The sequence below is a fragment of the Esox lucius genome, chromosome 5 (genome assembly GCF_011004845.1).
Source record: "Esox lucius isolate fEsoLuc1 chromosome 5, fEsoLuc1.pri, whole genome shotgun sequence".
In the NCBI taxonomy this organism is placed as follows: Eukaryota; Metazoa; Chordata; class Actinopteri; order Esociformes; family Esocidae; genus Esox; species Esox lucius.
In genome coordinates this window covers 9,309,679-9,598,036 of record NC_047573.1, presented here as the reverse complement: position 1 = coordinate 9,598,036, position 288,358 = coordinate 9,309,679, and the positions used below count along the sequence as shown (strand labels likewise).

The following is a 288,358-nucleotide window of genomic DNA, read 5'->3' as shown; positions in this document are numbered from 1 at the left end:
TCAATGCAATGTTTTCATTTGAATATATGAACAGATGTCCCTACCAGACATGTCTGGATAAGTCAATGGACCAGAGCACTTCATGGACTATAACCACTGTGGAGAGGGTCTAAAAGTTTCTAAAGTGTACATGACTGAGTCATCTCACTCAAATCTCTCAAGACAAATTTGCTTTTTAATGAGATAGCAGGCCCCTTTAGACATGTGTGTATCTGTAAGTGTGTGTGTGTCTGCGTGAATGGTGTTTATTTACATATACTGCCGATTTTGCAGGTTTCCCCACTTACAAAGCATGTAGAAGTCTGTAATTTTTATCATAGGTACTCTTCAACTGTGAGTGACGGAATCTAAAACAAAAATCCAGAAAATCACATTGTATGATTTTTAAGTAATTCATTTGCATTTTATTGCATGACATAAGTGTTTGAAAAATCAGAAAAGCAGAACATCATATTTGGTACAAAAATCTTTGTTTGCAATTACAAAGATCATACGTTTCCTGTAGTTCTTGACCAGGTTTGCACACACTGCAGCAGGGATTTCGGCCCACTCCTCCATACAGACCTTCTCCAGATCCTTCAGATTTCGGGCTGTTGCTGGGCAATACGGACTGTCAGCTCCCTCCAAAGATTTTCTATTGGGTTCAGGTCTAGAGACTGGCTAGGCCACTCCAGGACCTTGAGATGCTTCTTACGGAGCCACTCCTTAGTTGCCCTGGCTGTGTGTTTCAGGTCGTTGTCATGCTGGAACACCCAGCCACGACCCATCTTCAATGCTCTTACTGAGGGAAGGAGGTTGTTGGCCAAGATCTCGCAATATATGGCCCCATCCATCCTCCCCTCCATGCTTCACGGTGGGGATGGTGTTCTTGGGGTTGTACTCATCCTTCTTCTTCCTCCAAACACGGCGAGTGGAGTTTAGACCAAAAAGCGAAATTTTTGTCTCATCAGACTACATGACTTTCTCCCATTCCTCTGGATCATCCAGATGGTCATTGGCAAACTTCAGACAGGCCTGGACATGCGTTGGCTTGAGCAGGGGGACCTTGCGTGCACTGCAGGATTTTAATCCATGACGGCGTAGTGTGTTACTAATGGTTTTCTTTCAGACTGTGGTCCCAGCTATCTTCAGGTCATTGACCATGTCCTGCCGTGTAGTTCTGGGCTGATCCCTCACCCTTCTCATGATCATTGATGCCCCATGAGGTGAGATCATGCATGGAGCCCCAGACCGAGGGAGATTGACCGTCATCTTGAACTTCTTCCATTTTCTAATTATTGCGTCAACAGTTGTTGCCTACTGACCAAGCTACTTGTTTATTGTCCTGTAGTCCATCCCCGCCTTGTGCAGGTCTACAAATTTATCCCTGATGACCTTACACAGTTCTCTGGTCTTGGCCATTGTGGAGAGGTTGGAGTGTGTTTAACTGAGTGTGTGGACAGGTGTCTTTTATACAGGTAACGAGTTCAAACAGGTGCAGTTAATACAGGTAATGAGTGGAGAACAGGAGGGCTTCTTAAAGAAAAACTAACAGGTCTGTGAGAGCCGGAATTCTTACTGGTTGGTAGGTGATCAAATACTTATGTGAAGCAATAAAATGCAAATTAATTATTAGAAAATCATACAATGTGATTTTCTGGATTTTTATGATTTTTCCATCTCTCACAGTTGAAGTGTACCTATGATAAAAATGACAGACCTATACATGCTTTGTAAGTAGGAAAACCTGCAAAATCGGCAGTGTATCAAATACTTGTTCTCCCCACTGTAGGTGTCTGTGAGTGTGTGTGTTTGTGGGTACGTATGTGTTTTCATAGGTGTTTGTGTGTGTTTATGTGCATTGCACATTTTCACATATAGTATGTGTTTGTCTGTGATTAAGATCATTTGTAGTCTACTCTATAAGTAAGGTATACTATTACTAAGGTATGCAATTTATAAGGTATACCATTCCTGAAGTATACAATTATTAAGGTATACTATTACTGAGGTATACAATTATTAAGGTATGCAATTAGTAAGTTATACTATTACTGAAGTATACAATTATTAAGGTAAAATATTACAGAGGTTTACAATTATTAAAGGTATACTTTTTCTGAAGTATACAAAAATTAAGGTATACTATTTCTGAAGTATACAAAAATACTAGGACGTGCACGAGAGTCATAGTGGCCTTATCTTAGTGCTCCATCTTAGTGCTCCATCTATGGGTTCAGTTTCTCTGACCTCTCCCGGGGCTCTCAGGACCCTGGAACCGCTGGGGTCAAGGCCAAACAAAACCCCTCTCTATCTCCCTTCCCCTCACTCCCCCTTCTCACCTCCTCGTTTCACACACTCCTACACTCCCTCTCCAAATAAGGGCATGTTGAGTCTAGTGGTTTTCATGAGTATTCAGCCCTCCTTGTAAATCAGGAGTGGGGTAAGGTTATGGAAGGGGAAAGTATTCTTGGCAACACAGACGTTATCTGATTAGAGGGAGTGTAACTCAAATGCCTTAATGGTTTGTTTTCCAAGGCAGATTACCAGTGCCAGCACAAATGGAAACCAGGGCCAGGCCCATAGGTCACTGCCCGCCTGGTCTTTAGTGGGCTGCTGCCAGACCATGAAGATCTGCACTGGTAGATCTCACTTGTACTCTTCCTGTATTTGTCAGGGGGTTGTTTTCAGACACACCCCTCCTGCTTGCCCCTTGAGCACACGCACCGTGGTTTCCTGCAGTTGTTCTTGGGGTCCAGGCTTCCCAGAGGTGAATGAGTAAAGCGCAGTCAACAAAGTGTTGGACTCTATTACGGCTTATCAATTATCAAGAATGGGGGGGAGGGGGGACGACTGTGTCGTCCATCAACCTCTTGGCATTCCTTTGTGACGGACGTCGGTTAAGAGGGCGGCGGAGCCCCTGGTGAGTGATTGGATGGAGAGAGGGACATCATCTGTCCCACAGTCCCCGTTTTCCCCTGAATTCCTCACCCACCACTCCAAACTGGCATGGTTACAACCAATGAACTGGCTGCCATCGATTCCCATACATTTAACTCTATGGTGTACAGATGTTGGCATGGTAGACATACTTTGTGCTGCTGTTACAGGCGCCATGGGTGTTTGTGTGTAGCTACAGGGTTTGCGTGTGGGGATTAGTGCAGTCTTATGCTAAGGCTTTTAGAAGCATTCTGGAGGTTAAATCAATCCAAGTTGTGTTTTTAGACTTCATATTCCTCTACAGAATGGGTAAGTGTGTCCAAACATTTGACTGGTACTGTATAATCCAGTGTCCCTTTCATTCACGACCACAGCTCTGCCAAGAAACAATCATTCCTTATGTTTAATGTTTAAATAGTTATCATGCTAACCTTCTCTCTGCTTGGGCCTAATGTTGGATCCCGGGTGCTCTGTGGATTAATGGGAGGGAATGTTGTAAATGCCTGATCCAAACAAGAACCAGGGCGTGTTGTCTGGGCAAGGTGTGTTACATGTCATGGCTCTGGTTCAGTTCACCCACTGATTTCAAAGGGCCAGGCCAGGAAGCTGCCCTGAGATCAGGCCTTCCTAGAAATGCTGTTGAACAGTCACAGTTTTCAAAGCGTTTGCATTTACGGTGTTACTGGTCAGCCACGTTACTATTCCTGGCATCCTCCTGAAACTGAGATGAATTTATTTAAGAGTGGTGCCTCAGTCTGGATTCTCGGCAAAGCTTTGTGGGCTTTGTAGAGATTTTAAGATACCGGGGGGACGGAGCTTTTGAACTGGCAATTATTTCATCTCAGCTTAACATTCATTTGAATACCGCGGACATAAATTGGAGTGCCCCGACAGTCAGCAGCGCTTTGACTTCTTAGAATAATTACAGGGCAAAGGAGTGCTGTTAATATTGGAAACAGCCATCCCTATATATCTTTAAGAGGCCACTGGAAGATGAACATGGTATCCCATGATGAAAAGCTGGCACTCTCCTTCTGGGTTCCAACAGCATTGCATTATGTTCTGTCCTCAGATTGGGGCGACTGACGGGACGTGTTTACAGAAGACAGATGTCAGCGCATGAAACGCTGCACATAAACGACTTTACCTCACACCCTCAGTCCCCTGAAAAACCTGACAGCGTCACTAACAGCTCCTCTGGCCCGGGTAAGAATGCCCTTCCAAACAGCTTGTGTCAATTAGTGTGAAATGCCTGGTGTCGAACGGGTGGGGGTATGACAGACAGCCCTGGGCGCTCTGGCTGGCACGGGGAGCAGCTCGCTGGATCCCAGTGGGCCGCCCCGCGACTGCCGCGTTTCAGCTGTGGTGAGACCTGAGACTTGAATCGTCTTCCGGCAACTCTCTCTGCTTTGTCTGCTCCACTGTTAGCCCTTCCCAAACAACACCCAGGACGTCTCCTGCCCATTGTGTTCGGAGTGACGTTTCTAAGCCTCTGGATAATCCCTGTCGATGTCCGTGCACCTGAAGCATATGTTTAGAGCTCTGGGTTATTTGTCAGTGGAGCGAGTCGGAAGGAACAAACATCCCGGTGTGTCTAATTCCCTGGTTTGTCCCCTTGCCACTTCCTCCTCGCAATCTGTGTTTGCTCCGTCGACTTTTACTGCCCGAGCGTATTTGGAGAGCAAATCACGCCCTGTCCTGTGAGCTCATCGGAGGCTTTATCTCACCCTGCCCTCCGCTTAACGCGGACCCCGGGATGACGCTAACAGACCTCTGGTCGGCTGGTCAGCGTGTGCCGGCGCACGCCGTGAGACAACGGCGTGCGCCGTGAATATCACCCAACCTCGGCCATACGCGTATGTGTGCGCGCATGTGGGTGTCACGCGTTTGTCCGTGCAGACGTGTGCTGGGACGGATGCGTGCAGGAAGGAGGCCTGCGAGAGCATCCTACGGGCTAGGTCTTCTCGGAGATGACTAGCAGTGCGCACCAGCCAAAACAACGGCTATTATTGTGGGACGTGCCCTGGAAGTGGCTGTGATGACTTTTTCATCAGGCAAGTGCTTTTGCTTTGGGGTATCTCCAATTTCCTCTTAATGAAGTAACTGTAAGATGCTTTTCAGGCTATTCCCTCAGTTCGCGTCAGTCGATCCCCAGTGGCGCTTCCTCCTCGGCTCATTTAAGTTGGTGGAAGTGAAGCGTCACATTTATCCGTCTCTACTGGCGCCCTATTCTCTAATTAGTACACTACTTTTGACCATGGTCCGTACGGGCTGCGGTCAGAAGAAGGGCGCTATATGAAGAACAGGTTGCCATTTGGAAAGCGGGTTAGGACTTTGTGCACTCTCCACCTTTACAGGAAACATCCCCCTGTGCATCTGCTGCTTCACCTCGTCTATGAACCGCTGAGAGAACCTTCCCAGACTTCCCATTTAGAGCCCAGAATACCTTGCTAGGTTTCTCACGTGAATGGTCTCAAAGTGATCTGCAATGACCGATCGGGGTCCTATGGTTATTATCTCAAGTGAATTTGATAAATTATAAGGAATAATAGTTACACGGCATAGATTTAGGAGATCTGGGGACAAGTCGTCCCTGAACAACTGAATGATTTATTTGTGAAATATGTAATACAGTACTTGTATGATATTCTACACAGAAAAGGGATCCATTACATGTCCCTCTTCATGAAGTCCAACAGACGCATGTTTGTTCTGAGGAAAATAGATGTGTTCGGGCTACTTTCTATCAACGTGGAATATTATTTCTGTTTGCTCCCGAAAAGGTAACCCAGGGTCTCCTCCATACAATATTAATTAATGTTTGGGTCTCCTGAAAGCTTGGGAACGTCAAATGACTGTGCCCCTGTTAAAACAAGATTAAAGGCTCAAGCCTGCCCTCCGTCCATTGTGTTTATTATCCAAACAAACAACTTGGCTTCAGTCAGCATGAGAATTAAGGAATTCCCTTTATTAATGATTCAACAACACTGTTGCCTTGTGATATTAAGGCCTCCCGTCTGACTTTGATCGACGTGTAAATATTTAGGCTGATGTGGCAAAGATAGAGTTGTCTCCCAGCGCCTTCACACGTGCAGACGCTTGCATGCAAACACACACCCACACCCCAGATGCACACACATGCAGATACACACACACACACACACACACACACCACTGCGGGAACAGAATGTGGTCAGAGAACTTCTCCCAAAGACCCTTCTCCTCAATTTCGGTCCCGCCAGGAGGAATGTGATTTTGTTAATTAAGCCCCTGTGTGGCCCCTTGGGAAGAGGGCTTTTTAATTTCTCAGCCCCTTACCGTCTCCTTCCAGCCTGACTGTCTAGTTCACAGGCTGGTCTGGGGTCAGTGCAGTGGGGGCTAACTTAAATTGCCCTCTAGTTGTTACCAGGGCCCACTGGTTCTCAGACCAGTGGAATGCCAAACAAGACTACCCCCCCCCCGCACCCCAAAAAATCCCTCTCCCACCCTCCTTATCATGGCTGTTAGCAGTGGGCTCTGTTGCTCTACGGTCCCAATATGGCAAGTGGGGGTGCTGGGCGGAGGTCAAAGGTGTTCTATACCGATTGTTTTGGAACTACGATCTATCAATCAATCTGTCAATGAACCAGAGAAAATAAATATGGAATAATCATCTCTGCGTGATAATATTGTATTATCTCCCACGGTCAAATTTGACAGAGTTGGCTCTCGGGCTCATAAACACATTTACTCCCGAACCGCTGCTCTGCCCTGTGATCATCTCAATCCTCTTCCCAACACCTTGACAACACAAGGACATACACAATATGTTGTTTCTGGAATGCAGGCCTTCAACACTAACTTCACGGACCGGGTACAAGAACCAAACTTACACAGCTGAACATATCTGTGTCAATCTGCTGGTGAACCACTTCCTGACCAACAAGCCTCAACACGTAAAACTGGGAAAACATCTTTCCCAGTCATCTGTATCTCTCAGCAAGGGGGCGCTGTAGGGTTACCAGCACTCCCCCTTCGTCTACTCACACCCACTGACACCTCTGTCATACTACCTACGTTTGCTTTAGTTTAGGATATAATTAAATCACTGGCCATTACGGAGAATTGGCTAAAACGACAATCCAAAGCCATCAACGCCTCTTTAGGAAGGGGAAACTTTAGCTAGCTAGCCACTGTAGGAGAACAACATGACTTGAGAAGATACATGTCTGGTCTGCTGGAGGGGTAAACTGCAACAAGGACCTGCATGTCTCCACAATAAGGAACCGTGAAGGTGGGATCCCGACTGACCCTGCCCACCATGGACATCCCATCTTTCAAAGGCTCTTTAGAGCAATCATGCTGGCATTCACCAACTGACCACTAGGTTCAGATAAAGTGACTTGGTTATGATCAGTTTCGTCACTCGCTCTGAGACCAAGAAGTAGATGTTTCTCATGCTCATTCTCAAGGCTTGTATGTACAAGGATTGCAGCTAGATATAGCCACCATACAACTACAGATACGTCACTGATTCGGTGTATAAACAGTTGTTGTGTGTGTGGACTTGTGTTCTATTTGACTTTTGCCCATTGCTAGCAGGACTTTCTCACTAAGTCAGCTTAATGTACTCAGCGAGTGAGTGTGATCCTCATACTGATTTGCTCAGTATGTCAATAGCACACCACCACACAACAGTAAGTGACCGACCTGTCACAGCATAAGGTCTGTGCAGCGCACCGGGGAACACCAATCCTGTTTGTTTGTGAGCCATGTCGTGGAAAGACTAGGGTCTGAGTTATCGCTACTGACAGAGCTTCTCCCTCCCTTAGGGGCAGACACGAGACACTGAGGAAGAAGAAGGAGAAAGAGAGGTGGAGATAAAGGAGAAAGAGAGGTGGAGATAAAGGAGAAAGAGAGGTGAGAGGCTGCCTCCTTCTGTGTCCTACCCTGAAGCCAACAACGGTGGGTTTCTGAAGAGCTATCGGTGTTCTGCAAGAAAAGCCCCGACCACGAAACAAGACATCAATAACCTGAAAGTGATACGGCGCGAGCGAAAATCACCCCGGCGCATGGAAGAAGAGCGCCTGAATGGTCGCCTATAAACAGCCATCGGCCTGATACGGCCCAGGAAGGGATGCGCTTCTGCTTTGTGTGGCCTGACAATAGCAGACGGGAAACTCGGGGTGGTGAAATGCCAACCCATTGCCGTGCCTTTTCAGCGAACACAAGTATTGTTCTGCCTCAGAAAACAGTTTTCTGGCCGAGGGCCAGTGTGTGTCAGGTAGCAGATTGTTAGATACAGTAGGGACAGGTGAGGACAGAGGGGGGTGAGGCAGGAGAGTCCATGTCTGAGCCATAGGCGGAGACAAGTTTCTTTTTTTGTTACATTTTGATCGCTTACCTCAGGCGGAAGACTTAATCCATCACGATGTCGGACAATGGAGCCGTCAGGGCCGTATGATGCCTCTATAGTCGGAGTTGCAATGGAGAATTCAGCACCCTGGAAACAATCCCACGACACACCGACACCACTGCAGCACAGGGGCGGAGCTTAGCTTTCTCCCCCCACACAGCCCGCCGCTAAAATCTTACTACTGCTACCCCATTTCCCAACTAAAAGATATAGGTAGATAATATGAACGGTTAATACAATTCTCCCAAACATGTATGTTAGTTTCACACATCATGATGAACAGAAGCTTGTTTTTAGGCTACAACAATACGTCCCGGCAGTTACATGACTTTTGGACCTAGAATCTGGATCACTACTGTATCTCCCCCGTTAGCAATAAACTGCGATGCTGCTCCTGTCACTGTAACATCAGATCGATCCATCTTCTCATGCTTCTGCTGCTGAACAACTTCACTAAAGATGTTTCTCAAGGGCACATATCTTTATATAAATTTTTTATAATATATTGTTTTTATTTTCTTCAAGTGGCAGACATCCAGTGAGGGAAAAAGGTATTTGATCCCCTGCTGATTGTGTACGTTTGCCCACTGACAAATACTTATTTAATATGTGAAATAAGTATTTGATCCCCTCTCAATCAGAAAGATTTCTGGCTCCTAGGTGTCTTTTATACAGGTAACAAGCTGAGATTAGGAGCCCCCTCTTAAAGGAAGTGCTTCTAATCTCAGTTTGTTACCTGTATAAAAGACACCAGTCCACAGAAGCAATCAATCAGATTCTAAACTCTCCACCATGGCCTAGACCAATGAGCTGTCCAAGGATGTCAGGGACAAGATTGTAGACCTACACAAGGCTGGAATGGGCTACAAGACCATTGCTAAGCAGCTTGGTGAGAAGGTGACAAGCCAGCTGGCACCATAGTCACAAAGAAAGCCATTGGTAACACACTACGCCGTGAAGGACTTAAATCCAGCAGCGCCCGCAAGGTCCCCCTGCTCAAGAAAGCACATGTACAGGCCCGTCTGAAGTTGGCCAATTAACGTTTTTCTGCTAAGGGGACAGGACAACTTCACCGCATCAAAGGGATGATGGACGGGGCCATGTACCATCAAATCTTGGGTGAGAACCTCCTTCCCTCAGCCAGGGCATTGGAAATGGGTCGTGGATGGGTATTCCAGCATGAAAATGACCAAAAACACACAGCCAAGGCAACAAAGGAATGGCTCAAGAAGAAGTACATTAAGGTCCTGGAGTGGCCTAGCCAGTTTCCAGACCTTATTCCCATAGAAAATCTGTGGAGAGAGCTGAAGGTTCAAGTTGCCAAACGTCAGCCTCAAAACCTTAATGACTTGGAGAAGATCTGCAAAGAGGAGTGGGACAAAATCCCTCCTGAGATGTGTGCAAACATGGTGGCCAACTACAAGAAACGTCTGACCTCTGTGATTGCCTAAAAGGGTTTTGCCACCAAGTACTAAGTAATGTTTTACAGAGGGGTCGAATACTCATTTCACTCATAAAAATGCAAATTAATTTATAAAATTTTTGACATGTGTTTTTCTGGATTTTGTTGTTGTTATTCTGCCTTTCACTGTTCAAATAAACCTACCATTAAAATTATAGACTGATCATTTCTTTGTCAGTGGGCAAATGTACAAAATCAGCAGGGGATCAAAAAAAAATTATTCTCACTGTATCTACATTCCATTTTTATGTATTGTTACTTAAGCTAGCCATCTTCCACAGCTCAGATCCTTAGCAAACGAGCCAACAAGATCCGAAGTTACACCCAGGGTTGCCATATATCACTGAAAATATACTGCCCACACTGGCTACGCCCACACAGTCACAGATTGGTCGATTATACAAATCCATTATAGAACTATAAAACAAACATGGATGTTTATCAATTCAATGTCAACTCAATAGCAACTCAATTATAATGTAATTTTGTTCTGCTTGCGATCAGATCCTCAACCGTAGGATAAACTTCTTGTGGGCCCCTCTGATTGGCTGCCATGGATGCCGCGCACCCAGTGCACCCATTAAAGCTCCGCCTCTGCCGCAGCATGGGCTTGGTGTGAACCCTGCTCCTCCCTCCTCCAAAGCCATCGCCCCTCCTTCCCTGTCTGTCTCCTGCCACAGAGCATTAAGTATGCGCAGCATGGAGCAATGAGGGAGCTTTCACCAAACCACCTGGCCCACTGGAAAGCTCTTATCCTGAGCCAAGTCCGAGCTAGTGCCTGGCCTGGACAGCACCGGACTGGACCTGAGGAGGTGTGGGTATCATGCAGCGCAGACCTGGCTTGCAAAACAGTGACGTTGTCAGTACTTAAGGAGAAACCCATTCCTTTGACAGCGCATCGGTCAAATGCTGAGATTTAAGAGGGGATGTTTCATAGTTATAGAGGATGGAGGCCTTGTTCATCTGATGGGCTGCATTGTTACTGGACCAGGTTTCCCATGAATGCAACCTCCTGAACATGATCAAGAATTTTAACAGTAGGATGTTGCGCCTATGACTCATCCAATCTCCTCAACTTTGAAAACCCACCTTCAAAGCACCAGAGCCAAAGACCTCATGCACAGAGAAGGACCTAAGGACCTCCACATCTGTCCCGTTAAAGACTTTCCTGAGGTTCAGCTAGCATAGCAAGCTCTGCTCTGACTAACCAGAGTCTGTACAGCATCCAGGGAACAGGTTCAGAGAGGAGTGGGTGGGAAGCTGTAAGCTGTCCCAAGCAGCACACTCTTCTCTACCTGGCATCCTACCACTGACTGGTGACCATAAGGAAAGCTCTGGTCAAAGGAAGGGCAACGCGATAAGATAGGGAATCATTTGGAACGCAGGCTCGGAGTATTGAGGAGGATGAAAGGAGAACGCGTTGTTCCTCTCCAAATCATGACGTCTCCCCTACAGTTCTCTTCCCCCCCAGCCTCCACCAGCTAAATCCGGGGTCCCAGTCAACATATGGCCTGGGAGGGAAAGACAGTGGACGATGTTTGTTTTCATCATAACCACAGAGATGGCCAACTGGTTCCAAGTGACATGGGGATAGGCACGTTATTACATCAGAGCGGTGATTAAAAAGACACAACCGCATTTCCTGTTGTTGTGATTTATGAGCGTTGCTTTCCCAAATCCGTCAATGGTTGTGATTATTTTGCGTATGTCTAACTATGTTGGCAAAGTGAATGGAAGTACAGTAGAGTGAGTGTAAGATGAGACATATTAAATTATGATAATTGCAATGAAATCATATTTCATGAGGGAGCATCTTGTTGCCAGACATTACACAGTATAAGATTCATGATTCATGAACATGTACCGGGGCTTTGGAAAGTATTCAGACCCCTTCAGTTTCCCCACATTTTGCTGTGTTATAAACTTGATTTCTATTTGATTAGAAGTGTTGATTTTGCCATTAGGCTACACAAAATACTCCAAAATGACAAAGCAAACACTTGATTTAGAAAGGCACACACCTGTTTATGTAAGGTTCCAGATTTCACAAAGCATTTCAGAGTAAAAATCTAACTCTGAAGTCCAAGGAACTCTGTAGATTACAGAGATCAAAATATCTTTGAGACATAGATCTGGTTACGGTTATTTAAAAAATGCTAAAGAATTGAAAGTTCCCAGGAGCATTGTGGGCTCCATCACTGTGAAATGGAAGAAGTTTGGAACCACCAAGACTGTCTTGAGCTGGCTGTGAAAATAAGTAACTGGCCTCAGGGAGGTGACCAAGAACCAATGTCCACTCTAACAGAGCCGAGTATGGAGAACCTGCCAGAATGACAACCTTCTCTACAACACTCATTTGAATAGGTCTTTATGGTAGAGTGACTAGACAGAAGCCATTCCTGGGTAAAAGGCAGATGACAGAGGACTCTGTTAAGTCTGATGAGACCAAAATCAAAAAATCTGAATCAAACCATTTATGCATAAAATGCCAAGCACAATGTCGGGCGAAATCCTTGCCTTCGGTGTAGCATAGTAGCGGAAATCCCATACTGTGGAGATGCTTCTCAGTGGTATGGACAGGGTGACTGGTAAGGAGGGAAGAATGAATAGAGTAAAATACAAAGAGGTCTTTGAAAAAAACATTGATCCAAAGCACACAGACCTCCATCTTAAAAGATTCCTCTTTCAGCATGACAACAATCCAAAGCACACAGCCAAGACAATGCTGGAGTGGCTTTGAGACAAGTCTGTGAATGTCCTTGAGTGGCCCAGCTAAAGCCCAGACTTGAACCCTACTGAACATCTACATTCTAATGACATACCATTTCATACATTGAATATCCCTTTTGAAGAAAATCTCGATTTTCCAATATAATACATGCAGACGATAGAGGTGGACAATACTCCTGTGCAGTGCCTTTGTTGACTCAGTGGAAATAAAAATGTCTACAAAATGACTATTAACAAAAGGGCCTGTAGTGTGTTTCATGCTGACCATATCAGATAAACATGGCTGCTCACAGTGTCTTTTGTGGGTGTCATGGCAACAATAACCTGCAGTTAAATAAAGTACCACTGTATTAGAGCAACACAAAATGTTTAAGTTCAGTCAACATAATGACTCAGCTGAATTACACCAAGACCATGAACAGCGTATATTGTTAGATCTACCTGGTCTACCTCAAGGTGATGTATGATTACAGCAGGACACTGTGCTTTTACTGCAGCGTTCATAAACGACCATGGCTCGGCCGGTTCAAATGAAGCTCAAGTAGACTATACAGAATTTCCTTTAACAGAGGTCACACTGTGTGTAGGAAGCACATGAAAGAGTATCCCTGAGCTCCTTTATATGTACAAGCACAAAGCAAAGCCTACACTTAAATATATGTCACATAGCGGAAGGCTCCACCCAAGCCTTACCTGAATCTCCATTCAGAGAGCTAGTGTAAAGCAGGATATCACTACTGTCAAAAAGGAAACAAGGCTTAACAGATGCTAAGAACTGCCTATGAAAATTATGAATACTTTATTGTGTTGGCGGGGCCGGTTGAGATCTTTAAATAACAGGTTCCACATGCCATCAATTCCCCAGGGGCAGACACTATAGATGCCCTTGAATCTGAAAGATTTTCAATTCCCGCATGCGTTCGACGCCCTCGCTCACACGGAAAAGGAGAAATGTCGAGGAATAAAAAGAACAGACTCAAAGGATACTTATTCAAGGGATTCGGACGGACTTAGGATTTATCGTCCTAGACACTTTCGACTTCCTTTCCAGGACCCATTTGATTGTAAGGGGAGGTTTCCATGGGTGATGATTAAAAAGTAAAATGTCTGGAGGGCGTGCTGACAGCGCAGCTCCCCTGATAGCGTTCTTCATTAGTATTACTGTCCCGTCTAGTTTAATAGAAGCTCATTCTCCCCCTGGGAGTAGTGCACATTACTGCAGAAATTACAATGTATTCATCACCTCTAGGTATATTCCGAACGACGAGTTGCAGGGAAATGTATGGACAGCCAAGTCAAATCAAGCAGATTAAGCGTCAGTTTGGGTTTTCTTCCATGATGTGATTACAGTATAACTCTGGCAGCCCCATGGTTTCAGTGAAATTGTTTTTAATCCACAACATAGTGTTGGATCAGACTGAAGTATGGCAAAGATGTGTTCATTTCACTCCAAAATAATGTGATACAGATGTACGGGTAATTACCGTATTGCTTCAGTGGCATGAAGCCAGTTGTTCCATGGATAATTCCAACCTTTTATTACTAGTCTGTCCTACTATATTTCACTTTTTTTAATTAGAGTTGATTGTATGAAGTTGTGTTCTTCAAATTCATCAATAGCCTTTACTTGTAACAGATTCCTAATTTGTACCTTTTTCTAACGTGATCTTGTCCAAACTCTGATTGCATCCACATTCTAAGACACATTAAATGTCGGCAGCCTCTTCCTGATCTATTTTTTCCCCCACTAATTACTTTTTTGACCAATCTGAAAGAGATATGATCTGATTGGTCAAGAGGCAAGTTAGTGCAAAAAGAGTAGCATGAATTTAATCTTGACTCTTCTTGACTCTTGAAGAAGACAGATGGAATTGTTCCAGAAATATTTGTCCATGACATTCTAGAATTCAAGCATTTGTTGGAAAAGCATTTAGAATGTAATGGCATGTTATCTACAGCATGAGAACTGCAGAATATACCTACACTGCCTCTCAAATGCATTCACCACCTTGGACTTTATCACATTTTGCAGTGTTAAAACCTGAAACCCTAACCCTATGTTTTTTAACCACTGATCAACACAAAAAACTCCATAGTGTCAAAGTAAAAAATGCATTTGACACATTTTTCTAATCTGATTACAAATATAAAAACAGACAACAATTGAATGCATACGTATTCACCCTTTAGTCTATATTTGGTTGGGGACCTTTGGTGAACAGCAATTTTCAAGTCTTTCCACATATTCTAAATTGGATTGAGGTCTGGGCTTTGACTGGGACATTCACAGACTCGTCCCAAAGCCACTTAAGCATTGGCGTGCTTGTGTGCTTTGGGTTGTCCTGTTGAAAGATGAATCCTCACCACAGTCTGAGGTCCTGTGTCCTCTGGATCAGGTCTCTTCAAGGACCTCTCTGTATTTTGCTCTGTTCATCCTCCCCCAATCCTAACATGTCTCCCAGTCCTTGCCACTGAGAAGCATCCCCATAGCATAATGCTGCCACCACAATGCTTCACTGTAGGGATGCTGTTCTCAGAATTATATGCGGTGTTAGGCTTGCACCAAACATTGGGCTTAAAAAGGCTCTATTTTGGTCACGTCAGACCAAAGAATTTTCATCAACATAGTCTCAGACTGTCCCACATGCTTTCTGGTGTACTCTAACTGACATTTGAGGTGAGTTTTTTGTTTTTGCTACTGTTCCACGAAAGACACTCTTCTGAAGGAACTGGGCTATTTTTGCAGGGTGCACAGTGTCTCCAATTTCAGCCGTGGAACACTGTAACACCTTTAGAGTGAAAATAAGTCATAGTAGGAACTAATAAACTATCTGAAAATGTCTGACTTGCGAAATGGTGTAATGTGGGACGTGACAAACGACACAACCAGTTAGCAAGTTGGACTTCTCTGAGTTTCCTACTGCAGACAAGCACGTGGACTTAAACATGCACTGTGTTGACAGTTAAACGCGTTTGACCATTAAAAAACATTCAGCTGATAAGAATAGGATGTAAAATCCTTTGCATGCAACGAGGGAGCTGTTACAGTAGACAGATAAGAGAAAGATTTTACAGATTAACCGGCTACAGTTTGCACTGTAAAACCGGTACATTTTGCTCAGTTTTTTATTTGGAGAACCATTGAACGTTAGGCCAACAGCTTTTCATAGAGTATGGACACACTCACACTGTGGGTAAGATTAAGGCAAGGACGCATGATATCACCGAGTATAAACAAGCCTATTAATCCTGTACTCCTGGCCAAGACAATCCCACCTCGCTGGATACAATGGATTTGTGCCTTGGCTGCCCCACCACCCTGCCTTCCATCCACATCTCTGTTTTGCCTTTCTCAGCCCCTAACCTCAAGAATTCCAAGGACACAGCCATGGTTTAGCTCTCCCCTCCACCTCTTTTCTCCTTCCTTAAACTGTCTTATTTAGTCTGCTTTCATCTCTCGCACTACTCCCCTCTTCCCTCTTCTCACTTCTGTCTCCTCTGACATCTCATCTCCTCTCCCCTCTTCTCACGTCTGTCTCTTCTGACATCTCCTCCCCTCTCCTCTCTTCCCACTTCTGTCTGCTCTGACATCTCCACTCCTCTTCCCTCTTCTCATTTCAGTCTCTTCGCCTCTGACATCTCCTGTCGTATTTCCAGGCTGCACGGTGGCTTCTGCCGTCTTCTGCTTGCCGTTCTCTGCCAGTCAATTGTGTGTAAACCAGTCTCCTCCAAGTGTAAACAGGAAAGCCAGTGAATGGGAGTGACCTCCATCTGCCTTAAATGCCAGCCGCCCTTCTCTTATCAATCACGTGCCACACATTCACCCCAGTCCAGTCCAGCTTTATTTATTAACAGTGAAAAGGCATGCCGTCACATGCGTGCAGTGTTTACACCGCTGTTCCTGTGTTCAGCCTTCACGTTTCCTGGCATCAACTCCCCATTTATGGAAGTTGCAGTGGATGAGAGAGTCTCTGTATTAAGGTTAGTACGAAAGATGTTTAGGCTATAGTTGCACTTAAACAGCTTCCGATTAATGCGCTTCAACATTGGATGCCCTATTCGTTTTCAATGATGGTAGCAAAGTGTGCAGGGGGACTGGTAAACGAAGGAAAGCTTAAAAGTTGGCACAATCCCAAAGTGATCTTTTTGTGGAGATTTGAGAGGATTTGATAGGAATAAGTAATATGGTGAATCTAGCCAATCAGAGGGCATGTTGGGGCTATTACAGACTTGCTCACACTCACAGTGATGGCACAAGTCCTCTAAACACTCCTGGGTTCTCTGGTTTATCTGTTTCTGTTTCACAACATTAGCTTCAATATAATGTGCTGATTCCTATCAATCTCCAGGTTGTGTTAACAAATACTAGCATGGTTGCTAACAAGGTCTTCCTGTAGCAATATTGCTAGTTTTGCTAACATACTAGCTGGTGTGAGCTTCCAGATGTGCGTTGCTTGTGTCATGTTTCTTTACTTGCTCAGTCGCTCTACAAAGCGATTTAACGTAGGTCATTCATTCCTGTTTTCGCCCACATTGTTTCAGCCTGCCTGCTAGCTGATGAATAAGACAGTTTAGGGGAAACTGTATTCTGAGTTAAGCAGCCGCACAGCCATGCTTTTATAATACCAGATCTGTGAGTATTAAGCTTCGGTCAGTGGTCGGTCCTTTGATGCTAGATTTGTGCAGATGTCTGGTTAGTCATGTTCCATCCAGTTTATTTGTGAAAGGGTCTGATTTTCGCATGGCGTTTTTAGAATTGAGTTGACACTGTTAGGTGACCGACACATTTAATTTGTCTCCATGTAGATAGTTACTGACATTGTTTTATTAGAAGTCAATTGCAAGTTGTTCTGCAGCACCATCTGTTGATACATGGAGACCAGGTGGTTCATTTCAATGCTCCAATATGGTTGTGTGATTAAAATAAAACAATTTTGTATTCTTCTAAACAGTATAATGTACACACATTTACTACCTACAGCTTTGGAAAAAATTAAGAGACCACTGCACCTTTTTCTTTCCTTTCCAAAATTGTCGAAAAGGACTTTTTTGGAAAGGAAAGAAAAAGGTGCAGTGGTCTCTTAATTTTTTCTATAGCTGTATATGAGATATTCACAAAAGTGTAGAAATATATTTTTGAGACCAGCCAGCTGGGCCACAATCCCATCTTTTGCCCATTTTGCAAATAACTCCAGCCGTTATGCATTTTTTAAGTCAGAGAAACTCTGTTTAGAGTTAGACACAACTAGATGTATATTGATATTTAACAGTACATTGTCTTTTTTTGTCAGAGGATATGCTGTCCCACCCAAAGACCAGTGGAGCCCCATCTGGTACCCAAACCAAATGTTTGCAGATAAAATTGTGTGACTGATCTTTATCAAATCCACCAAATAAAGTGATTTGACGGCCTGTTTGCTTTTTATTTTCATATGATTAGTCTTTTTTTGGGGGGTGGAGGGAAATGGATTATTATTATTTGTGCCAAATATTTAATGCTCCCATTATTTCAGTGAGCACATAAACAAATGCGTCATGAGCAATTCATTGTGCATACAATAACAGAGAGACATTTTCCCACACTGAGCCCAGACCTGGCAGCGGGGACTGGACCTCAGAGCTCCTGACAGCAAGGGAATTCAGAGCACCAGTTCTTAGACCACCACAGCTCCATTGCATGGATCACTACAACAAAGTAGATTACAAATCAGATAGTGCCGTAGTAATATTATGTTAAACCCCTTCAGATATATCGACACAGAGGCGGGTTGTTCAAAAAACGATTTTCAGCACAAATAATTTCATAATTGGGCGGTGCAGTAAATGCCGTATAACAACAAACATAGCACCGCCACACAAAAACAAACATCTAGATTTAAGCAGACCACAAATCATTACAGTGATCACAGAACAAAAAGAGGCTGTCCTATTTTTGCCCGTACTCTCAATTTCCCCGCCATTTTAGTTAACCTCGCAAAGCCACCTGATCTCGCAAACGTCCGTGAAACACTGCACGGATCGTTTATTGTGGAAATGACCATAAGTGTGGGAGGACCGGGCGGCATTTAGCATTTCTAAGGCGTATTGCTTCATAATGATTACAAAAGGCCACTATTCTGAGCTTTGTGTTGTGAGGTTTCTGGGGCCAGAGCTGCTCAGGCATCAGCCAAGTGGCACGGAAGGGAAGAGAAGCCACAAGACCGGCTATCTGCAAAACCCCCAGCAAACTCATCCACCGTCATCCACCATCCTCCAACTGCTTCTCTCAAGCCGCGACCTGACCCCCTTAGACGAGTCAACGACCCAAGACGCGACGTCAAACGGTTGACCTGTCATGATGTATTGCTCTTTTCCTTTATTGTTCATGAAGGGCTCGGAGATTTCATGGAAAGCGTTTTGTTCGGCAGAAGTTCAACAGGTCATTATTACTTCAAGATTGTGTATAGTGAGGACAAAAACCTTGCATTGCTATCTGCGCTAAGCACTGTACTAAGCTGTGACATCACCCAGTGGGGACTCTACACATATTAAAACAAGGACAAGAACTTGAACAAAACAGATGACATGCCATTACACCGCAGGAGTCATAGAAAAGTCATTGTAACACATAGTTGAGACAAACATTCACAAGTTCCAATATCCCTTTTGGGATAAGGGGAAGTAACACTGATTGGCAGAATCTCAATGTTGTAGTCCTGTCCTGGGGGTCTTTCAAAGGACAGAGGGCACACTGAGTCAAAATCCTATGATAGCATCATCCTTCTTATTCTTTTGCATTCCCTCCCACAGAGAAGGAAACTGTAACATAACCAGAATCCCAAACTCCTTTGGGACTGACTGAGCCACAGAGGCGAACCTTGGGGTCACTAGTTAACATAAACATTAGCATGTCGAAAATATGTCGACGGAGCCACTGAGATCTAACTGAATAGATCTCAAAGCCTATTGAAATAGCGTTTGATGTGAAAACACATTGATCGGGTGATTCATCATATCTGAGGGACTTGGATCTCCAGTGGAAAAGCCAGTGTATCATGAAAAATATGATCTGTGCGGCATTTTAGGAAGCCATTAGTGAAACTACCGATGGAGCCGATTGGAGGAGGGCAGTTTCCTTTTGCTGGCGCAGTGTTGCTATTTATAGAGCTCCTATAATGACTGTGAGGGCAAACCTCAGCCAACAGAGAGTACAGATATATATCGCTATAGTTGGCATAGGTCCAGGTCATAGACATGCATGCACATTTTTTTTGCATGTTTTAGCACACACACACACAGACACACACACACACACATTCTCCTTTCTCCACAGGATTGCCCAGGATGGAGCTTAATCTGCATTATGCAACTGACACTCTTTGTAGTCCAATATTGGTTTACAGTCCCAGGGATACGACCAGACAGGGTAGGGGCTCTGCCTTTTGGACACTTTTCCAAATCAAAGCCATTTAAACTGAAGCGGTGCAAAAAACATTTGTTTCTTTTTATGGGGAACAAGAAGGAGAGTCTCCGTGCAGATGGGACTACCTTTTCACATCCCTGAGTGCCCCCCCCCCCCCCCCCACTCCACTAGCCCACGATCCCGGGACCAAGACGCCGATCCATCAGACCTGGAGCCAGAAATATGTTGCAGGAAAGTGGGGAACAGAGGCAAGGAGGAGGGCTCTGTTGGGGGACAGGGGGTGTAGGGGGTTTAGGGTCCATAAGTCTGACAGCAGACATTTCCATCAGATTTAGTTGGAGGTCTGTGTCATTAGCATAATATACAGTGTTTGTCCCAAGCAGCAGCTCTCCCTTTTCTCTCTCTGCCTGTACACAAAGTCAAGTGTGAGGTATGAGGTGATATGCTCTCAGGAGACATCATCCCATTTGACCAAATGACGTCCCTGGTGGGGTCTTCTGTTTCTCTGACTGGTGGGTCAGCAACTTGTGTGTGTTTCTTACGCACACATACACACACGCACACACACGCACACACACACACACACACACAAATATACTGTACGTATAAACATGTATGTCTGTGTCTGTGTGTGTGTTTGCATGTGTGTGTATGTGCGTGTGTGTGCGTGTGTGTGTGCGGGTGTGTGTGCATGTATGTATGTGTGTGTACGAACACACACACATTGCTGACTGTATGTATTTTCACCCCACGGAGAGATAGAGCCACTTCAGTTGATCCCCTGTGGGGGCCTGGTTTCTTCGACCAGGTGCCTCTAAAACGCTCCCCCGCTAACACTTCAGAGGTTAGGTTCAGCTGTAGGAGCACGAGGGATGACTCCGACCAAATGCTATGCAGTGTGACATCTGCAAACCATAACAGCCACTTTAAAAACCTGACAATTGTATGACACAAAGAACATGGATTCAGCTTGTTTTTAATGTATTTTTATAATGAGGCCATGGGGTAAGCATCAGTGAGAGAGAGTGAGAGAGAGAGAGAGAGAGAGAGAGAGAGAGAAAGAGGTGCCTCCACGTTCATTGTGAGTGTTGGTTTAACTTAAGCTAGACTTCTAAGGACTGCATTCTTACATCATTATGAAATATTTACTTGAAACTTTATGTTTGGAGTTATTATGTATTGGTATACCACACCCTACTCGTCTTTATGCTTCAAAGTATGCTTGGAAGTCCTGAGAGTTTAACTCTAGGGATTTAGCACACTGTTTCATTGTCATTTGAATATTGTTTATCAAAAGTAGCAAGGCCAGATGCTCATGTCTTTTGGTGTTGTACTTGGTGCTTCTTTATTGGCCAGATCTCCCTTAGAAAATTCTTTGTTGGTTAAGTGAAGTTTTCATGAAAATAATAGTTCATTGTTTAAGTTTTGTTAGGCAAAAACCGTTTTTACAACTACTGAATTACTATTGAACTATGAAGTTCCGCTAGTGAATTAACAACATTTTACGGTTTTAAAAGTCTGCAACATTCCAGACAGATTTCTGATACATTTTCATTAATTAGTTTGGATGTGAACTTTGAATTACATTATGGGTAGCTTGAGAGTCTTCTTTCATTGCAAAGTAATTGATAGCTCTATAAACTACATTTTAGGAGCAACTTACCCAAAACTGAGTAAAAGTTGGTTCATCTACAGTAAAACAAAACACAGTATAAATGTGACCAACAGGAAGCACAGCTCAGTAACTAGGTGGTATTGGGCGATTTGACCCCTAAAATTCCCATGCCTGTGCATTTTCTTCCTCTCAGTTCTAGTTCCGGAGCCAGATTCCAGGCAGATTCTTGGGGATCAGCACCAAACTCTTTCATACCTTCATGGCACCAAACTAAGAATAGCATGTGCACAAACATGTTATTTTTGTAATAACAAATTTGCAGTAACAAATTCTTTTAAAAATAACTATTCAAATACATGAAACAAATATATATTGAAGAAAGAAACTTTGCTTGCTTGATGGTCTTTTTTATATAGAACCTTAGTAACTCAACTAAATTCTCTGTTATAGAGAGACAAACTTCACTTATCTGTGAGCGAGACAGAAAAAGAATGTTACATTGCAGAATAATTATTGCAATGCATCTATTAAAAATCTCAATACATAATTTGCAAACAAGACTTTATCTGTTATGAAACAAAATACAAAATGACAGTTTGGAGATTTAACAACTGACAGGAAATAAGGCCATTTGCAAATCTGTAAACTGTCTCTTTAATATAATTTTTTATCTATTGTAATAAACCTTTGCCTCAAAAATGTCCACTTCCTACTGACAGTAACAGTAATTGACAACATGAAGTCATTTTAAATACTTTGCCAGGGTAGTTAAACCTTACACATATTATCCCATGATCTTCAATCTGTTACAACTTGAATGTTTTTTTTATGAAAATATGGATCACTTTGATTTGAGGAACCTTGTAGGTATAAAGAATTACTAGAAAATTATATGAAATTACATTGACACCAGCCTTTAGCTCAACGTCTTATGGCTAACACAGGCAGATAAATTAAGACAATGGCTGGTGTTGGATTGAGTAGATTGTCAAAGGGCTTGAAATTAATAATATTAATGTGTGCATTGCAAAAAAAACATACCTAAGCCATAGAAAAAAGGTAATTTTACAGCCTTTTCTTCTATGTAAAAAAAAAGATTAAACCAAAGAATCTTGTTTGCTTCTTTAATTGTGGCTATAACAATCTGTCAATTGCAGTGCAGATTTGCACAGTAGTAGAATGAAATCTGAAGGAGGCAATAAAATAAGTGCAATAAAACAGTGCATCTTCATCAATTATGTTTTCCCCTGTCTGATTTTTTTAAAATATAAAATAACATGGTACTTAATAAAATTTAAAAAATACTAATAATAGTGTATGCACTGTTTGTTACATACTATATAAACTTATATAGAAGTAATAATTTTGAGTCATTGAAATTCAAGGCACCATTGAGCACATAAGTGCCAACATGTAATTCAGAGTAAAAAATAAATAAAATAGAAAAAGTCAACAACCCAATGACAACCCCATTTCCAAAAAAGTTGTTACCCTGCATAAAATGCTAATAAAAACCGAATGCAATGATGCCCAAATCATTTATCCCTATATTTTCTTGGAAATAGTACAAAGACAACATATCAAATGTTAAAACTGAGAAATGTTATTGTTTTTGAAAAAAAAAGAAAGAATTTGATGCCCATTTTGAACTTAATGCCACCAACATGTTTAAACATTTTTTTAGGATGGGCATGTTTATCACTGTGTTACATCACCACTTCTTTAAACAATACTCTGTAATAATTTTAGAACTGAGGAGACCAACTGCTGTAGTTTTGAGAGTGAAATATATTCCCATTCTTGCTGGATATAGGATTTCAGCTGCACAGCTGTTTGGGGTCTCCTTTGTCATATTTTTCAATTCATAATGCGTCAAATGATTTCACTGGGTGACTACAGGGTGTCTGGACTGCAGGCAGGCCAGTTTATCACATTCAGACTCTTTTATTACAAAGCCATGCAGTAATACGTGCAGAATGTGGTTTGGCATTGTCTTGCTGAAATAAGCAAGGCCTTGTCTGGATGGCAGCATACAATGCTCCAGAACCTGTATATATTGTTCAGCATTAATGGTGCCTTCACAGATGTGCAAGTCACCCATGCCATGGGCACTAATGCACCCCCATACCATCACAGATGCTAGCTTTTGAACAGTGTGCTGATAAGAAGCAGGCAGTCCCTCTTCTCTTTAGTCTGGAGGATGAGTCCATGATTCTCAAAAATAATTTCTTAAATTAGAGAAGGGCCAACAGTTCTAGATCTTGTTTATATGTAATTTCTACTCTGCATGGTAGAGTTTTAACTTGCATTTGTGAATGCAACAACGTACTGTGTTCACAGACAATGATTTTTGGAAGTGTTCCTGAGCCCATGCAGTGATTTCCATTACAGAATCGTGTCTGCTTTTAATGCCATGCTGCCTGAGGGCCCGAAGATCACGACCATCCAATGTTGGTTTTCGGCCTTGTCCCTTGCATACAAAGATTTCTCTGGAGAATTTTTCAATGATATTATGTACCGTAGATGATGAGATCCCCAAACTCTTTGCAATTTTACGTTACAGTACTTCATTCTTAAATTGTTGCAGTATTGTCCTGTGCTGATTTTCCCAGAGTGGTGAACCCCTCCCAATACCTCACTTGTAATATTCCACCAGGTTTAGTTTTTTAGCATTACACAACATGTCTTTTGTTGCCTCTGTCCCAACTTTTTTGAAACGTGTACTAAGCTTCAAAGCGGCGTCATATCCCTCATCTGGGATGATACTTGCATTAGGTCCTAGTCCACAAGGTCCCTTTTCAAAATCTCAGTTATCCCAAATGATACAAATAGTGTTTGGCGATATACGCAACAACTTTGAATGGAGAATGTGCACATTTCCAGTAAATACAGCTCCGGAATGTTGAAAAGGAAGGTTTGCAGTGGTCTGTTAATTTTAACCCTTCTGTTCTGTTCCCCATCCTCACTTCTGCCATACTCATCCTCTCTGGAATTATCTTTTAATACCCAATCATGTTACTGACCTGTTGTCAATTGACGTAATTAGTTGTGTGATATTCCACCAGGTTAAGTTTTTTAACTTTTCCAGTCTTTTGTTGCCTCTGTCCCTACTTTTTAAAAATGTTTTCAAAGTTGGCATATACAGCTCCTTAAAAAATTAAGAGACCACTGCACCTTTTTCTTTCCTTTCCAAAAAAGTTGAAAAGGAAGGTTTTGAGAGAGGAACTGAAAGGTAAATATTAAGAGACCACTGCAAATTGAACGCTTCTGTTCCTCTTTTTTGGAAAGTAAAGAAAAAGGTGCAGTGGTCTCTTAATTTTGTTATTAAGTCTGTTAGACCCTCTGTCTGTTAGACCCTCTGTCTGTTAGACCCTCTGCCTGTTAGACCCTCTGTCTGTTAGACCCTCTGTCTGTTAGACCCTCTGCCTGTTAGACCCTCTGTCTGTTAGACACTCTGTCTGTTAGACACTGTCTGTTAGACACTCTGTCTGTTAGACCCTTTGTCTGTTAGACACTGTCTGTTAGACCCTCTGTCTGTTAGACCCTCTGTCTGTTAGACCCTCTGTCTGTTAGACACTCTGTCTGTTAGACACTGTCTGTTAGACCCTCTGTCTGTTAGACACTCTGTCTGTTAGACACTGTCTGTTAGACCCTCTGTCTGTTAGACCCTCTGTCTGTTAGACACTCTGTCTGTTAGACATTGCGCATTCACAGGTGATCACAACCTTTGTCACAGCTGTTAATTAATCGGTTGCTGCTAAGAAGAAGCTCAACTAGGTAAACCTGCCTGTTTCGAACAGGAAAGGTTAGACGTAATCTTTGTTAGAAGTCTGTAATTACTACAAGTTCGATGCTAAATGTCACTGTAAGTTATAACAGATAAAACAGGGTATTAACGACATGTAATTACATTGTAATAGCACTTCAAATAAGTGTTACCATAAAGATATCGATGCATTGCATTATGTATAAAGGACCCTTTAAAACACAGGAAGGGATAGGGCAAACATTTATCTCTTGTTCATGAGTGTTTAGAAATAAGCCCTTCCAGACCAGGAAGACATATCTGATATATGTAAACCAAGTCAAAGTAACAGGACACAAATGGCCTGAGGACCTGAATCTCTATTTAACCCATACGGTACATCCAAAAAGCCCAGCCAGTTAGCGCAGTCAGAGGCACAGTGACATCCTATCACAGTGAACCTGGGTCCAGTTCATCTGGCCGGCTCAATGGGGAGGCCACGTCCCATCTACACTAAGGGGATCGTTGTCGAAAAAAACACAACAAGTGTTGCCCCTTGAAATCTGAGTGTTCACCTCGCAACTTTACCTTTCTGGCCGACTTAGGGATTCTGTCTCCAGATTGGTCGGTTATGCAAACGTCTTCCTTTGTTGCCTTACTTGTAATTACAGTGTAGCCACCCCCTTTTTCCCACTCTGGCAAACAACTAAAACAAGTAAAGCCCAGTGGATTCACAGGCATTGAACCCTGATTGGACTAATGATGGTGGTAAATCTAAATTACCTCAGTCTGAGTCCGTCTATGAGGGTTAATGTTTATGTCTGCAGCCTGGGCTGAGGAAATCTCCCCATAATTCATGGGGGCGCTTGTTTGTTGTAGGATGCAGTTCTGGAGGAGATCTTATCGAGGCGCCAGACCTGAGCAGTACATATTTCAGCATTGTGGTGCTGGTACAAACCTCAGCTCCAAACCTACCTGTAACCTATTACATATACCCCCAAAAATGGTTTTCTGCTCTAATGCTTCTGCATCCTTCACTTTAAGTGGTGCAACCATGGGATTGCAATGTAGAGATTGTACATGGCGGATTCAAGGAGAAAGTGTTGTTCTTTACAGGAAAACCTGTTTCCATGGAATACTTCTCCAATTCTAATGTATATTAGCGGCAGCCGAAGTCGGCAAAGAGATGCGCGGACAGCCTTTGCCAGTGTCTTAAAAGAGAAATGGTTTTCGGTGTTCAGGGTTCTCCCTTGTCTCATCGTGGTGTTTTTTTTTAAATGGAACCCAAAGGCATTCTGATAGTCAACCGAATACATTTGAGATTGAGCGTGCTGGTTACATTACACAAGTCTAAAGGCACACTAAAGCCCAACTCATTTTCCCACGACACAGAAGTCCTGACTATGAGTCTGACTGGACAACAACCCAAACAGCACTAGAAGAAGGAACACGACAATGTGCGAGCTGGCCAGCATGTCGCAACGTGGGCCACCAAGCGTGGTCTTTGTACTCACTTCCTGAAACAGTAGCATCTTCTGTTGTGTTCTACACAGACATTTCCCGGTGAGATAGCTCTGTGTCACAGGCCCGACTCTGCTGACAGCTATGAGCTATGAGCGTGTATTTACAGACGTGGTTGGACTGCATGACCCAGAGAGACCCCCCGTCCCTTCTGCTCTCCGTGGGGTTCATGTGAAGACGGCCTCCCCGAGGTCCCACCGCAAAACATCCTTTGGAGGACAGCCTCATCCCACCAAATGAGGACAAGGAGGTAGGCTCTTTGTTAACAAAGGCACGTGCTGGAAACATGGCGTGCACCCTCCTCGCCAATGCAATCCCACTTGCTGTCCTCCTTTCCCGCTGCTTTGGATGAAAACATTTTAACACACAAGGCTTATTTCCTTTTTTCCCACTAATATCATCCGACACTCCAAATTAAAAATGGTGTTTGACTAATCTTATGTCGGCAGCAAAGCATGTGGATGGGAAGGAGCACAGTCTTGAGGATTGAGTGATTTTGTGTGTGCGAACCAGCATGTCCAAGGAGAAGGGAAGGGGGACACTTCCCTAATGATTCAGCATGTCATTTTTCACGGCTCAGAAAGAACATGTGGAAGGACGAAGGAAGTTCAGGGATTTAGGGAGCCGACCAATCTAGCGCAGAGGTGTGGAAGGACTCATTTACAGTACAGTGCCCCCCCCCCCTCAACCCCTCCTTTCTCCCCTCCCCTCCTCGTTGCTCCCTGTACCCATGTCTGCCCCAGGCCACAGAGTCCCAGGGAGAGAGTCCGCCACAGAGCAATGGTCTACAGGACACTACAATTGAAACCATGTGAGATGAAGCAACTTCTGGAAGAAGCTCTCCATATGAGCTAACCAGCCGAAACCTTAGATGACAAAAAAACCTGGAGTGAACTGGGAGTCCCGGCGCCCCACCCAAGCATAAATAAAGACATAAACAAATTTGATTTTCATTAACATATGCGTCATGGCAAGCGTGCACAGTGTGCTTGGACTACATCCAAATGCTTTGAGGCACATTCCCTTAAGTGAGATCCAGAGACGTCACAAAGTTGAATGCCACAGAAACCCGAAATTGTTGTTGTTGACATCTTGGCTTTCCAGTCAGTGTAGTACAGTGAACGTTTTTTTTGCCCCACCATAACATGTTCTATATCCGTGGCCCCTATCCACTTTTCAATAGCACACTCAGTCCTGTCTCTCGACGGTCGTGTTATACCTGAGCTCCCAAGACATCCAAATGTCACTGGCTTTATGGGACCACTGGAACATGGTGTTCAGTGTTAGGCTTTTGGCAGGCAGGTTTCCATGCGAAACTGGGGAATGAAGCCACCAGAGACACGCAGACAGACACAATTCAAGCTCTTTTGTTTGTTTGTTTTGGGTGTAACTCTGAAACCATGGTGCCTGGTCACACGTCAGTTCACTTTCAGTTTTGAATGGCATTCAAACTGATCCCATGTCACAAAGATATTTTCTCTTTTCCACCCCAACTCTCTCTATCGCCCGCTCTCTTTTTCTCCATACAGTACATACACACACACAGATACACAAACACACAACACAAACACACACACACACACACACACACACACACTGACAGACGAGAGCCGGCTTCTTCGGAGCTAGTTAGCCTGACTGCAGTTGAGCTAATCACATTCAGCAGTGAGAGCACAGTGAGCTCAACTGTTCCAGGGGAAGGGCCAAACAAACTATTTCCACCAGCTTCTCTTCTCCTCCAAATTATGCAAAAACGCCCTGCCATTGTGTTTTTCCTCCGTTACCACACCATAACCAGCTGTGAATGCTAAAACACATTTCAACCCTACAACATCTCAAACATGTCAAAGTCAGTTGGCGCTGGGACATTTTTTAATGGGGTCGTGTTACATTCAGGATAAGTTTGGGTTAGCCCCGCTGTTCAGTTGTCAGATGTTGGGGCTGAAACTGAAGCTCTGGTCTCTGTGGTCTACCGCCAAAGCCAAGTCCAGGTTATGGAGACCAGATCCCTGAGAACACAATCAATTCACTGGCTCACAGTGTTTCACTTCCCCATCTATAACCCTCCTCAACCAGAGAATTAGTTCAAGATGGTTTGCGTTGATTCAGGCAGCTTTGAGGTGGTGGCGTGTTGGTTCACCACAACACAACATGTGGCAGGTTCCTTACCACAGACCACTATGGCCTGCTTGCTCACGACAGGCTGGTGTGATGGGGGCATAAGACCTTTCATGTCTTTAGGGTAAGACCCTTCATGTCTTTAGGGTAAGACCCTTCATGTCTTTAGGGTAAGACCCTTCATGTCTTTAAGGTAAGACCCTTCATGTCTTTAGGGTAAGACCTTTCATGTCTTTAGGGTAAGACCTTTCATGTCTTTAGGGTAAGACCCTTCATGTCTTTAAGGTAAGACCTTTCATGTCTTTAGGGTAAGACCCTTCATGTCTTTAGGGTAAGACCCTTCATGTCTTTAAGTTAAGACCCTTCATGTCTTTAAGGTAAGAGCCTTCATGTCTTTAAAGTAAGACCCTTCATGTCTTTAAGGTAAAACCCTTCATGTCTTATGCTAAAGACATTATACATGTCTGGCCTTAAATAGAGAAAACAGAGAGGCGGTCGTCTCTTAATCAAGGGAATAATGAAACAATAATGAAACAACTCAATATTAAGATTACAAGTGAGAGAGAATACAGGTTTTACAGACATATCAGGATAGTTACTGTTCATCATCCTCATTCGTCACAAACACTGGCTCCTCATTCGTCACAAACACTGGCTCCTCATTCGTCACAAACAGTGGCTCCTCATTCGTCACAAACACTGGCTCCTTATTCGTCACAAACACTGGCTCCTCATTCGTCACAAACACTGGCTCCTCATTCGTCACAAACACTGGCTCCTCATTCGTCACAAACACTGGCTCCTTTTATTTTCCATTAGTATTTGTCATCCATTCTGAAGATGTCAATCACAGCAATCTCCCCCAAAGTCTATAGAGACGCTGAAGAGTGGAGGTTAGGATGGGACGTCCAAGCGAGCGAGCTATTTCGTGGAAGAAGAAAAAAGTCCCCCCCCTCAGTCATGGGTAAACAGTGCGATTGGAAGTGGGCAATTAGGAGATGGAGATAAAGGGCTCGAAGAGATAAGTGCGCCACGACTTCGTCTCAATGGGCAAATCCCCCGTGGGCTGGCTGTGAATGCACGTCCACACGCAGAGCACACGCTGACAGCAGGCAACGTAAACACGCCACACGGGCTGAGCCAGGCCCGTGCCCCACGCCACCCTCTGTCTGACCCACGGTGCCCCGGGGAGAAGCACTGGGGATGGGAGGGGCTTCGATGCGGTGACACGCTGCCATGTACCGTGATACGGACACTATTGTCCATTTTGTCATTCCCAGAGGCGTTTTTGTCGGTGACTCAGTCTCCGTTTCCAGGAAAATAAATGTCACAGTGCCAACGTGTGTCTGTACACCCCTTCCCTTTGTGACGACCACAGTTGTGTATTCTGGAGGAATACAGAAAAACATTATGCCTCATACATAATTATGTTTTCTAAACACAATCTTTCTGGAGTATTTACACAGGTTTCAATCGAGAGGTTTTACCACAATAGATTTTCCCGCTATCATTATTTTTTTTTTTGTCTCCCTGTTGGGCAAATGTTGAAATGGTGAAACATCAACAGTATTTTCTTTTGTAAGTTTTATTTTTATTTTTATCACTCATTGCTTCTAGGCAACAGAACTGCTAGGTCTGGCTAAGCTATCAAGTCCTTTGTGGAGCTTTGTTAGGTTTGAAGCGTTGCCACACCGGTTTAACAAACATTTAGGCTTTTCTTTCGAGGCACATCATTTTGTGTTTATTTAATAAATAATTTCTGTAGACAAACCCAGTCTGAGACACAGGAAAGTAATGTGTGTGTGACTGAGAGGGCGCACGTGCGCGTGGGTGTGTGACTGAGAGGGCGCACGTGCACGTGTGTGTGTGTGTTAGACTGAGAGGGCGCATGTGTGTGTGTGTGTGTGTTAGACTGAGATGGAGCGTTTCTGTTGGCATAGTGCCTGGTGTTGTTCAACCCTGCTAGAATAACCACACACTTAATCTCTTGCTCTTACTTCTGCCGATCCCTCTTTTCTCTGAGTGTCACCCATTTCATCAAAGACAAAAGAAGCTCGCAAGACGTATGTGAAATGAGACACTACAACCAGGCTTACAGGAGTTGTTCCTAACACCTCAGATAGACATTTGGGCTTAACGCCTGTGGTCATGAATACATCTCCCCTCTTCCTATTGGTTTGTTTTTGCTCGTTTCCAATGTGACACATTTGTCTGGATTGCTTTTCGAGTGAGCTCAGCTTCCCATGTCCACGTTTGAAATGTGACAAGCCGGCTTGGTGTTCCACACACAACCCGTTACGACCAGCCCCGAATAACAGCAGGTAGAATTAAAAGTGTCTGGGTGTCTGGGTTCAGGAACCAGACACCCCTCCGGTCGTACGTTTCCCCGGCCCAGGACGGCCCAGGACGGCCCAGGACAGTTTTACTGCACATGAATAGCAACACATTTAACGGGATTCAATGCAAAACAAATATAAGAAATACAGTGACGCTGTAAATCTGACATCTGAGTATCTGAACCAAAACGGGCTGTCATTTCTTGTGGGTTCTGTTTCAAAGGCGGGAGTAGATGTCACGGTATGTATCGGAGCCAAACTTGGCCTCTCCCACCATGCTCTATTGGATTCTGGGTAGTCGGCAGAGAAGTCAGGGAAGAAAATGTAAAGGAACTCACTGGGAAGAGAGAAGGAATGAGAAAGAAAGAGAGGGAAAAGGGACAGAGAGCAGGAGGAAGAGAGATAAGATCCTGTTGAAAACAAATGACCCAGGAAGCAGGCCAAGATGAGACAAGAACTCTCAATCACTCTCTCTCTTTCCTTCTCTTCATGGATGCTTTAGGGAATGTTTGATGAAGAGAAAGGAAGCCCTTTACACCAAACCATCACCAACCACCCCAGCCCTCTACACCAAACCCATCACCATCCACTCGAGCCCTCTACACCAAACCCATCACCAACCACCCCAGCCCTCTACACCAAACCCATCACCATCCACCCAATCCCTCTACACCAAACCCATCACCATCCACCCCAGCCCTCTACACCAAACCCATCACCATCCACCCCAGCCCTCTACAACAAACCCATCACCAACCACCCCAGCCCTCTACACCAAACCCATCACCATCCACCCCAGCCCTCTACAACAAACCCATCACCATCCACCCCAGCCCTCTACAACAAACCCATCTCCATCCACCCCAGCCCTCTATACCAAACCCAATCACCATCCACCCCAGCCCTCTACACCAAACCCATCACCAACCACCCCAGCCCTCTACACCAAACCCATCACCATCCAACCCAGCCCTCTACACCAAACCCATCACCATCCACCCCAGCCCTCTACACCAAACCCATCACCATCCACCCCAGCCCTCTACAACAAACCCATCTCCATCCACCCCAGCCCTCTACACCAAACCCAACCACCCCCCACCCCCCCCCCCCCCACACACACCCACCCCCCACAGCCGGAACTTCAGGGCATCTGCCTGCCAGCTAATCATCCCTAATTGTGCGCTAATAGAGAAAGCAATGAACAGCGGGAAGGAGGAGAGGAGGAGAGGAGCAAGGAGGGAAAATAAACAAGGGCAATAGGAAGGGGAAAAGGGCAATTTCAGCTGAAAAATATTAATGTAATCAAGGCAAATTAGTAGGTTTGGGATAACATTCCTATGGCTCACAGTGTTTACTTTGCAGACGAGCAATGGAAAGTGTGTAGAGTACGGAGGCGGAAGGAAGTCAGGTTGGTTATGCAGAAGGCCGTTACCCCGCTAGCACGAAACGCACACACTAGAGTTACCACTACTCCCTGATCTAAACTGCAGAGCCGATCTGTTTACGTGATCGAAACGACACAATATTTGTAGGCGAACAGGCCCAGAATGTGAGTCATATACGGTCAGGGTGAGTGGAGTTTTGGTCCAATTCATTGTGTGATTGACGATTCCACAGTTCATAATGTTTCTGTGTTTCAGTCACGGCGGTGGGTCATCTGTAACAACGTGAAAAAGATCAAATTCCCTATCAGCTGCCTTACAAGTCACACACCCTTTACATTTGGTTCCAATTAGAATGGGTATGCTTTGCTCATTCCAATTCTGTGATCCAACTAGTGGTATGGGAGAGCTGTCATTAATTTGCGAGAATGTTAATACATCCTGTTTTGTATGTATGTGTGTGGGTGTGTCTGGGGGAGGGGGATATGGTTGAGTGGAGTTGACCACAGGAGGTTTCAGACAGGAGCAGTGCTTGTTTGCTTATTTGGGGAGACACAATGTTCTGTGCCCCCCTTTTAGACAGACAGGAACGGAAGCTGTAAAGACATTGTCACACACACACACACACACAGGTTGTGCATGGATCGGCTGTGCCTATGCTGTGAGCTGATTTGCTGACTGGTGTTTACTGTGGATAATGTTAAACAATACTCCTGTGGAGACTTGGGAGTCTCTGAAGTGTGGAAACAGACTGAATGCAGTAGAAAAGATGTCCAAACATGCATTAAACTGCACTCCAAAGAGAACCACGTAAGAGTTTGACCTGGCCACTGCACAGGGCTTCTTCACCGCAGATCAAAGAGCCTTCTCTATCCTGAAAACACTGGGAACGTTTGACAGTAAGACTGGAACAATACGTTCTATGCACATAAATTTTTCAGATTTAGCAACAAGTAACTAAAAGAACGTCCATTGTTATGAAAATGTCAATAACTCCGTGACATACCAGAAGAAATACTGGAATATAACTATACACATCTGTAAAAACATTTGATTCTACCTGGGAGAATTCTCCCACTAGCCAGTGTCTTGTGAAGAGAAAAGTAAATCAATATATCAAGTAAAGTCTTTCCAGCTCAGGTTCTCAACATTCAAATTGGATCCACCGTTGTCATATAGTGCCCACTTGTGGTTGACAGTGAAACTGCACCCCTTCCTTGCCTGAAGTCAAAATGTAACTTTGGTATCTCATTGGCCATTACTGTCGAATAGCTCAATCTAGATGTTCTTCTCAAGTCAATACTGAAGTCTATTCTATTGTAAAAAATAAATTAAATAAAAACAAGACATAAAAATTTGGGAAAGAAGAACGTTTGGGTGTCACCCTCAACACACTTCTAAATGTTTTCCTTCTTGAGTGTGGGTTAATTTTCATACAAAAAAAATGAATAGGATGGAAGAGGGTGCAATGACATGAAGCCATTTGGTCTGTGAGCACAGAGCAGGGAGGGTGGTTGGGGATGGTCTGTGAACACAGAGCAGGGAGGGTGGTTGGGGATGGTCTGTGAGCACAGAGCAGGGAGGGTGGTTGGGGATGGTCTGTGAACACAGAGCAGGGAGGGTGGTTGGGGATGGTCTGGGAACACAGAGCAGGGAGGGTGGTTTGGGATGGTCTGTGAACACAGAGCATGGAGGGTGGTTGGGGATGGTCTGTGAGCACAGAGCAGGGAGGGTGGTTGGGGATGGTCTGTGAACACAGAGCAGGGAGGGTGGTTGGGGATGGTCTGTGAGCACAGAGCAGGGAGGGTGGTTGGGGATGGTCTGTGAAAATAGAGCAGGGAGGGTGGTTTGGGATGGTCTGTGAACACAGAGCATGGAGGGTGGTTGGGGATGGTCTGTGAGCACAGAGCAGGGAGGGTGGTTGGGGATGGTCTGTGAACACAGAGCAGGGAGGGTGGTTGGGGATGGTCTGTGAGCACAGAGCAGGGAGGGTGGTTGGGGATGGTCTGTGAACACAGAGCAGGGAGGGTGGTTGGGGATGGTCTGTGAACACAGAGCAGGGAGGGTGGTTGGGGATGGTCTGTGAGCACAGAGCAGGGAGGGTGGTTGGGGATGGTCTGTGAACACAGAGCAGGGAGGGTGGTTGGGGATGGTCTGTGAACACAGAGCAGGGAGGTTGGTTGTGGATGGTCTGTGAACACAGAGCAGGGAGGGTGGTTGGGGATGGTCTGTGAGCACAGAGCAGGGAGGGTGGTTGGGGATGGTCTGTGAACACAGAGCAGGGAGGGTGGTTGGGGATGGTCTGTGAGCACAGAGCAGGGAGGGTGGTTGGGGATGGTCTGTGAACACAGAGCAGGGAGGGTGGTTGGGGATGGTCTGTGAGCACAGAGCAGGGAGGGTGGTTGGGGATGGTCTGTGAACACAGAGCAGGGAGGGTGGTTGGGGATGGTCTGTGAGCACAGAGCAGGGAGGGTGGTTGGGGATGGTCTGTGAACACAAAGCAGGGAGGGTGGTTGGGGATGGTCTGTGAACACAGAGCAGGGAGGGTGGTTGGGGATGGTCTGTGAGCACAGAGCAGGGAGGGTGGTTTGGGATGGTCTGTGAGCACAGTGCAGGGAGGGTGGTTGGGGATGGTCTGTGAACACAGAACAGGGAGGTTGGTTGTGGATGGTCTGTGAACACAGAGCAGGGAGGGTGGTTGGGGATGGTCTGTGAGCACAGAGCAGGGAGGGTGGTTTGGGATGGTCTGTGAGCACAGTGCAGGGAGGGTGGTTGGGGATGGTCTGTGAACACAGAACAGGGAGGTTGGTTGTGGATGGTCTGTGAACACAGAGCAGGGAGGGTGGTTGGGGATGGTCTGTGAACACAGAGCAGGGAGGATGTTTGTAGATGGTCTGTGAGCACAGAGCAGGGAGGGTGGTTGGGGATGGTCTGTGAACACAGAGCAGGGAGGGTGGTTGTGGATGGTTGGCTGTGGATTGGAGACAGATGTGGAAACAACACTTGGGTGGTGCAATGTAGGTCAACTGCCTCACATGGAGTGGGAAAACCAAAACAAAAGCTCACTCTAAGCTTGCCACGACCCTGTTCCTCTCACAGTCTGGTCACTCACACAGCTAACTATGGCCACTTTACATGGTAAACAGTGTTGTTTTCTCTGTGAAGGAAAGAGGGTCAATGTCAAAGACCACCACAGTTGTGATGATACAGCTATCTCACTTGTAGTAGAGAAGTTAATGTTGAACGGCAGTGGAAAAAGTACCTGTCAGTGAGAGAACAACGTTGACTTCATTTTCAGATTAATGTCTACGACAAGCCTTAATGGCTGTTTTCAATTTGGAAGTGGTCTCTCTCCAAAAATACACACACACACACACACACACACACAGTGTTTGGCTTCCCCTACAGCAGGCATTGATGTTGGGCCAGTTCTTCTCACTTTGACGGGTACAAAAGTGTCACAATGCAGCCTTCATTGCATGGCTTTATAATGCCTGATACTGTGTCTTTCACAGCAGCCCTGATGTATTAAAAAAATCTGAAAACGGTACAGTTATGTAGCCTATATCAGTTCTCTGTGGTCTTCTCCGTCTTCAAGATCAAACAAAAATTCCCTGGCTACCATAGCTGAAGCAGTTCACCAGAAAAAATAGATATGGTCCCAGTTAGCCTATTTAAATTTAAGGGGAAGTTATACATGGAAATGTAACTATTGTAATAAGTCCAATGTACTGATTTTGACTTTTGGTCAAAATACTGTAGAAATGTAATTGGCAACATTGTCTTAACATGGTTACAAGAAGGCCTGGGCCTAATTCAGAAAACTGTAAACTTGTCACTGACAGTTATCTTAATGATTTTGTTCATTATTATAGACGGAATGATTTTCTTCATTCGCTTAGAGTAGGACAAAGCTAGGAAGCATCATCGAACACCAAACTGTACACGGAACAAGCAATTTTTGCTAATAAATTCTATGGAGATTGAACGTTTGATTTCTACAGACCAGTCCAGTCGGTTCGCTAGAAACATCACTCAGCGACATATCTCACAAGAGAAATACTTTTACATCACTTAAATACAGTTACACGTCTTCCTTTGCATTTATTTTCACATTTCTGTTTCCTCAAATAATGAATGGATATAACCTCCAGGGAGCCTTTACTAGATCAGCATCGGTAAGTCAAGCTACTCTCTTTATAAGTTACAATTAATTGTGTACTGGGCAAAACGATAATGTAAAACGTATATATCGTTTTCTCAATATGTCTGCTGATGAATATCTGCACACTGTAAGGTGCTGCTGGGACAAGAGATCTTACAGTGAGCAGGAAAGAATACACTTATTTCATATAATTGAACTGAATATATGTGTTTTAAAAAGATCAACTCTTAAAGTATACTAAAAAATATGTGATTTCTTTACCACGGTTGAAACTTTTTAACATTTGATATTATGTTATATTGTGCATATGCATTCATTTATTAGCGAGTAACACAGTAACTCAACGTATATGCTGTTTCTTCTTATAACTAAGCAACCAACGGAAACGTCCAGACCCGCTCACCTGTCACTTAAACCAGCCTGGACCAAAATACAACATGTCACAGAAGCTACACGATTTGCCTTGCAGAGAGACCCGCTGAAGCAGTTTATGGTGCTCCAGAGTCAAGGTTCCCAAAGCAGTGTTCCCCGTCATCATCATGGAGTGACTGGCTTGTTGAGAACAAGTCCCCGGAGCAGTGAGTAACAATAGGTTCTCTAGCACCTCCGATCACTGTCAAAGGCTCAGTTGGAAGTCTGTTTGAGATTAGTGGAAGGGAAAGAAAAGCGTCAAGAAAGTTGAGTTGCACTGTGTTTGATCTGAAGGATCAAAAAGAAAGCAGAGAAAGGAAACAGGATAGCAGACCTGGTAAGAGATTACAAATAAGTACAATACCTAGAGTGTATGTGGAGATTGCATACAATCTGCAAACTAATTAATCGAATAAACCATATCTTTATTGTAGATTGGCTCGCCGGATGTTGACTTCAGTATTTCAATCTCAGTGCCATTGGCACTAACAACACTTCCTGTTTCCTGTGACAGACCTGGGAAGTGAACACTCAACTCAGAATGAGGGAACTTGAATGTCAGGCTTTCACTGAGTTGATCACAGCCCTCTGTCAGCAGACTGAATCTCTTTATTCTTCTGATTGATTGATTGATTACCTGTGTCCCCCATTCATTATGTAACAATTGTCTAGGGATTATTCCGTATGGTATTCTATTATCCCCTAATGCTGTATAAAATGACTTGGGCAGGGTCCTAGAGTTTATTTAGTAGTGTGTGTTGGTCTGTCTGGCATTTGTATTTTAGCAACCCTGAGGTGTGCAATGAGGTCCTGACCGCGAACACCCCACAAGGGCTGTAGTTTTGGAGGTGCTCTGACCCAGTCATTTAGCCATCACAAGTTGGCCCAAAGTCACTCAGATCCTTACGCTTGGCCATTTTTCCTGCATCCAACACATCAACTTTGAGGACTGAATGTTGCTGCCTAATGTATCTCACCCACTGACAGGTGCCATGATAACGAGATTATCAGTGTTATTCACTTCACCTGTCAGTGGTCATAACCATCAGCCAATCAGCTTTCAGGATTCAAACCACCTAATTTATCATTCACAGTATTATAGCTTATTAGCAAATGTTTTATACAAGACGGTTTGGTGACAAAGTTGTGTTGTATGATGAAATGAATCTTATGATTACCAGATGATGTCGTGGTCATCAAGCCAATGAAGAGCAGAGTCAAACAATTCTTCTGTAGGCTTTTCTGCTGCTGCTGCATCTCCAATGATGATGTCGTAGAGCAAACCTAACCAGCTATACAGCTTTACACACAGACCAAAGTTCGGCACAATTGTTTTACCCCGTTAAACATTTCTCAAGACCATTCAAAATTTTAAAACAAGTTGTTTTGCATTGTCTCAATGTTTACCATATTTATAATTTGCTATATAAGTCAATCAGTATTTGTTGTTTAAAAAACGTGTCTTGTTTCATAGGAAACATAATATGACAGATTGTTTTTGCATCAGCATTACTGATGGGTTGGATGAGCGTAACTGTAGTATTTCCTGACATTTCCAGGAGAGGGCAGTCATGTATAATTTCACAAATAATTTCAAAAAGCCTTCATTCTGATAGCTTTGACTCTTCTATCAAATATCAGACAACACTTGAAGAATAGCAACATATCACTTTTAAATGTTTTCATGCTAGTTTTTAAAGTTTATAATCGCCATGGAAAACTTAACCATGCATCTACCACTTTTAGGGTGAGGAACCATTTAAAATTAACACGAAAAGGTTAAATGCGTATTTAAGGGCAGGCATATGCATATCTGACTAATTTGACTATGATGGCAACACTGCTTATTGACAATGTCATGAGGTGTAATTAAATAAAAAAATATATACATATACATATTTATATATACAAAAAATGACAAGATCTGTATGTACTTGTGTAGGTTAGTAAGACGTTCATGTGATCAATAGGGTCGTATCCATTAAAATCTTCGGCTGGCAGAATAACCTTGTTTTTATTCTGCCTTTTTGTGCTTGTCTCTTTGGTTTTTTTGTGATTAAAATATTTATGGGAGATCCGGAGAGGCCCCGCAGGACTAGATAAATGATAGAAACCAAAGAAAGCGGCCTTCTCCGCTGCAGGGATCTGGTTATTCTCATTTAAAAGTAATTATGATGACCGTGCGTCCAACATTAGTGGTGGGGGCTGTGGTGAGACTGAGAACTAGCCTCTAGGAGGAACCACAAGGAAAATGTTGAGATCCATCCTTCAAGACTTATCAACTACGGTTACCAGTGACTGTTCAATCTATGGAGGAGAAACCTACATGCTGTAGTTCTACAAATGTAAGTGTAGTAGTTTACACTGTAGTGTTTTTGCATGCATTGATTTGCCTATGTAGGCCTATCAATTGATTTGCATATGTATAGCTTAAACAGTATATATATATGTATATATATATATATATATATATATATATATATATATATATATATATATACACTCACCTAAAGGATTATTAGGAACACCTGCTCAATTTCTCATTAATGCAATTATCTAATCAACCAATCACATGGCAGTTGCTTCAATGCATTTAGGGGTGTGGTCTTGGTCAAGACAATCTCCTGAACTCCAAATTGAATGTCAGAATGGGAACGAAAGGTGATCTAAGCAATTTGGAGCGTGGCATGGTTGTTGGTGCCAGACGGGCTGGTCTGAATATTTCACAATCTGCTCAGTTACTGGGATTTTCACGCACAACCATTTCTAGGGTTTACAAAGAATGGTGTGAAAAGGGAAAAACATCCAGTATGCGGCAGTTCTGTAGGCGAAAATGCCTTGTTGATGCTAGAGGTCAGAGGAGAATGGGCCGACTGATTCAAGCTGATAGAAGAACAACTTTGACTGAAATAACCACTCGTTACAACCAAGGTATGCAGCAAAGCATTTGTGAAGCCACAACATGCACAACCTTGAGGCGGATGGGCTACAACATTTTGTGGTGGAACGGGAGCTTCATGCCCTGGATGTGCATCACACAAATCTCCATCAACTGCAAGATGCTATCCTATCAATATGGGCCAACATTTCTAAAGAATGCTTTCAGCACCTTGTTGAATCAATGCCACATAGAATTAAGGCAGTTCTGAAGGCGAAAGGGGGTCAAACAAAGTATTAGTATGGTGTTCCTAATAATCCTTTAGGTGAGTGTATATATATATATATCTAATATGTATACATCCTCATCTATATTTATTTATATATATATATATATATATATGTATATAATATGTATACATCATCATCATCATCTATATTTATTTATAAATATGTATATATATATATATCTAATATGTATACAAAATCATCATCATCATCATCTATATTTCTTTATAAATATACATATGTATATATATATATATATATATATATGTATATAGATCTAATATGTATACATCATCATCGTCATCTATATTTATTTATAAATATATATATATGTATATCTAATATGTATACATCATCAGCATCGTCTTTACTTATTTATAAATATATATTTATATGTAAAGAGAGAGAGAGAGAGAGAGAGAGAGAGAGAGAGATTCTGCAGCCATTACCATACTATTTATTTTAATGTTTATTTTCCTTTTGAGGGAACTTACAGATCATAAACTATACTTATGAAGGTAGTACCTTAGATGACCAGTCGATTCCAGCGACTTGATCTTTTCTATGTACAGTATAGGGAACACAATGGTCAGCATGTTAAGCAGTATAATCTAATATGTGTTTCATATAGGCTATAACACATATACTGTCTCTGTCTCTTTCTCTCTCCCTCTCTTTCTCTCTCACTCAACCCCCTCCCTGTCAAATTAGCGGCAGTTCACAGGGCTGGGGGTGAGAAGGGGAGAAGTGAGAAGAAGCCTGGCATAGAGCTCCAACGAGAGGCAGTGTTGATTGAAAGGCTTCCGAGAATTCTGTGGCTTTGTTGTGAGGTTCCCTCTGCAGTGTACAGGAGACGGGTAATGGCTTTAGCAGGGCCAGGTATACAAAGCTCCTGTGGCCACAGACCGGAGCTGGACAAACTTTACTGTTGACATCTGGAATTTCTTTCCTCCCTCCTTTTTTTTTTCTCTCCCTTTTTTTTGATTGAGGGGTGACTCACAAGTCTTCCAGCTCGTACGGTATCAATCATCGTAAAGACATTAGCTGGCTAAATTTAGACATGTTGTTGCCTGTCCATAGTCATGGGCTGCTCTGTAGGATTCTACCATGGCCTCTCATGTGTTGGACTAGATCAGATCAGAACATACAGTATGTCAGCAGTCTGACACATAATGTTCACCTACTATAACGTCTATCTGTATGCAGGCAACTGCTGACACAATGCAGACAGACAGACAGGCAGACAGACAGACAGACATACAGGCAGACAGACAGGCAGACAGACAGGCAAGCAGACAGGCAGAGATACTATAATGACCAGACAAAGACCAGAGAAAAGAGATGATCCAGTGCAAACTGCATCAAATGCCAAACCTTTCTCTCTCGTTCTGTATCTCTCACACTCTCGTTCTGTCTCTCTCGCTCTAGTCATGTCTCCACTCTCTATCTCATTCTGTCTCTCTCGCTTGTTCTGTCTTTCTGCTGTCCTGTCTCTCTCTCTCTCTCTCATGCCCATCTAATATTTTCAGAAAATAAAGCCAACCTCAGAAATCGCCAAGATCCCACACCATCTTGACCATTCAAATCAGGTATACTTCCTATGCTTCTCTTCAGCCTTGAGCACATCCTTAGAACCAGAGGACCAAAAGAAGGTTCCCAGAAGATGGAACACATCTCCACATGGACTACTGACCCTACCAGAGGAGGCTTCACACTTTCCCCCTTCCATATAAAAAGCAATAATGCTGAATTGAATCACTCACAGTCTGCACGGAGCGGGCGATTTATCTGTTTGTGTGAGCACACGGACCTGTCTCATATCCACAGGGACATCAACAGAATGCAGCAGCAATGACACGGCAGCTCCTCAACACTTTACTTAGATGTGTAATAAAAATATATGGGTGCATGACCAAGGAGCAGGCGTAGATCGAGAGAGATGTGGGGTGCGTGTGTGCGTGCGTGTGTGCGTTCGTGTGTGCGTGCATGTTTTTAGTTATCGAAAGCCCAGTCGTAGCTGTGGGAAATTTGCACGAAGTGGGTATTGTCACGAGAGCTGGGCCAGTTGTACCCCTGCGTGGGTCTCATGGGGGGTAAATCCAACCCCGGGTGTTTGTTGATGTTCGGCATTTAAGGAAGTGTTTGGCCCAGCAAGGGTGTTCCCTGTCGGGGCTGTTTGTTGGCCCAGGCCTGATCCTGAGAACTCTCCGGGGAGGGCGCTCAGTCCGCCTCTTCAAAGTGTCCGGCCCTGGCGAACAGGAAGTCCAGCTCGGAGCTGTTTAGAACAGGAGGAACAGGACAAGAATGGACAGACACTCAAACAACCAGGAAGGAAGGTATTCCATGAACACGCAATGCTACTGTCCACAACACCCACCCCTGACAACCACCTACGCCACTGGGGGGATTCCAAAGGACCATTTACAGTGATTTATTTCCTTTTTCAAGCTCACTATCTGATTAGAACCAGATGAGGTGAGATGGTTCTTGTTTTCTGAGAGTGCATCCCAAATTCCCATACAATGAAGTGTACTGTTCCACCCTCTCCGTTTTGTTGCTCTATGGGCCCTGGTAGTTAAAAAGGGAATAGGGTACGGTTTGGTAAGCAGCCTGTATGTTGGAGAAAACAGATCGAAAATCCAACGGACACTGTCACCCACCTACATCATGATATGAAATACAGCCAGAAATGTTCATTATTCTGGGTATATAGGCTGTCAGCTTAAATAAATGGGAGTCTGCGATTCTTTTGCTGTTTGAATGATTTGTTTCATCTGCTCTGGCCCATGTTCAACTACAGAAACATTTGTATGGACAGCATACTGTAAATCTGTTTTTCCATTAGGGTTGTGGCCAGAGGAATTGGCACCCATACACTTTTTTTCTACTTAAAAATAACCTAAAATGGACCATAGTATTTGGTCTTCACAATTCCTTATCTCAGTGTAAGTATTACAAAACGAACACTTGTTTTGTTTTCAGAACCTGATATATCATTTTAATATAAGAAAACAGAAATACAAAATGCCACATCTTGAACCACTCCTGGGTGCTTTGGGGACATTGTACTGCCGGAAAGAACCATGACCTTTAACGGAGACACAGTTTTCTGACACTGGGTTCGATGTTGCTTTTCAAAATGCCTTGGTATTCTTCTGATTTCATGATGCCAGGTACACATTCAAAGCACCCAGTGCCAGAGGTAACAAAGTAACCCCAAAACATCACTGAACCTTCTCCGTTTTGACTGCCTGGAAGGTTTTCATTTCTTAGAGGATTGTGGTGTGTTTAGGTGCAGGTTTCTGGGCAAATTTCAGTCAGCATTTCTTAGGTCTCTCTCAGCAGAGGGTATCCTATCACACAAAACTTTTACACTGACTTGGCAATGGATGGTGCAAGTTGAAAATCTGTTGTTAGAGATGCTTTCTCCAAACAATTCCAACTATCCTTTGCCTCAATCTTCCATCAAGTTTTTTGTGGTCATTTCCAATGAGGTTGCCTAGAGTACCATGAGCCTTTAACTTCTTGATAGTGTTACAAATGGTAGAAACAGGAATATTTGGTCTGGGGTGATGGACTTTGTAGCCTTGAGATTGCTTTCTTCCAGTCATGTGTCTGACAGTTCCTCAGACAGTTCTCTGGTTTTCCTTTTTCTCCATGCTTGTTGTGAAACACATAGCCGCAAACACATTGATGGCACCTGCAACTGACAGTGGGTGGATACAGTTTTGAAGAATTCAACTATTCAAACTGTTTTGAACAGTTTTCTAGAAGAAACTGTGCATTATTTCAATAAAATGCTATAAAAAGTATTACTTTTGGCCATCAATGTGAATGCATGTATAGGAACAGGTCTTTACAACCCTATTTTACATTGGAAATATTTACAATGTTTTTCACAGAAAATATTTGCATGATGAACAATATCAAGAAACAGTATCAACACTGAACTGGACATCCAATGAGTTTCCCCTTTTTTTGTCGCTGGCACAGGATAAACAAGGGAAATTCACAGGGATATTCTATCTTCCAGGTTCTTACTTAACAAATAATAATGAAAAGGAGATGCAAAAATATATAATTATTAATTAATAATAATAACAGAACATTATAAATTACATAACCCTGCAAGTTTTCGTCAGGACGTTTTGTTTAATCGATGGGAATGCCCTGGGCCACAGTCACCACCTTCACCACCCACAGGTCCCAGACCAGATCCCAGACCAGAACCCAGACCAGAACCCAGACCAGGTCCCAAACCAGATCCCAGATCAGAACCCAGACCAGAACCCAGACAAGACCCCAGACCAGGTCCCAGACCAGAACCCAGACCAGAACCCAGACCAGGTCCCAAACCAGATCCCAGATCAGAACCCAGACCAGAACCCAGGCCAGATCCCAGACAAGAACCCAGACCAGGTCCCAGACCAGAACCCAGACCAGGTCCCAAACCAGATCACAGATCTGAACCCAGACCAGAACCCAGACCAGAACCAAGACCATGTCCATGACCAGAACCCAGACCATGTCCCAGACCAGACCCCAGACCAGGTCCCAAACCAGGTCCCAGAACAGAACCCAGACCAGATCCCAGAGCAGAACCTATACCAGATCACAGAGCAGATCACAGACCAGAACCCAGACAAGGCCCCAGATCAAGTCACAGACCACATCCCAGAACAGGACCCAGACCAGAACCCAGACCAGGTCCCAGTCCAGGCCATGATGCAGCCCATTCAGGAGCAGCCGTAGGTAATTATGATGACCATCTCAGTAATACCTCAAGCCTTGGTTTGACTGAATAAATATTGAATGTTACTGAGCTAATTGAGATGCCTGTTGAGGAATTACATAATTGGTTTTAATAAATGTCTGTCAAACTGAGCAAAAAATCCCAGTGTAAAGGAGCTGAACTTGATATTGGGCTGTCGGCAGAACCAGCTTTGACCACTAGAGGGGACTGTTAATTCGTATTTCTTTAAATAACTCCTATCCCACTACCCCATAAACCAGAGGGCACAATACTACCCATTTAATTTGGCACATGGGAGGTTTAATTTATACAAATATTTAAATAAACATATATTTTGTATATATAGCTGACACTAATTATGATCTTGTATTATGACCCTATGTGACCTGTTTCCTAAATCCACCCATGACCCGAATACATACTTCAGGTCTCACATACAGTCATGGCCAAAAGTATTGGCAGCCTTGCAATTTCTTCAGATGACTCACAATTGTCCCTAAAAATAAGTAGAAATTGACCAAAGTATTTAGTCTCCACAACTCCGTTTTTCGCTGGTAATACAGAACACATGTTTTAGATTCAGAACCTAAAGTATCCTTTTAAGATAGAAAATGAACAGAAATGGCATTGTCAAAATTATTGACCCATTATTTGGTAGAATATCTTTTGGACAGAATAAATGCAATCAAGCGATCATGCTTTCTCTCCCTCGGTGCTGGCAGTGTAGGCCTCGGTGCTGGCAGTGTGGGCCTCAGTGCTGAGAGTGTAGGCCTTGGTGCTGGCAGTGTGGGCCTCGCTGCTGAGAGTGTAGTTCTTGGTGCTGGCAGTGTAGGCCTCAGTGCTGAGAGTGTAGGTCTCGGTGCTGGCAGTGTGGGCCTCTGTGCTGACAGTGTGGGCCTCGGTGCTGGCAGTGTGGGCCTCGGTGCTGGCAGTGTGGGCCTCGGTGCTGGCAGTGTGGGCCTCAGGGCTGGCAGTGTGGGCCTCGGTGCTGGCAGTGTGGGCCTCGGTGCTGGCAGTGTGGGCCTCAGGGCTGGCGATGTGGGCCTCGGTGCTGGCAATGTATGCCTCGGTGCTGAGAGTGTAGGCCCCCTTGTGCAAACCACTCCAGTTCTCCAGATTTTGAAGGCTGCCTCCCCTGATCTCTCCCCTGGTTTTCAATAGGATTCACATCTGGAATTATCAACTTTCAGATCTCTCCCCAGGTTTACAATAGGATTCACATCTGAAATTATCGACTTTCAGATCTCTCCCCAGGTTTACAATAGGATTCACATCTGGAATTATCGACTTTCAGATCTCTCCCCAGGTTTACAATAGGATTCACATCTGGAATTATCGACTTTCAGATCTCTCCCCAGGTTTACAATAGGATTCACATCTGGAATTATTGACTTTCAGATCTCTCCCCAGGTTTACAATAGGATTCACATGTGGAATTATTGACTTTCAGATCTCTCCCCAGGTTTACAATAGGATTCACATGTAGAATTATCGACTTTCAGATCTTCCCCCAGGTTTTCAATAGGATTCACATCTGGAATTATCGACTTTCAGATCTCTCCCCAAGTTTTCAATAGGATTCACATCTGGATTCATTGCTGGCACCTTAAGAACAGTTTAGCATTTTGTCCTGAACCATTCGTGGGTGCTTTTTGAAGTGTGTTGTGGGTCTTGTCCTGCTGAACGTCCCATGACCTTTGATGTACTCAGCTTTCTGACACAGGCTTCAACATTGTGCTCCAAAATGCCCTAATATTCTTGGGATTTCCTGATGCCATGCACACGTACAAAGCACTCAGTGTCAGAGGCAGCAAAAAAATAAAATAACCACAACATCTCTGAACCTCCTCCTTGTTTAGCTGTAGGGAAGGCTTTGTTTTCTGTAAACACAGAGATGGCGCACTATACCAAAACCTTTCATTTGGTCTCATCGGTGAAGAATGTCCGTGAAGGATTGTGGCATGTTTGGGTATATTTTACCAAATTGATGTCTGGCTTATGTCTCTCTATCGGCAATGGACTTCCAGCCGTATACAGCCCAATTACATTGAGTTGGTGACAACTGGGGCCAGTTGAAACTATTCCTCCTAGATGGTCTAGAATCTGTGTGGCAGTGCTTTCTCCGCCATTCAAACAATCTAACTACTTCAGGAAGGTTCAAGTAATATTGTCCTGGCAATTAAAGGATTTCCTGTTTAGTAATAATTTAGTAATTTATTTATCTTTTGGTTTTTAATACGTACTTGGAAACCAAAGGTTTTTAACCTATTTATATATTTCAACAGTTTTCTCAATTTTTCTTTCTGCATTATTTAATACTTTTGTCCATAACTGTAGATAAATCCTCTGTGCATTTGCTGATTGGGGTTGCAACTATACTCCTATGTTCTAATACAGTAGCCCAGGCCTGTCTCGGGGGGCCAGCAGCAGAGATAAGGCCCGGTAGTATGGGATGGGTCGCATGGGTCATCCTGTCAGCCAGTAGAGACTGATTGAGGGACTAATCCCACTGGTGTCATGATGATGGATCAGATGAAAACACAGAAACACCCGCTCTGCCCCTGACCGGAGCAAACCGACTGACAGAAACAGGTTTCAAAGAAAGCTCACTGGCTCACACACATGAATGTGTGAACATACACATAGGAACACACACACACAGACACACGCACAGACACACACACACACAGACACACACACACACACACACACACACACAGACACACACACACACACACACACACACAGACACACACACACACACAGACACACACACATTCACTCACACAATAAAAATGGGGATTTGAATTTTAGGAACCGTACTCCTTGGTTGATTTGATTAAACCAAACGTTTCATTTACGTGTCTGCTATCTTTTCACCCTAGCAGCTAAAATCAATAGTTAAAATAAATGACACACATGTATGTATTTCTACCCATGTATGTACATTCTATGTTCTCTAAACTAAACACTAACCGCAATCTTAATCCTAATCATAACTTTAACCAAACCCCCAACCCTAATCTTAACCGTTAACCTCAATTACCTAACATAAATGCCTAAATGTAACCTTGTCCTAATGCCTAGCCCTACACCAAATCCATGAGTTCTAAAATTAAAAGTATCCCCAATTCTAACATTAACATTACATTTGACCCTAAACCTAACCCCTAAAATGGGGGGAAAAAATCTAAGGTCCTAATAGGGGCAGATTTTTTACTAACCTTGTGAGGACTTATGCCCCTAATTTGATCTGTGAAGTGAAAACACACACGCACACACAGACGCACACACACACAGATTCCCCCCGGTCTGACCAAAATGCTGTTTAACCCTTTCACCCTGTGGTCAGCTATGGCCCATACTGTCAGTAAAAAGGAGGATGCTTCATGGCCCAACTATTCGCTGGCTAAATAGAAAGGGGTTGTGTGTGACCTCAAACACTTTATGCTCTCACTCAGGCAAGCAGGCTGTGTGTGTGTGTGTGTGTGTGTGTGTGTGTGTGTGTGCGTAAGAGAGAGAGATAGACACCATGAAATTGAGGTCTGCTGAGAGAGGTTAGAAGCAGTATGAGGACAGAATGGAGGAAGAGAGACATCTCTGAGAAGAGAGTTCTCTTATCTATATGAAGACCTCAGCACAATTCAGTTCTATTCTCTACATGAATATCTCAGAAATATTCAATTATGTGATCCCTTTAGAAACATGTACTTCTCTTCTCTGTATGAAGAATAAATATATTATTCGTATGAAACACACAGGCACAATTCATTTACATGGAACTCAGTACATTTCTCAAGGAACTCAGTACACTTCTCTAAAATACTAAACATTCAGTTCACTTATTTGAAATGGATTTTGTGTACATTTAATGGCCCAAGAAGAAAGTGAAATGAAAACTACAAAACAGTCTGTAAAATGCAGTAATAACTCAGAAGGTCATTTAAAAAATACCACAATTAAGGGATTTAAATAAAGAGTTTATAGATCAGATTTTACTGTGTCGTAAAAATACTTTGGTATCCCCCCTCCCCTCAGAAAACACAGATGAAACAAAAGCTGTTTATACAAGTAGTAATTTCACAGTAAATGTAATAGACTAGTAAGCAATTAATTACATAGTAAAGCCACATTTAAATACCTTGAAAGGCAATGACAAACAAGTTGTAAACAATAATCCAAAATGAATTCTATTATTCTCTAGAATAATGCACACGGTACAATTATTTGTTTTAATCGACAATGGACAATTTAAAATACAAACTGCTCTGAAATCCTTTACCTCATGTTTGGTTACCGACATGTTTTGGGTATTTCTTTTATCCCATTAAAAGGATCTGCTTCGTTGGCAGGGCTAGCGACGATCCGAATAATAAATAGTAAGTAATCCATCTCACAATACCGAAGACCACTTAAGAGGTGAGAAAACCGTTAGCCGCCAAATCCAACCAACTTATCACCCAAAACCTAAGTGGAATCCTACCAGGCTGATTAGGCCGCGTAGCTTAAACCTGAACACATAGTTTGTCCCGAGACAACGTATTTTCAAATTGGAGAAGACAGACTAAGATCAGGGGTGTAGAGTGAAAGGCTGGATGTCAGCTTTCCTCTGAAGAGTGTTGGTGCTAAATTGTGTGTCAAGAGCTACTAAAGAGTACGATAATATGCCCCACGAATCCTCACTCCCATGTGGGTGTTCGCTTTTATATTTTACATACTTTACGTCCCTTTAAAATCGCGGTCCATCTGGAAAGCCCATTAGATGTGCATATAAAATTTCCCCCGTGATTAATAGTTGATGAGGCTGGGTTGGGGGGGTTGGTCGCTGGGTACCCACATGTGGCTGACAGGGCTCCTCCTCCGCAAGCTCACGTTACACTCCATAAACTTGCCACTCTTTCCCACCTAGGACTTTTAAATGGAGGAGGGACTGTTTTTCGGGGGGAATGTCTTAGAACTGTGAAAACAGCCAGCCCTGTCAGGAGAGAGTGTGTGTCGGTTTGTACGTGTGAGTGGACGCAGGGGCTAGCCTAATAACACAGTCTCCAGCAGCACAGCCAGTCAGGGCACTCGTCCACTCGCCAAAGTGTGTTTGTGTGTGTCTGTGTGAGTGCGCGCATCTGTCTGTGTGTGTGTGTGTGTGTGTGTGTGTGTGTGTGAGGAGACAAACCGGAGGGAAACCTGCTGATCAGAGGAAGAGGTGTTTATCCTTACACTCTGGACTGAAGACAATCAACTAGCCAGAGAGTCAGTGACAGACAGACAGAGTGAGTAACTTTTTCCAGAGGTGGATGTGTTGTGGTAGAGGACATGCTCTTAGAACCAGCCAGCTGAAGTGGATCTTACTACTGTGTTGACAGAGAACTCTGAAGAAACTTTCGGCTCTCTTGCGAGGACTTCAGGAGTGTCAGTCTGAGAAAGTGTGTGTGTGTGTCTGCCGGTGCGTATCGTCATGGACCAGCCGGCCAGTAGCTGCATGCGAAGCACCCATCCTGGCAGCCCAATCTGGGGGTGCGTGAGGAACGGTCACCCCGGAGCCGGGCTACAGTCACCCTACCAGCAGGCTCCTTTCTCCCTGCACCAGAAGCCCGAGTTCCTGGCCTACACAGACTTCCCCACCTCCTGCCTGGTTCCCGCGCCCCACGCCGCCTACGCCCGCGACGACAGACTCTACCCGGAGGCCCACGCGGGCTTCCAGCGGGCCGACTGGCAGTTCCCTCCCTGTGAGTCCCGGGGCCGTGGGCAGGAGGCTTGTCCGGTGGCGCCCGTGGCCGTGGGTTCCGGCGGAGTGGTGGGTGGCGTTGGGGGGGAGATGGACAGTGCCGGAGGGGACAGGTTGCCAGGGGCGGCGCCCACGTGCCTGGAGGGAGAGTATTCACCACAGGGCATGGCATCGGCTGACCCAGAGAAGAAGAGCGCCAAGAGGAAGAGAGACGTAACAGGTGAGTCAAATACACGCAGAGATGAGCTGGGCATGCTGCTGATTTTTGCCTTGACTGGGGAGATGTGAAGAAACGCTGGAGCGCTTTGGTAGGCTGACTTAGCATTCTGAAACCACTGAAACACCGCGGAGAAACAACAATGAAAACATATCTTGCCACGTGCACTTCCCCAGAGCCCCCTTTTTCTCATGACTGCACAGCGCAGTGCACATCACATTGTGCATGGACGCCTGAAAGACCGTTCCCAGGCAGTGTATGGCGAAACAGTCGCACATTTACTAATACCCCATGTCATCGCTGGCAACAGCACCGAATATCTGCATCTGTTTCCTGACAAAAGGCAGTCTTGACCTTGAGCCTCAGCAGATAGGTATGTGATAGGCAACGACACTTGGTATTCAAGACACACAGAGTGGGCCAGTTGCATCCTCTCATTGTTTCACCGCCCTTAAAGGGAGTAATGCAACTATCTACTGTAACTCTCTGGAACATCTGGGCCTTCTTTGTTTCACTGGCAGATTTCAGGATGCCGCGGTTGTAAATCAAATTAGATATTTGCCCGGCAGGAAAATAAATGAAGTTTTTGTTGACGATCTGATGTGTAAGGGTCAAAGTCCAAAATAACAGAGGTAGCATTAGATACAATGCAAGCACTACCTTAAAGCATTAAAACCACCATAGACTGCTGCAATTATTATCAATACAAACACGCCACCACACACTGCTTACAATTCAAGGATTTCACATCAGACATTTGGTCGCTTCACCAAAAACCTGTTGTTTAAAATAGCATGGTAATGTCATGCCAGTAGCTCCAGTAATATTTTTTAAGGGGTTCAGACGATAAGGATCTACAAAACATTTTAGAGAAAAACTGAAGGTTACTGCTCTGAATTAAAAATATTCGCTAATGTTCACTAATCTATTTGCCTCATCTAATTTTACTTAGTGACTGTAAATCCAAACCAAATGTGGCACAGTCATCGATACCCATGAGCTAATTTCATAAAGTCACACACTTTTTAATGACTGGCTCTTTGAGTTAATAGGCATGGAAACTGTTTATATTTATTTTCAAAATGTAGATGTGTTATTGAAATACTCTCAATTTCATGCTAGCTAAAAGAGAGGAAAAGTGAACCTTACAGTTTTCAGCACATCTGGTATAGGAATTACCTTCAGCTTTCAACCAATGCTATGGAAACCAAACTTGCTAACCTCTAGAATGGAGGACATCTCTTGCAGATAAATGCATTACCTCCTCTAGTGGCTATATTAGGATGGTCAAATGGCAATGCAATACTCACTTTAGGATAATCCCGCAGGGCTTGGAGACATTATTCGATGAGCGTGTCTAATATGAGATCTCCTTCTTAGGGCAGCTGACACTGGCCTTAGGCACTTCATTGGGAAAATATAGATTTTCCCCCCCCTTTTCTTGGGTTACCTTATTGTAACCCTCCCTCACTCCAGTGAAATCATGCCAGACCACGTCTGGTAAAATCACTTGCCTGCAACCCCACTTTTACATTCTTATCCATTGACATTTTCCTGTCGTTAAGCTGTAACAGAATCTCCCACTGAACACATGCAACCCGGCTCACCACTGCTTTGGCCCAATATATCAAAGACGACCATTCAGACCTGCATCGAATAGTTTGACCAGTAATGTGTGGAGACAGGAGACCCAGTGCCAAGCGTATGACTGTATGACAATGTCTTATGGTAATGGTTAACTGTTGTTTACGGTCAACCATTTCAAAAGGTTGAGCCTTTTCTATGCAGGTTACTGATGCTCTGACTGGACAACATCAGGTCTAACACATTATATCTACTGGTATCAAATTTGTAAGATAGAGTAACTCTGTTGACTCAAAATCAGCCAGTTTAATGTGATGTGTCTATATCACATCCAATTAGAAAAGCTCTGCGTTAATTTTTTTGATTTATTCTAGTGAATGCTATTATAACACACAGAAGGCACTATTTCTATTTATTTTGAGAACTGGTTTGTAATGCTGCTAATCGTATGAACATTGGCGAGTGATTTTTGTCCATTTGCCAGACCAGCATCTGCCTATAATTTTTCATTTATAAATTCTATTAAAGTTGCCTGTAAACAATTTCTGTGAGAACTTTCATAAACATGTTACCACTCTGGTATAAAACATATTACAACACAATTTTGTTTTATTGCGAAGAAAAACATATCGGGGGTGTAATGTTTTCTTTTTCTATACTTATATAAATCGTATCCCACATTTTAGCACACATTAACTAAGATAAGTAAATAATTAAATAGTCATTTTCCTCTCTGCTTGAGTCAAAACCCCCACTTATTTACAATGGACTTAATTCAGTGTTAATTAAGACAAATTACGTTTGCACCATCTCCCAAAAACGCCAAATGCTGTTTGTGTTTGGGACTCCTGCTGGGCAGGGAGCTGCTCCCCTCTGGTTTACGGGCTCCGGCTGTGCACAATATTTATTGGGGCCTGTTCGGTGAGGGCCAGTGTGTGCGCCCACTAAATCTGTCCTGCCAGGTGTTCAGTGAGCTTAACTTGCTCTCACATGTTCTCAGTTCCACGACACCAGGCCAGACCAGCACACTCAGACCACGTTGCCCCCAATGAGCTTTTAATGATGATAACATGGCATTCCCAACATGGGCTTTTACAGGCCACAGGTTGGCCTCCCAGAATCGGAGTCTTTTGACTGAGGTGAAGACACATATAGACACAAATCCAAGGCAAATACACACACACACACACACCCATACACACACACACAGTCCTGCACCCACCCACTCACATACTCAGTGTGTCTGGATCTGTCCTGTCACATCTGGACCAGGGATTGCAGTCAATTTCATAGTCTGGCTTCATGCTCTGGCAAGCACAAAGCACAACTTCTCACTTTGACAAATTATAACCATTTTCTCAAGATTACATCAGCAGCTAGTGTCGCTACCGATGCATAATTACCCACAATGATTTCATTTAACATAGAATCAGGACTTTTAACAGTATATGATTAAATAACAGTAATATCTTTATATAAATACTTATATGTGTATTAGAATTTAATATATATATATATATATATATATATATATATATATATATATATATATATATATATATCAATCATTATATGTTTATATTCAGGCATGTTTTTTAGACTGGAAAGTGGTGAAAGAAAGAGAAAAGAGAGTTTTGCTGAAAGAGCAGCAGGCCGCCTTCAAACCCAGGCTCCCGCGGCAGTATTTTTCGATTGCTAGACCGCCACAGGCCACACTCCCTTGTCTTTCCTACGCTAATCTAAAATACATTTTGACCAAGTTCAACAAATCCACTTTTGCTGACCGCCGCCCTGCTGAATAGGCCAGGTAAAAATCACTGTCAGACTGGGCGACTTACCGTGCCATGACTTGGCCCCGAGGCGGGACCTTTCCCCGTCTTCTCAGGCACACCTATGTTGGAGGCGGACCTTTCATCGGGCCTTTGTTCTTCTGTTAGAAGCTTTAACGGTGTTCCGGTGCATTCCTCCCTAACTCAAGCCCTCTGCTGCCCGGGTAGGTGGCCCCCGGTGAGGAGCCGCCTGTCGTTTGGACGGCGTGTCTCAGCGTTCAGAGGAGTGGGCCCCCGGGTCAGTGTGGTCAGGGAGGTCTCTCGTGGAGCGCTCTCTCTGGTGGTTGTCTGACCGGGGTCAGAAGCAATTTGTTGGTTCAGAGAACCGGCGACCGCTCCTTCACAAAATGGGCCCAGTAACAGAGAGACAAACTGTAATACCTGTGTCCAGATTCAGATACTGGCCGATATACATTCAGAACCGTGGAGAGTTATTGCTGAATGCTACTGTGTCCAAAGCATTGTAATGCAACGCTAATGAAATAACACTGCTCTCCTGTCATACCCCCATCCAGATATTCACGACTCCAACTTTAAAGTGGACTCCAACTGCAAAGCCAGGAAAGAGCGTACAGCGTTCACCAAAGAGCAGCTCCGGGAACTGGAGGCAGAGTTCACACACCACAACTACCTGACCAGACTCCGCCGCTATGAGATCGCTGTCAATCTGGACCTCACAGAGAGACAGGTAATGAAGATAGTGGATCACACACAAACAACCACACAAGAATGTCTCAAATCAATGTGTATTTACTGAAGCAGGCAAAAAAGTGAAGAACTTGTTGGCTAATTAGACGTGAATGTATAATATAAAGGGCAATATATATTTTAAATTTCTGTGATCATTAAATCCTTTTTATGCTTATTTGATCTGAAAGTGATGAAAGCTAGAGGAGAGACTTTGCTAAAAGTACAGAAAAAAAAACACAAAGCAGGGCATGTCTACAGGAGGAGGACACTGGAACCCCTAGCTTCTGTAACAGTGGAGGTCTGTTTTTAAAACTGATGCAGAACGTAATTTGCTCTTGCCATAGCGAGCAGGAACACTGTTAAAACCTCAACCGACAATCACTGGCCTGGTTTATTTCTTTTCCCTACCACTCCTCCTAACAGGTTTCCTACTGGTTTTAAAGGGATGTTTAAAGCTTAGCGAAGGAGAAGCTGATCTTAGAACCTGGTCCGATAAGGTTGAAAGAGTTAAGGGCAGTATCCCTAGCTCCTCTCCCCCACTCCCTTCCTCTTCTAACGAGCCCATAGTTTCTCAGTGACCGCACATAACCTGGCCTCGGATGGGTTTCCCAGGCCTGTTGTAGTCAAAGCCAGATAGGTCCCGGCCCTACACTTCAGGCTCTGATTCCCATTGCAACAAGGCTCCACTTTTTTCAGCTTTTTTTCCCCGACGCATCCTACATGTCTTGGCGGACCGACTTCTCTTCAGTCACAAGTGGCAGACGGTATCAGAAAAGGGGATAGTCTTAATAAAAATAGTGTGGGAACAGATTAGTTTTTGTCCCAGTGGTTGCCGTGGGGAATGTGGAGAGAGGTCCACAGAGGTCAGGTTTGGCCTTCCCTTGTGCTCCCTGGGTCCAGTAGACGCAGAACGGTGGTGGCCTGGGTCCAAGAATATGTCATGAGGCATGTCAGTGTGGGGTACCCAAATATGGTAAACATGGTCGAAATAAAAGTGTTGGTATGACAAGTCTTTATGGGACAACAAAACAAGATGCCAGGGAGAGTCTACAGACAAAACAATTAAGTACAATAAACTTAATCAAATTCTAGGTTAAAGGTGGTATTTTGTAATCTATAGCTCTATCGGGACATTTCAGTAGTGATACTGTAGATAGTATTTTCTAATCTATAGCTCTATCAGGACATTTCAGCAGAGATACTGTAGATAGTATTTGCTAATCTATAGCTCTATCAGGACATTTCAGCAGAGATACTGTAGATAGTATTTGCTAATCTATAGCTCTATCAGGACATTTCAGTAGTGATACTGTAGATAGTATTTTCTAATCTATAGCTCTATCAGGATATTTCAGCAGTGACATTGTAGGAGAATACAGAGACCTCGTTTGCAATTAACAAATTGTATGATATTGTACATATTGTACGATACTGAGGATGTGATCCAAAACTAAATGAATGCATGACCCTGAGGCCACACAGCCGGGCTCCCCAACCACCAACAGAACACCCACCCGACTGATGTGCTCGACTGTCATGTGAAGTTGTGTGATGACAATGCTTATTTTCCTACAAAATGGAGATGATCCAATGAATCTCACTCACTATAGCGTTCCTCCATACCTACCAGGCAATGACTGTAGTGTCACCTTATGTCTACCTGTAGGTGAAGGTGTGGTTCCAGAACAGAAGAATGAAGTGGAAGAGGGTGAAAGGAGGGCAGCCAGCTTCTCCTAACGACCTGGAGACAGATGACATGGACTCGGCTGCCTCACCCAGCTCAGAGTAAAATCTCCGATACCCACTGGACATGCGTAGAGAACACGGGCCATCCCAGGAGCGTTGACTGCCGGAACGCCGTATTTCTAGGGGCTTACGCAGTCTGAGCCCATGTGTTTCCTATTGTAAATACTTTACTGGCCGGACAGTGAAAGTCTTATTTTTTTGTAACTCCTGTTGAATGAGGACAATATTAGAACTAAAAAGAGGTTGTACACAATTTTTTTCTGTACCTCCTACGATCTAACCCCTGGAGCTTCAGGTGGGAGTATTGGAAATGAAGGAATTAACCAGTCAGAGAAAGTAGAGGCTGACAATGTGAGAGACAATACCTTGTGGTGGCATGTCAGGCACCTGATTTGATTTGAGAACATCTGCTCTGTTGTCACTTCCTCATTATGGCCCAGAAAGCTTGATTACAACCACCTGCAGATAATGCCTCAAAATCTGATTTTTTATTTTTTGTTGAAAATATACTTTTTCTGTGTCTGTCTTCCTTTTTAGTTTACTTTTATGATATTGATAAAACACAGATGTTGCTTATTGAAATATGCAAAAAATGAATAAATCATTTAAAGTAATGGAGAAAATACTTTCATAAATTCTTCCAAACAGGCTCATGGAAGTTATAAGAGATTTGGCTGGATTAAACCAATGAGTTGGCATTTTAAGTTTATTTAGTCCAATCTCTATGACAACTTTCTGCAGATGTCTGTCTCTATAACAACTGTCTTTATTTTCCTGTGTGTGTGTGTGTGTGTGTGTGTGTGTGTGTGTGTGTGTGTGTGTGAGAATCCACTAATATAGAATTAACAATGCAACTTTATTAATATCTCCTGTGAGTTATGTGAGAAAAGTACACAATGTAGGATCAAATTAAACTAACTTACACCCACACAAAACCTGGCATATATTCCAATTACCTGTAGCAGTGTTTTCTCCTGGGAAGTGGTTGGTCGTTTAATTCCTAATACCACGGTCATTCCATGAACAAGATGTCTTTCCATCACTTTCAAATTGTGCACTTTAAATCTTTTATTTAGTCCCGCTTTAATATACCACATGCATAATTCAATAAATCTATTTTTTTAATTTCATTTAAGATTTTTATTTATTTTTTACAATTTGTTTTATGTTATTAGTGGTTCATATACTCTCTGTCCCTCATTTTAAGGATAACCCTGTAAGGTGAAACTTGTTTAAAAATGGTGAAAATATTCCTTAAGAAATATTCTTAAAAATAAACAGGTTAAGTCATAATTTAAATGGTGAGCTGGTGATATCAAAACCTTCACCTTTCACAAATGAGGACAGATCATTGGAAGGACCTAGCAGCAAACTGTAAAAATTGAATTGTGACGCAAGTAAAATTAATCTGACATGGCACTGACATAAGTGGAGCTTGGCTGGGAATTTGAATGACCACATTCACTTTGCACACCATCATCACTGCCATTCCAATCAACTCGCATAGCATCATTAACCTGAAAAGGTGAAATCTGGCTCCTAAAGCCCTATTTGGCCCCAAAACTATTTTCAACGGAAGCATCTGGATGGGGCCAATTTGATCTCAACCCGAGTGGAACTCAGTCAAACCCACGCAAGGGCCCCTAGGAACAAAAAGTCTGCTGGGCTGACCACTTGCGTATGATGGAAAGGGGAAATAATAGGTGGGTATGGGTGAAAAGACGACTTCTCAAGTACAGGATGTTGTTGTAGCAGGTAGCCAGTCATCCAATTTCCTGCTTCCCAAAGAAAACAAGAGGTAAAGCATAGGAGTCCGGGGACTTACAATGGTGGGCCTATGCTCGGCTTGGCCGGTCCAAACAAAGACTTTGGAGGTTAGTGCCCTCTCTGTTCCATCGACGGGGAAAGCGGTTCCACACACACACACACGGTAGGGGTCAAGTGTGACTGCAGCGCTGACCCAACGAGACTGAGCAGCAGCTGCCTGGGGGGGGGGTGGAACAGCTCCGAGCCGATCCCCTCATCACTTCCTTCTCGTTGGGCCCCTATTAGGCACTATTATTGTATTAGCTGTAATAGTAGTCAAAATAAACTATGTCCAATTGTAATGATAGTATTAATATCACTAGTGTAAACCAATGAACGTGGAATGTTGTTCTTGTACCACTGAGGGTTCTGTAAAGGGAACAGGGTGGCCGTATTTATGGATTACATTTAATTTGATGGTATTGTGTTCTGGGGGTGCGCTACTCTCGCCAAAACATTGAAGCAATGGGTTTTCCTTTCACTTGTCAGGGTAAACAAATGCAATAACAGTTTTAAAACATAAATGTCTTTCTGGATAGTTTAGGAACTTTGAAAAAAGTGAAATTAGCTAGTCAAGCAATGTTTACAATAATTGCATATCTCTTGCAAAATTCTAGTTTGTCAGTGGCAGCGACAGAAATGGAAAGAAGTTGCTGCGGTTGGTTCCAAAAATAAGGATAGAGGCCATTTTGTCATTATCCTCTAGCTCTGATTAAGAAAGCAGACTCTAGTGGAAGGACATTCTTTAAATAACTCCTGACATGCTTCTTTGTGAATATCACCTTTTTCTGTCGGTAGCTCAGTAACGGCATTAGTAAAGAAATTTGAATGAGCAGCTGGTGACTTCACCCTGCAATTCAAGGGGAACATTCTTACAATGGCCTTTCAACACAGAGAAGAAAAGACTTCTGAAAAACACAAATGAACTGTGAAAGCTGCCAAACTGACCTCAATTCTCTATTTAACTACAGAGATCCAGGCCAAACCACGAATAATGTATTTGCAGTTTAACTGCTGCTGTGCTATTTGATTTTGGATATCATAAGATTCTTTATTGTACATAGAGTAATACACACGTACAATTGTACAAGTGAATTTCCATAATACTGCCTATAATTCCAACACAGAAATACATCTCATGAAATGCAACAGGAAAGGTACACTTTTGACATTTTGACATATTCCACATGATAGAAAACATTACCAACCTACGCTTCAGGCTGGGTCAAAGAGCAAAACGTTTTTATTTCAGCTGGCAGAGTTGGAAGCAGGCAGAAGATCCGGGGCCGGTAAGGAAAGTTTGATGGATCGCCGGAGGTGAGAAGGTCGACGCTAAGAAGAAATGAAAGCATATCCTTCAGGCTCTGCTCAGGCTTTTGGGTCCAGACCCATATGCATGATGTTATTACTGGCTGACTAAGACACGTCCCTGATGAGAAGTCCCCCGACCACAACCTTACACAGAGAAACGGACACCACTGGTTGTATTTCGCCAAACGGTCACATAGCATAATATTAGGAAGACAAAGTTATCTCTGCGTCATATTAACCCTAAAAACCAATGGAATGTGAACATTAAAGGCCTACTCTTTAAAACCAATTGAGGCCGATTGACCACCAGTGCATTCTGTCATTACAAGGCCTTCACATATTGCATAAAAGGGTCTGTGAGTAAGATCCAGAAACAACAAAATAATTTTAAACGCATTGGCAAAACCACAACCATGTAAGCTAGGAACAAATGAGTAACATAATCGGAAAGAATGTTAGCCAACACGACGGCACTGTTTGTTTTCACCTGTGAAAACCTGCTTTCACCCGCTTCATTAGATCAGAAGTCTTTGCGGTCTCCTGAGTCTTGTCCCTCAGTTGCTTAAGGGCGATTTATGAAGATGAACCGATTAGGTGAGGGGAAAATCTAAGGGGTGTTGGCGTCGTCTCCGGGACGACCTCATGGTGGCTGTTTGGGAGGAACGGGAGCCTTTGCACCCTTACACACGTGGCCGTCTTCCTCCTCGTGTAGTGTATCGCGTTGCTGGGGCAGGGCGGCAGCGAGAGCAGCTGGGATCAGCGACACGGACGTGTCCCCTTGCAGCTTCTCCATCTTAGTTTTCTTTCTTGGCAGGGCCTAGAATCCTGCCAAGTCCCTTCCCAGAATGCAGTGGCACAGGGAGCCACTCAATCACTCTTGCCGGCTTCCCGGGAGACTGGAATGTCAACGCCAGCTACCCACCATGCCACCTGGGAAGGGACTGACTCCTTTGGTCCAGAATAAGAAGAAAAAGAGAAGGAATAAAAAGATGGAGAAGAAATTGTATTTTTCTCCCAAATGTATTGATTAAGTCCCTGTTAAATGAAGAGTAAATCCTGGTGGACTTGGGAAACTAGCTGAACAAAATGTTTGATAGTTTTTTTTATATATTTATATATATTTACAGGGGTATTAAAACTCCAGATGAAATTGCTAAATGAATGAAATGCATTACCACTTGCTGTGTTTGATGCTGATAGAGTAATATAGCAACTCTCACCAATCTACCATTATAATCCAGAACCAGGCTGCTGCTTCTTCCAAGACATTCTGAAGCATGTTCCTAGTTGTAGCACACTGACCCCTTAACATGTATCCGTTCTCCACCAGGCAGATACCTCATCTACCACAGAAATGCAAGTCTTCTGAAAAAACGGCGATTCACTGTACAAAGTTCATCTCGTCTTTGTTCAACATGTGCAGTGGGATGTATCCCAGACCTAGACACACGCATCACCTTGATCTCCACATCCTCCATCCAGCACAGCCAAGGAGAGACAACCACACTGGGTTTCATCAAGTGAAAGGGACCCCGGAGAGATCGAATGTAACAACTGCCTCCAACCCCCAGACCTCCCTCATCCCCTGTTCCGGTGCACAGCGGCCGAGAGACATTAGACACATCCTTTCTCACTCATCCACTCGCGAATCCATTCCTCCGTTTTCTACCCACTGCCGCGCCTGCTTTTCACCCTCTCGCACATCAAGTCAGAGACAGGCCGCTGAACGGGACGAGGAGGAGGAAATATGCAATGTCTTCCGCACATCCTCCCCAGACAGCAGTTGTGTTGGAAGGGGCATGCGAAGAGGAGGAGGAGAGAGCGTGCACGTCTGCGGGTGTGCGTGTGAATGGATGTGCCCTGGGGGTTGCAGAGCAGGTCTGGCCAAGCAGCCTGTAAGTAACAGGATGTGGTCAGTGAAAGTCACTGGAGCAGCCTACTCCCCCCTTGTCCGCCCGCCCGGACTTCCATCCCTCCATCCTTGTCCGCAGGGATTAGCGACTCCGGCAGGACAGATAAATCTGCTGTCTTCCATTGCATCAGTCAAAGATGGGCTCGATTAGAGAAGCCCAACATTAAATCGTCCAGGACTTCCTGCGAAAGCTCTTTCGACGGTTTATTTAGCCAACAGCAGAGTGCCGGCGCAGGCCTGGGTTCCTCTCTGTTGGTCCCATTGGCTGGTAGTGCCGACCTGCTCCTCCCTCTACCAACATGGAGGCAGAAAGGCTGCAAGAAGTTACACCCTCACAGTCCTCACATGGTGGAGCACGCGGTAGAGCACACAGTGGAGCACGCAGTGGAGCACGCGGTGGAGCACATGGTGGAGACCTCGGTAGAGCACACAGTGGAGCACGCAGTGGAGCACGCGGTGGAGGACGCGGTGGAGACCTCAGTAGAGCACACAGTGGAGCACACGGTGGAGCACACGGTGGAGCACACGGTAGAGCACACAGTGGAGACCTCAGTAGAGCACAGTGGAGCACACAGTGGAGACCTCGGTAGAGCACACAGTGGAGACCTCAGTAGAGCACAGTGGAGCACACAGTGGAGACGTCAGTAGAGCACAGTGGAGCACACAGTGGAGACCTTGGTAGAGCACACAGTGGAGACCTTGGTAGAGTACACAGTGGAGACCTCAGTAGAGCACAGTGGAGCACACAGTGGAGACGTCGGTAGAGCACAGTGGAGCACACAGTGGAGACGTCGGTAGAGCACAGTGGAGCACACAGTGGAGACCTTGGTAGAGCACACAGTGGAGACCTCAGTAGAGCACAGTGGAGCACACAGTGGAGACGTCGGTAGAGCACAGTGGAGCACACAGTGGAGACCTCAGTAGAGCACAGTGGAGCACACAGTGGAGACGTCGGTAGAGCACAGTGGAGCACACAGTGGAGACCTTGGTAGAGCACAGTGGAGACCTCGGTAGAGTACACAGTGGAGACCTCGGTAGAGCACACAGTGGAGACCTCAGTAGAGCACAGTGGAGCACATAGTGGAGACGTCGGTAGAGTACAGTGGAGCACACAGTGGAGACCTTGGTAGAGCACACAGTGGAGACCTCGGTAGAGTACACAGTGGAGACCTCGGTAGAGCACAGTGGAGCACATAGTGGAGGCCTCAATAGAGCACACGGTGGAGCACACAGTGGAGACCTCAGTAGAGCACAGTGGAGCACACAGTGGAGACGTCGGTAGAGCACAGTGGAGCACACCGTGGAGACCTCAGTAGAGTACACAGTGGAGACCTCAGTAGAGCACAGTGGAGCACATAGTGGAGGCCTCGATAGAGCACACGGTGGAGCACACAGTGAAGACCTCGGTAGAGTACACAGTGGAGCACACAGTGGAGACCTCAGTAGAGCACAGTGGAGCACACAGTGGAGACGTCGGTAGAGCACAGTGGAGCACACAGTGGAGACCTCAGTAGAGCACAGTCGAGCATACAGTGGAGACGTCGGTAGAGCACAGTGGAGCACACAGTGGATACCTCGGTAGAGCACAGTGGAGCACACAATGGAGACCTCGGTAGAGCACAATGGAGCACACGCTAGAGCACTTACCTGTGAGGGTACACCCTACGTTGGACGTTTAGGTGCGGTTTTCAGAAGGAAGAAAAAAACATTAAATATGATTTAGCCACAAGAGTCTGAACTGGCATGGACATTAAGCCTACAGTATCTCCCATCTCATAAAATACTAACACATGAAACAATGATCTTTACAATCTCTAGCAAGATCTTTACTAGCTTGCTATTTTAAGCAGTAAAAACAGTTGTCTCTGTTTTCAGTTAAGACAAACCCCCATCTAGCTCATTCTTATACACCACCGTCTTTCACAATTCCCAACACGTACAAAAAGCCTATTGAGACGGCCTACTCCAATCCAGAGACGAGTGACCCTTTGTCCAAACACAAGAGAAGGTCTGAGTGGTAGGAAGTGGTGTCGGCAGTAAGGGAGGTGGTCATCCTTCAGCATCACTGGTCTCTGAGTGCTTCACTGTCATAAAGGTGTCATGACCGCCAGACAGAAGCCTTCTGTAGAACAAAGAGCCTGGTGTTTTAGAGTAGTGGAACTGATATGCTGTCTAGTCCTGGAGATTTTTCTGAGTATACATTTGACATACAAAGATGGTTTAGTGTATTTGGATAGTTATTTGGTTTGACAGGTCATTGAGTCATTGCATGCATTCTCAGTGATATACTGAATGAATCATTGGGAATTCATTAAGCTACTTGGCAGTAGAGATGATTATAATAAGGCCATTTCTGTCAGCGTGAGGATGGGTGATTAGACGAAATGATTCTTTAATAACTGTGTATTGACTAATACAGGTTTCTGTTGCATCATGCTGATGGCAGAGTCAGGATTTGGTGCAGTTGGTGTCCGTCCATTGACCTATCCTGGTATCTGTGATACATTTTGGCGGAATAGTGGTGTGGAGAATGTTTTCCCGACACACTGTACCAACAGCTGAGTACCACACTGTATCTAACCAGAATTTCTTCCCAGTCTCAGCACTTAATGGTACCTTTAACACATGGTACCTTCATCACTTAATGGTACCTTCATTATATGGTACCTTCATCACATGGTACCTTCATCACATGGTACCTTCATCACATGGTACCTTCATCACATGGTCCCTTCTAATTGCCTGCACAAACCTCAGACATCAACCCATTAGGGCATCTTTGTTAAGAAATGGAATGAGCTGTTTGCCGCATGTAGGCAATGTGTCCAATCGTCAGCAACTACATGATGCCATTGTGTCAGAACAGCCCAACATGCTGTGAAACGTTTATAGTAGAAATCAAACCCCAAAAAATCTTCAGGCTGTTCTGGATCCAAACCAATACTAGGTGTACCTAATCAACCAGCCATGGACTTTACATTCACTTGGAAATGTCATAAAGTTTCAATTTACATATTATAGCAGATGTTGTTGGCAGGCCTAGCAAAATCCTTGTCTCGAGTCAACAAATATTTATCTTAAAAGTTACAAGTTACTTAAAAGTTTGGATTAGAATTAGGGTTACATTATTCATATTTATTTGTTAAGGGAGAAGTAAATGTGGCGAATGCTTAAGGCTCTCTGTTCCACTGGATTCAGTCACAGTTCAGCTATGGGAACCCTTGGGATATGGGAAAAAGCTTTTATGCATGAATGCCTGTTTTGAAAAGGCAGTACAGAACATTTAATAAATAAATAATTAAAGTTACTTTCTGTGAATTTGATGTTTTAGTGGTTCATACAACCCCAGCCTTGAGGTGTTTCCATGAGGTCATGACCTCTGGAATTACAGATTTGGGGACAGTGAAGCTGCTTGTCCCAGTTTTACTTAAGACACTTCAAGCCCAATATTTATGAAATTCTGTAATTAGGTCAAGGTACAAGGGACCAATTTACCTCAAAGACTACTTGTAAGAGGGCACGTTTTGTCAGTACTCACATGACGCCCAGTAAGTTATAAAAACAAAACCCCAACTTTTTGCGGCAGGAACAATGCCGTTTACATCCCACACAAGCTAACGTCAAGATGGCACTCGGCAAACTGCATACGTACAGTGGATATAAAAAGTCTACAGACCCCTGTTAAAATTCCAGGTTCTTGTGATGTAAAAGATTGAGACAAAGATAAATCATGTCAGAACTTTTTCCACCTTAAATTTGACCTATAACGTGAACAATTCAATTGAAAAACAAATTGAAATCTTTGAAAAAAAATTATAAAAGACAAATAACTCACAACAAACTGGTTGCATATGTGGGCACACCCTTGAACTAATACTTTGTTAAAACACCTTTTGATTTTATTACACAGCACTTTTTGGTTAGGAGTCTATTTGCATGGCACATCTTGACGAAATTGCCTTGTACTGTTCATAATTCCATCCACCCTGACTAAGGCCCCAGTTCCAGCTGAAGAAAAACAGCCCCAAAGCATGTTGTTGCCACCACCATGCTTTACAGTGGGTATGGTGTTCTTTGGGTGATGTGCAGTGTTGTTTTTGCACCAAACATACTTTTTGGAATCATGGTCAAAAAGTTAAACCTTGGTTTCATCAGACCATAACACATTTTCCCATGTGCTTTTGGGAGACTTGATGTTTGTTTTTGCAAACTTCAGCCGGGCTTGGATGTTTTTCTTTGTAAGAAAAGGCTTCCGTCTTGCCACCCTACCCCATAGCCCATTCATATGAAGAGAGATTGTTGTCAAATGTAGCACACAGCCAGTACTTGCCAGAAATTCCTGCAGTCCCTTTAATGTTGTTGTAGGCCTATTGGAAGCCTCCCTGACCAGTTTTATTCTTGTCTTTTCATCAATTTTGGAGGGACGTCCAGTTCTTGGTAATGTCTCTGTTGTGCCATATTTTCTCCAATTGATGATGCCTGTCTTCACTGTGTTCCATGGTATATCTAATGCTTTGGAAATTCTTTTGTACCCTTCTCCTGACTGATATATTTCAACAATGAGATCCCTCGGATGCTTTAGAAGCTCTCTGCGGACCATGGTTTTTGCTCTGAGATGCAACTAAGAAAATGTCAGGAAAATCCTAATAGAACAGCTGAACTTTATTTGTGATTAATCAGAGTCACTTTAAATTAAGGCAGGTGTGTAATGAGTTTGAATGTGATTGGTTAATTCTGAACACAGCCACATCCCCAGTTATAAGAGGGTGTACACACTTATGCAACCAGGTTATTGTAAGGTTTTTATTTTTCATTTTTCCCCCCTTGAAGTTCAGTTTGTTTTTCAATTTAATTGTTCACATTACAGGTCACATTAAAAGTTGAAAAGGTTCTGGCATGATTTATATTTGTCTCGTTCTTTTACATCACAAGAACCTAGCATCACAAGAACCTAGCATCACAAGAACCTAGGGTGTGTAGACTTTCTATATCCACTGTATATAGCTGAAGACTTGGAATGGATTATCATTGCTGTCAAGAGGAGGCCCTATTCCGTAAAGGCAACAACGGAAATGTGGCGCGCCACCCTGGGTCCTCTCAACATTATACGCATCCTTTCCGGCAGCATCGCGGTCTTGAATGAGAACTGCCCTGCGCACAACCACAAAGCCCTATAGCGGGTAGCTAAGGTGGGCTCCTCGATTGTTCCCTTAGCAAACCAAACCCCACATTCCACTATGAATTTAATTGTTCACACAGACTCACACAGGCTGTATTAAACCCAAGAAAACGAAAGAAAGCCGAGAAACAATTCTCATCTGTCGTCCCTTTCTCATTGCATTTTAAGTTTAAGGCGAGTGTTCCAGTCAACGGTGTGACTGTATCTTCACCTGGGCCAGCAAACAGAGGACGGCGTCCAGTTAACCTTGAGTGGGAACAGCAATGGCAAACGGCTGTGTCGAGCCGACGTGGAATCAGTCTATCGCTCCACATCATTCTCAAGTCCTCCATCCGTCTGTCGATCCACCCCCCCCCCCCCCTGGCTCCGGCAACTCCCATCAGACCCCCAGAGACCGGTGGCGTGACGGCCGGGCGGGGGCTTCTGGAGCTCCTGGCCCGTGTTGCTCTCCGTCCCGGCACTGTCTTTCATCAGGTCCTGTCCTCCTGCCCACAGACGGCTCAGAGGGAAAGGAAGGGGCTGCTAGTGTATAGTTTCACTGGCGGGTCCGTCTGCCGCACGTGGGAAGATGATTTCTAACACATGGAGCCCGGGGGCAGCCGAAAAAAACAATGGAGGACCTGTCGGTGTCCCAGGCACCCAGACACCCTGGCAGGACAGGGGGCTAGTGATGTCACACCCGTTTACACCACGTCTCCCTCCCTCCCTCTCTGCAATCCTTCCTCACCCTCGTCACAGGCTCCAATTAACACCTGTTTTTACACTGCACCAGCTAGAACAAGCTGTATGTTATGGTCTGGACCGAGGCCGCCTGGGCCGGCAGGATTAGAGCCCCGACCGCGTTAAGGCTACAGCTGCACCCGGGCAGCTCCCTCGCACGTCCCGAGGACACCGATCTGGCCTGTGGCGGCACCTCCCACCCACCGAAAACCAGCCCCGAACACTGACCGGCAGCCATGGGCGGTGGATACGTTAGCAAGATATGATGTCCACATGATTCACACGGATTAGCCAGAGACGCAAGCCGGATTCATCAGATTCTTGGGTTGCTGTGGTCTATTGAAATGGGTGGATGTGACTCTGGCCGTTGTACAACAGTCTGTTTCCCATAGCCTCTGCGTCTTCCTTTGTAGTTCCAATAACCACAAGTCACTGCTGCTCTTCCCGCCTGTTTCTATTGTTTGATGGCAGATAACTAAGAAGCACTGGAGACAAGAGGAACACAATGCAGTAGGTTAAAAGTGGCCCATTGGCTAACGAGTTGTGCTGCTAACGAGGGTGGGGGGTGTGGGGGGGGGGGCAGAGAAAGGGAGGAACACAGGGGCAAGTCCCGGTGGTCCGCTGGGGTCCGGAGAGCCACAGCACACGCCAGACGGCGTGAGTGAGGAAAGCCATCCATCATAGTGGGGCCAAGAGAAGGACCAAACCATGACAATGTGTGTGTGTGTGTGTGTGTGTGTGTGTGGGTGCGTGTATGCGTGCATGCGTGCGTGTGTGTGTGGCCATTGTTAGGCCGGACGGGTGGTTGTATTTAACCGGGAGCCCCCCACAGCCCACGCCCTCTGGACTCAGAGAGGGACTAAAGTACTGGCGTCTCCCAAGAGGGAGGGAGACTGGTGGGAATGTTCCACCACACCTTTCCCCTATGACACACACACACACACACACACACACGGTATACAGAGCATAAACACACACTGTAAATAGAACATAGATACACACATATGTACGCTGGTTCTTCAGTGTATCCTGCACTGCCGAGAAGGGAAAGGAGAAAGTGGACTTCAACCACTTAGGCTAAGTGGGGTTTTCTTCTACTGGTAAGAGGAACGGGCTTATACACATGACAATGATATACACTGCAGACATTCTATCCCAACATTTTGGGTTTCAGGTGACTTACCTACTTCTACTTTTATCGACCGAATGTCCGAAACCTCAAGCCAAAATAACTCATTTAATCAAGAGAAACGTACACCTCAAATGATACATTTCCTTACGTAAAAAAAAAGTCTTCCAAGTTGACTAGCAGCCGTTCTGAGCCCCTGTGGGGACAGTTTGTTGTGGCAGTCAGCAGGCTATATGGACCCAACCCAAACAACCGTGGGGACACCACACTGTTTGTTTGATTGTTTACACGGTGGATCCATAAGACAGCGCCAGCTAGGAGCTCCCGGGACCATCTGTGCCACTGTGGAGGAGAGTCAATATTTACCCAACACTCTGTTACCGCTTGGCTGTTTCCTTCAGCGGGGAGTGGGGGGGGTGGGGGGGGGGGGTGGGACAACAACAGCAAAACAGGCCCTTAAACAACAAAAGGTACATTGCCGCGTCGATGGGGTAAGATCATAAAGGAACGGCACGTAGGGCAGGGTTCATGAAGACACATTCGGAATGGAGGCAGGGCCCAAAATATTTTGAATCCACTACTTCTGCTTTCATCATGCTAGCCTGGCGTTCATGACGGACAGAGATCTCACCAGTCACAGGGGACATGGTGCCGTGGAGTGCTGTGGGCACCAGCCAACGGCTTCAGTTGAGGCATTTATTAACTGTGGACATACTGGGTTTTATTTTATAATCCCGTCCCGTAAAAGTAGTGCACGTTCACAGAAACCCGCCAACACACATGACGTCTGTCAAACAGCTAGGCACAGTGGTGGATAGAAGCACCGGCATCATACGCTACATCATCATCAGCAAGCGCTCGCCGAATGTACGAATCAACACTCCAGCCCGTTCCCCGAATCTCCACATCGACCCAAAGGCAGGAAATCTAGTCTTACACAGATCACGCTCATATGCTCCTATTTGCCTCTCTGTCTGGCTGTGGCAAGGGGTGGTGGGGGAGTGGGGGTTTGTGGCTAGCCCCAGCGTCCAGAAGTGTTGGGGCTCCCTGGCTGTAAACCAACTCCTGCCAGGCTATCAACTTTCAGGCCCCTGGCCCCTGGGACCCCTGAGTTATTACAGGGCAGCACAACACAACCCAGAGGGGCTGTACCACAGTCCTGACCCAGGACCGGCCGGCTGGGGGGTTCCGCTGCAGGTGTCAGGGCCTTTCTTCTCCGCCCTCCTGTCAATCCTCCTTGTTTTTGACGAGCACTGTAATCCGCCGACCCTAGACCTGTCCCGACCACCCCCGCCCACTCCTCTTCCCCCGTTCCCTCTCTCTCACACCCTGGGTCCAGCGCACGCAGGCAGCTCCAGATTGTTCTCATTTTGGCCCGGAGACATCGGGGTCCATGTACCACACAGACCTAAACCAGACCAATGTCCCTTCATGTCCCTCTCTCTCTCTCCCTCTCTCTCTCCCTCTCTCTCCTCTCTCCCTCCCATGTGCCTCTCTCCTTTACCTCTCTCTCACTGTCACGTCCCTGTCTCCCATGTCCGTCTCGCCATCTCCCCCTTCCTCTCTCTCTCTCTCTCTCTCTCTCTCTCTCTCTCTCTCTCTCTCTCTCTCCCCCCAGTCTCTCTCTCCTCTCTTGCTCTCCATTTCCCTCTGTACATTTTACAAGTCCAAGCAGCTGGGCTCGCCCACTAAATCCCCTGGGATTTGGGATTGTTAAAAAGATAAAGCTCTGAGGTAAGTGACAGAGGGAAAGTTTGGAGGGCTCAACACCAAAGACACATTCAAGCTTGGGCTGGGGAGGGGGGTTCTGTGGGTAGTGATACTTGTTCCCACCTTGTCTGCTCGGATCCGTCTTCTCCTAAGGGTCTGAGTGTAGAGGCTGTCTTGGACAGATTGTGGTTAGAAGCCTGATGATGGAACAGTTTACTATACTTCATGGCACTAGGTCATTTTAATAATTGTATGTTTTTTGTGTGTTACTTTTTCTTGTGCAGTACCATGTTCACTACAGGGTCCACAAACTCATTTTCTGCATTGCCCTCCAAGTGAGGTGTATTTTCATCGGTCAGACACTTCAAGGGTAGAGAGTAAAACATGTCTAATTAAGAGTTCGTTTTTAGTAGCCAGAACATATAATTATTTATTATTATTATTTAATAGCTAAATAATAATTAATTCTGCAGCTTTTCTTCTTAAAATACCCCAAAAATAAGTATGGTTAAATGAACAAGCTGAGCAAACATCTTAAATTTGATCAAAGTGTGTTATATGGTTGAATGTGGTTGGAACACATTCACATGTTTACAGTGCATTGACAACTCAATTAAAACACATTTTACTCTGAAAATCTATCATTTCCAAATCAACTCCAGTTCAGGGCAGCAGTTCCGCAGTGTCACTGTAAGAATGACCATGTTGTTTTCACTGTAATGGCTATACCAGCTAACCAAAATAAATCACCACTACCTCCAGTCAAACAACCTTGAACTCTCAGCCCTGATTGAATATTTACCTTACACTAATCCAGCTATGTTTTCTGTCATCTCTCAACCTTGATGCTGGATGGAAGCCGAACAGCACCAGACACACATGACACAGAGGACCTGGCGGGAAGCAGAAGTGAGTCTGTTGCTCAACACTCACCCACACCTCATCGTGACCTTTTGTGAAAACCAGTAGACACTGAGGAAACCTGATCGGCAAGCGAAAACAAGGATGAAGTCAGATCTTTATTTAAGGGAGCCAGGCCGCAAGAACTGTGATATCCAGAGGAGAGAGGAGGTAGAAGAGGGGGGGGGGGGGGGGGGGGTCTGGGTGAGTTTTTTTTTTTCTCGGTTGTTTTCTGAACGCTTGCCAGGAAAGTTTAATGGCTGTGGAATTTGGACAGGAAAAAAGCAGAGCTGCTGGAAGTTTCAGAGGAAGCTGGGATATGTGCCTCACGCAGGCAGCACCTCTGTTTGTGTTCACCTCTCCTGGGTTGGACGTATGGCTGGAGCGGAGAGAAAGACAGACAGAGAACGAAAGAGAGGGAGAGGAAAAGCGTCAAAGCAGCTTTTCCACTAAACAGCTCGGGTCCTTGAGGGACACCCCGCAGAAAGACAAGCCACACTCAGCCAACCCCACAAAAACCTGGAGACACACAACAAGGATGGGGGCTAAGGGTCAGACAGACACACAAATGCGCACACACACACACACATACATATATATGAACACACACACACACACACACTTATGTGAACACAGAGAAATCTCCATTGTCCAAGCCATGCACGAGGACACATCCAGATGCTTACAGAGAGACAGGGAGACCAAGGCAGAGACACTTTCTGTCATTCTCTTTCGCTGTCTCTCTCCCACAAAGCACAGCTTCACATAGAGCTTCGCCCCAGCTGTTTCTCAGTCTACTGTCAGAGAGTGGCTCCTCTCCTCTGGCGGGTTCCCAGGGTGGGAGAGGAAGATGATACAGTGATGAGGGTAAATATGGCCCCCCAGAACCCCCATATCAGCGCTCTGCCCACATCTACCCAAGTCTCACAGCCACGTCTGCACCTCTGCCTGCTCCCCATCCTTCACCCCACACCTCCAACCAGCCAGGGGCCCCCGGGGCAAGGCAGATGGGACCACGGGCAGACAGACTGGAGAGGCCCCCAACAGACTGGAGAGGGCTCCAGCCAACCACGGGACAAAAGGCCCCTACTGATGGAGACCTTCATATCCATTACACACGAAACCAAGAAAACACACATACACACACACACACAGGCACCTAGGCAAATACACCCACACTCCTTCACCACATGCCATGCCTGGGGTCCATTAGGGAATCCCCACACACTCCGACCGCGTCCCTCCCCCAAACCCACACTGATCTCCCCGGGACCCCCACAGGCGCCTCTACGCACTCAGATGTTTTCAAAAACACGAATAGTCCGAAATTCAGAGGAGCTCAAGACAATCAAAAGGTTGACAACCCATGAACGTGAGTACTTTAGCAAACAACCCCAAGGCAGGATTGGTAACTGTAAAAGTCACAGAAGTTAACAGATGTGTAGCGCTAAAGCAGAAGTACAGGTGACTCTAACCCACTGTTTAAGTGTTTGACAACCCACTTCTCTACTTCTCTTCCAAAACAGTAGTTCTCGGGGTGTCAGGTCTGACACTTTGACCCTTGAAAACAAACAGACGCAGAAAAGGAAATGCCTGTGGACAAATGGGCCAAATATAAAGTGACTGCCCTGGCACTCGTGGCTTCACCTGTGAAAAAGAGAAGTACTGGAGCGTTAAATTTAGTTCCGGCCCGTAACCGGGGAAACCCCCTGCTGATAATTGAGCACAACGTTTGTCACCGGAGAGACGCATGAGAAACAAACTTTTTGCACCTTAGTCTGCTTTAAGCAAATAAACCGCATTTTAATTGAAATCAATGTAAACAAATGCAAAACCAGATTTTTTTATGAGAAAGATTTTGGTACGCAAGTAATCATATCAATATTGTCGGAAACACTTGTTCCCATGTGGGCATAATGACAGAACCTTTTTCTGTAAGGTTTCATGAGATTGGACAACACATTAGAAGGTATCTTAGACAATTCCTTCATACAAAATCTTCCCAGATTGTTGTGTTCTTTGTCTGCACTTTTGGACTGCCCTCTTTAATTCGACCTACATGTTTTAAATTGTGTCTAATGTATATTTTGTGGTCAATCAACCACCTCTTTGTGTATTTTAATGTTTGCTTGGTGCATCGTTTTAGCCAAGTGTGACAAGTACCAACTTTAACACAACACCAGTCCAAATTATAACAGGAATCTTATGAGCCCAATACCGGCATGCTCAATAAACAGTACCACAGTGAGTGTTTGGGTAAAATTGCTATTACAGAAACGTTTATTTCTGGAAGATTGGAAGTATCTGAATGAATTGAAATTAATAATAAAATAACGGAGGCCTGGATAAAAGAAAGCATGCACCACAGGTCAGAACAATTGTGGCCAATATTTTATATGGTTGCCTGCAGGCAACCATATATAACACATATCACACCCCAAAAATAACACTCCAGAAACGTCCAGTGGAAACACGAGTCACGAGTGAACGCCACAAAACACTGTGTGTGTGAACTCCGCTACACCAACCCGCATCTGTTTCCCAGTGACCGCCCCCCCAGCCGTGATACAAGGGGATACTCACACTGTGGTCTGTACTATAGGTTGATTAACAGCTTGCGGGTGCGACAAATCTCAGAAACGTACGTTTTCCTGTAGGTCTGTACAGAAATGAGTACATCAATCGCTTTAACAGAGGTGGAAGGGGACTAGCAGGTGAATAGTTCCAAGCAATTACCTGCACATAACGTGACTACTTCCTTATGTTCTGGTGGTTACCCCCTGATGCTGCTGGGTCCTAATGTCCCACCCGCTACACAAGTTTCGTCCTACTGCCGGTGGCAACCAGGTTTTTTCCACAAATTTGTGTTTGTGATGTCAACGCCGGAATGCTGTGCCTCTCTCGTGATTTGAACTCGCAAGCATTGTGGTCTGAGTTGGTGGTGTTGACATGCAGATGCAACTACTTCCTTTAAAGCTACCCAGCGAGTATCATTGCACCTAGCGTTCGTACTGAACATACTGTACTATAGCATTTTATTGCAACAACTTCATTTGTTCATGTTAGCACAAATCTGGTGTCCCTGAATCACACAAAAAAGCACGTAATATGTGTTGTAAATGTATGCATTTTAGCACAAGTCAGGTGTACCTGAAATGCAAAAATGCACAAAATCTTCTACATTACTATTCTGTAGGTTTTTGTGCAAATTCACTCTGGAAACTGTGTTGAGTATAAGTCCTGATTCTTGATAAACGTTCATGACACTACTAGTTTTAGGGGGCCCAAGCCCATGGAAGCAAAATAGCCCCTAACATCAAACTTAACCACTATTATTTACAGCATGAGTAACTTTTCTGCACACCCTTCTGTTTTTTGACGCCAAGCCTGCAACAGCCAAGGTACAATGAGATCAATCATAAACGGGGGTTGAATTTCACTGATTTGGCCTTGTTTTTTGGCTTGCAAGGGGCCCAAAACAGAAAACAGTTACAGTCACTTCCTATTCTAGATACCTTTAAACAATCTAAAAAGGTCCTCAACTGGAATTTCCCACAAATGACTAGAGGGAAACTCATCCTCGAGCTCTGATCTGTCCTGTATGCTGACCTCTGTGAAACCTAGTAGGGGAAATTTCCTTTCATAAAAATGAATTTTCAGCAGTTATACTTAACAGGCAAACATAAATAATGAAAGTCAACCTTGAGTGTGCTATGTTCAACTCTTGTCATTTATCAGTACTTCAGGTTTCCGGTTAACACAATATTCCAGGTTCTATGACCAAACTGCTGGTCAGTTCCCACCTACAACATGACTACAAACACTAGATTATCTTCACCCGCTGGTGTGCAAACTGTTGCAAAATTGGTTTCACTTGGGGAATCTCATTTCATGGCCATATCTGTGGGACATGTTTAACAATCATACTGTACGCTGTTTGGACATGTGTGTGGACATGTGTGTGGACATGTGTGTGGACATGTGTGTGAACATGTGTGTGGCTACATGCTACATGATATGTGTGTACTCTTGTATGCACATTACAGTTCCGCAGTTTGTGTGTGTGTGTGTGTGTGTGTGTGTGCGGCGGGGCAGGCAGGGTGGAATATTGCTTTCGGGGGGAGTAGAGGAGGACGGGGGGGGGCTGTTTACTCAGCTGTGGGGCTCCCCAGGTCCAGCTAGGGGAAAGAGGATGTGTTCAGGGCCTCATTAATCATGGCTGCTTCGGAAGAGATAAACAGCCTGGCCCAGCAGGGATGCTGCCTGCCTCATCATGAGGGGATGGGACAGAGGGGTTGGGGGATCAGGGCGAGGACGGGGGGGCCTGGGGTGGGGCCGTGGGGTTTGGAGGGGGCTGAACTAACACCAGGGGGACACAGCAAAACACTAGCTGTCCGGTCCACATCTGCACAGTCACAAGTGCCCATAAATCTGCATTCCCAACTCGTCTGGACAAACAGACAGACTGGACACGGTTTTGGGCAACACCAGTCTAGTCTTATAATTCATGTGAGGTTGGATCACACTTCTCTTTCTGTATAATTATACAGGAGCAATGCCAGGTGACAGGATTATGCTGAGGCTTTATTTAGTTTAATACATAAAAAATTATAATAGCAATAACACTGTTTTGAATGAGCTGTAATTTATTAACAGAGTTTGTCCCTAAAGCATCGTTTTCCCATCATTAATTCTGAGAAAACAAATGAACGGATAAGATTTTCTGCACCAGGACGGACGGGGGAGCGTCTTAATGCTGGAATATGCTTCGGCTGTATGATGTAATGGACCATTTCTCATGTGCACACAATCGTTTTGAGCGTGTACACTCCTAAACTCTCGTGGTGAAAAAAAATTGGGTGGAAGAGGGTGAAGGAGAGGTAATACAACCTCAGGACATTAGAAGGTGATGAATATCTGTAATGAATCCCACAATCACAGACCAAAATGTGGAAGTGACGACAACCAAAACCAGGAACAGGGAAAGAACTAGTAGCCTGTACACAAAGAGATTGAACTGGCAAGATGATGGACTTTCACCATGAACTTCAACAAGTTAAGTTTGATACTGAGTTTTTAACTTTCAACACTTGTGTTCCAGCAATTTCATGCCATGAATTCACTGTCATGTTTTGGCTCTTCATAAAGATGAGATTCCAGTGGACTTGTTCAGCAACCTGGAGATCCAGGAGAGGGGAATAACAAGGGCCTTCTATGGCAGGACAGATGACAGAGGAAAGTGGAATGAAGTGGTTGTCTAATGGCACGACAGATGAAAGAGGAGAGTGGAATAACAAGAGCTGTCTATGGTAGGACAGATGACAGAGGAGAAGGGAATGAGGTGGCCGTCTAATGGCAGGACAGATGACCGAGGAGAAAGGAATGATGTGGCCGTCTAATGGCAGGACAGATGACAGAGGAGAAGGGAATGATGTGGCCGTCTAATGGCAGGACAGATGACAGAGGAGAAGGGAATGATGTGGCCGTCTAATGGCAGGACAGATGACCGAGGAGAAAGGAATGATGTGGCCGTCTAATGGCAGGACAGATGACAGAGGAGAAAGGAATGATGTGGCCGTCTAATGGCAGGACAGATGACTGAGGAGAGGGGAATGATGTGGCCGTCTAATGGCAGGACAGATGACTGAGGAGAAGGGAATGAGGTGGCTGTCTAATGGCAGGACAGATGACAGAGGAGAAGGGAATGATGTGGCCGTCTAATGGCAGGACAGATGACCGAGGAGAAGGGAATGATGTGGCCGTCTAATGGCAGGACAGATGACTGAGGACAGGGGAATGATGTGGCCGTCTAATGGCAGGACAGATGACTGAGGACAGGGGAATGATGTGGCCGTCACTTGGCAGGACAGATGACTGAGGAGAGGGGAATGAGGTGGGGTGCCTTTCAGCATCACATCTGCCTTGCTGCTGTCGAGTTGGAGGAAGGAGTCGGCATCCAGCAGTGGACGTCATCCAGACAGTCGGACAGGGTTGACAGCAGAGCTCATTGCAGGCCAGGTTTCAAAGTACACCTGGCGTGGCAGTGGAAGTGGATACTGTGCCGACTGAAGATCTGGCCGTGTGGGAGTGGGTGGAGCAGGGAGAGAATAGGTCCTAGCACAGACACTTGTGGGACACATGAAGCGTAGCAATTTCAGCCAGTCACTCACTGACGGTAACATACCGGTGCTGGTCAGTGAGATAGGAGGTCAACCTGATTAGGGCTGTCCCACGGGTGGCAGAGTGCTCTCTTAGACGGTGCTGTAGACTGGGGGGGGGGGGGGGGGGGGGGGGGGGGGGGGGGGGGGGGGGGGGGGGGGGGGGGGGGGGGGGGGGGGGGGGGGTCCAGATGTTTAGATGGCGGGGGATTTATAACCTTCGTCAAGTCTGGCCGATCACTGCACATTGGCATTAAGTCAGACTTAGTAGTCTCATGAAGCCAGTTAGCGCTGAAGTTGAGTTGTCACTCTCATCTCCAGGACTTTGGGTAAAAAAAGGGAGTTTGGATATAGAGCTGTAGTTTGAAAGGGGTTGGTTCCTTGAGTCGGGGGGGGGGGTGATGACCGCCATCTTGTATTATGACGGTACCTGTCCAGTGTGGAGGGACTGGTTGAACAAAGCAATAAACTGAATGAGAGCGGCTGAGCTCATTTTGATTAGTATCACCAGAGCAAAGCCATTTAGAAAAGGAGCAGATAAGGGTGGCTGGATAGCAGGCAGAGTGGAATTATGCTGAGAGAATCCAATATTCTCTCTGATATTATTGATTTTATCCTTGAAGAATTCAGCAAATTTACTGGGCAGTTTGGTAGATACTGCAGGAGGGCAACTGGAGGCAACTGATGGTGGAAAACAAGGTCCTGGGATTTCCTTGGTGTCAATCATCAACAATCATGAAACAGTAGAAAGCAGAGCAGGCTGCTTTAATTCCTTTGAAATAACAGGATGGATTCTACAGGCCAGTAGGTGGACGATTAAGCCAGTGCTTCGCCACAAACATTCTAGCTTTCATATATGGGTGACCGAAGGACATCATAGGCCCAGGGTCTGCACTAAATTTACACTAAATGTATAATTTTGGTTATGAATATCATTCTCTTGCTGACGATGTATCTTACAGTTTTTTTTTGTTATATTCACACAAGTATGTGATAATATTTCAGCACTCTTAGTACAAAATACATAACAGATCATTAAAAAGGAAATTTTGAAAAGGGTTATGGTACCAAACCTACAACATTTTTTTTATAGACTGTAAGCTATCATTTGAAACTCAATTGTGCTCATATGCTCCTGAAACTTTGACAATAAATACGACCAATCAAACAAAACAATAAATACAACTAATAATCTGTATGTTGTACAGTACATTTCCAATTCTGTCACTGATCTCGTACAGATGGTAACTGCCCTGAGCCCCCTGCTGTTTAGCTGATCTGTATCTGTAGTTGCCCAACACTGGGCAGGTGTCGGCATTGCTCAGGTACATTCAACTTTGCCACCAAATGTGTTTCAACTTCAAATCAAGCGAGATTACTGTAATGTAACACAAGGACACCCAGTCCAGTGGTATTCTACAGCTCAACACTGAGCTTATGTTCTGGGATGGTGAAAACCACCAAGACGAAACCCCCAGTCCGTCATCCTCCAAGACAGCTTCCATTATAGCCAGGCTGGTTGCCACGGCACCCGTCCCTCCACCCCCTACAGACCGCACCTCCGGCAGCCCATGTGTTTCACAACAGGCAGTGTTTCACTCATCTTCCTGGCCCATATTTCATCAGTGGGGGGAGAAGGAAAGAGAGGAGGTGGGAGGACATGGGGGGAGAGTGGGGGGGTTGAGAGAAAGGGCAATCACTTTTAGAAAACCTGACAGATGCAATAAGGGAAACGTTTATTTCACTGCTCCCCGCTAAATGGGTTTTAAGATATTGTATTTCTCTGTTTATGCAAGCTTTATTTCTTAATTATAGGCTGCGTGTGCGTGTGTGTGTGTGTGTGTGTGTGTGTGTGTGGGTGGGGGTGGGGGTGTGAGTGCGTGTGTGTCTGTGTATACACATACTGTAGGCTACACTAATTGGTTGTGATAGCCTTGGAAAACTAACATCATAACAGTCTTTCTAGATTCTCTGCCAATCAAACAACTGGATATGAGTGCAATAAAGTGTGGTCAGTAAAGTTGACGCATGCCTAATGGTGTCCTGTGTCTATTTTTCAGTCAGGTTTTTACTTCTGGTAAGCCTACCTTCATTTGTGAGAAAGAAACATCACCTGTTCTTTCCAGAAGGCAGTGGGTTGAGTTGCTTGTTCATTATTGCATTTTCTTCATTTTTTTTATTGTCACTGCTATTATTCTAAATAGTATGTGGTGAATTTTCAAAAGTCTTAGTACAAAACTGAATTGAACACACTTATTACACATGAAGGCTTCCATTCAATACAACTGAATGATTCAATGACTACAGTTTTGATTAAATGTAATGTGTACACTGATTAAATATAATGTGTACAAGTCATCAAAACTGAACATAGTGCATTTCCCTCAGTTAATTCATTGTAACAGTCAGTTAGTCCAAGATAATGGTATGGGCAGGTATGGTGTCCGGAATTAGGGGAACCTTATCCCACATTATCCCACACAATTCCAACGAGGAACTCAATGAGTTGTGCAGAACCAAGAAAGGGTTTATGTCCTACCACCCCATCTTCAGATAGGACTGCACACACGGATACGTGTCCGTCACGTTGCAAATTGACCAATGATATTGCGCCCACAATGCAGAGTTTTGGCCAGTTAGAAACCTGCTTTATCAAAAAGATGTACTTGTGACGGTTCACTGCAGCTCAGTTTGTAATCTTGTGCCTGTCCAAGGGCTTTCGGATTTCATCCTCTCCCTTGCTGTCTGTCCTGTTCCATGTTGAAATACATTGCCAGTGTTTACAAGTCTTATATGGTAACCATTCGTGTTTACTACTAAGGATGACAATCATGTCCTATGTTTGACAGTACAGTATTGTGTTGGCAATGTAGTGGTCTTTTGTGGATGAGTTGTTAGAGCACAACACTAACAAGATCACATACAAATCTATAAATGTGGTAATTCTGTACCTGTCAATCTGCACATAATAGGCAAAACAATGTAAAATATATACAGTATAATGCAATTGGGAACAATGGGCATAGGGTTAGTAAGAGGTATTTTAAAAATAGAGAACTTGTACTTGAAAATCATGTATTTGTGAATCATGTGAAACATTTCTTTCTAGATAACACACTGATGTTTTATCTTGTTTGTGAATAGTACCAAACCAACTTGTTTTTATAGAGGCCTTTCTTGCTTTTTAGGAGTTGATGGATAATTCTTCACAGTAGCTAGATAGCTGGCTGCAGTCACAAGAAAACAGTTTATATTAGAAAAGGATTGAGCCGGTTGGGACAGACATCAGTACACAGCAGAGTTCCAAAAGGCTACTGCCACAGCTGATTTTTACATTGCATGGAAGAAGCCTATTCGTTACTCAGCTTTTGCATTTATTTTACTCTTCTGCCACCTGGTGTAAAATGAGAGAATCACTCAGTACAATCAACAATGTAGCTGCTGTTGATCAGCACCAAACATCACCACATGGTGGCGTAGTTGACAACAAACTGTCCGCTTGAGCCCTGAAGGGATCTCAGTGAGTAGAAAAACAACTCACCGTACATTCACTTTTAATAGTGACATATGAGGAGATATTTCAACTGACCAAACCCCAATGTCAGCCAGCTACAAAAAACACACCGTCAGCAGTTCTCCAGAAAACACGATGGACAAATAAAGAAAGCGAGAATGAGCTATGTAGATTTCACTATGTTCATCCAAGCTTTAATTTCCTTAAATGTCCATTAGGTGGCCTGATTTTGTCAAACAGGTTTTATTCTATTCTACTTGGTAAAGTGTGATATTATTTACAGTTGGTGATCCTTGACAATAAGGAAACTACTTTGGGTCCACATGCTGAGGGGGCCCCATAATCAAGTACGCTGCTACTGTATTTATTTATGTATCTATGTAAACCGGCCAATACTAGGACAGCACTGCAATGTGTTTGAGTTTGATTTGACCGGGCCGTTATCCAAGGCGCATCCCTACCATTAGGCCGGGATATGTCTAATTAATTAAGAATCTGTAATAGATCCGAACCCAGATTGACTGAGATTACTGGAGTGAGCTTAAGTAACAAGTGTCTGAATGGCCCCCTTAGAAATTGCGCGTGATTATGCATTGGCATGTGTAACAGGATAACGTAGGGGAAAAACATTTCATTCACCTGGCTGGCCCCACCCATATCAATGCACTGACTCTCAGACGTACATTTAAGCCCCGGGGACTAGCAGGTCTCTCTTCACATGCGAGCCCAAGTCTTCCCTGATCCGTAAGGGCAATCGGTTGGCCGGTGGGTTTAGAAGAGGTTCACATGGCCAGTTGAGTCTGTGACGATGCTTGACTGGGCTATAGTGCTAGAGACTCCGTAAGTATGCACACGCTTCGTGTTTCACCCAGGGAGAAGAGGGCGGACCTACGTTATGCCCTTCCAAGAACAGTGGTATCACTGCAGCATCTCTGATCTGACTGCACCGCCCTGGCTAGCTCCCACGAGAAAGTCGAGAGAAATCCAATCCACCTCTCCGCTCAACATGACACCAGTGTGAGGTCTATGGAGGAATGTATGGGAACAACAGGTCAACATTACAGCAGGCTTGCAACCAGGACATTAGAGCCATATGCACGGGGCTACGACAACACCAGGTGTATGTATTTGAATGGCAAAGGAAAGGGAAAAAGGGGTGGGTGAATATAAAGAGGACTATATATAAAGGCATAAAAAGGTTTTTCCTATGAAGGTAAAATCAATCCAACTTCTTGTTTCCCATTGGTTTATTTATGCCTTACATTTAGAATTCGTCACATTCTTTCTGTGGTGTTGTTGTAAGGTGATTACCAAGCTATCATTTCCTCTGTGGTGGGACCATTTTCTGGGTCAGTGAACCGCACCAAAGGAGTGATTGAGTCTTTAAGGGGGCTCCCTCAAGCATGTGCCCCCTCTCCCTTGTCCCCTTGTTCCTCAGACAAAGGACTCGACACGCCGACACCACAACTACGCCCAGACAACATCGAGGAAACCTTACGGCCACACTCAGCGGGTTAGCACGTGCCTTGTGCGAGTAGCAGGAAGTCAACCGCGCGCTTTAACGTCGACACGTAACTCATCTCAGTGCGTGTACTGCACCACCTGTCTTTCCCACGGAGGTGGAGATGGCTTCTGCTCACCCGCCCGGGTGTTTAGGGCCTGCTCGCGCAACTGCCGACGGAGGCGGAGAGGAAGGCAGGGATCCGTTGTGCCAGTGTAACGAGATTCCCGGCTAATCAGTGACTTTCTGGCCTTATCTCTGCCATCCGGACACTCAGAAGGCTGTGTAACCCAGGACAGGGTGATGTCATGCTGCGATGGGCATGGTTGGGGGTGAGTGTGTGTGTGTGTGTGTGTGTGTGTGGGTGTGTGTCATAACGCCTCTACAGTGAACGAGACGGGGGTACTAAATGGTGGTGACTAACTCTGGTGGTTATGTCTCTAGACAGTTCCGGATTAGAGGGGCCTGGTTTAGAGAGACAGTGAGAGGCCTGCCTGTTTGCCTACGTGTCCCTGTGAGTGTACTGCACGCGTGTGGGATGTGTGGATGAGGGTGGCAGGACATTATCACTTCCGTGTTGGGCTCATCTGATGTTATGGAGGGAAGAGGGCCTGCGACATCTTCGTGTTGGGCTCATCAAAGTCCTCCTGGTTGTGTTGCAGATAAAGACGATACTGGACTAAGTTTAAATAGACTCTGGACTCAGCTCTCATGCATTTATTAATTATTACAATATGTACTCTTAATATGTTCACCCGGCACAGCCAGAAGAGGACTGGTCACCCTTCTGAGCCTGGGTCCTCTCCAGGTTTCTTCCTAAATTTCGGCCTTCTTAGGGAGTTTTTCCTAGCCACAGTTGTTTGCTCCTTGGAGTTTAAGGCTGAGTGTTTTGTAAAAGAACTTTGTGACAACTGCTGATGTAAAAAGTGTTTTATAAATTAATGTGATTGATTGATTGGAGGGAAGTGGACCTGCAACATCTTCGTGTTGGGCTCATCTAATGTTATGGATGGAAGAGGACCTGCGACATCTTCATGTTGGGCTCATCTAATGTTTTGGACGCAAGTTGACCTGTGACATCTTGCTGACTGATCTTACACAGTGGCCCAGTCAAGGAAACATGAGCTCACGTCATCAGGAGAACTGCCTACATCCCCATTAGGCTGAGAACCTGCATCAGCGGGCCATCCTCTCCACCTCCACAAAGCTGAAGATTACTGTTGTGTTTTTTTAAATCCCCCAATTTCCCCACGTTTCTTTTCGCCTCCACAAATTTCATGACATGCAGTTGTACCTATGACATGCAGGAACTCTGAAATGGCTTGGGGGAGTCAAAGACGGTGCAATGGCTTCTTCTTATGCATCTGCGCCAACACATTCTATTCTTCCACACAGTGCACATCCAGCCAGGAAAGCAATTATATCACTGCATGTGAGGACACGATCACCCAACTGACAACCTCAGTTGGCTTTGCATGGCACCAGTCAAGCCTGAGGGATTCACTAGAGCGCCACAACGATGCTTGGCTAATATGGAGGTTGGGTCATACAGACTAATCTCTCTCCTTAAGACAGATCAAAAAGATATTAGCAATGACTCGGCCCACCCAGCTTCACTACTCTAGAAAACAGCATGTGGTCTGTCTTGGTTTAGTTATACAAATCTTTGCCCTTGCAATTAACCTTTATGTGCAATGGAGAAGAATGCTCTCATCTTTCTTGTTAAAATTGGTAGAATTAATATTTAGATCCCGTTGTAATTTGACCAACCAAAAGTAATTTGAATAACATTTTAAATCTTAGTATTAAATCTTAGTATTGTGCACACAAAGTTTTCCCATCAAATTTTATTTATTCATTTTTCTTCCTTTATGTGCAAGGGTGACAATGTTCGTATAGAAACAGGTTAGTATTCTTTCACATAGACTTCATTTCCAAAGAGAGAGCCATAAGAGGAGTTACTTGATTGAAACCAAACATATTCAAAGGCATTGCCTTCCAATCTTCTACAAAAGCTGTATTAATAACAGGTCACCACTCTCATTCAGTCACAGAGGACACAATTCATTAGTTATTATCCTGCCATTAACCCACTGACATTTCCACACCTGCCCACTGGGTATACACTCACCTAAAGGATTATTAGGAACACCTGTTCAATTTCTCATGAAATCACATGGCAGTTGCTTCAATGCATTTAGGGGTGTGGTCCCGGTCAAGACAATCTCCTGAACTCCAAACTGAATGTCAGAATGGGAAAGAAAGGTGATTTAAGCAATTTTGAGCGTGGCATGGTTGTTGGTGCCAGACGGGCCGGTCTGAGTATTTCACAATCTGCTCAGTTACTGGGATTTTCACGCACAACCATTTCTAGGGTTTACAAAGAATGGTGTGAAAAGGGAAAAACATCCAGTATGCGGCAGTCCTGTGGGCGAAAATGCCTTGTTGATGCTAGAGGTCAGAGGAGAATGGGCCGACTGATTCAAGCTGATAGAAGAGCAACTTTGACTGAAATAACCACTTGTTACAACCAAGGTATGCAGCAAAGCATTTGTGAAGCCACAACACGCACAACCTTGAGGCGGATGGGCTACAACAGCAGAAGACCCCACCGGGTACCACTCATCTCCACTACAAATAGGAAAAAGAGGCTACAATTTGCACAAGCTCACCAAAATTGGACAGTTAAAGACTGGAAGAATGTTGCCTGGTCTGATGAGTCTCGATTTCTGTTGAGACATTCAGATGGTAGAGTCAGAATTTGGCGTAAACAGAATGAGAACATGGATCCATCATGCCTTGTTACCACTGTGCAGGCTGCTGGTGGTGGTGTAATGGTGTGGGGGATGTTTTCTTGGCACACTTTAGGCCCCTTAGTGCCAATTGGGCATGGTTTAAATGCCACGGCCTACCTGAGCATTGTTTCTGACCATGTCCATCCCTTTATGACCACCATGTACCCATCCTCTGATGGCTACTTCCAGCAGGATAATGCACCATGTCACAAAGCTCGAATCATTTCAAATTGGTTTCTTCAACATGACAATGAGTTCACTGTACTGAAATGGCCCCCACAGTCACCAGATCTCAACCCAATAGAGCATCTTTGGGATGTGGTGGAACGGGAGCTTCGTGCCCTGGATGTGCATCCCACAAATCTCCATCAACTGCAAGATGCTATCCTATCAATATGGGCCAACATTTCTAAATAATGCTTTCAGCATCTTGTTGAATCAATGCCACATAGAATTAAGGCAGTTCTGAAGGCGAAAGGGGGTCAAACAAAGTATTACTATGGTGTTCCTAATAATCCTTTAGGTGAGTGTATATCCTGAATCTCCAACATCTGATGGCCATAAAACATGTCCACTTGCCAATGGCCTCTCAATCCTAATAGCTAAAATCTCCTCCCAACAAGAGGTCATTCACATACCAGGCCTCACCAATGCCCACGTGGCACTGGAATGGCACTGGAATGACACTGGGTGGCTCTAGTTTCAGTTTCACATCCATGTTTCTTCAGAGAGCGCAGTGGAGTGCCTGACAATACACACATTTAGCTGGTAAACCAGGTTTTATCCTGGAACACCTATGGGTGCTGAAGGCCTCCTCCGTCTGCGGGATGTGTTAATTCCTGTTCAGACAGTTTCTTATGAGTATTGAGCTGAAAGGACTGTGCAGTATAGTTCACTTTGAAATGCTATCGCACTGCATCGCCCAATTCTAACAAACATTTCAAACTCTATAAAACAGACAATTGTGTCAACACAAACAACAGTAAATATGACAGAACAAAGACATCAAAATGTAAAAGCTGTATAAGATCAAGCCAGAACAGTTTCTTTACAATCCAGTTTTATCAGCTTAATGAGACAGGGGCTCTGTTGTTTAGTGCATCTCCTGTCAAGCAAAAGACTACGACCCAAACTAAAGACTGCGACCCAAACTAAAGACTACGACCCAAACTAAAGACTACGGCCCAAACTAAAGACTACGGCCCAAACTAAAGACTACGACCCAAACTAAAGACTACGGCCCAAACTAAAGACTACGACCCAAACTAAAGACTATGGCCCAGTTGTTTGGTATTCCAAAACAGGGGGTGTCTTAGTACAATATTGGGGGGGGGGGGGGTCTTAGTACAATACATGTACACTTGTACACTTGTACATGTATTTTCACAAAAAACTCCCTTGAGAAAGCAATGGGAAAATCTTTGTAAAAACTGTGAAACCTCAAAAAGTATATTGTAGGAACAGAAAAAAGTTTCAAAGCTGGTTTACTCTGGATCACCATCTTTGAATCGGTGGTCTTGGCACTTCATCCCTGTCTGAATAGCGTTGGAAGTGGAAATAGCACCGGACGTTGTCTACTGTACATTACTCAATATAGATGTACTGGATAAATAAAGGAAACACCAGTACAGTGTCTTAACAGGGCACTGGGCCAACATAAGACAGCCAAACAATGTCAGTGTCTGAAGCTGTATTGGAGTGTGTGACACTTGTTCTACAACAAATAACAAAATGAACCTGGATAGCTCACAAAGGACTTGATAATGAGCTGATCATTTGAGTCAGGTGTGAAAGAGCAGGGAGAGACCTAATACATGAATGGCAGGGGGGCGCCCAGACGCAGGCTTGAGAAACACTGCCTACAACATTCTTTAGAGTACAACCTTACATCACTCAGGAAGCAGAAAATGTACTTTTCCAGGCATTTGTCATCTCCTGTCTGGATTACGACAATACACTCTCGGTGGGGCTCCGGGCGTATGCAACCAATCCCCTGCCACTCATTCAGAAAGCAACCAATCCCCTGCCACTCATTCAGAAAGCAACCAATCCCCTGCCACTCATTCAGAAAGCAACTCATTCAGAAAGCCTGGTATTTGACATTCGCAAGTTCTCCCAACTCACGCCACTTTTTTGCAGGCTTCAAGTTGAAGCTCATATCCGCTTCAAAGCTGTGGTTCCTGCCTACAGAGCGACATTAGGAGCTTCTCCTCGCTCCCTTGAGGCAATGTTCAAACCCTACATCCTTACCCAGGCTCTTCATTCAGCCACCTCCGGGCTCTTGGCTGTCCCACATTGTCGGGCTAGTTCCCAATGCACAGAGTCAAAACTCTTCTCTGTCCTGCTCCCTCACTGGGGGATCCAGCTTCCAGTCTCTATTCAAGAAACACCTTGAGATGCTTATCGCTTGTGCATTGTTCAACAATACCTGTCAAGGTGGGCAAAACCAGCCAAATGATCAGCTACATTTTTCATTTGTAATTTCACTTTTATTGATATGTTACAAATAAAACTGAGAACAAAATCTTTATGACAGTTGGGCCCTGTCTTACAATAATAAAAACATAATTATAACAAAATACAGACACAATGAAAAATACAATTTAGAGATGCAATCACAAATGGCTGTAAAACCGTCATTCATCTAACATTGGAACTGCCATATAGGCATTAGGGATTCTAACTTAAGATCACCCTGATCATTCCATAAGTATGGGACATAAGTATGTCCCTGGCACATAGTAGCCAAGGACATCTTGCCAGTTTGACAACTGTTGTTTATGCACTTGATTTTTCCGTGATATTTGGGAAGCTTCGGCAGGACCGCATTACAGAATATAAAAGCATCATCCCTTGTCTGGAAGTTAAAGTATGAGAAGTAATATGAGACAGTGAGGATTAGAGCACACACACACACACACACCGGGGCCCAACTATTGGCATTTCCCAATGTGCCTAAACGATACAGCTGGATTACTAGTTGATATTTATGGGGTTTTGTTTTGTCCCCAAATTAGCATGCAAATGAAGTGGAAAACAGGGTATAAATGGGAATGTGGGCGAGCCGGCTGAAGTGACAATAGAGCGTTTACACAAAACGAGCGCTGTGGAGATAATGCCCCTCTGTCTTCTCATCAGAGCCGTCCCGTCACTGAACAAAATGACTCCTTCCAGGCCCAGATCTTCTCTATGGGGTCCTGATGTGCGCTGCTGGTCTGTCGGGGGAAACTGGAGAGGGTTGGTTTGAAAACCGTGAATAAAGCCGGGTTTGCTTTGTCTCCTGTCCGGGGCCTCAGCTGGGCCAGTGCAGCTGCACAGGGCACGTTCAGACGGCATCAGAAAAACACCCCCATAAACGAGGACCCCATTGTGTTCACCTGATTGATCTTTCATAGGGCCGTGAAGGCGAGACAGGCGGACCTTGGTGGGGCATGGACGGCGGCATCCACAAACAAGCAAGTCAGTGTCTGTGGCCGGGGATTGGGGCTGCAGGTGCTGTGAGCACGGTCGGGTTGGCGCGCCAGTCCTCCGAAGACGCCAACGGTGACATTTCCTGCCTGTGCCTGCACACAAACAGGCATCCCAGCAACGGAGCTGTGTCCTGGGCCAATGAATAAAGGACCACCAGCGGGTACAGAGCACAAACACACAAACACACACACCCACACAAGCACACACACATGCAAATGCGCGCACACACACACACACACACACACACACTCTGTGTTCATAGGCACATAGAGACCAAACACACAGATAACCAGTATACCCTCTCCCTCTAACATACACACACACACACTCTGTGTTCATAGGCACACAGAGACCAAACACACAGATAACCAGTATACCCTCTCCCTCTAACATACACACACACACGCACACACATAAACACACACACACAAATGCCGCAGAGTCACAAAGTAGTTGGAGATCATCTGTTTTTGTGGGGGGAGGGGGGACTGGCTGGGCTGAGCCTGTCTGGGGGTCTGTGTGAACTGCAGTGCCAGGCATTCCACAGGGGTGGCGGTGGGAAATCAATTCATGTGTCGCGCACTAAGCCAGCAGCCAGTGACAGTCCCATGCACCCGGGCCGGGCCAGGGAACTTCAACCAGCCGCTGAGCCAGCTAATGACTTACAACCGTTTATTTTACAGAAAAGGCATTGTGTGTCTGCAAGTGACTGTCTGACAGTAACTCGCAATACTTTTTTCGATTTTTGGGCCAAATCGGTTTACTGTTCTGAGATTCATGGACAAGGGCCTGACTGAGAAATACAGACAGCAGCAGAAAGTGACCCCTGTCTCCGAGAAAAAGCTCAACGACTCGTGAAGGACGTGGGTTAAAACCTGTCGTTTGTATTTGTGTACAGCAAACATCCAGGGAAATGTTCCTTCCACGTTATTAAATCTGACCTTTTGGCCTTAATAAACATTTGTGTCTCTGCTTTGTCTGGAGTTATTTTCAGGTGAGTATTGTTTGCTGAGGACGGAGGAAGTCTTGGAGTCCCATCCTGGGTTCAGTGGTTACGCCTGGGATTTAAAACAGCCAGGACGATGGGTGAGGCGGGGCTGCCTGGATCCACATTTGGCAGCCTGGCACAGAAAGGATGTGCTGTATATTGTGGACCAAATTTGTGGAGCATATTTTTAGACGCCCACACAAACACACACAGCTTTCACCCCCTTTTCACATGACCACTGTTTGGAGTGGAAATCGTCTTCCAGGTGACGTCCTCGAAATCCCCGTCCCCACTGCAAACAACCAGTTTTGCTGATGTTGTCTGGCCTCTACTCGCTGGCAGAGGGAGGGTGACCGGTTTGATTAAATGGCACAAAGATATAGTTCTATGGATGTGAACCATGGATGTCAAGCACCGGTCCCCTAATTGAACGGACACGCTCAAGTGCAGTATATGCTATTGAGTTCTAATTATATATGAATGAATTCAAGAAGAATATGTGAAAGTAAATAATATTTGAAAAGAACAAGGTTGGGCAGTCAAACGTGCTTTTCCTGTGTTATATAGCTGTTTATACAGTATTATACAAACACATGCAGTCAACTTTAAGATTTCTGGTGATCAAGATAAAATAAGCAAAAACGTCAACAAGATAAGTAAGTTGAGGTATTTAGTTTTGAGTTTGGTGTTTTGACAACCTGGGCCAAAACACAACTTAGCCTAAAAAACAGATGGCCTGAACGAGCCTGCAGTGTTCTGTAAAAAAAGATTTTGGACAGACAAGACAAAGACTAACATGTGCCAACATCTTGTCGTTTTAGATACGACCAAATCTGTGGGGTGATCTGAAGAGGGCTGTGCACAGGAGATGTCCTCGCAATCTGACAGATTTGGAGCGCTTTTGCAAAGAAGAGTGGGCAAATATTGCCATGTCAAGATGTGCCATGCTAATAGACTCCAACCCAAAAAGACTGAGTGTTTAGCCCTTAAAGTATTAGTTTAAGGGTGTGCACACGTATGTACAACCAGGTTATTGTAAGGTTTTTATTTTACACTTTTCCCCCTCGAAGATTTCAGTTTGTTTTTCCATTGAATTGTTCACATTATAGGTCACATTAAAGGTGAAAAAAGTTCTGACATTATTTATTTTTGTCTCATTCTTTTACATTACAACAACCTGCCATTTTAACAGGGGTGTGTATACTTTTTATATCCACTGTACCTCTTTGCAACAACTGTCCTACGTCTGCTGGGAGAAGGGCCTTCATCCCAAATTCAATATCTCAAGAAATACAGGTAAAAGAAAATTATTTATATACAGTATCTCACAAAAGTGAGTACACCCCTATGTTTGCAAATAATTGATTATATTTTTTCATGTGACAACACTGAAGTAATGACACTTTGCTACAAAAATTGTGCCCAATTAGCCATTTTCCCTCCCCAGTGTCATGTGACTTGTTAGTGTTACAAGGTCTCAGGTGTGAATGGGGAGCAGGTGTGTTAAATTTGGTGTTATCGCTCAGACACTTCCTCATACTGGTCACTGGAAGTTCAACATGGCACCTCATGGCAAAGAACTCTCTGAGGATCTGAAAAAAAGAATTGTTGCTCTACATAAAGATGGCCTAGGCTATAAGAAGATTGCCAAGACCCTGAAACTGAGATGCAGCACGGTGGCCAAGACCATACAGCGGTTTAACAGGACAGGTTCCACTCAGAACAGGCCACGCCATGGTCGACCAAAGATGTTGAGTGCACATGCTCAGCATCATATCCAGAGGTTGTCTTTGGGAACCACTGCCTTGCTAAAGAAGATGAGGGTAAAGGTGATGGACTGGCCAAGCATGTCTCCAGACCTAAACCCTATTGAGCATCTGTGGGGCATCCTCAAACGGAAGGTGGAGGAGCGCAAGGTCTCTAACATCCACCAGCTCCGTGATGTTGTCATGGTGGAGTGGAAAATGACTCCAGTGGCAACCTGTGAAGCTCTGGTGAACTCCATGCCCAAGAGGGTTAAGGCAGTGCTGGAAAATAATGGTGGTCACACAAAATATTGACACCTATTTGGAAATTTTCACTTAGGGGTGTACTCACTTTTGTTGCCAGCGGTTTAGACATTAATGGCTGTGTGTTGTGTTATTTTGAGGGTACAGCAAATTTACACTGTTATACAAGCTGTACACTCACTACTTTACATTGTAGCAAAATGTCATTTCTTCAGGGTTGTCACATGAAAAGATATAATCAAATATTTACAAAAATGTGAGGACTGTACTCACTTTTGTGAGATAATTTATATTAGGTAATTTGTCACTCAGAATATGGTGAACTCCCTTAGTCTACAAACAAAAGATTTCCCTCTCCGCGGCCATCCATGGTTATGGACGCAGGGAGCTTGTGCTGAATGGCAATACCCATAATCTATTCTTAGCCATGCAGCTGGTCGATGCTGGGCATTATCAAGCCAAAATGTGACAGCTTTGCAACCAAATAATCAAACAAAACCCAAACAGTCTGACAAAAAGTTCCAAAGTGTTTTTTTCTTTTTTTGTTTATATATAGTCAACTCAAGAAGTATTGGCATGCCAATAAATGCGTTTTTAGTGCTTATTGTTTGCCATTTTGAATGACTACAGTCAACTCAAGAAGTATTAGCACCCTTCATGAAGCAACAGTGAAAGTAAACAAATTTTTGGCCCCAAACATGCAGTAAGGGGGAGCCATATACTTTCATTACAACACAATAATTTTTCAAACATTCAGTTGTTACATTTTTCTCTTGTTTAGAACAAAACCAAACAAAATGGCGTCTGTCACGAAATTTTCAGTCGCCAGGAACTGTGTTGATGCCTTTAATCTGTTCCTGTTTCCCTGGGGTAAAAATATGAGGTGGCACGCAAAAAAAAAAAAAGAAAACAACCAGTATGCAGAGTCATGGCAATAATCAACACATTTGGAACAGTTGCAAAACGTGTCAAGAAGGAGAATGCATGTTGCCCCCACGCATGGTGAGGAAGATGATGAGGGTGGCAAAGAAAAATCATCAGAGTCTCAGAACAGCACAGTCGAGTGGAATTTTGGGGTTATCAAGTCTAAAAAATAAACTGTTGGATGCCATTCCATGTCAGCAGGCTCTTAGGAAGGGTTGCAAGAAAGAAGCCCTTACTTACCCTGAACCACGAATTGCAGCGCCTGAACTTTGCCAAGCGTTGTGTTGCGGTCAGATGAGATGAGACAAAATGTTAACTTTTTGGTCATACACACCATCAGCATGTTTGGCGACAAAAGGGGGACTGCATACAGGGAAAAGCACCTGATACCCACAGTAAAATATGGTGGAGGATCATTGATGCATTGGGGCTGTTTTGCTACTAGTGGTCCAGGGGGTGTCATTCAGACTGATGGCATAATACATGTCAATAAGAACCAGGATATTTAGCCCAAAACCTGGCTGGCTATTGAGCCTTGGCAGTGGATGGACCTTTCATCAATACAATCACCCCAGAAATACATAAAATGTTGTGCATTAAGGAGTGGTCCAAGATCCCGCCAAAAATGTATGGCGAACCTGTCAGATTTTACAAGAAAAGTCTCAGTGCATTTATTCACTCCAGGGGAGTTTTCACAAAACTCCAGGAGAGTCTTTTTTCTGTTGATTCCGTTTTTTTTTTTTTCCAGAAAACTTTTACTTCTCAATAAAATTCTTGTTAATCAGTAAATCAGTCACCATCAGACTTATCACGAAAGAGGAAGGAGGCATAAGGGGGAGAGTGGTAGAGGAAGGTCTACATTAACTGACAGTGCTCTGGAAAAAAATGAATAGAAGGAGAAAATGGAAGAGAACTGAGGTGTTGGGGACAAGCCTTCAACACTTGACCATCCCCCACCTCCTTCAAACAGACCGCTCTCCCCGTGTCTCTCTCTCTTTCAGTCTAAACCACTCTGCCTCCTGTCTCTGTTCACAAGGACCACTAAAGTAGGGGTAGTGAAACGATAACATATTACCCTACAAACACAAGACCACTTTGATCGATAAGCACTCTCATCCACCAGGTCCAACCTTGCACCCACAGAAAGCATTAAAGGCTCCTTTTTGCTCCACGTGGCCTCTTTACCCTGCTGACATGGCTATCAGACTCGGACAAACATGGCTATTAGTATGTTTTAGAAATGAGGTATCGACACTTATTCTGTAATGACACACCTGCATCAGTGAATAAAAGTGAGCAAACATGGGAACCATGTTTTCCTGCACAGATTTGTCCCTTGTTTTTAGAGTGTATGTGATGGAATAGATTCAGTCATTATAGAATATCATTATTTTCTCATTATAAAACCTAACAACTCTTCTTGTACCCTTTTCATTTCAACTCAGTGTGATGTTTTGCAACTGGTGACATTTCATGTAATTTCTATTCAACAGGTTTTAGAAATAGCAATCCTCTGACTCAGTCAGTAAATAAAGTAATTGCTAGTTGTACATTACATAAAACATGTCATGTAATCATAAAAAGAATGCAGAAGGACTGTAAGGGAGTAAACAAATGAACTTATTTGAAGGTGTTTGGGCACGAGGGGAAAAACAAGTAGACGCATTCAAGCTAGGACAAGTTTTTATGAATGGACGTTTTTTCCAACTTTCCCTCTCTTTTTGTGAATGAAAAACAACTGAAAAATCTAGTATAAGGGTCTCAGAGTCCCATTATCTGATTGGCTGTCGCCACACAAACTCCACCCACCGTTGCCAGGGACACAGTCTGTCTCGTACCTGATTGGTTCAAAGAGGGAACCTAGATTTAATTCATAAGTCAGGTCATTCATTAGGACAAAGGCAGAAATTCGAGCCCTGAAAGAGGAAATCCACCAATCCCCAAGTCCTTTGGCCGAGCGAGCGTCTGAGAGCAAGAAAATCAAGTCTACGTAGTCCAAATCAAAACTCCAGCCTAGAAAACAACTGACAACACCATTGTTTGGGGGCATTTCGGTCCCATGGTTAACATACGCATCCGTTTTCTTATAGTTGACTATTATAGGCAAGGTGAGGTTAAAACAGTTATTTAATTGCCCTCTGTAACCAGATGAGACGCAACATCTGTTTCTTTTCACATCCAAAGTTCCATTTCCTCACGGGGCGTTGGTGTAAATAAAAAGCATAGGCTATATTGTTTTAAAGTAATGTGTTAAATGTAGCCCACCTATGCGTATTTGGCATTAGGTTCAGTGCTAGTATTAAAACATGTTTTAATGTTTGTCTGTTGATGAACATTCTATATAATTATACAATTTTATTTAAAAAAACAAACATATTTGAGGCTTTTCAAAAAATAAAATTGTGTATATCGTAAAGGAGTCATAGACTGTTTACAGGTAAATGAGACATAAGCCCGCTGGGTAATCGCTCGCGGTCGCTTCCCCTCAGTTTTTTTGTGTGAATGGGGCTCATTATGTATGCAGCTTTCTCGCAGTTCCATTCACAACTATCGCTCCCCTCTTCCCTCTCTCCCTGCAGGCTGCGTGGTTCTCATTCAACTCAGCCTAAATGACCACAAACGGTTAACGGATGGATTATAAGATGGATGGATATTTGGACCAGCAAGTGCCTTACACTTTAGCAAATGTACGTATGAATAAAGTAATGTGTTTTATACGCTTTGGTACGTTTTGGGAACTGGCTACATGGTTTTCTCTTTCGATCGTCTTCTGCATTATATTTGTTAGAAGCAACTGTGCGCGCGATGAAAAGTACTCCCAGTTCGGTTCTAAACGATCAAAAGTTCTGCACAATTGTTGTATTGAATGAACTAAATTAAATGTTATTAAGACATCGTTTGTGTCTAGACTGGACATGTTGACAGAGCAAATGGAACGACAAAGCGCGTGTTTCAACACTTGCAAGTTATAGACAAGCTGCGTTTTCTTGCTGAGGTTTAATGTTGCCTGTTTGGTTGACGTGTGCACTTTGTTTAGCTTATTATAGGTTATATGAACGTAGATCAACGTGGTTTATGCTTTACTTAGACTACTAATAATAACGGGAAAATGCTTTATAATAACCTTGATATGAAGTAAGGACTGTAGTCTTGATAGCCATGTTGACTAATGAACTAAACCAATTAGTGACCGTGGGCATGTTCTACGAAGTCTGTGACATCGAGGTTTGGCTGACAGGATTCAATTTCCTACTTCTGTAATATTTCTTTTGCTTTGCAGAAGTCACACGGAAATGGGCCCCTAAATAGACTGTTGATGGCAGCGAAAAGGAAATACATGGACACGGAATTACCCCCTCAGGAATCCGAAGGTAAAGTTAGTATTGCAAAACAAGCATGCGATGGCCTGAAACCCCTTTACATGACGCACATATTCCTTGTCAGTGGTCTGGTAAGAAAGTCACCGTACATATTTATTATTTCTATGTATGGATTAATAAATGACTAGCCTGAAGTTGAAACAGTTGACAGGATTAGGCTGCCTTGTGAGCAAAATGTTTTGATATTGTCATTCTGTGTTAATCATGCATTTTGTTCACTGTTTTTTTCCCCAGACCTCTTTCAGGATTTAAGCCAACTTCAGGAGACATGGCTCACAGAAGGTGAGAGTGCCAGCAGCATTTACTTGAATGTGTTTTGTATTCTTACCTGTGGCAAAGCTACTCTTTGATGAAACAGCATCCCTGGAGGTGTTTTATATTTTATGTTCAACATGTTAAAATATTGATTTGATTTATTGAACACTGATAACTGGGTGTATCATTCTTCATAGTAAGACATGTGAACTTAAACATTTTCCATTGTGATGCTACTAATCTCAGTCTTTAAGTTGGTGAGTGCTCTTCTAATGTTAAAGAATGTTAGAATACTTTAACTTGGCTTTTCAGTGTTACATTACTAGATAGCAATTGCTTAAAAAATATATTGCATGTGATAGGTCATTTCAAATTGTATTTATGAATGAAATTATTTATGAATAACATCTCTATGGATTTATTAATATAGTGTGAGTGAAAGAATGCACAGTATGATCTTTACAATTAATTTGACCATTGTTCATGAGTACCAAATAGTTGACGCCAGGACGTGCCTTTTTTCCTTGCATAGCCCACTGCTAGAAAGATGTGCCGGCTGGCTTAGCTTTGTCTCTTTAAGTAAATCGTGAGACTTTAGGAGGTGAAGAAACACATGGCAAGTGAAAACATTCTGCCGCACTGCCCGTGGTCATTAGTGATGTGTTATTACATAGAAATGTCTTCAGTGAATATAGGCAGGACATGATTATCTGTAAACATGCCCTATTTTGGCCATGTTGGCATTTAGTGTGCTTGCATGCCAGTAAGCCCAGCCAGTGCAAACAAACAGCATGTTAGGCCCGTGTCACTCAAGGCATAGACATGAAATGGACTCAGCTGGGCAGCAACAATTGTCAACAGGACTAGGAGTTTAATAGTACAATGTGACGCACTCTCTAAAGGGGTAGTTATATTTTAGGATGGGACAACAACCCAGAGGAATGACTCATGCCTGTTTGGTAAATCTGGTAGTAGCAGGGCAGTAATGTAATGCTTGAACAATCACTAAAAATGAATTGCAGCCCGCTGCGAAATGCTTTCCGTCTTGAACCGGCCCAAATTGTATTCTGTGATTTATCCCAGACTTGGGTCAGACGTATGCCAACTGCTTTGAAATGCTTGGGGCTTCGGTTTATTTTGTTTGTGTAAGTCAAAAGAAATGCCACAGAAGTCTCAAATCTGAATGAAGCGCACGTCATACAATTTCAGACCTGTGTCCGGTTGAAGTGAAGGCCTACCAAATCGACACAACGGAACAACCAGGCAGCTTATGTAAAGAAATGTAATTGCCCACATCAATAGGTCTGTGGCCATACGTATATGTACCGGAGTCATCGGTGGGATTCTGGCCATAGAAGAGCTGCGCCCCTGTTAGAGAGTGCATGGGCAGTGCTCCCAGGCAGTCATTTGTGAGGAAAGGTACGCGTCGTTTGCGTGACCACCCCTTCACCGCTAACCTTTATGTAACTCTTGTTCACAGGCAAGGACGGGTCCGCGGTGCCCTTAGATTTGATACCGAGTCACTCGAGACCAAAATGTCTGACCAGATCCTGTGAGATTGTCAAGTGTTGTTCATTCAGGGATATTTTTTGTAGATGGTTGGGTCTAGTTATACCTTGTTCTGCAGTAAACCAAGCCAGGCTGTTCTGTGTTGGTCCTGTTACGTGCACACAGTCCTTGCTGGAAATGTGCTAGAAGGGCCAATGTGAAAAGTAAATAGCCAATTCAGTGCGATCCGAGTTGGCAAAGTAGCGTTAAAAGGGTTCAAGTCATTCGGATGGACCTCCCTTGTAGGAAAAACAACTGTTTATGAGGCCCGGCAAACAATGCTCCCTCTCTATCCTGGCCTCAACACCTATTCTCATGCAGTGTCAAACTGGCAAGTTCACACTATCGCGCTTCACAGGCAAACACAGAGGCAAGACCAATAAAAAAGGACAACAATGACAAACACTCCGATGTCTGATTCCTTTCATAGACAATTTACTTGTGTTCGGTCAGCCATAAAGGTAATGTGCATAGCAAAGCAGTAGCTACTTATTTCCCACTGTTATACTGCCATAACAGATTGGCTGGAGGGAGATGGTTGCTGGGCCATAGAAATAATTAAAAAGTCCAATTGCCCAAGTGGAAATCAGTGGTGTCACCATCAATGTGTTATTCAACCCTAAATAGTATCTTGTTTTTGGTAGCTGGCGGAACTCCTCTTTCCTGTTGCATTAATTACAGGCCTGACATTGTGACTGATTGTGGTTGTAAGGTGTTTACCAGCATTGTAAAATCTCCGTCACTGACGCTAGCTCAGTGACTAGGGAGAGCAAAAAGAAATGAGAGAAGACGGGAAAGTAGAGAGAGAGAGTTCAGGAGCTTGTCGCGTCTTGTCATTGGCCTTTGCGTTTATGACTGAGAGTTCTACACTCCTCCCAGGATCTCCCATTGAGAAAAAAAAGTCATTCAAGGTGCCTGGAAGATAAAAAAAAAAAAAAAAAAAAAAGGAAGCATGCGCCTGTGCTCATATAAACGCACTTTCTGTCTTGTGCTGACTTGCATCTCAAAGCCTTTGACGAGGTGTTCCTGGAACCAAATCGGATATAGACGCGTGCGCGTTCACACAAACACACACTTTCACGCAAACACACACACACACACTGTCCCTCTGTGTGCCTAAGCACAGGGGTTGTGCTCTTGTCTGCGAGCCAGTCGCTCTGACGCTCAGACATCCCTAATGTGTTTTTTTCTCTTCCTTTTCTGAGCTGGATCCAACGTGTTCCATTTTAGACATGTTGAAACTAGTGGAAATGATTTATGTTTTGATCTGGTGGACTAAATATTGGCCTCTGCTCTTTCTCATAAAACAGCTTTATCTTTCTCCTTAGGGCAGAAGACTGCAAAGTTAAAAGGAGTTAATAGTATTAGCGTATAGCAACAGGACGCAGCATTGTATAAGAAATCAATGTCATTTATCTGAACATGCTCCAAGACGCCATCATCCGGTTTCTTACTCAACAGGAAGAGGACCAGAAATTCATGAAAGTGGATTTGAATATCTTATTTCCCATTTTTGCTAAATTTTTGGTTACAGCACTGGGCTTTATGGTCTGATAGCCAGTGGATGAAGTGAGAGAGGAGGTTTTTTTCTTCTAGGTTTTTGTCTTTAACTTGGAAGGTACTTTGAGTTCTGGGGGCTTACCAATGGTCTGTGTTTTCTCATGGGAAATGGTTTGCTTGGGCTATTGTTTCAATTAGATATAAGTAAGTAAATGAGTGTTCAGATTGTGATTCATCTAATTGGTGAAAATACGAACGCCTGTGCTTCCTTTATGGTGGAATTATGTTTTGTTAGCTGTTGTTGAGCGATCTGTGTCTCGGTCCTTAACAGTAAACTTATCCAAAGAGTTGACATGTACAACTGCGAAAGTGTGTGTGTGTGTGTGGGGGGGGAAGTACAGACGTTACAAATTAGCAGGATCCTTTCAAATTGGACTAATGCCAAGGTGTCTAGCCCAGGCTGCAGGCAGGGTTTAGGGTTAGGCCATCCAGCCATGTGTAGAAAATCAGATGCCTGTGTGCTCATGGCTCACTGGGTAAATTTGACCTTCTCACCCCTGGAGGCGTTGGCAGTCGACTAATCTATGTTTGTCTGGGCACGGCGCTCGGAAGGACAATTGATGTTGGAAATGTTTTTGGATCCGAACATAACAATATAGAATACCAGAGAGCCCCGTTGTCCCTGTAACCGACAGACTGAGTTTGCATAACGACTCTGACAGATCCGTCAGTTTGGGCCTGGGTGGCAAGCTCCAATTCCATTTGACTATATTGTCAATAATAGAATGTAAAGTTAATACGGGACTATGACTTTGTGAGCAAGAACTAAACCTAGATAGTGTTAGCTCCCTCTCTCTCTCTCAGTTCCCCATCTTCCTGCCACCTCTAAGTTGACCTTAAGAAAAATGTCCTTAAGAAAAACGAGAGACTTGAAAGCAGGTGACGAATTCCAGAACACTTCACTAGCAGAAGAGTATCTGGATTGTCCAAGAATGTACCCCATCTGACTGGTTGCAAGACTGAGACCAGAAGTACAAGTTCCTTCCTTGTTTAAAATAGCCTGTTTATTCTGTCTGTTTGCTCTGTGATGGAAAGTACGCACAAACAAGTAAACAACACTCACACATTAAACATGTTACTGACAACTTCTTGACACAATCAAAACTCCCGTCAATAGGGGGATAAAGATATCTGTCTGCTTCACAGGCCCAGATTTAGAAAGAGAATACGATTCCAACTGAATGTCTTGACATAGGATCTATGAGTGGAGAAATGGAATGCTGCTCCACCTCTGTATTGATCCATTTATCAGCGGTTCGGTTTGATAGCCAGTCTAGCCTGATGAAGGACAGTAACCCTGTCTCTACTGGAAGTGCACTTCTTAAGATCTTAAATCAGCTTGTGCAGTCAGAGCATCGTTCATCATACCGAAAGACAAACCGAAAGACTCACTAACCAGTCTGAAGTTATCAGAAAGGACCCAGAGGTTTGTCCTTGTGACGTTATGTGGTCAGGACAAAATCTGTGAATAATTAGTCATGATGTGTCACTGCTGTCAGGGAGCGACTGACACTAAACCTGTGCAGCTCAATTAATTAGAAGTTTTAACGCCATATAAAATGAGGACAGCAAGATTCCATGGGGCTGTGGAGTCCGACAGTTCCATTTCATTTCCCCCTCGACTCTTTGGCATTGATGTGCTGCCGATTTGAAAGTGCTGGCATGCTTGAAAAGGGGGAAGGTGAAGGTCGCTCTATTGGATCCTCACAGTGACTCGGGTTTCACGACCGTGGAGGTGGCAGGGCCCAGAATCATGACCGCCGTGGCCCGTGGGCAGGTTGAGCCCAGCTTCCACACTGGCAAAGCTGCCAGACGGCATGAAGCTAAGCTAGAAGAATAGGATTCACTTACCCGAGGAAGCTACCAAAGCCGGCTAGCATAGGGCTCATTCTGTTGAGACAGACCGCCGAGACCATCTAGGCTACAGTAACAGAAACTGTGATGTGACTGATGGTTTCTCTTTCTTTTCTGATTTCAGCTCAAGTGCCTGACAGCGATGAGCAGTTTGTTCCTGATTTCCACTCTGAAAATTGTAAGTAACGGCTCCATGAATCATTTCTACAAATTATGATTGTGTGTGTTTTGTGCGCGTGTTTGAGAAACTCAAACAGAAGTTTAGCATTGGGATTGTCAAGCAATGTTTAAACGGAACTACTGTGCTTGTCCAAATGACGTTGTCTAGGAAACGAGTAATTTCCTAGACACATACTAAACCCAGGACGTAGCACACACATCAGGGGTGAATTTAAAAGCTACCATTGTCTTTCTCCGCCCATTTGCATGTTTTTGAAATGCTTAATGGTCCAGCCCATGAAACCAGTAAAAGTCCAGGTACAAAGACTCTCTTTTGTCTGTGTCTTATGTGTAAGAGGGGAAAGCAAATTCCTGTACTAGAAAACTGTGCGGCTGTTATTTGAATGGGTTTCCCTTTTTGTTGTGTCTAAACAATGGCGATTCAGAATCTGTAAGGGGAGTGTGTACTCTGCAAACAGTAACTTCTGTGGCCTTTTCATTCACACTCATTTGTAGGCTTATGGGTGAGTCAATTCAATCTGACTATTTGGACACTGGTACATTCTACAGACCTTGCAATTTATTTGAGTCGAGTCTCAATTTGATGTTTGGAATGTATTTGAAGCCTAATCAATGGTTCGTCGTTTGTATTATTAGCATTTTAGAAACTGAGTCCCACCTGGCTCTGTTCCAAACCCAACTGCTTTTGTGGGTAAACACTGTGCCATTAATCCACGTCCCTGTCACAACCCCTTAACCCAGCTGACACATATTGTTCCTGTCTGTGGGCCAACAATGCGTAGGAGGAAGTGGCGATGAACCCTAGGGCACGCAAGGGTCATGTCTGCTTAACCCCCCAGCCAGCTCAGCCAATAGCAGGTCAGCCTGCTGCCCGTGGCTGCCCCTGATATCATCCGTCGGGTCACTGGGGCTTCACTTTGACAGGCAGCTCACTTAGACCCGGTAGGCCCGGCCTAGACAGGTTATCAGACAGGTTGACAGACAGGTTGACAGACAGATTGACAGACAGGTTGACAGACAGGTTGACAGACAGATTGACAGACAGTGCTCCTGCCGCTCACAGTCATTGGCCAAAAGATTCTCTATTCATCAGAATTGATGGAAAGCTGACAGGCTGCCGTACATACAACGATATTCTGCGTGTTTGTGGTTGTGGCTTGTGGCATGTTGAAGCTGTTCCCATACCAATCATGGATTATTCCATCAAACAAATGACTCATTAGCCTGGTACTACTGTCTCTACTACTACTACTACTACTACTACTACTACCACCACCACCACTACTACTACTACTACTACTACTATGTACGATTATACACTGAGTCGTATGTTGTGAGTAGGAAGATAGGCAGACTCATAGACTAATAGCCAGCAAACACATTTTTAATCCCTTGTGACAGAAATAATTGGACATTTCAAAAAGGCGCCACAGAAAATCAAACATTGTGGTTTTCCCAGACAGGTTGTTACCTGTATGGGTGGGGGAGGTAGAGGGAGGGAGGGAGGGAGGGCGGAGGGGGGAGAAAGAGCGAGAGAGTAAAATAAGGAGGCAGAGGAAGAGAGACCGAGAGAGACACAGATGAAGAGAGTGAAATCGGAAGGGCCAGACTTTGAGACACTGTGGAATGCTAGATGAAGGAGATGGGAGGAGGACTGAAGTGGTTGTGCAATACCTGCACATCTGCTAGATCTATCTCATCTCTTCCCTCGTCCCGCGCAATAACAGCTAACAAGCCTGCCCTGTCTCCAGAGCTCGACCGAGGGAAGGCTATGTAAACAATGCCCTTTACATCTGTGTATTTGAGGGTAATTAAGCTTCAAGCTTTAACATGTTTGTTCCCTAAACATATGATTCACTGAACTGTGTTATGAAATGAAGTAAATTCTAAAACAGGGGGTGAGGTTTCAGCTTGTGGAAGCTGAAGGATAGGGGAAATGCTGTTGACATTTTGGGTTTGACAGAACCTTTGAGGGGGTATCTGATCTGCGATGAGGCTGTTGGGAGACCAACATGCTCTTTTGTTCATTTTGTTGTCATCTGCCCGCGGGGAGGGTACATCTATGAAATGTTAATCAAATCGTCCACACTACGAATGTTTACCTAGCTTTCGAAGTTCGCAGGCTTATTAGAGTTGTCATGGGGTGAAGGAAACAAGCTGTGTTTGTCACAAACATTCGTATTGTTTGAAAAGCACAAGTTCTTTATGTTCTGTTGGACAGTGAGCAGTCCAAGCTGTGCATCCCATTCATAAATGTTCTCCTGCGCGATAGGAAGTGTGTCTAGCCCTTTCTCCTAGTCTTCATTCATAAAAAACTGCTACAGTACTACGTTACCCCCTTTTTTTGACCCCCCCCCCTCTGCGAGTGGATTCTCAGACCCCTCCCTCTTCCTGTCTCTCTACAAACTAAGCCACATTTCAAAACTGGACACCCCTAGCACCCCCACCGCCCCTTCCTCCCCCCTCACATCTCCCTTCTCTACACATTGAGTGTTCCAAGATGTGAGCTAATCCAGCGACTTCGGAGCTGTGTGGGCCGATTGTTTAGTTTTGGGCCTTGTAGTAATTATATAGGAAGTTGTGGCTGTAGATGCATCTCTAGTCCTTTACAGGGAAAATGAAAGATGGCGACAAAACAAGAGAGGCAGCGAGAGAGAGAGAGATTGGCGAGAGTCCGGTTGAGGAAGAATGCTCACAACAGTTGGTCTCTTCGGTCGGGATCTTTCTACCTCGTCGTGATTTTAGGATTGTTTATGCTGTTGTGCTCCTCCGCTTACTTGTTGGCACAGAGCAGACCCAATCAGTCCCCACTGGGAGGGATTGTGAATGGGTGAGCCCCTCCTTCTCATTCTCTGCAGTCGGAGGAAAAGAAAACGTGCAGCTCAGTGTTCTCAACTTTCCAAAATACAGCTGCTATGCAACAGTCTGCAAAAACATCCAGGTGACTGCCAGATATGCATGGGTACCATTCACTCTGGGAAGATGATTCCTCTTCAATGTGTTTGCATGTGTGTGTGTGTGTGTGTGTCTGACAGTATATGACTGAATGGGTCATTTCTTTCTAAAAAAAACACACACGTGCATCCTGCCAACCTACAGGCACTACGTACACGTACAGACACACACACACACACACACGCACAAATACACAAACAAACTTCAACCCTAGAGTTTTATGAATGGGTTGGTTGTGAGAGACTGGCTGAGGCAGCATGTTGGGTTGAGGGGAGGGAATCTCCATTCATGAATTGGAGAGCCGTTATTCTACTACTAAGACTACAAAAAGAAAGATTGAAATGCTATAACTTTACTGTTATCCTCCTATACCTTAAGGACAAAAGAGCTGAATTAATTATTTTCTCAATGTGGAGCGGTTTACAAGACTCAACAGTTATTTTCCGTCTTTCAATGAACACAGCAGTATAATGCTAATTGCCTTTGCCAACTTCTCGCATAACAGCGATAACAAAACGTCTTCCATGGGTTAAAGTAAATGTTGATTAGAGCAATCCTGCCGACCAACAACTGTATATGTGGAGATTTATGCCAGAATAGACAGTAGAGTATGTTTTATTACAGGAGAGGGGAAGTGTGTGTGTGTGTGTGTGTGTGTCCATGAGTGTGTACAGGGAGTGAAAGGGGGGTTTGGGGAAGGGCTTTGCTTTAACGTTCCTCACTGCCAGAATATTTTCTCTTTTTAAGGCAAAGAGCATTTGAAGAACAAGGGGGACCAGATGAAGGCCGGGGGTGAGGCCTAAAATAACACAGCGATTCTCTGTTAAGCAATAATACACAACCCAGGGAAAACAAGGAGAGCAAACCATACAGTCCAAAGTGTCAAAAAAAAAAAAGTCAGACTTGTTTAATTTCTACTCTGTTATTATGCCCCTTCTCTTTTCCCCTCCTTGAGAAAGTCCTGAAAACATTTTTCATTTGTTGGGATAAGACGGCACCTGAACTTGTACAATAAAGAGCTCACATTTTCCGTGCCCACTGAAAGACATATTTCCACCTGGGTTGTCTGACAATGACAATGACCCTGGCCTGCTCAGTGTTCACAAGCCTCGTCATATGCGTATGCGGGGACGGTTGAGGCTACATTGCCCTGCTGACACAGGACTGGTGCGTGAGTGGAGTGGATCAGGGAGCATTATCGATCCTAAAGATTCCCCGGGGGTAGTGGGGTGTATACATAGATATAAACTGTGGATAAATCAGGAAAGACATACGTGTGCCTGTGTCTCTGGGAATCATGATTGAGATCCCAATCACTCTGAAGAGAGAAAGAGAGTGAGAGAGAGAGAGCAGAAATAGTGAGACAGAGGGGAGAGCCAGAGTATCTGTGGATGTGCCATTTGCTTTGATAATTACAGGGAGGTGTCTGACCAGGCTTTCTACTAAGGCCTGATGGGAACTCAGTGGAGCACATCTTATCTATCTGCTTCTGTCAAGATAAGTCTGGACTGCCCCCCCATCCCCACCCCCCCACCCCCCCCTCTCCACTGGATGGATATGAGCCGGGTTAGTGGGGGCTCATTATAATCATTTCAGTAGGCAGGGGGGTGGGGGGATCGATCGGCACATTAAACATTAAGAGGGGACAGCTATATTGGGGGCTGAGAGATTGAGAGTGAAGAGTCAATATTGTGCCACATTAATTACAGCGCCCAATTTCTGAGATGGGATGCCCCGCTTGTCTTGGGATTGGCATGTAATGTATCGTGACTAAATGGCAATGAAGGGGAAAAATTTATAGCCCAATGGACATTTTAGGAAGTACCGACTGGGGAAATGTACAATAGATAAAGTGTGATTAATCAAACTATTTCAGAAATACGAGCTGTGGTTTTTGTCAGTCCAAACCTATTGGCGACTTTGATTTAACTTTGATTCAACTTTGATTTTATAGCCATTGGGTATACTTTGATTTTTATTTCGCTGTCCAGTACTCTGCTGTTATTTAACGTGCTGTAAAACATTACTTTATAATTCTCTATTCTCATAATCAATAGCACGTGCCTGTGTGAGTGCTGATCGATTGTCGGTTAATTCATTGAGAAAAGGCAGCGTAGGGCAGGGCTCCGTGAAAGAGCAGACTCTGCTAAATCCTGTGTCCACTCCTTGTCTTGACCATAGAATAGATATCACAGTCACAAGCACTCACACACCCACTTAGCTTTTGATTTACAAGAATTTTCATCATCACTAGTTACTATTGATTTACAGTAATGTCCATCTTCACTAGTATACTTTTGATTACAGGTAATGTCCATCATCACTAGTTACCTCTGATTTACAGTAATGTCTGTCTTTACTAGTTACTTTTAATTTACAGAAATTTCCAGCTTCACTAGTTACTTTTAATTTATAGGAATGTCTATCTTCACTAGTTACTTTTGATTTACAGTATTATTCATCTTCACTAGTGACTTTTGATTTACAGCAATACTCATCTTCACTGGTTACTTTTGATTTACATTAATATCAATCTTTCCTAGCTACTTTTTCAGTCTCCTAAATGCCCTTTCAGGTTCTGTTTTAAAATTATTCTTAAGTACAGTATGTTAGCTACAGGGTCACTCACATTACAGTGCTATTTGGGCATTTTGAGAAAATGCCCAAATAGCTCCAGAACAAATTAAGAGACCATTGCACCTTTTTCTTTCCATTCCAAAAAAGTTGAAAAGGAAAGTTTTGAGAGAGGAACAGAAGTGTCCAATTTGCTGTGGTCTCTTAATTTTAACGCTTCTGTTCCTCACTCAAAACCTTCCTTTTTCGACTTTTTTGGAGAGGAAAGAAAAAGGTGCTGTAAATGTGATGCCATTTATGTCTATAGTTCAGTCCTGGATTTGAGCATCTGCTTAATGACTATAAATGTAAAAAATAAAATATTTTTATACTACATTTTCCCACTTAAAAACAACTAATACAGTAACAGAATGACAATGTTGGTAACAACCATGAGACACTAGGTATATTTGGATTTTCCGAAATGGAAACCAATGTTTACCACTCATATTTAATTAGTTCTTTACAGTATATTACACAGTGTAATTCCCTTCATATAAATTGGACTAACACCCAAGTGACAGCTGTGGATTTAGACATGCCAAAATGGCAATGGAATCTTTAAATTATGACATACTGCAAAAAAGTGGAGTTAGCTAAAATATTTTTTAACCCCTCCTGCAATAACAGTTTGGCTACTGGAGAGAGACTCTCAAAGTCTTTAACTTTGTGTTCAGTGATTTAAAACTGCAAGAAATACTAACTACATAAAACTAAAGCATATACATTATAATAGCCCAAACATACATATTTAATATTGTTCTTTGTTTTCATCATTTATACAGTATACTATAAAAATACACTCTGTTCACTGTCTACCATATAAAATAACAAAACATTAAACCCTCAAAAGATGTCACCAGCCCTCTACTCATCCACAAAGGGACAAGCCATTTCATTTTGTTAGCTGTCAATACAGTGCATACAAATAAATGTTTAGTTGTATACATAAATGTTAAAAAAATAATAATAATGTTTTTGTCATATATAACAATTTTTATTTTTACATGATGTTACCATCAAGGGACAGCATTTACTACCAAAACTCAAGTGTGATTCTGACGGTCAAACGGTGAAGCCATTCATTTGATCATGACTTTACATGAAATGGGATATTCACATGGTCAAAAAATTATAATTAACCTGACATCAAATGTTCAAAAAGTGAGAAGCGAAACTTGGATGGCTGCAAAGTCTGGCCAGTTGTCCAGTCACGTGAACTGGAGATTCATTCCAGTTCACCACATCCTGTTACTTAATGTACTGGAGAGTTAAACTTAATAATATGAAACCAAAATACACTTTCATGTATCTCAGAGCGTCTTGATATCCTTTCCATAATCCGTCTGGTTGAAACAAAAGGACGCGTCGCGTCACTTTACTGTCCAATGGCTTCCTGTTGACTTCACAGTGCTCTCTATCAATCTTGTCAGGCTCGCTCAGCAGGTCTTACAACAATGCTTTAAATATTCAAGGAAGCCACATCGCAAAGGCATTTATCCGATCAGAAAGGGTGACCCGTAAATCAGATAGGAGACGCTAAATGGACTAAGAAGTGGTGTTTTGACGTAGATGCCAGGGACACTCCAGAGATTTCAGAAATGCTGAGTTGTCAGTTGGCCCTTGCACTCTTTGCTCTCTCTCTCTGCTCTCTCTCTCTCTCTGCTCTCTCTCTCTCTCTGCTCTTTCTCTGATTGTGCGTTGACCTGAGAAGCACACATGTGAAGCACATGTTTCCATGCGCCAGTTTGAATTGCTGCTGGATCGTCTCTCTCTAGTCTCAGTGATGTGGAACACATTAAATCACCGCTGTTGACTTGCCATCCCACTGGAGTTTCCACTCACCCCACTGGTTACATACACTGTACAGTACTTCCAGTGTGCTGGACAGCGTACTTGGAATTAAAATGTCAGTATTTGAATTTCACCTAAATGCTTACAGTCAGTGAAATGAATAGCCGTTCAGCTGTGTTTGATATGGTTGAGGCCAGTGGCAACAAGCCTTGTTGAAAATAATTCAGACACTGAAATAGATGCCACATATGAGCATAAAGTGCTACTCCAATCTAATACTTACCTTATTTAGCAGTTGATTTGCTTTAACAAAATGCACATCTCAATAGATCCAGGTTACAGTATGTCATGACCCAGCAGTATAAGAGGCCCAGTACAGACACTTAGATGCATTTTAGGATACATGGAAAATATAGCAGAAAATTCCCTTTATGCCTTTTGAAAGTTTTTTTAATGAGCCAGACATTTCTCCTTCAGTTTGCATACTGTATTTATACTTGGGTTATGGCTCCTTGCGCACTTTTAAAACATTGTACATCAATCATGCCTACTACACTCCTACTAAACACTGAAGCCAGACAACAGCCAAAGAAATGATGGCACATCCCAGACATCAATAACTTCCATTCAAACCTGCCAGAGAGAGGATGGCACATCCCAGACATCAATAACTTTCATTCAAACCTGCCAGAGAGAGGATGGCACATCCAAGACATCAATAACTTCCATTCAAACCTGCCAGAGAGAGGATGGCACATCCCAGACATCAATAACTTCCATTCAAACCTGCCAGAGAGAGGATGGCACATCCCAGATATCAATAACTTCCATTCAAACCTGCCAGAGAGAGGATGGCACATCCCAGACATCAATAACTTCCATTCAAACCTGCCAGAGAGAGGATGGCACATTCAAGACATCAATAACTTCCATTCAAACCTTCCTATAATACCTGACAGTTGGCATCCTTTTTGTCTTTATTGGTGTTTCCTAGCTGAGATCAGTTAACCAATTGTAGGCAGAGTCTCTTTCTCTCTCCGTCTCTCTCTCTTTCTTTCTCTCCTTCCCTTTCTTTCTCTCTCACTGTCTCACTCTCTTTCCTTTCTCTCCTTCCCTCTCTTTCTCTGTCTCTCCCTCTCTCCGGCATTTGAGAAATCTTGGCTCCACTCCAGCCACTCTGGCGCTACAGTACGAGTTTAAATAATCTATATTACTTTGGATAAAGGAAAATGTACATCAAGGACAAGTCCTGTGACTATTGCCCATATTTGAAATGGGCCATAGCTTGCTACTCTGGATGGAAGATGTCCTTTAACACATCCACGTCTGTTCTCATGGTTTACCATATAAGTCGTTTACAATACATGTCCACCCAATTTGACATGGCTGAGATACAGTTAACCAGCATAAGTCACTGGGAAGCTCCCTGGCTGTCCAGCTGGCTGGTACAGAAGCTGTCACAGCCTGCAGATTTCCAGAGACCAAGACTTGGCCATCCCAGATATAAACACCCCAATGTAAAGCTCTCCAGATCCTTCCTTGCAGAGTACAGCCTTGATTCCTCTGGAGGGGAACCTTTAATGGTAGGAAATGCTTTGGATGAAATCTACCCAGGAGCTAACAAGGGGTTTCCTACCTGCCATTTAATCCTGGCTGCTACTTGTTGTGCCAATGACATTAAGGTCCAAGCTATTCTTGGAATATTGTAAAAACTGAGAGAGAATTGTGAGCTGAGATACAATTTTCTATTCTTCCTTTCAGTTTTCAACTTAAAACGTATCTACAACAAACTGAATCCTGAATCTCTCGCAAAACAATATTTATATAAAACGTAATGTCCTGATTGCCCGTTTCGGACAGGTTTCGGGTGGCTCCTCAGTCTGGAGGAGTTCTCACTAGTACCTCCATATGTCCGAGCTGAGGACCCTTTTGTGTGGACGGGTTAGGGAGGGTGCAGGGCTGAGGCCCTGGGATTTGTTTGTGGTTGGTGGTGACCGAATAGCCCCCTACATAATGATGCATCCACTTCCTAAAGCACTCAGCCATGACCATCACCTTTCACCCTGCGTCCTCCCCCAGTGTTCCCCCATTTACATATGTAAAGTCCCCCACTCCTTCCCCAGCCCCCATCCACTCCCAGCCTGAGTCATTCTGGTCAAAAGAAATCAGACGTTATTTGTCACATGCTTTGTTAACAACAGGGGTGGACTACCAGTGAAACGCTCACTTACAGATATAAGTAAATACAACATGTTAAGAGAGAAAATTGTAACAAAATACCATATACAGAATAAACAGTGATATGAATAAAGGTAAGAGGCACTAAATGCAAAATCATGTGACTGACAGAAAGTGGAGTACTAGTAGCATCACTGGGTTGTTGTGTGGTGGTACGGGGTTATTTAGGTTTATGTACATATCGGAAGGAGGAGCAGCAGAGGGTTAATATACAATAGCAGTTGCAACGTTTATGACAATGCTCACATACTGTGACTGTGGGCCATCGAGACGTTCAGGACCCGGATTTCAGTGGGAGGCGTTCAGTCCCGGGGTCCTGAGCTTAGTAACTCTCATTACGGAAGAAAAAAAACGTTTCCGCAGGCCCAATATCTCTGGTTACTCCATGAGGTATGTTGTGTGGCCAGAACAAGAAAACACCAATGGCAAGTCTCCAGCAGTAACCGCCTATGTCGAGATCATTATTACATTTATTTCACACCAGGTCACGATCTGTTCACAGTTCCAGTACACCCCAATACCCAAACCAAAGAACCGGACGGATGGACGGACACACAGTTGTGCTCAAAAGTTTGTATACCCTTGGAGAATTGGATATGTATGTACCATTTGTAAAAACATGAGTGTGCAGGCAAAACACGTCTTTTATTTCTTATAGGATTCATATTCAAGTGTAGATCATAACAGAATGGCACAATCATAAAACAAAACATGGCAACAAAGAATTTTTTTTACAGACCCTTGTTCAATAGTCTGCATAACCGTAGTTCTTAATACTGTGTATTGCCCCCTTTAGCATCAATGACAGTGTGCAGCCTTATGTAATAGTTATCTATGATGCCCCAAATTGTTGCAGGTGGTATAGCTGCCCATTTGTCTTGGCGAAGTGCCTCCAGGTCATGCAAAGTCTTTGGTCGTCTTGCATGAAAAGCACGTGTGAGATCTCCCCAGAGTGGCTCGATGATTTTAAGGTTAGGAGACTGTGATGGCCACTCCAGAACCTTCACCTTTTATTGCTGTAACCACCTCTCCAAACATAGCGCTTATGGTTGTGACCATAAAGCTCTATTCTGGTCTCGTAACTGCAAATTGCAGTGCGCCAGAAGCTGTGAGATGTATCAAGCTGATTTCGGGCATATTGTAACCAGGCTTTTTTGTGGCATTGGTGCAGTAAAGGCTTCTTTCTGGCAACTCGACCATGGAATCTCATCTTTGTTCAAGTATCCTCGTATTGTGCTCCCTGAAACAACCACACCATCTTTTTCCAGAGCAGCCTGTATTTCTCCTGAGGTTACCTGTGGGTTTTTCTTTGTATCCCGAACAATTCCTCTGGTAGTTTTGGCTGAAATCTTTCTTGGTCTACCTTACCGTGGCTTGGGTAACAAACTCATTGACTATTTGTATACTCTAATTGCAATTTAAAAGGCCACAGGTGTGGAAATTCACCTTTAATTGACCATTTTCACCGGTGTGTGTCTCCTTGTGTGTCTGTAACAAGGCCAACATTCAAGGGTATGTAAACTTTTGCTCAGGGCCATTTGGGTGATTTCTGTTATCATTATGATTTAAAAAGAAGCCAAACAACTATGTTACAATAAATGGCTTCATATGGTCACTATCCTAAAATAAAAGACAGCTCATGATCAGTCATATTTTCAAAATCAATGCCAGAATTTCACAATTTCTGCCAGGGTATGCAAACTTATGAGCACAGCTGCAAGTCCACCCTTCTCTACCTTAACATAGAGACTAGATTTACATTGACATTTCAGTCACTCAGCAGACACTCTTCTCCAGAGCAACTTACTGTGTACAATATCTTCCTGTAAATATCCAAACACTTCCCCTGGCAGTTATACATGGTGTATGTTTAAGTCCATGAAACCATTTTGTTAGAAAAAAAAAAACTCTTTGAAATATGAGGATCTTGGAGAAAAGGTGATGTAACTCCAAACAGAGCTGTAAAGAGAGAAACCAGAGCCTATGATCTGGGGTCAAATGGCCCCAAATAAAACCAAGAGGGAACAGCGATGCAATCTGATCTGTTCATACGACTGCCATTATTTTATTCAGTCACAGTGCAAATCTGATTTCACTGGACTTACAGAGTAACCTTAATAATATTACTATATTTATATATACTATATATATATATATATACTATATAAAAACAACATTTTCTAAAACCATTTATTTATTAAATTGTTCATAAATCCAATGCCCTCATTCCCGTGCCCGTCACTCCCTGGGCTGGATAATGAGTTGATTCATTAGGGGTTTGTTAATGAGGAAGTCAGCCAACTCCATCTTGGGGAAAGCAAGCCAAAAAACATCACCAATCTCACACACTCAGAGCCATTCCACGCTCATTTACAAGTAATTAATATTGTAGATCGTGACACACAAATCGCCACCGGCCCGCTAATGAACAGTGCTGCGCTTCATTCCCTGACAGCGACCCGCTCTCTTGGACCGGTGCTCTTTGCAGAGCACCAGCCAATGTTTTGAATATACCGAGGCTGTCCTGAGAAGTAGAGCCACATCAAAAGGCAAAAACGTGTCTACAAAACAGTATTAGCTGTGAACAAACTTTTTGTACACACTACACACCACAGACTGCTTGCAGTTCATATGATCATTGCACTAAGCAATAGAGTCAATATCTGAGTCAAACGCATCTGAGCTCAACGCTAACGCAGTCCTGTGCCATCATGGGAATGATGAGATGCAAAGAGGGCAGAGGGGTGGGGAAGCCTCAGGAATCCCATTGTGTCTGTGTGGGAAATCTGGGCAAAGACTTTCTAATCCTTTTTGATGGCAGTCTTAAGCCAACACTTCCTTACCTGCCTGTGTTTGTCATGGGAGAGTTCCTTTGTACTACAGGTTGTCTGTCTGTCTGTCTGTCTGTCTGTCTGTCTGTCTGTCACCTTCATCTCTCAGTATTTTTGAGTTTCTTGCATAGTTTTTTTTTTATTTCTCTCAGATTTTTGTTTTTTATTTTTTCCTCACCATTATTCTTTTTATTCTTCTCTTCTAGCCCTCCTTGGCTAACTTTAGATGATTCCTCCGCAACCATTTACAGTCATTCAGAATTTTTTCTCCTCCTTTTTGTGAATTGGATACAGACAGTATGTAATTACCTGGTCTCGGGTTTCATTGGGCCTGTTCCGTCAGCTCCACACCCACTGCAGTCATGCACACACACACAAACACACACACACACACACACACTCACACACACACACACACACATATAAACACAGGCTTCTCCAGCTGGAAGTGCACAGCTGCTGCTGTTTACCCTCTCAAGCCCAGAAAAACATCCTGTACCGTACAGTCGGTGAAAACCTCCCCTCACATAATAAACACAGCCTCAGCACAGTTTGAAGCCACACTTTGAGTAGTTTGTGTGGCCTTCATGGCAAAGGTCCTCTCCAAGTGAAGACCTTCATAACCGTAGATGTCTTATGTGGAGTGGAAAAAACAACAACAAAGGCTGTGTGGAGGAGGCTCTTACAAACCGTTCAGAAAGTTTGCAGACCAAGGATGTAGCCAAGACAGGAAATATCATTGATTTGACCCTTTGAGGTCAAATGTAACTCATTGCTCTTGCTGAAATACTAAACTCTATGTAACATTGTTTGCCTAGGAGATACAGAGTGTATGATGTTTCACTCACAGAGTCACTTGCTTTGCCTTCCATTCACCCTGAGACAGTTTCTTGGCCGGTATCGTTGTTTAGGTTTGGGTTGACTTTGTGTTGGGTGCATAGGACGTTATGGCTGTTATTGTGACTGGAGAGGAGTACAAAAAGTGTGCAAAGACACCATCGTCTTCCAAATAAAACTGCAGGAATGTGTATACGCGTGAGTGTTCAGACGTGTCTGTCAGCATCCCGTGTTTTCAGTTGACTGTCACTTAAGTGTTTTGGCGTGTGTTAAGGATTCCTTTGTCGACAGAAGTATGTGCTTTGGTTTGAACATGACGACACCACACAGGGTAAAACAAAACAAATCTCTGTGTGCCAACAACGTTCTCCTCTGTCTCTGATGTACTCCAGCAGTGGCATTCCATAGCCCGCCTGTTACCATCAAGAAGGAACCACAGAGCCCAGGGTCCGACCCCAGCCAATCCTGTAGCCACAAGCAGACCTTCACCTACCCCAATGGAGAGCAGTGCCTTTACGCCAGGTACGCACGCCGGCAAGTACAACATTTGGCCGGAAAATACAGAGGATTTAGGGAAATAGTGCCCGTTTACTGAGTCAGAGCGTTCCTGATCAGCCAATACCTGTCAATCCTCAAACTCAAGTCACTGCTGCAAAGACCACTAGTTACTGACATCAGCGTGAGTCATTACTAAACACCTATCAGCCCAGCTGGGCCCACTTTTCCTGAACAACTCATGTTACTACTGATGTTTACATTGTTATACATAAATCATTTGTGTGTGTGTGTTTCAGTGCCTATGAGCAGAAGACGACTGTGGGTCCCAATAAGAGCTGTCCCACAGGGACTCCCATGTCTCCGATGCAGCACCATTACTCCCCCAAGCCTGTCGGGGGCGCTGGTGGACGGCCTGATAACACAGCCTACAACATGAACCCCCCTGCCGCATCCCAGCCACTGCCCAGTCACAACAACTACCCCATGAATCCCAGGTAGAACCTGCTAGACTGTACCAAAATACGTCAACTCACCCCAGGTAGAACCTGTTAGGCTGAACCAGAATACGTCAACTCACCCCAGGTAGAACCTGCTAGGCTGTGCCAAAATACGTCAAATCACCCCAGTTAGAACCTGTTATACTGTACCAAAATACGTCAACTCACCCCAGGTAGAGCCTGTTAGGCTGAGCCAAAATACGTCAACTCACCCCAGGTAGAACCTGTTAGGCTGAGCCAAAATACGTCAACTCACCCCAGGTAGAACCTGCTAGGCTGTACCAAAATACGTCAACTCACAGCAGGTAGAACCTGTTAGACTGTACAAAAATACTTAGAACTTGCCAAATAAGTTGAGACCATCGATGGACAACAAAATAACTAGCCTGTCGACTCTGAATGTGTTTTATAGCCTCTCCTTCCCTTCCCTCAACACCAGGTATCAGGCTCCGTCAGGAGACATGTGCCCTCCCGGGTTCCCCGCTCAAGGGCAGGCATACCAGAGGATGCACCCAGCCCCAGCCGGAGCTGGTGGAGGCGGTGGAGGACCAGGTGGAGGTGGCGGGGGCGGCTATCATCGGCAGCACTCAGACCCCTGTATGCCCTATCTGCAGCAGAGCTTCAAGCAGGAGTACCTGGACCCTCTGTACGAGAGGGCCACCCACATGGCGGGCCCCGGCCCCGGGCAAGGATCAGGGCGGGGGCCTCACCCACCTCTCTCACACCAACACGCTCACCCGCACGCCCACCACCACCCTCACAGGTTCCCCCCTGCCCACATGATGGTAAAACAGGAGCCGACCGACTACACCTACGAGCCTGGTGAGTGAACACCGCGGAGAAGGCCCTATGGCAAAATAAAAGAAAGACAGCTAAGGGCTACTTCGAGAGAAGCTAATCTCTTATGGAAGTTACTGAGCATCATGACAGCCTGACTGGCAGTACACAAGACAAACCGAACACAAGGCAAACCCAAACTAATCCGACGTGGCTCAAAAGAACACGTAGGCCTATTTGCCTTTTGTGTAGGACGCATACCGCTAAATTCATTAAGCCTGAATATGTTTTTTAACATACTGCTTTGTGGCTCATGCTCTGCTTTGTCCGACAAAAGTGTGCCTTTGAGAAAAGTTGTTTTGAGTCAGTCCGGCGTGTATGGCTGATGGTAGAACAAAATGTCCAGAAAGGAGAAAGTTCTTTATCTCCACTGACTTTGCCCCCCCCCCCCACCACCACCACCTAGCTCCCCCTTTCAAATCCCTGACATTTTGCACGGAAAAGAAGGCCCGCACTCTTAGCCGTAATACAGTTCCCCCCTCATGTACGCTCCTCCCCGCTCCCTCTCCGCGCTCCCCGCCCTCGTCTCGCCGAAAGGGAGGCAGAGGAATTTCATTGAGAAAATGGAGGGCACTGGAAAGACTAGAGTCCCCTGTGGAGAACTCTGTGGTGTCGGGTTACAGCAGCGGCTTCCTATTCTGCAGGCAGATGAACTCATAATGGAAAAATGAGCGTGGCCACAGAAACCCAAACCTCTCACTGGCTGGGATGTGTGTGTTTGTGTGTGTGTTTGTAGGTGGGGGGGCTTGGCAACAACAAAATAAGACCCATCCCTAGTAGTGCAGCAGCACTGCCCCAAAGCCCTTGCTGTTAAGTTGCAGGGCAACGATGCGTGCACAAAAACTGGAAACGCAATGCAATGCATACAAGTGGAGGTCAACCGGGAGCCGGGCCGTGTTTGTCCTGGGACCCGGGGTCAAAATGCCCCCACTGAGATACACTGAATCCGGCATACAACAAAATAACACATCAGCATACGTGGACCTTAATTCTTTTTAAAAAGGTTTTAGTTTTTTTATACCCATACCTCTCGACAGAAGCCAGACAATGCCCACAGAGTTGAGCTTTCTGCTTGACGAAATCTGACAGCCTTAGAGGAAAGAGGCTGCAACAAAGGGATGTTTGTCTGTGGTGGGAGGAGCTAGAGGAGGCTAGTAGGCCAGCCTGAGATGAGCTGGCCAGCTGTTTTGCCTGCTAAGAAATGCTATCATAGGCCTTGTGAAATGTGGCAAAAATGCACCTCTAGCAGTTTTGAGTCAGCCTTGCAAATACATTTCTCTCCATTCACATTTCATTCTAGTTAACTAATCCGTGCTGTGCTTGGATTGTGTGAAATACACAATATGGCTACACCAGTCCGCACACGACTGACCCGAGAGGTTTCGCCTCAGATCTCCACATCACTCCCCGGTGCTGGGCAGGCTGGCCTGGCTGGCACTGATGTTATTTACAGTGTGATAGAGTGCTGTTCCAGACAGGAGGGTCTGATTTTCCCCAGTAACATGTTATCACGGCCACAGCACTCTGCATTCCCCAGGAGTGAGTCACCCAGAGACGCGGGAGGTCAGAGCTACTGCACCTTTCACCCACTCTGGCCTCCTCCAGACACTCAAACACAATACATACGCTTGCATTCACTCACACAGACACACACACACATACACATACACACAACACTATGTAGGGGTTAAGAGCAGTTTGTCACAAACCGGACTACAGCTGTTAGCAGTCAGGAGAAAGTTCTGAATCAAGTGTTCAAATGTGACTTTATGAAATGCACATTCGATTCTGTATTAAAAGCTACATTGTCCTCGGATTGAGTCACTCGGGTTCAGGTTCTGCTAAATGACTCAAATGTAAAGAGCCTCTCCACTTGCAGTGTGATGTGGTAGGGGTTTGTCCAGACGGGTCCACTGCTGACCCATCGTCCTCCGCCACTGGATCCCGGTTCCCCTCTAGTCACTTGCACTTGGCCTAAAGAAAAGCCAGCGACCGGCAATATTGAGACAAACTAAGGTTTTGTCCTGGCAGACCCGGAGACGATCCAAATGAAAATAAGCCCATTAGTGCTCTCTATTCCCGTGGAAATATACCCTGTGTATTGGACTAAGGAAGGACAACCATCTGTACACAGAAAACATTACTGGTCGTTTAAGATACACTGCACTGACCAATAATGCTCTGGTTTCTGTTCTTTCAGATGTGCCAGGGTGTCCTTCTATGTATCACCACAACAAGGGCTACTCCAACCCCCAGAACAACAATGAAGGTAAACAACAACAAAATCAGTTTTTTATTCATTATTATACCTAGGACCGTGAGAAATTATATATTATTCCTACAACTGAGTGGCAGAAACAGTTCATGGCAATGAAGATGGTACATCCAAACTGTTTGTACCACATCTTCCTATCCCCTTCTTCATTTAAATGAGCCCTGGCTACTGGCTATAGCTTTGCGGTCATTGGCTAACCAGCCCAGAGTGTCTGTATTTCCATTGGCTAACTGGTGGTGTGTCTATGTTTCCATTGGCAAAGGCCCTGCCTCAGGAATCCCTGGATAAATATTACTCCTGGAAAAAGGCCCGAGTATTTTTCCTTGAGAAAAGCAAAACAATCCTCCTGTTCACTCCCTTTGTTTGTCACACCATTTTGGGACATTCTAGTTCTTGTCCAGCATCATTTCCTCAATCATTGAGAACTGAGGAATGTATCTTAAGCAGCCAATGCTACTTATCATTAAAAGGAGCAGATTGTATTTGCTACACATGATACACAGCAAATGTTTTACCCATTAAACTAATGACACATACCCAGTGATTCTTCAAGAAATAACAGGCCTCATGAGCCTAGTTAAACTGCAGTACCCCATCAGAATCCAAGATATAAGCTTGTTTTACTAGTAATTAAATCTTTAACAAATGTCATATTTCTTCAAAACATGCTTAAAAATCTGTCTTGATGGGTCAGGTATGGGATGATAAATGGGTACCTTAACTGCCTGTGGTCATTAAAGAGGGGTATGGGTGTTAACTTTGGCATCCTGGTTAAATAATAGCCAAACCGGCCCTCATACCATCATATTATTTTGGCTTTTTCTTTTTTTTACCAACATTGGAGTATAACATGGTAATATTATGTGTTCTGATTGCTCTTGGCTCTTTATTATAAACCAGATGGTTTGAACTCTGAATGCTGATTGACAGAAAGCTACATTGTATGTAAGCAATAAGCCACAAGGCGGTGTGATATATAGCCAAAATAACACAGCTAGGTGCTGTTCTTGGGCACGACACATTGCGGAGTGCCTGGACACAGTACTTAGCCATGGTATATTAGTAATATATCACAAACCCCCAAGATGCTTTATTGCACTTATAAACCAGTTACCAGCGTACTCTAGATATTGTAGAATTAGACACACAAATTATTAGAGAATTATACACCAAACATTAAAGCATTATACACTAGATATCAGGAATATTAGTCAGGAAATAATTATTTTGACATATTTATAGTAAGTAATTTTCCCCTTATTATACACACTTTAAAGAGTTTATTCTTCTCATCCACTACCTTTTGTCAGGGTGAATTTTAATACCTATGTAGTTTGTTCAAACTGATTCAGTCGTTGGCACAGTAGTTATAATCCAATGCACCTTCATGCCCTAATAATAATACCTGTTTTGTTTTACAGGATATCTCTTTGAAAACGACTCCCGTGTCGTGCCAGAGAAATTCGAAGGTCAGTCATACACCTCCTACCGTCCAGAAGTCAGCTCAAGGATCCCACTTCATTTCACTCCCTATAGGTGTCAGTGAGATCAGATAATGGTTATGGATGGTGGCACCGAGGGTGTCCACTGTCAGTTCTCAGAAAACCAGAATCCATTGAGTCACATGGGTCACATGGGTCTCGGCTTGGGATCATATCCCTATCGCACCCAAAAATCAATGCCAGTACATGTATCAGTATCAGACCTATCAGTTCCTATAGGATCAGATATGGTGTAGCTGAACAATACTTTTTTTGGGGGGTGGGGGGCAGGGGTGGATGAACAGGCTCTTGGCTGGAGCTGAGTTAGCTGGTTTTGTTTTTCTGTGCGTACGTCGCTGTGACGTAGGCACCAAGCTCCTGTGTCTCGTAGAGCGAGGTGACAGTTGGCTGCTTCCTAAGACAGTCCTCATGTTCCAGGCCTCAAGTGGCTGTATATTCCCACCATTTCCTGCTTCTCAAGATAATCATTGAATCAACGGTCACTCACAGCAGATTTCCACTTCAGTTATTTAGCAGACGGCTTCATCCAGAGTAACTTACATTAGCAAGTGTTTGAAGTCGCCAGGTTACGGTCATTGTAGCACCGTAAGCCTGTCAAAACGGACATTTGTTGGACGCAACCAAAACTGTATTCTAGCTAGTAATGTTAAACAATAGTAGTAGTGGTCTACTTTAAGTCGGCCTGAAGGGCAACGTTGTCTGACCTTGTCCCTGCCTCTCTCCAGGGGAGGTAAAGCAGGAGGGTGGTGGCGTGTTCCGTGAGGGGACCCCCTACCAGCGCAGAGGTTCCCTGCAGCTCTGGCAGTTCCTGGTAGCCCTGCTGGACGATCCAAGCAACGCCCACTTCATCGCCTGGACTGGCCGCGGCATGGAGTTTAAACTCATCGAGCCCGAGGAGGTAAGGTCCAGCCAATAGGTCTTAGATCTACAGCAAATAGATCTAGAAGATGGTAACAACATCTCTCCCGTCTCACAAGTCCTCTCTGCATGGGTCCATGCCTTAGTGTAATCAGTGCAAGGAAGAATTGTATTTACACACGTAGAACTGGACGTGAAAATGAGGTGTCATAGCTGTTTTGGCATTGTGTTTATACAGTGGGCTTAGTCACTACAAGAAGGCCCGGTGTTGCTTGTTTGGGAGGTCAGAGACAAGCAGATGTCTTTAATGCCTATTCTGTACTCTCTGGAATAGTAACGGAAACGGCACCTATCAAATCTATTTGGGTTGTTTGCGTTTTGTTGAGGAAGTGTAGGTTTACTTGCTATTTGCGGGTCAGACATAAGAGGTCTTTAATGCTGACTGTGCCGTCTCTAGAAGAAGGTTTCAATGTTTCAGACTGCTCTGCCTTCTGTATCATTCCTCCGGGGCCATGCACTGATCTTAACTGCCAGGCGCCATTAGTCTCCATGTATTATTTAGCAAACGTAACAGTAGATACACACACACACACACACAAGACGGAGGTTTAGCTTCATCACCTAATATTCACTTGTTATACCACCACATCATCAGAAAGTCTACTGGCTAGCTGAAAGATGCTTTTGAAGAGCAGAGCTGTTGATTGAAAAGTTTTTTGGCAAGCCGGATTTCTAAGACATTCATAAGACATTCTGATACAATGATACAATGACACTTCCATTATTTGCGCTACTGTACATAATTAATAATGCAAGAGTTTTACAAGAGCAATTAAGGTTGAGTGTGCCGGAGGACTCCGGGACAATGGAGTCTGTAGTCTAGGAGGCTTCACTACATCTCCTCTACACTCAAGTCTTCCGACAGTGTCCCGGCTGTTTGTCAACAACCCATCTCAGAAGGCACGGGGTCCATTATGTAATCCTTTGGAGATGTGAGACATGTTCCACGGTCTGGAATTAGCAAGGCTGTCAACGGGGAGTTCAATTCTGAGGTTGAGACATTATTCCTCGGCGCTCTGTGACAACCAGACAGTTGACTTTTATTTCACACATTGCACGACTCTGGTTGCATTCATGTGGTGAGGGGTTACATAAAGAGGAAGTGAATACACATGCGGAGACTTGCCATTTTGCCACTTACCATTTTGACACGATAAGCCAGTTTGCTCAAGGAAAAAGACCCTTTAAAACAGGTCAATGAGGACCCTTAGTGGTGGCGTTAGTGAGTTGCATGCTGATGCATGAAAATTATTCTCACAGTTCAACTTCAATCTGTATAATAAAATAATAGGAATTTATTTTTAGTACATGCTGAAAACCTTTATTCATCCTGAGGTTTTAGTGGGCCTGGCATATCTACTGGACCTAAACAGCCCCAGGTGCATAACCAGCTCTGTCCTTTCCCCATGTTTCCTAACTCCTCTCTCATTTCCTCACTCCTCTCAGGTGGCCAGGCTGTGGGGGATGCAGAAGAACCGTCCAGCCATGAACTACGACAAGCTCAGTCGCTCTCTGCGTTACTACTATGAGAAGGGAATAATGCAGAAGGTACAAACTACAGCACTAAAATACACAATTCTACAACATGTTGTATTCACTACTTCAATGAAGAAGCTGACTACAGGAATACAACTCCCAGTATACAGGAAAAAACAATTATACATAAAAGATATAAATATATGTATATATTAGACAGACAGACAGATATAGATATACAGATATAGATGTGTTTACACTAGCATTAGCACAAGACACCAACTCATGAGAACTTCTAAAATATGAATCTCTTTCCTGTGTTTTAGGTGGCAGGGGAGCGCTACGTTTACAAGTTTGTGTGCGAACCCGAGGCACTCATCTCCCTGGCTTTCCCTGACAATCAGCGGCCCAGCCTGAAGGCCGAGTTTGATCGTTACGTCAACGAGGAGGACACAGTGCCCCTGTCCCACATGGACGAGGGGGCCTCTTACCCCCCTGAACAAGCCCCACAAAACATGGGCACCCAGTCCTACTCCAAAGGCTACATGTACTAATGCCATCGCCCGATGCCCCCTTCTCCAGATACCTGTAATACCCAACTGTCCCTCTCCCACACACTCTGGCCCCTGCACCTATTGCACACGCCCAACCCATTCACTTGTATATATATGGCTACAGTGTTTTTTGTTTTTGATTAAATTAATCTCATTTGGGATTTTTGTTTCGTTTTTAAGAACTGCATTCTTCTCACTTGTGAGGCATATTCAACCCATACACCTGACTGTGGTTTAAAAGAGATTGCTTAATAAAGACAATATTACTACTCAATGTACCAATACGTTGTTTGCTTCCTCTGATAACAAAGGTGACAGACTGGAAAAACCTACACAGTGAGACATGTTAAAGAGTTTTTTGTAAATAATGGAACTCCCAAGTTAGGTCAAACAACCTGAAGTCAATGACTAAAGCACGCGAGCATTTCCTACTTTTAATTTATCAGTGGTCACACCTTACATCCACGAAACATGACTCCTAATATCTGAAATAGCCGGGCATCTATACCCAAACGCTTACAGCCTTTATTGGAGGTTCTAGATCCAAAGTGTAGACATACCGGATAACGGGTGTAGCTATATAGAATTCAACCTCGGGGTAATTTTGCCTTGAAATATTACTTGTGTTTAACAGCACGTGGTCTGTTAGATTGGCCTTGGTGATATAAAGAGCGGCGTTCACGTCGCCACAGTGCCTGAGAAAGGACTTTCATACTAATTGTTTAATGCAAAAAAATAAAAAACACGTTTGTACTTACAATTTCGGTTCTGTTCTGCGGCAGCATGCGCAATTGCATTTTGATTGGCAAAACCAACACGTGTTAAATATATTGGTGTGGGAAATGAGCGGGCCAAAACATGAAATCCAAGTGGATGACGATTAAGGTCGGTAGCTTCAAACAATTCGCTATAGCACAATCTGGAAGAGACTCCATCCTTAATTAATCGGAATGCTCTATCTGCTGAGGCTCGTGTGCCCCATTAATCGAGTAAGCAACGTTTCGTAGAGTAATTACCTAAGTGGTTAGATGCTATACAAATAGCATTTGTGTAAGGTACTTTAGCCAAGGCCAAAGCTGTTTGTGCTATAATTTAATATTAATCTATCAGTGGCCAATCAGTTTAAGTTTAACAACAGCAACAAGACAAATACATCAGACGAGTTCATTCAGTATTTAATGAGGAAGAATATGGCCATTCAGAAAAGTTCGGATTTTACCGTAGCCTACAGTAAATAAATGACTCATATCAGTCAGAAGACATTTCTGTCACAATAAAACCACAGATCGAGCAATTGCTGACCTACAATAACAGTTACATCCATTTCCCTTGACATGAAATGCATTACATGAGATCTCGGAACAGATTATACAATGAGCATTGTCTTCAAAAACAGCCTTCCACTGCTTGATCAGATTACCAGTGCAGTGTCCAGTTTCCTTCCTATTCAATTAATTGTTATTTTCTTCAAGGGAATCCCTAACATTCAGCTTTTAGGTCATTCATACACTGGACGTCTAAGTAAATTAAAATATTGGGTCAAATACGGGAACGTTTTATTATATCCGAGGGGGTTACGGCAACTGACACTGACCCATGAAGCCACATTACTGTTGGAACACAGGAACAATGGCCGGGAAGTTTTCACACAGCTGTCATTGGCAGTCTCCCTCGCTGTTGCCGTGGTATGGCTGTGTGAAAGGGCAACGGGATACACCTCTACATCCTGTAAATGTAAGCGGTTGTAGAGTGGATCGAGGCGGTACGTCTTCCACTTGCCCAGGCGCGTGGCATCACAATTTGAAGGCCTGTGCAAATTCTACCAGCCAGCATAGGTTATTGATGGTCTCCTCACGCACGTAAATCCTTGGTACTGAGCACCAACCCGTGGGGTTACGTACACCAAACTGGTTATATGCGGATGAAAAGGAGAGTATATGATTAATCTTACTGGCAAGGATGTCAAACGAATGTACACTCGTGACAATTTCTACAGGCCTGCCCACCGTGATTATGGACTCACCACTCAGGCTGGCAGTGAACAGGGAAGTGGAAAGGTGGATGTACACCACCTGCTGGTCAATGAGGGTACGGAAACCTTCCTGATCCTTTGCTGCATTCAGGTATAAAAAAACAGCCAATGGCTTTTCTGCACCGTGGCTTTTCCAGAAAAGACACCATGTCAAGTTTAAGCCTGAAAAAAGGAAAAGTAAGCACAATATACCATATGGGCAACATTTTTGGTATGTTACACGCACACAAACAATTGGTGTACTTCAATTATGACCTTTACAGGCTTGTACATTTTCAATGAAATCCAATGGAAAATAGATTACATTTCAGTTATCCTCTAAAGATTGCGTAATGTTATATTTTGAGAATTTAGCTGGATATATATAATAAAATAGGTTAGCTCATGAAATTATCGGTTTCATTAACTGGCCCTGGGTTGCGGTCACATTTTCTGGAAAGACCCTCCATCTTCTACCGATCATTGTTCAGAATGTGAACCTAATGGCGTACGAAGACCAAAGAGAGCTACATTCGTTGGTATATAGTGAGTACAGGCGGGGGAGTATGCCACATGGTGGTTCAGTGCTGAGATACAAGTCCAGAATGTCCCGTCCGTGATCCACTGACAGATGGAGCTGAACCCGTTGAGCTGGGTGAAAGTGTCGCAGTGGTTCTGGTATGACGGTGTCCAAGGTAGAACTAAATTTTTTACACAGCTAAACCCAGGAACGTGACCAATTGGTTTTTCTAAAACTCCTTTGAGTGAATACTATTTGTCTCTACGAGTGCTAATTTCTCCAAAACCAAGCAGAGCTGTAAGTGTAATGCATTTCCAAAATTGAATATAGACCAAGTAAGAGAGCAATACAGTATTTAATGTTAGGATTACGCTGGAACAGTAAAGCAGTCAAAGCACAACGCCGGAGTATATTCCCATCGTAGTACAGTATGAAACAGTCTAATAATATTAACTTCCATCTTAAAACTGGGAGCGTATTCATATACCACCATTCTGCTGCAAAACAGACGATTGAACTACACCCATACTCATACAAAGACATTGAAATTACTGCCTAGTATCAATCCCATACAATTTCACTGTACCCCCAATAACACCGCCAAGATGACCGAAGGCCAATTTTAATTTCACTAAAGAAAATGCTGTCATTGAATTCTTAGAAAATTTATTTTAAATATTTCTCAAAGAAAATCTCAAGATTAGTGGATCTAACTTTTTTACAGTTTAATAAAGTCAAATTCGGCCTCCCAGTACTTCAGATTAAAATGATAAGTTCAGACAAATAACAAATATTTACAAATGTCCAAAACAAGTAGAAAATACAGCCCAACTTTTTCAATGACATATTACAAGTAACAGCTAACAAGGCCTGTGGGCACAGACAAAGTCTCTGTTTTATTTCTCCACCAGCTGCCCCCCCCCCCCCCCTCCCCTGGACATACAGGATGCGTAGTCTAGCGCCGACGGAAGGCCCGGGAGATTCTCCAAGCGTTCGGCTCTTCGTAGCGGTTGTAGAGTGGCTCGAGGCGCTGCTGTTTCTTCTGCTTGCTGAGGCGAGTTGGGTCAGACACCTTGAAGAAGGCCGGCGAGAACTCCACTAGCCAGCGCGGGTCGATGGTGGTCACCTCCCGCATGTACTCCTTTGTAGTCAGCACCAGTTCATGGTACACCACCCTGTGGAGGAGGAATCACAGGGGGGGGGGGGGAATCAGACAAACTACTGACTTCTTAGTTCCCGTGGTGATCAGAAAAGAGCGTTGACACTCACCACTCCGGCTGGCGGTTGAACAGGGCACTGGAGGGGTGGATGTACACCACCTGCTGGTCAATGAGGGTACGGTAGCCCTCCTGGGGATCCTTTTTGGCCGCGTTCCGGAAGAAACCACTGCAGATGGCTTTCTGTACACGCACCGTGGCCTTTCCACAGGAGACCACGTCCAGTTTATGTCTGAGGGACAGGCAACGGTACTTGTATTAGTTCGTTCATAAGGTGTCCCGAACACACAAAATTACAGTTCACGGGGGTTTGCCCCTGTCAGTTTGCACCGCACAAAACAAACCTTTGACATAAAATCAGAAGCCTTTCGCAGCGGAACAAGCCATAATAAGAAATCAATGAAACTGATAGAGGGCTGTACCTGTCCATGATGCCCAGCATCTGTTTGCGGATGTCCTGGGCTCTGCGCAGTGAGCGGGCTTGAATAAAGTTCTCATAGCACCATGGGTTGGAGAACTTGTTGTTCTTCCAAGAGTTATAGACAGCCAGCAGGGTGAGATGGTCTCCTTCAGCCTGGTGGAACTTGGCCTTCTTCTGGTCAGCCAGGGCCTGTTTGTCCTGGGAGAGAGAAAAAAGATACAGTCAGTCATCCACTGACCAACCACATAAGTCTCACTGCGTTCCACACACACACACACACACACACACACACACACACACACACACACACACACACACACACACACGACAAAAGCCAACACCATCCGTTTTTCAGCTCAACTGTACCTTGGGCCGGTAGAACACGTTCTGCACAGACAACATGGAGACGATGGTGAGCATCTCCTCGCTGCATCCCAGGTGGACTGACATGATCAGCATCTTACACAGCATGGGCTCCAGGGGGAACTCGGCCATCTGACAGACACCAGAAAAGACGTCTTAGTCAATAACAAGGCACGTCTATAACTGGGTTGTTACTTCGAAACCCTTCGGACAACTGACAATTTCACCCCGTATGCCATCTTACCCGGCGTCCGAGGCGAGTGAGTAACCCTTCATCGTCCAGAGAGCCCAGAGTGTAGAGCTGCTCCATGGCTGTGATCAGTGTCTCCATAGGAGGAGCGTCCATGAAGTCAAAGGACAGAAGGTCATTGATGCCCATGGCCTGAAGGCGAGAAGGACGAAAGGGTGTCAGGGCAGGAGAAGCAATGAGGCTTTACTCTCTTACTGAGGGACAGAACATTGGCGGCAAGGGGGATTAGAACCAGGGACCTGTCTGACGCTAGTCAGATGCCCTAACCCACCAAGACCTCATAACTCGTGTACCCAATCTGGGTTTGGACATTTCTTATAGCGTGCAATGTGCATACCTTGAGTGACAGCACAGTGCTGGCCAGGTTAGTTCTCTGGATCTCAGGCACGTTTGTGGTGAGCATCTCGTCTCTGTAAGCTCTCTCTGTGTAAAGCCTGTAGGTCTTCCCCGGCCCGGTTCTTCCAGCTCTACCAGCCCGCTGCTTGGCTTGGGCCTAAACAAAACAAAAAAAGAGACGTTGCAGTGAATCCCTTAACCCTAAGTGGACGGTGGGAATTTCACTACTTGGACATTTTGGGTCCTAGATTCATTTCTGTAACAGATACAACCTATTATGATATATCCTGGTAATCACAACCCCCTTGGCTACAATCAAAACACATAAAAACAGACTTCTGGGTCACCATTTAGAAAACGGATCTATTGGAAAGGCAAAAAAATAATTATTTGAAAACATTTCTGCCATTCAGCATAGTGATTTTTTTTTTGAAAGCATCATAGTTTTGTGTCAATGGTATTCCCTCATACTTTCATGCCTTATTACACTGTATTGGGTTGAAACTAATGGAAAAAATTAATAATAGAAGCTCAAAAATATAGGCACCCTAAAGAAATTTGGTTCTTCTACCTAGAAATTAACACAATGAAAGAAATAAAAATAAGTCTATCACTTCTTTCTGCAAGCAATGACGCAGAACGGCCACCAGATCGCTAGTTACGTTTGGACTTATATAATTTATGAACTCAGAAAAATGACCAACTTCTTCCCAAAAACTCAAGAACACCCCGATACTATGTTGACAAAATATTTTTTTTATATCATATTTATAATACAAACGATGTACTATGGTTCAAAACATCATATATAGTGATGTACACCCTTGTAATCCCTACTCTTGTCTACACATTAGCCTTTCTAAGACGCATGGTCAATGTCGTTGCCTGGTGAGAAGTTTTCTTCCTGCACGTTGTGGTTACCATAGCAACCCAAACTATACACAGACAACCCAAATTATACACGGAACACTTCACGAAAGTGGCTACAAATAATATACCATTGAAACCGGACGATTATGGTGCATCCGTGGATTGCGAGCGGGGAGGGTTAAAAACACCAAAGTCCACCAAGGGCCAGGGCGGAGATGGCATTTAGAACACAGTGATTTATCATCCTACCTGTGAGATAGGGGTCACCACCAGCTGGTCGATACCAGTCTTGGAGTTGTAGACCTTTTGCTTCACGAAGCCTGGGTCCACCACATAGTAGATACCGTCAATGGTCAGAGACGTCTCGGCAATGTTAGTGGCAATGACAACCTTTCTGCTGCCGGGCGGAGCAGGGTCGAAAATACGGGTCTGCATCTCGCTGGGAAGGGCTGAGTACACTGGCAGGATGATGAGTTCAGGCACATCCGGTCCCAGGGACTTCATCCGCTCATACAAGATCTCACAGGCCGTGTCAATCTCCTCCTGACCCGTCAAAAACACCAGGACGTCGCCTAGAGAGAGAACACCCCATAGGCAACATTAGCATCTAACCCGGGTGTTGTGGAGTGGATGGCCTAAACCAGGGGTGTCAAACCGGTCCCACAGAGGGCCGAGTGTCTGCAGGTCTTTGGTTTTTCCTTTAAATTGGTTCACCAACTAGGCGAGGGTAGAAACTAACCAATTAGTGACCTAATTAATCAAGTACAAGGTCAAAGTGAAAACTTGCAGACACTCGGCCCCTCCATGGAACCAGTTTGACACCTCTGGTCTAAACGCAAGACGTATCGGTACCATATTGACACAGTACCTGGGGGTTCGGTGAGGTGGATCTGCATGACAGTGATGAGACTGGCATCCAGGTAGTCCGTCTCGGGCTCTTTTGTGTAAAGCACCTCCACTGGATAGGTACGTCCTGGGATGGTGAAGATGGGCGCTTCGTAGAAGTATTGGGAAAACTTGACAGCGTCTAGCGTGGCCGAAGTCACAATAAGCTTCATGTCTGTGCGTTTCTGCACTGTCTGCAACAGAGAACGGACGGGTTGACGTACATACAAGTGTCCTATATGGGTTTAAACAAGCCCAGAGCTTGAAGTCAGAGGGAAGAGAGAGAGAGACACTACGGCATACCTTTTTGAGCAAACCGAAAAGCACGTCAGTGTGGATGGTCCTCTCGTGGGCCTCGTCCAACATGATGATGGCATACTGGCCCAGGTCCGGGTCAATCAGACACTCCCTCAGCAACATACCGTCCGTCATGTACTTGATCACCGTCTCAGGGCTGGTGCAGTCCTCAAAACGGATGGTGTACCCTACCTGGAGCGGAAGATTCAAGTTTCAGATCGTTCCCAGATCAACTGGAAGACACAGACTGACGCTCCGACGTGTTGAGACATACACAATGCAGCGCGTGAAGACCGACTCACCTCCTGGCCCAGACAACAACCGTACTCCTCAGACACTCTCTTGGCTACAGACATGGCCGCCACACGACGAGGCTGGGTGCAGCCGATCTTCCCCCGAGTGGTGTAGCCCGCCTCGGCAAGGTACTGGGTGATCTGGGTGGTCTTCCCGGAGCCCGTCTCCCCGATCACAATCAGGATCTGATTATCATGGACGGCCTTGTGAGAGAGGAGCGGAGACGTTAGACAAATTCGATTCGGTGAGTTTACGGCTCACGACGTAGCGAGGTTAAACCGCGGCACACACCTGTATGAGTTGCTCCTTGAGCTTGTAGATGGGCAGGCTTTCCCTCTGCTCCAGGATGGACATTTGTGTCTTCTTGCCGTAAGAGGCCTTGTTGCCCCCAAAGGCATGTTTTTTCCACTCCGGGATGTCGGTCGGCATCATGCCGATGCCTCTCATGTTGGCCGCAATCTGCCTACCGTCAACTGTAAGAGAACAGCGTTTCATTGAGATACGCTGCTATACCACTGTGTCAGGGGACTAGAGTCAGTCTGGCCTGCCTTAAGTCCAGATTGTTTCCTTTGCATTCGTTTAGGTGACCGGGGAACAACGGTCAGTGTGCTCGGGCACCATTTGGTTCTTACTGGAATACATGAAATATTACTACGGCATAAACATCTGAGACGTCTTGTGTGGCCAGGAATTGTAATGTACCTGCCGCAGGGCCAGGTGAGGCCCTGTCGTGACACTTAACCCAGTAAAACCAGGTCCTTACCGTCAGGAAGGGGGTCCACCCAATGCTTGTTAAGGCCCATGGGAATGGAGTCCATCTCAGCCTCTCGCTGAGCCTGCTTCACCTCCCTCCTCTCCTTAGCTAAAGCACTCTGCATCATGGCCGCCTGGGACAGGGAGCCGTCCGGATTCTGACGGAGACAAAGACGCGTTTACTCACACCACCCAGGACAGGATGAAACGGGCTTAAAAAAAAAAACACAAGGTCAGCGTGGCGCATAGGGAGGTCAAAACGTACCTTGACAATCTTCACGGGGCTCATGTCCATACTCTGTTTAGTGTGCCCCCTAAGGAACGGGGGCTCCTCCTCCACCAGTTCGATCTCTAGGTCCTCATCTGAAACGGAGACACGTGGCAAAGAGGACTTGAACGCGTGTCAGCGACCAGGGGCTCGGAGGCAAAATCGAAGACAACAGCGGGATGTAATACGCAATGACCCAAGAGAAATGTTTTTACCTTCTTCGTCGTCTACTTTGGGTAGGATACCGGTCTCCTCATCAAAGTCGGGGAACTCCTCTTTAGAAAGAACGTTGGCGGCAATCATCTGAGGACGAAAACAATCAAAATGTGCATTAGACCGAGATCACGCTAATAAAGGGGATTCTTAATGTGCCACGCACACATACCTGTTTGATCTCCCACTTCTCAGGGTCTGATATCTTGGTGAGCCTCTTACGCTCCAGTGTGTCGTCCTCTAACTCGGGGGCGTGGCCCAGGTTGAGGTTGGTTGGGCGATCAGGGTTCCTCATCTTTGTCTCCTCCTCACCATCTGGACCCTGGTTTCTCCTCCGATTGGGGTTCAGGTCCTCCCCTGTTTCCTGGTCCACATCCTAGCAGCCAGTCAGAGGCCATTAGTTTCAACGGTCATTTCAGGTTATAAGCTATGACTTGACTCTGGTTTTGGGTTGCAGTCTTACCTTCATGCTGAGACTGGTCTTAGAGCCGGTGAAAGACAGCACCTTGATCTTGACCCTTTGGCCTTTCTGGACCACATCGGCCACATTGGCAACACGTCCCTCTCTGCGTAGCTCGGAGATGTGGACCAAGCCCTCCCATCGTTTCCTACGACGCAAAACAAGTTGTTCAAGACTGGCCACTCAAAAATGAGAACAGAGTTGAGGCTCAAACCGTAGCACTGGCCTAACCCCATTACTGACCTCAGGCCCTCCAGCTGCACGAAGCAGCCAAACTGCATGATGCTGGTGACTTTGCCATTGAAGATGTCCCCCACGGTAGGCTCCTCTGGTGGAGGCCGGTCCACGTGTTTGTCCTTCCACCGGTCTGAGCCTTCCTTGAGGTCCCTGTCCCGGCTGGGGGAGCGGCTGCGCTCGTTCCAGCGAGACGCACGTTTCTTGCTACGATCCCGGTCCCTCTCGCGGTCACGGTCTCTCTGGCGGTCCCTGGAGTGAGACCGAGAGCGCGACCGAGAGCGGTGCCGTCTCTTCCTGTCCCGGCTTCTGCTTCGACTTCTGCTGTGTCGCTTCTTTTTGTCCGACCTGAGAAGTGACATTTACATTGACTCCCAGCCATAAACAAAACATGTTTTTTCAACAAAAGCTAAAAAGGGATTTGATCTGGAAGAGGTTGATCCCTTACCTGCTCTTGCTCTTTGAGTCTGAGCGACTTACACTGGGCATGAACATCTCCAACTCCTTCATGGCGGCGTCTGCAATCTTCACATCGTCTTCATCTAGTATTGCCTAGGGAAGTGTCAACATGTTACTCAACTAAAGTACAGCACAGCTTGTGTAGATAAATTATGTCCAATAAGCCTATTCAATCCACAGGAGTCTAGATGGTCGGGGTAAATTATTATTTTGGGCAACAAAACACCCCTGGTCAATCATGAAACATCAAACCAAAGCAGCAATGTGCATTCCTCCATTAGAGAACATGATGACATTCCCAATACACTGGCTATAACTCAGGCAAAAACTGCTTTCCATTTGAAACAATTAGGTTTGATCAGTAGTACAAATCAAAGCAATTCGGTTTGATGCAATAATATTTGTTATATTAACATTCCATTCTAATCGGTTATTGATGGAGCTTCAGAGCTGGGCCTCTCAGAGGTCTGTTATCGATTGAGCTCTAGAGCTGGGCCTCTCTGAGAGGAATTTGTTATTGATGGAGCTCCAGAGCTGGACCTCTCTGAGAGGAACATGTGAACTCACTGGTGAGCGTGTTTGTGTTCCCTATAGTTGTGAAGACCAGATGTCCTTGTCAGGGCAGGTAAAATAGTATTTTAGCCTTTTAGGAATTAGGATAAAAGATGATAAAGTTTAAATGGGAATTAACTGCCTGAGTCTGTGGCTTTTCTTTACATCGCTCTTTTAATGTAAACTTACTATCCTGATAAGTTCCAAATCTTGACGATAACAAACATGATGCCACAAAGGGATATTATTTTGGGTTTTGCAAATGTAACATTTTGCGTTAAGGCAAACAATACCACTTTCTGATTGATTATTCTTGGCTTACTGAAACAGGATTCAGGGGGACTTCTTTAGTGCTAGATAAAGACTTACCTTGGGAGCAGGATCATCTGGGCGGCATAATGCAGGAAACAACTCTTTCAGTTTTTCCTTCTTATTCTTCTGTTTGACCACAGGTTCAAGGACTAGAATCAGAAATCACCATATCACTCAGTCATAGTAGCCATAGCAATATGGAGTAGGGATTCACTAATATCAGCATCAACCATTTATAGGCAAACATTTACTGGCTATCGATCAGTTGCTTTAAAATGGCTGGTATTTCTGAGCAATTGTATGTATTATCGTCTCAATAATCACCTTCAGTCAGGTTGTGACGCAATAATGAAGTGTCATACTGTTTTGTCAGTTTAGAGTGTAGAATCAGAACAGCCACTTGTAACATACACTTGTGTCAGACAAGAGAATGCAGTTTTGGAAAAGACATCCAAAACTGATCTAATGTGACACAGCATCTGATATAACACCAGCGTGCAGTGTTACTCCAAATGACAGATACTAACCCCTCCACAATCCATTATCGTATAATTCCTAATTTCTCTGTACATTTTGCTTATTATTTCTATGGTAGCCTTTGGTTATTCAAATACATGGAAAAATAACAGCTGTTCATCAACCAGTCCCTATGGAATGATGCTCCATTATGTTTCACCATGTTGACGTTATTAGCAGGGTGATGAGTGGTCCAAAGGACATGAAACAATAAGGGCAAGATACACGTATAATACAGCTCACGTACCTTTGCTAGAAGATGCCTTTGGTGGAGGTCGCATCGTCTGAATAAGTCTGAGCAAATTGCCGACGAGTGAATCCTGAACGAGAGGGAATTTTTATTTTTTTACTTACTGCATTCAAGTCAAATCCATAAACATCTAGCTAGACAGAATAAATAATAGCATTCAACATTACTCACTGTAAATTCAGCTCCATTTTTCAATAGAAGTGACTTGAAGCCGTCAAATGTTGGTTCCTTTTCGGCAAGGCTGATGACAAATTCGGCTTTAAGGCAAATAAAAGTACAAACTGTCAGTATCACAGAGATGACTAGTAGATAAATAGACCTATTAATTTCTCACGAAAGCTTGTTTGGTCGGAAACAGGTCTGGTAAATAACGTTACTGAAATTAACCCGATTAACGTAGTTTTCACATCAAAACAACCAAACGTTCGAATGTATAAAACATATCTCCTGGTGGTTTCGTTTAGGATGTATAGCTATCGAACAAACATTACATAACTGCGTTAGACCAACGCTGGTTACTACTACTAGCCTGTTAGGTGCAAAGTTAGCTTGCTAACGTCGTAGCAGCAACGTAGCTAGCTAAGATGCTAAAACAAAAACACATAGGTAAGCGAATGGCAAATGTTTACACGTCAATAATATTGAATGTGTTATTTACCAATATAACTAGTGAATTGATGATTTACTCATTAAATAGTTGGATTTGGCAGATACAAGCTCACTGGCCCAATGATCGTGTGCTACTATTTGTTGGCATGTTCTAGCTGTACTAGCTAACGCACAGCTATCCAGGTAGCTTTGTTAGCAATGCAATGGCCAGAATATCTTTATAACGCTCAGTTTTACATACCTAGATCTTTATCGCTTATCCCCAGGTGGTTGTCAAGTTCTGTGCACACTTTGGACACCAACGAAAGGTATTCGAGCTGTTCCAGCTCATTATCTCCGATGTTTGCCATTCTGTCCACGAAATGTACTATACTAATTTAGAGCAAAAGAAAACAGCGAGGAAAATACGTCATGTCCGGGTCTGCCGGAAATGAATAGGTATTGTGTAGTTCAATATAATTGTCGCTGGGTGGTGTGCGTAGCCTTTTCTATTGCGTTCTCTCTGGCCTTTTTTCACTGTCTTCTAGCTGCCTCTCCTTTCCTTTGGCCTCCTTAAAACCCGTTTAAGGAGAAGGTCAGACGCTTGCTTTCTCATCCAATAGGAGTGAAGAGTGATGAGGCAAGGAAATAATATTGAAAAGAAGACCCTTGCCCCTTTCTCCTTGCCTGCTGAAAACCAATTTGTAGACAAGGTCAGGTGTGATGGTTTCTCATCCACTAAATTATGAGATTAAGATGTGGAGGGAGGTGAGAATTAGCATTAAAGAAAAGGAGTTAGGATCAGTACTTAGACATGCCACTCTGGCTGGATAACTGAGGGAATTTTAATAATTTAGTGTGGGTTTAACAAGGGTATGGCCCACCGCATCATCATGCAAAAGGGAAAGGGAGGAGCAATCTTTCAAAAATAATTCCATGCAATATACAGTACAGTGCCTCCGCAAAGTACACACTCCTCTTCACTTACTCCACATTTTGTTGTGTTACACACTTAATTTATTACATTTATACTGTTTGCCATTAATCTAAACCTTTATTGTCCATCAATCTACACAATCTACACACTTCACAACTCATGTCAGAGCAAAAACTAAACCATGTCCAAGAAAATCTCTGTAGACCTCTGAGATAGAATTGTGCTGAGGCATAGATGTGGGGAAGGTTATAAAGAAATTGCTAAAGCATTAGAAGTATTAGAAGTTGGAAGACATTTGGAAAAACCAAGACTCTTCAGAGTGCTGGCCACTCTGGCCTTGGTCGCGGGGGTGACCAAAAACACAATGGCCACTCTAAAAGAGCTTAAGGGTTTCTCTCCAGAGATGGGAGAATCTGCCAGAAGCACATCCATTTCAGCAGCACTTCAATCAATTCAATCAGGCTTTCATGGTTGAGTGGCTAGAGAGAAGCCATTCTTGAGTAAAATGCATGACACTATTAAGCAAAAGGCATGCCTTTTTTCTCATGCTCTAAGGAACATCATAACAGCAATCATACAAGAGGCGGTGATCTCGATTCTTCGTGTCGCGCCTTTCCGTCGCACGGCTATGCCTGGACAATTGAGTGATTCATTCAGTTTCATCACAAATGAACAAAGTGACTCTGATCAAAAAGATCTAAGTCATTAAAAACGTCAAACCCATCACAGACCACCATCATTCCTGGTCAAAATGAAGTGCTTTTAGATGGTTGTTAGGGCCCTGATCAAAGGCACTTTGTCAGAATCATTGCAGCCACTGCAATTTGCCTACTGCCACAACACATCAACTGAGGATGCCATTTGCGTTTGCCATTCACATTCGCACTTGAAAAGAAAAATGTACGAGAGAATACTGTTCATTCACTATTGTTTTACCTTTTCAGCATTGAGCACTATTGTTACCTACAAACTCCTCAGCAAGCTTAGAGCAATGGGTCAGGAAACCCTGCTGTGCAGTTGGATATTGGACAGGCAGACCTCAGGCTGTGAAGATTTGCTACAACACCTCCTCGTACTGACTCTTAACATTGGAGGCCCCCTAGTGGTGGTCCTCAGCCTTCCACTTCACATCCTGTTCACCCACAAAATCAACTCCATCGTCAAGTTTGCTGACCACACCCCCCTTTTAGGCCTGACGACCAACAGCGATTTATCCTACAGGAAGGAAGGAAGCCCACTTGCATGGTGTTGCCAGGACAACAACCTCTCCCCTCAGCGTTAGCCAAACAAAGGACATGATTATTGACTTCAGGAAACTGGGGAGTGAACACACCCCGGTCGACACCAAGTGTGCAACAGTGGAGAGAGTCAGCAGTTTCTAGATACACCACCCATGTAGGCAAGAGGATCCAACAGGGGCTGTATTCAGTAAAGCACCGAAAAAAAGTTCAGCATGCCACCCTGGATCCTCTATAAAACACTCCCACTTCTCCATCGGGAGCATCCTGATTGGCCGCATCACCGCCAGTATTTCTATTAAGGGAGGGAGGGCGAGAGGAATGCAATTTGTAACTCTAACAGCGCTTGCGAGTTTCTCTCCAGAGATGGGAGAATCTGCCAGACGCACATCCACGTCCTCAATAACACACCGCAAACGACCATTAACCAGTTACAATAGGTCTGAGCCTTTTTTTTCAGTCTGCCATTGCTCCATACATTTTTGGATTTGTGAATGTATGACATGTACCCATGTTCTTGAAGAATATACAGTAACTGCTAACTGGCCTATGAGCTAAGTTCAACGGTCACACCGAAGTGAACCCAGCGCCCAAAGAAATGCTTGTTTTACTCTAATTTCTGTAAACATTGTAAAGGTGAACTATCCCTTTATAGCCTTAAAATGCAAAAAAAAAAATTGGGCTATAAAGGGTTAGTAAGTCCTTTCATCAATAATTGTCTATACATTTGTGGTAAAACCTGAATAAAATCCTAATAATAAAAAATGCCTTGTTGGTGCAAAAAACGGATTCTAGGGTGAGGTTTATCTTGTGTTCAACACAGAAACATATAGCATTTTTAGCTGAATGAACTCGGATAAATCCATTAAAAGATGCTTGAATATGCAGGTTTTATCGTAGTGAATGAATGGCGAAATGTAAGGAGTTGAGGCAATGAGGCAATGTAGTATACAACTGAGGGAATTTACAGCAAACATTTAAGAATGAATATAGAAAGTTACAAATAGAAAATTGAAAAAAAGGAATGCATATAAAAAACTGTGGTTAACAGATTTGCCTTTTTTTACCCACAGATTACATGCAGAGTGAAGAACCATATGACGTCAAGCAGTAAAACGTCTCCTTTAATGAATACCCCAGACACTGGTGGGGTCCGTACCCAGTAAATGTGACTGCTTGGCAGATCGCTTCCTCAGTAACTGATGTACATGAAAAGCTCAGTCTAACCCTTCTCTGTATACACTGCGTGCACAATAATTAGGCAAATCATATTTCTCAAGATTTACTTTATTGTTGAACAATTACAATGCTTTATTTCAATCCGAAATATAATTTTACCTCAAACCTGAGTGTTAAACAAAGGAAAAGTTAGTTTTGATCCTTCTCAGGGGAATACATAAAAATGCGTAATTATTAGGCAACAGTTAGTGTGTAGAATCATTAGGCAACTAATTAAAACAAGTATTTAAGTCAGGAGAGGAAGGGGCCCAGGTCATTTTTCAGGCATCTTTGTGGCCCTTGCTGGCTAGCCAAGCAGTGGAGTACTTGGACGCATGTGATAGAGCATTGTCCTGCATGAAGATCATGGCCTTCTTGAATGCTGAGGACTTCTTCCTGTACCACTGTTAGAAGAAAGTATCTTCCAGAAACTGGCAGTAGGTTTGGGAGTTAAGTTTCAGTCCATCTTCAAGCCAAAAATGTCCAACTTCCTCATCCTTAATGATAGCAGCCCATACCAACAGTACCCCTCCTCCGCCTGGCTGGCCCCTGACTGAAGTGGTGCTGTGTGTCCATTAGTGAACCAGCCACAGGCTCATTCATCTGGTCCATCAAGAGTCACTCTCATTTAACATAAAATCTGTCTTCAGGTATGTTTTTGCTCAATTTATACAGTACATTTCAAATCTTATTCAGTGGTGGTCGTGTTTCAGCCTTCTTGACCTTGGCCATGTCTCGGAGCACTTGATACCTGGTACTTATGGACACTCCAGGTAGGTTGCAGTTCTGGAATATGGTGGCACTGGAGGATAATGGGTTCCTGGTAGCTTCATGTTTAATTATTCTCAAGTCTTTTGCAGTTAATTTGTGTCTTTTCTTCTCCATGTGTTTTTTGCACCCCAGTTGACAATTCGCAACAAAACCATTGATTGTCCGGTGGTCACACCTCAATAGTTTAGCTACTTTAAGAGTGTTGCATCCTGTCTGAAAAGTGTTTTTGGCCCATTTTACCTGAGGTCATGGAACTGCCTAATAATTATGCACACCTTGATCTCTCTCTCATCTTCTCTCATCTTCATCCGCTTATCCGTATTGGGTCGCGGGGGCAGCAGCTACAGCAGGGGACCCCAAACTTCCCTTTCCCGAGCCACATTTGCCAGCTCTGACTGGGGGATCCCGAGGCGTTCCCAGGCCAGTGTCGAAATCTAATCTCTCCACCTAGTCCTGGGCCTACCCCAAGGTCTCCTCCCAGCTGGACGTGGCTGGAACACCTCACTAGGGAGACATCCTGGGGGCATCCTTACCAGATGCCCGAACCACCTCAACTGGCTCCTTTCGACGCAAAGGAGCAGCGGCTCTACTCCGAGTTCCTCACGGATGGCTGAGCTTCTCACCCTATCCCTAAGGGAGAAGCCAGCCACCCTTCTGAGAAAACCCATTTCAGCCGATTGTATTCGCGATCTTGTTCTTTCGGTCATGACCTTGATATAGCATTCAAGTTTATATGGTTTGGAGTTGGAAAATGTTTATAGAAATAATGATACAATCAGCCTAATAATTGTGTACAAAGTGTAGTGCATATGTTGTCCTCCATTTGGTTGAATTGGTTTTCTGGTCATCACATGCTTACTGACAACTGCAATGCATTGGTTGACATTCAAAAAAAACTGGTAAAATATGAATATAAAATAAAAGACATTCCAAAGATGCTTTGCTTTTTCATATTACATTAAGTGGCAACAATCTTTGTTTACTCCTTGTAATCACATCTGTTACAATTCAATTTGCACAAATATAATACTAATGAGGTTCGCAAAGTTGCTGGAAGACAATGGATCATGTCCAATACAGTATACTGTAAAAAACCATTATCCTCATGCGCTCTCTATCTGGTTTGGTTTAGAGAATAGTGTCAAAAAAATGCTAAATAATTATTGTGAAGGTTCGAAAAAGCTTGAAAACCATTATGTGGATGTAGTCATCGTGTCGGTTATGCCCACTGGTTATGATTTCATCCTGGTCAGTTCAGCCATGGCCCTGAATGACATGATATCATGGACGACGTGGCATTCATACTAGTATTCGTGAGCATTTCTTTTTATTTAAGAATCAACCACAGCGTACCGTGAAGACATGCGAGCAGAATGCTCTCGCTTTCTCTCCCTGGCTCCACGTTATGTAATAGAGGATGCAGGCATGATGTGACCTGACAGCCGGCATCCATCCAGCGTGTTCGGACATAAGCCGTCCCCCCCTTCTCCCCTTCTTCTCCCTGCGCATCTGCAACCAGTGACCCGGTCCCTGAACACGGTCCCCACCCTTACGCCGCGGGCTCTGGCGGTTTACACTGTACACAGTTTCCCTGTCTGCCCCCCCTGCCGAGGAACCCTGGCTCTAAGCTCCTTAATACCCCGTTTAGCATGGTTGCCGTTGCCCATTCACAAACACCCAGCAGGACTGAATCACTGCTGTCTAGGAAGGGCTGCTGCCACAAACGCATCAGGCAGAATCTCTCACTCCGTTTTCGTTCTCAAATGGAAGATTTTACAACTCGAGGGAAATGTTTGTCTTTCTCTTGCTGTCTTACTTCGTCATGCTAGGTTGAAAACACGCTACCTTGAAAGCAAACATGTTCTCTATTGACCGCGAGAACATTCTACTTCCCGTCGGGAGACCCACTTGATCCCCCCTCCTCTTCCGAAGTCTCTCTCCTTCCCTCCTTGGTTAGATGTGGGTCTCCTGCATCCCTGGTGAACCTGCCCCTGGCCCAGCGGCTCAGCGCCCAGCCGACAGCTCATACGAACATCCCCCTCTTTGATTTTGCTCTGTGTGCCTTACATGTTCCTGTGTTTTTGGAAGGGATGTCCTCACCTGACCTGGTAGAGTGGAGCTGAGGACATTGACGGGAGGGAGAGGACACTTGCATAATGGACTTACACACTGGCAAATGTGTGGCTTCAGCCTATGTGTATGCATGAGTGAGAGAAGGAAAGAGGGGGCAGGAGGGGGGTAGAAAAAGAGAGGGAGGGGCACAGGAGGAGTGACAAAGGGAGGAAGAATGGAGAGGACGACAGAAGGCCAGCAGAGAGAAAGAGAGAGAGAGAGACAACACAACTGTCAGGGTCAATTCCTCACGTCTTCTTCATAAGCGTTGCGGGTGAGGGAGGGGGACCTGTCCCTGCGGTTGGCCTTACATGCCTGTTTAACTGTCATGGGAAACGAACCCTCCGCGCATACATATTTAACACGTGGAATGTGTGTTTTTCACCCATCTAGTTTTGGTTTCTTCGTTTGAACTTTTTGCTACAACAACACATGGGGCAGATGAGAAAGTGTTGGTCGGCAAAAGAAAGTGAGAAAGACAGATGTAGAAGACAGAGGGGAAAGTCTGAATGCTCATATATATATATGTACTGTATCTCACAAAAGTGAGTACCCCCCCCCCTTTTTCAAATATTTGATTATAACTTTTCATGTGACAACACTGAAGAAATGACACTTTGCTACAATGTAAAGTAATGAGTGTACAGCTTGTATAAATTTGCTGTCCCCTCAAAATTACACAACACACAGCCATTAATGTCTAAACCGCTGGCAACAAAAGTAAGTACACCCCTAAGTGAAAATGTCCAAATTGGGCCCAATTTGCCATTTTCCCTCCCCGGTGTCATGTGACTCATTAGTGTTACAAGGTCTCGGGTGTGAATGGGGAGCAGGTGTGTTAAATCTGGTGTACACTCCCTCATACTAGCAAAAAACTCTCTGAGGATCTGAAAAAAAATATGCGTTGCTATACATAAAGATGGCCTAGGCTATAATAAGATTGCCAAGACCCTGAAACTGGATGCAGCACGGTGGCCAAGACCATACAGCGGTTTAACAGGACAGGTTCCACTCAGAACAGGCCATGCTATGGTCGACCAAAGATGTTGAGTGCACATGCTCAGCGTCATATCCAGAGGTTGTCTTTGGGAAATAGACATATGCGTGCTGCCAGCATTGCTGCAGAGGTTGAAGGGGTTGGGGGTCAGCCTGTCAGTGCTCAGACCATATGTCGCAAACTGCATCAAATTGGTCTGCATGGCTGTCGTCCCAGAAGGAAGCCTCTTCTAAAGAAAGCCTGCAGACAGTTTGGATTACTGGAACCATGTCCCGTGTTCCTCTGGTGAGACCAAGAAAAACTTATTTGGTTCAGATGGTGTCGAGCATGTGTGGCGGCAACCAGGTGAGGAGTACAAAGGAGTCTTGCCTGCAGTTAAGCATGTTGGTGGGAGCGTCATGGTCTGGGGCTGCATGAGTGCTGCCGACACTGGGGAGCTACAGTTAATTGAGGGAACCATGAATGCCAACATGTACTGTGACATACTGAAGCAGAGCAAGATCCCCTCCCTTTGGAGACTGGGCCTCAGGGCAGTATTCCAACATGATAACGACCCCAAACACACCTCCAAGACGACCACTGCCTTGCTAAAGAAGCTGAGGGTAAAGGTGATGGACTGACCAAGCATGTCTCCAGACCTAAACCGTATTGAGCATCTGTGGGGCATCCTCAAACGGAGGGTGGAGGAGCGCAAGGTCTCTAACATCCACCACCTCCGCAATGTTGTCATGGAGGAGTGGAAGAGGACTCCAGTGGCAACCTGTGAAGCTCTGGTGAACTCCATGCCCAAGAGGGTTAGGGTGTCACGGCTTAGGTTGAGGAAGCAAAGGAGGAACCGGAGAAGGCGTGGCGGATGAAGGTTTTTATATATATGAATAGAACAAAATAAACAGAACGAGCGTCTTAACAAGCGCATACAGCTCTGACTGTGGCAGAGAACAATCACACACAAAGACAGGGGGAGCAGAGGGAACATATATACCGGGGGAAACAGGATGATGATGAACAGGTGCACGAAACGAGACACAGGTGAAATGCATGATGAGGCGGTGGTGTTAGAAAGCCGGTGACGTCGACCGCCGGGGCCCGCCCGCTGCAGGGGGAGGTGAACCAGCAGAGGTCGTAGTCGTCACATAGGGCAATGCTGGAAAATAATGGTGGCCACACAAAATATTGACACATTGGGCCAATCTGGACATTTTCACTTAGGGGTGTACTCACTTTTGTTGCCAGTGGTTTAGACATTAATGGCTGTGTGTTGTATTATTTTGAGGGCACAGCAAATGTACACTATTATACAAGCTGTACACTCACTACTTTACATTGTAGCAAAGTTGTCATTTCTTCAGTGTAGTCACGTGAAAATATATAATCAAAAATGTACAGAAATGTGAGGGCTGTACTCACTTTTGTGAGATACTGTATGTTTGAACATGCAGTTTACTTGAATTGACAGCACAGCTGGTTGCAATGTTTGCCTGCTGCTGGATTGAAACGTTCTCCTCCAACGAAGTATGGATAGGGGAAAACAGGAAAAAGAAGAGGGAACTACTGAGGGGGCAGGGCTACAGTCTGAAAAGAAAGGGAGGGATTGGTTGGTGGGAAAGCTGCCATTGTGAGATCACAGCCCCCACAACAGCTTTTGCCCACATGGTGAGTGAGTGCAAAAGATTAATAGCCGAGACCAAAATAGTGTCAGTGAGAAAGCACTGACAATGTATCTATTAAATTGTGTAATTTTATGACTCATTCATATTAACTGCCTAATTAACTGACATTCACACTGATGAAAATGTCTTTTTTAGAGCTAGGTCTTTCAGATTGTACTTATCCACCAACTACTGAATCTGTTGAAGCCCTTGTCCAACTAATAGGATGGCAGATAGCCTAGCAGTTATGTGACCAAAAGGTTGCGAGATCAAATGCCTGAGCCTGCCAGATGAAGCACGTTGCTCTAGATGAAGGGCTTCAGATAAACAACTATACTGATTTTGCTTTCTGTATGTTCCTGTGCAAACATATTCAAGGAATGGAACAGGATTATGCTGAATCATGTATTCACAGAGCTCCAGTACAGTTAATGGCATCCTTCCCCTTATTGTTTGTTCACGGGTTAACAGTTGATTAGTCACTACAGTGGAGAATTGATTAGCTGTGGTGAATTCTGGTGCTGATTAGCTAAATAGTTAGCAGCCACATCCATTCAGTCAAATGGCAATGTGACATGACAGGTTCTGTTTACTCGTAATTTTGCTTAAATTATGCATTTGCAAACGCATAGTGCTTACTTTTGAAATCTTTGCAAGACTGCGGCCAGGGCTCATTCAGGTCAAGTGTTAAGGGGAAGTTCAACCAATGTATCTTATGGCCTTATTTGGATTTTGTCTTTGTTAGTTACTTGCCCTAACCATTTTCTATTATTTTTTTGTGTAATTTCGAAAATAAATTGCCTATCACATTAGCTAAACAACATGTTAGTAAAATACGTAAAAACTCCAACCACAATACATTTCTTATTTACATCATAAATTAATTATTGTGTATCCTTAAATTAAAGTGTAACCAATCTAGCAAACTAGCCTATAAACAATGGTTAAAGTAAGGATTCTTAAGACCATTCATAGCAAGGTTATAATAAAGAATTAACTAAAAAATAATAATTTGTGGCTTTATCTGAAGTCTAAGTTATTAATATTTTATTAATAATTTAATTTTTCATGACCAGTGTAAATTCTCACAAAAAGATTACAGATTCCTTAGAATGGCCACCAGAACTAAAGATTCAATGGAAAATCATGAAACAGCTCACAGGAAGATGAAATACTTTGAATTAGTTCTTGCAAAACAGCCACACTGTTGCAATTGTGTGATGTGACATACTGCTGAGTAAAATAAAACTGTTTTATCAGCAACATCAGCGTTTCTTGGCAGTGACATTTTTACCAATACCAAATTGTGGATCTCAGTTAGTCAAACATCGGGTGGCCTAATCTCGGTTAAACCAAAACTAAAATCTTGAATAATTCATTAAAACTGCATAGTTTAGTTTGAGGCTTACATGTTAGAAATTGGCTTCAAAAGAAGATGAAAGAAATTATTTGTAAATTGTATATGCAGTAATTTAGTTTGAGTTGAGTAATAGTTAATAAATGATGAATGACTATTTACTAATTCTTTATAATAACTACACAATAAAGGATTTACAAAGTGGAACCAAACATTTTGTGCAGATGCTTTTGTCCAGACAGAGAATCTGATGTGACACCACTTGTTTAACATGAGATTGTTCTCCAGCAATATCCAACAGCTGCATAACTGGTGTATTAGAGTTGTCAAATCGGTGTGTGGTAAGCACAAAGTAAACATCTGACCTACCTGTGAATTAAGTTCAGAACAAGAAAGTGTAAGCTGTAGGTCTATAGCCTTTTGAAATGATGACAGTCAAATTGAAAATCATTAAAACGAAATAGTAAAGTTTTATATCAGTCTAATTGAGGTGTAGTGGACGTGGATTGTGGGATCATTAATGTCTTTGTGCAGCCAATTGTAGTGTACGCAACAGCCTAACCAGATTTACTGCATGGGCTGCTTGTGGATTTGACCGCTCTAAAGCAGTTTCACATCCAACAGTGAAAAAAGTACTGCTATGCAAATGTTTTGGCAAAAGTGGATCTACTTGAATTGGGCACAAAGGCTGGGGCTGGTTCCAATCCACAATGGCATTATTTACAATATTTAGAGCCCACACACTTCTAATTCTGAGAAGTTAAAACATACTTTAGTGGGGGTCGACCTGGCAGCAGTTATAGGTTGGACCTGATCATTGTTGTGGATTTGACCTGGTAATAGTTGTAGGTTTTACACAGAACTGTTTACCACTCTGTAAGTACATTTGACTGTTGGAAAAGGAGCTATTGTGTAAATACTGCATTGCAGGTTTGGTTGAATCGAGCCCTTATCTTAGCAAGAGTACTTTTCCTACATAACATTTCCAAAAGCCTCCATTGTTCCACAAATGAGACCAAAAAATTGTGAACATTAAAAAAAATATTGTGGGCTGTTCAACTATTCTTTGTTTACGTGTTATTATTGCGGTGGGAAGATATGGCCGATGGAAATACAGAAAAGGCTGCCAACCTCTCACTCATGGAGCCAATGTGAGCACATTTTGTCTTTGGTTCATGAAGGCCCGCGTTTTTCAGTGTCTCGGAGGGATGATGATGTTAGGGTTTCTGGTGAGGGTGGACTACTGGCTTTTGTTGCCAGGGCTTTCTTTGCATATTAGACAAACAGTCAGTCTGCACTGAAACGCCCCTGTTTACATTCCCCTGGCAGTGTCTTTTTCCTCAGGAGGGCGATGGGGTCACTGAATGGGGAATAAAAATACTGTTTTGATTTGTCTGTCAGGTAAACATGGATGAACAGTGAAGTCCAGGCAATCTCCTTCCCACACTCCCTTCCCAAGCCTTCTTTTATATTCAGAAGTCCTGGCTTTACTCCGCACACAGGGGGCTGGGCGGGGGGGCAGTTTCGTGGGAACAGATCAAGCATAGTCCTGGACTAAGAAATCAAACTTTCACTGGGGTTGATTTATTCGTCCATGACTAGGTATAATCTGTGTCCATGAAACCAGTACCTGGAAGTCTAACCATACTAATGTAGGCTACATCATTTTTAAAATAAAAAACACAATTCTTTATGTATACTTCTTAACAACTCCCATACTAATAATTTATACGGATAGTATTATCTCCCATCTCTCATTACCTGCCGGTAAACAATAGATAATACCCAGAAAGCAATGCACAAGCACGGAAAATAGCTTGCTAAGCTAAGACAAATATTGTTTGTTATATCTGCTTACCCCATGATGGAAAGAAGGCTTAGGTTACCCGCTGCTAAACAAAAGGATGGAGGACAAGGCAATAACACACCAGGGAGCAAGAGAATGTAGATTTAGTCACATATTTATTACATAAATATATAGTAAAATAGACCAGCGACAATTACCATAAAAATATCTTCCTTTAAAATCCTGACCATAAACAAAGATTTGAGAATCACACACGGACATTTACAAACACGCTGATTGTCTGGACCTTTCATAAGCAGCCCACCACAAGAACCTGACATCACACCACCCACTGGACTCTTACTGACGGGTGGGGGGGGGGGGGGGGCTCCGACGATGGGGCAGGAAAGGGGACACAACGGGGGTACAGGTCCAGGAGGAAAGGGGTGGGGTTCGAGGTGAGGTCGGTTGGTAGTGGTTGTGGTAGGTGTGATGATGGTGTGGGTGGTGTGAGGAGATCACAGTAGATAATCGGAGGTTTTTTGTGTGTGTGTGTGTGTGTGAAAGAGAGAGAAAACTTATATTTTGCCCACAGCTTGCCTATGGCTTGCCTATGTTTGACTAGCTCGTGTTTGTCCCTGTGCTTTGCGGGAATTAATCCTGAATACTGTTTTGTAAAGTCCTTGTAACGGCGACTTCATCTGAGACAGAGAAACAGACAGTCAGAGCGAGAGAGACAGAGGGGAGTCAGAAAGGGAGGGGGGAGGGAGAGTGAGAAAGGGAGGGGGGAGGGAGAGAAAGTCCCTAGTCATGGTCCTCTGACTGTAGCCCATCAAAGGCCACATGTTTTCCTGTGTACTGTGGCCTCTCTGGCCTCCACCAGCCAGGACAGTCTCACATCAGGCCTTCCATCTGAACAGTGTCTCATGTACGCCACAATAACACAAATCCAGATTGAACCTCAGCATAAGGTAATTGTCTGGTTCTTTTCTTTGGCTGCACGGTCTCTTAGTAACCCCCAGATGTCATAGCCCGAAGGACAAGTTCAATGCGGAGGTGTCTTAACATAGCCTCGGTAACACCTGGCGGTCACAGATTTCCTCACCCGTGGACCCGTCTGCTGACCTCTTGCCTGACCCCACGAAAGTCATGACCCCTGAGTGTCCATGAAGCACCCACTCTGATAACCTCCCAGCAGTCCTCAGCAATCACAGTGATGCAACGAACCCAGATCAAAGAGTAACACAAAGTATACCTAAATGCATGACTGAATAGTAGTAGTATTAGTTGTAATATGAGTAGTAATAGTAATAGCTTTTCTTTCATATGCTTCGACAGATGTACCGCTGGCTGAAGATTTTATGTATCACTAATCAAAAAAACACGGAGCATTTGCCTGACGGACGTGTCAAACTACTTTCTTGGAAAAAATTACAATAGAAAATGGAAAACAAAATTCCCCATGAAGACACAAATGACTGGAACCAAAAAAAGGACAACTGAACCCACTGGTATTGAGGCTCACCCCTGTGTCTTTGCATTGTTCTAATTTGGTAAGATAATAAAACCCATAGCTTTGAATCAGGTGTATTGAAATGTTCCACCAAAATAATCAAATACGGAAATATGGATGGATTACAAACGTTCATGTGATAGACGATGCCACAAAGGTCACTCGTCTGTAAAAAAAATTTTTTTAAAATAATAATCCCAGGACTGGAGAACAGAGGACACACATTAGTGGGAGGAAACTACGGACACAATAAGACTTGCTTGCTTCTGCGTGGAACATCTGTGTAAGAATATTCAATTCTGTTTTCAAAGCTAGCTCATGAAGAGCCTATTTCTGGCTTGCATGCTAAACAATGGCTGTGGCAGAGCATTGGTGAATGGGATTGCAGGGTGATGTGTGCCAGGAGGACAGAGCCATGGGAAACCCAGGAGGCAAGTTTAAAGATGGACAAGGGAAGAGGAGGGGTTAAGAAAAGCACCCTTTGAGGCCTCACTTTCAAACCTGAGCAGTCCCCATATCAAATCTATTTTCAACGAGACAAACATTGCATATGTACTTACACATATTAATAAACAATCCTCTAATAGATTTTCATCTTCTAATTAGCATACATTCCTTGCTGTCCTGGCATATCATTTTATGGAGCACTTTTTACAAAGATATCTCCACAATTAGTCTTCTCGATAGAAATTGTACACACATTGGCGGTCCAAGCAGCGTAAAGCCCACCGACCAAAATAATCAACTCAAAAGCGCTAGAAAGGGGCTAACTATAAGTGCTAGAAATGTACTGGCAAAACGTGGACAAGTAGCGGATTCAATACAGGAAGATCTGCTGAATCACCAAAGGGACTGCTTCACCAGATCACATGTTACATTACACAGATGTATGTGTGCAATACAGGAAGTGGGACATAGTGCAGGTCAAGGGGTTCAATCTGCCAGAGAGTCATAGTGCTTTTTAATGGGTGGAGTCATGTGTGTACTCTTCGTCAACTACCCCACCCAAAACACACACACACACACTCTAACCCATTTTGTAGTTGCGTAGTTATCATGCCAATCTGGTTCTGAATTCAAGAGTTTTTATCTTGGGTCAGAAACGCCTTTGTGGCTATAGTCAAGTTCTGTGACAATACTCTAACGATACCTGAGCCAGAAAAGACAAGCTAACATCCAATAACATAGGCCAGAATGGACAAAGCTAACATCCAATAACATAGGCCTGTGTTTCCCAAAAGATCCTAATGACATGCATTTTCTCGAAGCAAACCAATGTATGTCCACACAAATCAAACCCGTGAACGTCCACACAACTCAAACCCGTGAATGCTCACATTAACCGAAACACTGAACTTCTACGCAAATCGTCAAACAGTTTCACAGTGAGAATTGGTGTTGACTCAAGGAGCCCTGGGGATCAAGTAAACCCTGGACATCCTTAAGGAATCATTGTTATCCGTTGGGTCATATTTGCACCTTTGGTTAGCTGAGCGGTTCTTGGCAGCAGCATTTTGGAGGCCCAATGCCCCCTTTGGCATTAGATAATGTTTTTGGCAGTGTTAAAGTTAATCTTTGGGTAACTTAAAGTTACCTTCTTATCATAACCTTGAATTTCAATAGATACTTGTCAAAATGCACATTTAGCAAGAAACCTGCAAAAGCATTGAACCTACACTTGAAAGTAAAGGAAGTCTTCTCACAGTCTCATATGCTTGGATGTGAGTTCTGAAGTTAGCAGATTTAAAATGCGATTACTCAGTTCACCACTAGATGGCAATAAAGAGCAAAAGCACTATATTCCTCCCTGTATGGGAAGACATTGGGCACAGCACACACGGGCTAATTGAGTCTCAGTGACTGACACCACAAATGCTGATGTACTACCAAATTTCTAAATTGCATCTTGTAAAATAACAAATTTTCAACTGTCAACTATAAGCAGAGACTCCAACTAAGTTTTGTAGGATAATCGACCAGAAAGCCACGCCTCCAATAAACCACGCCTCCAATCTGATCAACATTATATTACTAACAACATGCCAAATTGAACCCCTCCCGTTTGAACCTTTTCACAGTGGATCTTTCCAGGGGGGTTCCCGAAGGAACCTATCTGAACTGGAAAGGTTCTGCCAGTGTGGCAACCTAAAAGGTTCTTCCAGGCACCTTTAACTTCTAAAAGTGAAGAGAAGGAACACAAGGCTCAATCAACAAGGGAGCCATTTTATACCCCGCTCTGAAAACAGTGCCAAAAACAAGAGAACCCAGGATACATGTAACAGTATCAACAATCTGGTTTCCATTTGCTGAAAGTCATTCCAGCTGAGCCACTTTAAAGCCTGACTACACAGCTCACTACACCCCCCCAACCCTCCACCAAAACCTATTGAACACATTATTGGTTACATTCTTCAAGGGCAATAGTAATGGAAGTGTATGACAGGGCTCTGTTTTACAGAAACCCGTCTCGTACCGTGGCCTCAAAAGATGCTTAGGGAGTTGGGTGGAACGAAGCAAGTCGGTGCTTAGTGGGTACAGCAAGGCTTCAGGACACCGACGCAAACAGAGGGACACAGACACAAACACACGGACACAGACACAAACAGACAGACACACACAGTGTACAACACAATGGTGAGCTATGCCACGCCTCCTGTGTATTGGACAACGACTAAGCACACTTAAATAGAATAGACCTGTGGCCAGACGAGCAAAGCTTTACCTCAGATGGTGAATTGAATGGAAGCCATGCAAGTGGGTTAGACAAACTTGTGGGGGAGCTTAATATTGCTCCGGGTACTTTAGCTGTGAGGTGTAAACCCGCGCACACAGGGACATCAAGGAGGAATCCACAGCCTGCGATGGACGCAATTAAATCTGCTCGTTGTGTGTGTTTACGTGTGGCAAGCAAATGTGGCGTCTGATTGCTTTGGTATAATTGGTTGTCTGGGGACGGGACTGTGGCCCAAGTTCAGAGGGCTCCTCCGTAAGTGTTCAACGTGCTATCAAGAGCATTTATCAGCGAACACGCTAACACACACACCAGCACACACATATGAACACAGGCAGACGGACAGTCCAGCATACACAGTAATATTACGATGTGTTCTGAGGGGGATAGCACTAAGAGAAAGCATAAGGAGGAACAAATGGAAAACCACAGACTGGACGGGAATGCAGGACAGGCGAAACATACTCTCTCCACCCGGAGGGAGCAAAAAAGAGGAGCTAACAATTGTGGTTTATCTATCGTTTGTCATCGTTTATTAAGAAAATGTCCCTTTTACCTGAGAGAATCCTTCAATAGCCTTCTTACTTAGTCGGCTTAACAAATGTGTGTCTCTGGGTCTGCGCAGGTGTTGAGTGGGTCAGTGTTGTCTAGCCAACGCTCTCACGGGTCGGCACATGTTAGATCCAGCCATGCCACATTCATTCTCTCACAGTCTATCACCTATTAGGATCTGACAGGATCAGGTGAACTATGGCACTACTCAAATATTGCACTTGTTTTCAAAACTCATCCAGAAACAGCTGTCACAATTTCACTGCCAACAGAGGTGTCTTTGTGGCTACAGCAACATCAATAGACACAGAGGTGTCTTCGTGGCTACAGCAACATCAATAGACACAGAGGTGTCTTCGTGGCTTCAGCGGTTCCATTCATTCTAAGTAATAGTTCAAATTGTGCATGTGCTATATGGCCGTTATTCGGTGGAATCCACGTTAACTTTTTTCTCTATTTCAACCATTATTCGCTTCTATATTATATTTTCCTGACTGACTAAAGGCAACTGAGAGTGCATCTCCTGTAAACGCTGCCATATCAGCGCCAAGCTCTTCCTTTGTGGCGACTCGATTTGTTAATGGATTTGCTCAGTGCATTCGCTCGTGTGTCCGAGCTACGGTGTGGGGCCTTTGACCTCCAGCCGTCGAGAGTTGAGAGGTGACCCTGCCATGCACGCGTAACTTGGAAGTCACCAAAGGGCCTGACCTATCACCCAGGGGGCACCGTGAGGTCTTGGGATCTAATTCATTTGGCCACTGGATGAAACATTTCAGTGTAAATCTATGCAAGCGTATATTTGTTTCACTACAAAAGAAAAATATACAAAATGTAGGACCTCATCCGAGGCTGCACTGGCTATGTAAGGTGCAGTAGCACCTAATCCACCCACTGAACCATGACAGTGTTGTATCACGAAGACACGCACACATACGCGCACAGACAAACAGAGACACACGCTGATTCCGGATCAGTTTACAGCAGCACAACTATCCCATCTTTTATGAAATAAACAGTGCCCTCCTAACTCCGCTTGGCCTTTTTGCAATCTCAATGGGGGTGAACTTACTGGACCCGCGGGGCCACCAGCTGGGTCGTGGTTTGAGTCCGTTGTGGGTTGGCTGAGTTGGCGGACCTTAACCTCAGGCCGCACAGAGAAGTAAGAAGCTTTGCTCTCAGATTGAAAAGGACCACTTGGATTCATGCAGTTTAATTGGGTGGGGGAACCGGAAAGGTTGAGCCTGCTGTAATAAATCATGACCACTAGGCCGCCTCCTAATAAAGAGAGCACACTTCTGGAGGGGAATTGCATAGACAATTTGCTACTTGCGAATCTCCTGTTGTCACGAAGAAAACTCTACATTTGGCGTAGGTGGAACAAACAATGCCCCCCAAACAAACGCTAAAAGATCTAAGACAATAACCTCCCTCATGACATGTTGACCTGTTGGCCTGAACCATGATAAAAATGTTGACGAAAGGACAGCGGGGGTTCTATTACATTGGCTTCTCCCAATTAGGATGTACTGGCTGCTAGCCGGTGGCTTGGTTAAATTAAAACGTAATGGCAGCTAGCTTGGTTAAAGGCTGGAGAGCCCAATCTGCTGACGGGGGGGGCACGTTGTAGCCATGACTACAATTTTGTTACATTCTGTGTGGATGGCTGGGTATCTCTTAGCAAAGAACAGGAGGCACAGGGTTGAGTGATAATTGTCACGGGGGGGGGGGGGATTGGGGGGGGGCACTTTTAAATATGTATTGGCATGCGCATGAGTGCACACACAAGCACACATACAGACGTATGAAGTGTTAATATATGTTGCATTTCTTTCTCTTATTTTACAAGACGGTGGGACGGAGAACGTGGCACGGTGATGCCCAAGCCTCCACATCCAGTTTTGTGAGTGTTGCATATGATTTTACATATACAGGTTTGTCTTTTCATATTTCATTTTTTTTTTTTTCTTTTCGTATTTACATCCTTGGTTACGGCCAAAATAGAAAAAAAAACAAACAAACAAACAAACAAACAAGAAGAACAGTATTTTTAAAAGATAATAAAAAAAACAAAAAAACAACAACGTTGTATTGCACCGTGCAGATGGGCAATATTACTCGGTTGGTTTGTGTGTAACTGTCCACTGTCCATTCTGCTGGTGAGCGGAAGTGAGGCTGTGGATGCGGGACTCCGCCCCGCCCTGTCACTTACATTCAATACCATAGTATCTGCAATAGACTCCGCCTCCCACCCGAAGCTCTGGGCCATTCACATTTGACTTCCCTATATATATTTATATATAGTCGTGGATACACCTGGGCGTGGCCAATTTTACTGATGTCATGTCGTATCCATACTCCTCTTAGAACCAATATAATAGGTCGAGAGCGCCCAAAGCTTTAGGGTATGTTCGCACACGGGCATGTATACTGTACACCCTAATGTGCAGGCGTCTACGCGCTTCCTGGTGTGGCTGCAGAGCATCCCTCTTCCCACGTTCCTTTGAGTTTTGTGTTGCGTGAGGTATGAGAAGATTGTGTTTCAATTTTTTTTCTTGTATTTCCTTTTTTGAGTTGCATTCTTTTTCAGTCCTCTTTCATAAAAAAAAAAAAAAAAAACTACATATATATATATATATATATATATACATATATATATATATATATATATATATATAAAAAAAAGTATTCCTGTTTTAGTTTTTTGTAAATTCCTCATGAAAAAAAGCAACGGACTATGGGACAGACACACGGACAACGGAGCAGTTGGCTTATCAACAGAAACTACAGGTGATGTGGAAAATACATCTGCACGCATGGTCAAAAAGTGACTACGGCTGTCCTTTTTTCTCTTTTACACAGAGCAGTTTAAGCGTCAAAAACAAACAAACGTAAAAAATAATAAAACATTGAGATAAAATGGAGAAAACAACAGCTTATTCTCCAAGCGCTTAACGTTTTGTTCATGAGTCATTTTTTAAGTCATCCATTTCTCATTTTGCTTTTCTGGGTTCATAATAATTTCATCATCAATTTTTTTTTTGTAAAAGAAAATTCGACTCAGAAAGTAAAGCAGCATTTCGACCCAACTGTCACGCACTCAACCACACACCCAAATAGCTCTCAAGAACAACAAAAACGTCACGACTGAGAGATCTTGTTGTCACTGGTTCTTAATCAAAGAATAATTTCATACCCGCATCCACTGAAAATGGTTCTGTTTTCACTGAAAATGGTCCTCTTTGCTGATCATCTCCTGGGGACAGTTGCCAGCTGTTCCTATAGAGCTGAAGGGGTTACGTGAGGGAACGGTCACTGCATACGTTGCAATAGTGGAGTAAATGAGGAAAATGAGGAGGTACTACCGGGGCGGTTACGGGCCGTTTCCATGGCAGGCGTTGGACACAAGGTCCTGCACTCACCGGCTCCCGCTGCTCCGTGCCCGTTATCACATTCATTATGTAATGCCGGCCTTAGGAGGCGTCTGTGACCAGCCTTGAATCTGTCCGGTGTGGATATGCCCCCTACATGGGCGGGGGGGGGGGGGGGGGTACCGGGGGGCGGGGGGGGGGTGGTCTGGGTCGACTCTGAGTCAGGTTTGTGTGATCTGGCGCAGGGCTGAGGCTGAGAGGAGGGTGCGTGAGACTTGTCCCTCCCTGGAAAGCCCCTGCCTCACCGAGGGCCGTCTCCGGGTTCAGAGTGGACGAGGCTTCGGTGGAGGTCGACTGGTTTAATACTGACAATGTGACAGAGTCGGTCAGGGACTCTGTTCGACAGAGATGGCAAAGACTCCCAGAGTGCTGGGGAGCTGGGGTCCGGTCCTAGGATCGTGTTGTTGCTGTCGATGCTTTGAGCCTGGCTCTGGAGGGGCCCGGGGCGGTGTGAGATCAGTGTAGGAGGAGTCCAGGCTCCGGCTGCATCACCAGAGGGCTTTAAGGTCTGGTTACGGTCCAATTTGAGGTTGAGGCAGTACCGGCCATCCCGACCCGGTAGCTATGTTTAACGTGTTCCTTCACGGGGGCCGAGGTGTGGGGGGGGGAGACGGGACGGGACATACTCGGAACATAGCGGTAACCATGTGCCCCGGAAACAGACGAGAGAGGTCGGCTGAAAGGTAAACCCAGGGATTGGCATGCCCCCCCCCCCCACTGTCTTCAGTGGTGTTACGTGTGGTGACCGGGTGACGCTGTGAACCTGCCCCCCTGGGAGATCTGTGTGATTTGTCTTACCCCCACTGACATGCACCTTTGTCTGTTCGCTGAGTAGTGTAGTGTGAAAACAAGTGTGTGTGTGTGTGTGTGTGTGTGTGTGTGGTGGAGGAGGGGGCGCAGGGGCAGCGGTGTCCAGAGGTGAGGTAGAGCCTGTCGGCACAGGTGCCACGGCGGCGCCCGGCCCGGAGGATGTGCCCACTTTGAGGTAAACAGCAGACGTCACTGGCCTTGCTCTCCCGTAAGCCGTCCCCAACAGTGACCACCGATGAGCCGAACACACAGGTGCAGACCCAGGCCAACTGGTCCTGCCGCTCAGGGCGTACAATAAATAAGGCATTTTAGTTTCTTAAGTGAGTGCTGTGTGTGTGTGTGTGTGGGTGCGTGCGTGCGTGCGTTATCACGCCTTGTTTACTGCTATGCAGGCGTGGGTATCAGATAGGGCTTGGGAATCTACGTGGGTTCTCTTCTATCTCCCGAGTTTACTTGCCAGCCAATAAACCCCTCCCTGTGTCTCCCCCTTCTCCCCCCTACTCCTTCTCTTCCTTAAACTGGAGTGACACTCAATTGTCATTCTTGACAGGGTGTACTGCTGGGAACTGGAGCTCAGGCAATGACCAGTTCGGTCTGCACACTGTGTGTTCATTTATGTGTGTGTGTGTGTGTGTGTCAGACACAGGAGCTGGCCTAATGACAGAACTGAAGGTAGATACTGGGCCATAAACATTTAAACACTCCAGACAAATGGAGTTGCCTTATAAATATAGCACCCGACTTTCTCACACTACAATCTGAGAATGGCTCAGTTGAGTTAGGTGGTTATGGTAGGTACTGGCAGGTTAAAGGTAGATGTCAGACAATACCTCTGTGTGTGTGTGTGTGTGTGTGTGTGACTATGTCTCTTGAATTATTGTCTTACATTAATTCAGAGACTAACACTGAAATTAGCTGACCAGTTTAAAACATGGTTGTTGTAATTTCAAACAGGTGCACGGATGTGGAGACAACACCCCCTTGGATGGGAACCTGTGTGTGTGTGTGTGTGTGTGTATACATGTGCATTTGTCTTAAAATCCCACTGGATAAGACATGGTGCGCAGACAGGGAGGGCCGCCAAACTGATTCCCCAAAACGTGTATGAAGAGGGGGTTGGTTAACCTCTTTAACAAACTAAAATCCATGTTGGTTTGACTTCTCCTGCTGGTGTGTTGCTGCTGTTATTTACCACGTAAATACGGAACGAACGCTGAGTCTCGCCAAAACCCCCTTTTCTGTTCTAGAATAACGGACTGTCACGTTTGTGAGACGTAGCAGGCCTCTGCTCACACCTCCTGGTCCTCGAAGACCTCCAGGAAGAGAGGAGGGAACAGTTCGGTGGGACACTCCACCTTCATGTGGAGGAAGCGGCTGGCGTGGCAGGCGCCGATCATCCTCAGGTCGGTCACCTTCATCAGCAGCTTGGGCCAGAAGTGGGGAATGTTGTGCTTGCGGTGGTTGATGTAGTGTTCAAACGCCAACAGGTACGTCTCCTGACACTTCTCGATCTTGTCAATGCATGTCAGGCCCGAGCGGTCTGTGTCCGAGTGGAGAGGGAGGAGGCGACAGGGAGGAGGCGACAGGGAGGAGTGAGACAGGGAGGAGTGAGACAGGGAAAATAAAGATGGTGGAAAAAATGTATGCCATGTCTATATATTTTATTTATTTAGTATATGCATTTCCGTACGTCTTCCTACTCAAAACCAATTAATATGGCAGCTTATTCACACACATTTTTTTTTTACCATTATTTACTAGGTTGGGGTGGCAAGGGAGTGAATTTGGAACTCGGCCTGAATTCTCTGACCTGAATGACCTCAGTTGACCTCTGGCCACTGACCTCTGGCCCCGTTCTCACCTGAGCTCATGAGCAGCACGGCCTGCAGCAGGGCCACCTCTGTGTCGTCCAGGTTGAACTGAGCCAGGCTCTTTCCCAGGTCAAATATGGCGTCCGACACCACGCCCAGGCCGCCGTTCTTCAGCTGCTCCCGCTTCACCGCCATCTCCCCGCTCAGGGTGAGTGTCTCGCTCTCGGCATCGTAGCGCACCGCGGCTCGCAGCGACATGATCTCCATACAGCAGCCTTTCAGTAGAATAATCTGGTCCTCACAAGGCAGCTGGGTGAGGGATAGGGGAGGCGATTGGAGAGTAAGAGAGGAGTTGATCGTTTGCTCGCTGAGATCGACTGAGCCGTTTGCCAATTCTCTTTGAATATTGAGATACTGAAATAGTGCAGTCATTCTAATGCAATACAATCCATGTGAAACATACTACAATACAATTGCTAGAAAAACTATAAGTTGTCAGGTCCTGGCTATGCCCCGAGCAATCTCTACACTGGCCTGGGGGCCATAATCGGGACCTGGCAGAGGAGGGGCCTCTGCACAGTTGTTTTCCCCAATTAGAGGCAGCTGTACATCGTTGCCTCAATGCCTCAAATAGGATCCCCTAAATTTCGGTTGCGGCTACATTTTGTTTTCGTTTGCCTACATTAATGTCGTGGTGCCACTCTGCGCCTGGGTCCTGCCTCCTGCACCGTGACAGTAATGGAGAGGCAGGTTTGGAAAAACAACATTCATTTGAGACGTTTAAACATCCATTTATAGACATTCGTTCCAGGCTTCTCAAAAGCCGCTGGTCCAAAAAGGTGTGTGCATTGATCAGCTCGGCGTCACGGCATGGGAAGGTTCTGGAACAAGCCCGGTCGTGTCACTGGAGGGCTCAGTCCAGAGAGAGAGAAAGGTGGGGGGAGGGAGAGCGAGAGAAAATGTGGTTCCCGGATTCAGAAAAGGTGCACTTAAAGACACCTTTCCATCCTCCTATTGGACTTTCAGAGTACAAGCCTACACACTTCCCAACCGCTGCGCTGTAGGCTCTCTGCTTGTCGTGCTGCAGTCATGCTGTATTTACATATTGTATCTTAACATACGTCAACGCACTGTCCCTCCCAAAATGTACGCAATCGCTATAGTAAGTCGCAATGGATAGGTCTGCTAACTTACTCAAATAACAAAACAACTTAAATGTAGTTTGTTGACTGTGACAATATCCGCGGAACGTTGTCTAGGTCACACACTCGTCGTCGTCGTCGTCAGAGTCTCTTCTGAATGATCACTGTGCTAATCAGTGTCACTGGCAACAACGACAGGGTAGAAACAACATCACCTCGGCCTAATTAAGTCATGCCGAACGCTGTGTGGACTAATTAGTGACCGAAAAACCCACGTCCAAAGGTTTTCATTCAAATGCACAGAGACACAGGCAGTCTTTAGAACTGATACAAAGACACACACACACACACACAAAGCCTTACCTCTGAGAACATGGGCAGTTTCTTGGCAAAGTCCACGACGCGCGTGATGGCCGGGGTGATGATCTTGGTGAACTCACTGAAGGCCTCCAGGTCCACCTTGTCTCCGTCCGACATCGTGGTGACTGGGGACTGACCTATATCCTCCGGCTGGGGACAGATCAGCAGATGAACTCGCGTCAAGAGAACTTCAGTCAAAGCCCTTTGTCGTCCCGTTCATTAATTCAGCGTCTGCTAGCACCGCATTCCATCAACAACAGAATAGGAGATTTATAAGTCACGGCAGGCATCATAATGGCACTGGTTATAATTTAAGAATGGTTGAAGGCAAAGGTTGAAGGCCAGATGAAGCCATGTATTCAGAATAGGCGGCTGATTGATGGGAGTCCACAGAGCTCTATATGAAACACTCTAGATGTGCTCCGACTCTTAAACGCGGACCAGACAATTTCAGTTGACATTTTATATACAATGAATGGCACACAGTTTATGGATTGTGTCTTAGTCCAGCAAATTGCCAACATTTTGAAATAGCATAGCTGTGTTTGTTTGACAGTTGAGAAACATCTATCACTGGAAAGACACAAAAAAAAACAACCTAATTTAATCTGAAAACAAGCCTGGCAGCATTCTACAGCCCAAACCTGTCTGTCTATGGTTCATCGATTCACAGTGTCATTCAGCAGTTAGAAATGGAAAATATTAATGCTAACCATGTCTAAGCTCCTTGTTAAAATAGGTAAAAGGTCAAGCCTTTACTCTCTGTTTAAACACTCTTATTAGCAAAGGGAGGCTGAAACTAGGTTGGCTGACTACAGCGCTGTTTCAGCGGGCATGGTCAGAAAGGACAAGTAATAAATCCACGAATGCCCTGAAACAACCTCATCACTCATGTTGACCAGTTCCATTCACCAATGTGCAGAGGGCTTCTCCCTCCATAGTGACCTTCAATGAAACAGGTTAGTTGGAATAGAATGGATCCTCTTGAGGACACAGAGCTGAGGGGAGGGAGGTAGAGTGGACGATAATGATTTTTGACTCCAAGTGGCTGGGCAGAGAAGGTTGTCTACGGCTTGTACCATCCCCTGTTAATGTGTTACCTTATTTACCAACAAAACAGAAAAATCTCAGAAACGGACATTGAGGAGTTTACATTTTGACGTTAGATTATGCAGTACGAGTTAGTTCCTGTTACGTATTTGGATGATCTAAATGGAGTCCGTAGGTTCTTAGGTTCCGCAGGGTTCCACTGTGATCTCTTAGGTCAATCATAAGGCATCAGGGTACATCTCTCAGAGTGTCTTCTTGTTTTAATGTTCTCTAACGTCTGGCGTTCCAATCCTATTAAATCCTTGGCGGTACACACAGCCACAGGTGTGCTGGTCTAATGTAGGGGCTTTTTAGGAGTGTAAACACACACACCCTGACAGGACACGTATGTCATGGTGTCATTGTTGCGGTGTCCTATTCCTGGCTCTTCAACCTTCTGCAGTAAATCGTTCAAGTACAAACACTTATAAACATGCACAAACACACGGAAGCATATGCTTTTTCGATACGTTTTCTCACTTCCCCAATAGGCCCGCATTGAGCTATTAGGACTTCAAGTAGCTCTACAATATAATCCTGGCTGTAGTCATGTCAAACACTTGTCCAGTGTCAATGAGGTTCCTGGTCAGGGCTTAACAATGCAATCTAGGGGTTCTAGAGCACCAGTCAAACGTTTGGACACACCCTGGTACTGTATATGTTTCAAAGGTTCGGGCTGACATTGACACATGGGTTTCTTCTGGCACGGGTCAAAGGTGTTCTCGTTTTCTATACTTGCTGGTATGAGTTACAGCTTTCTCAAATCCAATGTTTTGTTATGGGTAGTCAGTGCTTTGGCACACGTTGTAACGGTTAGGGCTGTTTAAATAAGCCAATTGCCTCTGGCTTTGTGGGTGAACATTCTGTGGCAAGACTGGTTCTCTATTTAGAGCTTCTGGGGCCTTACACTGGTGTCTGTGTGTGTGTGTGTAGGTATGCATTGTTTGTGTGAATGCACTGGTGGTTGATTTTTTTTTAGCGTGTGCGTGTGCAGAAAAGAACGGAAGACAGCATAAATGTAGGGTATGTGAAGTGTGAAGACAAATCTGTGTGTTCACACCACACATCCATCCCGTTATTCTCCAACTCAGGCCACGCCACTTCATGAACACAGTTGCCTAGCAACTCCTACCAATAAACCTGACATTCACCGTGAGCCTCCGGGACCCCGACCGGGATCACGCCCATTCCTAACCTCGTCCCCCCAGGTGGACGCCCCGTGTTGCCGGACACAGTTCTGACAAAACCCCTCGCTACTTCATAGGGATTAGAGTCAACCCTGCTGGGAATGTGTGAAATGTACAGCTGATCCCTGATCCTTGTAGGAAACATCCTGTGTAGCTGGAACTAAAGGCTGACAGCCCGTTGTGAAGACAGGCGACACTCAGCAGAAATGCAAATTTAATTATTACATCTGGGAGACCAATATATCATTACGGAACCTATAACTGCCGGACAACAAAACAGAGCACCAAAGAAACACTTGGGGAACCAGCTATTCATCCAGGCGGTCAACCCAAGGCCTTACGAGGCTTTGTGCGTTGAGCTTTCTGGTGCCCAGAGCTCCTGGGAGTTACTATTATAATTATAACCCTTTGTGAGGCTGGTGGGTCTAGTTGAGGTGGGGGGGGGGTCCTCACCAGGAACTTGCGTTTCTGTTTCCAGTGGGAGCCCTGTGCGTTGGTGTGACGGTGGGCCTCGGTCAGCATGCGGATGAGCTCCCACTCCGAGCTGGTGGGCTCTGGTCGGTTCTGCAGGGTCTTCACCATCTCCTCCTTCTTCCTCTTCTCCCGGTTCTCCTCGATCAGACGCCGCTTGGCCACTCGCTTAGAGTCATCCAGGACCACTGGTCGGATGAAGGCAGAACGAGGAAGATGTTTACCGCGGAGACACTCGTTAAACGGGAGAACATGTGTAACCGCGAATGTATGAACTATGTGTGTGTGTGTGTGTGTCACCCACAGTCCATTGCCATGCCCACTGCGATGCACTTCTTGAAGCGGCATAGCTGGCACTGATTGCGGGTGATCTTGTCGATGATGCAGCAGCCGTCATATTTGCAGGAGTAGGCGGGATGAAGGTTCTTCTGAATCGTCCGCCGGAAGAAACCCTGGGAGAGCAAGGATGAGGATAAAGGGTGAAGAACAAATGAGTAGTCAGACAGGGAAAGAGGAATGGGAGTGCAGTATGAGAGATAGGGTAGTAGAGAGAGAAAGGTTGAGAAATGTATTAGAGTCAGTGAGCGTTAGAGACAGAGGGTGAGACGGAAAGAGAGGGTGAGACAGAAAGAGAGGGTGAGACAGAAAGAGAGGGAGAGACGGAAAGAGAGGGAGAGACGGAAAGAGAGGGAGAGACGGAAAGAGAGGGAGAGACGGAAAGAGAGGGAGAGACGGAAAGAGAGGGAGAGACGGAAAGAGAGGGAGAGACGGAAAGAGAGGGAGAGGTGGAAAGAGAGGGAGAGGCGGAAAGAGAGGGAGAGGCGGAAAGAGAGGGAGAGACAGAAAGAGAGGGAGAGACGGAATGAGAGGGAGAGACCGAGAGAGAGGGAGAGACAGAAAGAGAGGGAGAGACAGAAAGAGAGGGAGAGACGGAAAGAGAGGGAGAGACAGAAAGAGAGGGAGAGATCTCAGCTCAAAACAGTTCAGAGCCACCTGTCACACTTAAGGAGAAAGAGTGACGAGGAAAGTGTCATTGAATTCCCAACTTGTGTTTTCTCAGCTTGATAAACGCATCTAAAAATACAATCTTGTTATTTGTTTGAGCTAGTTTATCGCCTGAGGGTGTTTGTGTGTGTGCGTGTGCGTGTGGACATGTGCCTGCCTGTGTGTGGAGAAGAGAGGATTCGTCAGGGACGGTTTGCACAAGGCAGACACTAACAACATTTCCGTCAAACAATTTCATGAGGATTTACTCACATCTAGTCTAAAAGCGGACATGTTATTACAGTTTCATATAGGTCAACAGACCATATGTTCTCTCAGCTTGATGGGATACCCTAGCCACCAATAAGGTTAATAGATGGAATCCCAGAGCCTTCAAGAAATAAATCTGCTGTTCTCTCTGGAGCAAAGATGAGGTCACAGCGTGTTCCGGACCCCCTCTGTCTCAGCCCCTAGGTTTACGCTGCTATATCGTTGTGCCACAGGACTAGGGCCAGTCTATCCTGTCTTAAGTCCAGATTGTTACGTTCCATTCGTTTATGTGACGGGGGACAAGGGACAGTCTTAATTATATGCTGAGGTATCTTTTTGGATCCAAAGAGTGCTCTGCCTAACTTATCTGGTGTCCTGTTGAACCTTAGGAGGACCTGAGCCTCTGGACCACTCCTCAGGACTACCAGGCCTGATCACTTCTACCTGTCCCTGTCCAGAGTCCTACTGGGTGTGTCCTACTGATGAGTCTTGCTGTCACTGCTCACATCTCACCTGCCCTTCCTTGTCCATGCCCACCTGGTCTTCCTTGTCCATGCCCACCTGGTTTTCCTTGTCCATGCCCACCTGGTCTTCCTTGTCCATGCCCGCCTGGTCTTCCCTGTCCATGCCCGCCTGGTCTTCCCTGTCCATGCCCGCCTGGTCTTACCTGTCCATGCCCACCTGGTCTTCCCTGTCCATGCCCACCTGGTCTTCCCTGTCCATGCCCACCTGGTCTTCCCTGTCCATGCCCACCTGGTCTTCCCTGTCCAAGCCCGCCTGGTCTTCCCTGTCCAAGCCCGCCTGGTCTTCCCTGTCCATGCCCACCTGGTCTTCCCTGTCCATGCCCACCTGATCTTCCCTGTCCATGCCCACCTGGTCTTCCCTGTCCATGCCCACCTGGTCTTCCCTGTCCATGCCCACCTGGTCTTCCCTGTCCATGCCCACCTGGTCTTCCCTGTCCATGCCCACCTGGTCTTCCCTGTCCATGTCCACCTGGTCTTCCCTGTCCATGCCCACCTGGTCTTCCCTGTCCTCGACTACATGTTTGTGCAGCTGGATTCTATAAAGTTACAAATGTGTTATATTTTTGGGTAGAAAAAATGAATCATGCAATAAATGGAAAAATCTTTATGCAAATCTACATTTCAGAACAACCATCATATCACGACGTACCTCTGAGCGTTGGGCTACTGAGGATGTGACCAGACTGGGCACATTTGCAATTTACCCCCCCAAAAAATTTATGACATTGTTACAGTTGAAACGCAAAACAAACACAGTGAACTGTTTTTATACAGCACACACTGCGTGAGAGGGAAAATGTCAAGTGGGAAAGCCAAGGAGGATGTGTGTCGGGCTTTTGGAATGGGGAAGACAGATGACAAAGCTGGCATGGAGACAACACACTGTAAATATTGAGGCTGCTGTCTCGCTCGGTGCCTGCACGTTGGTCTTCCCCCGTCTGCCTTTTTGTCCATCTGCAGCCGCGTGTTGGGAAGGTCTTCGACGGGGGTCGACTGTGCAAGGTAAAGAGGGAGTGACGGCAGTCCTGTCTTGCCCACCCCGACCTCGCCCTTCGCCCAACCCAGTGTGCGGGCATCCTCCTGCCAGAATCGGCCCTACGCAGGCGGAGAGGCTGTGGTGCTGTGGGTCTCTCACCTTGCAGCCCTCACAGGTGATACAGCGGTAGTGGTAGCCGGTGGCCTTGTCTCCGCACACCACACACGGCTCGTCCTTCTCCAGGTAGCTAGGGATGTAACCTGCAAGACACAGAGAGACGTGGGGTGGGGGGGGGGGTGAGCAGAGGCGCGAGTAGGGGGACTGTCTCTGGGGCCCTACGTTGCCACGCAGTACTGGCGCTGTGAAGAAGGTTAATGGTCTGACCTCAGCTTTCAGAGGTTTCAACATCTGTGTGGCCGACTTTCCCCACAGTGTGTGGGCTAGCAGGGTTCTATCATTTAGGTCCCAGACAATTCAGGAAGTACATGGAAATTCACATTCTTTGAAGGGAACATTTAGAACGGGGTTTATTCTTCCTGAATTGACTGGCAGCGTTCCTCTACGGCCCAGTTGGTAGAGCGTCGTCTTAGCAACGCCAGGGCTGTGGGTTTGACAAAATATGCACACATGACAGTAAGTCGCTTTGGATAAAAGCATCTGCAAAATGGTTTATAGTTTAAGGAAATGGAATTAGCCCCAAACCCCGTACAAATCTTCAATAGAAGACAGTCACACAAAAATGTAGCCCAAGATCCTGGCCCAAGGACCCCATCACATGATAGTCAGGAGAATTCAAACACTAACAAAAGGACAAGACCAACCAGCTCCTGCTTTTGTGCATGCGTGTATGCGCTCTGTTGGGAGAGAAGAGGTTATTCTATAATGTTCAGTATTTCTTCCCCTGGTTTTTGACCGAGGATTAAGACTTCAAATAAATTGCCTTGTTTAAGTAATGATACGATGGTAGAGAGAGACTCCATGAAGGATTCTTCAGTGTAAGAGCCACTCCAAAGGAATCAGGTCTGCCTTGCTCCTCAGTAGAAGAAAAACACATTTCACTGCAGAGCCCCCTCAACTAGCCTCCATCAACTCCTTTCTTAATCTCTCCTCTCTTCCATCGCCTTCCTTTATCTCATATCCTTCTTGTCTCTCTCTCCATAATGTTCCTCCTCCAACCCTCCTCTCTCTCCATAATGTTCCTCCTCCAACCCTCCTCTCTCTCCATAATGTTCCTCCTCCAACCCTCCTCTCTCTCCATAATGTTCCCCCTCCAACCCTCCTCTCTCTCCATAATGTTCCTCCTCCAACCCTCCTCTCTCTCCATAATGTTCCCCCTCCAACCCTCCTCTCTCTCCATAATGTTCCTCCTCCAACCCTCCTCTCTCTCCATAATGTTCCTCCTCCAACCCTCCTCTCTCTCCATAATGTTCCTCCTCCAACCCTCCTCTCTCTCCATAATGTTCCTCCTCCAACCCTCCTCTCTCTCCATAATGTTCCCCCTCCAACCCTCCTCTCTCTCCATAATGTTCCTCCTCCAACCCTCCTCTCTCTCCATAATGTTCCCCCTCCAACCCTCCTCTCTCTCCATAATGTTCCTCCTCCAACCCTCCTCTCTCTCCATAATGTTCCCCCTCCAACCCTCCTCTCTCTCCATAATGTTCCTCCTCCAACCCTCCTCTCTCTCCATAATGTTCCCCCTCCAACCCTCCTCTCTCTCCATAATGTTCCTCCTCCAACCCTCCTCTCTCTCCATAATGTTCCTCCTCCAACCCTCCTCTCTCTCCATAATGTTCCCCCTCCAACCCTCCTCTCTCTCCATAATGTTCCTCCTCCAACCCTCCTCTCTCTCCATTTATTCTCTTCCCAACACTTCTCTTTCCCCTTCCTCCTCCCTCCCTCCCTCCCTCCTCTCCCCTTTCTCCCTCCCCTTTCCTGCTCCTCCCTCCTTTAGCCCAGTTCTCCTCAAGTCCTCCTCTTCCTAGGCCACCAAAGGAAAAAGGACAATATCTATTTTTTCCATACAGAACATAGAGACAGGAAACAGCCTTCGGCCTTCCATTATAATATAAAATATAGCTGCAAGACTGGGAGGAGGAAGAGGAGGAGAAATGGCATACAACACAAACATACGCTGTCCTACAGCCAATGCCAGATCCCTAAAAAACAACACGGGGAATCATAAAACTGCTGTCGGCCTCCGTCTGCCGAGTGGTGAAGGACTGGCTGAGAGCGTGTGTGTTTTCGTGACAGTGTAAATGACTGTACTTGTTCATAAGCCTGCCCCAACAGAGAGATGTGTGTATATGTATAACTGGCCCATGTGGGTGTGGGTGGGTGGTTGGGGGGGGGCACTGGTGAGGAGGGAGGGGCAGCAGGGTCGGGGGGGCAGGATAGGGGTGGATGCCCATTCTCAGGCTGCTATTTCTCTGGGGGCCTAAAACAATCGGGGCTCAGCTGCAGCGAACTGAAGTTCTGCCCCATCTATTCAAATCCCAGTTGGAAATGCTCTGACCCGGAAGGATGCGTGATGTAACTGACCTGTGTTCTCTGACCCAGTCTGTCCGTATCCCTTCATTTCTGTTTAGAAGAGAAAAGTCACATTTAAACCCTATTTTAAACTAACATGGAATGGATGAAGCAATGCTCTCTTTCTATGAAAACATTACACATGTTCTAAATATGACATATCTTGAGAAATATTTGAAATACATTTCAGGGAAAATTACATCCTAAAAAAACAAAATAAATCACTTATCTAAGTCCATTCACTTCTTGGTCTTTCAAAGAACAAGAGCTCCTCAAAAAAGTTTGAGGCTGCAAATTACTGCCACTACAGGTCATCAGGACGCACAGTACTGTCCACTGCCCCTAACAGCCCAGCTCAGCGTGTATCGACATAGTCTCTGAGCAGAGATGGACCGTGGACAGTCACTCAGGTCTAGCAGGCAGAGAGCATGCTGGGTGTTGTGGGGTTCCTCACTGGTCTGTCCACCTGAGTTGCGTTCAGGAGACGACAAACACAGTTGTTTCATGGCATCTTGTCAGACGTGAGACGTGGAGCATCCTGCCGATTCCGCAAAACTGTTGTTTTCTCTCTCTCTCTTTCTCACTCACTCACTCACTCACTCTAAGCTGTCAGTCAGAGTGAGCATTCTGCCGCAGGAAGAAAGAGAACACAGTGGCAGCCTCTCCTTTACAGCTGAGAGATGTGCTCCGGCTCCCCTCCTCTACTGCCAGGTGATAAACACAGGCTCAGAATGTAAATAAGGTGTTAGTGATTTATGAGCTGTGGCCTCTGTGTGTCCAACCCAAGCACACAGCCCAGAGGCCAGACGACAGGCTGGTAACGTCACGTTTCAGCTATTCTACCGCTGAGCTTGTATCAAACCCACATTGTTCTAAGGCTTGTTGTTTGCCAACGACTGTGCGGGTACATACCGGACATGCTCTTCATCGAACAAGAACTGTTCTTTCTTTTCCTTTTCGGGCCATCGATCCACCTGCGGAAGGAGAGGTGGGAACAGAGGGAGAGGTGAGGAGAGGGAGTGATGAAGACAGAGGGAGAGGTGAAGAGAGGGAGTGATGAAGACAGAGGGAGAGAGATGGAATGAGGTCAAATGTTAGTGTATCTACAGAGTGTATGAGGACTTGGGTTCTGGTAACTTCTCCAGAGTTTGCTGGATTTTCTAGAAATTCCACATTTTTGCAACTCTCAGAAGAGACAGGAATTCAAAACACAGGCGGAGTGGAGAAGATGTGTGCATGTTTTGTCCTGCCAGTTCTCCTACCGGACTCTCCCAGTGCACTAGCTAAGTGCCTGGAGTTGGGAAAATGGCCCTGCCACTTCAATTTTTATGGGAGGAGAAGAAAAGAACAAGAACACACACACAAAAACGAGAAGTCTTCGACACTCACACACAAACACAAAAACACACCTAACGAGCTTGCACTAGCAAGCTGTCGTAGCACATCTGAACCCAGCCCGGCTCTCTGAGACAGGAGAACCCGGATGACTGTGCACTCTGCTGGGAGCTGTGGAGTCATTGTCAGCACAATAACAAATGCTGCAGGACCTATCAGCCTTCAACACTGGTCGACTCCCTGTGGTTCAAAAAAGACGCTCTCTAAAACGAGTTTCAGTACTGCTGGGGGAATTGATCGAAATGACTAAAACATCAGTGAATTTGCACACTATTTTGCCCCCCCCCCCCCTAAACCTCAGTAAATAGTGATTCGTCATTACCCAGGGAGCCCTAAGGACATAAGTGGTCGTTTCATTGACTTCCTAATTGGGCTGAAATGCCAAGTGCCTCCACCCTGAGCACACAGCCATGGAGTTGCAGCAGCGGCTCGTCCCTGGGGTGCAACTGTGAGCCTAATCGTGTTTTAAAGTCTTGAAATTGTAAAGTCAACTCCTAAATGTTTTAATTAATTTTTTTTTACAGAGCAATGACTCTGTATTTGATTTGTAACCCTGGGTACCGAAAAGTGACTTCATTAATGACTTTTATTACAGGACAAGCGTCCACCGGGCTAGAATGTGTCAGTTATGCAACCTCTCCCGTGTTTAAGTGAGATCTGACAGCTAAATACACACATAAAGTCAACAAAGCAATACAGGCGGGTAGAAACCAGTGGAAACCTCTCTCCCTAGGAAACATGTCATGGTGTGTCACTATGACAGAAACCAAGAGAACTCGTCCATGAGGTGACAATGTTCCAGGGGTGCGCTGTCCTTGGCCGTCGGCCAAAGGTAAATGTTACTTCCTGCTCTGGCCTCCTCATCAAAAGCCATCAGATGTACTCTCTCCCCGAGGTGATAGCCATCTATCTGTCAAATCACAATCCACCTCCCGCTCTGTGGCCTTCTCCCATGCTGCCTGTGTCACACAAACACACAGACACACACACACACACACACACATACACTCACAGCCTTGTAGTGCATTCGTAGTAACGACCTTTTGGAGAGCAACAATAGACAATACTATTTTCTCTAACACCTAATCCTCAAACTCCCAAAATCCCATCCAACTCTATACTTATCCCTAACCCCTAATCCTAAAACTGAACTGTAATTCTACTCCTAAACCTAAATGTAATACCTATGCCAGAAATTGCTTTTCTAGAAAGTGAGGACCTGACAGAAGGTTTTCACTTCTACGTATTTTGGTTAGTTTAGTATACTTGAGATACATTCTGTTCCTACCTACAAATGCACTACAAGAACACACAAAACCCAGAATGTTTTATTACTTATCAGAACAAAATAATAAATAAATCCAAAACCCCTAACCCTATCCTTAACCTCGATACTTACTTATACCTAAACCGAACCCTAACCTTTACTCCTAGCTCAGATGAGGCCCAAGCTCAGATGAGGCCCAGATTTCACAATTAGCCTGGTCCAAAACAAAGCATGACTACAAAAAGAAACTGATGATTTTGTTACAGTGTGTGCATTAAAACAAAGTTAGCAATTAATGCTGTTTTTGGATGCAATGAGACAGCAACAGGGGAAACCAGGAAATTAAAAGCAATGAAAACTACATTTAAATAGTTGTTATATATGATGGGGTTTATAATTACGTTGCTTATTTTGAATATTATTTTAATCATTATTTAGGTATTTATTAGAACTCACGCACATTGTATCGGTCAATTGACTGCTTTTAATTTGTGCTATGCCCTTGTGAACTGTCCAGTAATATACCCGTTCAATTTATATATTTATTTAGCATGAACAGATTAGTGGATTTATTTTAATATCCTTGAGGGTTGTTTTCACTCTTCCAAACAGCTAGAAAAATATCCTACTGTAACACCAATCGACAAACATAATATGCACAATGATTCATACCCGATTCATTAGTAGGTAATTACCATCACTTTAGCCCCCCCTTCTTCACAACACTTCTGCTGCAGGCATTTTAATCTTATGTCTGTCAAGATTGTCATGCTTTGGCTCAATTTATTTAAAGTAGTTTGTCAGGGCAAGGGCATGTATTGTATATATGTTTATAATTACTTGATTTTCTTTTCTCTTCTGAGTGGCAGATAATATATATATATTAAATTTTTATGCTTTGTTACTTTAGCTAGCTATCTTTCCACCCTCGATTGAAGATGGTCAAGTCACAACTACCCAGGGTAGTAACTGCTCACCCCAGATTTTTATACATTAAGCTAATCATAGCAGACTATTACTTTATACATAAATTATAGACTGGAAATATATTTCTATTTGATGTCCCAATAGGCTCCGCAATTGCTTCGTAACACACGTTAGCCCTTATGACAACCTTCTAAATGTTTAAGCTGATACAAAAAGCACCAATTGTATAGCTCATTGTCAACGTGGTGCTGCTTAACAGTTACGCTTCCTCCGCTGTCGGTCCACTCCCATGGTGGGGCGCACAGTGGGCGTGAACCTGCGGCCTTCTGCTTTTCAACACACGTGACCGCCCCTGACACTGTTACAAAAGGCAAAATTGTTAAACACACTAGCGATATTTCAAGCTAACGCTCTGTTGGTACGTTCTGTTGGTACAGTATTCAATATACATAGTTTCTAAGTTTCTAACTTAATGAACCTGGACAGAAAAAAGCATGATTACAAAAATAATGATATTACAGTGTGAAAAATGACAAAGTAGACAATTTGTCAACTTGCACACACTGGTCTTGAACACCTAGGAAACCAGGAAATCTAAATTACATTTAAATAACTGTTAAATATGCAGGGATTTATAAATATGATGCTTAATTGGAATATTGTTTTATTAATGATTTATTTATTTATTTTGAACTATGCATTGAACTATGCACTATGCAATTCAGACTTAAAATAAGGATCAGTATCCAGTCTGAAATTATTATTAATAGTGATCTTATTATATTTCAGTGTCAAAAGCACTTGTTTCACCTAAAACATAACTCAAAACAAGATGTATATGCCAAACAAGATTTTCAAGGCATATTTGCTCAAACCCAGTGTTAGTATACAAATGTAGCTTGTTAAGGAAATCCTCTTATTTTTAGGGCTGTTAAATTTTTTACCTGGAAACAAAATAAATACACTTGATAAGACTTAGATTTTTGCAGTGTGCTCCTTCGAGACCTGTCCTGTAACAAACCTGTTCAATTTACTTCATTAGTACAGACTGTTGATTCATTTTCATGTCATTTACAGTTGTTTTTTACTTCCAAGTGGCCAGAAAAATATGAATAGCCTTCAGCAACAGAGGAGGACCTGCAGATAGGCCCACTTAAACGTTTCATACTCCCGATTTTATTTCATTATTGTAAGCCTGTCATTTGAATTATAATAATAACCTATGTTAATAATGATAATAACAAGGATTTGTCATTATTCTTGTCATTTGGATATTCTTATATGTCATTATTCTTAGTTATAGGCTTTGGTGCTGCGGCGGCACCAAAGCCGTGACCAAGTCCACCAGCTCCAAATAAACCACTAGCCTACTTTGAAGTGCTCTGTACTTCTTTACGACACTAAACGTATCTTACAAAAGCAAAAAAAAAATTATCCGATCATCACACATGACAACGTGTTTTATAAGCAGCGTCCGTCCGCGAGCAACAAAATAAATAGCATTGTATCTTGGAGTATTTAAAAAGCGCTGAGCAACATAATCACTGATCATTTCACTCACACTGTGGGTGTCATAAGCTGGGTGGGGTCTATAGTGACTTCACGCACCTCTTTCCTATTTCCAGATTGCCCCACGCTGATGAATGGCAAGCATACCAACATTTGTGTCTCAGTAAAAAAAAGTTATGAAATACTCCCATTTGTTTCATTTTGCATTTTGCCAGAACCGTCGAGGCCAGTGTCCCGGGATTGTTTGGTTTCTTGCCGCAAGCGAGAAGTGAAAAAGACCATGGAAACTTTGTGAAGTGATCATTTCTATGACTGAATGACAGTACCTCACCACAGGTACATTGCTGGGAATTATGGCTGCCATAACCGCATGCCCTCCATGCAGCTAACGGACAGAGCACCAAGTTGTAGGCGATTATTATTCATAGCAGTATTTATTTAAAAATCACGGTCACAAGCCCGGCCCGGGTTCGGGCTGAGAATGACAACTGTACCCACGACTAACACCAAAACCCTAAACCTAACCCATAAACATTGTGTTTTGACTTTTCACCATGTTTCATGTTTTCACATCAACTTGGTGAAATTTTGATCCTGAAAGGGTATGGAACTATAGGGAACAGCACCGTTTAGCATTCTGATATGTGCCCCCACCAGGGTCTTCACATCACCTACACACACTCAGAGCCCCTGCACACACTAACCTCCCCATCGTAACCGCCTCATCGCCGTCTTTAATGCACAATCCACTTCAGTAGCCAAGCAGATCAAGGTTACAGAGCTTATCACCCTAGCAGGCCGCTCAGAATCAGCTACCCTTAGTCCTGTCAACCAGTACCAAGTCAACTCTTGCCGTTGTGCCAGCTATAAAAGAAAACAAGCTTCACAGCGTCTTTAAATCTTCAGCTGAGGCAAGCGAGAGAGAGAGGGAAGAGGATAAAAAAAACAAAACTGTACTGCGCTTGTCTATGGAAGACCATAAATTATTTCTCACTCAAATGAACCAAGGCTACAAGCCTTTCCCATTAAGGGGCCAAGTGCATTGTATGAATTTTACTTAAGGAGCTACAGTTGCAGTTTTTTCAGTTGCAATGTAGGCTTACAGATGAAACTGAAGAAAAAATAATCATTGTGAGTGTGTACAGCGCAGCACAGTGCTAAAGGGAAGCTTTTTGAAGAGCCTCTTATTTTAACAACGCTTGATTTAATTTGGGCACAATTATGTAAGGAACTGGCAGCCAAGCAGGTTTTAAGTTGTGCCACACTGTTTGGGAGTGTGTTAGCAGTTAATGTGCTTGACGGTTTACAGAAAAACACTGCACTATAGGACTAATTCCTATGTTCTTTTTCATGAAATAACATCTTGCAAGTTCCAGTTGTGTGAACCAGGCAGCATAATATAAGTCTGATTTCCGCAACACAAGATAACAATTTACTAAATATTGTTTTCTGTGCAAGAACTACTGCGAGCAACATGACCTTTTTCTAGTGGTACCATATTTCCTGTGTCCAAACTATAAAAACAACCCCACAGACATTCCACACTAACAGGGAAACAAAATAATTAGGTACCAATAACCGCAATACAAAAACTCTTACCTTATAACACAGTGAGAGTGTAGAATATGCATGGTGAGAGCAGTTAAAGGCCTCAAACAGCACAAGTAAATAGGAGACACATCTAATGTATACTGCTGCCTGCCTCGCTATGTTTAGCTCTGAAAAGACTGAAGGCTCACTAGCACACACCCACTCTCGTTTTTCACTCTCTCAATTTCTTTCTCTCTTTATAAATCCCTGCAGACTCCCTCTCTCTGGCTGATCTCTTCCTCTGAATCTCTGTGCTTTTGCCTTTCCTTTTCTCCCTCTCTCTCATGTCTGTGGCTCTCACTCTACTGTAGATCCCACCCCTGCTCTCTGATTTGTTGTGGGCCAGCCTGAGGGTTTTGGGGATGATTGACGATGGATTGATATGGCGACAAACAGGTAACTGTCAGGCCTTGGCCACAAGGCAGGTTCAGTGGGTTTATTTTGGTACCACAGTGACAAAGCCAAAATCTCAATGATTTGAAATTGGGGGCGACTTTGTAACGTATCTAATTGCCAACAACCCACATTTGCACTTTGGTAGGGTACAGTACATTAAAACTAGCACAGGTGGGATTTTATCAGGTAGGCAAATCCTGTGACTAAAGAATCTGACAACTGAAAAACAACGCTACTAATGTAAATAGGTTGTGCACCTCTAATAGAGGCCTGTACCTTAACCAGCTCATGGGTAGCTCCACTACCACTCAGCCTATTCTTTCCAGTGTGATGTGAACACAGCCACTAGCCTACAGCATTTCCAAGACCAATCTAGTCTGAGTCAAGGCCAAAGCCGGGAGTAAAGTGTAAGGCCAGGACCGAGGGAAAGGGGTTGAGTTCAAGACAGAGAACATTCCATTTGATGTCCAATTCAAGACAATAACTGTTATAGCGTCCAATTGCCACCGTAATGAGAGCTCAGACTAATATTTTATGTCTATTAAATATTCTAGGGCATTTGTATTTTTATTGGGAGTAGTTCAATTTTTTTCGTGCACCAGAGGCCCATTATTTGGTTTAGTAGTGTTTCTCTAGGCTAATGTGACTGCAGTTTGCAAAACAAATGACCTCTGAATTCATGCAAATAAATGTAATATGGTTCTGCCAGATGAAGGCATAAATGCACCAGAGGCAGAGTCAAGACATGGAGGTCAGTATGTGGTACATAGTGCCAGTGCTGCGACGGGCCTACTCCCGGTATTGTAACACAGTGGAACACCAAATCACTAATGACAAAACTTCTAACCTCTAAACATAGACAGGGTTTATGCTAACTATATTTAGATTTGTACATATCTTCATGACCTCATATCACCTAAAATATGCTTTCCTGGTTGTATACTGTAGCAATTAATCAATGTCTAAGACAGTGGTTGCAAAGTCAAACCACATATGCCTTCAGCAGGAGAAGTACTCTTTGCTCAATAGGGGCAAATCTCTATTTCCCTCTGCTGACTGTGACATCTGAAATAAAAGCAATTGATAAGCACTGACCTCTTCGGTCTGCACACATCTCCACAAGGGGCCAGTCCTAGACACTGAGACGGCAAACCAGAGACACACACACATACACACAAACACACATCCATGAACACACACACTAAGAATCATCAGCAAGCAATTACGACTCTGGTGATAAGTGTCCATAAATAAAACGGAAACATTGTCTCGTCCAAAGAATATATAACAAGATAACAACAGATGCAATAAGAGAATATATTATATACCGGATGGTACAAATGCTGAATGGCTGTTAGTCATGGTATATGAAACATTACTGGGGTGTTGCATCTGTGGGGTTTGTTGTATATTGCCAATATACCACAGCTAAGCACTGCGTCTAGGCACTCCGCAATGTGACATGCCTAAGAATACCTCTTAGCCATTGTATATTGGCCATAAACCACACCCCGCTTTGTGCCTTATTGCTTAAATATATAATAGGCATTGTTGCTTTAAATACTGTTCTCAACAAACCTGATCATGAACATTTGACACGTTACAATCCTGTCAAAAAAGACATGTTTACAGGACAAAGCTGCATGAGCTAAGCCTTGCAAGGAAATCTTTCATGTTTACAATCCTAGTGACTTCAATTGCATGAAAGAAATGTCATTGTTTGGCATAGAGATTGAGTTAAACAGAGCCACACATGATCATTTCAGGAAGCCAATGAAGTGTGCAAGATAGATGCTATCTATTTAAAAATAAATAGCCTTTTTGAGTAGGTCTCTTATTTGTAGTGAAATCTGTCGATTTAACACAGAAAAATGTTGACGATTACATTCTGTTGTCTTATTGGAATACAGCAAATAGCAAGGTGGAATTCTAGTTAGAATTTATTTATTTTTGGTGGGGGGGGCTGTGAACCGAAACGTAAATGAAAATTAAGATATTTATCAGTTTTGTCCTCCGTTAACTACATTATCTTGTAAACTTTCGCCCAGATACATAATTCAGTGAAATGAGATAGGGCAGTTCCTCTGTACAAGCATGATTCACAATCCCCTCCTGATTTCATTATTGTGTTAAAAAAAATAGCTAATCCCTTCACTTCCATCACCAGCAATGAATCCGACATCCCTGTACTGTTCCTGCAGTGAGTCATCCTGGACCCAAATTGGACACAACTCGCTGTTCAGTGCTTTTAAACACACGTGACTGCATTGCTATTATCTATGGGGAAAACCCTTCCAACAGTTCGAGCTAAAACAAGATTTAACTAGGATTGTCAACATGATGTAGATAAGCACTTCCGGCAAGTTCAGACAGTGAAATCGCTTGTCGTTCCTGCAAATGCCAATGGGAGGCAGCTGAAATCGTCCCACTGCGGCTACTTATGCTACGTGCACACTGCCCGCACACTCAACTCGCAAATCGCCCAACCTCTGGCAAGCTGCTGCTGACAATACATTCACAGTATTCGCGATGGCTCAATTCATTTCAATGAAGGGAAGCGTGGCGATCGAGTGGCTTGTTGGGAAATGCGTGGGATCAGTGACCGTTCATTCACACTGTGCGAAATTTCGGATGGCCAACGCTAGCATCGCCCAGAGTGCTTCACTTGTAGCATACTTGTGGGTGTGTCTGTGGGCAAGCGAGCGTCGGGCAAGCAGCAGGTAAACAGTGTATGAAGGTTTGAGCATAGCACATGTATATGAAAGAAAGTCAGGTTATTACAATGGTTAAAATTTGATTAGAAACACATTTTAATAAATCTTTACATTATATATCTCTACTCAATTAATATGGCTCATTGGTGTTATTCTGACACAACCTGCAACGCTAGCTAGCAAACAAGCTTGCTAGCATAAGGTAGCCACCGGTAAGCTAACGTAGTTAGCAATCTAATATTGACACCAGAAGCACCAACTATCTCGGCCACCCGTCCGCACGCTGCATTTTTTTGTTTGCATTTCTGTAGGAAAATCGCGTGCAATCGTACAGCTCAGGGAATCCCATCACTGCTACAATTTTTTCTATTTTTATCATCCATCTTTTTAAAGGACCGCAAAAGCAGACAACGGAATTATTGTGGAACTAAAGTTATGTTCTTCTAATTGTACGGACAGAAAAACGTAGACCTAGCTATGTTGTATACTGGATGGTTTATGTAATTCATTCCTAAATTAATATTCTTTCCGATTATTTAGCTTCTTTAAGTCTGTGCATTATGTAATGGCAATTGATCTAACTTTGCATTTGAATGTCTCCCGTTTTGTTTGAAAAAGCAAAAGCTCAAACAGCTATTCAACAACTTTACAACTTTATATAAACTAGTAAGCAAGGTAGCTAGTAAAGAAACCTGAGGGAGTTGTGATCAACATAATTAACCTGTTGTCATAGCAATTGAACCTGCCGATATATGAAAATATATAAAAATGTATAATGTTACTCAATGTAAGTTAGAGAAAAGTGAGCATTCTTTTGACATAGAATGAGCCGTTGTAGTTAACTGGTTGGAGATAGAGGTTTTCCTAATCATTAAATTCCTACATGACCCAAAAGCTGGCTGCATCATGATGAACAGTACATTAATGTCACAAACACAAGAGACAGAAATAAATCCAGTGAAGTGTTTGGTCAGCATCTGGCATAGTCATCTAGCACCAAAGTACATTCATTGAGAATCACAACTGCAGACCAAGTGTAACCACACCAGACCAGAACCGCCACATCTGGCTTCTTCTCCTGCAGGATCACCTGATACCAGCCACCTGGGCAGCTGATAAAATTGTTAGTTTGCACAACCAAAGGATTTCCTCACAAACTGTCAGAAATCAACTCAGGGAAACTCGTCAACCTCAACAAGGTCTTGACCTGACTGCAGTGCAGTCACAAAACCAACTACAGAGGGATAATATTCAGAGAAGTGTGCTGTTCCCATATCAACCGACATATGGTGCATGGTATCGCATACGATATGACGTACAGTATGACATATGGTGGCTTATGGAAGAGCAATTTGATTTTAAGGTTGTGAACAGACTGTCCCATGGTTGAGGTGGGGTTATGGTATGGGCAAGAATAAGCTACAAACACAAACATTTTATCTATGGCAATGGAAATGCACAGAGATGCGGTGATGAGATCCTCAGGCTGGGTAACGTATGACCCCAGTTGACTTGAAATCTTCAGACTAGGGCCTAACGACTTCATTTAATTTGACTAATTTACTTATGAACTGTTTTTCAGTAGGATATTTATAGTATAGACCAGAACCTTCAGGACAAGCACACACAAGCGCACACATCAGTCCTGTTGCTAAACTACTAACAGGTAATCGAGTAATCTAAGCTACTGTGTCTTTCCTTTCATTAGCGCCCTGGCAGAAATACTGTGTGTCACAGGGATCATCAGTGCCTATTACACAGCAAGGAATACCATTTACATGTGCCTGTCACAAGCATTAACCGTGCACAAATGTATATATAGATTGCACACTTCGATGCACATCTCTGCCGCTTTCAAACATCAAAATAAACAATTTAGACAAAAAAATACAACAGAACCAACACCAGAATGTGATATTCTACACAAGCCTGAATGAGCAGTGCCTTCATCTGCTCCAAGGCATATCAGATTGACTGATAGTTGCTCTTTGATAAAACATAAGACAGAGGAGCTTCCATTTCACTGATGTTGTGTTTCAGCAAGATTGAGAGGGTCAGGGAGAGAGATAGAAAAGAGACATAGGGAATAAAGAGGGAGCCGGGTCATATGGAAGAGAAAGAGATTTGAAAAAAGAAAGACTAACAGTCAAAAGGCACAGAGAGAATTAAAGGAGAAAAACACACAGTCATTCTATACAATATTCAGAACAACATGTCATTACTCTTCACAATGTGATAACTATTCACCAGATTCACCATGTGATAACTATTCACCAGATTCACCATGTGATAACTATTCACCAGTTGATAACTATTCACCGTGTGATACCTCTTCACCGTGTGATACCTCTTCACCGTGTGATACCTCTTCACCGTGTGATACCTCTTCACCGTGTGATACCTCTACACCGTGTGATACCTCTTCACCGTGTGATACCTCTTCACCGTGTGATACCTCTTCACCGTGTGATACCTCTTCACCGTGTGATACCTCTACACCGTGTGATACCTCTTCACCGTGTGATACCTCTTCACCGTGTGATACCTCTTCACCGTGTGATACCTCTTCACCATGCGATAACTACAGTATTTGCCAGATGATTCCTATTCATCAGGTGATACCTCTTAACCATGCGATACCTCTTAACCATGTGATAACTACTCACTATGTGATATTGATTCACCATGTGATAATTTTTCACCCCATGACATGCATTACCCATATTATCTTAGCCATAGGGTCAATGCTTGTAGGGTACAGACCAGGAAACGGGACATAACTCACCGTTTCTCTTCTCCCTCTGATAGGTTAGGGTCCTGCTCTTTGGGCATGTGTTCCATTCACCTTAATTCCATCCAGCAGCCAATCATGCGAGACTGAGGCGGGCCCCACCCTCGGATGCTCACTGGTCATTCGCAGGTAGGGGGGTCAGTCAGTACGACATCACAGGATCGGTCCCTCTGGAGCGACCCCCCTGTGCTGGCCCTGGGACTGAAGTATAAACCAGACAGGACAAGATCTGTCAAAGAGAGGGTGAGAGAGATTCAGTTAGCATGATTTCCCAAATAAACAGATTTTGTTAGCAGGAACTCCATGTACACATTCAGTTAGCTTTAGACTAACAGTGTATTGTCATGGGAGATATACTTGAACAGGATATAATTCAATCACATTTATTTATAAAGCCCTTTTTACATCACCAGTTGTCACAAAGTGCTTTTACAAAACACCCAGCCTTAAACCCCAAGGAGCAAACAACAGTAGTGTTGAATTTCAGTGGCTAGAAAAAACTCCCTAAGTCTGAAATTTTAGGAAGAAACCTAGAGAGGACCCAGGCTCAGAAGGGTGACCAGTCCTCTTCTGGCTGTGCCGGGTGAACATATTAAGAGTACAAATTGTAATAATTAATAAATGCATGAGGGCTGAGTCCAGAGTCTATTTAAACTTAGTCCAGGTTGGAAGCATGACCAGATGGACAAGGACAGGGACAACACGGGGGAGGGGGTGGTGTCAGCACAGTGGCAGCTGAAATCGTCAGGATTGTTGATCTACAACATCTACAACACAACCAGGAGGACTTTGGACAGGGACAGCAATGGGTCGTTCAAGCCTGGTACACCTCAGGTGTGGCCCAAGACCTCATGTCCTCCTAAGTTTAAAACGGCAGGAGACAGGGACCCTACTCCCCCAGCACAATAATATAGCAGCATAAGACCTTGGAGCTGAGACGGGGGGGTCCAGTGACACTGTGGCCCTATCCGGGGGAGGCCCCGGACAGGGCCCAACAGGCAGGAAATCAATCCACCCACATTGCCAAGTATCAATCAAAGGGACCCCCACCAACCGCAACCACCCTGAAAGAGGGACGAATATTGCCAGCAGAGCACAGCCCAATTGTACAAGTGCGCAACAGAAAGATAACAACAAGCCAGTGACTCCGCCCCCGAATGGCATTGGAGGGAGGGCATCCCAGAGGCGATGAGAGCCCACCTGGCAAGACGGCAAGGGTGGACAGTATCAAGCCTTTCTTGTCACCTTCACGCCTCTGGGCCAGACTACACTTAATCATAGACTATGCTGTAGAGATGAGTCTTTAGTAGACACTTGAAAGTTTGCACTGAGTTTGCATTTCTAATCTTAATTGGCAAATCATTCCACAGTAGTGGAGCTCTATGAGAGAAGGCCCTGCCTCCGGTTGTTTGTCTAGAAATTCTAGGTACAATTAAAAGGCCTGCATCTTGCGATCTAAGGTTACGTGTAGGTATGTATGGCTGGATAATTTCAGCGAGGTAAGTAGAAGCAAGTCCATGTATTGATTTATAGGTTAACAATAAAACCTTAAAATCAGCCCTAACAGGCAGCCAGTGTAAAGAGGCTAGTACTGGAGTAATGTGTAAAAAAAATTTTGTTCTATTTAGGATTCTAGCAGCTGTGTGAAGCCCTAATTGAAGTTTATTTATAGATTTTTCAGGGAAAGCGGAAAGAAAAGCATTGCAGTAATCAACTAATACTGCGTGTGATGGAATCGGCGATTACTTAAGTTTTCTGTTTTTCCGGGCCACCGGTAGAAAATGCCTGCCGATCATTCTCTTCCCAAGACGGCTCGGGCCTTGACTCCGACTCCAGTGGGGAAAAACTGTTGAAAATCTCAGTCAGCTCTGGCAGTGACACAGGTTTAACGGCATGACCAAGAGAAAGTTCCCCGTGACCAAGAGAAAGTTCTTGCCCGGCTGCAGGAGCTGTGCCGGGGGGGGCTAACAACACTGTTGTTTCTTCCTGGTGGCTCAGATGCAGTTTTTCCCAGTTCTACACTAACATAATCCTTGCCTGACATTTGCGTCTGAAGCCTAACTCTGCTCTCTTTACCTGAAGACGATAGTTTGTCTTCCCTAGCTACAACAATTACAGTGGTAAGGCATATTAATGGTACTAAGCTTCAGGTGTTCAGGGGTGAGTGATTCAGTTAATTATGTCCAAAGAGTCCCGGTGTAGTAAAGCTGGGTAAAAAGTCAACAGATAAAAATATTGCGTTGGTAAACTCTTAAAGTAGAATTTAACCAATTTGTTTATATAGAGTATATTAGAAAAGGATTGGCAGGTATCCAGGTAGGTAACAGCAAACAGTGTACAGCACGTCAACAATCCCACAATTGATTGCCAAACAACCAAGCATGATAGGATCAAGTGGCAACCATGTTAGTCTACACAGCAGGATCGTTCTGCGTTCCATTCCCAAGGCTGGCCACCGTTCAAAAAGTATTAATTCACTAATGTTCGATTTTCTGTGAGAAGAGGGTTTGCTAAATTACTTACATTTCTATTTTCTTTCCTCTCCCTAGTCGATCTGTGACATCTTTCTCACTGTACCTATAGGTATACCCGAATATAACTCCCATATGAGAAACTTGTTTGTTACCCATGCAAGGCAGTTGACAAATCCTAGGGTTCTACTGCCTGATCTATACACCAGGGTGCAGAACACAACAGACTTGTGAGTGATTAATCTCCTACAAGTTGACAAGGGTTTATAGATGTTCAATATGCTGACAATGGCATAGCATTCTAAGCGTTTTCTGACCAGTCAACTGAAGTGCTTATAAACTAGGGGCAACTTTAAGTACCATAGTTATTCTCTACTTTCCACTGGCTAGTGTAGTTACAGAATATTGACCTTTGATGCGAAGGCAAGGAAGGATTAGTCACAGTTGACCGAGCTGCCCCAGTCAAGCCCCACTCATTCGATCCTCCCCCTCCCTCCACTTGGTTTCCTCCACTAATCCCTTGTTCAGTGGCTTCTTATTTCAACAGGACAGAGGGATTGACAGCATGAGACTGTTGTTAGAATCAGTGATATAATGGAGGTAGCATGTATTTGTCACAGAGTAGGGGCCCTAAGCAAGATTCAGTGGTGTCGGAAGAGCGTAAGATGACAAGCTGTGATTTCGGTGGATTGCAATATTACAGTTTACTACAATGTTTCATGAAACGTACTAAGGTTTCTTCTAGAAGGGGCAGACTATTTTCCATTGCATTTTACTGGAAAATTATTACTTAGCGAATGATTATCTCTCATTGTAAAATCTAAAAATAATAATAATCTCCACGTTATAGGAAATTTGCCTATAAAACCACAAACCAATGTGTGTGTGTGTATGTAACCATACTTCCATCTCATTCATATTTAAATATTTAAAAGACATGTTGACTGACCCACTGGTGTATTTTTTTTTCTGCTAGCCACTTACTAGCCACTTACTATGTTCACCACAGCAATATCAAAGTCCCCAAATCTATTTACACATTGAACATGCTTGTGGCAAGAGGCACTTGTTGCTATGCCAAGAGAGAGAAATGGATACCAGCCACGCATGGTTTAAAAAAGACAAAGGCTCAAGCGGCGGCCGTCAAGATTCATAATAATAAAGCTGACAATGTTATCAAGGTTACACCTCCGATGTTCAGTCATCGAGTTGTACACCTCTGACCTCCGGGACAACTCTGGGGCACCCCACGTCCACAAGTTGTATTCTGACTCCGCCCAGTTGGGACCTATCAGTGAGGTTGCTGAGGAATACACAGGTCTAGTGCAGAACATCATCAGATGATGCATCAAGAACCACCTGCAGCGCAATGACCAAGGAGCTCCATCCACCTGATCTGGTCATACAAGTAGCCATACAAGTATCTGGGAGTGCACAATAAACTGGACTGGACACAAAACACACAGGTACTCCACAGGAGAGGACAGAGCCAGCAGTTCCTCCTGAAAAAGCAAAGGTCATTTAACGTTTGCAGCAGGCTACCGCAGATGTTTTATCAGTCCGTGGTGGCTACCGCACAGGTCTTTTCTGTGGTGTGTTGGGGAGGTGGTCTGGAGGTGGATGAGACAAACACCAACAGTTGTCTGTACTGACCTGGGCAGTTTACAGGCAGTGGCTGAGGGGAGAATTAAGTTAACATCAACTCAAACTGATTCATATTCGCCAATTTGGTAAGTACATTTATAAGTTTTATATTATTGCAGAGGTTCCCCGGTCTACAGGCATATATGCGTGTAGACTGTCCAGCTTCTATACATGCAGAGGTTCCCCTGTATTCCTATATTATATTAGTGTTATTTATTGCTGTATATTATTATCATTTTACATGATCTCTTATCTGTAATAGGGTGCAGCAACTGAATTTCCCCTTGGAGATTAATATAGTTTATCTACCTACCTACCTATCGATCTTATCCTGCAGAGGTGCAATGCAGGACAAGGCAGAACCCTGTGGACATGACGGCACAATGTCCTCATGTTGGATATTTAATATTGTACTCTGAGTTCAAGGGTATTTCAAGTCACCATAATGGGATTTAGTGGTGCAGTGATATTATGGTAGTGATATACAGTATTTGTTAGTAAGAAGTGCCCAGCTGGCCTAACCAAACTTCAACCAGAAATCCATACCTACACTAATGCTAACCCTCATTTCAATCTCACCCTAAGCAAAAACTAACAAAATCATATTTTGATAGGAATTCCCATACGCACACAGAAACACACAGTACAGAATGAGACCCAAGCACTTCATATCTAGCTATTCTCCACCGTAAACTACCAAACCGTAAACTACCAATGTGAGGACAAATGTAGGTATAAAGCTTTTTTAGACAGTAACGACTCAGAATGACTCGAAGGCCATCACAGTAAAATGAATGGAGTGGCCATTAGCCATACACTAACAAACCTTTCTCTCTTTCTCTCTCTCTCTGTCTGATCAGATATGTCCACTGAGCTCTCTTTCTCTCTCTCTCTGTCATCAGATACGTCCACTGAGCACTCTCTCTCTCTCTCTGTCTCATCAGATACGTCCACTGAGCTCTCACGGTGCTGCTGCTCCGTCCAGCCGTTGGAACGCTCTGTCCTAGGCAATAAAACAGGAACGGACTGAGGCAATCATTGTGTTCCAGTCAAAAGCCAGAGAAGGAATGCAACCAGGTGCTGAAGTATAAGAATGATTCAGTCTCCGGACCCATAGATTAGATCATTGTGTACAATGTGCAAGGTTGGCTCTGTGCAGGTTGTTTTCCCCCTCTGTTGCCGTTTCTATCTGTAGTTCCATTTCTGGTTCCATCTGTAGTTTAATCTGTGGTTCCATTTCTGGTTCCATCTGCAGTTCCATTTCTGGTTCCATCTGTAGTTTAATCTGTGGTACCATCTGTGGTTCCATCTGTGGATCCATCTGTGGATCCATCTGTGGTTCCATCTGTGGTTCCATCTGTGGTTCCATCTGTGGTTCCATGTGTGGTTTCATCTCTGGTTTCATCTCTGGTTTCATCTCTGGTTTCATCTTTAGTTTCATCTTTAGTTTCATCTTTAGTTTCATCAGCCCACCCCACTAAGGAATGTTTTATTATTACACAGAGATCCTGTTGGGGGGGTAGTGAGGGGGAGAGAGAGAGAGAGAGAGAGAGAGAGAGAGAGAGAAAGAGGGAGTGAGAAAGTGAGAGAGAGAGGCATAGGGAGGGAAAGGGATGGCAAAGAGAGAAGGAGAGACAGAAGGGGCAGAGGAAAAACGAGCAAAGAGGGACAGAGACTGAGTTGATGAGAGGCAAAGTGGGTTTGAGTCAGGCCAGCGTTGGTTGGCACGAGTACAGATAATAACGTTGCCTATGGCAGTTATCACGGCTTCATAGCAGGGAGAGGAAACAGGGAATTACAGATGTGAGGGTTTCAGGTGGTTTATGAATGGAAGTATGACTGAGTGAAGTGGGTTTATTCATTATTGTGTGCATTTCTGTGCTTCAAGTGTGATGAGGGAACACCACGATGTACAGTGCGTGTGTGTGTGTGTGTGTGTGTGTACAGTGAGCCAGAAGTAACACAGAGGGGCGTCTGAGTATCTTGTCGAGTGGGCCGGGCAACTGTAACAACTTGCGTCTAAACTGTGCGAGTCCTCAGGTCGCTGACTCCCACTCCCCTGACTGGATCCTGGGCACCATCCCTCCCTCTCCCCTCAAGTCAACCCTCCAACTTTTGATTGGCCTCCTTCCCCAAGCTGCACCCTAATTGGCCCACTACAGCATGGCAACTTTTAAAAGGCATGAAACAGAATAACTAGTCAAAGTGCGATGTGTCTCTGCCGCCGTATAAATTAAACATGCCTCTCTTTATTTTTCTTTCTACTCCTCATCAATGTGAGGTCTCTGTTCTTTAGTTGGAGCGAAAAGACAAGAAGGAGGAGGGGAGGGAGAAGAAGCTGTTGGTGGAGGAAGAGAGGGAATGGCAAGGAGCTTAGATCAGTGATGTCAGAGTTGCGAAGTGAAGTTGATGTGATGGAGCCAAATAGGTTGAAAAGGAAAGAGGAACTTGACAGAGACAGCGAGATCTAGGGCTGTCGGGAGCTCCATCTGCTGCAGTGTAATCAGTCTCCTAAGAGTCCTCATTTCCACGTGTGAATATAGCGGCCTGATTCACATAATTATAGTGGAGTTGGTGTTTATCGATGTATTGAACCTCCTCTGTTCAGGGCGGTACAGACTACTTGGTGAAATGACTGTGTTGGTATGCATAGCACAGTGTTATCAACACCTGAAGTCAGTGAAAGGAAACCTCCTAGTGTGTGTGTATGTGTTGGTGGGCTCTCTCTCTCACACACACACACACACACACACACACACTAAAGCCCAGCCCTGCCTACCCAGTGACATCACACTGTGCAGGATGACATCATTGTTCACCAATAACCTTAAGCTTTTTAACTGACAACCACTTCACACAACCCCAGTTGTTCTAGATCAAGACTTTGACACAAACTCAGTTGTTCTAGATAGAGACTTAACAGACACACCCCCAGTTGTTCTAGATAGAGACTTAACAGACAGCAGCAGTCATGTGATCATGTTGTCAGGCGTTTGTCCCGTCCATCTGGGACAGCATGTGAACACTATGCTTAATAACTGTCTAGGGGATATTAATAGGTGCTAATATTAGTCACAACCACACTCTCATTCCACAGTCGATATGGTTAATGTAGTAGTCAATATGGTTAATGTAGTAGACAATATGGTTAATGAAGTAGCTGAACAGAAATAATGCTGGATGGTATGCACATTACCTTCATGTACGTCCACACAAATCCTGTGCCCCAGACATGTCCCTTTCAGAACGGGAACCGTGGAGAAAACACAACCCTCAACTCAGAGGATATATCCAGCTTATTTGGTGCGGTGCTGTGCGTGCGTGCGCGTGCGGAGGGCGTCTAGGACGTGCTGCACAGGCCCTCCCCAGGGTGCAGACCACATGGCAGCATGTTCAATATCTCTCTCACAATGCCTCAGTGTCTGAAGTCTCAATGTCTCAGTATCTCAATGTCTCAGTGTCTGAAGTCTCAGTATCTCAATGTCTCAGTGTCTGAAGTCTCAATGTCTCAGTATCTCAATGTCTCAGTATCTCAGTGTCTCAGTATGTCAGTGTCTCAGTATCTCAATGTCTCAGTATCTCAATGTCTCAGTATCTCAGTGTCTCAATGTCTTAAGTCTCAATGTCTCAGTGTCTGAAATCTCAATGTCACAATGTCTGAGTGTCTTAATGTCTGAAGTCTCAATGTCTCAGTGTCTCAATGTCTGAAATCTCAGTGTCTTAATGTCTGAAGTGTCAGTGTCACAAATATCCCAATGTGTCAGTGCTTCAATGTCACAATGTCACAAGTCTCAACGCAATGCAATAAACGGGGGCATTATTGGACTGAGGGACATTTGTTCACAACTATATAAATAGAGAGCTAGAGAAATATATTTAACAAAAGTTTAAATAAACACTACACACCCAAACGTCTCAGAACAATAAAGAGGGGGTGTTGTTGGTTGACTCACCAAGAGGTATGAAAATGTATACACACATCACTGTAAGTCCCTGCAGTAATTTAGTGTCCATAAGAATGTAAATGTAAACGATGTTGTAACAATGGGAAAATAGCTAAGGTATGAATGGGAACATGAGTAAACACATACATATTGGTTAAATGCGCACTGGTGTTTGTACTCTTCCTCTGTGGCTTTTCCTTTCTCTCTTATGTTTTTTTTTCTTTCATATCTATCTCACTCAGCTCATATTTTCTGTAATCTGTCTCTCACTCCCTCTGTGCCTCCTCTCTGCCTCTTCTCAACCCTTGCTCATCTGTTGTCCCCTTTTCTTCTGTCCTTTGGAAAACAAGGACAAACGAGAAATGTGCAAAACCTTGTCAGACTCAAACCTCTCCGAGAGCTGTCTCTTTCACCACTCTGAAACACTATGCAATTGTTTCCCGTTTCCCAACAACTCTGCAGTAATGCCTCCAAGGCAATACCAGGGCCCCAGATCACACAGAGTAATATAGGATCCATTCAACCCAGACAACAGATGGGGGTCCGCGAGGGAAAGGGGGTCTAGACTGGGGATAGACAGAGAACATTATCCGGTTCTAACTTGTTCTCGTGAACAGATCTAGGTTCAGCTTACACATCCATAGTCTTAGAGAAAGGGGTTATGGGAGGAGACAAACTTCCTGGATAGAGAAACAGAAGCAGCTGGCTGAAGGAGATACAGAGGCAGGTTGGACTGATATGAACGCCTGAGCCTAGCGGATGTGAAGCCGTGTGGGTCCGTGTGGGATGTGTTGATGCAGGTCTCCCACTGGCAAGCTGGAGTGGGAGAAAGAATTGCAGAGTTGTAGGGTCCAACACTGAGGGGATGTAGAGACGCACTGGGATTTTGTTGTGGGATTAGAAATAAATGGCTAAACCCGGTCAATGGTAGTTGTGTCAGTGCGAGGCATGGGGCTAAACTGGGTCAATGGTAGTTGGGTCATTCCCCGCACTGACCCAACTACCATTGACCCAGTTGAGCCCCTTTCCCTGCACTGACCCAACTACCATTGACCCAGTTTAGCCCCATTCCCCGCACTGACCCAACTACCATTGACCCAGTTGAGCCCCATTCCCCGCACTGACCCAACTACTATTGACCCAGTTGAGCCCCATTCCCCGCACTGACCCAACTACCATTGACCCAGTTGAGCCCCATTCCCCGCACTGACCCAACTGGGTCAATGGTGGTCAATGGTAGTTGGGTCAGTGCGGGGAATGGGGCTCACTGGGTCAATGGTAGTTAGGTCAGTGCGGGGCATGGGGCTAAACTGGGTCAGTGTCCAGGCTGGATGGTGTACGTTACTGGGAAAACGGTGTCAATGCACAGATGTAAACAAGATTATAGGCCCCAGTCCTATAGACTCCCTCACCTGACACACACATGCACAGACACACATACACACACACACATACAGACTCACACACACAGACACACACACAAAAACACACACTCATCCAGACAGTTTTGGCAAAGACAAGTTAAGACACTGCCAAGAATGTGACTAGGGTTTGGAAAACAAATCCAGCTATTTTTTTCCCCTTTCTCTGTCCTAGTTTTTTTTTAAAGGTAGATCTATCAATTTGGACGGATCAAACGCACTCCGGGTTAGTGTACTTCTTTCAGGTCTCTTGACTTTATAGAGGAAAACCTATTTTTCAACCCCGGCCAATTGACCTGAAGTTCATTTTCGATCAGTCCACCTTAACCTAAACACACAGCACAAAAACACTTTTGGTTCAGAGTTTGTTTATGAGCTGTTGTTGTGGGGGTTTTAAAGGTTCACTTCCAACCACAGAGAGGGAGGGAGAGAGGGAGATCGAGAGAAGGAGGGAGAGGATCCTGTATTGTTCCTCTCAAGTTCAAACACTAAGAACTTGACAGTTGTGATGGCAATTTCTAAAATTCCAAAGTTCTATGAAAATGGTAGGTAAGACAGGAGAAATCAATTGCGCAATAAACGGTTTTAATGAAACTTGCAAGGAGAAAGTATACAGGTTACAAAGTAACGGTGGATAGTTTCTAAATGAAAACAGGCAATCGACAGTATTTATTACATAGGAAGAAGGGGTGTGGTAAGATGCTGCCATCTGTTTCATGTCAATCAAACACCTTTCCCTTTGTTCTATCACACACGTCAAATGCTATCTTCCCCCACCTTATCCTTCCTGCAATAATGTTTACCCAAAGGGGCAAACTGGCCTTACTCCCCCTGTTGTATATCTTCTCCTATCCTGTCCTAAAACCCATTGATCTGCATCTGGACAGACAATAGATGCCCCCTATGCAAATACCAGGTCCCACACATTCCTGTACCTATCTTAACAGTGGGACTCTATCCTTTATACAATGTATTCTCACTGAGTAAAGAAATTTCCACAACAATCCATCCTCTTGATACCATGTCAAACCTTGGTATCAAACCTTAAACAGTACACTCATTAGGATGTAGACTGCAACAAAACAGTACTCTTTAACAACATGACCCAGTCAATATTATTATCCTTAGTGATTAGAGAACTTAGCAAATCTGAAATGTCTGAATCCTCCTTTACATTCTTCTAGATGATTACCTTCCGTACAAAATCCAAGATCACACATTGTCATCATACAGAATCATAACATAGTACAGCAAAACTTTTATGTTAAAATCATCATAAACACCTATCACTGAATGCATCCTTCAATTTATCACTGTTACAAAGTCCTCTCATGCCAACTGCTCGATTCACTGAAAAGTCCTCTCCATGGTTCCATTTGGATGTTCTTCCAAAGTCATCACAAATGTTCTGCTCTTCCAAACGTCAGACAGTCAGTTATGAACCATTTCTTTGACAGGCCAATGTATATTCCAAGGTGTTGTCCTTCATAGCTCAAATGCAGACACAGCTCTTGTTGTCTCCATTCTAGCTGCTTTATCAGCCAGGCCAGGAGAATCTGTGTGTTCTCCTTTGTGAACTCCAAGATGACCAGTTTTAGCTAAAGGTTCTAGAGCTAAAGGCCATGTAGAAAGTGACTGGTTACTAGCACCCGAAAATTCACTTTTCCCTCAGTGACTTCAATTCACTGCGTCTAACCTTTCACCACTGAAATCCTTGTGTAGCGTGTCGTCGATCCCAGGTTCCTCTCTCAGCTACCTGGACAGCAGATGAGATGTACCTGGTATGGACCCAATCAGCGTTGCATGATGTTGTGCAGTAGATCTTTCCTACGCCTCCATCCTCTCGGTCGGAGGTTGCCTTCTCCATCACATTGCAGAACCATCAGGACTCGAGTCAGTCCAGCTCACAGGAACCCAGCATCCTGTAGACGTGCAGCACCTAGACGTGCAGCGAGCCAGAGTCGACTCCTCTCTCAGCTGTAGGACAGTCTGTCTGTGTGTCTGTGAGATCCATCTCACCTCAGCCACCCCACAGTTGTCCTTTTAAGCCAAGCTCAGTCTCTCCCAGGGCTCCAACAAGTCCTCTCTTGTTGAATCGCTTTCAAGTGTTCTGTATCTGAATGTGTGAATTATCCTTGAGAAGATTAGTTCCAACTGCACAGTACATCATCACATATGTCCATCACGTTAGCTTGTTGCATCTCGCTGATACATTAGAACCACACACTATCAAACACTCAAACCCTATATTTCTAATATCTCTCTACTTCTTTTTGTCCAAATAGATTAGAACAGTTGAAATCAATAACAGTATCGTTAAAACATTAACATCTCTGGTGCTTCTGTTCTGCTAGTGTAGCAAACTAACAATTCCACTCTTTTCTATAGTTGGTGTAACAACCAACACAAAGAACAGAAGAACACAATTTCACATATCTCATTACTGTTCCAAAAACTCATCAGTTAAGATAGTTTGCTTGCATTGAAGTACCACTCTCTAAGAGCAGTTCATGAACAATTCTCAGTTCACCTATATAATTTACATCTGATTGTGTTGTATCGGAACTACAATCAAATTCACCCATTGTTTGACATAAAGGACCAAATACCTTATTTCAAATCAAACATTTCACACCAACTTAAAGGTCAGCTAACATAACTGTTATTTAGCCTAATTTCTCTACAAGATGAAACTCAGTGTGAATTCTCCAAGTTTCTTCTTATTATCCTAGCACATCAAACACACTCTGAAATCCTGTCATAAATCATGACCCCCCCTTTTTACTCCTTTACCACCACAGGGCTCTCCCTGGAGTGGGGGGTGGTCTACTGACCTAAGATAACAGACCCTGGTCTTGATTCACCTATCACTAAGGGACACTGGTGTTATCTTGAAACACCCCAGGCATTTGACAATAGTAAAACAACCTTTTTTCTCTTCATTCACCTCAAAGAAACCTCTGTTAACCATTAACATTCCCATGATTGCTTACTAGGACAGAACTTAAATTAGAATTAGAATACCCAATTTTGATAATGTCTGTTTCTCTTCTAAAGAGTCCAAACAAGTTAAAATCCATCTCAAACTGTTTTTTTTTTTGTGTCAGTGAGTGGAGTGCTCCAGTGGGTCTGTACCTCTCTTTACAATTTTAGACTATGTAAGACTTCTCAACTTGGTTTTCCAGAAATATAACTTGATGCAGAATTATTTTCTCAATATCAAATTAAACCATGGCAAAATTTTGTAAACATGTAAGGAATAACAAAATGTGCTCCCTGCACGTTTCTACCCACTTGTTCCATAATGCATAAGATTAATATGATTACTTCTAATCAAATATTAAACTAACTGAACAGTAACACACCCATCAAATTAGTTATTGCTTAGCTAAACCATTTCAAAATGGTAAGATGTATTCTACTCAACCATACCCATGTTAGATTTCAAATAAAACATACATTTCAAAAACCCAATTTGACAAACTAGATTATTCACGTAACTTCTTTAAGTACCTATTTAATTTGCTTTGAACTCTAAGTTCAACTCTTTTTCATTTGAACTCTAAGTTCAACTCTTTTCCACTATAGATAATCATTTCATACAATCCCCCCCTTGCTTTCAAGACAGAAAATGACTTCAAGCTTGAAAGCAGAACCATTACAGGACCGAAATTAAAAAGAAAATCGATAGTTGGGAGGAATCTAACATACATCCAGTAAACGTCGCAAACTGAATATCCAACCAAAACAACCGAAAATAAGAAAAACATCCTTAAAGGAAATTAAAAAAAACTGTACCACACATACGGTTGCTCGTGTGAAGGAACTCCCAAATTAACATATCAAAATGTGCATCTACACAGGCAATGGCCAAACTAATTTGAGACCAACAAACATCATGACTCAATTTACCTCCTAAACTCTAGGGAATTTTCTCAATTTTAGATGTAAGTCTACGTCATTCAAAATAGTGGCGGTCAGCCAAAATCGCTACTTCCATGCATATCTCATGCAAAGACATCGAATTTGTTCTAGCAATTAACAATGTTGGATGACTTAAGGTCTTCACCCATACTACAATTTGATTTGAAATCATAAATGTAAACATTAAAGCAACCAAAAGGAAAACTTATTCAGCTTTCACTTAATGTTTTATCATCCCAAAACTGAACATGTGTTGGTAAAATTACCACGGGTGAGAACAGGCTGAACACTCGAATTTAACCCTTAGTAATATGCTACCTTGATATAATGTTAAGGGTGGCGGAAGCCATCCCAGTGGACCTGCCCACCCTTCCTGAAGCTCTGAGCTCAACACATATGGTAAGCCATTAGCAAGGCCAAATGTTCCTTTATGGTCCCCAGACCATCCTCTCAATTTAGCCTACATCGTTCGTTAACTGAAGATTCTAGATTTAGTATCCAACCTATCTAATATTTTCGCAGTTTGTAAAAATGTGCTTATCAGTATCTATACAACAACTCAACATTATGGCGGAAATTAAGAAACTCTTAAGAATGGCAATCCAGGCAGAAAACAGATTTATGACGTCACTATAATCAAGGTACAATAAGAAATCCAAAGGAAACTCAATGCAGCCTTAAACACCTTTACATCAATACCCTATTTGTTCACTAACGTACCATTCCAGAATTCAAATTCCATGAACGAGTATCATGCGTTGGTTTTAAAAAAAAAAAAACAAGTATTATCCCAGTTATCGTTGGAAAACACTTATAAGAGAACTCCTTTATTTAACCAAACTCAATTTAGCATTTAAAATAAGACGTCTAATTTTAGGTTAATTTAAACGGGGGATAAACTGGCTTTGGCTATTTGGGGAATAAACAGACCGTAGTCATTTTACCCTCTTTTGCAGGCTATGACTATATTGGCTGAATCCAGTCTTCATGGAAAACAGCATGTTATCTTAATACTAAAAACTTTTGCTATCGTCTGCTTCCCACTCCATACAAGGAGAGAGAAAACACTATTTTAACCCCTTATTACGAAACCACATTTTACCAAATCACAGAATCATCATTATACCAATTTCCAAGCTATCCCTCTAATTATATTTCGGACAATATTCTCTTAAACACTTAAGTTAGCAGGCTAACACTCCCACGTGTGCCAGCCATCAGGCAAATTCAATTTCAACACAATTTCAGCACAAAGGGAAAAGCCAAAAGAGTAGGCCTCGCATAATAACCATGTTAACAACGCAATGTAAGCGTTCGCCCAAACGCACACCAAACAAGAAGAAACATTGCGATTACAAATACTTCCAAGTTAACACCAACCTCGGTAAACGAGATCCAATATTCTATCAAGGAATACTCAATGCAGCCAATCGGATCCCTCGTGCACAGGGAATACCAAAATGGACAAATGCATTTACTAGACCGACCACAACCAGACAATGACAAATGCCCTTGACTCGGGCCATAACCACATTCAGAACAAACACAAGTGGCGCGTGCATATACAACTTCTGCAGCATACTGACCCAAACCATAAGCTGACCAACAATTGCGGCAATTTACAGGAGCCTTCTACAGGCACTGAAAGTATGAGATCCAATCTCAATTGCATATTTAAGTCCAACCTAAATTGCAGATGTTCAAGCAGTCCAACCGCTTATAATCCAGCACTAATCGCAACGCAATAGGTTAGCAGCATAGGAATGGTTGTCAGGCCTAACTACAGTCGCTATTAACCAAAACACCACACTTCAACATCCAAACATACAGGAGCACGCTATACTCCATCACGCAGTCCAACTGCTGCACGGGAATTGGTGTCAGGACATGGAACAAAAACGACATGTTTCTAACTACAGCCGCCCTGACTGCAATACTCAAAAAAACTTCTAGTCACCATACTTACTCAAATCCATCTATCAATTTCCACAAAACCATCAAATCTGACTTACAAAAACAACCACATTGTTTACTAAAGCATATGAAAACTGTATTAAGGAACAATCTCACCGGTTGATGCTCCCTCTGGTCCCCTGTCTGACCGTCCGCACCCCTCCCTCAGGCGGTTCAGCGTTCCTGCGTGTTCCCGTTGAATCACTCGCGGCAAGGCCAAAGAGATTACGGGTGTGTACACCTGGTGTGTACAACTCCCCACTTTTGGAACTTTTCTTGAAACTCGTAGACATGCTCAACACTTCCAAAGCGGAGCAGAAAACGGCCTCCAGCGGCCCACAGCATTTCCACGTTCACAACGAAAAAGTCCACAGAGCTTGGCCACGTTATGACTCCAACGATGCAGTGTCCCGAGCGGGCCTCCAAGGAGACCCACCTATCGGTCCAACTGAACTCCGCGGGGTGGGGTGACGGGCGATCAGAGGAGAACGAGCCATCTAACCTGAGCAAAAAAAAACTACAACACAGATCAATATACTCCACACTGTCTACACACCGTAGCCTACGCTTTCCAAACACCTTTTCATACGTTACCACGGCCATCTACCTCCAATCAGCCCGACAGGCCGCGCATCCATCACCGAATGAAAACGCCAGTCGCCGGAAAACCTAATAACACTCAAAGAAACATTGTTCACATGTCCAAACACCATATACGTCAGTGATAATCTTTGCCGGTCCAGCGTAAACACGAGAGACCGGCAAATATTTACTGTCGCACGTCCCCATGTTTCAGATTTACCCAGTAAATCTAATTTATACTCAACACAACCAGAAAGCGAAGTCAAGCTCGTCAGCCCACAAATGAGATTTTAAAAAGGTCCAACCTTTTACTGCAGATTTTAAACTATAAAGTCCAACTTAAAGTTTTTAAACCGAATTGCGTTCTTACCCCCAAATTCAATTTCCGCAGGAAACCTGTACTGATCAAGCACGAGTCACAGCTCCCTTCAGGCACTCTTTCTCAGCCCGTCAAAGGATAAGCCTTTTCTGGACGGTACTAGAATTCCAGAGCTTTCTCTGGCCGTGCACGGTTAACCTGTTAGGAAAGGACTCGAAACCGATCAGGATTAGGATCCCGGACGTGCCCCCAAATTGTGATGGCAATTTCTAAAATTCCAAAGTTCTATGAAAATGGTAGGTAAGACAGGAGAAATCAATTGCGCAATAAACGGTTTTAATGAAACTTGCAAGGAGAAAGTATACAGGTTACAAAGTAACGGTGGATAGTTTCTAAATGAAAACAGGCAATCGACAGTATTTATTACATAGGAAGAAGGGGTGTGGTAAGATGCTGCCATCTGTTTCATGTCAATCAAACACCTTTCCCTTTGTTCTATCACACACGTCAAATGCTATCTTCCCCCACCTTATCCTTCCTGCAATAATGTTTACCCAAAGGGGCAAACTGGCCTTACTCCCCCTGTTGTATATCTTCTCCTATCCTGTCCTAAAACCCATTGATCTGCATCTGGACAGACAATAGATGCCCCCTATGCAAATACCAGGTCCCACACATTCCTGTACCTATCTTAACAGTGGGACTCTATCCTTTATACAATGTATTCTCACTGAGTAAAGAAATTTCCACAACACAGTCTGGCTGACTGTGTTTGTACAACAGTGAGTGATTTTGTTTGTGGTTTGGTTCAATTCATTTCATATGACTAACATAAAGCCTAAATGCCATCAGATGAATAACGAGCAAAAACGTCTAAAGCCAGTTAGAACTTGTTTTACCTGAACGATCGGGAAGCTCATTCGGCTCGTTGGACTTCAAGTGTGTCTGTGTATGTGTGTTAATCTAACAGTAATGGGGTTGTCTGTCTCTTGTTAAATCACACCAACACACACATACACACACACACACCCTCTCTGCACCTCTTTCACCAGGTTGGAATGGACTGAACAACTAGCATTAACTTGGAGGGAGACCAGCTCCTTCCTTCAGTAGGTTGTGTGTGTGTGTGTGTGAGTGTGTGTGTGGTCCCGAACTGGAAGCAAGGTTAACATTGGGCAAGTGCTCAGATCAGCAGGTACACCTTTTTGAATGGAGCTGCCAAGTCAACTGTAGGCACGGACACAAAGTGAATGAAAGCACCAGCGTGCGTGCGTGTGTGTGTGTGTGTGATGTCATTACTCAGGGTAACCCTGGGATGATGTGTGTGACATCATGAGCAGGGGGGGGGGGGGGGGGGGGGGCGGGGCAGTACTGTCTGGGCAGAAAGCCTAGCCCTCAGCACACACTCACACACAGATACAGGCCAGAGAGAGAAACCAGTTGGAATTGTGCCAGCAATCTAGGAAGTATCTCTCCATTTCCCGTTCTCTCTTCATTCCAACTGTTTCTCCTGTGACAGCCAGGTGAGGATGGCCAGGTGAGAACGATAATGCAGACAACTCCAGGCCTGGACTCAGTATACCGTCCCTGGCTGTGGGCAAGGCAGATCAAGAGAAAGTGCCCTGGTTCACAACAGGCTAACAAACACTGAATCAGCAGTCAGATGTGAGCACAGCACATGAAATAATCACACATAGATACACACAAATGCATGTTTATAAACCCACTCAGAACCTCACAACCACATTTAAAATCACACTCACACACACACTCCATATGCTACAAACTACCACCTCTCATAGCACACACAATGCTAAAAATTCACCTAACAGTAAGACTGGTCCCAGTTATCGGCCGGCACAATAAATGACCACCAGCTGTGTACTAACAGGGCAGGAGCCTAACACCAACCAAGGCTCAAATAAAAATACACCCGGATGAGACCAGCTCAAATAATAACACACCCGGATCAGACCAGCTCAAATACTAACACACCCGGATCAGTCCAGCTCAATTAATAACACACCCGGATCAGTCCAGCTCAAATACTAACACACCCGGATCAGTCCAGCTCAATTAATAACACACCCGGATCAGTCCAGCTCAAATAATAACACACCCGGATCAGACCAGCTCAAATAATTACACCAAAAAAAACAAAAATAATAGTTTCTGTCCAAACACGGCTTAGAGAAGTGTGTCATTCTACCCCAGTGTTCCCTACACATTCTCACATATGTGATCGTAAAATAAAACACACATATATGTTCACACACACTCCCCATAGAACCAGTCCCCTCACAATACAACAAGAGGCCCTCAACTCATCTGCCCATCTCAAACACCTCAATAATGAGCTAGAACATAGCTACAGTAATAGTGCTGATGTGAGGGAAACACACACACACAGCTGTAAGCCCTCCACCCCAGGGCTGGTTTCGACAGGGGTCCAAGAGACCGAGATCTGCATGTGTGTATGTGTGTGTGCGTGTCTTGGTTCCTTCCCCTCTGGAGCGGATATAAAGGACTCTGGTGAAAGAGGAGAAGGTGGCAGGCTTGGCAGGCGCCAGTGGTTGGAAGGTGATTTTCTTGGCAAGGCTTGTGAATCTGGCCGAGGCGGACAGCTCTCTCTTTCTCGGGTGCCTGTGTGGTCCTGGATCAGATTAAAGCCCCTGGCCCGCTCAAATACGCACACCGACACAAACTCACTCACGCTCGTGTGAACATGCACTCACACATCCTGTATATACAAACTAGCACTAAAATAAACACATATTGATACAATCTAAGGTTGGGAACTGTTACGATATTCACTGAATATCGCTGGTGAATACATCACCTTCTGAAAAAATAATGATGTATTATATTTTCAGCTTGGATCGCGACGCCAAAATCCGGCAGTGGTGCAGTTGGCAACTAGCCGTGCGCCACAGCCTTCATGTAGGTAGTAGTTACGCTATTAACCAAATGCAAGAGAACAATGTAGATCCCTCAAACTCTGGACCTTCAAGCCAGTTCTGCTCCTGTTTTTCATTGCAACCCTCTAATCAGGAACCCTATTTAGACCTGGGACACCAGGTGGGTGCAATTAAGGATGAGGTGGAACAGAAAACCAGTGGGATTCCGGGCATCATAGGGTCAGAGTTGTTTACCACTGATATGGATTGTGGAAAGAGAAAGTTCTGTATTCCACTGCACAATCTATGAACCAAGCCTTTGTCTATTAACATTCTGACTACCAAGCATTACTGGAGTCCCTCTTATTAGTGTTGAAAGCAAATTAAATAAAACTTATGATATCCTCTATGTTCCTTTTTGCAGTGGCTTTTCATATATAAAAAAAAAAGCAATAGTGTCTGCTTGGGAGGACCAATGGTTTTGCATTGAATTAATGTGCTTTTGAACATGCATTTTATGTATGGGACATTATTGTAAAAGAAAATACTTGCCTGATTAAATAAAAGCTAAATACATATTTTCTAAGTGTGCTTACCCAGATAATCAGTTCTAAATATTTGTTGTTCAGAGGTTATTATTACAGATATCTGAATAACTATGTAGGATGCAAGAGAATATATATAATATATAAAGCCCAGCATGCCAAAGTCATTCCACCGGGCTAGATAAAAAAAAACTAGACTATTAATGGTTAGGCTATAATAATTATTATTGAGACTCACCCAAAATATGGATTCTATTCACTTTGGCTTTGGTAAGAACGTTTGGAACGACAATCCTTTATTTAGCGCAATTCACACAAATGTACACCTCCGTGCAAACCACTCTTAAAAAAGACACAAGAGTAGAGACATTGTACACACAAAAACACACTGCTACACAGTCAGACAGCCTTAAAAAAAAGTCAGTAACACAGACAGACACCCAGCCTCCCAGACAAACAGAAAACAGATAAGAGAGAAAATAGCAGAGAAGTTGAGGAGGGAAAGCTGAGGGCCTGGGGAGTTGGATTGAGGAGACAGTTTTATGGCAAATTGCCCTGAGATTTAAAATGAAACAGTTACTTCGTCATTTATTTTCCATGCGTTCTCCTGTTTTCATTTCGAGGTCAGGCCCCACACATCTTCCGCAAAACACACAGCCTGTGTGGAGTTAAGAGTGCGGGGCTTGTGTGTAGGACTGAATACAGAACGTGTTTCTGAGTCGACACGTGTATATACAGAACCCACTGATATGTGCTCGGTCTGTTCTCACAAGTGCGGGACTATCCAGTGTGAGTTGGTGTGCGTGCATTCTTTCTGTGTATGCGTGTGTTTTTTTGTTTGTGTGGGATTTGTGTGTGTTTCACGGTCATCGACTGGGTTTGTGGATGGCTGTTTGCTTACAAAGACCCAGGGCGACGTGCACCGAGCAGCGGGATATATACACCATGTCCAGGTCCAAGAAAGACTGACGGACATGATGAGAACATTAGGGCAAGTAGATCTGGTATATTTATTAATACGTAAACACATCTATCTGTCGCTGCTTGACTCTCCCCCCGCCTTCCTAACTCTGTCTCAATCCCCAACTGCTCCTCTCCAAACTCTCTCCCATAAGTCTCCCGCTCCCTAAATCTCTCGCATTCCCTAACTCTCTTCGTAACTCTATTTCCCTAACTGTCCCTTCCTTTCACCTGCTAACATTTCTACCCCCAGTCTTCCGGTGCCATCCCACTCTCTCTTTCTCACTCGCTCAGATCTCACGGCGTGTTTGTGTACACGTTTCCTTCCACAACCTGCCGACACAACACACTAATGAGCACTCACTAACGACAACCAGAGCCATTGTTATGACATCAGTGGGTTCTGTTTGAATGTGTAATGATGGGAGGAAGGAATAGGGGGTATTCTCTTAAGACCTGCAGTCAGAGACAGACAGTATGGGTGTGTGTTTGTGTACGGCATTGCCATTCGACAAATTACAACCTCTGTAATGGTCTCTTAAATGTACTCACTACTACTTAGTCCTGTGTTTGTCCCATCTGTCGTGTCAAAGTCTAAATGCAAGATATCATATGGACTGGTGTCTGTGGCTCTTTATGAACAGCTGCAGTTGCTCTACAGTAAAATATCAAACCAAACCCGCACCACATCTAAGGAATTCCTCTATAGGAGTGGCACAGGCAAACATTGGTACAGTAAAACCAGTGACACGGGGGTGGGGGTCGGGGGGGGGCATGTCGAACTATACATCCCTTTAGAACTCAGAGTCCTAGACAAGCACACACATATTTGGGTTAGGATTGTAAGACACACAACTCAGCTAATGGAAATGAATTTGAACAAATTCAAATGAAGTTAAGCACCATGCAAAAGTCTGAGGCCTCCTGAGAGCATTTTAAATTGCCTTCAGAGCAGTAAGTGTTCATCTGTGAGAAAAACAATACATGATGACATGTATAACGTCGAACTAAACAGGAAGAAAACATCAATGAAAAGTGTTTTCTGTGCTGAAACTGAAGCAATTGGCTTCGAGTGCATAGTTTGTACTGGGATATTTTCATTCAAGCATCTTGCAGGACAACTGTTCTTTTTATTCTTTCCTTTACCAACTGAACCCACACAATCTTCTTTGAAGAGTGTTTGGGGTCATTATTGTGATGAACATTTAAACATTTTCCTCAGGTGGCCTAAGACTTTGCAATGTGGGTTTGACTGAATAGAGCTCGCTGCCATTTAAGTCTGAGGTACTGAATGAATGAACAGATAATCACAAATCCTGACATTGGCAAAGGAGGGACGAAGAACATTAATTTCTCAGGAGTTAAACTGAGACATGTTTCCTGAGCCTGCAGAGTAGGGTGGAGTGTTTCTAGCACCGCCAGTTGTCAGTTTAATCATAATGCAGTCAGGGTGGTGGAGGTTTCAAGAGAGAGAGACCTTGAGATAAGGTTGAAAGGCTCATTCAACCTGGTGAGTTTCGCATTACTGGATAGTATTTTGCGATGTTCTGTGGGCTGGCCTGCTGGTTTTGATGACATGGTTTTGAGAAATGACCTTTTGTGGGAGGCTGGGGGGTAATAACAGAACTGGGAATTAGGAAAAGGTTCATGGTGAGGGACACCTAAACAATGGTCCCCGATCTCACCCAAACCTCCTGTATCTATAACACCATAATGTAGATCTACCCAAACCTCCTGTATCTATAACACCATAATGTAGATCTATTCTCAGAACAGCAATCGTTTTCATTAACTGACTGATTCGGCTTCACCAAGTTAACAGGGGATTGTTTCCGTACCACCAAAGAAAGCTCTAATTAACAGTCCACCTGGATGATGAATGGACATGGAGCTCACTGTGATTTCACACAGATAAGAATTTGTCGGTCTAAATAATTACAGGCATAATTTACATCCAGAAACCTTTGTTTAGTTTTTACGTCATAATACAGCAAAAATTAAACAATGAGCAATGTTTGCCAGACCGCGTAAGATAATCTAGCCAAGAAGAACAAATGTCCCTTATTGAGTGAGTGAGCGAGTGACTGACTGACAACCCCTTTTTAAATTGCATGGTGGTTAGAGTGACGAGGACTGTCAAGTGGGTGACCGGTGTTTGATCCACTCCACGGACAGGACAAAGTATGCATTATGATTTGTTCAGGTTAGACAAAACCTTTGCTGGCTACAAGCTTCTTTAGCTACGTTATAGTAAGCCTAAAATAATACGATTAATATTATGATTGTATTGCAAACTATTTCTGGATGGATTTGTGAAGGACCCGCCGGTGCATTCTTTTTGGGGTAATACAGACCACAACCCCTTGCACAGTAAAAGAGGAGGGGTTTCCATGATTCTCTCGTCATTTCACTTGATGAAAAAGTCAGTTATCGTCACCTATATTGATAGTTATTGTATCAATGTCATTCACGAATGAAAGAAAAACAAACATTATTGTGCCATGAAATGAAATAGCTTTGGCAGGGTAAAGTTCATCTTCAGTCTTGCTACAAATTGCTAAATTATTATGATCATTCCAAGTAGTAAGTAGACAGTAGTAAGCCTATTACTGGCTAATAACCTGTTAAAACAGCCAGTGGCAAAAGCCACACAGTACATAGATGCTACTTGTGGTGGAAGTAAACTTAATAAGAAACATTAGTCAGTTTTACATAATTATTAATGGTGTTTAGCTAAATATTCAAACTAAGCGTGATGTTAATGCATGACAAAATTATCGAATGTCGAGATGCAATTTTCTAACGAGGTAGTATGTCCCAATTCATCCCAATACTGGCATACTAGCTTCCTACAGTGGGGAGAACAAATATTTGATACACTGCTGATTTTGCAGGTACTTCCTACAAAGCATGTAGAGGTCTGTAATTTGTATCATAGGTACACTTCAGCTGTGAGAGACGGAATCTAAAACTAAAATCCAGAAAATCATACTGTATGACGCAATTATTAGAAAATGGAAGAAGTTCAAGATGATGGTCAATCTCCCTCGGTCTGGGGCTCCATGCAAGATCAATGATCATGAGGAAGGTGAGGGATCAGCCCAGAACTAAAAGACTGGACCTGGTCAATGACCTGAATAGAGCTGGGACCACAGTCTCAAAGAAAACCATTAGTAACACACTACGCTGTCATGGATTAAAATCCTGCACCATTCTTTGGGGATGCTTTTCTGCAAAGGGGACAGGACGACTGCACCGTATTGAGGGGAGGATGGATGGGGCCATGTATCGCGAGATCTTGGCCAACAACCTCCTTCCCTCAGTAAGAGCTTTGAAGATGGGTCGTGGCTAGGTCTCCCAGCATGACAACGACCCGAAACAAACAGCCAGGGAAACTAAGGAGTGGCTCCGTAAGAAGCATCTCAAGGTCCTGGAGTGGCCAGTCTCCAGACCTGAACCCAATAGAAAATCTTTGGAGGGAGCTGAAAGTCCGTATTGCCCAGCGACAGCCCCGAAGCCTGAAGGATCTGGAGAAGGTCTGTATGGAGGAGTGGGCCAAAATCCCTGCTGCAGTGTGTGACCTGGTCAAGAACTACAGGAAATGTATGATCTCTGTAATTGCAAACAAAGGTTTCTGTATCAAACATTAAGTTCTGCTTTTCTGATGTATCAAATACTTATGTCATGCAATAAAATGCTAATTAATTACTTAAACATCATACAATGTGATTTTCTGGATTTTTGTTTTAGATTCCGTCACTCATAGTTGAAGAGTACCTATGATACAAATTATAGACTTCTACATGCTTTGTAAGTGGGAAAACCTGCAAAATCGGCAGTGTATCAAATACTTGTTCTCCCCACTGTATATCCAAAACAGTACGTACTTCACCATCATCTGCAAAGTACGTACTTGTATTATGCGATTTCTTCGTAGTTCACATACCATAGTGGTTGGCTATTCAACCAGGGCCGGCAATAGCCATTTGGGGGCCCTAAGCAAAAAAAATATCATTTGGGTGCTCCCAAGCAGTCAGATGCTCCCTAGCAGTCAGAGTCCTCCTAGCAGTCGGGGGCCCTATGCAACCGCTTATGTTGCTTATGGCTGGAGCAGGCCCTGCAATAAACTGTCATTGTTTTCTAAAGCAACAAACCTGCCATGGAGTCATATCTATTAGCTTGCCATTTACAGTGAACTATTACTAATTTAACACGTTGAATGTAGTGTAGGGACCCTGTTAAATCTGTTTTGGATGTTAGCTAATGTAGGGAACTAGTTTCAAGGTCCGTGGATTTTCGACTAATTGGTTTAACAATGTAGAAGTACAATGACACCACACCTCGGCACATCTACAGATAGTGGCGTAGTGGTTAAAGACAGTCTGTCACATGGGAGACCCCTGTTCGAATCCAGGGAGGGTAACATCATTCACCCCTTTTAATCGTGTGCCGGCCGAACTAGGCTTGCCTGGTTCCTGTTCTTGTTTTCCACGTAGCGGTAATATACACAAGTTGGTGTTTGGAATAAACTGATTTGATCATGCACTAATTGCTTATGAATTATACAGTATTTTATATATTCATAACGTTTTTGGAACCACGGTCAACCACCATCCTGGAAGGTATCACGTTTTGTCAGAATATAATGTGTGTGAACATCGCTAAGTGAATATCTGTGTTCAGGAAGAGAAAGGACTCCAAGTGCTTTAAGTGTATAATGGACTGAACACGTACCCTTAACAAAACATACAGTCTAAGACACACAAACGGACACATACGCACACACATTCTTGTGTGTACCTTAGGCTCCATACCGTACTGGGTCGACCAGTGGTCACCACCTCCAAAGCATTCCTAGCCGATCGGCTAACATTACACTTAAATCATTTAGCAGATGTTCTTGTCCAGATTTCCAGCAGACTGCATGCAATTTCATACTTTTTAGTAGCCAGGCCACGGCTTCCTATTTGTTCCTTTTCTTCAGATTGTTTGAGGTAAGTGGCACTTGATTCGGTGCCCTGCACACCGTTCATTAGACTTTGTTTACATTTCGTGTGGCTGAAAGTACTGCCTCCCCGGGAATAAATCAAGAGCCTACTGTTGGCAAAACACCCTGTCGGCATTGTCCATGAGCAAATGGTACATTTGTATGTGTGAGATAAAAAAAAAGAGACTAGTGAGAGACTGTCAACAAAAACAGCAAAGACCTCTGGTTTCTATGAGTGAGCTCATATCTAAGATTTTAGTCAGCGCTGTCAACATGTCTCCCGGTTCACCTATGCTACAAAGTGTATGTATAGGCTGGCGTCGGTATAGCCTGAAATAGTTGACTCGTTATAATCCCCATAAAGCCTGGCAGCAAAATGTGATACTGGTTCTTTTCGCATTTCACCACTGATTTATTCTATTAGGGATTTTCAAATAAGTCCAGTGTTTCGTTTAGGCGTTCTGTCAACCGTGTAAATGTCATTAGGACAAGGGGATGTTTGTCAACAGATCTGCCTCAATTAGCCCTACAAAAAACAATCTTCGCTTATACGAGCAAACACTGATGAAAGTCAAGTTGTCCAATACATACATGATTATGAAAATGTCAAAGTGGTGTAAGCCTAAAAAAAACACTTGCGTGAAGTGGATCTAAACATTCCCTATGGAAGAAATGAATGGTGCAAGAACCCAAAGAGACACTTTTCCACTTGTGCTGCAGGGTTTTAGGGGGGACTATGACTCATATTATTTCAGTCTATTAATAGTGGCTTACGGCTTTAATATGGAGGAACAGCTCCCATTCTTCAGTCCAACGAGAAACACCATGAATTGGTGCATTGGTCAGAGGGAGTTAGGTGCAGCACGAGTTTGGCCTTCAGAGTCAGCAGAAGGATGAGCCATTACAGGACTGTGAGAGGCAGCCCCCCCCCACCCCCATGTTCATTAAAGTCCCTGTACACTCAGCTAGGCCATGAGCTTCCCACCAGAATCACACCAGATCGAGGACATCCTAAGGACAGCCTGGGGACCATGACACTAGTTCCTGCCCTTCAGGGGACCTCCTAATGTACCGTTTATGTGTGCAGGGATGGCTGTGTGAATCACTGACATAAAACATTCCTCTGGTCTATACCAGATGGTGCTGACTAAATATGGACACTCCCTGTACAGTCAGCAATGGGGCAAGGAAGGTCTCAGCAAACAGGGTAATTCCTAGTTACTCAGCTCGCTTTGCTAGGTTACCGGTATAGATTTATTGCATTTGGGTTTGTTTAAAATTAGCACAAAATCCTAAGCTTTGAGCATTAACACTTACTGTTTTTTATTTGACAAGGTTTTCATTCGAAAGTCAAACTAATGAGCAAAGAATTCTGGAAATGAAAATGCTTTTCTACATTTTGAATGTTGCCGTTTTGCCGATCTGGTGCGCCACAGTGTAGTTCCCTAACCTGACCTATAGGAGACGGTGTAGTGCAGGAGAAGGGTTTATCTACTGCTGTTCCACCCCTGTAACAGCCTGAGGACATACCTCTTCCCTCTACTCCAATCAAACATGACACTTCCTAAACCCCACACCCTCAGCCCTTGAATTGACATTTTACACCAAGAAATCCAAGTGTACTTGCAAGTGCACTTGGCAAGGCAAGGGAGCGTGATGATTGGAATTAGCTAACTCGCTTTCGAGTTCACTAATAAGCAACACACCTCACGAAGAGTCTCACCGACGAGGTCCGAGTCACAAAAATGTAGCTGTGTTGATTAAATCAACACTTCGCCATTGGATACATGACCACAGTTGGCACCGGATTATGACTGAGCGGGCCTGCAAGTGAGTGAAGTGATTCAATCATCCCCTCAAGCTATATCAAGGGGCGAGGGGGCAACTCTTGTAAATGGCACCAGCACTTAACATGGCAATCAAAACTGCGTCTGGTTCTGATGGGGATTCCTATGGGGGAATGTGGTCAGGACAAGTGCTAAGAGCTGTCTAATTAACGGCTGGAGTGGTGGGCTAGTCCCAGCTCATTTAGGGTAGAGAGAATTAAAGGAATATTTCCTTTCTTGTTAGACCTAATCTTCAACCTAATATTAATATAGCTGCAGCATCTTCCTTCTTGTAAGTGTCATTCCTAATCTTCTCTAGCTGGCATATTCTCTTAAATACTAGTGGTTGTAGATGGACTCTCCAAGAAAGCAAAGCCGCAGTGTGCAAAAAAAATAAACCTTCTAGTATCTCACATCTTTATGGGATTTATGGGCTTCAACAAGTGGAACACTTTCTATTTCCACTAGTCGTACTTAATGATTTGCACTTGTTTTGAAACTCACATTACACACGTTAATGGTTATACCAGCGTTAAAAGCAAGTGGGAAATTCCAACCCGTCGATCACAGGGATATTAGGCCTATAATGCATCCTTAATCCACCCAGCCATCCGATGTGATCTTCAGGATGACTAAGGTGTTGGGCCCAGGGGCCAAAAAATTTACAGATAATGACTCAGGCAGTAACTCCAAATATCTATCCAGCAGATATTTCTCACAGTGCCCCTGCAAGACCAGTTTGGGGCAAGGCAACTCAGACAGGGCTCATGTCTAAGCCCAGCAGATACAACACAGAGTGCGATTACACGGACATATAGCAGCGGGTCGTGGGAGCATTATGAAGTACTGGGGATTGGTCTTCTTCCTGGGCCAGCACAGACATCGTACTCACCCTAAGCTGGTTATTAGAGGGAGATTTGCCCTCGATAATCTTTGTACTATAGCTTATCCATGTGGGATGTGAGATGCATGGAGGGAGGGAAGGAGACATTTAGGGTCGGCTGGAGGGAGGTTTGGTTCTTGCAGGGTGCAGAGGAGCAGCATGCATGTGTGATATCTAGCAGGGAGCAGAAGTGGGAGTACTGTCACCATCCCACACACACACACACACACACACACACACGCACAAGCACACACACGCACACACACACACGAGGGGACAGATCCCACGGACACACCCTGATGCTACTCTACAGTTGTGAGCATTCAATCTCAAACCTTCTCTCCCTATCTTTCTCAGCTACTCTCTCTCTCTCCGTCTTTCTTTGGTCTCTACTCTCTCCCTCCGTGTCTCTTCCGCCAGCTGCTGTCTTCCAAGTGCTAAGTATAACTCATATCCCCATTGAATCTATTCTATCACTCCATTAATTCTTCATTGTATCTATTTCTGAGCTCAATCGCTGCTGCTGCCCTCTGCAGTAGAAAAAAGAGCTGCCTCAGCAGCGTCACAGCCACCCCACTCACACACACACACACGCACGCACGCAAACACAAAAACACACAAACATGCGGCCAGCCAGCAGCCAATTGAAAGGCATGGCAGTGAGACATTGTAGATCTGTGGTCCTCAAATTGTTTTGCTTGGGACCCCAATTCAATATTAAGTCCCCTGCTAAGTACATGGAGTAGAGAAAATTACAATATGAGATTAATAACGATACCATGGAGTAGGCAGGAAAATAGACAAATTTGATGGCCAGGAGTATTTGTGAAACTAGCTCTACTTCACAGATTTGTAACATGACTTGTGTTATTGTAAATTCACCATTTTAATGACTGAACATGATCTCTGTGTATTGTTAGTTATGATTGCCAATATGATTAAGATCACTAGTGGGCCATTAAACCTTGATCTCGAGGATAAAGTTGTATTTATAGTTAAACAGCAGGATATTAACTGGTGAGCTGTTCTGACATTATTATTTCCTTTTTAGTGCCCTCTTTTAGAGTGTTTGTCCAATAGTTTACTTACTCTAAGTCGCTCTGGATAAAAGCACCTGCTACATGACTAAAACGTAAAAACAAAATAATTAGTGTGAGACACTTTTTACACCTAGAGTACTGGTTAAACATTTGGACACACCTACTCATTCCTGACAGTCACAATCACCTGAACTGAGCCGAATTGAGATGGTTTGGAATGAGTTGGATCACAGAGTGAAGGAAAAACCGACAACATGTGATCAGCATTTGTGGGAACTTCTTCAGGACTTTTGGAAAAGCATTTCAGGTGACTACCTCATGAAGGTGGTTGAAAGAATGCCAAGAGTGTGCAATGCTTTCACCAAGGCAAAGGGTGGCTACTTTGAAGAGTCTGAAACATAAATGTACTTTGATTTGTTTACCACTTTTTTGGTTACTACTACCATGTGTCATTTAATGGTTTTGATGTCTTCACTAATATTCTACAATGTGGAAAATAGTAAAACAAAAGAAATAACCTTTCATGAGTGGGTGTACCTAAACTTTTGCCTGGCACTGTAAGTCAACATCCAGGTAGAAGGCCTATAATGAATATCTCAAAAACTATAATTTCTTTGTATAAACTTTTTTCTTTTAAAGTAATCATCAGAAAACAATGCTAGCATTACTCATTTACGGGGCTAAATGAACGTCACATATAAATGGTGTTCGATTCCTATGTCCACCTAAACGAGATCAGTTGAAAACGAGCTGTTCTTTCACAAACATCCCATCATGGCTACACTGACAAGTCACTGGCAAGTCATCATGACATTAGATCTGTATCATAGAAAAGTACATACAATACATTTGGTCCTGATTTAAGAGCATACTCAATGAACTACGCTGAATGATTTATTCATGGCAACGGGACATAGGAGATGAACATCCGTCAGTTCGACCGCTTGCTATTCAGTCAATTACCACCAAGCGCATCGAATCTGTGTCCGGCTACTTGAAAGATCAGAAGGAAAAATAAATGAATGTGCCAGAATACAATAATTAGGTTAAATGGATGTATTACAATTACAGCTACATGACGTGCAAAATGCATAAATAAAACAGTTAAGCAACTTGGAGGTGGGACCAACAGCACTGTATCCCTGCCATCGATGTGACTGACAGGTACCCTTCCTATCCACAGGTCGCTAATATACACTCACCTAAAGGATTATTAGGAACACCTGTTCAATTTCTCATTAATGCAATTATCTAATCAACCAATCACATGGCAGTTGCTTCAATGCATTTGGGGGGTGTGGTCCTGGTCAAGACAATCTCCTGAACTCCAAACTGAATGTCAGAATGGGAAAGAAAGGTGATTTAAGCAATTTTGAGCGTGGCATGGTTGTTGGTGCCAGACGGGCCGGTCTGAGTATTTAACAATCTGCTCAGTTACTGGGATTTTCACGCACAACCATTTCTAGGGTTTACAAAGAATGGTGTGAAAAAGGAAAAACATCCAGTATGCGGCAGTCCTGTGGGCGAAAATGCCTTGTTGATGCTAGAGGTCAGAGGAGAATGGGCCGACTGATTCAAGCTGATAGAAGAGCAACTTTGACTGAAATAACCACTCGTTACAACCGAGGTATGCAGCAAAGCATTTGTGAAGCCACAACACGCACAACCTTGAGGCGGATGGGCTACAACAGCAGAAGACCCCACCGGGTACCGCTCATCTCCACTACAAATAGGAAAAAGAGGCTACAATTTGCACGAGCTCACCAAAATTGGACAGTTGAAGACTGGAAGAATGTTGCCTGGTCTGATGAGTCTCGATTTCTGTTGAGACATTCAGATGGTAGAGTCAGAATTTGGCGTAAACAGAATGGGAACATGGATCCATCATGCCTTGTTACCACTGTGCAGGCTGGTGGTGGTGGTGTAATGGTGTGGGGGATGTTTTCTTGGCACACTTTAGGCCCCTTAGTGCCAATTGGGCATGGTTTAAATGCCACGGCCTACCTGAGCATTGTTTCTGACCATGTCCATCGCTTTATGACCACCATGTACCCATTCTCTGATGGCTACTTCCAGCAGGATAATGCACCATGTCACAAAGCTTGAATCATTTCAAATTGGTTTCTTAAACATGACAATGATTTCACTGTACTGAAATGGCCCCCACAGTCACCAGATCTCAACCCAATAGAGCATCTTTGGGATGTGGTGGAACGGGAGCTTCGTGCCTTGGATGTGCATCCCACAAATCTCCATCAACTGCAAGATGCTATCCTATCAATATGGGCCAACATTTCTAAAGAATGCTTTCAGCACCTTGTTGAATCAATGCCACGTAGTATTAAGGCAGTTCTGAAGGCGAAAGGAGGTCAAACACAGAATTAGTATGGCGTTCCTAATAATCCTTTAGGTGAGTGTATAGGCCTTAATATATAGGCAGGCTGCTTATTCTAGTGGAAAAGAGGGCTGGACCGACTTTCATGAACAACAACTTGAAGTAGTCTAGTACATTAATTGGAAAGGTAATTGGCTGAAAATGAGTTTGTAATCGGCTGGTTAGCCACCGGCCGGCGCTTAGGGAAACCACTGTTTTTCTGGACGGAGAATTCTGGCAAGCTCCCGTGAATGAGGCCGCAACATCTGCTCAATAGCGTTGTTAGTAGTTCTACATGAAAAACAATGTGACAGAAGATTTTTTTCCTCAGGGAATATTTTATTCAAGTTCATTATAATACAAACAATTTCTATCGGCTATAAGTTGTTTACATTTGGAAATGGTTAAGTTGTGCTCAGACGCCCACTGAAAAAGCACCCGTGGCCCCACATTTGGTTCACGCCCACTAGTTAAGAACTCCTGCTGTAGATCCTAGTGCCACCCAGACTTCTGGAAACATCATGCATTGTTCATAATGTATCGCTACCTCTCCGTCTCATATCCTTTATCCTGCACCTAGTGTGGAATTAAATGAAACTAGGTCCAGAGCCTGTTGCTTTTCTGTTCTACCTCACCATTAATTGCACCCACCTGGTTTCCCATGTCTAAATAAGTCCCTGATTAGATATAGGCAGTGCTAGGAGAGTTTCCCCAGTCAAGGCAGACACCACTGCTAAAACCTCCCAAACCCTATTCTTCCCCCTGGACCAAAGAGAAAGGACATTGAGAAGAAGCAATCTGCTAAGTATCAGCGTTAGTTAGTGAACGCTACATTGAAATGAGTATATCTCTCATCTGCTGTAGACAATCCACATTAGCAATCCCACAGCCAAATCCAAATAAAGACTTATCAAGACCAAATCTGGCCGAGGGACACCACTCGGTTTAACAAGAACGGCAAGTAGCCATAACAGAATCAAAAGCACCCAAAACTCCCAGACATTTCTAATGTGTCCTGTCCCAAAAGAAAAATGTCATAAATGCAAATGTGTGCTTTCTGGCTTTTGACTGTACTGCACCCCCACTCCCTCAGTCCCCCTTTCTTCTCCCTTGTCCAGATGTGCAGATAAGCAGGGACTATTATACAGTGCTCTGCTGGGGCAGGATTCCAGCAGCTGCATCCAACACAAACATAGCGTTTGAGCGAAGCTATAACAAACACGGGTCTGTGCCAGCATCATGTCATGTGACCTGTGATTAGACAATGAACAGTCAATTACCGACGAGGGCTAGCGTTATCAGCACAGCTCCCGCTAAAGGTTCTGCAGACCGTCCTGTTTGTCGTGAGGTGAAAACTCGGCCCGACAGAAGCATAAGGTAAGCTAAACAACAGAATGCTCCCACTGCGGGGGAAAGAAGACCTGCGTAGAGAAAGAGGACTCTGCTGTACACTAGGTGCTCAGCATGTAAGCTGTACGCCCCCTTAACCACACCAAATCTTCCTGTGTTAACTCTGAGCCACAGAAAGACATACAAGGATTATAACCTAGCTGTTGGGTGTTGAATAAAGCTTCAGAGCTAACGGGGAGTAAGGCTTGTTAGCTACAGTAGGTGTGTTTTTTGTACATCTCATTACACGCGCGCAGGTGTTGATCCTTCCTCCTATCCATGTCAGTAGAATGAGGAGCAATTCTGACAGGGTGCCAAATCCCCCCCACACACACACATAGGGTTTTGCATGGTGAAACACATCCTCATCTAAGGAGGTGTGGGACAGGTAATGGGTTTATTTCACATACGGAGGAGAAGATTCTCTTGAATGCAACCTGGGGCACCTGTAGGACAATATACACTAGATTATAAAGGTTTAATGTGCGGCCGACACAGGGACCTCACAATATGATAGTATCACAAAACCTAGGTGCTGATACAATAGGCATTGTAATTTGATACCGTGGTTATATTGAGATTAGATGTCCCCGTGACATTGCTCAGCAAATGTCCACTGTGGGGAGACAAAAAGTTACATGAAATCCATCATCTAATTTGAACCAAGTAACAAAGCAAAAAAAAAACTGCAGTTGTGGAAACAATGCTGCAATATTGGCAAAACGTTTTTTAATGTCTGGTGAGGACATATATGATTAATTTGCTATGCATTGTGGTCATGTGTCCCTTAGAGCTTATTCCCCAGCCTGGGAATACATATTGTGCAGTGTTGTCCATCTATAACTGCTGACTGTTGTGACTGTTATCCATCACAGTCTTTCTTTGGTCAAGGGCAACGTCATAAACGCCAACAAACCGCGCAGAGCCATGAACACCATGTCGATTAGTGCTCCTTAAAGTGCTTCCTCAACACTCCTGTCTTGTGTTCCGCCCCTCTGTACCTCCTGGGCCTGAGAGTGGCACTTGTAATTCTCTGTCAGGCAGCCTTCTCAAGGGCTCCTTCGTGCCCCATTAGCAGGGGAGGGGTCCCTCTTCAGAGGGGTGTGAAGTTGTCGATATGCCCAGTGTCACAACTCCGTTAGAACTAAAATACTAAAATTGATATTTTAAGAGGAAACGTCATATCGGGGGATTTTATCAAACTGTACTTTATTGCAGTTTGCGTGCCCTATAGCCTGAACATGAAAGCCAGTTCAGCTGCTTTTTTCATCTTTCCCTTCTAATCAGAGACCGATTTAGACCTGGAAGACAAAGCGTATGTAATTATTTGTTAGACTGAACAGAGGACCTGGCAGTGCTCTGGACTTCGTGGTTACATCTGAATAACCCTTTCCTACAGCCTTCTACAGTCTGTGGTATTTGAAAAGCTTGAATTCCATTTGTTATCAACTGCAGACTTCTCACAAGCAAAATATTAGTCTCTATGGAAACATATTGTATACAGAGTCAGTACACAATAACAGAAATGTGTAAAATGGTATAATAATTAACAAATCGCCCGGGGGACCATGCATTTAACCTTATCTGGCATACATTTAATCGCACAGCTGAACCGACAATGGCTCTGTCACTGTTGCCTTTTCTTTTTATGTACCTCACAGACAGGTATGATTTCGCAGAGCAATCAAAAGCGTTTCCTTAAAAAGTCAACAAACTGGATAAATGTATGATGTTCACCATATGCACATGTAAATGGGTCTGTGGCAGCCTTATCTCTTTCCGACAGGGAAAACGTAGACGCAAAGAGAACTTTTGCTGTTTATCTGCTGCTCACTTGTTGCGTCATACCTGGAAACAGTCATCAAAATCCTTACTTCAATTTATCTTTAATCTCCAACCTCAAACAAGCACAACACAGCAGTTGCGATTACACCAGGCTGTACTGCTACAAGTGCACAAAAAGTCTGCATGATATCCTGCAGAGAGCACAACCCAATCCTCTCCCTGATAACTCTGGTCATTTTGACAGCTATTTCCTTACTTACTACTCCACTTGCCCCCCCACCCTACGGCTGAGCCATATATCTCAGGAGAGGTTATTGGCTGCCTCCATGACTACTGTAGGTCAAGAGGTAGACAGGCAGGACTGTTCACTCCAATGGAGGCCTGTGTCACTTTAAAGAGCCCTCTGCTGTTTTTTCCACCCACCAGTCTCCACTGGTTTACAACCATACGAACTCTGTCTGAAGACTCCCCCCGCCAGGCTTTCCACTCCCTGACTAAAGAAAAAACACGCGTACATCGGTACACTGCCAGAGACACGGAGACGAGAGCAAGCATGCGAGGACCTGCCGGACGTCATGCTAATGAAGCCAGACGTGCACAGTGGATGGATGGATTAGCATTAGCGTCACGGTACATTGCGGGGGACGTACCGTTGCATAGGGAACAACTGATCCAATCCTGGATGTTGTTTTTAAAGGTCCCTGAGCATCCGCTGCGGCGCTCTTGCTGGCCTCCCTCTGACCCGATTGTCTGCACGTTAAAGCTAATCACATTCTGTTACTAGCCTTGGTCTATATGTAATTATGTAGCTCATTAAGCTAAAGCCCAGGGGTTATCGGCATTAAGTACTCGCATACCTGTTTGCTACACCGGGCACACATCCATCACGTAAAAATACATTGCTAATTAATCTCTCCAATGGTTCTATTTGTGCCCATTAGCCATGTCTTGCTGAGATTGTGCATGTGATTTTCAACAATGTAATTAATTTGAAGATGCTTGTGCGACCTGAGGCGAGCTAATGTAACTAGCCACAGACTTTGTCAGGAACAAATGGATATGCTAATGAATCATTTAGTGCTATCTCGGTATGCTCAGGGTTAAACAGAGTCCAAACCCTTCCTATTGATGTGAAGACATTAGCGAGTCTGGAAAACAAAACAGGCCCATATAGGTTGCTCTGTATCAGAATCAGGATATACTGACCAAATGTGTCCACAGACTACAATATGAACACTAAGATCAGAATTACCCTAAAAACACTACTAATTACAAGCTAGACTATAAACATGAAGAACTACAGGCTACATAGTAAACATGAAGAACTACAGGCTAGACTATAAACATCAAGAACTACAGGCTACATAGTAAACATGAAGAACTACAGGCTAGACTATAAACATGAAGAACTACAGGCTACATAATAAACATGAAGAACTACAGGCTCGACTATAAACATGAAGAACTACAGGCTCGACTATAAACATGAAGAACTACAGGCTACATAATAAACATGAAGAACTACAGGCTAGACTATAAACATGAAGAACTGCAGGCAACATAACTACAGGTTAAGTTATAGATTCTCAGCTTTTAGTTTATGGCCTTTGGTAGGCATATTGCTCAATTTTGATCTTAAGTCTTGTCTTCAGCCAGTAAAAGGACATTTTGGATACATGGATTATGAGTCAGCAAAGGTGTTGCTGGATAGTATAGTGCCATCTCAAAACGTCCACATAATAAATACATACTGCATACCTCTGTACTGTTGCAGTGAAGGACCCAGCTGTCATTTAAGAACGCTCAAATAGAGCTTGTACGCATGTCTCTGCACGTCTACAAGGATTTGAACAGTAAGGCCCGAGGCACTGTGTGCGCTGTTACACTTCGATCGATCGGCTGTGTGTAGCTATTACCAGAGTCCTCAGATCCTCCTGTCTCTCACTCTGATTTCTGTGGCACAAAGAGAGCGATGGAGATGGAGTGAGTGTGAGATATGGAGATGTGAGATATGTGGGATAGAGGGAGAGAGCAACTAAATCAAACCCATAAATCAATTTCCTCTAATCCGGGGTAAAGCTCGCCCCGAACAGGAAATACCAGACCCTGCACTGGGCCCAGGAGAAAAGGAGCCATTGTCCACGCATGCAAAGCACAGGCAGAGGGAGATCAGATTAGCCAAGTGCCCTGCTTTGCTGGGTGAGTGTGCCCACCGCTGCCAAACAAACCGGGCCTCTCCTCTCGCAACCACGCTCTGCTCATCTCTCGCCCGGCACCGTGGTTAACCCTAACCGCGCCTGGGTTGGCGCTGTGAGCGAGTTCTCAGGCACCGTACCTGGTGATACATGGGTAACGAAAGTGCTATGCCATGATAACAGTGAACACACACCCAGGTGCATGTGCTCACACATTTAGAAAATGGATGCCAAATGCATGGAAAGAATATGGCACAAAATACTAGAATTTGATTCACTGAATTGAGCTGATTGGAGGTTCACATACTTTTTGCAACAAATAAAATGGAATGAATTAGCTCAAAGAAATGTAAAAGTTTTGTGTTATTTGTTTTAATCAGGTTCTCATCACATTTTAGGTCAAAGTAATGCAGAAATACAGAAAATGCTAAAGGGTTTCATCTGGTTTTATCTAGCTCTCCACGAATGCGTTCCAGCACACAACTGCATGAAGGGCAGTGAGATGAGGGGAAACGAGAGAAAGAAGCAGTCAGTGAATTGACATGCTTTGTTAAAGGTGTGACAAAAGCGACACCACAAGATAACACTCAATGTTTCTCAATGCTAACTGTCCCAGATTCAGAACGTGTGGTTTTGTTTGCATGTGTGTGTTTGTGTGTTTGCGTGTGTGGCTGTTTGTATTTAAATGTAGCAGGGCCCTTCACACTGTGACATACTAGTATTATCTTGTATTATAGCCTATTAGTGTGACTGTTCACTAGTATGTTACTCTGTGACAATGCAATCGTAGAAGCACCATTCATACAGAACTGAGTGGTGTGAAACAGCGGCGATACCGCATCAGATGGGCTCACACTGCTCCCGGCTTCATTTCCTTGTTTCTGCAAAACGTGTACCACAGCACAACTTCCTGTTCAAGAACACATCCTGATTGGCTGAGAAAGGGGACATGCCAACAAGTCAGTGACTCTAGTTGCTTCCAGCTGCCCGCATCTGTTCCCTAGTTTTATCTGCAACCAATCAGGTTTGCATGGTCCGTGCCAGCTGCCCACCGACACAGCCTTGGTACTGTAGTAAAAGCCCATGTGCATTGGGAAGATTGCTTCGTCAGCAGCCCTGGGACTTGTCAAACAGGATATCGGCTAAGAGTAGTCATCCAAGTCAAAACATAACCACATCACTTCTGGAAGCGGGCCTAACGACCCTGTGACGAGTCTAATGTCTGTCTTAGTGTTCAGGCTAACACTGTCCGTCTTGTGTCTTTGCTGAAACTTCTGTTGTTACTTATGAATTATCCAGCAGGAAAACTGATTATCCCGGAGGGACAGTAAAGTGCTCTCTCCACTGATGACTGGTGTTTATTGGCAGACTCTGAAAGATCCAGATAAGTAATGGTGTCCTTGACAAGCCGATTGTCAAAGGAAGGATACAACCAAATACTGTAGTTCCAGAGATGAGAGAGGAAAAAAAATACTGATTGGTTTGTTAGCAGAGAATGATTCCTTTATGTGGCCTCTAATCTATCTAATCCATGTTCAAAATATCCCCATGTCCAACACAACCCCATGTCCACAATATTCCCATGACCAAAATCTCCCCATGACCAAAATCTCCCCATGACCACAACATCTCCATGACCACAACATCTCCATGACCACAACATCTCCATGACCACAACATCTCCATGACCACAACATCTCCATGACCACAAAATCCCCATGTCAACACCTTCTAAGGGTTTGGCCTGGTGTCAACTATGTTAGTCCATAAAGGGCATTTAATGGTAGGTACACCTGTAAGACCAATCCATCTTTACTCCACACCTTGCCTCTGTTACACCCATAGAGTGCATGGTGCTTGGGCACATGGTGGAATTCACCATTTGTCAACTTCAGCAAACGGCATTGAGGGTAGCCTAAGCTGTGAACTGACGACGGATTTTCTTTTCCAAGTCCTGGAATGTTCATTAGTTTCAACGGAAAACGTGTAGAGAAAACCAGTGGCTATTTGTGACTGGGATCTTGAAATGCGAGCGGTGGCTGGCGCTCTGGCTCGGCCTGCCTCTGCATTTAGATTGGCCCTTTAAGGAAATGAAACAACCTATGACACGGCTGTTTGTATCCCGGCTCCTCGGCTGTTGGACGCAGGCTAAAGTTAAAGGCTATCATGCACCGGGGTGGAATTCCAGCTCCACATGCGACGTAATGACCCTGATCCATATGAGCAGGAACTGAAAAGACAGGTAATTTGTTTCCCAAGGGTTGGAGGGCTGTAAGGCGTAACACACATCAGCCAGGGCGCAGGTAACAGGGCCACTGCAGCCACCTATTAGGCTAATTAAAACCCGGGGGAAATGTGTCCGTCATTCCTAACATCGGCAGAGGAGAGGTGAAGGGGACAGGGAGGAAAAGTGTATGAGACAGAGAGGAGAAAAGTACGAGACCGAAAGGAGAAGGGTAGGAGACAGAGAGGAGAAAAGTACGAGACCGAAAGGAGAAGTGTATGAGACAGAGAGGAGAAAAGTACGAGACCGAAAGGAGAAGTGTATGAGACAGAGAGGAGAGGACAAATGAGAGGGGAAGAGAAAATCGAAAGATGGGGGGCCGAGATAGTGAGAGATGGAAAAATGAAAAGATAGATGGTGAACAAGCCAGATAGAGGGAGAGAGTAATGAGGAGCAGCCAGAAAAGGAGACACATGGAGGGAGAGAGTAAAGAGCATCAGCCAGAAAAGGAGACACATGGGGGGAGAGAGTAAAGAGGAGCAGCCAGAAAAGGAGACAGATGGAGGGAGAGAGTAAAGAGGAGCAGCCAAGAAAAGGAGAAAGATAGAGCCACAGAGATAAAGGGAGGGGTAAGAAGGAAGGTTGAGCTGGAGAACAGAGAGACAGCCCAGTGACTCTCCATGAAGCCCGGTCTCTGGAGAAAAGTGTGTAATCAGAGTAATTAGCTGATTAAACAGATACACAGTAACAGTGGCGATACAGCCTCCCAGCACTGATCCCATCAACACGGGAAGCAAAGATCCCGGCTCAGTTTCTTATACTCACTTTGGGAGTTTTGGGTGGCGGTCGTGCTAATGGAAGCTGATCGCAGACCTGTGTTTGTAAGCAACGTCTCATTACCGTGTCAAAATGGCTAATGTTGAATGAGCCTACAAGGGGTATGGTGAAAAGGGCATCATTACAAAACACAAATCAACAGCTGGGTAAAAAGCGGACTGTTCCTTCTTTTTCAGACTTTTTATGCTCGTTCATGTGTGAAGTTTGTGAAGGCCCATTGTAGGGCTGACACCATTCTGACCACCACCCGATTGTTTGGTCCGCCCAACTACGATTTTTTTTTTTCGTCGAGCAGTTGCCTGGCCACGCCTGTCTGATCAGCGCCCATCTTGGCTGACTGCTCCACGGCAGAGATCTTTGCTGTCTAGTCACGTGGTTCCGTCACCCATGCTAGATGGCTGAGGCCATCACCCAAAAACAATTCAGACTGAAATTCTATATGGTGATATTACGTTGTAACAACGCTGCAACTATGATCAAATTAATATCATTTTATATCACGTTTTCCAAACTGGTATTGTAATGAGACTTAATGTCCCACGCTCTGGAAGATATAAAGTGTCTCTCAAAAGTATTCACCCCCATTGGACGTTTCCACATAAGTGTTACGACGTGATATCAAAATGGATCAGAGCGGTTACTCCTAAAGGCTTCCTTTGTTGGACACTAATTTCAGTATGCTGCTGGCAATGACTGGAATCTGTTGCAAAAGTCCCTTACCCTTGACATGGTCGCCTAAAAAATGAAATTATCTAGCTGACAACTGAATCCCTTTTCCTATCTATATATTTGTCCCACATTATTATTATATATATATTTTCTTTTTTCTTTTTTTCTTTTTATGTTGTTTAGTGTACTGTCTTGTCTGGAATTTGAATGTTGTTGGCCAGGTTGGGCCACGACATGGGTCCTCAAGTGACTTACCTGCTGAAATAACAGTTAAATTAGTAAATGCATTGGGCTATTGCCTCAGTAGAGACCAGATCTGCCTGTACAGTGTCTCGGTCACTCGACATACGCCTGGTCCAGAATATTCCATAACCCTCTTCAGGCACTCACAGCCTTGAGGATATGATAATGGCCAGACAACACTCTCATTCAAGAGCTGTTTGATAGAAAAATCACTACATGTAATAACTGTTGAGCATGTCTGAGAGTGATGTCATCAACACTCAGCAGTCACCCAGGTTAATACTGTAACACAGCTGGCCATCTGGTTAAAAAAGCACACTCTCCCCAAAACATTCTGGTTTCCTTCTTTGTATGTATGGAGAAAGCTGCAAAACCATTTTCTGGCAGTGTAACAAAGATATCATTATTTTCCTCAAAGGTAGGTTGGTTAAAAACACATGTTTTCCTGTAAAGTTGCACATTTTGGTATTAAAAAGCAAGGTGGGAATATTTACCGTCTGTCACATTTGATGGTACAACAGACTGTAAATAGTAAAAAAAAAAAAATAAGACATGCACACGAATGAGCCCTCGCACGAATACAGTGTGTACACACACACACACACACACACAAACACACAGACACACACACACAAACACACACAAACACACACACACACAGGCTAGGTCAGCTATCTCAATGAACAGGAATCTTGCTGCAGAAAATAAGTGTTTTGTTTAATGAAGTGGGATGATGGTGACCGTGGGAGACAGGACAAAGCAGGTGGTGTAGAGGAGAAATATCAAGGCATTAAACATACTGCTCCTCAAGGAGGACGGACGGAGTTGAAGGCCCAATTGTCTCCGATTAATCAATCTATTTCTCCATTGTAAATGCATAGGCTGGATAAACTGAACTCATGCCTCATTGGCTACCGGTCAATAGAGTACTATTTAGTGACCCGTGGGAGAAGGATTTATGTATTAGTACAACAACCCCGTCTCTACTATGGAAGTTTCACCAACATTAAAGCAATACGTTATAGTGTAGGAATGCAGCCAGTGAAAAAAAGTTGTAAAAATAGGTACAGTACAGTGGAGTGTTTCAGCTGGACACCCACGGATGCTATAGGTCAGTCCTGATCGCCAACAACCACCGTGTTGACACACATCGCCATCCAGAGGGCCGAGATGGATTACACACCACCTTCGTCACTAGAACTACGATTAATACCATCTGAGCTGTGAATAGAACGCTAACATGCCCAAAATAAGCATCTAAGGAGGATTTTTTTGACATTTGAAAACAGTGATCAAATCCCAAGAGGAAATGACCGGGTTTGAGTTGAACCGCAAACAGCAGCCGAACTGGGCATTGCTTGTCCTCGCCGCTGCAAATAAAAACACACACAAGCAAATAAATATATATATATATATATATATATATATATATATATCCCCACAAATGCACAATCACGCGCACAAACAAACATTTACAATGTTGCAGTAGTGTGGAGGCGGGTTGTCAGTATCCCCCCTAATATATTCAGTCTTCCATATTAGCGGTGCATGGGTAGAATGCTGAATGCTTACTCAACATGAGGTGTGGAGTGAATTCTCCTGGCTAGGATGCGTCGATACAGTGCAAACGCTACGCTCACAGCTAGCCTTAGTCTGTTTACCAGGAAATCATTTCTAATTGCAGGCTGGCATATCGCACAGGCAGGCACAATCAACGAGCTGTGAAAGGGAGACGTGACCCGCTAGCCGCTAATGCTACACTCCCTACTGGAGTTACACTCTGTGGCGTAAAGGCACCATTACTCATCAAGCACTGTTCAGGTTCCCTCTGGTGCGTACTGTACACACACACACACACACACACACATACACACACAAACAACTGCTGCAGCCTGAGGCACATACAGTACGGTACTGACCAAGAGGAGGAACTATACAGTAAGGTAATGACTAGGAGAGGGAGGAGCCATTTACAGTACAGGGGAGGGAGTAACCGTAGATAGAACTGTACTGACCGAGGGAGGGGCCATGGTTCTGTACTGACTAGGAGAGGGAGGGGCCATATTACTGTAGTAACTAGGAGAGTGAGGGGCCATAGTACTGCACTGACTAGGAGAGGGAGGGGCCATAATAATGTACTGACTGAGAAGCATAGAACTGTACTGACAGAGAGGGAGGGGCCATAGTACTGTACTGAGAGAGGGAGGGGCCATACTACTGTGCTGACAGAGAGGGAGGGGCCAAACTACTGTACTGACAGAGAGGGAGGGGCCATAGTATGGTACTGACTGAGCTGGTCTCTTTCCTTCATGCATGATTGTCAGGGTTTTGTTTGTGTGGGGACAGGAGTTCAGTTGTGTTTGTGCGGTTTGAGGCTGAGAGTGTTTACTGTTCTGAATGCGAGCAAGTGTGCGCTTGGCCGTGTGTGACTGGGTGAGAGTGTGGACATGTGTGGGTTTGGTGGATTTGTCCTGACATTACTTTGAAAGCCTTCACACCCAAGTGTGTGTTCTGTGTGGGAATGTGGAAAGGGTTGAGGAGAGGGGAGCGGCTGGGATAACTCTGGCACACTGTACTCTGAGACCAAGGTGGCGGGGGGAAGGGGCTGTGTGTGTGTGTGTGTGTGTGTGTGTGTGTGTGTGTGTATGCGTGCGTGCGTGCGTACACATGCTTGCATGTGTGCCTGTGTGCTGACTCTGACCATGGAGTCTGTTTCTTACAATAACACAAATAATAGTAAACATACAAAGTCCACTGGAGAGAACTACTCTGAACCTACAGTCCCAGGAGACCTGCTGGGATCAATAGGGTTGACTGAGTTGTACAGGCTAAATACCCCTAACCAGACATCTCATTAAGAGGTGTGTGTGTGTGGGTGTGTGCGCGCTTGTGTTAGGGATGGCTGGTGACAACAGGAGCAGAATCACTTCCAGGGTCGGGGTCTCCAGTAGCCAGCTGTAAAAGAAGGAGGGTGGATCACCCATTGGCCGGTGTTCACCGCCTGGCTTGTGTCAGCGATAAGGGAACAGCAGCCGTGTCAACACGCAGGTGATAGTTGTACTTCTGTTGGACCCGTTTATCAGTGAGGCTGAGGGCACGGTCAGTTAGCAGCACCCTATCTGGAGCACATACATGGCCAACACTCTTCCTGATACTGAGCAGGCAGGTGGGACATCCTGCCCCGTTTCAAACACACATGATTCAGCTATTTAAGCCCTGTGATGAGTACAGTTTAATATGATAAAGTAGGCTTTGTAGCAAAAGACTACAGACAGACAGACAGACACACACACAGACAGACAGACAGACAGACACACACAGACAGACAGACACACACACAGACACACACACAGACACACACACAGACACACACACACACAGAACCACACACAGACACACACACACACACACAGAACCACACACAGACACACACACAGAACCACACACAGAACAGGAAGATAAGGGAAGATAACTGGCTTCGCAGCAGTTCACTGAGGCCGTATGTTCTAGATGGTGTCCTTGTTAACATCAGCGCCAACAGACCTGCGTTCATGGCATCACCAGGCCGGACCATTAACATTGTAAACGTTAGGCTGGAGGAATCTCCACCGTCACGTTTGTTGAATTAACCCGATGCGGCCTATACAACACAGATTATCCAATTATATTCCAGACCCGGATCACCGCGGTGATATTTTCTCATTAGGAGTCCAATTTTCAGGTGAAAGGCAACGTTCCACAGAGAAACTGTGACAACCATGTAATCACGTCAGCCATATTCGGGCCTCGCTCACTTCCACCCGCTGTTTCAACGCTTTCACCAACGCCAGGCTCTGCTTCTGAAACAAAGTCACCTCGGAGCAGGTCAAATCGACCCACGGCGGACTACTGGCTGACCTTGATCCATCGTGCTCTCTGTGACAGTTGCCACGGCGACACGTATAGGTCTGCACGTTCGCAAACAGTCCAAAGGGTGAATCTAAAGCGAGACCCAGGGCTGCCGCTGCCATTTGAACGGCCCGTAGATGTCTGCTCAACAGCGGGCTTTTATGATGTTTTGTGGGATCTGTAACCATTTATCCTGTGTGGAAAAGTCAGCTGCTTTGGCTTCATTCAGGCCCGAACAATGAGCACACTTCTGTATCCCTGACTACCCTGCAGGAATGTACTGTAGGCGTGTGATTTGCGTGTGTGTGTGTGCAAACACTGCAGGACATGTCAGCAACAGCCTCGGTGAACCAGGTGAGATTTACGAGGTGTTCTGAATGTTAGCCTGCAACCCGGCAATGGGACTCTGCTGCCTGTTCTTTGACCAAACACCACAGCCCACCTCCTCCCTAACAACACACACACACACACACACACACCCCTCCTCAAAACCCCTTAACCCTGAAGCGTGAGCTCCTGATGTTCGCATCGTTCAGGCAAAACACACCTTCTAAATTATCCCCCAGATGATTTCAGCACCCCCTTCCCTCTTTCCAATGAAAAAGTATCAACAGGACTTCAGAAAAATTCAGCTGTTTTTTGGGGGTTTTTTTTGTGAATAATCTTGGAAGCATTTTGAATAGAACGATAGTTCCCCACGAGCCTTATGTCACAGTCACAGTGAAAGTAGAGCACAGTTGCGAGCTTTACAAAGAAAACATTTGTTGGTGTCTAGCTTATGTAGGTATACGGTACACTGTCAAAACTACTAGTGATTCGAGAAACCCGAAAATATCAATGAAGCATTGCTGTAGTCTGTAGTTCTTTTTCTACGTACTGTACATATATTTTTTCCTTAATGTAACTGATCCTCTTATCCAGAGCCACTCTGGATAATTACTGCATACTGCATACATTTATACAAGTGCCCATAGTATTTTGTTAAGACGGAGTAGAGGGGAAGAATGAGACAATTGGCAGCTAGGATGATTAAGAGGCCATGGTAATATGAAGGCCAGACTGGAAACGTAGCCTGGACACTGAGGTTAATAAATCTGCATGAGATCTTCAGTTACCACAGACAGACAGGACACCCACTTAAGATCGCATGTGAAATACTTCACCCTAGGCAGAACAATGACCTCTCCACGGCCCCAGGGAATTTTTATACGTATTCATTCAGGTTTACATCACAAGCCACAACGCCAATCTTCAAGAAGCTGCCACATCTACAACAAATTATTAAAAAGATCCAATTAAAATCCCTAACCCTTTTAGAAAGGGGTTCCTCAGACTATTTTAACTGAAAATGCTCCACCCTGCATGGCAAACATTTTAACCCTAAAATGTCCTTCTAGACCCCTCATACTACATGGCACAACACACACAACGATCCTACTGTAAGATCAGTCGTCTGAGAAGGACCTGGTTAAAAGTCGACTGCGAAAGAAACCTATCACCTATCGTCGCACAACAATCTCTCTCTTCCCTGCCAAACTGGCTCAGTATCTGGAGAAAGCAGATGTACAACGCTACAGCTGTAGTCATTACGGGGTGTTTCCCTCGGCACATCTGTCCAGCAACCCTCCAGTCAGTGCTCCGAATGAGGCTGCATTATTGGTTTCGGCTGTTTCCTAAAGTGTTCAGAGTAAGACTTATGGCAGGATTACACTGTGATTACGCACTTCTATCTCTTCCTCCCTGCCTCACACTTCCTCTCTCCTTCAATCAGCTGGAGAGGAGGGGAGGGGATGAGTGGGAGAGGCGCGTTCTCAACAGCAGTAAACAACAGGGAATTATAACTGGGGTGGAGATTGAATGTTATTACAACTGTCAGTTAAAGAGGAAAAACCGTTAGAATGTAACTTGTGAGGAGATAATTCCACATGGAAAATCGCTGTCCAATTTAAATGGATGAGTAGACTTCCAAAACACCTCCTAAATATACCTCAACCCCAGGATGAGGTAAACTCCCCGGCTGGTCGCCCTCACTGTCATCCACGCCTGACTCTAACGCCGCAATGAAAACTCACACCCCTGTAGAAAGACAGAGGGAATTTCGGAATGGAGGGAGGTACATATAGAACGCGTAGTGTATGCACACAGAACCCTGTCCGTTAAATCCATCCATCCAGTACCGGGTCAGGACCCTTCAGCCACCAGAACATTGTGAATGTGCATGGCCATGGATCCCACGAGGGGTTTGAAATGTTGACATTCCGTGCTGACTCTATGGCATCGCACTGTCGCCGCAGACTGGGAGGCGGTATGTTAACTGCTTGGGTTGGGGTCTGGTGACTACGCAAGCCGCTCAAATGAACAGAGTCTGGATCTGTCAGACCAGGCAGTGTTCGTGATCACATACCGGGTGAAGTCTTTAGCTAACAGGAGGGAAATCCAGTGTGGTGGTCTGAGCCATCCGTGACGAAGACCAACTCGTTTCGCGTTGAGATGCCGTTCCGCACACTGCGGTTCTACTGAGCCATTATTTGCTGCATTAACAACGACTGTTTTTAGACACAGGACTGCTACTGATAGATCCGGCGCCTCTACTACTGAAAATCAAGCCATGCACAAAAGAGCTTAAGTCACTCGTTTGCCCATTCTAACATTTAATCAAACAGTATCTGAATGCCTCAGTGCCTATATGCCGGCTTTAAATAGCAAGCAAGATGACTCACAGTAGGAGTGATATAGATTCCTAAACGGCTTTGTGTACCTAATAAACTAGCTACGGTCTTTTGATAGTAGGACATTGGGGAATGCTTGGGCATTTCATCAGAGCACCTCAATATCTCTACAGACTGGCGATTGGTGTGTGAGACAGAAACAGGATAGAGAGAACATCTGTGTGTGTGTGTGTGTGTGTGTGTGTGTGTGTGTGTACACGTGTGCATCCATGTGAATGTGTGTCCAGTGCACAGACATGCTGTACAGCTGCGACAGAAGAGCAGATAGCAGAACATACCTGTGTCCTGCAAGGTGTATTGTGGGTAATGGCTCCTCTAGGCCTGTAGTGTGCTCATTGGGAAGATGGCCTCCTCCCTGCCAAATACAAACACAGGAAGACTCAGAACAGGGCAAGACTGAGAGGAGTGGATGAGAAAAATGAAAAAACAAACTACTTGCATAAGCGATAATGGGTCAATATGTGGTTGCTATGTCCTTTTTTGACCTTTTAATTAATGATATTAACCCATTAACTGATGAAGAAGGCCCGTTGAAAATGCCATGTGAGTTTAGTTCAACTGTGAAACAGCACAGCCTCACAACACGGTTACATTTATGATTGACACCATGTATGGTCAGTCGTCCATAGCTCTGTCGATACACCTGCGAGGGGTTTACGTAACGATTAGGCCCATCTCTCAGATTGTTACCAAAACAAAGGCGGGTCGTCTGCTTTTTTTATTATTTGGATTGCAGATCGGCCCTTTAAATGTGGAAACAATTCTGTATCTGTTTTAGGATTCAGACCCGAGAACAGATATGACCTAGCCCCTCTCTATGAATCTGTCCATCTCCACCCTACGTGCGTACTTATCTCCTGCAACAGCACCGAAGCCCCAGAGACAAATGTCAACACGTACGTTCTCACCCTCCCTGCTACCCACAATTCTCTGCCCTGCTGCTGTCTGCCATGCCTGTTGCCGGCGGATACACGGGCAGCCGTGAGTCATTTTAGGCCCACGCAAAATTACCCGAATTACAAAATGACGCTTTGTGGTTTTCCTCACTGCATTAGAACTTGGTGAACAAGGTATGACAGCCTTCCAGGGTTTGACTTTCACATCCAAATGCATTTGTGACACAAATTCCATTGAAGTCATGAGGCCCAGAATGTTTCATGCATAATGTTCAAATCATCTAGAAGCGACATTGATCAGCTTAATAGTCAATTTAAAACACTTCTGGATGTTTTGGACGTGGTACACACAAAAAAAAACGATGTAATCGCTCTCATGACGGGAATTGGGTTTGTGGGACCAAAGCACATTATTTCTGTCATACTCTGTATATAGACAGCTTACATGGTTAGGAAATGTTGCAGACTATTCCATTAAAGGGTCTCCAGGCTTTGCAAAGCAAAACAACAAGAATGTGTTTGCAAATACATTCCAGGTTTTTTTTGTTGGTGTTGGTGGATAAGCTCTGCTGGTGAGCTACAGTGGCTAGCCGGAGCCTGGGATCTCAAATCTGGGTTTATTTTAACTTGATTATATAATCAGCCCTTGTAAAACAGGATCCTTGTTGCTCTTGGCTTGTATGGAGTTGTTTAATTCTTAATTGGGCTACAAAATGGGAAGAATTAATGGGTAGACCAGAAATTAATAGAAGAAATGGGTAGGCCGGAAAATCATAGAAGAAGAAATGGGTAGGACGGAAAGTCATAGAAGAATAAATGGGTAGGACGGAAAGTCATAGAAGAAGAAATGGATAGACCGGAAAATCATAGAAGAAGAAATGGGTAAGTCGGAAAATCATAGAAGAATAAATGGGTAGGCCGGAAAATCATAGAAGAATAAATGGGTAGGCCGGAAAATCATAGAAGAATAAATGGGTAGGCCGGAAAAACATAGAAGAATAAATGGGTAGGCCGGAAAAACATAGAAGAAGAAATGGGTAGGCCGGAAAATCATAGAAGAAGAAATGGGTAGGCCGGAAAATCATAGAAGAAGAAATGGGTAGGCCGGAAAATCATAGAAGAAATAGGTTGACTAGAAAATCATAGAAGAAGAAATGGGTAGGCCGGAAAATCATAGAAGAATAAATGGGTAGGCCGGAAAATCATAGAAGAATAAATGGGTAGGCCGGAAAATCATAGAAGAAATAGGTTGACAAGAAAATCATAGAAGAAGAAATGGGTAGGCCGGAAAATCAATGAACAAGAAATGGGTAGACTGGAAAATCATAGAAGAAGAAACTTTTTGAGAATTTAAATTACTAGGAAAGACGAAATGGGTACACACCGTAAACTAATAGCAGAGAAGAGTACGGACTGGAAACTGTTCCAAGGGTCATTGGGAAGAGGAAGCTGTTAATATCATTACTGTCCCATCGGATGGGAAGCACCCGAAGGAGGGTGTGTGTGCGTGTGGTTTTGTCTGTGTGTGCACGCATGCATGTCTATGTCTGTGTGTGTGTGAGGAAGAAGTTCAAGAGTTACAAGACCCTAAAACAGGAAGGGAAATCCCTCCCTCACGGCAAGAGTAAACAGCTCCCCAAAAGCCCCTGCTAATGGAGATGGGATGGGGGTGGTGGGGTGTGGGTGGGCGTCTTCTTGACATGCCTAATTTGTGCCTGATTGGATAGGGGTATAGGTCAGGGGTCAATGTCTGCTCTGAGGAACCACAGCTTTTAGTGTGGAAGTGGTTGGCTTTGCGCGCGAGTATGTGGGTGTGAGTATGGGACAGTGGTTGGTTCGTGGTTTACTTGAACAATAGGGGTCAGACGTGTCAGGAGGAGAGACTACACCGAGCTCCCTGAGAACCAGTCCACCATGTGCTCACTACGCGGTCCGAAAGCAGGCAGTACATCGGAGTGACAGGAGGCGGGGGTCAATGTCCTCAACCACTCGTCCGAGACTGTAACACGAGTCCTCGTGCACCATGGCCATTACAGCCCCAGGAAGACGGGGAAAGCCGGGGTGGAACTCGGAGCCAAGGAGAGGACGTACATCGGGACGAGTTGTAGGGGCGGAGCGCCGCTCGGGTCAGCGTAAGAGAAGAGTGTTTTGAAAGCCACGTCGCGGGTGCTTTACTTTCCGAGTGAAACGGCTGGTGCCACCTCCGCTGTTCCTGCCTCTGCCCTGTGAAAGGCTGTCTTTGTCAGGCTGAAATTCCAGAGGAATATCAATTAGCTTGAGGGCTCTTTCCCTGCTGAGAGCAAAAAACTGAAGTGGAACAGTTACCTTTACCGTAGCCATCTGACATCTGTATGTTAACGTTGTGCCAGGCTAATAGCCAGGGGAAATAGGGGGGTTAGGATGATGTGGTGACATAGAAAAAGTAAAGAAACTATATTTATTATTATTATTTATAGACTGTATATTCACACTGTACAACTAATCACAGACAGTACCCTTTTACAAGGCTTAACATTACTGATTCCCTTCTTGTCGGCTAGCATTAAGCAATTCTTGAACCCACTGCCTCATGTGGACAGACACATGCTCCACATGTTGGAAGAAATCACAGAGAATACTTCATCAGGTACTGTCCATATGGTTACTTCAGCTCTCACCAATATCTCTTAATTTGAGTAGAAACTGTAATCAGCCTGTGTCTTCTGTTCTTTGTCGCGTACTCACAGAGGACGTTCTCAAACAAAGGGATACAACATAGTCCAGAGACCCATTGTGACATGGCAATCTCGCAAACCAGCATGGATAGGGGATGCCCTGCCCAAGCCCAGCCAATGTGCTGTGATAAACCACTATACTGAGCTGTGCTAACAATTCAAAAAAGCCAACATTTCATTATTGTAGAACACATGTGTTTTGGTGGGAGATCGTAGTGAAGAGTGAGTCTATTCCGCTGGTTTTAATTTAGGCGCACAGAAATGTCTCAGTTGTTTTGTAACCAATGCGCTCATTATTTACGCTCTATTTCTATTCAGGTGTGAGAATTTGAAGTCAGACACATTCAAATGCACAACAAACAGATTAGTATGAGTCTGTCCTATCTCTTCTGTCCTGTTGCGGTAGATACCAAGTGACCTGAACCAGTTCTCCCAAATGATGTTAGCTGCACACATTAAACTACATTTTATTAGCAACTATAATTGATTGTTAGCCTGCACACGGTTCATTTTCATGTTAGCCCCCCCCAGTCATGGGGTTCATTTGTGTGTATTGTGTTGCTGTGGATCTCTCAAGATGTAGATTTACGACAACAGATTCTACAACCTAGTGATCTTACAACACGTGTTTGTATGGCGAGTGTGTACAATTTGTAGCGTTTGTATGGCGAGTGTGTACAATTTGTAGTGTTTGTATGGCGAGTGTGTACAATTTGTAGTGTTTGTATGGTGAGTGTGCACTATTTGTCGTGTTTGTATAGTGAGTGTTCACTATTTGTAATGTTTGTATGGTGAGTGTGTACTATATGTAATGTTTGTATGGTGAGTGTGTACTATTTGTACTGTTTGTATGGTGAGTGTGTACTATTTGTAGCATTTGTATGTCGAGTGTGTACTATTTGTAGTGTTTGTATAGTGAGTGTGCACTATTTGTAGCATTTGTATGTCGAGTGTGTACTATTTGTAGTGTTTGTATAGTGAGTGTGCACTATTTCAGGCAGTAATTCCGCTGCATTCATTTAACCACCTCCTTCCAACCCACGGCATGAAAATTATTCCCACCAGGATCCCCTGAAGAAAGTAAACTCTATTTCTACATATATATGTACCGTATGTGTGCTGCCCACTGAGTTAAATAATTTGAAAGATGTATTTTAAAACATATTTTCCACCACAAATACATTCACCTAAAGGATTATTAGGAACACCTGTTCAATTTCTCATTAATGCAATTATCTAATCAACCAATCACATGGCAGTTGCTTCAATGCATTTAGGGGTGTGGTCCTGGTCAAGACAATCTCCTGAACTCCAAACTGAATGTCAGAATGGGAAAGAAAGGTGATTTAAGCAATTTTGAGCGTGGCATGGTTGTTGGTGCCAGACGGGCCGGTCTGAGTATTTCACAATCTGCTCAGTTACTGGGATTTTCACGCACAACCATTTCTAGGGTTTACAAAGAATGGTGTGAAAAGGGAAAAACATCCAGTATGCGGCAGTCCTGTGGGCGAAAATGCCTTGTTGATGCTAGAGGTCAGAGGAGAATGGGCCGACTGATTCAAGCTGAAAGAAGAGCAACTTTGACTGAAATAACCACTCGTTACAACCGAGGTATGCAGCAAAGCATTTGTGAACCAACACAACACGCACAACCTTGAGATGGATGGGCTACAACAGCAGAAGACCCCACCGGGTACCGTTCATCTCCACTACAAATTGGAAAAAGAGGCTACAATTTGTACGAGCTCACCAAAATTGGACAGTTGAAGACTGGAAGAATGTTGCCTGGTCTGATGAGTCTCGATTTCTGTTGAGACATTCAGATGGTAGAGTCAGAATTTGGCGTAAACAGAATGAGAACATGGATCAATCATGCCTTGTTACCACTGTGCAGGCTGCTGGTGGTGGTGTAATGGTGTGGGGGATGTTTTCTTGGCACACTTTAGGCCCCTTAGTGCCAATTGGGCATGGTTTAAATGCCACGGCCTACCTGAGCATTGTTTCTGACCATGTCCATCCCTTTATGACCACCATGTACCCATCCTCTGATGGCTACTTCCAGCAGGATAATGCACCATGTCACAAAGCTTGAATCATTTCAAATTGGTTTCTTGAACATGACAATGATTTCACTGTACTGAAATGGCCCCCACAGTCAACAGATCTCAACCCAATATAGCATCTTTGGGATGTGGTGGAACGGGAGCTTCGTGCCCTGGATGTGCATCCCACAAATCTCCATCAACTGGAAGATGCTATCCTATCAATATGGGCCAACATTTCTAAAGAATGCTTTCAGCACCTTGTTAAATCAATGCCACGTAGAATTAAGGCAGTTCTGAAGGCGAAAGGGGGTCAAACACAGTATTAGTATGGTGTTCCTAATAATCCTTTAGGTGAGTGTACGTCTTGCGCTTATAGGTTGGTAGGCACAACAGCATATGTGCCAATAGCGTAACCATTAGTCAATGTTGAGTCTTCTTTTGCTGATGTGACAGCTAATATGTACTTCCTTAGTCCATAGTTCTGTCTCTGTAATGTATGATCTGGGCCAGATACAGAGCTAAGGATTACTACAGGAGCAGATAACAAATCATAGAGGTCAGAGATCACAGTTCCTGTTCAAGCCTTTCAGAATGAATGTGGTCTTCCTGTCTCATCATCCTAACAGTGAGAGTACATTGAGGTTGGTTAAGTAATTTGAATGACATTTTTTGTTTGATGTCATGTCTGTGAGGCAATTTTGCTTCACACGCTTGTTTAATAACTTCTCAACCAACCAACTGCATTATTAGCCGTTATCTAAAAATTATTATTAATGGTAAATTTAAGGCAAAGCAAATAATGGTGACTAGTTAGAAGAGACCTCCCTCTGATTAAGGCCAAGCTTGAGAAATCGTTTAGCGTATTTGTATCTAACCCCCTTTTAGAAACAATATGGAAAAACCTACGCTGTAGCATGAAAAGATGTTTGTAGTCGATATTTGCTTCTGAAGAAATTAATTAACATAGTTCTGCAAGCAAAGTGGAGAAAATACTACTTGTTTCCAGATACATGTAACCCAATTAAGTTTATTAAATGTTCCGGCAGATGACAAGCAATGCACCATGGGATGCACTAAAGAAACTTGACACCAGCTAATGCATATCACATACCTCTTTTATCACACTAATTCCATTACATTATCCTGCACACAGCAGAATATAGTTCTATAGGTTCCAAATGGTTCCACTGAAAAAAGAGGAAAATGATTAACAACATTCCAAGGCGTATAATGGGACTGACAACAGAATGAATGAAAAAAGGTCAATTACACTGAGAGCTTCTGTATGGCTGGGGTCTGCAGCTAAATCCTTATTTGAAATTGCTTAACTGCAATAATTCAGGAAAAAAGCAAGAAGATGTGATAAAGAGGGGGTTGAGCTCTCTCCATGATAGGACATGTGGACGTGGAGTCCTCCCTGGGTTACTGGAGCATAAATCTCCCCAGGAGACCCAGACAGGGCAGTGGTTGTGTGAAAGTACAGTACGCCTCTTTAGTACCTTACGCAAGACAAACTAGTCCTCCAAAATGGAATTCAGCAACGTCAACCTTCCTAACGACGGATTCACACCACCGTCAAGTTTGAAGAAAAAACATGGAGCATGATGTCGTCAGAGCTGACTAAAAGGTTCACATCCAAATTTCAACTTTGACCACCCTTACACTGACCGTCTGTCTGACACCAAAAGTCTAGCGAGAAGAGGCTGAGACCTCCCCTCCCCACAGCCCTTCCAACTCATCATACAAGACACCAGCTATTAAACGCTCCATACAAAAACAGTACACTCCTTTCAACAAGATCTATAAGCAACCCTCTAAATTACATTTCATGGGGTTCGTCACGACGGCATTGAACACAAGGCCGACCTTTGGGGGAAAAGGGTGCTCTGACACATACACAACAATATCTTAGGACCTTTAAATCAAATCAAAATGAAAGGGCCCCTTCCCGTTCGAGTGGATGAGATAGCAACCGTAACTCTGCTGCCTTTCCAAGCAGCTCACCCTGAACGCATAATCAATCACCGGTACAACGCAAGCTGCAGTCAATCAGTATTTGCCTTTATAACGTTTCCAAGCAAATGCCTGGCTCCAGTGCAAGTTATGAGATGCCCGGTTACAAGAAAACTATACCTTTCTTGTGGGGGTGACCTTCCCCCAGGCAAGTGATGAGGGTAGGTGTTGAGTTGCGCGAAAAAAATCCTAGTCCTGCAATAAGTAGCACACTTAAGCAGCGATTCTGCAGTGATTCAAGGCAGAAGACATGAGCATATTGTTTAAAGACAACAAAAACAACATGGCGCTAGATATCAGTGGGGCCCCAAGATGACCCCAGCTGAAAAAAACCCATTTATGGTGGCAAAGGTGGGGCTTTAATGTGAGGGTAATTCACTACCCTGTCACAGGTTCAGTGACTGAGGGAGGATTCAGGACATCTGATTCGGCCTTTCTTTTCCCCAGAGGAAGAAGCCTCTGCTGGGCTTGAAGCAGCTGTGCAAGGCCAAACATGGCCAGACGCATTAAGATGTCCAGTCGCGAGTTACGGTGAGCAGCCAGCAGCACTTAGCTCGATATGTTTAGTGACTGCTTGCACAAGTGCGGTAACAAGGAAACATTATAAATGGTTGTTGACAAATCTAAGTATAGGTAAAGTGTATCTACTATAGGAGATAAAAAATTGGATGAGCAGCATTTCTTTTGATACCAAAGCTAGCCAGCAAACTGGGTCCAGGGAGCTTGTATTGTTTCATTACAGATGCATTCCAATCTCATAAAATCCCTTCATCTTCCAAATCATTTGAATCCCTTTATCTTCTGTATGAAACCGGAGGCTCTGATGCATCATGGGAGTTTTGGCAACTGATGACTACTCTCTGGGCTCAGACCCAATGAAACATAACCAAAACAACAGAAATGCTATGAATTTTCCTTTTTGCATTTTCATTCACCCAGAAGATAATTTTTTTATGAAAATAAATAAATGAAACGGAAGTGCCTGGAATTGTTTATATGTGTATTTCAGGTAAGTCACTTGATTCTTGTATGGATCTCAGCCTCAGTATTTGTTCATGTCATGTCACCAATAAACTGTAATACAAGAAAATGACAGCAAAAAAAAACACCATTGCTTTCCGTAAGCTAGCTATGCCCCAGCGTATACGAACAGGGGATCGCATTTAGCAGTTACTTCTAAATCTGACAAGGACACATTTAAAATTTTACCCCCAGCGAAAACAGATGGATTTGTCTGGATATTACACATTGTGGGCCTGTGAAATATGACAGCGTGCTTATCCAGCTGTCACATGGTGCACCAATGACGGCATCCTCTTTCCACCCCCTGTCGGTCTGCGTCCCTGCGTTCCCACCACATCTATTGGCTCTGGAGAGTCACCACATTGACTGGTTATGTAGAGGCCCAGAGTTCCTGGGATGTTGAACTCTGACCTCCATAATCACCAAAAAATATACACACTAGCTAATAACTACAATCCCTCACCGTTTGAGAAGCCAAAAGGGCAAAGAAAATCACACCTTTCCAAGCCAAGTCAGGCAGACTGGCGGTTAGGTCATGCGGATGTCACAGTTTAAGGAACCATGACAACACTTGGGTTTCGATACCAGCACACCATCCGGGTGACAAACAGCTTTGACTGTGTACGCAGGGCAACAATGGAGGTAAGGCATCCGTTGTCTGCAAAAGAACCACGTCTTCTCTTAACTCAACCCTCCCCACGTGTCGCCCACATCACACTGCCTCCATAGGACAATCCACTGCCTCCATGTCCATTCAGGACAGCCCACTGCCTCCATGTCCAGTCAGGACAGCCAACTGCATTAATGTCCAATCAGGACAGCCTACTCCCTCCATGACCATTCAGGACAGCCCACTGCCTCCATGTCCAGTCAGGACAGCCCACTGCCTCCATGGACAGTCAAGAACATCCACTGCTTCCATGTCCATTCAGGACAATCCACTGCCTCCACATCCAATCAGGATACCACACTGCCTCCACAGGACAGTCCACTGCCTCCATATTGAGTCAGGACAGCCCATGGCCTTCATATTCAATCATGCAACCCCACTGCCTCCACATCAAGTCAGGATACTCCACTGCCTCCATTTCCACTGCTTGTTCTACAGCATGCTAGTCAACACTGGCATCCTGGATCCACTGCAGAGTTTCTCATGCATGATGTGAGAGAGAGAAAGAGAGAGAGAAAGAGAGAGAGAAAGAGAGAGAGAAAGAGAGAGAAAGAGAGAGAGAAAGAGAGAGAGAAAGAGAGAGAGAAAGAGAGAGAGAGAGAAAGAGAGAGAGACGTGGCATCTGTACATCTGGCAGCAATAGAGATTCAGGCTATTAAGGGACATTTACGCAATACTAGCAGTTGTTTTAAATGGCACTGTTTTAAAACGATGCCACAGCGCTACAATGAATACCATGAATATCAGGCCGCTTTTGTACTTGCATGACTGTGCAAACCTCTAAAAAAAATCCCATGTTTTTTATTTACTAGTAGGACTAAAAGACAAGAGCTCACAAAAACACGCACATACACAGACATGGCCATTACAATAACGAACAGACAACCAATCTGTGTGTCCAAGCAGAGAGCCAAGGGCAGCCGTTTAGCCACTGAAAGGCCTGATTCACATTGTGGCCGTATAAGTCACAGCACTCGAACAGGAGGGGAAGAAAACAGAGAAAGAGAGAGTGAGGGTCAGGGAGAGGGAAAGAGATATAGAAAAACACAAGGCCACGTTGATGAGAGGCCGCACAGCTGGGCAGCTCCCAGTGAGAGGGGGGTGAGAGGGAGGTGGGGGGGCACACAATGCAGTGGGGCTTGTCAGAAGTCAGATTTATAGCTGGTCAAGCAGTGAACAGCAGTTTGCCCCAGTGACTTGGAGTTCATTTGCATGGAAGATGGGTTAGGAAGGAAGGAGGGAGGGAGGGAGGGAGGGAGGGAGGGAGGGAGGGAGGGAGGGAGGGAGGGAGGGAGGGAGGGAGGGAGGGAGGGAGGGAGGGAGGGAGGGAGGGAGGGAGGGAGGGAGGGAGGGCAAAGAGCGAGGGACCGGCTCGGTGTGTGTTAATCCAGTACATAGTGAGAGGGGAAAATATCTTGGCCGAGAATAACTGGTTTTGTTTAAACTGTTAACTCATTGCGCTACAGTAGAGCGCGTATGACAGTAGAGAGCATATCCTCTTTGCAACTCTCTGAAAAGACCTCCATCTAACTCAAAGGGGAACGCTTTGGACTGGTTGGGCCTACGTCTAATTGAGATTACACCAACTCATGCTTCTGATAGGACAAGAGCGCCCTCCGTTTAAGTAGGGTGCGTACTTAGTGTTGGATTATTGTCCCAATTAGGCTGGAAAGCATCGACTATAAGCCTACTGACACACAAGCCAGGAGCCATGCTGGTTTCTAGGAACACTGTGTCCTTCCTAAGCCACCCGTTCCAGTGAGGTCCGGCCTGTTTGTGCTGCTAGTAACGTCCTGACATGTAAGGACCGCTGTATTTGGACGCGCACCCCACCCCTGTGACACCTGTGGCATTCCCAGAATTTCCCAGTGGCTCCCCCCTACCTCAAGCCCAGACACCGCTTGCCGGTTCGGATTCGCACGGTCGGCCCCAGACAAACGCCTGTACCCAAGCCGCTCCAAGCGACTGGGTTTCCCAGTCCCTTCCTGTCCACCTCGTGGGTCTACCTTCACAGTGGTTGGGTGAGTGACAAGTAGGTGTATTCCCTGGCATGTCCTCTGGGGGGGGCATTCAACCTCAAATCAAATGTACAACAATCCCTGGATCCCACCTGTGGGTTTGTGGGCTAACAGGGATTTTTGTTTTTGACATAATGTAGACCTCATCAGATGAATGCCCATTCATGGTGGAGAAAACAGGTGCCTGGCAACAGCCGGACCGGGCTCCAGGCAGGACACCATCCATTCACCCTGAAACGGGTCAGAGACCTGGACCGGTGAGCTAGCGTCGGGACCTGAATGTGATTAGCTCCTGGAGGCCATCCTGGCCCATTCATCAGTGCTTAGCAGAGGTGACACATGCGATTCAGGGATTACTCCGTTCAGGACAGGGGAGGAAATCAAAGGGCTGTGTGAAGCCGGCGTTGAAAAGACGAGAGGAGAGGAGGGGGAATGGTGAGGTATCAAAGGGGGAAAGAGGGGAGAAGAAGGCCCTGAGGCCGGTTCAACACTCTTCCATAATTAAAGAAGACAGCTGCTTTGTGCTGCCATGTCATTAAAACGATCCTGCACTGCACAAGCCATGGGCCCTCCAAGTTCAATCACAGTCACCAAATAAACGCTGGGAGACAAGTCAGAATGCCTCTGTTCGGATTCCATGACACCAGCACTCCACCAGGCCAGAGAATCGGTTCTGGAACAATGTAATTCCTAGCTGCATCAAGGCTCTGGAAAACACATTTTCCATGTGAAGGTCATATCATGAAAGGCATGTCATGGCAACTATTGACAGCCAAGTGTTGACAATATGACAAGTAAAATCCTATTAATAGCATTGGAAATAGCACAGCAGAAATAGCACAGCAGAAACCAGTGATTTATGAGAGCCTAACAATGGTAATTTACCAGAAGTGTGAGCATTAATGCATTGGGCTAAGGTTAAGGTATCCACAGTATATGTTCCATTGACCTCATAGTGTGCAGACTTTCTTTTTGTAATTTGTTTAAAATATATATATATATATATTCATGAAGATGTCACACTCACATCTCTCTTGCTTTTACGACTAAATATAAATCCTTCGAATTTTGTCAGGCATTTGAGAGAACAGCCCACTGTGGGTCTTAGATTGTACTTTGACAGTTTGTCCTGTGGGACACACCCCTAGAGAACAGAGAGAGCACCTCCCAAAATGTTCAGATTACCATGCTCCTCATACAGTCAAAGTTAGTAACCACTGGCAAATGCAAATATATACATCCTTGTAAGCAGAAATAGGTTTGGGGGGGGGGGGGGTAGTCCCCAAGTGAGATAGGTAATGAAACAGTGTGGTACTGTCAGCGTGTGTACTGCTTGGGCATCACTTAATGGGCTCCTCTTTTTTCTGTAAGTGTTTCTGTCAGCTGATAAAATAAAACCCAATGAAACAGTTTCTGGGCTAATTATTATAGAGCAAAGAAAATTGTATTATAGACAATGGCGCAAAGGGGAAATAAGCACACACGAACCGCAGCAGCCCTTCAAATGTCTGTTGGACTTGGAGTGTCAAGTGGGGGCCGGCTGTGTTACCTCTGTTTTGGTAAAACGAAGCTACGTCCTTATCCATTAGTTGCATCAGTCTGGCACCATAATTATTTTTTGGTTTTATTTGTACATAAACAATTCACGATTAAAGTCTTTCTTTGCAATATCTGAATGAACTGGATTTTTACCCATTTTAGAATAATTCAAAATAGCGAATTTATTATATAATGAGAGTATTCCAATTACAGTACAAGTATCAAAGTTAAATTGTATCAAAAGTATCAAAGATAAAAGAGATTTGAGATGCTACTAGAGCAAAGACGCAAGTAGAAGTGAGGAAAATGCAAGAGAGACCCTTTCCACAACATGCCCTGGCTTTTATTCTAGAAACTAAATTTGTGGGGGTTGTTAGCTAACAAAAAGACAACAACACTACCGGTAGTCCTAAAGAATAGCCCCTCTTATCAACTAGAGACACATTCCAATCTATGCTTCCTGGCACCATACTGTAAAACAGAGTGATCTACTCACGGATCAAAATAGGGTGATAAAGCCATGACCTTAGATCCTGTAGTCAGATCAGAGATAAACATTTGTAACATAAACATAGAATTGCCATTTATAGGTTCCTTCATAACTCCCTAGCTGAATGAGGCAAGGCGACCATATTTGATTGCTGGTCAATTTCCCCACCCTCTGTGGGACTGCTTGGCTAAACCATGAGCAGGATTCGAAACAAGATCTTTTTTCCAGTGCAAACATGATGGATAGATGGATAGATAGATGAATCAATTCAGTAAAATACATTAATATGAAGTGTACACTTCAAAAAATGAACCAATTCAATAAAATGCATTAATATGAAGTGTACACTTAAAAAAATTAACCAATTCAGATTGCCTGAATTGGGTTGGTAGTGGTTTGGGAACTTAGTCTCAGTACTAAGTGGAGGATGGGATTTTTGGCTGTATTCATTTCTAGGCATTTCAGGGCTTTGGAATGGTAAGGTTGAGGGTTGCTTGTTTCTAGGTGGTTGTAAAACACGATGGCTCTTTTCGGATATTTATTAATAATGCATATTGGCCTAATTCTTCCCTGCATGCATTGTTTGTCTGTATGTTCTAAGAATCTCCCTCTGGTTGTTCTCTTTCCTCTCCTCCCTTTCTGTCAGTCCTTCTGTTCTCTACGTTCCCTCTATCCTCTACTCCCTTTCTGTCAGTCCTTCTGTTCTCTACGTTCCCTCTATCCTCCTCGGTTTCCTCATTCTCTCTCCTCTCCATATATCTGGCTGCTCCACGTAAAACTCAGTCTCATGCTCACTACAGACACAATGGCAGTGTGAGGGAGAGAGGGGAAGAGAGGGGGAGAGAAGAAAAAGTGGGGGGAGAGAGAGAGAAAGTGAGCACAGCATGATCCAACCTGCCATAATCAGCACAAAAAAAGAGAGAATTATGGAGAGAAAAAAGGAACAGAATAGAGGGAGAACGTGGTTGTGGAGGGCGGTGAGTTGATTCCCTATAGACACCAACTTTCGGTTCAGCATACTTATGATGAATAGCTGATTTTCTTGATGATAAATGCTCCTATTAAGTTGACAAGGTAGCAAACTCCAAAACCAATGAAGAAAAGACACACCTTATTTGTTTTAGCTTAGCACCAGTACTGGTGCTTGAATTCCTGTGTGTGTGTGTGTGTGTGTGTGTGTGTGCGTGTGTGTGGGTGTAAAATCCCAGCAGTGAAGGTAAAACTTGCCTATCCGCATGAGACGATAAACAAATGAGACATTTTGGTTCAGGGGTTTGTAGTTGGGCCAGGGTTGGGTTTTTGGGGTATGGTTTAGGTTAAGTATAGGGTAAAACAGGACATTTGCATGGATATAACTTATTGTGTCTCCAGAAGGAAAGATATTCCTAAAACGTGTTGTGTGTTTGTTATGTAAGTGATGTACAGAATGCCCTGTAGTACCACGGCCTGGTGAACCCAAGCGCACCCAGTTGCCTGCCAGGCTTTTCAATTCCCTTGCCCAGACCCAGTCCACTAGAAGCCTGTTTCCCTTGCCCAGACCCAGTCCACTAGAAGCCTGTTTCCCTGGCCCAGACCCAGGCCACTAGATGCCCTGTTTCCCTTGCCCAGACCCAGGCCACGAGAAGCCTGTTTCCCTTGCCCAGACCCAGTCCACTAGAAATCTATTTACCTTGCAAAGACCCATGCCACTTGAATCCTCTTTCCCTCTCCCAGACACAGCTCAATATAAGCTAGTTTCTCTTGCCCTAAAGCTGCCCAATAGAAGCCAGTTTCTCTTGCCCAGACCCAGGCCACTAGAAGTGACGGCAGTTGGCTGTTTATCTATGAGCTCTAATGTTTAAAGGCATTGTCCTTGTGGAGAGCCAACACAACTGCATCTATACCATGAACAGAGGGAGCTTTATCGGGTCAAGTCACAAGCCTGCCTTTGTTGTTCAGCTTGTTGGTGGGGTTATGTCCTCCTTTAGCTGCTGGCATGTATGATAGAAAGAAGACGTGGATGATTGGAGAGGAGGTGATGAAGGAGGAAAAACATTTAGGCATTGGTAGGAGGCAGGCCACAGGTTTAAATCACATAGCTCAACATATTCTCATGCTAAGCTAATGATAGCTCTTGAAAACATGGGTAAATTATGAAGAAAGGCCAAGGTGGCTAAATGGTTATTGCCCTAAAGAAAGGGCTAAGGTGTCTTTATTGCTGAGCCCTAAAAGGTACTATAGAGATTGCTAGAAACCACACAATTCTGCCCTGCAACCACTGCAACAATTTCTTGCTAATACGGCTAAAGCTACAACTCAATGTAAACCCTAGCATACGCTAACCTAGCCTAGCCCCTTTTGTTTTGCTATGTTTTAAGAAATATTTAGCCCTTAGGCTGAGCTAAATGGGGTCAGATCTATAAAAACAAGAGTGTACAGGCCTGACATGCAGCAATTCAACCCAGGAGCTTCCACTGCTTTCATAATTGATTACACAGCTTGTACATACCGTTCTTAAAACCACATGTTTATTAGAGCTAGGTGACTTAATCAAATTACTGGTAATGTTCTAGGAACCCTCTACAACAGAAATTTTCTAAAACAGCTTAGCGAACATTAACAAACAATGTTCTTCAGGACATCTGTACATGTCTTACAGGTTTCCCCATAGAAAAGTCATGTTCTTAGCTCTGAGAGTGTTAAGGAGCAACACTCTTCTGTGGGAATTTGCATACATCAGCATAACGTTTCCAACAGGTTACCTAATGGTTCAATGTAAGGTAATGTTCTGAAAATAAAAAAACGGTTTCCATAAAAAAACATCAAAACATTAAGTGATGTTCAAAGAGCATTCTAAAAATGTTATTAAAGTGCATATACATTCCATTCTCAGCATCAACAAAGGGTTAAACAGATCAAAAAATACATGAGTTTTTCCCCGAAACCAAAAACATGTTTCTACAACTTTCAAGGAACCAATGTGATAGCTGGCTTTTGACTTACTGCTGACCAGGCAGAGCTACAGTGCTGCGGAATACCTGGCCTGTCCTTACGTAAATATGCCATTTGACAGCCATCTAAAAATAGGCTCTGCTGCCTACAGTGACTGACTGGGAATTCAAAGCTTTTCCAAATGTGTAAATGCAAGGTAATAAATAATAACACATGAGAGCTGAAGCCTAATGATCGCAGAGTGATGTTATAATTAAGAGAGGTCATGTTGAGATTGACTCAGGTGTTGTTTTGGGAATTGGTAGCTACATTTATGGTAACTACCTTTTTTGCAATGGCCAGGTGTTTGTTGTAAAAAGATATGCGTAATTCTGATCAATTTCAAAGCCTGGTCCTGTCAAATAACAGCACAACAAAAACAAAACAATAGAAACAACAATGAGGTAGAGATAAAGGTACAACACCATGGAAATTGACTAAGATAGCCATGTGAAAAAGTAAGCACATCCTCTGTTAATGTTTTTTTTTTTTTTGTCACTCTTCTTTACTTTACTGCTTCAACAAAGTTCAAGGGCTTATTTCAAGGGCTTATTTGCATGGCTCGCTTCCAGCCTCCCCACAGTATTTCAATAGGATTGAGATCTGAGCTTTGAAAAATATGTGACAGGTGGTACAATATGGAATTCAAGTTGGTCAGCCCCCGAGGCTGCAAAGCAGCCCCACACCATAACACCTCTACCTCTATGCTTTACGGTTGGTATTAGGTTCTACTGTTCAAAGGCAGTGTTTTATTTGACTAAACAACCCCACTGGGTTGGATACGTATTCATAACTGTGTGAATAATTGTTTTTTAAATTACAAATAAATAGCTAAGTACGCTGTGTTGAATGCCTTCCCCCAAAATATATGAGGCTATTCAGTTTGAATGACAGCCTTTAAGCACATTGTAATCAAAACTACAATACTTGTTGGAGCTTTTCCAACTGTTTTGTGGGGAGCTAAACTCAAGGAGGAACAGCTAGTTCTACAATGGCAAATGGTGTTAATGATAACCCAACATTGTAGAATCTTTCAGCTTAATTTAAATCTCAAGTATAGCAGTATTTTGGCATTGCAGTAGACTACAACAGTGTTGGACAGAGAGTTGTTGATATAAAACAATAACACCTCAAACATATTGACACTAGTGATGCCCTTTGAATTGCTTGGAAATAGTATGGACTCACAGGCCTTAATAATACTTATTCGGAAGACCTCGGATAAGTCTTTTGATCTTGGCAAAATGTATTACCGTGCACCGTTTGTCTGCATAAAGACAAGTGCATTTATGTTTATTTAAATGGTGATTTGTTGAATTGGGTAAACTTTTTTCAATGAGTGTGGTTAGAATTTTTCAAAGTGTCCAAATATGCCAAATAAAAAAAACTGTGTACTTATTTTTTCAAAGGACTGTGGATTTGGTTAACTGGGGAAGCGGTGAATGGATAAATATTTTCTGAACCTGCTACACTGTTTAGGCCTGACAAAGGCACAACTGCCAGAAGACCTCAACAGATTTTGCCTAAGTTAAGCCAAATCACACAGACCAAACATGCTCAAGGGCGTCATCCGGCACAGGCTGAGTGGCCATTCAAAGTCACCTCCATCCCACGGCAGAATCGCAAGAGCCAAGATGGTCTCCGAAACTGCACCATTGACTAACAAGCTGACATCATAGACTGTACATTATTGATCGGGAAACACATGAGCTACACTGGTGCAGCAGATCAGGTATCCCCAGCAATAGACCAACTGGAAGTCAGGTACTAAGGCATTCATTATGAGAAATTGTATGCAGCCTTTTTGGCCACATGGATTACATCAGTGATCAAGTAGTTACACTTTACATGATCTGTTACTGAAGCCTTCTAAACAAGACAGGCCTGACAAGATATATATTATAAGCAATATACCAGAAGCCTTCAAAGTGCCTTATTGACATTATTAACCAGTAACAATTTAGGTTACCACAGTCTGCTATACCACAGCTTTAAGCTTAATAAATTATTTCATACTATTTCATATTTTTGATATATTTAATATATTCCAAAATAACAAGCTAGAAGATGTTTTGATTATTTTAAGCGAGCAAGTTTGTTTGTTTGGCTACCAAAAAGCAACTAATGTTTCTAGCTAGTATACTTGCTAGGTACATCTCTGGATTCTTTACATTTCTAATAACAAATTAATAAAATGTTAATGACAATGATGTAAAATTATAGTTATGATATGAAAGGGCTACTCAGGCCACTGCTCATATACCCTTCTTGATTATGTCTGAAGAATGGCACTGTAACATGTCATTGTATAAGCTGAATTTCCTACTGTAACAACAGAACAGTGATATAGATCCATACCAAAATGTTATAAACACCAGCAGTTTACAACTAGCCTAGTTTGTTGGCTGAATGATTTCGTAGACATTCGTGTGTGTGTGTGCAATTCCTTTATACAATATGTATTTGACAGGGAATTAGGATGGAAAGTATGACTTTGAAAATATATGTTATCCCAAAAAAGCAGGTCCAAGGGGAACACAGAAGCAATAAAAAGACAACTGTTGAAATCCTACTGTGGCCATAAAATAACTGAGACATAAAAAGACCTAAGACTTATGATATTCATCTGATGCAATACCATCCAAGGCGCTGTAATATCATGACATCATGTGCATTCGAAGGCCAAAAAGCATTTGACTGTGCTTCGACAAGAATTGGACAAGTGACAACTGGGAAGGGGCAGGTGAATACTGTGATCAAAGGCAATTGGTCAAGACAGAAACTGACTAAATCACCTGTAGTAATGACAGATAAAACCAAAGTATAACACATGCTATTAGCAAGAGAATATAGGTACGTTGTCAAATAAATACTGAAGTGTACAAGTGACAGAGTGCTATTGTATTTCTAAAGCTTACTGCAAGGGCATATTTTGGTTAGACAAACTACTAAGAACCAAGTAATCTTGGCATTTTAGCTGGGGTTAGGCCTAGACATGCTAGTGTTCCCTTTTGCTGCCGCATTTAGAAGATTCAATAAATATTTGTGATGTCTAAGGACCTTACATTCAAATACAGCTCCTCCTTCATCGCCCTCATTCTTTAGAATGTATGCATGCTCACTCAACCCATGTGCAACCTCAGCAGCAGTGTTTCAGGCTTTCTCGCATTAAGTTGATCATAGCCTACGATGGGTCTTGCTTTTTATAATGTCTTATGGATTCTCTTTGAATCCCAGATATTCAATTCCAAAAGAGAACCACATTAAGAAAGAGTTACTGAAAGTGGAAACTACTGTTGCCCAATGAGAACCGTTGAGGATTAAAAATGTAATGTGTATTTCTACAGAAAGAAGAATCATCACAAAGCTGGCTGTTAAAAGCCACACGTCCAAGTTCCATTAAGTCCTTGGTGCTCTGTGAAACGATAGGTGCAACGAACAGCACACCAGTTGGACTGGATGCTACTTGGAATCGAACCGTTTGCACCTAACCCAGTAAGCCCACACCAAGCACATCCGATCTGCACACGTCTCCCTTGAAGAAGAGCCACAAGGCTGAGACTCTAGCCCAGACCCAAAACAATGTACAAAAGCACAGTGGGGACGTGGGGATGGGGGAACCGAGGGAGGGGGCGGAGCCGCAGCCAAACCCTGTAAATCACTACGGTAACGCACAGCAGGCCTGCCATCTGAGCATCACACACTGCTGGGAGCCCCAGAGGCTGGCTAACTAACACAGGGCCTGCAGATGAACTACACACACATAACACTGTACACATGTGGGCATGCACACACAAACACACACACACAAACACACGTATAATGGCACTGAGAAACACACACACACACACACACACACACACAATGTATGCACATGCATAGACAGACGATAAACAAAAAAGCATGCAGTGAACAGATGTGAACCCACAGACATGATCCTGCTGAATCCTCAGAAGAATGAGTGGTGCCGCGGGAGAAAGTGGGAGAGAGGCTGGGACGTTGAGAGGCAAAGTGGGGAGAGAGAAGAGTAAAAGCGAGAGAGAGAGAGAGAGAGGAGAGTGAATGAGAGAAAGATAGAGACCAGGACAGAGAGAGAGGGAGACCAAGAAAGAGAGAGAGAAGAGTAAAAGCGAGAGAGAGAGAGGAGAGTGAATGAGAGAAAAATAGAGACCAGGACAGAGAGAGGGAGACCAAGACAGAGAGGGAGAGGGAGAAAGGGGGAGACCAAGCAGGACAGAGAAAGAAGGACGGGAGGGAGAGAGTGGGAGACAGATGAGGAGGGTATTGAAACAGAGAGGTCATGTGGAGGTAGCAGAGCAGCAGACAGGCCAGGGTAAAAGAACGAGACCAATCCTCTGGGTAACCAAAGCATTGCACTACTGACCACATCTGTATAACACATCTATTCATCCTGACTTGTACTTTTCTCCCCTTCTCTCTTCACCAATTGAAGACCAAGCAGGACAGAGCTACAGTTGTGCTCAAAAGTTTGCCTACCCTTGGAGAATTGGTAAAGTATGTACCAATTGTAAAGAAAACATGAATGAGCAGGCAAAACACATTACTTTAATTCCTGATGGGATTCACATCCAACTGTAGGTCATAACAGAATGGCACAATCATAAAACAAAACATGGCAACAAAGAAAAACAAGAACTGACCCCTGTAAAAAAGTCTGCATACCCTTAGTTTTTAGTACTGTGTATTGCCCCCTTTACCATCAATGACAGCGTGCAGTCTTTTGTAATAGTTATCTATGATGCCCCAAATTCTTGCGGGTGGTATAGCTGCCCATTCGTCTTGGCAAAATGCCTCCAGGTCATGCAGAGTCTTTGGTTGTCTTGCATGAACCGCACGTTTGAGATCTCCCCAGAGTGGCTCGATGACATTGAAGTCAGGAGACTGTGATGGCCACTCCAGAACCTTCACGTTCTTCTCCTGTAACCACTGGAGGGTCAACTTGGCCTTGTGCTTATGATCATTGTCATGCTGGAAAGTCCAATAGCGTCCCATTCGCAGCTTTCGTGAAGAGGAATGCAAATTGTCTGCCAGTATTTTCTGATAACATGCTGCATTCATCTTACCATCAATTTTAACGAGATTCCCTGTGCCTTTAGAGCTAACACACCCCCAAAACATCAGTGAGCCACCACCATGCTTCACAGTGGGGATGGTATTCTGTTCACTATAGGCCTTGTTGACCCCTCTCCAAACACATCGGTTATGGTTGTGACCATAAAGCTCTATTTGGGTCTCGTCACCCCAAATTACACTGTGCCAGAAGCTGTGAGGCGTGTCAAGGTGTTGTCAGGCATATTTTAACTGGGCTTTTTTGTGGCATTGGTGCAGTAATGCCACAATTCGACCATGCAGCTCATTTTTGTTCAAGTATCGTCGTATTGCGCTCCTTGAAACAACCACACTGTCTTATTCCAAAGCAGCCTGTATTTCTCCTGAGGTTACCTGTGGGTTTTTCTTTGTATCCCAAAAAATTATTCTGGCAGTTTTGGCTGAAATCTTTCTTGGTCCACCTGACCTTGGCTTGGTATCAAGAGATCCCCGAAATGTCTACTTCTTAATAAGTGACTGAACAGTACTGACTGGCATTTGCAAGGCTTTGGACATCTTTTTACATTCTTTTTCATTACCTTGTCACGCAGGTCTTTTGACAGTTCTTTTCTGCTCCCCACGGTTCAGAATCTAGCCTGCTCAGTGCATCCACATGAGAGCTAACAGACTCACTGACTATTTATATACAGACACTGATAGCAATTTAAAAGGCCACAGGTGAGGGAAGTTCACCTTTAATTGCCATTTTCACCTGTGTGTGTCTCCTTGTGTGTCAGTAACAAGGCCAAACATTCAAGGGTATGTAAACCTTTGGGTCATTTGGGGGATTTCTGTTATCATTACGATTTAAAAAGGAGCCAAACAACTATGTGATAATAAATGTCTTCATATGATCAGGGTAAGCAAAGTTTGCTTACCCTGAATTTCTGCCAGGGTAAGCAAACTTATGAGCACAAATGTATAAGAACAGAAGCAGGCCACTGAAAGGAACTAAACTAGCCTGGCTGACTGGCCTACCTTTTACCCTGGCTGACTGGACTACCTTTTAGCCTGGCTGACTGGACTACCTTTTAGCCTGGCTGACTGGACTTGTGACTCACAGAAAGAAGAACCTTTGACACACTTGTCTGGACAGGAGGTTGTCAGACAAGTAGCGTTAACAGAGAAACGTGCTCCTGAACGTGCCAAGATTTTATCTCAAATGTTTTTATTTGTTCTTTTCTGGGGGAAGACCACACGTTGTTTGGATTAGAAAATCCAAAAGTTGTATTTCAAAGAGGCGGCGACTGTCGGCTGAGTGAAGAAGTGGGAAAACATTCCTCCATTGTTGATGCATCATGGCTACAACATCAAGCAGCCTATCCAGCCTCTGAAGTCTGGTGTTAGTCAGAGTAGTGCTGTACTAGAGAACGCCTCCAAAGCACATGAGCATGTTCAAAATATACACACACACACACACACACACACCAAAGCAGATGCACACAGATACCCCAGCCCATCTCATAAATATAAACCCTAAGAAGACACACACACACTGGACATCGTACCAGGAAGAGCTCACCAGCAAACACACAAATGAGAACTCAAAAGGGGAGGGCGATGGATCAAAATGAGGGTGTAGGGTGAGAAGAAGCAGAACGGCATTAACATGGGGGTCACAGACAGAAAGCAAGGAGCAGATAGGGACCAGTGCCAGGAGTAAACCAGCAGCCCTAACAGAGCCAGAATGGAGGAGAGAGGTCGTGCCGAGGGTCTGCTCAGGTCAGGTCGTCTCAGCAGGCTTGGCCAGCCCCACCGGGGATACACACATTTTGAGCGTGCACACACACTGGCGCACGCCGCGGTGCTACCCCTTGCAGGTGGACGTAGGGGTTGGCGGCCGCAGGGCCGAGGGGGCCGGCTGTTCAACGGGCTGCGGGTGATTTAGGATTCTTGAACGGCAGCCAAAATTCCTGAGGGGAGTACAGTGAGCGGGACAGCGATCCAGAAAGCTCTTCTGAGACTTCACAGAAAAGATTTGTGGAAAGCAGTGTAGTTATGTGTGTGTTTGTTTGCGTGAGAGTGAGCTTCTGAGACTTCACAGGAAAAAAAACTGGTGGGTGTGTGTGTGTGTGTGTGTGTGTGCGCACACTTCTGCCATTGTCTATCCATGTAAGTAGTTTCTCTACTGTGCGCGTAGTGTGTGTGTTTTTGTATGAGTGGGTGTGTGTGCGTAATGTGTGAGTTTTTGTATGAGATGTGTGTGAATGCGTGTGTGTGTGTGTGTAACGTGTGTGTTTTAGTATACACGGGTGTGTATGGGAGGGGGGGTGTGTGTGGGGCTGTCTGTAACGTACACGCCGTGACTTTGTGGAAGGATAGATTTAATGTGGGGTAACGAGGGACTCTGGGATGAGGAGAATTCCACTGTGGAACTTTGGGAATACAGTCCGCTGAAGAAGCCAAAGGATACACAATATTTCAAGGCCAGAGAGAGAAAGAGTGAGACAGATAGAAAGAAAGAGAGACAGAGAGAAGTGCAGGAACAAGACAGGGACATTATAGCTCTTTTCAGTGGCAAACATGCACTGGGGAAACAACTACACCAACTTCACTGGGAAACCATGGACGGAATGAGGCCCACAGGTCCAATTAAAAGGACGGTGAAATTCAAAATCTGAACAGGGTGGGTGGATGAAAACCTCCACACACAGTTACATGTTGAGACTAAGGTTTAGTAGCTGCCTCTAACCTACATCTATCTCATTGCGCTTTATAACCTGCTGAACAAGCTGAAGTGTTTCTTTTGGTTCTACATGCATCAACTATAGAGAAAAAACACAATTCTATCCGCCTACTATGCCCAAGGAAATTTTCAAATTATAAATACATTACCCAGCCTATTGGTGACTTGAATCAGTCAGAGATTACAGTAATTTTTGCAGTCAACAGGGCCCCAGACAGGTTTTCAGTACAAGACTCCTTGCTGAGCAGAACGCAACAACGCAACGGGCATTTAGCCCGAGCATGGGTTTTGGCTAGCCAGATAACATTCCCCACCCTTAACTGTCAAGAGCTCTTTATCGGGTTAACAGGAATCAGTACTTGATACCATAGCAGGCTCTTACTAGGCGCTCCTATGAAACCCAACGTCGGTGTTCCAAGGAAATGGACAGTTCCCAGAACAGTTGTTCTAACCTGACATACCCTAACTGGCCAACACAAACTCATCCAGCTAAACCTTATCATAGCAGCCTACTATTTACTGAAGCCTAGCTAATATAAGCTCTAGTGAACTCTCACCAACTTGACTGACTTATTGATTCCGCCTAGCATATCCAGTGTTGAACATTGCACTGAATTCAGCCCCAGGCTACTATCACCTTCAAAGAGAACTGGCTTGCCGAGCTAAACCCTGCCTCTTTTCTTCCCCTTTGTTCGCACCTTCTATTATCAAAGCCTTTGCTGTAAAGGCAAAGTAGAGTATTTTCAAACAAACACAGACCAGGCCACATCCCAGAGGCAGCAATGGCCCTCGCCGAACACGAATGTATCGCCATGCATGTTTCAAGTATTCAAGGCAGTGGAAACACCCAGGAGGAGGGAAGGTAGTTGAGGAACATACGGTCTAGCTAGCTGTGCAAAGGTCAGGAGGTTGAGAGGCCTATCCAAACAGGTGAGGGGCCCAACCAAAATAGAAGAGTTTAAAGAGTTTAAAAACAGGTCAGAGGTTCCTCACAGACGATTTACTGAGAGGGATGGATCCAGTAGCAACACACACATCAACAGAGACGGACAACTATCCTGCAGAAAGCCTTGAAGAGAAAGAGAGCTGTGGTGGAATATGTACTAATTTCATCATGCTTCTTACTATATTACTATGTTATACTATTGTGCTAAATCCAGCACAGAAATGTACAAAACCTTTAAACCCATCACCTACAAAACCAGCACAAGATGGTTCTAGCCTCCGAAGCTGGTCATCAGCTAAACCAGTTAAGGTGGTTTAAGCAGTTTTTGTTATTTAGCCAGGGTGTCTCACAAACACACACACATACAAACACACACGCGCACACTCGCACATTATTAAAACGAAAGTTGTCCGGGGTGTCTCCCAAAGACCGAAAACAAAACTTAATGCAAATTCTAAACACAATCAAAACTCATGGCCTTTGGACAACCAAAATTCCCACGTTTTAATGGTTTACTGTACAATAGAGTGCCAAAAGTCCAAACAAATACAGTAAAACAAGTACACAAATACACAATCTTTCTGAGGCCCAATTTGCACCAAGCTAACTTTGGCAGGATTTCAATAAGCCAAAGGGCCTATGGGGCAGGTTATTGGATGTGCGGTTGAGCAATGATGATAACACCAGAGCTGGCAGGCAGAGGCAGGAAGGCAGAGGCAGGAAGGCAGAGAGGAACAGAGGAAAGGAGAGAGTCCTGGCAAGTCAGCAGGGGTCCAGGATTTACAGTGCCCATCCAAATTATTTCCCCTTGGACCTTACATTTTTGTTGCCGCGCACAAGGGGATTGTGTCGGATTTCATTTCTTGTCATTGATCCACACAAAACACTTCATTATGTCAAAGCAGAAGGAAAATTATGAAAAAAAATTGCAATTCACAACATTTACTGGTAATAGGACCATGCATGCACCCTCTTGTTAAGCCTGTATATTGTACATTCAGGAGAAAAAAAAGGGAATTAGATGGTGATTTTAACAGTTAAAGAATTTAATGGAAATGGAAAAAATCTGTATTGAACTGTAGTTACTGAAAACTACTAACCCTAAGAGTGAAAAGGACAAAAGCATTGAAAGCATAACAATTATCTAAAACATGAACCCTTTTTGCACAATGCACAGAAGCAAAACTTTACGGCCTAAACAAAAAGTGACACTGGGCTCGGCAAACGGTGGAGTGACGAAGACCCGGGCCCGCAGTAACCTTTGTTGATCTGAGACCCGGGTTCGAAACCTGCCCTTGGGACTGGCCCAGGGGGTCCTGCGAACAGGCGTGCAGTTGGCCAGCACAGTCCAGAGTCGGGGGTTTAGTGACTGAATATGGTTACGTTGTCGCGTTGCCGCAGCATCTCCTCATAGCGCCTTGTGTGCCAGTGAGTTCAGTGAAGGTAGAGGACCGGACAGTGCATGGACTGGTCTAGACTTCATGGTTGAGAAAAGCTGTGTGACAAGAACAAGAACGGCACTGAATGTGCTTCGGAGGTGACGCATCCAATGGGAGCTGAAGTGACGAGACAAGCCTTTAATGAGAAATTCCATATCACCAAACTGGGTGAAAATGGGGTAATAAAAACCCCCAAGTAATAGGAATGAAGAAAGCAGTGATGTTTAGGGAAGATCCAAAAGATTCCTGGATACCACTGTCAGTAGTTTTAACTATGGCGGTGGCTGCATGCCACTGATATGCTCGTCAATGGAAAGGACCAGGGAGTGGTTTAGGGTAACGGAACAGGGCTACCACAGGCAAATTCCTACAGAAAAACCTGGTTCGGTCTGCTTTTCACCAGACTCTTGCAAGACAAATTCACCTTTCAGCAGGACAAAAACACAAGAGACAAAAACATCGGCATTGAGTTGCTTACTAAGAAGAGTGTTTTTTTGAAAAGAACAATTAGCAAATATTACACAATCCAGCCACGTGAAGCCCTTAAAGACACAAAAATAATTACAGCTGCAACTGCCAAAGGAAAATCTAATATGTTGACCGGGAGGGTAAAAACGTATATAATCAAGAGAGTGTTACTTACAAGTTTTTTCAAGTTTTCTTTCACATAAAGGTATTTTGTGCAGATCATTGACAAAGTCCAATGTCTACCATTTTGCAACACAATGAAATGGAAGGTGGGATGGATAAACCATAGATGAAGGATTTAATTTCAGTGAACCTACAGTGACACTGGCCACTTTTAATTAGAAAGTGTAGAACATAGCTCACTGATCTGGAAATTTTCCAAATACCAAACTTAGGGCATGCATTCCTCTCTTCCCTACATGTGTGTGAGAAAGATTGTGAGTGTGTGTGTACATTTATGTGTGTGTGTGTGTGTCAGACATTCCTCGGATGGTTTGAGCCAAATTCCACCATCCTTTGCAGGACCCAGGGGTACAGCTGAATTGCGAGGCATTGACTATCCCTTTGTGCTATTCAGGAGCACTTTTAACTGTGCACTGGACATGTGCTTTTAAGTTTCTGTGTTTGTTATGCTTGTGGTTTAATGAACCCACTGTGCCAAATGACTTGTTTCCTCGCTTTGCCCTTAATGTACTGAAGTATATAAGGGGACAGACAGACAGTCTATCACCCCCCCACCCCCCCCACAAAAAAGGGCCAGTGAGCACAGCATACCGGATATTGGGTGAGTTAGGGAGCCCTCTCTCCTCTCTCCTCCCACCTCCTGCCCATGAATAAACGTGCTTCCCTCTCTTGGTCGCTCTGACCAACAGCGACTTTGTTTATCAGAGTCTTGCACAGTGCAGCTCATTTGTGTGGAGAACATGTAAGAGAAAGCTACTGTATATTACTTTGGCTGGCAACAGAAGATGTGCAACGCATGACCTCTCTAACGCTTCCCACCTCTGGCCTCAGGCAGCCAAGTTTGTCCCCCCCCCCCCCCGTCTCTGTCTTCCCACTCCACACCTCCGCCAACACACACACACACACACACACGCACTTTCGCCTTGGATTACTGGTCTGGTGTTGATTACAGCAGTGTATACTGTATCCCAGCTTTGTGACTTTGTGACTCTTTTCAATGCAGTTTGGATGCAATAAACAGAGTCATTATAGACATCCTAGCTGTTCTGAATAGCACAGAGTAACCCAGACCACAGTGTGTATTTTCTTGGTGGAATCAAGCTTTGAAATGAACACCAGCATTTTTCATTATAGCCAAGCAAGGAATAAAGTACTTTGCTGAGCCTTCAACCCCTTGGCTACACAGTTATGCACATGCGCAGACACACACACACACACACACTACAAGCATACATAACATTTCCAGACAAACTATATTATTGATTTACACAGGGTGTAAATTATAAAGCTTTGCTCTAGAGTAGCAGGGGTAGGCAACGAGATTCAGCCAGAGGAATCACATCTTTGGTCTAGTACAAGCTTGGGGTCTACAACAGTCTTATAACACTATGAAGAGCATATTTAATATTGAGGATAATTTAGAACCGTAATTACATTGATACACAGCCAAATAATAATAATAATTTATTATTTTATGAAATAATGATCATGTCTTCTTTTTCATGAATTCCTGTTGATTTCACAGATTTTTATTACGCATTCCCTGCAGATGTTTGGCCAAAACTGATGCTGCCAACCTCCCATTCCACTTCATCTCAAAGGTTTGACGTGTTGTGCGTTCAGAGATGCCCTTTCTTTTGGATTTAAAGAGTCGGGCACCAACAACCATCCCACAGTCAAGGACTCAGACCATCTTCCCCATTCTAATGTTTGTTCGAACAACAACTAAACCTCTTGACCATGTCTGCAGGCTTTATATATTGAGTTGCAGCCACATGATTTGCTCTTTGGCTATGAGAGCCTTATTGAGAAAGTGTACATAATAAAGTGGCTACTGAGTGCTATTGAAAATATATTTATTTTGAGTGGGGTGGGTGGAGTGTGCAGAAAAACCTGCCTAAAGGATCAACAACCCTGTCCAACAATAAGTATGTACCCTTGGAAATCATTTGGCCTATAATATCTATAATATCTATAATATCTATAATATCTATAATCCTATAAAGCTTAGCCAGCAGTTAGTTAAAAGAAAAAGCCGTCACCACAGGGTGCCGGGGCACAAGAGCAGAGTGGCCAAACTCAGTGCCGCACTCCAAACAGTTGAAACAGCAGACATACAGTGGGTATACACTCACCTAAAGGATTATTAGGAACACCATACTAATGCTGTGTTTGACCCCCTTTCGCCTTCAGGACTGCCTTAATTCTACGTGGCATTGATTCAACAAGGTGCTGAAAGCATTCTTTAGAAATGTTGGCCCTTATTGATAGGAGAGCATCTTGCAGTTGCAGATGGAGATTTGTGGGATGCACATCCAGGGCACGAAGCTCCCGTTACACCACATCCCAAAGATGCTATATTGGGTTGAGATCTGGTGACTGTGGGGGCCATTTCAGTACAGTGAAATCATTGTCATGTTCAAGAAACCAATTTGAAATGATTCGAGCTTTGTGACATGGTGCATTATCCTGCTGGAAGTAGCCATCAGAGGATGGGTACATGGTGGTCATAAAGGGATGGACATGGTCAGAAACAATGCTCAGGTAGGCCGTGGCATTTAAACCATGCCCAATTGGCACTAAGGGGCCTAAAGTGTGCCAAGAAAACATCCCCCACACCATTACACCACCACCAGCAGCCTGCACAGTGGTAACAAGGCATGATTGATCCATGTTCTCATTCTGTTTACGCCAAATTCTGACTCTACCATCTGAATGTCTCAACAGAAATCGAGACTCATCAGACCAGGCAACATTCTTCCAGTCTTCAACTGTCCAATTTTGGTGAGCTCGTGCTAATTTTAGCCTCTTTTTCCTATTTGTAGTGGAGATGAGCGGTACCCGGTGGGGTCTTCTGCTGTTGTAGCCCATCCACCTCAAGGTTCTGCATTTTCGCCCACAGGACTGCCGCATACTGGATGTTTTCCCCTTTTCACACCATTCTTTGTAAACCCTAGAAATGGTTGTGCGTGAAAATCCCAGTAACTGAGCAGACTGTGAAATACTCAGACCGGCCCGTCTGGCACCAACAACCATGCCACGCTTAAAATTGCTTAAATCCCCTTTCTTTCCCATTCTGACATTCAGTTTGGAGTTCAGGAGATTGTCTTAACCAGGACCACACCCCTAAATGCATTGAAGCAACTGCCATGTGATTGGTTGATTAGATAATTGCATTAATGAGAAATTGAAGTGTTCCTAATAATCCTTTAGGTGAGTGTAGTTTACACACCCCTGTTAAAATGCCAGGTTTTTGAATGAGAATGAGACAAAGATAAATCATGTCAGAACTTTTTCCACTTTTAATGTGACCTATAATGTGAACAATTCAACTGAAAAACAAACTGAAATCTTTGAGGGGGAACAATAAAAAATAAGAACCTTACAATAACCTGGTTGCATAAGTGTAAATACCCTCTTATAACTGGGGACATGGCTGTGTTCAGAAATAACCAATCACATTCAAACTCATGTTAAATAGAATTTATTACACACCTGCCATCATTTAAAGTGACAGATTAATCACAAATAAAGTTTAGCTGTTCAAGTAGGAATTTTTTAGTTGCATCTAAGAGCAAAATCAATGGTCCGCAGAGAGCTTCCAAAGCATCAGAGGGATCTCATTGTTGAAAGATATCAGTCAGGAGAAGGGTAAAAAATAATTTCCAAAGCATTAGATATACCATGGAACACAGTGAAGACAGTCATCATCAAGTGGAGAAAATATGGCACAACAGAGACATTACCAAGAACTGGACGTCCCTCAAAAAAGGCCTACAGCAACATTAAAGGAACTGCAGGAATGTACTGGCTGTGTGCTAGATGTGACAACAATCTCCTGTATTCTTCATATGAATGGGCTATGCGGTAGTGTGGCAAGACGGAAACCTTTTCTTAAAAAGAAAAACATCCAAGGAAAAACAAACATCAAATCCCCCAAAAGCACGTGGGAAAATGTGTTATGGTCTGATGAAACCAAGGTTGAACTTTTTGGTTATAATTCCAAAAGATGCTGCACATCACCCAAAGAACACCATACCCACAGTGAAGCATGGTGGTGACAGCATCATGCTTTGGGGCTGTTTTTCTTCAGCTGAAACCGGGGCCTTAGTCAGGGTGGAGGGAATTATAAACAGTTCCAAATACCAGGCAATTTTGCCACAAACCTTCAGGCGTCCATTAGAAAGCTGAAAATGAATTAACCTCTCAGCACGACCACAACCCAAAGCACACATCCAAATCCAAAACCACCAGAACCAGATTAACGTTTTGGAATGACCCAGCCAGAGCCCAGACCTCAATCCAATTGAACATCTGTGGGGTGATCTGAAGAGGGCTGTGCACAGGAGATGTCCTCGCAATCTGACAGATTTGGAGTGCTTTTGCAAAGAAGAGTGGGCAAATATTGCCACGCCAAGATGTGCCATGCTAATAGACTCCTACCCAAAAAGACTGAGTGCTGTAATAAAATCAAAAGGGGCTTCAACAAAGTATTAGTTTAAAGATGTCCACACTTATGCAAACAGGTTATTGTGAGTTTTAAATGTAAAACATTTCCCCCTCAAAGGTTTCAGTTTGTTTTTCAATTGAATTGTTCACGTTATAGGTCACATTAAAGGTGGAACATTTTCTGACATGATTTATCTTTGTCTCATTCTTTTACATCACAAGAACCTGGCATTTTAACAGGGGTATGTACACTTTTTATATCCACAGTGGGTCTAGACTGGTTGTACAGTGTGGTCGCCTTACTGTCTGAACAGGGTTTTCTTTACTTCAACAGAACGCTGAAGGATACTAGAAGGAGACCAAGAGAGAAAGAATGCGAAAGAGATATACACATCCTGAGCGAGATGTGACTTAATGCAGAGCAGCATTTCAGGGGTAAGTCTTTTTTACGTCCAATTGTCTAAATTATATTATATGAATATGACAAATTCAAAGTATACAGTTTTGCAACAAGTTAGTTACTTGGTTGGATATTGTAATTGGATTTATTAGAATTAGACTCCAATGTCATGATTATGATTATCATAACAAAATATATGTTCCTCTGGAATATATGTTTTTGTATTATAAAATGCTAGAAGGAAAATCTTGATCCTTGAAAATGCAGTAAAGAGGGCACTAAATGCATGCCAGCTGTAGTATTCTGGACACAGTAATTGCTGAATAATATACTTGGGTTTAACTAAAGTTATTTTACACTCAGTACACTGCAAAACAACATATACTGTGGGCAAAGAGTAAGTGTTTTTAGGACACAGTATTTACAGCACAGTCAAACAGGAAGGTTATGTTTTTTTATTTCTCTACACAGTCATAACAATGCACTGACAGATCCGAACCTAATAGTGTTATTGTTTATGTAATATGACAGGAACTATTCTTCTTTCAAAGAGATATTAATAATGATATTCTGGAAACATTCCATATTGCCCCGTCAAAAGTGACAGATGAATGATAAATTATCATATTACTTGGTTTAATGGTCCTGCACACTCTGCCAAAAGAGTGTTGTTCACAGCAGCATTATGTTTTAATGTTCATACCCTTCCAAAGTAAGAAAATGGAGAGTGTGTGGACATATTCACTGGTTTGGAAAATAAAAGGCAATAACTCATCATTTGTCACTAAACTGTATTATTCATATGTAATCGTACCAAATCGTAGCAACATACACACTGGCGCAGCATTCCTATTGCGGTGCAGCCTAGGTCAAAGTGCTCAGGATGTAGGCTAATGCTGGAAATTGACAGCAGAAGACAGCCAATCGCAGAAGTACTAAGCACGTGGAGGCTAAAGACTCCCAGCTCCCCGCGGTCCTCGCCCATCAGCCAGCACGGGGGTCAACAAGGGTCAATCCACTCATAGACATGGCATGCCACCGGCAGACACCTCCGACCGGTTAGCGAATTGCACTGAACTGACCCTGGCGCACGGCCCCCACCAGCACACGCTACAGCCTGTGTCAGCCTCCTCCTCACCCCCCCCCACCCCTCCACCCCTCCCTGAATGAGGGAGCTGTCAGAGAGAAAGGCAATCACAGCCCACTTGTGTAAAACAATTCAAAGGGATTGTCAGTCCTATGACACGGCCGGGTTTGGGCCTGCTTTGAGATTAAAATGGTTGTCAATCTCCTGAGCTAGCATGGAAGCCCACTTCTAGGAGATGTCGCGATATACAGTCACCTCCAGAATGATTGGCACCCCAGATAAAAGCGAGCAAAAAACCATAGGTAAACAACAATAATTAACAACAAGTTAATTACTTAATTTGTAATTTTTCACCAACCTACTGGATAATTATTCAAGGGAATCAAACTAAATTGCTAAATGCTCAATACATTTGTTTACCCTTTTTTTTTTACATTCATCTTTTAAGGGTAACAGCACCGGGCCTTTTCATTTAATTTGATATGACATGGTTGTCTGGTATCTGGCATCACAGTGAGATAAGCATGATGTTTCGGTTCCTGCTTGTGTGTTCACCTTTAAACTGTTTTCCAAAATTTATTATCGGACAAAATACATCATAAGACCTCACCAGCAATAATTTTGATTTTATCTTTAAAAAGAGGCAAAGCTGTCTAATTTCAGCCCAACCACATCTTTTCCTTTCAAACAGTGAATTAATTGGAAAATAAATAGAAGAGCTACAAAAAAGGACTTCACTATCATCTCTGCTTTTCCCTCTTCATGGAATACTAGCTAAACGACTCTGACACTGCTGAAATTATAACCATCCTTCAGCTGTTCCACAACGTTCATGACATAGATGTTTATTACATTTCCAAGGGTGGCTGAGTGTGTCCTTATATCAGTCAAGGTTGGTGCAAGGACACCATCATTCTCTCTAAACATTCCAGTCCTGACAGAAAATATATCTCATCCACTGCAAAATGTAACCCCACCAATTCTGTTCACTCATTAAGACTACAGTTAACATTGCTCAAAGTGCATGTGCCATGTAACACAGCGCAAAAAGTAACCACATTTCACATTGACCACTATGGGGGATTTTTACAACTCAAGTCTAAATGAAACATCTTGCCAGATACAAGCAACTGGTAAAATGCCCAACACAACATGATTAAACCCTGGAGCAGGTTTACAGTCATATTAAAGAGGCCGTACTACTCTGACGCACACGCTCCCCTGGGGAACTCAGACCATGTGATGCTCCAACTCGTCCCTGCATACAGAAACTGAAAAGCCTGTCAAAAAGACTGACGAGACCATCAGACTGGCTTGACACTACAGATTCAAGGACAACAATGCCAACACACACGACTACACTGGCAGGGTCACAAATCTGCATCCCATCAAAAATCTTAGCATCTCACATAATAACAAGCCATGGTTCACTGCCACAGAGGAGGTGTCCATGTTCTGGCATCAGTGGACCTAAAAAAATAAATAATCTAAATTCAGGAATTGCACTTGCAAAGCACAAGTTCGGAGCCCGACTAGAAAACTAAGGCACTAGACAGGTCACTAACTATAAACGTTTTTTTACTGCGGATTTGACTCAGAAAGGCCGCTCAATCAGAAGGCAAACTGAGGTTGGGGAGAAAATACAAGCTATCAACAGGAAGGCACATCAGTAGATGCAGCACTTATGAGATCCAGCTGATCAAGTGCTACATGTCAGTCGTAGGTACCATCTTCACCTCCTCCATCAACACCCGGTTTGGGTCGGGGTCTGTCTGCGGCGATCGTCCCAGTACCCCCAGGACCAGGATATTTGGGTCGCTTATTCCAGGAGGTAGCTTAATTACAGGCTATATTTGAGCAGTGTTCGGTCGAGTGTGACACAAAATGGCAGAATCTGGGATCAGGTCAAATAAAATATCTCCCCAAATCTGGCGATGTCCATTACAGTCTAGTCCTCTCCACGTATTAACAGAATCGTAAAAATATGTTTTAGCTGGGAAGCAACTAAAACCTCTCACACTGGAAACGAAACAATTCTACTATCAACAGCAACACCACTGGTTCGACAGAGAGCGCCGTGTCCGTTACCAGGTGAACAGCATAGTCAAGGTGTTCATATGCCACCCAGGACAGAAGGCTAGCCAAAGCACACGTTCAGCTTTACCGCATTCCTCTGTCCCAGAGTTTCTTGTTATACAGTGTGGATAGCAAATACAATTGACATATAATGGATATTTTATTTAAATTCAATTTACATATAATGGATATTTTATTCAAATTCAGTGAAATGATAGTGTCAAAAGCCTCATTGTCCTTTCATCAGCCCTCTGTGGCCTGCCTGGCCTGACCTCCAGACTTCTCCTCAGCACAATGACCTTGAACAAACCGTGACCCAGGAACACCACAGATACGGCAGTCAGCTCTGGTTGCATTTCCATGGGCAGACACAAAGTAAAGAAGTTCCCACTAATTGATGAGAGTTGATCTGATTAGTCAAAAGACCAATAAGGGAGGAGAGGCCAAAAAGCAGTAATGTCTTTCATAGTTTTCTTCACATAAAACTGTAAAAGCATGATATGGTAAAGAGAAAGCAGTCTGAGGACATTTGTTTTCTCTGGACTGCTTCCCTGTGAAGAGCTGTCAAAGAAAGCAAAATACTTCTCACCAGCAACCACTGCTTTGAATGCAAACCTAACGTCATAGCGTTGCACACTGGCCCCTTACTACAACCTAACATTATACCAACGCCCGAGGACCTAACACAGTTGTCACAACCTGCATTGTGATCTCTTGATCAACCAGTGTAGCTCAATTAAACTTCAGTACAATATGACAATAATACTTCCAGTACACTGCAACCAACCAATTGTATTATGTATTACTCATATAACCAGCTACTACACTCAGAGGCCAGTATATTAGGTTCCCCTTTCTACTGCGATGTATGCGAACCAGTGACAATCTGCTTTGAGACCAACTGTGTCAGGGGCATTTTAAGTTAGCTGAGGAATGACCTTATGTTAGGAACTCTGCGATTCGTCTGACCAGGCAACGTTCTGCCGGCCCTCCATTTTCCAGTTAATCACTGTGAGACCGGTGGAGCCACTTCTTCCCGTGATTAGCTGGTCGGAGCGAAACCTGGTGGGTTTGCCGGTCGGTGGCCCACCTGTTAACACGATTTCTGCAATTGTCCCTTAGCCATCTCTCATCAACAAGCTGTTTTTGTTTGTTTGTCGTTCCATTCTCTGTACACCCGCTCTAACGTTAAAATGAACAGCATCTGAATGCCTCAGTGCCAGCCTCCCTGCACACCACGGACATGTGGCTCACTGTCTGGACACTGAATATATATCTATAAGCCCTTGCCTAAATGTCCTGTCTGGACAAAAAATAGCAGATACCACTTATTGATTTACAGGTCAAATTGCCTATAAAAATGTCAGTCGGGAATGATAATGTCAATCACATTTGTCTGCATATGATTGCCTCAAAGCAACATGGACTGGTAAAAAAAATATCTGTCAAAATACAGGGGTTTAAATACCTTTCAGAAAAGTGTCCAGGTCAGAGATTTAGGCAACCCAAATACTAGCACAAATTCCACACTGTATACTAAACGCCAGCCAACCCAGTACTACTGAGAAGAGATGCGTTATCTCTGCTGTGAGAAGACGTTTGTTTTCAGGGACAAAGTGAAGCTAACTGCACCAATAGCGACAGATGGGCAGGGAGGGGCACTCTCACCCTCCCCACCTCAGAGTTATGGGGGAGGGAGAGATGTGGGTCTAATTTGGTCCTGTCACTTTTACTTCGTCCAACTTTGTTACCCATAACAACACAAGTTAGGCAATAATGGGTGAAAAGTGCCAGTTTGTTATTGTGCAATACGTCTTCAGTCCCAGGAGTGTTGACTGCTTTCCAGGAAAAAGCCTGAGGACAGCACCTTGCAGCTGGATCCCTGCCAGTTAGCCCACAAGGGGGAAAAAAAGATCTGTTACCTGTTGCGGCATCATGCTAATTCCAGTGGGTCCCTCTACTGCCACACCCAGCCTGTCAACATGACTGATCTCATTTAACAGTCCTCAGCATGAGGGGCCCGTGATTTACGGTAAGACTGCCTGGGGCATTAGCTGGAAGAACAACAGTCAGATAGGGGGAGGCGGGGGAACAAGAGCAGACAAGGAGACCAATGACCACGATCTGAGATAGCTCCTTTTACTATGTGCATCTATGTGTGAGCTAGACACGTCAAAAAGCTCAAGCCCATACAGAAAGCTATTAACTCTGAACGGCCATATTACCATATTAATTCTACACCCAAGGGAATCAAAGGCAATGCACTGTAGCCTATACCTCTTTACACCGGTCGTCTAATGTGGGCAGCTGCAGCAGTCTGCAAGGGATTTATAAAGGATTTGTGTCCTATATTATATTCCGTAAACTTCTCAGAAATCCATTGCTGATTGCTCCTATGATAACACATCCCACCTGTCACCAGTAGATCATTGAGAGCTGTGCATTTCCTATGTTAAAGACTATACGAGTAAAATGATGGTGCTTGTGCAACTTGAAAAATGACCTTTTAACTTTGAATTTACCCAGGATAGTGGAGCACACGCCCCCTTTGAGCAGACATCTATCATCTCAGTCATTATTCAATCCCCTATTTGTGCCTTTGGCCTAGTCTGTATTTTGGTTTCGCACATCCGATGACATTTTGCGATACGCGCTGCCAAGCAGTTAACGGACGCTCCTTTGTTTCCACCTGACTTAACAGCCACAGAGCATGAGGGCTCTCCAATCTTGCACTGAGAAGATACTGAAACCATTTCCGATGTCTTCATTGTTTGGGGTAGTATCAAAACTGCAATAAGCTCTTTGGCCTTTCGATCCTGACTTTGGCTTGCCATGTTCATCAGCGATCCAGCTGGCTTCAGTTCCATCCTTGGCTATGAAGTCTGTTTAATGTTTACAGCTGTACTTTTTTTGTTGAAAAAAACAAAACAAAGAGAAACTTGCATAGCTGTTCTGTTTAAACGCTTAAATATTGGCATATAATGACCGGCATGATGATTAGAATGACTGAAGATGTAGAAAGATGTAGAAATCACCTGAGAAATTGTGGGTGCAATTACATCAGATAACACTTGGCCCTCGTGTCTTACTCTCTCCTAAAAGGCAGCTACTACAATATACATCTGGAATATGGAGTATATACCCCGTAAACACCTTCAATCTTTACTGGCTCCAGCCTTTAAAGGATTCGGAGGCACTAAACCCTTACTGGCTCCAGCCTTTAGAGGCTTCAGAGGCACTAAACCCTTACTGGCTCCAGCCTTTAGAGGCTTCAGAGTCACTAAACCCTTACTGGCTCCAGCCTTTAGAAGCTTCAGAGGCACTAAACCTTTACTGGCTCCAGACTTTAAAGGATTCAAAGGTGCAAAAACTGCCTCCAATCTTTTCAGCCTCCAATCTTCATTGGCTTGGAAAGCTCTTCATGCTTTACCATGGAAGAGATTTCGGAAGTGATGCCAGTGGGGAACACGTTTTTTAATAAGTAAGTCAAATGTAAGTGTTACCAATGGGAACCTTTCAAGGAATGTTTTCAAGGAAACTTTCAAACCCTGAGAAAATCGCTGAGAAACAGAAAAATAAATCCAGAAGCATCTTGAGACTAAGACAACAATTTAAACATTGACCCAACCACAGTTCAAAGGTCAGCCGAACATTGCTAAAGCCCCGATTATTCCACCAACTGCTGTGGCTGCCGTCTCGATCCAGTATCAACTGCAGTGTTCACACACAATAATGGTGCCTTTTAAAAGCAGTACACAGCTACTACAGTGCTTTGGTGTGGCCGTGCATTAGATGCCCATGGTAATCCCACCACTAAGCCTGCACAATGCGATGACTCCGCCTCTCCCGGAGGGATAAATATGCAGCGACACAGGCTGACCAGATAAGGACAGCTGCGGGCAGGCATGGTTAAAACTATCAACAGCCTTGGCTCTCATGACCTTCCCGTAAGACAAACAAACAGACAGAAGGAAGGAGTTAAGAGTTCACGCAGTGGTAAAGAGCTAATATCGTTCTAACCCCTAGTTCAGAAGCAGCTGGGCCTCTTATCTGCGTGCCCAGCAGAGGTCAATTAGCAGCAATACCTCAGTCGTCAGGTCGCCGGTCGCTTCTTTTGCAAGTGAGCTCTTCCTGGATCTTCATGTAGCATTGTGTGTGTGTTTCTCATCGTGTGTGTGTGTGACATAGGGGCATGTGAATGCTTGGGTGTGTGTGCTTACGAGTCATAAGAGCAGAAGAGAAAACAGTGCATCTCCAAAGCTAAGTTATCATAATATATGTCATTTGTTTAGGCAAAGGAGAGCAGTGAGTAGTGTTTTGGGTCTTTGTGTGAACCTAGAGTGGTGGGGAATAAAAAGAAAAAGGGTTGAGAAGCTCATTATCTAGTAAACACTGGGGGACAGGGAGGACTGCATGTGACCCCATTATTAAAGTGCCTGCACTCTTACCATGGTGGGGACCTCATAATCTGGACAAGGTGGCCCATGACAACAACAACAGAACAGTTGATATACACACACAAACATATGAATGCAGTACCTGTCAAAAGCTGAATGAGTAAGTGTACCCAAACATTTGACTGGTACTGTATACACATATACATACATAGCCACCAATTGTGCAAGTTCTCCCACTTAAAAAGATGAGAAAGGCCTGTAATTTTCATCATAGGTACACTTCAACTATGAGATACAAAATGAGAAAAAAATCATCCAGAAAATCACATTGTAGGATTTTTTATGAATTTATTGGTAAATTCCTCTGTAAAATAAGTATTTGGTCACCTACAAACAAGGAAGATTTCTGGCTCTCACAGACCTGTAACTTCTTCTTTAAGATGGTCCTCTGTCCTCCACTCGTTACCTGTATTAATGGCACCTGTTTGAACTTGTTATCAGTATAAAAGACACCTGTCCACAGCCTCAAACAGTCACACTCCAAACTCCACTCTGGCCAAGACCAAAGAGCTGTCAAAGGACACCAGAAACTAAATTGTAGACCTGCACCAGGCTGGGAAGACTAAATCTGCAATAGGTAAGCAGCTTGGTGTGAATAAATCAACTGTGGGAGCAATTATAAGAAAATGGAAGACTTACAAGACCACTGATAATCTCCCTAGATCCGGGGCTCCATGCAAGATCTCACCCCGCGGGGTCAAAATGATCACAAGAACGGTGAGCAAAAATCCCAGAACCACACAGGGGGACCTAGTGAATGACCTGCATAGAGCTGGGACCAAAGTAACAAAGGCTACCATCAGTAACACACTATGCCGCCAGGGACTCAAATCCTGCAGTCCCAGACATGTCCCCCTGCTTAAGCCAGTACATGTCCAGGCCCGTCTGAAGTTTGCTAGAGAGCATTTGGATGGTCCAGAAGAGGATTGGGAGAATGTCATATGGTCAGATGAAACCAAAATATAACTTTTTGGTAAAAACTCAACTTGTTGTGTTTGGAGGAAAAAGAATGCTGAGTTGCATCCAAAGAACACCATACCTACTGTGAAGCATGGGGGTGGAAACATCATGCTTTGGGGCTGTTTTTCTGCAAAGGGACCAGGTGACTGATACATGTAAAGGAAAGAATGAATGGGGCCATGTATCGTGAGATTTTGAGTGAAAACCTCCTTCCATCAGCAAGGGCATTGAAGATGAAACATGGCTGGGTCTTTCAGCATGACAATGATCCCAAACACACCGCCCGGGCAACGAAGGAGTGGCTTCGTAAGAAGCATTTCAAGGTCCTTGAGTGGCCTAGCCAGTCACCAGATCTCCGCCCCATAGAAAATCTTTGGAGGGAGTTGAAAGTCTGTGTTGCCCAGCGACTGCCCCAAAACATCACTGCTCTAGAGGAGATCTGCATGGAGGAATGGGCCCAAATACCAGCAACAGTGTGTGAAAACCTTGTGAAGACTTACAGAAAACGTTTGACCTCTGTCATTGCCAACAAAGGGTATATAACAAAGTATTGAGATTAACTTCTGTTATTGACCAAATATTTTATTTTCTACCATAATTTACCAATAAATTCATAAAAAATCCTACAATGTGATTTTCTGGATTTTTTGTTTTAATTACAGGCCTCTCTCATCTTTTTAAATGGGAGAACTTGCACAATTGGTGGTTGACTAAATACTTTTTTGCCCAACTGTACACTGCAACTTTTTCTTTCTTTTCCAAAAAAGTAGAAAAGGAAGGTTTTGAGTGAGGAACAGAAGGGTTTAAATTAAGAGAGTGGTCTCTTAATATGTTCAGGAGCTGTATATTACACACACACATACATATATATATACACACACACACACACACACACACACAAAGCCATTTTAACCACTCACTGTAGGGGCTTATGTTCTTCTACAAGTATTTTGAAATTACCTACGGAGCCATGCCAAAATTTTTGATTCACCTTTGGGAGTAGATTCCCTGATGTGCCCTCAAGACAACTGGTATATTGATATTGTCTTTGTGAATAGCAATGGAAATGAAATCTCTCATGGACCTGTTGTGGTGGTGGGTGAAGTTGGAGTGAGTCCAGTGATCCTGGCAACCTGCCTGGCCGTGACAAGCTGATGGGGGTCTACTATGTAGGTACTACAGCTTTGGTTACTACAGCTTTGTGTGGGTCACAGAGGTTAGCGTTAACACTGTTCAAAAGATGGTTCCTTTTCCTGATGATATTTTAGAATTGTCGGTTTTATGAAGATTTTTTGTGTTTATTTAAAAAAGAATAGGCCTACTAGGTGTAACTTAACTGCACTGTACGTCTCTTGAATAAATCTGAGCTAAAAAGAAAATTGTACTTTTAAAACAACTAGAACATTATTTGCATGTTGTAATCTAATCAGAATTCTGATCACATTTCAAATTATACTTTTATGTGGCACAGTGGGACTTGTCTTGTTGTGTAGGATGATTTATGATTTTTTTAACGTTAAATTCTTACTTTATGTCTCCATTTGTTTACAAAAAAAATTATAGGTAGAAACTTTGGTCAGCAATCTGGCATCTGCCAAGATAGGACCCGAACATAGCTCTTTGAAACTGTTAAGCTAGTAACAATAAGTTGGACCGCTAGCCCTACCATAGCATTGCGATTCCTGTTTCATGTTCAAAATTTAAGTCCATAGCTGTTTTTTAAGACCACATAACAACATTACACCAGTAGGCTATCATGCGTTAAGGGAATAAGTAAAATACTTGTGTGTGAAAATGACAAGGACACAGATTAGCCTTGGATAGAATATCCCTTTAAATATTACATTCTGGCATGTGCTATTTAGTCACTGAGTTTTGTCCATTATATGATGGCTGTATGTGGCCTGGAACTTCTTTTGTGAGTGTATAACATAATGTTTTAGTTATTTAGTAGTTCTCATCAATCCACGGGGGAAAAAAACGAAGACCCATAAAGTAAAACTGTTTGAGTATTTGGGACCACAACAAGCGTGTAGGCCTACACAATAATAAAATTTCTATAAGTTTAAGTGATTTTTGTATTACACGTGAAACGTATGCATGAATAAAGAACAGTTACGCACATGGATTACGCACATTAAAATCAATTTTCACTAAGCATGCATGGAGAAGAGACTCTTGCAGGATACTAATTTCCGGTTTCCTGATTTCCTGTTGTTCACACAGCCTATGGCTACGTTATATTAGCAGTATTTTGAAAATCACCACTGAATTCTGACCATTGTAGAAAAGCCTGAAACCAACAAATGATGACTTCATAAAGCAAACCCAAGTCAAAGTTGCTCAACACACCTCTTTCAATAGATTCCTGGACCTCCATTACTACAATCTAATAGTGACAGCCCACAAGCCCGTTATATTTGAGCGAAGGGGGAAGATAGGAGGTAACATGCTACAGACACATCCCCATTTACTAATGTCACACAACTGAGTATCTGAGGTACATTTGTCCTGCCAAACAAACATGTTAGTTGCAAAAGGTTTCTTTAAACATAAGCAAACAGAAAGAATCATCAATCTGTTCTGACAACATTTTGCAAAAAGAAGTGTGGAAAGGAAAAGTGTCAGTGACAACTGGGAATTGGAAATATATTTTTGGTATAACATTTGGAACATAGTAGAAAATAGAACTGTAGTCTTTACATAAACACCTCACAGGATTAAGCTATAACAACAAAACCTTGAGCGACCGGAAACTAAACCACACAGACAAGGCAGCATGTGACTGAGGGAGCTCGTCTGTGGTCGCTACTATAAACACCTGTCTTCAGAGTGGGATGACAAGTGGGGGCTGGTCATGCTGTGAGAAGGCTGATGGATAATATGGCTTGGTTTTAAATGTGGGCATAATATCCTCCCGTTCCACTAATTTCAGCCAAAACTAAATCAAATACAAATGGACCTCTCTCTGGACACCAACTTACGGTAACAGTATACCCAGACATTTCTGGCCAAAGCAATTTCGCTCTAATACACAGGTATCAATTTTCCCTCATATAAGTCTTTCCCAGAGGAACTAAAGTCAGTAAGTCATTTAACTGGGCCTCATTGGAGCAGCCAAGCCAATGACAATTCCCAAAGCGAGGGAGCCACACCTCTCTTTTGAATCACAGTTGTCCGTTTGCATATTATGGTAATCGGGTAGAGCTGCAGACAAGTGCCATGGGTGGGTATGAAAATGTTGCAACGGTTGCTGGCTTGGAACATAAATAAGCCAAAAGCCCAGTGGGGCAATAGTATACTGTATATGACCAGTATACCACAGCTATAAACTGTTCTTATTCACGACATATCAGTGTCTGGACACATCTATTAGTCATGGTACATTTATACCAGAAACGCCCAAGATTCTTTATTTATATTATAAACCGGTTACCAGTGCAATTAGAATAGTAAAAATCATGTGATGTCATACCCATGACCTACGGTCTCTTATACCATGTCCCTCAGCCAATCAGCATTTGATGCTGAAACTACCTGTTTGTGTTTAAACTCCCTTTAATCTAACAATTTGTTGAGGGCAGAAATATGTTTCATATTTTCTCAACCAAGGATAACAGAGCAGGGCCAGGAGTGGCGAGAGTTGGGTCTTAATGAATAAATACGTTGTGTGTTCAGACCACTCACTGGCTAGTGACAACATGCTCCATGTTGTCGCTTTACGTTTTTTATTCCAGGCTCATAGGTATTGCCTTGAAATCAATTCCCATTCCAACATTAGTCCATTGTGCTTTGGTAAATTGCCTACAGAAATGAAGAAGCAATTTCTTCAGAGTACGCAGTCTAAATACACTATATATGCACCATAACTGTATTTCAATGGTTTAACCCAAATCCAAACTTCTTACACTACCTGGGCAGGGAAAACGTCCACTGTTTTAATTTAGAATGGCGGTTTATTCTTGTTTTTGCATAAAATAAAATGCATCACTTTCATATGTTACAGATCACCATATGAGCGTCATATGTCTGGTATAAAAAAGGACAGGTAAATCAGCAATCCTCACATAACTTTCTGAAATAGCAGAGTGGTGGTCAAGAATTGCAAAAGAATGTGTGCTTGACTCCTAAAATGAGCAAATTACCAAAATAGAATTGATCCCTAAGAGTGGCTTCTTGTGGTGAATAGTTTATAGAACCGCATAGAGTTCATAGAGATAAGCTGTAACTCACACACACACACACACACACACACACAGTAACCAAGCCAATGTGGAGATTGATCAGCTGGGGCCAGTCCAAAATGGGGCCCGTCCTTCGCAGGCAGGCCAAGCCAAATAACTTGTCTCCTTGCACTTCCTCTGCACTTTTCAAGACCCAGTGAAAGAGGGTACAAGAGAAGGAACAAGGGCAAGAGACACGGTGTGGGAAAAAGAGAGAAATATTTTTTTTTTTTATAGAGGGACAGAATGTCTGGAAAGGTCAGTCAGAATTCTGACACCCATTTAAGAAAAAAGGAATGTTGGACCTAATTATATGTCTTTCCAATTCTACCTCAGTTTTGTTTCACGGAGAGAGATGTTGCAGAGAGAGATGTTGCAGAGATAGATGCGCGTTGCAGAGAGAGTGAAGAGGTCATTTAGAAATGTCTCTAAACATGCGAAGACCCACACAGCACACACTAGCGAAAATAACACAGACAATGCCAGTCCACAAGTCCGCTGTTGACATTCCCAGAACAGCCCGCGCCAGAACCCTATCCTCACGTCTGCGGGATCATCCTCAAGCTGGTTCAATAATCATTTATTTCCTTGGAAATTTAACACGTAAACTGGAATTCTCTGGGGCCATACGGCCAGCCCTGGCTCATTGCAGCACTCTAGAAATATCTGTAATATCTGCGCAAGTGTGAAATCTCTTATAATGATCTTCTCCATGGCCTGTTTTGATCCATTTTGATAGCAAACAGTTGTTTGAAACGTCACTACAGATGAAGCTGTGCAAGTCAAGAGGCTGTTCCATGCAGTCTATTGCTCACATACAAGAGTTTAGACGTAGTTATACAAACGCTGGGCCGTGTGACAAATGAAGTGAAAGTGCTTTTGTGTATATCCTGAGTGTACAATTTATTAATTTTTTTTACAAACATGAAATATCTCCCCATGTCAAACAAACAAATTGGCTGTCCACATTAATTAAATGGTACAGACATTTCCACATTTGTTTACATCAGGCAGGTTCTGGCTTTTTTATGCATCAGATAACTTGGCAGCTATGATTCAGTAAACACACGCCATACATTGTTAAGAAACAGGTAGCTCAAGTTTATGTTCCTCTAATTAAGTTGGAATTAAATTGTTGTTGTACATAAAAAGCATGTGATATTTTCAGTCAGTTATGGTATATTGGATGACAACTATCACCTCTAATGTAATATGAAAGGTGTGTGGTATCAGGAAAGGAAATTAAAATGTCTATTAATCATTTGATATAATGAACGTGGTTGTTAATTGTTAATTGCTTTAACGCATCCACACAATGGGAAGTAAAACCGACCGACAAAGACAGTAGGAATGCAACGACACAGTGGGCCCACGGTTCGGTACATATTGCGGTTTGTGGGTCACGTTAACGTTACATTTCGGTATGAATGACGTCATCATGTTAGAAGCAGTGTTGCCAACTTAGCAACTTAGATTTAGCGACTTTTCAGACCCCCTTAGCGACTTATTTTCAAAAAAGCGACTAGCGACAAATCTAGCGACTTTTTGTGGTGTTACTGGAGACTTGTTCTTACTCTTCTCAATGAGCAGCGGGTGCCGCCGTGGGCCCCTCCCCCATCTGAAAGCACTCACAGACGGCCCAGTCCTCGCACAGCAGTTCCTCCGAGCTGCAGTCAGAGCAGGAGATATAAACTCCTCCGTATGAAAATTAATTGCGCATGCGTTTCGCCAGAGTGTCTCTTTTGGGTAACTTTTGCCGGTCCCAAGCCTGGATAAAGGAGGAGGGTTGGTTTAAATTTTTTTGTATTTGTAGTTTTTACTCACATTTGTCTCTCCTACGACGTTATTCATGTCCTACAGGCAGCGTCCATCACGTGCAGTTGGTGCAGTTCTCTTAATCCATGACCATGATGATATCTCCCCTTGTGTGTCACCCTACATGTTTATTTTTTTTCTAGCCTTTTGATTTTGACTTAAATAGCGCCCCTTTTTTGATTTGTTCTTTGTTTTTTTGTTCAGGTGATTATTTCTTATACATGGACAACATTTGTAAATACGCATGTATATTCTTTTCCCCAACGAGAATCTTGTATGTTAAAAAAGAAAAAAAAATCCATTCATGATGCTGATGGGAAATTATGCAAATTAGGCAATGACGTCATTTAGCGATTTCTATCGACTTTTAGGACAGCCAATAGCGATTTTCTTTACTGAGGAGTTGGCAACACTGGTTAGAAGGGTTTTCACTAGAGTAGCCATCAGTGGCAAAGCAATGCTTGCAGACTGTACTTTGTACATGGTCCTCTTACCCTTGTCATCTTATTGAACGCTGAAAGCAAAATGTCCCCACACATTGGGTTTGAAAGACGTCGGTGCCTCTTCAAATTTGCTTCTCTCTGAACGCATTTTAGCTCTGGTCGGGTGCAGAGAGGAACAACAATTTCAGTCAGAATGTTAGATGTCAGCAAGAGGCTCCTAACGATTGGCTACTTTTCTCCCAACACCATTGTTGAAGACTAAGATAGCTAACTAGTACTCAGCTAGGTAATTTAGCTAGCTACATAGTGGACATTGGCTGTTAAATTTCCAGCAGGTACCATGGGAAAGTGCAAATTCAATCAGAAGTTGCTGGACAACACCAACTTTGCTTCGTGGTTGAAATCTGAAAATAAAAAACAACAAAAACGCTGCGAAAAGTGTCCAACAAACGCCTGGCATTTCTCAGTTTTATTTGGTCGTGTCACTGACTACAGTCCCGCGAAGTACAGCCAGATACGTTATTGTTAGCAGTAGGCTAACTGCTCTAACAAATGTGGGCACTTCAGTCGAATTGGTGTCCTTGTGATTTTCTTTGCGTGGGGTGTTATTCTGAAATTGGTCTTAAAATAATTCATAGTGACATTTAAAAAGTCTTCAAACTTTTTAAATTGTACTTTCTGAAATCTGCAGATGGGAGAACCTGTAGGGAGGTTTCCTACTGAGATGTCATTGCAAAAATGTCCATTTGGTTGCTTAATGAGGCGGGGATTGCAGTCCCTGCGATTGCCCACATTTTGAGACATAACTGTGGGGTAAAGTTTGTCAGACCTCAGGAGCCCCCTAACGGCCGGGGGCCCCAAGAAGTTGCCTGCCTCACCTGTTCCCAAGCTACGCGTCTGGTTCTGTGGATCTGAATCTACAATGTGCGTGTAGTCTGCAGCACAATAAGCACGTTTTGGAAATTATAGGAAAATGACCAGCATATCGTACCACGTGCGAACCACTGTGCACCGAAAGGTTCCATAACATACAGTGTACCGTTGCATCCCTAAAACACACAAATGTTATAACATCACATTGGTACACAATAATGACTTGTGTATCTTAATTATCAGGAAAGTGCACAATACGACGACGTACTACATAAAAGCGGGGACCTAGTCATGAGAACCACTTTTACAACTACTGTCATTATACAAACACTCCAAAATGCATCTATAAGCTCAGATATCACCCCTAACCCTCACAGACACGCACACGGCACACAAACACGCACACCCACAAAAGAAAATCAAGACGGCTTCTAATGGCAAGTCACCCGATATATGAAGGAACAGGTGTGCCAGGACTGTGGGTGGGGGGGTCGGGAGGGAGTGGGGAGGGAGTGGGCGGGTGGTAGGTGGGTGGTGTAACTGGAAAGCAGAGACAACAACCAGGCCAAAATGAGGAACGACACAAAAGAATCGACGGCAGGAGCAGCAGCAACGGCGCCAGCGGCACGGCAGCGTCAACAAACAGACGAGCGTTTCTGTGTAGCCGAGTTTCCTGTTTCCTGCGTGCAGGGCCCCCCCTAAAGTGAATGGGTTCTTGGTGCGGTTGCCAGTCTCCGGAGGCATCTCCGGCAGCCCTCATTACAGAATCTCACCTGGCAACCCAGCGTCAGTATTGTACACGTGGGGGGACAATCCCTGTGTTCTCCCAGGCAGATGTTCATCCCTGTGAAGATCTGCCTGGGGGGGGGGGGGGGGGGGCAGAAACCAACAGTGTATCGTGTTCGGTTCATGTGCTACATTAATTAGTATCACAACTTGTGAGATAACACCAGCAGGTCGTGATACATTTCTGCGGGGCTTCGATTAATCGGTCTAGTTTGAGGCCTATTAAACACAGGAACCGGTGCGCGTCACAGATTTGGCTCATCGTCGGACACATTACGACACAGTTCGAGTGTAATAATCAAGTGCAGCTGAAGAATATGATTGATGATTCGGAATGGTCTGGGACTGGCATTCAGGCCCACCAGGCAAAAGGTCACGTCCCGTCCGGACGAGTGGGACGTCGGCGTCCTGATTCTGGAGCGAGACTCTCAACATAAACTGTTTAACCCTAACGGTCTCTCCTCGCAGCCAAATCAAAATCTTTCACAGGTCTCTGTCCACTGCGCCTGTGGAAATCAATGTGGGAGAGAGCCAGAAAAGTGACCGAAACTGGGGTTCTCTCCAACTGAAGATGCTTGCTGTAAATGAATAGGCGGCTGTGCTATTTAATCTGTGTAGTAGCAGTAAAGGAAGCTGGCTGTCATTACCCAGAATAGTAACAGCTTAATAAATAGTTAAAAGGTACAACCACTACTATCTCACTCAACTTAGCTTTAACATATTTTGTACAAATACTCACATGCAAACACACACCCAAACACACACACACACACACACACACACACATTAACTTGCATGCTTGTAATTCCACAGCCTCTCTTGGCTAAGGAACTGTGGCTTTAATGAAAAGCCACGTATTTCTGTTTTAAGGGCGGACTGCGGAACAAGGAGCCCTTATTTGGCTTTTGTATGCAACCATTAAGTGTTGAAGTGGCCTTAACATCGAAAGCCGCAATGAAAGTGATATCATCAGGGGGTGGCGGGAGCAGTGCTCTTGCCCTGCCAAACCATCAGCACCTGGAATAAGTCCATCCGAGTTTCCTGAAGCATGTGCAATTAAAAAGAAAAGCAGGGCAATAGAAAGCCAGTGTTTCTTCACCATAGCAACCCAATTATTCTGCCACCCTGACCGGGTGCAGTGGAGGCTTCGTGAGGGCAGAGCAAAGTCTTAGTCATCTTATGTTAACTTTTAAGCTTGGTTGTTTTTGCCTACTGGATCTGCAGCAGGCTGAATGCTAAGCATGCTAACTGACGGAGTTGACAAAGTTACAACAACAACGGGTAAGATTCAAAATAACTTTTTTATTTACATTAAAATGTACAGTAGAAGGCAGCACCATACATATCAAAATTATCATATCGATATTCTGGGCAGACAAAACTAGCTGTAGGCCAGAGTCAACATAAAACCACTGTATCTTAATACAGCACAATGCAATGCCGGTCAAGGTTGCCATGCCGGTCTTGGTACCTCTACAAATCTGCCATGGCACATCCCAGGGCATGAACACAAACAGAGTGGCTACTAAATAGGGCCTGTGCCAACCATGGAGGACTCCCACTCGTAAAGCATTCGCCTTGGCAGAAATAAAGCGGCCGCGCCAAGTCTTTGAAAGGCCCAGGGCTGCATGACTGCTATTAAAAAGAGAAAAGTGTGTTAAACAGCTTCCCAACTCTGCCCGTCCAATAATGGGACGTTTTATATGTTATTATTTTCCCTTGTTAGCTGAGATTGGCTGTCTACCTACACAGAAACAGGCAGAGGGGGCAGAGAGAGAGAAAGAGAGATGCAGAGAAAGACCTCACTAAAGTCTCACAGTCATGGGCTCACAAGCGGGTGGAAGAACTAAGAAAGGAGAGAGTAGGAGGCTCTGGCAGACATCTGCATGGAAACCCAAGCCATGGAGAAACAAGCTAATAAATACGAGCAAAAACAGAAAAGCTATAGGGACCCTCTCTGCTGGGAAATGAAGAGAGTAGGCTTGGCTAAGGCCTGCTTGGCTGGAGTGAGGCGCTGACAACAGACAGACATAAAAACTGTGGAAAGCCACATTTCGCTGCGAAGGCAAAACACAGACAGTTTGTTTGTGGTGGTGGGTTTTTGTGTGAGTGTGGTTGTCTCTGGTAGTGTTGGTTTTCTCAAAAACACCAGGATCCCCACTGTCGGCCCACGCGACTGAGATCGAAGCGCATACTGATGAATGAATGTACATCCAAGGCATACTTATCAGTTGTTAGGGGCTGTATTGCTCTCTGAACAGGGTGAACGCCAGTCAAAGTTAACACAATTTAACACACTCCTGGTTAGGAATACCCCTGAACCTCATCTGAACTTATACCCCTGGTTAAACAGGAACAAGAACATGTCAGAGGAGTATTATTCCACCACTGAAAACCTTTCAGTTCCAAAACATTTCATGAAACAGAGTTTCTATTTCACAAGTTCAGACAGGTCTCAGATGTTTTGTACTGTTTGACAAAATGTTTTGCAACAAAATACATTTCTTTGATGGAATGAACACACCCCACATCACCTCCATGTCTGTAGATATGCACATGGGCCTTCAAGGGGTGGGATTATACAGATTAAACTGGGTTCAAATGTAGCCTGACAGAAACCACTTCAAACTTCAGCATTCTTGTCTGTGCCTTTAGCAGTGAATTCTGGTGCAGTGCACATATTGTTCCTGCTGAAGTGGAAAACTACAGACGTGTGTACAATCTCCAGGTAGGATAAGGCAAAATCAAGTCCAAACGTTTTTAGAAATGGAACTTGCGTTACCATTGTCTAGGAATCAATCAATGTTTGTCACAATCAATAGGAAGTGTGTCAAAATTAATAGAAGCGTGTCAAAATCAATGGAAGTGTGTCAATGGGACTGGGTCAAACAAAGTAATGTAAATGTTTGAGGGGGATACTTGCTTGTTAAGGGAAAATAACCACAGGTAACTGTAAACTTCCTCTGTTGCACCATGCAAAGATGCCCATTTTCTCATAATTACAGGGTTAATAGCATGTTGGCATTGTCAACATGACAACATTCATTCATCTTTTCAAAGCAAAAGCACCCATATAAATACTTTGGGAGAAGGTCAACCCAATTAACTTCAACTTAATGTATGAGAGTTTATGCCAACACAGAAAACGCTGAATATTGTTTAACCAGTCAAGCAATCTCTTCACTACATTCGCTCACATCTTGGGGACCATTTCTCTATCCATCCGAAGACATCAATTAGACATTGATGTAATTAGTGTTGATAGAAGTACATCCATCTAAGTGCAACGTCTGAGATGAATGAGAATGTGCAGACAATAGTGTCCAAAGACCACATACACGCAGCTCAGCTGATGGCATTTTGTGCCTGACCGTGACCTTCAAGCGCATGGCATATGGGTGATATAATCTAATTAACCATAGACATGAACAGAGACGGTAACGTGCAAGTGGTTTGGGGGCATGTGTGGGATGACTAACTCAGCTGCACTCTATTCAGGTCAAGTCAGCCAGCATCACAACCATTCACTGTCAAAGCTATAAACACTGCAACCTGAGAGCATCTCTCCCATAGGCACCACATTGTCCAGTCTCGATACTGTAAGACCGTAATGGAATCTACTGTAGGCGAATCCCAGTCCAGCCCCATTCCCCATTCCCAGCCTCTACTGTTCAGGAAAGGGCTCTATGTTTGACTACCCAGCATGCTCGGCTGTGCTCTCCCTGACATCATAATAGTGTGGATTCAGATCAGGACATCGGCTGCACTGCATAGCCTGCTTATATAACTGAACTGTCTCTCACTTTTAGTTTTCAGCACCACTGCCCCATACCCAGAGGCAGACAGAGAGCAAGAGAGAGAGAGAGAGACAGGGACCCGAGGCAGAGAGACCAGAGGCAGAGAGAGAAAGCAAGACAGAGAAAGAACAGCCAGAAATGAAGAAAAAAAACAGAGGCAGTACTTTAGAAAAAAAACAAGCTGGGAGAGGCAGAAGAAGGTCACCCCAGAACCCCTGAAGAGGCCCAGCCTGCCAGCCATCCCACACACACACACACACACACACACAGGGGAGGACATAGACCAGGTCACATGGGGCTATAGTCTGACTGTTCCACCAGGCTTTGCTGTACCTCCCTCTCTCTTGTTCAATTCAATACAACCCTATTACCTTCAAAACAAAACCAGTACCCAAGTCAAAGACCATGTACTGTACACATTAGTGCATTGGTTTGTTTGTGACGGAAACTACAATGTAGGAATGAGAGATACTTAACAACAAACGTAAAACATTGAATTTCAGAAGCGTTTAAAGCTCTCCCTGGGTTAATTTCTATGTACGTTTTCAGAAAATGTGTATGGTGTAATGTCTGATTTGGCCAAGGAGAATAATCAACAGAGGCAAAGAACACAGAGTTTTAAACAAGTGGGTAATGATTAATGTATAGGTACAGGTCTGGATGAAAGCCAATGGCCCCCTGTATTCATTTACTCAGAAAGAGAAAAATATTTTCCTCATAAATAAAAACAGCTATTATTATCCACAAATTGGTAGGATGACTTGCTTGGAGAACAACGTCAAAAAGGGCATTCTTTCTTTGATTTGTCAATTTCAATCAGCACAAAACAAGAGCCCAGCTTTGGTAATGGAGGTCTTTGAAGATCAAGAACTTCTAGATACATTCTATGCTGAGAGAGGATGTGCTCCGAATGTATTTTAAAAATACAAACCAGAGACATTGTAATACAGCTGTCAGAACTGGAATGCACATTAGGTCCCTATATTAAAGATTTCTGCATGATAGGGCCAAGAACAGACTATAGAATGCATGCATTACAATAGAATCACAAGTAACATTTTACCAAGCGTTTAATATGATGCAATAACGCGTGCATTAAACAAGAATACATGCTATGTTTTTCGCGAAAATAATCGTTGAACTCTAAAACTGACAGGGCCATTGCACAGTGGACAATCACATGCTATACACTTTAAAATACAAAATGCACGTGTTTGTGAACGCGCACGTGCGTGTGTGCGTGTCCAGTATCATAAATCCAACTTAGGTCCCTCAGTTGATAGCGTTAATACATTGCACACTGAACACAACGGCATTGACGAGTGTGTCCACACGGGAAACACTGACAGTACAATCGAGGGCAAGACAAAATTGCAGCAAATTATATTGTATTTTTCCCCCTTTTTTCAGTAAGCCACGGTCATCCTGAAGCTATACTGTAGTGTGTGTAGCCTACCATAGCCCTGCAGATCTGTCAAACCATGCAGCTACTGGTTGTGACAGATAAGCACAAATGCGACATGCAGGGTAAGTAGTTGCCAACACGTTTGGACGCAAAAATGTGCCAGTGAGACTCACCGTCAGGTTCTTCTGTTGTTTTAGACGAGAAAACCGTTGTTTTGAGACTGAAACGAGGATGAAAAAGTCAAAGCCACCTCGTATCCGATCTAGCGCAAGTGGAGTGGTAGGGCTTGCAACTGCAGAGCACCGGGCTTTCGATCAAATTCCAGCACCGCGTGCCGTCAAGCACTGTTTAGTGCAGTTGCTCTTTTGCACTTAAAAAGTCACTAGATAGTCGTTATTTTTGGGATTTTCCATAAGGTGTGTGCAAAAATGTGCTCCAGTAGGGTTTCGGTGGGCTGCCACGAGAGGGAAATGGAATCAAGAGAAATACTACGATTGCTCCTCCCTCTGCTTATGTACAGTAAAACAATTTAATAAAACTATCTACCGCTCTCTACAGGACTAACGCTGTAAATTACAAACACATCTGCCATCTTTGATGAAAACGACGTTAATTAAAAGTAACAGTTTTCACTTTGAATATCAGAACATGAGACTGAATAGGAAATTCATGTTTGGAGATGTTGAGCATCCCTGGCATCTATACCTGTCTGCCGCCGCGCGTTATCCTCGTCCTTATAGGTCCGCGGAGGACGCGCTCCACCTCCTCCCCTGGGAAGTAAAAAGACCTAGTAGGCTACCCAGCGGAAGATGAGATTAGCTGAGAGTGAAGACGTTTTCCTCAATAAAACAGCATAACCATTTCGTTAACACAATTGCATACACTAACACAAAGCCTAAGCCTGGGTCTAGTGGAGAAAAACAAGCAAAAATGTCTGGGCGTTGTGTTTATTGCATTTAAATGTCAAGGTGTTTGTAGCTAAAAACTTACACATCTGAGATAAGCCTACTTATTAGTAATGTAGACTGAAAACAAGTTAGACTGAAAACTAAGAATGTCTATCTGCTAAGCAGAACTTTGGTTCATATCCAACAATATGGGTGTACACTGCATTTTTTTTTCATATGGTATCAGTAAGAAGATATCCACAAGTTATATTGCCTGGAGAAAACATACTAGCTAGATTATATCATTATTTACTAACCTTAAGAACTTCCTATTTTACCATGACTCATAGTATTTCAAATACACACAACCCAAAAAATCCCCAGTGGGGTCTATTTTGACCTCGATAAGGAGTGGAAAAACACATTTAACACCCTTATCTTGATCCATTTGAAAGGAGTTCAGACTTTGCAAGCAAGTAGTTATTTAAGGATTTAATATGGTGTGATGAGAAAGAATATCTCATTGGTTGAGAGGAAGAATAGTATGCACATTGTCTTTTTCCTTTGTATTTATAGGGCACCTAATTTTTATGGTATTTTTTAATGCAGGGGAAAAAATACTTAATTTGTGTATGATTCCCACTTAATAATAAATATTTGAATTTTTTTTTAAAAAGCAAGAAAACAACACCCCTGAGCATGTGTGCCTCATTTCATTAGTGAGTGAAATAGATCAAGAGATACATATGTGCTCATTTAAGTGCTACAGCGGCATATAACAAAAATTCTGTGCATATCAGTAATTTTGGGTCCAAGCTTTTTACATGCTCACAAGTGCCCTACCTACTAGAAGGGGTTACTACAGCAGCCCTGTCCTGCACCACCCCATCACAAAGCATACACATCAGCCCCTAGCAATATAATTGTTCTACACTGCTGTAGCACTGCTTTTGGAGAGAACTGACTCACACTAAAGCTCTCTTACTCAGCAGCTGAAGTGGGCCTATCATCAATCTGGATATTAACTAATTAATGAACAAATGACCTGTAAAGCCTCAATATATCTGGATATTCGGTTAACCGTTGCTTGTATACAGCTTTTTGATACAATTTTGAAATAGAGCTGTGCTCATAAGTTTGCATATCCTGGCAGAAATTGTGACATTTTGGCTTTGATTTTGAAAATATGACTGATCAAGCAAAAAAACCTGCCTTTTATTTAAGGATAGTGATCATATGAGGACGTTTATTATCACAGTTGTTTGGCTCCTTTTTAAATCATAATTACAACAGAAATCACCCAAATGGCCCAAAAGTTTACATACCCTTGAATGTTTGGCCTTGTTACAGACGCACAAGGTGACACACAAAGATGAAAATGGCAATTAAAGGTTAATTTCCCACGCCTTTGGCTTTTTAAATTGCAATTAGTGTCAGTGTATAAATACTCAATGAGTTTGTTAGCTGTCACGTGGATGTACTGAGCAGGCTAGATACTGAGCCATGAGAGGCAGAAAATCACTTATTAAGAAGTAGACATTTCAGGGATCTCTTGATACCAAGCCAAGGTGAGGTGGACCAAGAAAGTTAGACTAATTTCAGCCAAAACTGCCAGAAGATACAAAGAAAAAACAACAAGTAACCTCAGGAGAAATTCAGGCTGCTCTGGAAAAAGACAGTGTGATTGTTTCAAGGAGCACAATATGATGATACTTGAACAAAATGAGCTGTATGGTCGAGTTGCCAGAAAGAAGCCTTTTCTGCGCCAATGCCACAAAAAAAGCCTGGTTACAATATGCCCGACAACACCTTGACATGCCTCACAGCCTCTGGCACACTGTAATTTGGAGTGACGAGACCAAAATAGAGCTTTATGGTCACAATTGTGTTGCCCTATGTTTGGAGAGGGGTCTATTGAACAGAATACCATCCCCACTGTGAAGCATGGTGGTGGCTCACTGATGTTTTGGGGATGTGTGAGCTCTAAAGGCACGGGGAATCTTGCGAAAATGTATGGCAAGATGAATGCAGCAAGTCTATCAGACTTTTGAACAGGTACAAAGACAACATATCAAATGTTCAAATTGAGACATTTTATCGTTCCTTGAAAAACATATGCTCACCTTGAATTTTAAGCCCGTAACATGTTTCAAAAAAGTTGGGACAGGGGAAACAAAAGACTTCTCATCTACGGTAAATTATTTTATTAAAAGTTTCAGAGAATCCAGAGGATTCTCTGTACTCAAGGGACAAGGCCAAAAACCAATATTGGATGGCCGTGATCTTTGGGCCCTCAGGTGGCACTGCATTAAAAACAGACACGATTCTGTAGTGGACATCACTGCATGGGCTCAGGAACACTTCTGAAAACCATTGTCTGTGAACACAGTACGTCGCTGCATCCACAAATGCAAGTTAAAACTCTAGCATGCAAAGAAAATGTATACAAACAAGATCCGGAAATGCTGCCGTCTTCTCTGGGCCCGAGCTCATTTAAGATGGACTGAGGCACAATAGAAAACTGTCTTATGGTCTGACAAATCAAAATTTGAAATTATTTTTGGGAATCATGGACGCCACATCCTCCAGACTAAAGAGGAGAGGGACCATCCAGCTTGTTATCTGCGCACAGTTAAAAAGCCAACATCCGTGATGGTATGGGGTGCATTAGTGCAAATGGCATTGGTGACTTGCACATCTGTGACGGCACCATTAATGCTGAACAATATATACAGTTTTTGGAGCAATATGCTGCCATATGCTGCCATCCACTTTTTTTTCAGCAAGACAATGCCAAACCACATTCTGCACGTATTACAACAGCATGGCACCATAGTAAAAAAGTGCAGGTGCTAAACTGACCTGCCTTCAGTCCAGACCTGTCTAATACATTACTGTATTAGACATTACATAATACTTACCTGTCAAATATTCCCATCACATGCTGATGTCTAAAGTAAAATATTAAATAGTATTTCCATTTTATGTACATGTTTTGTAAATTAATTTATCAGGCCAATTTACATTTAAAATAGTAATAATATTAAGTATAGATGGTATAAAACAAATTCTGACTGTCTGCACATTAAAATTATGTCAGTCTGAAAATCTAAAAAGTTTGTTTGACGTCATTAGCTAAATACAGTACTAAAATACCTGTTTTCCTTTTTAAGTATATGCCACTTATCGTTATTACAATTCACTTGGATTTAATGTGTATATTGTCACTACAAAAGCATTAATGCTATTAAAAACATGTTTTTTAAGTCTGTCCTCTAGAACTTTATGATGGACAGCGGTGTAAGGTTTGCCCCATTCACTTAGTTTGTTCACCATATTTCTCTGTGTCCTTCTTGAATGCAGCCCGCCTCCCATTACATTCAATGATTGCACCTGTGTTCCTTCACACCTACTCTCATTAGTACAGTATTTCGTTCTGGGCATTTGTGACCGTTCCTTGTGAGGTATTGTTTAATTGTTTTTTCTACTGAGCCTACACTATAATTTGTGTCTTCTGTGTACCAACACTTCTAGCCTGCGTTTACACTTTATCAATTAGTCTATTCCCTTCTGTATCGTAGCCAGTGATCGGACCATTCTGACCTTAAAGCCTGTTTGGATTGTATGCCTGGACTGACATCCTGTGTTGCTGCCCATCTGCCTGTTTTTGGGGAAAATAAACGTCTGCAGCGCTCTGCGCTTGGAACTTACACTCTGCCTACCTGTGTCGTATTCAGTACAAGCGGGTGGAATCAGCAGAAGTGCAGTAAAAAATAAAAAATAATATCAAACACAATAAATAAAAAATAAACAATGTCAGAAGCCAACAATCAAGGTTGGTGTTGTCAGATCCAGTAAACCAAACAAACAAAATAACATAGGTTCTTGACAGCTTCTCAGAACATATTTAGAAATGCCTTAAACAAGACCAGAGGCTGTAAGTGCATTCCACAGTTGAGGAACCACACAACGCCCAGTCATCCTCATTTTTTTGTTTGTTGTTAGGCTGCTGAGGAGAGATGGACCCCCATGGAATGAAGGAGGAGGTCTGGAGCAGATTTTATAGTTTTTACTTGTTTTATTTGCTGCTTGTGTTCTGTTTTTTTTTATGCAAGCCTTTGCAGAAAAGCAATAGAAATCAGTGTCATAACACTAGAATGATTATCCAAGTTGTCTTTGATAAATATGAATGTTCTCCAAACCAAGCAAAGAAAAAGGGAGGCTTTCAGGCCTCTATATAAGTTGGTGTGTAACTTGAACCATGTAGCCCTTTTCATTCATCATTTCGAAAGGCTTTTTAGTACTTACACTTGCTGCTTGCTAAATTAGTGTCCTCCTTAATTGAAAGCTGTCTAGAAACAAAAGCAATGTGCAGGAGATGTCATACTTCCCAGGTCTCAGTAGGACCTGTCGTGTCCCAGGTCTTTTAAATGGTTTTCATGATTACATTATTAAATTCATGAAGGCAATGTTATTTAACAGTGACATGCAGGCAGGTTAGGCCAGGTGAGCAGTGATTTTATAAAGCCATTATGAAAAGACAAATACAAAATTGAATAATATACTAATTGTCATACTTGTCGTGCAAAATCCCCAAATGCACTAAACAAAACTAGATAACTAGTAGTAATAAACAACAAGACAAATGAAGGAAAAGTTGCGGTCGTTGGAATGAGTCTGAATCCTTATGTTAAATATGATATTTAAGTTTTTGATTTTATACTTTTGCTTAAAAATTCTAAAAACTTACTTATTATAGGATATATCAATTTCATACATTTTAGGGAAAAAGCTGTGGAAATGTGGAAAAAGTGAAAGGGTCTGAATACTTTCCAAATGCACCATATGTATTTATTCTTTATCATATTGAAATACCTACAGTGATCCTAATACCCCAAATCAAATTGTTGAATGATACATCTTATGATCATTCTAAAATGTTGCATATGTTTGCTTAAAATATGCCAGGAGTGCCATCAAGCCAAAATGTGATATTTCCAAACATATAATGGGGCAGAGCCAAACATTCCTCCAATTAGAATTTATTAAGGTCTGATATAGGAATTAACCCTATTATATGTGTACTAAAGTCCCATATAATGTTATTGACAACAGAAACCAGCTGT

General features: G+C 43.9%; 6 protein-coding genes and 1 long non-coding RNA gene across 15 annotated transcripts; 3 read left to right on the top strand and 4 right to left on the bottom strand.

Annotated features, from left to right (window-relative positions):
- The first annotated feature begins 31,755 nt into the window (after positions 1-31,755).
- Positions 31,756-32,421, top strand: LOC106024300 (extensin-like). Its single transcript, XM_034292388.1, has one exon. The coding sequence runs from the start codon at positions 31,756-31,758 to the stop codon at positions 32,419-32,421; it is 666 nt and encodes a 221-aa protein (XP_034148279.1).
- A 17,667-nt stretch (positions 32,422-50,088) lies between these two features.
- meox1 (mesenchyme homeobox 1) lies at positions 50,089-57,661 on the top strand. 2 transcript variants are annotated; one of them, XM_010866456.4, is made up of 4 exons: positions 50,089-50,389; positions 50,483-51,064; positions 54,990-55,162; positions 56,831-57,661. In XM_010866456.4, exons 2-4 carry the CDS (start codon positions 50,575-50,577, stop codon positions 56,951-56,953), a joined length of 786 nt encoding a protein of 261 aa, XP_010864758.1. In that variant the 5' UTR covers positions 50,089-50,389; positions 50,483-50,574; the 3' UTR covers positions 56,954-57,661. The 2 variants fall into 2 exon arrangements, with proteins under 2 accessions (XP_010864758.1, XP_028975643.1); XM_029119810.2 differs by having other exon boundaries at positions 50,089-51,064.
- Positions 57,662-59,820: 2,159 nt separating this feature from the next.
- Positions 59,821-74,425, bottom strand: LOC105007478. Of its 2 annotated transcripts, XR_827553.3 has the most exons (5): positions 74,314-74,425; positions 74,161-74,236; positions 63,880-64,061; positions 63,587-63,601; positions 59,821-60,048 (listed from the first exon to the last, which is right to left on the bottom strand). It is a non-coding gene; the product is annotated as an uncharacterized LOC105007478 (long non-coding RNA). The 2 variants fall into 2 exon arrangements; XR_827552.2 differs by lacking the exon at positions 74,314-74,425 and having other exon boundaries at positions 74,161-74,295.
- Positions 74,426-94,954: 20,529 nt separating this feature from the next.
- On the top strand, positions 94,955-123,800 carry etv4 (ETS variant transcription factor 4). 3 transcript variants are annotated; one of them, XM_010866416.2, is made up of 13 exons: positions 94,955-95,045; positions 95,517-95,624; positions 96,218-96,308; positions 96,552-96,599; positions 101,659-101,712; positions 115,375-115,504; positions 115,777-115,974; positions 116,417-116,799; positions 119,015-119,083; positions 120,511-120,558; positions 121,317-121,489; positions 122,956-123,057; positions 123,312-123,800. In XM_010866416.2, the coding sequence occupies exons 2-13, from the start codon at positions 95,568-95,570 to the stop codon at positions 123,537-123,539; spliced, it is 1,581 nt and encodes a 526-aa protein (XP_010864718.1). In that variant the 5' UTR covers positions 94,955-95,045; positions 95,517-95,567; the 3' UTR covers positions 123,540-123,800. The 3 variants fall into 3 exon arrangements, with proteins under 3 accessions (XP_010864718.1, XP_010864728.1, XP_010864715.1); XM_010866426.3 differs by lacking the exon at positions 94,955-95,045 and adding an exon at positions 95,357-95,374; XM_010866413.1 differs by lacking the exon at positions 94,955-95,045 and having other exon boundaries at positions 95,452-95,624.
- A 2,606-nt stretch (positions 123,801-126,406) lies between these two features.
- dhx8 (DEAH (Asp-Glu-Ala-His) box polypeptide 8) lies at positions 126,407-136,068 on the bottom strand. The gene is made up of 22 exons (XM_013133891.4): positions 135,871-136,068; positions 135,192-135,277; positions 135,018-135,090; positions 134,312-134,403; positions 133,380-133,483; positions 132,941-133,279; positions 132,701-132,845; positions 132,410-132,613; positions 132,240-132,327; positions 132,022-132,119; positions 131,767-131,914; positions 131,295-131,476; positions 131,012-131,206; positions 130,716-130,901; positions 130,396-130,606; positions 129,777-130,099; positions 128,659-128,814; positions 128,316-128,453; positions 128,075-128,203; positions 127,710-127,906; positions 127,340-127,519; positions 126,407-127,245 (listed from the first exon to the last, which is right to left on the bottom strand). Exons 1-22 carry the CDS (start codon positions 135,977-135,979, stop codon positions 127,026-127,028), a joined length of 3,603 nt encoding a protein of 1,200 aa, XP_012989345.1. The 5' UTR covers positions 135,980-136,068; the 3' UTR covers positions 126,407-127,025.
- A 19,958-nt stretch (positions 136,069-156,026) lies between these two features.
- On the bottom strand, positions 156,027-282,981 carry LOC105007436 (thyroid hormone receptor alpha). Of its 5 annotated transcripts, none has more exons than XM_010866376.5 (11): positions 282,519-282,981; positions 228,644-228,720; positions 180,631-180,865; positions 168,960-169,021; positions 168,060-168,098; positions 165,681-165,781; positions 163,072-163,219; positions 162,750-162,955; positions 160,024-160,170; positions 158,569-158,827; positions 156,027-158,247 (listed from the first exon to the last, which is right to left on the bottom strand). In XM_010866376.5, exons 3-11 carry the CDS (start codon positions 180,684-180,686, stop codon positions 157,997-157,999), a joined length of 1,269 nt encoding a protein of 422 aa, XP_010864678.1. In that variant the 5' UTR covers positions 180,687-180,865; positions 228,644-228,720; positions 282,519-282,981; the 3' UTR covers positions 156,027-157,996. The 5 variants fall into 5 exon arrangements, with proteins under 5 accessions (XP_010864678.1, XP_019902001.1, XP_010864686.1 ...); XM_020046442.3 differs by lacking the exon at positions 282,519-282,981 and adding an exon at positions 267,672-267,720; XM_010866384.5 differs by lacking the exon at positions 228,644-228,720.
- Positions 163,678-165,689, bottom strand: LOC117594481 (S-antigen protein-like). Its single transcript, XM_034292057.1, has 2 exons — positions 165,039-165,689; positions 163,678-164,990 (listed from the first exon to the last, which is right to left on the bottom strand). The coding sequence occupies exon 2, from the start codon at positions 164,982-164,984 to the stop codon at positions 164,685-164,687; it is 300 nt and encodes a 99-aa protein (XP_034147948.1). The 5' UTR covers positions 164,985-164,990; positions 165,039-165,689; the 3' UTR covers positions 163,678-164,684.
- Positions 282,982-288,358: the final 5,377 nt, after the last annotated feature.

Bases quoted from the DNA above. Each gene is read 5' to 3' on its own strand.
- LOC105007436 (XM_010866376.5), bottom strand. From the start codon at position 180,686: ATGGAACACATGCCCAAAGAGCAGGACCCTAACCTATCAGAGGGAGAA. The intron at 160,171-162,749 runs GTGAGGACCCCC...ATCTGTCCCCAG, and splicing joins AACAGAAACGCAAGTTCCTG to CCGGAGGATATAGGTCAGTC. The intron at 158,828-160,023 runs GTAAGGCTTTGT...TCCCTCACCCAG, and splicing joins AACTGCCCATGTTCTCAGAG to CTGCCTTGTGAGGACCAGAT.
- meox1 (XM_010866456.4), top strand. From the start codon at position 50,575: ATGGACCAGCCGGCCAGTAGCTGCATGCGAAGCACCCATCCTGGCAGC. The intron at 51,065-54,989 runs GTGAGTCAAATA...ACCCCCATCCAG, and splicing joins GAGGAAGAGAGACGTAACAG to ATATTCACGACTCCAACTTT. The intron at 55,163-56,830 runs GTAATGAAGATA...GTCTACCTGTAG, and splicing joins TGGACCTCACAGAGAGACAG to GTGAAGGTGTGGTTCCAGAA.
- LOC117594481 (XM_034292057.1), bottom strand. From the start codon at position 164,984: ATGGACAGGGAAGACCAGGTGGGCATGGACAGGGAAGACCAGGTGGGC.
- etv4 (XM_010866416.2), top strand. From the start codon at position 95,568: ATGGATTATAAGATGGATGGATATTTGGACCAGCAAGTGCCTTACACT. The intron at 116,800-119,014 runs GTGAGTGAACAC...CTGTTCTTTCAG, and splicing joins CGACTACACCTACGAGCCTG to ATGTGCCAGGGTGTCCTTCT. The intron at 121,490-122,955 runs GTAAGGTCCAGC...CACTCCTCTCAG, and splicing joins AACTCATCGAGCCCGAGGAG to GTGGCCAGGCTGTGGGGGAT.
- dhx8 (XM_013133891.4), bottom strand. From the start codon at position 135,979: ATGGCAAACATCGGAGATAATGAGCTGGAACAGCTCGAATACCTTTCG. The intron at 130,100-130,395 runs GTACTGTGTCAA...TTCTCTCTCTAG, and splicing joins CCACCTCACCGAACCCCCAG to GCGACGTCCTGGTGTTTTTG. The intron at 128,815-129,776 runs GTAGGATGATAA...TGTTTTGTTTAG, and splicing joins TGGTGACCCCTATCTCACAG to GCCCAAGCCAAGCAGCGGGC.
- LOC106024300 (XM_034292388.1), top strand. From the start codon at position 31,756: ATGAAGAGAAAGGAAGCCCTTTACACCAAACCATCACCAACCACCCCA.